The 288,358-nt window shown below is 41.8% G+C and overlaps 1 protein-coding gene across 3 annotated transcripts; it reads left to right on the top strand.

Annotated features, from left to right (window-relative positions):
• The first annotated feature begins 106,069 nt into the window (after nucleotides 1-106,069).
• TECRL (trans-2,3-enoyl-CoA reductase like) lies at nucleotides 106,070-214,378 on the top strand. Of its 3 annotated transcripts, XM_001510987.3 has the most exons (12): nucleotides 106,072-106,352; nucleotides 128,407-128,458; nucleotides 161,382-161,426; nucleotides 164,710-164,813; nucleotides 187,372-187,487; nucleotides 196,227-196,332; nucleotides 199,157-199,229; nucleotides 201,852-201,895; nucleotides 207,856-207,913; nucleotides 210,726-210,811; nucleotides 211,743-211,788; nucleotides 214,080-214,378. In XM_001510987.3, the coding sequence occupies exons 1-12, from the start codon at nucleotides 106,119-106,121 to the stop codon at nucleotides 214,205-214,207; spliced, it is 1,092 nt and encodes a 363-aa protein (XP_001511037.1). In that variant the 5' UTR covers nucleotides 106,072-106,118; the 3' UTR covers nucleotides 214,208-214,378. The 3 variants fall into 3 exon arrangements, with proteins under 3 accessions (XP_028930101.1, XP_028930100.1, XP_001511037.1); XM_029074267.1 differs by lacking the exons at nucleotides 210,726-210,811; nucleotides 211,743-211,788 and having other exon boundaries at nucleotides 106,071-106,352; XM_029074268.1 differs by lacking the exons at nucleotides 207,856-207,913; nucleotides 210,726-210,811; nucleotides 211,743-211,788; nucleotides 214,080-214,378 and adding an exon at nucleotides 204,477-205,186 and having other exon boundaries at nucleotides 106,070-106,352.
• Nucleotides 214,379-288,358: the final 73,980 nt, after the last annotated feature.

Below are 288,358 nucleotides of genomic sequence, written 5' to 3'. Positions count from 1 at the left end.
ACCCAAACCGTTTGCTAGTCTTCCATTTTCCTGTCCCGCCATGTAAAATGTCGTCGATATTCCAATCCACTTCTCTCCCTGCCATTAAAGGAAGATGTCTAAATAGACGGGAGACACACAGAAATAATGCTATTTTAATGTTGGTATTTGTTAAGCGCTTACTATGTGCAGAGCACTGTTCTAAGCACTGGGGTAGATACAGGGTAATCAGGTTGTCCCATGTGAGGCTCGTAGTTGATCCCCATTTTACAGATGAGGGAACTGAGGCCCAGAGAAGTGAAATGACTTGCCCAGAGTCACACAGCTGACAAGTGGCAGATCAGGATTCGAACCCATGATCTCAGATTCCCAGGCCCGGCTCTTTCCACTTAGCCACGCTGCTTCGATAAGTGGATTGAGCTCTAAGAAACAAAGATTTTATTAATTGATTATATTTATTGAGCATTTGCTATGTGCAGAGCACTGTAGTAAGCACTGGGGAAAATCAGTAGAACAGAGTTGGTGGACATCTTCCCTACTCACAAGAAATGTATCTGTTTATTGTTACAGTGTACTCTTCCAAGTGTTTGGTACAGTGTAAACAGTTGGGGCTCAATAAATAAGATTAAATGAATAAATGAACGAGCTTATAGTTTGGGGGTGTACAGACACTAATATAAAGAAATAAAATATGGACACGTACATAAGATCTGTGTCATTGAGGAAGGGGTGAATAAAGGATGCAAATTCAAGGGCAAGGGTGATGCAGAAGGGAGTGGGTGAAGAGGAAACAAGGACTTAGGTTGGGAAGGCCTTGGAGGGAATGCACTTTTAATAAGACATTTCAGGAAAAACAGAGGCTTGAACAAAATGGTATTTCATAATTATGACATTTATTAAGTGCACAGAGGAAACTGGAGCACAGAGAGGTTAAGGGACTTGCATAAGGTCACCAGTAGGCCAGTGAGCTTGCAGTGGCCAGGAAATGTGTCTGCTTTAGTGTTATATTGTATTCTCCCAAGCGCTTAGAACAGTGCTCTGCACAGAGTAAACTCTCGATAAATACAATTGACTGACTGAGTTAGGACTTGAATTTGGATCTGATGACTCCGGTGCTCTATTTGATGACTAGGATACTCTACCTTCCCTTTGTAACATCAGTCAGCTGGGACCCGAGATAATTGGGTAGAGTCGGGGCCCTCGGTTTCCAAGGAAGAGAGGTTATTTTCTGCAATAACCCATGGCTATGCTTGCATCCGTGTGACTCTGACTCCGTCTGGTTCTTGCTTTGATCTCAGTGTTTGCCAAATCAGATTGCATACGTGAGAGGCATCTAGAGTTTTGTGTGAAGCTCAAGGAGAATACTTATTTTATAACACATTATCATTTCAAAAAGTCTCAATGAGTAAGAAATTTCAGGTGTATTTCTAGGGTCAGTGCGTTCTTTCTTTGGTGAATGAGGGACCGATTTAGTTAGTAAGTAAATCTTCGACTCTTGACATGTAACACAGATCAGTTGATCATAGTATTTATTGAGTATCTATGTTTACAGAGCACTATAATAAGTGTTTGATATTAATAATGATAATAATAATGATGACATTTGTTAAGCCCTTACTATGTGCCCAACACAGTTCTAAGCGCTGGGGAAGATTCAAGGTGACCAGGTTGTCCCATGTGAGGCTCACAGTTTTAATCCTCATTTTACAGATGGGGCAACTGAGGCCCAGAGAAATGAAGTGACTTGCCCCAAATCACCCAGCTGACAGGTGACTGAGCTGGGATTTGAACCCATGACCTCTGACTCCCAAGTCCAGGCTCTTTCCACTGAGCCAATGATATGAAGCAATAGAGGTTGAAAGACTTTCCCTATCACACAGGGGTGCTTTGAAGATAAATTGAGGTAATAGATTTGCAAGAGATTTGGAAAGTGTAACTATTGAAGACATATCTCCTCCACAATCTTACCCTCTTCTCCCACTCCCTTCTGTGTCATCCTGAATTAGTCCCTTTATTTATCCCCCTTCCAAGCCCCACAACGCGGTCCTGGGAGTTAGAGGACATGGGATCTAATTCCCATTTAATATTGTTAGTAATTATTGCTTGTTTTGGACTTCCCAGATACTGAGAATAGCCCCGTTCTTTTTATTTTTATGGTATTTGTTAAGCACTCACTATGTGCCTGGCACTGTTCTAAGCACTAGCTTAGATAAAAGGTCATCAGGTTGAACACAGTCCATTTTCCACATGGGGCTCACGGTCTTAATCCCCATTTAACAGATGAGGTAACTGAGTCACAGAGAAATAACATGACTTGCCCAAGGATCTATAGCGGACAGACGGCAGAGGCACGATTAGAACCCAGGCCCTTCTGACTTCCAGGCTCGTGTTCTATGAACTAGGCCGTGTCACACCCAAAGGATGCACAGTGAATGTTATAAATAGTATCACCACTATTATATTGCTCTACAGGGGAAAAGACACTGTGAATTTATATTTAGTTTCTTTTCCCAAGTAGCTAAGCTCACACTGCCATTGGTCCATCCTACTTATTCAAATCTAAACTGTGATATGAATGTCATTAAACCAAACGACTTGACTCTTAATGCTTCCTAGTAAAATAATTTCCCTTTGTTTTAAATACCCTCAGAAGACTTAGATTTCCCCGCTTAATCTGCTTAATGCGTTTCACTGAAGCTGGTTTATCTTAGTTTAGACCACACACGTACACTTCTCAAAAGTTAATTTTTGTTTAAAAGAGAGTTCATCATATCTGCATAATTTCTGGCTTCCCAAAGCTAGTTAATGAGGCATATTTTATAGAATGTACTAAACGAAACTTCAGCTAGAATGCAATTAGCTAAAGTGTCAGAGAAAATGCTTTTTTCCCCTTTTGGATGTTGGTACATGTTGATAGCACTAATAGATTAGTTGAAATGATGATTAGAACAACCGTACTGTGAACTCCCTTTTTCCTGAATGACAATCGCTGGCCATAAACCAGTCAGCTAGGTCCGGGATTTGAATGAAACACAATTAGAGTTCTGTGCTCATGAAATGTTGAATCTGGTGACCTGAGCTCTGTTGGAAACGTTGGCAGTGAAGGCCCTCTTGGAAAAAAAACAACTCTGCTTTGGACTGCTCTAAAACTCTGGGTGACAACCTTTCTGGGTCTCAGTTTTCTCAGCTGTAGGAGGGTAATTTCCCCTTTCCCTACTCTTTGGGCTGCAGGTCCCATGTCATAGACCAGGGATTAGGTTCTATAAGATCGTTTTGTACTTATCCCAGTGCTTAGCATCTCATCAACATTTAATAAATACTATTATAATAAAGATATGTAGTGATTAATCTTTCCTTGTTTGCCTACGGATGATCTTTGAGAGGTTTTTAATATGGAAAAGATCAGAAGCTGTAAGGGAGATCTGGTGTTTCAGGGGGCCGATAGCCCCAGAGCGGTAATTATTATGGAGGAAGATTTTCTGGTGGGTGAATAATAATATTTTGGAAGTACACCTTTGATAAAAATAGGTCAGAAATGAAAAGTGAGTGGAAACATGTGAAATGGTGGTGGCTTTTAGAGAAACCATCTTCTGTTAGCCTTGGTATCCTCCAGTCTCAGTCTCTGTCATTTTCAGATTGCCCTGTTTGTCTCTGTTTTCTCTGTTTCTGTTACTCTGTATCTGCCTGTCAGGGGCAGTGTCTCTGGAATGTCGACTTTATCCATGTGTGTCTATATATTCACTCTTTGTTTTTCCGTCTCGTTCCCTTTGTTTGACTCCTCCAGGTAGTGATGACAGTTATTGAGAAACCTCGGCCTCTAAAGAAATTATCTTTAAAATTGAAATAAAGTCCCACTCCCTCCTACTATGACTGTAAATTCCATGTGGTTTAGGAACTGTATCCAACCTGGTTGTCTTATGTCCCCCATATCACCTAGAAAGGTGTTTGACACCTACTAAGTGCTTAACAAGTACCATAATTATTATTGTTTGCTTGTTGGTCAAAGTTATAAGAAAACATTCTCCTTATCTATACGTTCCCCCACCTATGCATTGTAAATTCCTCTGGAAGCCACTGACTACCTTCTCAGTCCCCATATGAAAAGTTGAAGATGTAATGTCTACGAGAGAGCCGAAGAAAATCACTATTCATTCGTTAAACCAAAGGATCTTAAAGATAATGATAATAGTAATAATGATGTTGGTATTTGTTCAGCGCTTACTATGTGCCAAGCACTGTTCTAAGCGCTGGAGTAGATACAAGATAATCAAGTTGTACCATGTGGGGCTCACAGTCTTCATCCCCATTTTACAGATCGGATAACTGAGGCACAGAGAAGTTAAGTGACTTGCCCAAGATCACACAGCTGACAAGCGCCAGAGCCGGGATTAGAATCCATGACCTCTGACTCTCAAGCCCGGGCTCTTTCCACTGAGCCACGATCTTAAAATGCCCCAAGTAAACAGTGAAACTGCGATGCTAAGCGTGGCTCAGTGGAAAGAGCACGGGCTTACGAATCAGAGGTCATGGGTTCTAATTCCGGCTTCACCACCTGTCACTGTGTGACTTTGGGCAAGTCACTTGACTTTTTGGTGCCTCAGTTCCCTCATCTGTAAAATGGGGATTAAGACTGTGAGCCCCACGTGGGACAACCTGATTACCCTGTATCTACCCAGCGCTTAGAACAGTGCTCTGCACATAGTAAGCGCTGAACAAATACTAACATTATTATTATTAGTTGTTCATTCATTCATTCAATAGTATTTATTGAGCGCTTTCTATGTGCAGAGCACTGTACTAAGCGCTTGGGATGAACAAGTCGGCAACAGATAGAGACAGTCCCTGCCGTTTGACGGGCTTACAGTCTAATCGGGGGAAAATGCTCACTGTATGTTAAACCCTATGCAAAGCACTGCTGAAGGTCCAATCACATTGGATCAGACCCTGAACCAAATAAGGGTCACAATCTAAGTGGGAAAGGAGAACAGGTATTGATTTTCCATTTTTCTGAAGAGGAAACTGATGCACAGAGAGGTTAAGTAACTTGCCCAAGTCCATACAGTAGACAAGTGGTGCAACCGGGAGGATAATTCAGGTCTCCTGACACCCAGTTCTATTTTTCTTTCCACTAGGCTATGTTGTTCTCACATATGTTTTTAATCAATAATTTAGTGATTCTAATATCATTACAAAATTCTTTCCAGGTGACCAAGGTTATTTTTCTACCAAACGTAGTATGGACTGGACAACTTTTAGTTAAATAAGCATTAGTTTTATTGTTTGACGAATGAAGTCTTAGGAATTATTGTCATTTTTTTCCCTTTATGTAAAACATAAAATTCCTAGAATGAAAAGGGAAATTTCAGCAGCAGGCCCAAGGCTGAAGGTTGCATCCGGCAATTGTAGGTGGCTATGGGGAGGGAAGCAAGCAGGATAGGCTTGAGATTTCAGTGGAAATTGTTCATTCCCTGACAGTATTAATCAGTCAGAGTATGAGTTCAATTCGGTAAATAGTCAAATGGGCTACTTAATATATGGTGATGGCCATAGTAACTGGCTCCAGTTGGCTATTTAAAGAATTGTTCCTTCACCGTCCAAATAGCCTAACCCTCTGAACACTATACTATAATTATAGTAATAGCAATAATTTTAATGATCATGTGATTAATTTATTAGAGAACCAGCGTGGCTTAGCGGAAAGAACCCGGGCTTGGGAGTCAGAGGTTGTGGGTTCTAATTCCAGCTCCGCCATTTGTCAGCTGTGTGACTTTGGGGAAATCACTTAACTTGCTAATTTTCAAGCATCATGAAGGCTGCTTTTTTTCTTCAAACCTCTATTGCCGTTTCCTTCCATGAAGGACAAAAGGAAAGGCTGCCAAATTATTTCACCATTTCATCAACCATCTCCCCTCGTCTGTGTCCTGAAAGCTGGTTGCCGTTTGGGGGACTGTCCAAGCTGCGGGGTTTAGATCTATGCCTAGATGATTCATACTCCTTAAAAAGAGCTCAGACATTTTCAATTAAAAAAGAAAATGTCCATTAAGGTGGAAATAAGGAGAGAGCCATGGAAGCAGGAAGGAATGGCTTAAAGCAATTTCAAAACTCTGTTTCCCATTGGCTCCTAATGGGAATCGGATTATCTGGGACTGACCAGATAGTGAACTGTTTGATTGTAAATTGTACTTTATGGCGTTTCAACCCCATTTGCCATCAAAAAAGTTAAATCTTCTTTTAAAGTGTTTCCAATTACCCAATAAAAATCAAGGTGAGGGTCATTTCATGGTATGAATGACTCTAGCAGAGATATTAATGACCTAAGGTATCGGCTTTTACACTCAAGAACGTGTCCTCCGGTGAAGCACTTATCGCTCCTCTCACTGAATCATGGAAACAGAGAGCTGGAAGCCACTTCAAGAGGTCACCTGCCCTCTTCCCACTTCCCTGCCTCCAGGTAGATGAAAAACTAAATCAACCAGGACTGATGATTGTCTGTTTTTTAACCACCTCTTAAAGCACTACACCTCCTTTGGGAGTCCGTTTCTGAGTTTTATCACTCCATCATCAAAAACTTATTCCGTGCAAAATTCTCCCCGCCTTTAAATTCATGTCCGTTACTTCTTCTTTGTCTCGAGTGAATGAAAAGGCAGGAACAACTGCATCATTCCGATCACTTCAGTGTCCCTATTTGAGGAACTTACATCTCCTCACGTCCGTGATGTGCATAGACACAAAATGGTTGCCATCTCTTTGAGGGGTCAATTTCAGTAAAATTAAAGGGAGGAAAAAGGACCGTTCCTGTCCGCTACCAACCTGACATGGAAAAGGCTTCACGGACTGCAGCCTCACGTGGGACAACCCGATTACTTTGTATCGACCCCCCCTCCCCTCCCCAGCGCTTGGAACAGTGCTTTCCAATAATAAGCACTTTACAAACACCAACATTTTTATTATTATTATTGTAGTGGATTCTCTCAAGTGCTAAGTACAGGGTTCTGCACGCAGTAAGCTGTCAACAAATACCATTGATAGATTGATTGACATTGACATTCTAGGCATCCTCCTCTTCTAGTGAGACTAAATATCACCCACAGCAGTCCATCCAGCAATGGTATTTATTGAGTTCATACTGGGTACAGAGCACTGTACTAACTGTTTGGGAAAGTTCAATCCAATAGAGCCGGTAGACATGATCCCTGCTCATAAAAAGCTAAAAGTCTATATATACACCTCCATCCTCTATTAGAGCAGCTTAAAAATAACTTGCCTAATGTCACCCTCCATCCCGGTGGCAGATCTGTCTGGTGTCTCCATCCCCCAGATCTTTGCTCTCCCCTCAAATCCACACTGCACCTCGAGGTGGAGGAGTAATAAGGAAAACTAATTTTAAGCTGAAAAGTTGAAGCTATTCAACTATAACTGCAGACATCTCCCTTGCACACTTTTTGTTTCTTTTAGAAAATTGGGTAAATACATTTCTGTTGAGTGTTAGTATTCAGCCTTCATATGGCTTTTTTTCTAAAATATTCCAGGAGTATAAACATGCAGTACAAAAACACAAGAACCCCTCACATTCCCACCCGAACCCTGTCCTCCCTGTGACTTTCCTATCACTGTAGACAGCACCATGATCCTCCTCTTCACACAAGCCCAAACATTATCCCTGACTCATCTCTCTCATTCAACCCACATATTCAATCTGTCACCAAGTCTTGTCGGTTCAACCTTCACAACTTGGCTAAAGTACACCCTTGTCTCTCCATCGAAATTGCTACCACGTAAATCCAAGCACTTAACTCATCCTGCCTTGATTATTTCATCAACCCCCTCTCTGCCTTCCCTGCCTCTCCCCACTCTAATCCATACTTCACTCTGCTGCCTGGATCATTTTTCTACTAAAACATTCAGTCAATGTTGTCACTCCTCAAGAAACTCCAGTGGTTGCCATTCCACCCCAGCATTAATCAGAAAATCCTTATCACTGGCTTTAAATCGGTCAATCACCTCGCCCCTTCCGACCTTACCTCACTGATTTCCTACTCCAATTTAGCCTGCACACTTTTCTCCTCAAATGCCAATCTACTCACTGTACCTCCATATGGTCTATCTCACCACCTACCCTTTTCCCACATCCTGCTACTGGCCTGAATCCCCCTCCCTCTTCGTAGCTCCATTTTCGAAACCTTATTAAAAGCACAACTCCTCCACAAGGCCTTCCCTGACTATGCTCTCATTTCCTCCTCTCCCAACCCCCTGCACTTGTATTTGTACCCTTTACTCACCTCACCCTCAGCCCCACAGCACTTACGTACCTATCTGCAAGTTTTATTTTATTCACATCAATGTCTATCTTCCCCTCCAGATGGTAAATCTGTTGTGGCAGGAGAACGTGTCTACTAACGCTGCCCTACTGTATTCTCCCAAGTGCTTAGTACAGTGCTCTGCACACAGTAAGTGCTCAATAAATACAATTGATTGGTTGATTGAGTGAATGATTATCCTGGCTGAACTACAGTGTAGTGAGACTCTTCACACTTAACAGAGTGTCTTTCAGAAAGTGTAGCTGTTAAGACAGTTAAAAATCCCACCAAATCTGGATAAGACATTTAACCAGTGAACCCAGTGGGAACAGAAGTAGAGTAGCAGTCAAAGAGAAGTTGAGGAAGAAGGGATAAAATTGTTCTGCAGGGATCTGTGACTCTGACTCTGCAGATCTTCCCCACACCTGCCGATTACTTATCTTTAAAATTTCTCAGGGTGGAAAGCAGCTTGGCTTAGTGGATAGAGCATGGGCCTGGGAGTCAGGAGGTCATGAGTTCTAATCCCCACTCCTACACATGTCCGCTGTGTGCCATGGGCAAATCATTTTACTTCTCGGAGCTAACACATCTGTAAAATGGGGATTGAGACCGTGAGCCCCACATGGGCCAGGAATTGTATTCAACACGATTGGCTTGTATTTAGTCCAATGCTCAGGATGGTGTTCTTAACAAATGTCATAATTATTATTATTAGCAGTAGTAGTATTAATCCTTGGCTAATGTGCTTTTCCTCTGTGGGGAACAGGTGGATCAGTGTGGATTGGGCAGAAGGTCCTGACGCGTGAGTCAGAATTTCTAACAAATAACCCACACTTAGCTACTCAACAGAATGGGTCTCAAATGGAGGCCTTGGGTATTCAATTATTTATTTAGGTGACCTATTTATAACATATTTGTTCATGCTTTTCTCCCCCCATTAGAAAGTAAGTTCCTTATCAGCCGATAATGTGTTCCTCATTTATTCTGTGCTTCCCAGCCATATTAGTACGATGCACCCCACCAAATGGATGCTCAATAAATACTACTACTATTATGTTTTTGCTGGCTGGAGCTGGGCAAGAACAATCAGAAGACTGTGACTGTTGGAAACCGAAATCCACTCCTTAGCCAAAATAGTTTTTTGGGTTTTTTTTTTAATTATTATTATTCTTGTTTTCTTCTGTTGTTTTGTTGCTTTTATCACATCAGTATTCCCATGTGGGTCCATTGCCAAGTCATTTTTCCCCTCCATCCCCCTCATTCTTATACTGGGAGCCCCCTGTATCTGAATGATCATCCAGGGAAAGGGATTATATCTGAATGATCATCCTCATACTTTCTCTCACAGTTTAGTGCGGGGTTCTAAACGCTGAACACTGCATAAAAAAAATATGCAGGAATGAATGGATGGATGGATGAATGAATTGATGGATGGCTGAATGAATGAATGTACAATTGCCATCCTCTTTATATCCTATGAGACTGGCAGTGGTTTTAATTCTTCATTCAGCTTATGTAGCTTGAGGACATCTGATCTAGAAAAGTCCCAATCATTCAGCTGATTGCATTCCTGGCTTTAATCAGTATCCTCCCTAACTGCTCATCAAGTGTTCCCCCACTAATTAATCAGTGGTCTCTATTAGGTACTTACTATGTGAGGAGCATTGCAATAAGCACTTGGAAGAATACAATAAAGTAAACATGATGCATGCCCTCAAGAATCAGACAATTTTGCTTTGGGATTTTCAATCTAGCATTTACAAATTTGCTTATCCACTCGGGCCTTTACCGAAACCAGACCAGCCCTGCGTATTAACAAGAAGGAACTCGCCCCGGAATACTAATACACCTCACCCATCTTCCATCTATCCCTCCCTCCCTTTCTCCATCCATCTAGAGATACTTTCTGTGTACCTATTGTGAATTTAGTAGTTTACTCTTTGGTAATATTTAATACTAGGGAAAATATATGAAAATGTAAAATGGCCCCTGGCTCTCCAAGAGCTTGTGATAAAAACAATAAGCTGGGGAGAATTGGTTACGGTTGCATAAAGAAAGATAACAAGATAAACAAGATCAACTCCAAGGACAAAAATGAACACGGTACAAGCTGCAGATCAATGAGGTTAAAAGATCAGTTTCTTGCATATGTATCTGTAGTTTTCAGCAAATCCCATGTAAATGATGAACATACTGGGAGAATTTAAATCCTGGCTAGGAAGCAGAAAGAATTCAAGCTCAGTAGGTTGCAAATAAATCCTCATGAAGCTTACAGCAGCAGGTTTTTTGGAAAGCATTATTGAATTGGAGAGAGCTGGTCAGGAATGTGAAACTTCAGAATAATTTCTATGGACATAAGGGGTCAGTATAATACCGCCAGAAAAACTTCCATCATGATCTCAGTAGAATAAAAATAAAATTTGAATAAATGAGAAATACTAAATGCTACCCAAAACTACTCACAACAACAAAGGATTACAAATCCATGAAAATATTTTTTCTCTTCCGTATTCATTGAAACAGTAACAGGAATCCTCCCCCATGTATTATCACGGAGCACAAGTACTTGAGTTCAATTAGAATTCAAGACCAAATAAACCTGGGATCCTAGGGCCACTGAAACAGAGGGATGAATATATTTGTTACTCATTCCCCTTCTCCCACTTCCCTGATTTAGGTCTCTGTAGAGAAGAAGTGTGGCTAGAGAAGCAGCGTGGCTTAGTGGAAAGAGCAGGGACTTGGGAGTCAGCGGTCATGGGTTTGAATCTCGGCTCCGCCACTTGTCTGCTGTGTGACCTTGGGCAAGTCACTTAACTTCTCTGGGCCTCAGTTACCTCATCTGTAAAAATGGGGATTAAGAGGGGTGAGCCCCACATGGGACAATCTGACTACCCTCTATCTACCCCAGCGCTTAGAACAGTGCTCTGCACATAGCGCTTAACAAATACCATAATTATTATTATTATTATTATGACAAGTCTTCCCCAGTTAATCTTTATAATTCCATCAACCAACTCTGGTACTTATGAACTTATGCATTCTCATTCACAACGGGGTGTGTGTGTGTGTGAGAGAGAGAGTGTGTGTGAGAGAACTAAATAATTCATTTTGACCACTTAATTTGTAATAGTTTTATTTTTCTCTCCTCATTTAGAGTGGAAGTTCCTAATCGGAAGGGAAGCTGCTGCTCTTTTATTCTGTACTTTCCAATGGTCTAGTACAGCACACTATGCAAAGTGGTTGTTCAGTAATTACTGTTGCATCTACTATTCCTAAGGCTGGGAGAAGCACCACCACTATTCCTGTCATCAAAGCCCTACAGTTTCCACCTTCACATCTCCTCCAGATGGGCTCACAGTCTAAGTGGAAGGGAGGCCGGGCATTAAGTCTCTATTTTACAGATAAGGAAACTGAGGCCAAGAGAAGTTAAGGGACTTGCCCAAAGTCATAGAGTAGGCATCTGACAGAGCCCAGTATGTGACCCAAGGCCTTTGACTCCCTTGTACTAGGCTATACTGTTGATTAGACTATAAGCCCATCAATGGGTAAGGATTGTCTCCATCTGTTGCCGAATTGTACATTCCAAGTGCTTAGTACAGTGCTCTGCACATAGTAAGCGCTCAATAAATAATGACTGGCCTTCCCAGATTAAAACCTCGTTTCCCCTGGTCACTCTCCCTTCTGGATCACCTATAAACCTGATCCTGTACCTTTTAAGCACTTGGTAATCATTTGAACTTCAGCCCTGTGATATTTATGTACATATCCAGATTTATTTTAAAGCTAATCTTTGTTTCCTTCCACTCTAGACTGTAAGGTCTTGTGGGGAGGGAAAATAAATACCAACTCTATGGTATTGTACTCTACCAAACTGTGTACGGTTCTCACTCTCGGTAAGCACTCAGTAGATCAGATTGATCAGTTGAAGTCTCTGGGAGGGCTAGAAGCTGGCTAGGTCATATCGGGATGGAGGTTATGCTGCTGTCGGCTTAGAGGTCAGGTGTATCATGTGTCCTGGAGCTGAGGAAGGTAATAACAAAGCCAGAAGTTGGGTCAGAAGCTACCATCCATGAGTGTCTAAACACACTTGCGTCTCACAATTGTGAAAATATGTCCTCAGTCAGAAACAAATAGGATCAAAGAGAAACCAAGTAGAAGTTAATTAGACAAGGCCCTTGGAAGGTTAATAATAATAATAATAATGATTATGATGTTTCTTGAGAGCTTACTCTGTGCCAGGCATTGTTCTAAACTCTGGGGTAGATACAAGCTAATTAGGTTGGACACAGTCCCTGTCCCACATGGGGCTCACACTCTTAATCTCATTTTACAGATGAGGTAACTGAAGTTTAGAGAAGTTAAGTGTCTTGCCCAGGGTCAAACAGCCGACACGGGGCAGAGCCTGGATTAGAACTCAGGTCCTTCTGACTCCCAGGCCCAGACTCTATCCACTAAGCCATGCTGCTTCTCAGAAACATATTGAATCTTCCCCCTCCATGGGTGGGAGGAGGGAGTGGATTATGGATGGTCCCATATAACTACAGAGATATTCCAAGACTGTGACCTGAACAGATGTGAGTCCGTTGTTGGTCAGGGATGGTCTCTATCTGTTGCTGAATTGTACTTTCTAAGTGCTTAGTACAGTGCTGTGCACAAAGTAAGCGCTCTATAAATACGATTGAATGAATTAGTGAATAAATGACCTTGTATCTACCCATATGCTAAGCATAGTGGTTAGCAGATAGTAAGGACTTTAAAAAAGACCGTTATTATTATCACATGGGTTTGGGAACTTTGCTATAAAACCATGGCAGTGGATGCATCCCAAGACGGGACCTGGCTAGAGTCAAGTGGGAGAGGAGGCAGAGACATTCCAGCATGGAATTCCCTGGACAATGCTGTCAATTCCCTGGTCCCCTATGAAGGCATTTTCCCATGTAGGTGTTTGAGGCATTTATGCACTTAGAACTCTATCAAGTGCCCTGGACTATCAGGAGGAGGGTGGATGAAAGCGGAGGATAAATCCATTAAAGAAAGAGAAACGTTAGTCGACTGTTGCCTGTGATTCCCCTTGCATTCGCTTGACAAGGAACTTAAAACTCAACAGAGAAAAGGAAAATGCAACAGAACTTCTAAGTGTCATTGGAGGTGTTTTGGTTCTCTGCAGTAAACATTGATGCATTATGGTTCAGTGGGTCGTAAGACAATCAAAAAGGCATTGCGGCATGATCAAAGAACCAAGGATGTGGAATGGTGAGCATTAAGCACGTGGAATGATCACCAGGTGACCCACACCAAATTAATATAAAAAAGTCAACAAAAACCTTTTCTTCCCCTGTACTCGCTCTTTCGGTACATTAGCCACTGCTCTTAATATAATCCATCAAAGTCAGGCATTCCCACACATCATCAGAGGAGCAAATCTAATCAGCGAGTAACGTCGCAGAAGCACACAAAAGCCACCGTTCAGGACTTGTGACCGACCATGTCAGAAAAAAATGCAAGTCAGGAGAAATCAGGGGAGAAAAAAAGATGATGGACTGGAAACAAGAGTGTGTAATGAAAGCGGAGGAAAGGAGGAGAGAAAATTGGGAAAGTATGAGGAAACTGGGGGTTATGGAGGCGACTGCTCTGAAGAAAGAGATTTCAGGTTGGAGTGGATTTGGGATCTGACAGTCCCGTTTTCTAATGGTGGGTGAATGCCCCCTTGGCAATTTTCAAAGTCAGGCAATGAATCACATGAATCAAAGATTTCTGGTCTGTGGACTGCAGGGACTGTAGAGACATTACGGAATCCTCGTTCTCAGCCCAGTGACTCGGGAGACACTAGTCTCTCATACCCCCTATAGCAATACTAGTAATGGTACTTACTGAGCAACCCCTGAGTAAATGCACTGGACTAAGCAGGTGGGAAAATTCAACAGAAGCATGATCGATCCAACAGTTGAATTTATTGACGCTTACCAAGTGCCGAGTGTTTTGCATAGTACAGTGCTCTGCACATAGTAAGAGCTCAGTAAATACTATCGAATGAATCTGAACGCTTGGGAAAATACAACAGAGTTGGCAGATGCTAGCCCGGAGTTTACAGCCCCCGACCCGAGGAGCTTACCTGCATAAAGATGCCCACGACTTACACGCTACCCTAGTAAAAGATTGAACGTATAAGGATTTAAACATCTATGCATCAGTCTTGAGGACCTCAGTAGTTTCTTTGGCTCCTGACAAACACACAGCCAAAGCCGAACGAGGATGTCAAAGACGTTTCAAACTTAATTAGCAGGGATACCAGGGGAAAACCACTGGTGTGTGGAAACTGGGTTGAGAGAAGCAAGATCAACACCTGTTCTCTGTCCCTGAAACAAAAACTCAATACAGTGTCCCCAGACTAATCACCCTGGATAAAATAATGAAAGTTAAATAACATTCCAATGTTAAATTATATCCTTCCCAAATTCTTTTGAGATGGAAGGAAGAAAAAGTTAAAAATCAATTTAATTTGTCTTTGGTGCTGGGAATAGAAATGGTGCTAAGAAATTTTAAACCTGGAGCTGCAAATATTTTATTTGATTTGATTTTTGTCGAACAAATATGCAGGGCTGTGAATTCGTGGGGTAAAAGGAATGTTAATTAAATAGGGTAGCATCAGTCTGCTTTTTTACTTTAACTGTAGATCTATAACTGTTCTCCATTGTCAAAGATGATGTTACTCAACTGAAATGCCAGGCCTCCGTGCTTTTGTGGTGGAAAAGACTGATGAATTACTGGCCTCCCTTTCCAATGTAAGTGCCCACAAAGAGAGTTTACTCCATGGCAAAGCCTGTCTGTGTTTTGAGCCTCCCTCGTGGAATCATTAGAAATTATACTCCTGAAGGACAACTCCTTGCGCAGGTACTTTCCCCAGGCTGGTGTGTGGCACACAGTGGTTTCCCATCAGGTGGCTGCTCTGTTGTAATGTTTGAGGCTATGCTTCACCATGTCTTTAAATCATTTATTCTATCCTCCCAGCCTGAATGTGTCCAGTTCTGGTTCACCGTGCAGTGGCCTCTTATATATTCCGCTATCTTCTATTTTTCTCATGTAACCGGGTTCCTACGAGTTATTCTTTGATTCTCGTGAGCTGAATGGTGAAGGCATCAATAGTATGTCCTGAGTGTCAACTAATAATAATAATAAGGTTGGTATTTGTTAAGCACTTACTATGTGCAGAGCACTGTTCTAAGCACAGCGGGTACAGGGTAATCAAGTTGTCCCACATGAGGCTCACAGTCGTCATCCCCATTTTACAGATGAGGGAACTGAGGCCCAGAGAAGTTAAGTAACTTGCCCCCAGTCACACAGCTGACAAGTGGCAGAGTCAGGATTCGAACCCATGACCTCTGACTCCCAAGCCCAGACTCTTTCCACTGAGCCACGCTGCTTCTCTAGTAGGTGCTTGGAACGGTTCAATAGAAGTAGTAGAAATTGTCTCTGCTTTCCAGGACATTAATGTCCAGCGGTAGATGGTCATTAAACATAAATTACAGGCAGGATCTTGTTTTGTTAATCTTGCATTATCATTTGACTGAGTTCAGTTTGGAAGTGATATTGGTGATGCCTCTCAAGAAACTGATAATAATAATCATAATATTTGTTAGGTGCGATGTGCCAAGCTCTGTACTAAGCAATGGGGCAGATACGATGTCGCACATGGGGCTCGCCATCTAAGTAGGAGGGGAATTTCCAGTTTGCAGATGAGGGAACTGATGAACAGAGAATTTAAGTGACGTACCCAAGGTCACACAGCAGACAAGTGGCAGAGCCAAGATTAGAACCCAGATCCTCTGACTCCCCAGCCTGTATTCTCTCCACTAGGCCACTCTGCTTCTATGCCTTCTGTGGTTGGTCCAGACTTTACAAGACTATAGAACGTCAATCATTACTATAACCAAATTCTGCCTGTTGATCTCCCGAAAGTGGTAATGTCTATTTTATTTAATTTTCTACTCCTTTATCTATCCATGTATCGTTGGATAATATATTGGTTTACGCAGTAGAATTGAGGTCAATAGTGAGTGATGTATTGTCAATGAAGACCTTTAGTTACATCTAAGCTTTCTCACATTTAAAGTGGAACTTAATCTCAATTTTGCTCGGTTTTACTGCCAGTCTATAGTTTGTCTCCAAATATGCAAATGGTTTCGAGTCATTTGCCGATCTTCTTGGGCAACTGCTTCAAGTGCTGATTCATCAGCAAACAGCAGTCCTGGATGGGTGCTTCCAATTATTTTGATTACTGCTTGCAGTTAATTCAACTGGGAGACTTCTCTGGTGTCTGACTCCAACTCCCCTGTTGAATCCTCAAACATGACCGCACAGATCGTTCGAACGGGACTGAACCGACTGCACGTCCCCCACTTTCTCCAAAAACAATACTAATAATGATGATATTTGTTAAGGGCTTACTAGGTCCCAGGCACTGTGCCAAACACTGGGGTAGATATGAGGTCATCAGATTGGACACAGTCCCTGTCCCAAATGGGACTCACAGTCTCAATCCCCATTTTACAGATGAGGTCACTGAAGCAAAGAGAAATGAAGTGACTTGCCCAACATTGCTCAACAGACAAGTGGTGGAGCTGAGATTAGAACCCATGACCTTCTCTTTCCACAAGGCCACACTTCTTGAAGGATGATTTCCAGGTAAAAGGGTCTCCCCACCTACAAGGTAGATACAGGGTAAGATAAACCCTGGGAATGGCATTTGTTGAGCACCCAGTTAGTATAATGCATTATATTAAGGAGTGGGCTTTAGTAAAAGGAGAGAAAGAAAGAAAAAAAAGAAACACTTTTCTATGACTCCAATCTTCTCTTGTGGATACTACGCTCGTACCTATATGTTTATTGTTTTGGATTGATTTTGTTTTATAGCTATTCTCTCATTTTTTTAAACATTGTAAATCATTTCATGTGTACTGTCACTCCTCTATTACAATAATATATTTATTATTATATTAATTATAATCATTATATTAACTATAATTATTGTATTAATAATAGTATTAAGTGCTTATTATGTGTCAAACACTGTACTAAGAGCAGTAATAAAATAAAAATAAAAATAAAATAATCAGATTGGACACAATCCCAGCCACACATGGGGGTTCACAGTTTAAAGAGGGAGAACAGGCTTGGTAAGAAATGTCTCTGTTAACTCTGGTATACTGCACTCTCCCAAGCGTTTAGTACAGACAGTGCTCTGTACGCAGGAAGCACTCAATAAATATGATTGATTGGTTGAATTCCCATTTTACAGTTAAGAAAACAGAGAGAGAGAGGAAAGTTCAGTGTTTTTTGATGGTATTTGTTAAGTGTTTACTAGGTGCAGGCACTGTTGTCAGTGCTGGGCTAGATTTAAGCTGATCAGGTTGGACACAGGCCCTGTCCCCTACGGGCCTCAGGATCTTAATCCCCATTTTACAGAAGAGGCATCAGAGGCAAAAAGAGGGTAAGTGACTTGCTCAAGGTCACCCAGCAGACAAGAGCCAGCATTAGAACCCAGGTCCTTCTGACTCCCAGACCTGTGCTCTCTCGACTAGACCACACTGCTTCTCCCTTACTTACCTCTCTTAGTCCTCTTCCCACTAGCCTGCTTTCCCTAAGAAGGGGGATTGCATCCTGAATTTCTTTAAAACATTTCCCAAATACCTGATACATTCCTCTAACCTCAGGTGATAGTGAATGAACACTGCCATTCTGCTCCTGATTTTCTGCTCCTGGCTTTGGCTGGTAAAATAAATAGCGTAATAATAATAATAATAATAATGTTGGTATTTGTTAAGCGCTTACTATGTGCAGAGCACTGATCTTAAGTGCTGGGGTAGATACAGCGTCATCAGGTTGTCCCACATGAGGCTCACAGTCTTAATCCCCATTTTACAGATGAGGTAACTGAGGCACAGAGAAGTTATGTAACTTGCCCAAAGTCACACTGCTGACAAGTAAAAGAAGTCAACCCTGAATAAATTTAGCAGAGCAGTATTTTGTCTTCCACCACACTTTGTATAGTTTAACAACCATTGCCATCGGCCAGACTCTGCTTACACTTTTGACTTCATTTCCATCTTTCTGGGTACTTTCTGTTGCAATTAATCTGCGGTATTGATTGTGTGCTTACTGTGTGCAGAGCACTCTGTTTTTGATCGTTAAATAGAGTCACAGTCCCTATGTCAATGAGTTTACTATAAGCTCACTGTGGGACTGGACCACATCTCTCCCAACTGCTTAGTATGAGGGCTCTGCCCTGAAATAATCTCTCTTACAATACTGCAGAGAGTTCAACCTTTTTTTGGTGATCTCTTCTTTCCTCTAATCAACTTATTCCCCTTCAGAGTCCTTCAGCTGGAACCGACCGTAAGACATTTGCCAGACGTTTTATGGTGTAGTGTCCGATTCATCACATTTTCAAGCTAAACTACAAATCAATGATTTTATGTAGTGGTGTCTGAAATAAAGTTCTTCTCCCCACCTCTTTTCAGTATGAAGCCTCCTTCAAATGTTATTGTGGGTCCTCCCTTGCCCTTTTTCGAATCACTATCTCGGTAGGGAAAAAAATCTCATTTTATATTCCTAGTGCATGTCTGCCAAGGACCTAGTACAGTCTACTTCACTGTAGATAATAATGGTCATGGGTTCTAATCCTGGCTCTGCTTCTTTTCTGCTGCGTGACCGCGGGCAAATCACTTCACTTCTCTGAGCCTCAGTTACCTCGTCTGTAAGATTCATTCAATCATTCATTTGTATTTATTGAGCGCTTACTGTGTACAGAGTACTGTACTAAGCACTTGGAAAGTACGATTCAGCAATAAAACACCGATCCAACTGTACGTGACAGATCCCAAATCCACTGAAGCAGCATGGCTCAGTGGAAAGTGTCAGAGGTCATGGGTTCTAATCCCCGCTCTGCCGCTTGTCAGCTGTTTGACTTTAAGCAAGTTACTTAACTTCTCTGGGCCTCAGTGACCTCATCTGTAAAATGGGAATGAAGACTGTGAGCCCCATGTGGGACAACCTGATTACCTTGTATCCCCCTCAGTGCTTAGAACAGTGCTTGACACATAGTAAGTGCCTAAGAAATACCATCATTATGATCATTATTATTATTATTATTATTATTGAATCAATTCCCTATCCAAAGGACCCTAAACTGGCACCTTCACAGACCCTAATGATTTTGCAGTTATGTTCCAATGATTTTCCCTCAGACACCATCCCTGAAGCCCCCTTGATTGGCCGGCTGCATCTAAGTCTCTTCCATCTGCTTCTGCCTCCCTCCTAGTCTGCTAAATCCACACTCCTCCAGAGAAACTATTAAACAGAAGGACGGCATCAAATTGATGTTGGTTAGAGACAGGTGAACGGCAGTGTTGTGAAGTCCGCTTTATTAAAAAGAGTGACTGTCTTTTCTTAATAGTGGTGGGGCAGAGAAACTTTTATCGGGAAAAAAAAATCTCACTTTAAAACAAACAAAAAAGATTGGTTCCCAGGGTTTTAGCGGCTTGATTGCACCCTGAATGAACTCCATAGCTGAAAAGAAAAGAGCAAATAAGAATCAATAAGTTGTTATAGCACATTAGCAGGTAAGAGCAGATAAAGTGAAGTTAGCATCCACAGAGAGCATTATCTGTCAAGTCCATCAGGACTCAGGCCAAAAGGAGGTAATTTCTCAAAGAAAAAACAAAACCATGAACATCTTTCACCTTATTTGCATCAGTTAAGACAGAAAATAAAATTAGTTGCAAATCATCCTTTCCTCTGATTGAAAAGCACACTAATTTCCTTTACTACATTAAGAACTATTTAGGTTTGGTTTGATTTTTTTTTAAACAAGCTCTGGTTTGGTCCTGGGCACTAAGCCATGTAAATTACCCAGCTCTTCCTCTTACATTAGCTTTTTTTGAGTATCAGCACCGGCAGCTTCTTCAAAAGCCTCAAAGAAGGAAGCCGGGAACGGAGATTGTTCTTGCATTTAAAGGAGGTGAAGAAAATTCAACGACTATGAATTTCACAATTAGGGAAAATGACTTTCATAGCATCTGCTCCCATGTAGCTGGTTTATTGAAACGCTAATGAGGAGGGCCAGCAACAGACATTTTCAGACAGTAAGGACTAGTAGTTTTAGCAGCATTTATTGAGCACTGAGGAGACTGCGCTTGCAATCTTATCAAATGGCATTTATTGAGTGCTGTGGGCAAACACTCTCCTCAGCACTTGGGAGGTACTAAATAAGCAAAGGATGCATTCCCTACCCCAAGAGAATCTGGAGTGTAACTGGAAAGGCTAGGAAGAAGTGGCTGAAATGGCAATATTTACAGAGTAACCCAAATAAATAATCTAATGTACCACTGAATAAACAAATTCACCTGTGCTGATGACCAATGTTTCAGATCTGTGTATCTAACCTCCTTCTGGGTGTTGGCGATTAGCAAAAGTAATCAATCACCTGTGAGGTAATTTGAAGTGCAACTTTTCTGTTGCCCTATCCCCTTTCTTTCATCACAGTCCTCTCTTGTACTCTCCCAACCACTTAGTACAGAGCTCTGCACATAGGGAGCTCTCTGTAAATACCACTGATTCACTGACAGTCATGAAATGTGATTTATTTTTGCTTATTCTGTCATTTAGTGATCATCATATTCTTGTGGATATGATGTAAGACCAGAAGAGTAGATTCAGTTCGCTAAATACCTGGAATGATATCCCAGATGACAGAAGATATACATAAAGTTTTCTCTTTTGTACAGATTTTGTCATTAATTAACCAAGTTACAAACAGCTGTATGAACTTCATGTGTTTCTTCCACACACTCAGGTGCTTTTGTCCTTTTGGTGTTTTAAATGATGAATCGAGCATTCCTTCAGGAAAACGTAATATGAAAGAACTAGGGTCTTTTGTTTTTTTTTTTCCTGGAAAGCTTCCCTGAATAAAAGTTTCTCCTTTAAAAACATTCTTGCCAAAGTTTTTTCCCCCCTCTCACCTCTCTTCATTTTCTTTCTGAACTCCAGATGTAAGATGAACATTTCCTTTTTTTAAGAGGAGAGGAGGAAATTTAGAAATCGTAGTAAACCTCTCATCTCTGCAGATGTGTTTTGTTACAGGACCAATTGCTGATGTATATTATGGATGACAATATTGATTTGAAATTCTGAAACACAATAAGGGGCTCTTGGACAAAATCAAAATTGCAACTTATCACAGGTCTTTTCAATGAGCTTTGAAAAGCAATTACGATCAGTGATAGAAGAATGTAACGATTATTGTAAAATGTCATTTGGAAAGTAGTACTCGAGGGCAGGGAATGTATCCACTTTCTCTACTGTAGCTTCCCCAGGGCATAATACAGTGCTCTGCAAACATTTCGGGCTCAATAAAGACCATAGCTGGATTGATTAATATAGTATGTCTTTCTCAATTATTTATGAGTTTATCTGAGGTAGTCTGATGCTCAGGACCTTCTTTAGGAACTGCTGTGGAGACTAAAGGTCAAACAATATAATAACCAAACCAAAGCTTCTTGGGGAAAGAGAGACAAGGAAGCAAAGGAGAAAGCAGAGCCAATCACTACAAACATCAATTACGACAACACAAGGGGAAATGCAGTATGGCTCAGTGCAAAGAGGACGGGCTTGCGAGTCAGAGGTCGTGGGTTCTAATCCCGACTCTGCCACTTGTCAGCTGTGTGACTTTGGGCTAGTCACTGAACTTCTCCGTGCCTCAGTGACCTCATATGTAAAATGAGGATTAAGACTGTGAGCCCCACGAGGGACAGCCTAATGACCTTGTATCTACCCCAGCTTTTAGAACAGTGCTTGGCACATAGTAAGCACTTAACAAATACCATTATTATCAATTATTACTATTTGTGTGTGTGCAGTATGCCTGATGCTGTGGATCCTGGGTATTTCACCGTCAGAGGTGTCTTCTTCTAACTAGAAGGATAACTATAAAACTGATTCAGCCCTCAAGTCAACCACAGTAAATGGGCCTTAATGATACATTACCCAACAGCAGTGTTAGATGCAACTTTCCACTCTTCCACTCATTTATTGAAGTTACCAAATGTTGTTTACTTTGCCTGAATGACCCTCGACTCTGCTCCTTCATTTTTACTCCGTGAGAGTGTAACTGGTTAGAGATCAATCAATCAATCGGTTACATTTAATGACCTCATTCTGCGTGAGGAGTACAGTAATAAGCACTTGGGAGAGTACAGTGGATTTGGTAGGCATGATCTCTGCCCATAAGGAGCTTACAGTCTAGAGGAAGAGACAAACATTCAAATAAATTCCAGGTGGGGAAATGGGAGAGTATAAAGATATGCCCAGAAGTGCTGTGAACTAGGGGTTGGGTGATTATCAAGTCCTTAAGGGGTTGGGTGACTATCAAGTCCTTAAGTGTCAAGTTGACGGGTGACACTTAAAAGAGAGGCCACCTAGGGAACATAAGGGCTTAGAGAAGGCTACGTGAAGGTGATGTGATTTTAGGAGAGCTTTTAAAATGGAGTTAATTATGTGGTCTGTCCCATATTCCACAGGCCAGAGAGGGGAGGTGGGAAAAGGTATGGTGGCAAGAACGATGAGCTCAAGATAAAGGGAATAAGTTGGTTTTCATGGAGTGTTGTGTGTGGATTGGGTTGTAGTGGAAGAGCAACGAGATAAGGTAGGAGAGGGAAGAGAGCTGATGACTACCTTAAAGCTGATGCTAAGGACTTTCTGTCTGATGCAGAAATGGATGGGCTGAAGGTTTTGGAGGAGGGGGGAGATGGGGACAGCATGATCTTTTAAAAAAATGATCCGGAAAACAGAGTGAAACGTTGGACTGGAATGGTTAAAGATAGGAACCAGGGAGGTCACTGAAGAGGCTGTTACAACAAAGTAGGATATAATCAGCCATTCAGTGATTTAGAGATTCAGATTTTGAGATTTCTAAAAGTGCACCTATCAAGACCAATGGAAAAATTAAGGAGAGCACAGGTACCATTAGTTGGAAACATATATGAATGCATTTTAATCATACATTCTAATTGTACAGTTAAAATTGAATGTATACACCTAAGGAACCTCAGAAATAACAATGCCTAGCAGAGGATATATTGTGTTTCATTGGTCCTCTCAGAGTGTGGTTAATTATTTGCAAAGACAGAAGTGTAGCATAATCTAATCTGATAGATTATAGAAGGTTTAGGATCTCTTGGTCAATGATTCAGGCAAATATTGGAATATATCATGGTAAAGCAAAGGTTTGATCTTACCTTCTCCTATCTGGAATGTATTCTAGTGTCTGCCCTGAGGTAAATACATTCTCTAGTCTAGTAGAGACGAGACTAGTAATTCTGTAATAGGCTAGTAATTCTGTAGTAGTCTCCCAAGTGCTCAGTATACTGCTCTACTCAGTGTAGGCACAGTAGATTAATTGACACACACATGTATGCAATGCTGACCTGCATTTAATGGGGTTTAAGAGACATTATTTTGATTAATAGTGACATTCAGTCATTGGAATCCTTCAATTTTCATTTGTTGCCACTATTCTGGGAGCTAGTGGATCCTGGCCCTTTGAGCTAGAATGATTTGGTCATCCAAATTCCCTTGTCAGTGACCCTGCAAGTGATATGAATTCCACTGATATGAATTCAACATGAGAATGTTGTTTGATTCAGAATCTATTGGGGTTAAAAGTATACTGCATCAGGACAATACCTGAAGGACTTCTGGGTAAGTAGCTTTGGTGAATACTAGAAATTGAACTGAAAAAATCTTGTCCTGTTGATATATGGAGAAGTATATTATTTTAAGATTAGGAAAAAAGATATTGAAATAGTCAAAGATTCTGTGTAGTTTGCCACCTTTTCCTTTCCTAATACAGGAAGTTGTATTCAAATCTTTAAGTATTTCCTTTTCACATCTGCCATGTGTTTTGATAAATTTGACCCTAACAGAAATATTCTCAGTTGTGAACCTTATATTTTCCATTTCACATTTGTTTGAAGATATTTCACCATTTGTGCTTATAACTTTAACTCTAGACTGTCAGCTCCCTGTAGGCAGAGAATGTATTTACTAACTCTGTTATATTATATTCTCCCAAGCTCTTAGTACGGTGCCCTGCATATGGAAAGAAGTCGGTAAATATGACCGACTGATTCACTGATCCTCTCTCTCTCTCCCCCCGACCCTCTCCCTCTCTCTCCCTCTCTCTCCACCCTCTATCCCTCTCTCCATCCCTTTCCTCCTTTCTCTCTTTTGGCCTCTTTTAATCTCTTTTCTCTTCCACTGTGGAATTACAACTTTAAAATTTAAAGGTAGAAAAAAGAAAACAAACACCTTACCAGATCAAGTTCTTCCTCCATAAATAGGTCTTTCTCTTCAAAAGTCATTCTAATGTTCCTGCCTTGTACGCAAATGATTCCAAACATCAGGCGTAACAAAATCAAAGATCTGTGCTTTGCTCCATAGTGTATTAAATAGCTGGGTTTTTTATGACCATTATCAATTTTTTAGCATTTATCAAGGTTCCAGTTTCTTTTTTCCAGGTCAGTTATCATCCCACCTACCCCTTACTGGTTAGGTTTAATGCTGGATACTATTATTTTCAGTTTTATATTATGTTCATTATGAAATTTTCTGTGGCTCTCCTCTCATTTCTTCCAGACACCTGCCTGTGCAGTGTTAAAAGAAATCAGTCCGGTTAGTCTTGGTCCCAAAGTTGTTTGTTTTTGCCTCCGATGACCCTCAAATAATTGGTGCCAATCTCCTGTTGCAGTTCCTTCAGTTTTTATCCAGTGCCTTGATTAACATTTTTGTTACTTACATTTCTGCAGTAGTTAACAACCCATTTGCCAATGTGTAATTTATTTTATTATTCATTTTATGATCCACATAATGAAAGCCTTCTTGCTTGTCTTTCCAATTTTCCTAAGCCACAAATTATTTGCACATCATAGATGTCGCCTCATAAACTTAGAAAATCATATTTAAAATAAAAATAATTGCCTGATTCTCAGAAGGAGTTTTCACTTTTGTTCAGTTAGTGCCCATCGCCTGAAATCCCTCCCCCAGACATAACCTCCCGCCCTTCAAAGTGATGATTTTATTTTTGGCCCTTTTAAGTGCCTGTCGAAAATGTTTTTCAAGTTGTTTGCCCATTAGTCATCCTGCTGCTTCTCTGCTCTGTGGAATTTGAGTTTTTCTTTGCAGGGGTTCATGCTTAGAAAGGGCAATCCTACCTGGAAAGTGTGGAATCACAGCGGTCAGGGTCTCGCTTTCACCCCTTTCTTTTCAGACTGTCTGAACGAGAGTAACTCCAGTGACTAGAGCCCTTAGGAGTGGTAGAATACCAAGTTGGGGGGAATACGGTGGGCCTTTAGGTCTGGACTCCATTTTGTATGTCCAAGCCGCCATTTACCCAAGATGGGCACATCGCATATCCTCCCCAACTTTGTTTACCCTGTCCAGGTGCCTGTTTGATCAGGGAACTGGCATATCCAGATCTCAAGGCAGGATGGAGCTTTTCCTACCTTAGCAGGGTCAGGACCCCGATCTGCCTTTTCAGTGGTATTTGCCCACCCGGCCTCTAAAATGAGGCGAAGAGGCAGAGTTAAGCAATTAGCCCAAGTATGAATTTAATGTTGCCTGTTGCCTTAGAGTATAGCTCTTGTATCGCACTCTTTGATCATGCGCGAAGCTCGGATGCTGTATTCAATCGATCGTATTCATTCAGCTCTTACTGTGTGCGGAACACTGTACTGAGCACTTGGAAAGTAAAATTCTGCAAGAAAGAGAGACGATCCCGGCCCACAACGGGCTCACCATCTAGAAGCGGGGAGTCGGACATCAAAACAATTAAACAGACATCAAGAGCGTAGATAGAAATAAATGGAATTATAGATATATTTACACATCAAAACAAGTAAACAGGCATTAATACAAGTAAATAGAATTATAGATATGTACATATATACACAAGTGCTGTGGGGTGGGGAGGGGGTGGAGCAGAGAGAGTGAGGCAGGGTGAAGGGGGAGCTGAGGAAAATGGGGGCTTAGTCTGCGAAGGCTGTACTAGTGTATGAAAAGAATCTCTGTATTGGATGGGGTTGAGTTGGTCTTAGCTATCAGGGGAAACTCCATCTGCCACCCACCTCTCCCTAGCACTAAAGACCATTGTTTGATTGATTAGTATGACTTTCTTTGTTATTTATGAGTTTATCTGAGGAAATCTGATGCTTAGGAGCTTATTTAGGTACTGCTTGGGAGGCTAAATGAAAAATAATACAAGAACTAAAACAAAGCTCCATATGGAAAGAGAGACAAGGAAGGAAAAGAGAAAGCAGAGTCAGGCACTACAATGATCACGTATTATAAAACAAAAAAGGGAAGTCTTTTTGAATTTCTAGTAATAATAATAATGTTGGTATTTGTTAAGTGCTTACTATGTGCAGAGCACTGTTCTAAGCGCTGGGGTAGACACAGAGGAATCAGGTTGTCCCACGTAGGGCTCACAGTTTTCATCCCCATTTTACAGATGAGGTAACTGAGGCACAGAGAAGTGAAGTGACTTGCCCAAGGTCACACAGCAGACAAGTGGCAGAGCTGGGATTCGAACTCATGACCTCTGACTCCAAAGCCCGTGGTCTTTCCACTGAGCCACGCTGCTTCTTCTAGTGTACTAGGTGCTGTGGAATCTAGGCACTTCACTGTCACTGTCAGTGGTGTCTTCCAATTTGAAGGATAACTATAAAACCAAATCAAGCCTCAAGTGAATCACTATAAATTGACCATAATGGTATATTATATTAGAGACGCAGCATGGCTCAATGGAAAGGCCCTGGCTTGGGAGTCAGAGGTCATGGGTCGAATCCCAGCTCCGCCGCTTGTCAGCTGTGTGACTCTGGGCAAGTCACTTAACTTCTCTGTGCCTCAGTTACCTCATCTGTAAAAAAATGGGGATTAAGACTGTGAGCCTCACATGGGACAACCTGATTGCCCTGTATCTGCCCCAGCGCTTAGAATAGTGCTCTGCACATAGTAAGTGCTTAACAAATACCAACATTATCATTATTATTATATTTCCCAATAACATTGTTAGTTTTAACTAACCACTCTTCCACTCATTGATTGAAGACCTCAAGCATTGTTTACCCTGTTTGATTGAACCTCCACTCTTCTTCACTTGTGCTATCTGAGAGTGTAACTGGTTGGAGATCAGTTAATTAGTCAGTGATATTTATTGGGCTGTTACCGTGTGCTGAGCACTGTATTTGGCACTTGGGAGAGTACAGTGGAATTGATAGGCATGATCTCTGCCCATAATGAGCTTACAGTTTAGAAGAGGAGAACGACATTCAAATAAATTAAAGGTGGGGAAATGGGAAAGTATAAGGATATGTTGTACAGAAGTGCTGGGGGGCTGGGGGTGGGTGAATATCAAGTCCTTAAGAGGTACAGAACCTCCTGAAAGCTCACCTCCTCCCGGAGCCTTCCTGGACTAAGCCCCCCTTTTCACTTGCTCCCCATCCCCATTGCCCCCGTTTGCTCCCTCTGCTCTACCCCCCTCCCCTCCCCACAGCACTTATGTTTATACATATGTACATATTTATAATTCTATTTATTTTATTAATGATGTATATATATATATATATAATTCTATTTATATTGATGCTGTGGATGCCTGTTTACTTATTTTGATGTCTGCCTCCCCCCTTCTAGACTGTGAGCCCGTTGTAAGCAGGGATTGTCTCTACGTGTTGCTGAATTGTACTTTCCAAGCGCTTAGTACAGTACTCTGCACAAAGTAAGCGCTCAATAGATAAGATTGAATGAACGAATGAAAGTAAAGAGCTAACAAAAAAGGAAAAATGAGGGCTTAGAGAAGGCCGCTTGAAGGTGATGTGAACATAGGAGGGTTTTGAAGATGGAAATAATGATGGTTTACCTGATACGAAGTGGAAGAGTATTCCAGGCCACAGGGAAATGAAATGTGTCAAAGGGGACGGTGCTACTTCCCTAAATTCCTGCACTGTTTTATTTCACAGTAAAAGTAGAGAACTTAAGAAAAGGCTCATCTCTAGCATATGTCTGTGAGGAATTATTGGGCAGCATTTGTTCAGGATGCAGAGGGAAAAATGAGGAATGTTATCTAGCACCCCTTAACCATAAGTATGGATGGAAATCACACTCTTTTTTTCCAGGTAACTCTTTGCCACTATCAGACAGACAACCCTGGTGTGACCGACCAGTGGTTTGACCCAACGCTAACGTTTCTTTACCTTTTGGACCTCCAACCCCAAGGGGTAAGATATACTTTTTAATGTTAATAATCCCCTTAATTACCAATCAGGGGCCTTTCATGTATGAATTTATTCAACCTCTTCTTGAACCTCCTGATATTTTCTGCCTGCATAATTTCCTGTAGCAATGAATTCCATATGTTCCCCACCTGCTGAGTGAAAATTAGGTATTCATTTTGTTTGTTTTGAATTTCCCATGTGGGAAAAGGGCCCATGGTATCTCGGAGAAACAAATGGGGAGCTCGGTGAAAGGTCATGGATATCAGAGCCAGGCAGATAGCCCCAAAGGATTGAGCCTGTGACTACTAATTCTTTCACTGTATGTACTTTTTGAAAAATGAACAATTGCACTCTCAAGACATTTATGGATAAGAGGGCTTGGAAGAAAAAAAAAGAATCAGCAAAGACATTACACTGTTAGAAAGGATAGATCCAGGTCATGCCATCAATTAAATCTATGTAATGTGAAGTGGTGTTCTGGATTTCTGAATAGGCATGAAGTCCTGAATATACCCATTCGAGAAACAGGCTGAAGAGGAGAAATATTACACTCTTTTATAAGATTTCCTTCTGCTATAAGAACCCCTGCTAAAGTGGAGGTCCCCAATAAGTGTTAGTAGTAGTAAAATTAGAATTTATTAACCTCCCCCTGGGTAGAATGCACTATACAAGTGTTTGAGAAGTACATGACACATTCTCTAACTATAAAGAGGCTGTACTCCCAATCTTCCGTCAATCAGGGGAATTATTAAGTACTTAGAGAACTGTACTAGTTCTTGGGAGGGTACCATATAAGAGATTTGTACATTACAACAGACACTGTGTACAGAACACAATACTAAGTGCTTGAGAGAGTGCAATGCTGTGTGTGACCTTAGGCAAGTCACTTCCCTTCTCTGTGTCTCCGTTACCTTATCTGTAAAATAGGGATTGATGCTGTGAGCCCATCTTGGGACAAACAACCTGATTTGCTTGTATCCACCCCAGAACTCGGTAAAGTTCTTGGCACATAGTAAGCACTTAGCAAATACTATAATTGAAATAATAACACTAAGAATAGTAATGTTGGTAGAAGCCATCCCTGCCAAAAGAATCTTCCATCTTTACTTTGGGGTTGTTTTGTGTCTGAAAAGCATCTTATTGAGATGTTATCTCTGCTGAGTGATGAAAAAACATATTGTGCTTTTCAAAGTACCTGTTTCAAAATGAAAAAAAAAATAATTAATGCAGCTTTCTGGGAGATGAAAGCTATGGATCAGCTGACTGTAAAGTTTCACAACACTCTACTTGTAGAGCAGTCTCTCTCAAAATCCAACCAAGTTTTATGACTTGGCATTGTAGCGTGAGTTTCCAGGTAATTCACTTAAAAGAATCGAAAGAAGTACATCAAAACATTTCCTCTATTTTTTCTTCTTACCTTTCCATCCCATAATTTGGGACTGAATTGGAGAGCCAAACTTTTGAGTGGCCTGTGGATGATGACTTGCTAAAGGTAATGGGGAGAATCCTCCCTGTGACTTGGAAGTAGAAATCTGAGAGACCTGGGTTCTAAGCCTAACTCCTCCATTACTCTGTGACCTTGGTCAAGTCATTTATCTTCTCCATGCTTCCATTTCCTCATCTAAAAAGGGAATACCTGTTCTTTTTCCCTCCTAGACTTTGAATCCCATATGGGACAGGGACTCTGGCCATCTGACTATCTCATATCTATCCCAGCTTTTAGTACAGTTCTGGGCACATACTGTGCATTGAACATACATCATTACTATTATTATAATTATTATCCACCTCATAGAGGTATCTGGTACTGGCCTTATTCTTCCTGGAGTCAATCAATTCTATTTGTTGAGCACTCCCACTGAGCAATCACTGTACTAAGTATTTCAATTGCAGCCCTGACTTCAGAATATGTACATTGTCCTGAGCACTGGCTTCTAAAAGAAGCACTGGGGTTGGGAAGGGAAGTGACTCCTGGGGAGTGAAGAATTGGGGAAGACATCGCCATGGGAACATCTCACCCTGACTCCTCTTTCCACAGGGGCTCAGAAAGAAAGAAGACGTCAGTATAGAATGGGAGTGACAATGGGCTCTCAGTTAACAAAAGATGAAGAAGACTCCTGGCTTTTAGCATGTCCCTTACATGTTGCATATGTGAATGAGTGTGAGCGTGTGTCTTTATTATATCGGCCGGTGGAGTGGCTCTCTTTCATGGGTAAGGACCAGCGGTTTATGGATACCTGTGACACTGGCAGAAGTCACACAGTTGGAAGGGGAATTTTCCTCCCCTGAAAATTGTTACTTTTCTCTGATAGAGGAGATAGTTTGGGGAGGAAACTGACATTTAAGAGGGAGATGGCTGCAGATATTTGTTTTCTCCAGGAACTAAGCAACCACCCATTAGAGACCAAAGGTTGAGAACTTTAAGTGCAAGATTTCTATTCATTTTTCCATAACTTCCCGGCTCACAGCAAGGAAGCAGCTCTGCACACGGACCGTCAGGGAAGTTTAAAAACTAGCAGCACCTGTATCTAGAGGAGAGCAGCTGTGGCTAATTTTAAGCTAATCTCCCTCAACTGTATCCCTTTAAATATAAGAATCAGGATTCTTTGATCTTTTAGAACCCATTAATTTCTTAGATGCTATGCCTGTAAAGAACAACTAATTAAAACTAGAGCACTAAGAAGCAGCGTGGTATAGTGAAAAGAGCACAGTCTTAGGAGTCAGAGGTCGTGGGTTCTAATCCCAGCTCTGCCACTTGTCAGCTGTGTAACTTTGGGCAAGTCACTTCACTTCTCATTGCTTCAGTTACCTCATCAATAAAATGGGGATTAAGACTGTGAGCCCCACGTGGGACAACCTAATTAAGCTGTATCTCCCCCAGCATTTTGAACAGTGCTTGGCACATAGTAAGCACTTAAATAGCAAAATTATTATTATTACTATTATTATGAACTCAGAAAGACTGGAAAGGAGAAGAACAAATATGCTCTTAGCTGTTGGTTCAGTGTTATCACATGGAGGTCCAACTTTTTTTCTAATTTGTGGAGTTAATGATTAATGCAGGATGTATTTCCAATTAATTATTTCACAGATTGTTTCAATGATTTGTATGACAGCAACATGGAAAACAAGCTGAATCAGGAGAAAATAGTAAAGGAGAAAGGAGGGCAAACATTAAGGAAGAAAGACAAAGGGATGAAAGACTAACAAGAAAAAGAGAAGATTAACTGAGCCAAAGAAAAAACATATGAGGAAAATGACTCCGGTAAGACATTTTCCATTTTCCCACTCCACTTGTGTGACATGAATCCTGATTTCTTCTTCCTTAAAATCCTCTGAACTAACATTCTTCCAACTCCCTGTATCTCTTTAAAGACAATTCATTGCTCCATGATGATACAGATCTTAATTTCCTTGTGATTGTTTCTTTTTATTATGAGTTGTAAAAGATAGGAATAAAGATAATTGGATTTAGGATTTTTGCCACTGGATTCAGTCTGTTTCAGAGAGATCAAAGGGACAAACTTCTTCACCCCCTTGAACTTTTGATATGAAAACTGAAGATGGATAACTATGAAATATAACAATTAGTATTCACCATTGACTTTTCCAAAGTATTTCCATCAATATTCATTCAATAGTATTTATTGAGCGCTTACTATGTGCAGAGCACTGTACTAAGCACTTGGAATGAACAAGTTGGCAACAGATAGAGACAGTCCCTGCCATTTGACGGGCTTACAGTCTAATCGACGGGCTTACAGTCTAATTGATAGGAAATGTGGGGAGAAATATACTACGCTAATGTCCTTGTGTTATTTACAAACCCAAAAATATATATATATATATGACCCTTCTTTGTATTTATTCTACATTCACTTATTCATAGCTAAATTCAGAATTTATGTTTATGTGTTCATTTGAACAGACAGTTATTTATTTTGATTATTGTATAGAATAGAGAGGCAGTGTGACCTAATGGATAGAGGACGGGCCTAAGAATAAGTAGCATCTGGATTCTAATTTCGGTTCCCCCACTTGTCTGCGATGTGACCTTGAGCATGTCGCTTACCTTCCCTATGTCTCAGTTACCTCATCTGTAAAATGGGGATAAAGGCTGTGAGCCCCATGTGGGACATGGACTGTGTCAAATCTGATTAGCTTCTATCTACCCCGGCTGTTAGAACAGTGTCTGGCACATAATAAGCCCTTAACAAATACCATTAAATATATATATATATATATATATATATCTACCCCGATACATTTCATATATATATATACATATATATATATAGTGTACCCCCATAAATACATATATGTATATATATGTATGTCTACCCCTATGCATTATTTAGATAGATGGATATGTATGTCTACTCCACAAGCTCTTTGTGGCCAGAGAATATGTCAATTCTCAAGTATTCAGTACAGTACGGTGTTTGAATCGGTGCTCAAAAGAATACCATTACCATTACTTCCATTCCCAGTATCTTAAAAGCAGTGTTTAATTAGCCATGTAATAAATGCCAGCTTTGCTCCCATTTCTGCATCCTGGATGCTGAAGATGAGATCTGGGTAGGATTTGATGTGAAAACTCTCTAGCGAAATGATGCCTACAGAAGTGGTGCTTGGCTCCGGAAAATAGGGTTGTTTGCAACTTCTTTGCTGGGGAATATTCCTCTCAGGGAGCATAGTTGCCTGACATTAATAATAATAGTAATAGTACTGTAGTATTTGCTACTATGTACCAGAGACTGTACTAAGTGATGGGGTGAATTCAAGCAAATTGGATTGGACACAGTTCCTGTCCCTTGTCGGGCTCACGGTTTCAATCCCCATTTTACAGAAGAAGTAACTGAGGCACACAGCAGTCAATTGGCAGAGCTGGGATTAGAACCCACGACCTCCTGACTCCCAGTCCCGGGCTCTAGCAACTAGGTCATGTTTTGACCACTCACATTAATGTTGGGACCAATTAGAGGAGCTGGGATGTTGAACAAGTCCCAGGGTTCTGCCTACCGGCATAGACTGAAGCCCCGTCATACCCCAGCATAAACAAAGCCCTAATATCATTAATTAGTAAGGACCAGATTGATATTAGTAGATTCACGTCTCAATCAGACAGGGTTAATATTGATCTTAATGGCACAGATGAAGGTTCAGGACATTTCTTAGTGGTCTGAAGTCATGCTGGAATGAATTTTAATTCGGGGAAAAATAAATGAATACGTAGCTTCTCTCTTTCTACCACCCACCCCGCACGCTCCGCTCCTCTGCCGCCCACCTCCTCACCGTCCCTTGGTATCGCCTATCCCGCCGTCGACCCCTGGGTCACGTCCTCCCGCGGTCCTGGAACGCCCTCCCTCCTCACCTCCGCCAAACTGATTCTCTTTCCCTCTTCAAAACCCTACTTAAAACTCACCTCCTCCAAGAGCCCTTCCCAGACTGAGCTCCTCTTCTCCCTCTACTCCCTCTGCCACCCCCCCCTTTACCTCTCCGCAGCTTAACCCTCTTTTTCCCCTTGTCCCTCTGCTCCTCCACCTCTCCCTTCCCATCCCCACAGCACTGTACTCGTCCGCTCAACTGTATATATTTTCGTTACCCTATTTATTTTGTTAATGAATTGTACAACGCCTCGATTCTATTTAGTTGCCATTGTTTTTACGAGATGTTCTTCCCCTTGACTCTATTTATTGCCATTGTTCTCGTCTGTCCGTCTCCCCCGATTAGACTGTAAGCCCGTCAAACGGCAGGGACTGTCTCTATCTGTTGCCGACTTGTTCATCCCAAGCTCTTAGTACAGTGCTCTGCACATAGTAAGCGCTCAATAAATACTATTGAATGAATTGAATGAATGAATGAATGAATGAGTAGCTTGCTTTGCAGAGCTGAGGTTTAGGGAGATATGAGAAACAGCATGGCTCAGTGGAAAGAGCCCGGGCTTGGGAATCAGGGGTCGTGGGTTCTAACCCCGGCTCGCCACTTGTCAGCTGTGTGACTTTGGGCAAGTCACTTAACTTCTCTGGGCTTCAGTTCCCTCATCTGTAAAATGGGGACTAAGACTGTGAGCCCCACGAGGGACAACCTGATTACCTTGTATTCCCCCTAGCACTTAGAACAGTGCTTGTCACATAGTAAGCGCTTAACAAATGCCATCACTAAACAAAATGCCATCACTACATTGCAAAGAAATTTGGCAAAATGGGGTTAAGCTCCATACTACTGGGGGCACTGAGTATAAAGGTATCAAATCCTGCAATAGATTGTCCAGAATAATGACTTCTGATTTTATGTTTCTCCCTTTCTCCACTACAAATTACATATGATCACTTTCTTTGCCTATTTAGAATAAAGCTAAAAGGTCAGAGCCCTCAAATATTATTGTGTTTTGGAATTTCTCCTCCTAATCCAAAATTAAGACTACAGTGAGGATCAAAATGGGGTGAGAGTACATTTCTATTACTGGAAGGACACTGAAATTTTCCTTCTTAAACTTACAGCTCAACATCATTTGCTAGTCTCCTCAAAGAATCTGTGAATATGTGAATCTTTTATTCCAATCTTTTCTATCTCTGTTTCTATAACACCTAGAACGTGGTGAAGGGTGGGGGAGGGAGAAGCTGACAGATAAAAGAAACTTAAACCCAGGACAAATGGCGTTCCAAAAATATCATTGTCATAGAAGAAAAGCAGAGGGAGATTAGAGGTCTGGGGAGAGATTTCTCTTAAACACTGGCTGTTTCTCCATTTACCAGTGGCTCAGTGGAAAGAGCCCGGGCTTGGGAATCAGAGGTCTTGGGTTCGAATCCCAGCTCTGCTACCTGTCAGCTCTGTGACTGTGGGCAAGTCACTTTACTTCTCTGTGCCTCAGTTCCCTCATCTGTAAAATGGGGATGAAGACTGTGAGCCCCACGTGAGACAACCTGATTTGCCCTGTACCTACCCCAGCTCTTAGAACAGTGCTCTGCACATAGTAAGTGCTTAAATACCAACATTATTATTACCCATGGAGTGGCCACTGTTAGATTCCTGTCTTCTGTCGTTACCTTTGGCCGCATGTAAAATTAGAGGGCAACTTTCTCTGAGCTTCACTTATTAAACTCTTGGGTTTCTAATCATTTTACTAAGATAATTGGCTCCTCTGTACCAAATGTCCAGTTGTATTTCTGTAGCCATCATTCTGTTCTTCTGATGAAATGAAGTGTCTTCCCTTTAGGGAGAAAGTTATTGGAAATGCCAAATCTGGGCTGCCCTAAGACGATCTTTTATGGCAGTGAGTGAGCCACTCATGCCTACTTAGTCTCCCTCCCCATCATCTACCCCATCACCCTCTAGATTGTGAACTCGTGGGCCAGGAATCTGTCTACAATTCTGTCACATTATACTCTCCCAAGTCCTAAAGTGCTCTGCACATGGTAAGTGCTCAGTAACTTCCATCGATTGGTTGATCCTTTGGAAGGTGATAAGGGTTTACAATAGATATCGTGGCAGAATGAACTTTCCCAACTTTTGATTTCCCATAACGCTTGCTTTAAGATGATTTTGTCCTTTTAGATTTACAAACGTGGTTCTTTGTTCCATTTGTGTTCAATTTAGGAAGAGAGTTTCCATGAAGCGAGAGAACACAATTTTACTTCTGGGTTGTCTTTTCTTGGATAAATATAGTATACTTGTCAAAACACTCCACATTATAAAAATAAGAAAACTAAAGGATGATGACAGAAACAAACAAACAAAAAATCCAGAAGCTTCTCAAAATTTTTGGAAAGTTCCTCTAACAGGATTAACTGGGAAGAAATCGAAGGTCTGAAAAACACATGGTCTAAAAATCGAAATTCCAGGAAGCTGGAGAAACTGGACTCAGCCTGACTAAATACTCTGTCCTTTTGGAAGCACTCTGGAGGACGTGGTTTAAAGTTTGACATGACTGTTTTTTTTTTTCCAATAATCCAGTAAGCAGGGAGAAATTGTGAATCTGAAAATCACATAACCTAAAAATTGAAATCCCTGGAAGCTTGAGAAACTGGAATCTGCCTGACTCAGTCCTTCTGGAAGAGCTTTGGGGAACACAGTATAAAATTTGACATAACTGATTTTACCAGTAATTTTAGCCAGTGAGCTTACCCTTGATTTCTAGTGAATGCCTGCAGCACACACACAGATCTGCTCTAAGGCATGTTTTTAATATCCCATGGGATTTCACATGATGGAAGAAGTAGGGAATGTTCTTCCCACAGCACAAGTTCGCTCTGGTATGATATTCTCCACAAGTTGGGTGTAGGAAGAAGCGGTTGGTCGGCGATTGTGTGGGGCATCGATCCAAGCTTGATCATAATATGCTCTTTAGGCTCAACCACGGCCTCACGGTACCAGAGAATTTAGTGCAATAGTTTGTGTTTTTGCAACTTTACAGTTCATTCATTCAATAGTATTGAGCGCTTACTATGTGCAGAGCACTGTACTAAGCGCTTGGGATGAACAAGTCGGCAACAGATTGAGACAGTCCCTGCCGTTTGACGGGCTTACAGTCTAATCGGGGGAGACGGACAGACAAGAACAATGACAATAGAGTCGAGGGGAAGAACATCTCGTAAAAACAATGGCAACTAAATAGAATCAAGGCGATGTACAATTCATTAACAAAACAAATAGGGTAACGAAAATATATACAGTTGAGCGGACGAGTACGGTGCTGTGGGGATGGGAAGGGAGAGGTGGAGGAGCAGAGGGAAAAGGGGAAAATGAGGGTTTAGCTGCGGAGAGGTAAAGGGGGGATGGCAGAGGGAGTAGAGGGAGAAGAGGAGCTCAGTCTGGGAACGCCTCTTGGAGGAGGTGAGTTTTAAGTAGGGTTTTGAAGAGGGGAAGATAATCAGTTTGGTGGAGGTGAGGAGGGAGGGCGTTCCAGGACCGTGGAAGGACGTGACCCAGGGGTCGACGGTGGGATAGGCGAGACCGAGGGACGGTGAGGAGGTGGGCGGCAGAGGAGCGGAGCGTGCGGGGTGGGCGGTAGAAGGAGAGAAGGGAGGAGAGGTATGAAGGGGAAAGGTGATGTAGAGCCTCGAAGCCTAGAGTGAGGAGTTTTTGTTTGGAGCGGAGGTTGAAAGGCAACCACTGGAGTTGTTTAAGAAGGGGAGTGACATGCCCAGATCGTTTCTGCGGGAAGATGAGCCGGGCAGCGGAGTGAAGAATAGACCGGAGCGGGGCGAGAGAGGAGGAAGGGAGGTCAGAGAGAAGGCTGACACAGTAGTCTAGCCGGGATATAACGAGAGCCCGTAATAGTAAGGTAGCCGTTTGGGTGGAGAGGAAAGGGCGGATCTTGGCGATATTGTAGAGGTGAAACCGGCAGGTCTTGGTAACGGATTGGATGTGTGGGGTGAACGAGAGAGACGAGTCAAGGATGACACCGAGATTGCGGGCCTGAGAGACAGAAAGGATGGTCGTGCCATCAGCGGTGATAGAGAAGTCTGGGAGAGGACCGGGTTTGGGAGGGAAGATGAGGAGCTCAGTCTCGCTCATGTTGAGTTTTAGGTGGCGGGCCGACATCCAGGTGGAGACGTCCCGGAGGCGGGAGGAGATGCGAGCCTGAAGGGAGGGGGAGACGACAGGGGCGGAGATGTAGATCTGCGTGTCATCTGCGTAGAGATGGTAGTCAAAGCCGTGAGAGCGAATGAGTTCACCGAGGGAGTGAGTGTAAATGGAGAACAGAAGAGGGCCAAGAACTGACCCTTGAGGAACTCCAACAGTTAAAGGATGAGAGGGGGAGGAGGCTCCAGCGAAGGAGACCGAGAATGACCGGCCAGAGAGGTAAGAGGAGAACCAGGAGAGGACAGAGTCCGTGAAGCCAAGGTGAGATAAGGTATGGAGGAGAAGGGTATGGTCGACAGTGTCAAAGGCAGCAGAGAGGTCAAGGAGGATTAGAATGGAGTAGGAGCCATTGGATTTGGCAAGAAGGAGGTCATGGGTGACCTTAGAGAGAGCAGTCTCGGTAGAGCGGAGGGGACGGAAGCCAGATCGGAGGGGGTCTAGGAGAGAATGGGAGTTAAGGAATTCTAAGCATCGATTGTAGACGACTCGTTCTAGGATTTTGGAAAGGAAGGGTAGTAGGGAGATAGGGCGATAACTGGAGGGGGAAGTGGGGTCAAGAGCGGGTTTTTTTAGGATGGGGGAGACGTGGGCATGTTTTAAGGCAGAGGGGAAGGAGCCCTTGGAGATTGAGTGGTTAAAAATAGAAGTTAAGGAAGGTAGGAGGGCAGGGCCGATGGTTTTAAGAAGGTGAGAGGGAATGGGGTCCGAGGCGCAGGTGGAGGGGGTGGCACTTGCGAGGAGGGAGGAGATCTCCTCTGAGGATACTGCAGGGAAGGATGGGAAAGTAGGGGAGGGGGTTGGTGGGGGGGAGGGGAGAGGCGGAGGGGTGACTTTGGGGAGCTCAGACCTGATCGTGTTGATTTTCGTGAGGAAATAGGTGGCCAGATCATTGGGGGTGAGAGATGGGGGAGGGGGAGGAACAGGGGGCCTAAGGAGAGAGTTAAAGGTCCGGAACAATCGGCGGGGGTGACGGGCATGGGTGTCGATGAGGGAGGAGAAGAAGCTTTGCCTGGCGGAGGAGAGGGCAGAGTTAAGGCAGGAAAGGATAAATTTGAAGTGTGTGAGGTCGGCTCGGTGCTTGGACTTTCGCCAGCGGCGCTCGGCGGCTCTAGCATAGGAGCGTAGGAGGCGGACGGAGGAGGTGATCCGGGGCTGTGGGTTAGTGGAGCGAGAGCGGCGGAGGGAAAGGGGGGCGAGAGAGTCGAGATGAGTAGAGAGGGTGGAGTCGAGAGCGGAGACCCGATCGTCGAGAGTGGGAAGAGAGGACAGGGCGGCAAGGTGAGGAGAGATGCTATTGGAAAGACGGATGGGATCGAGAGAGCGGAGGTCTCTGTGGGGCAGTAGCGAAGATTTGCAGGGGGAGGGAGTGTGAGAGATGAGGCAGGTGAGAAGGTTATGGTCAGAGAGAGGGATTTCAGAGTCGGTGAGGGAGGAGATAGTGCAGCGGTAGGAGATGACGAGATCGAGGGTGTGACCGAGTCGGTGAGTGGGCGCGGTATGGTGGAGGAGGAGGTCGGCAGAGTCGAGGAGTGATAGCAGGCGGGTGGCAGAGGAGTCGTCGGGTACATCCGTATGGATGTTGAAGTCTCCGAGGATCAGAGTGGGCAGAGAGGAGAGAAGGAAGGTGAGAAAGGGGTCAAAGTGGTTGAAGAAGTCGGAGGTGGGACCGGGAGGGCGGTAGATGACGGCGACAAGTAACCGGAGTGGGTGGTAGAGGCGAATGATATGGGCTTCGAAGGAGGGGAAGGAGAGGGAGGGGGGAGGAGGGATAGTGCGGAAGCGGCAACGGGGCGAGAGGAGGAAGCCGACGCCTCCTCCCTTACCGGTGAGTCTGGGGGAGTGGGAGAAGGAGAGGCCTCCGCTGGAGAGAGCGGCGGCGGAGACCGTGTCTTCGGGAGAGAGCCACGTTTCCGAAAGGGCGAGGAGGAGGAGAGAGCGAGAGAGGAAAAGGTCATGGATGAAAGGTAGCTTACCTGTAATAGAGCGGGGGTTCCAGAGGCCACACTTGAAAGTAGCTGTGGGTGCAAGGGGGGGAGGGGGGGAAGGGCGGGGGGAGGGGAGGATTTGGTTGGGAAGGAGGTGGCGGGGCCCTGGACGGGGAGAGGGAGATGAGGGGTGGCGGTGGGACAAGAGGACTGGGATGGGGCATGGGAGGGGAAGAGAGAAGGGGGGAGGGGGTGAAGAGGGGGTTTGGTTGGGGGAAGAGTAGGGAAAGGGGGAAGAGGGCAAGCGCTGGTAAAGTGGGGTTCTAGGGCGGGGGGGGGGAGGAGACAGAGGAGAGAGCGGGAAAGAGCTGAGCGAGAGAGGGGAAGGGGAAGGGGAGGATAGGAAGGGGCGGGAGGGGGGAGGGGGGAGGAGGGACATGGCGAGGCCAGAGAGGTGGATGGCAGCACTGACAACAATAAACAGTAATAAACGAAATCGGTAATATAGCAACATGATACAATATGATTCAATACGGTAGTGCTAATATAGCAACATGATACAGTATGATACAATATAGTCGTGTTAATAAAAGGGTCGATGATCAGGGTCGGGGGTAGACTCGATTAAGGGGCGACCTGATCAAAATTCAAAGTCTGACGACAATAAACAATAACGAGCGAGATCGCTAATATAGCAACATGCTACAGTAAGGCACACTACAATAGTGTTAATAAGCAGGAGATGACCAGGGTCGGGGGATGAGCCAACCCTACCCGATCAGACTCAAATTCAAATAGCAACGGGTGGCCAGGATTTAAAGCATGCTTTTAGTTGCGAAAGTGACAATAATAGAAGAATGGGTATAGAAAATTGTTAGTTGGGATGTGATGGTCAAAGCTTATATCCTTAGAGCGCACGCCCTTTGTGGGTAGAAAAATGATACTTCTCTATTGTACTTTCCAAGCACTGGGTACGATGCGTGCCACCCACTGGGCGCTGAATTGGAAAGCATGACCAGCGTGGCTCAGTGGAAGAGCATGGGCTTGGGAGTCAGAGGTCATGGTTTCGAATCGCTGCTCTGCCACTTGTCAGCTGTGTGACTGTGGGCAAGTCACTTCACTTCTCTGGGCCTCAGTTACCTCATCTTAAAAATGGGGATGAAGACTGTGAGCCTCACGAGGGACAACTTGATTACCCTGTATCTACCCCAGTGCTTAGAACAGTGCTCTGCACATAGTAAGTACTTAAAAAATACCAACATTATTAGTGTGACCTACTGGAAAGAAAATGGGTCTGGGAATGAGAGGACCTGGGTTCTAATTCCGGCTCTGCCATTTGTCTGCTGTGGGACCTCGGATGAGTCACTTGACTTCTCTGTGCCTCAGTTTCCTCATCTGCAAAATGGAGATTAAATCCTCCTCCCTCCTACTTAGAATGTGACCCCATGTGGACGGGGTCTATGTCAAGCCTGATTATCTTGTATCTACCCCAGTGCTTAGTCCAGCTCTTGATGCACAGTAGGCATTTAACAAGTATCACCAGTATCATTATGACATTGTGCATTTTGCTAAGAAGCAGTTGGAAGGATCTGGGAGTGGCAGAGCAGAGGCAAGACCCGTGACTCAGTGGAAAGAGCAGGGGCTTTGGAGTCAGAGATTATGAGTTCGAATCCCGCCTCTGCCACTTGTCAGCTGTGTGACTGTGGGCAAGTCACTTAACTTCTCGGTGCCTCAGTTCCCTCATCTGTAAAATGGGGATGAAGACTGTGAGCCCCACGTGGGACAACCTGATTCCCCTGTGTCTACCCCAGCGCTTAGAACAGTGCTCTGCACATAGTAAGCGCTTAATAAATACCAACATTAGGTTGGTATTAGGTATTAGGTTGGTTGGCAACATTAGGTTGCCTCTAATCACCTGTCCTTCAAACAGGATATTTGCCATCTTGAAAAATCCCTCCTCCCTCTACTGTGGTGAAACCGTAATATGTGGTGAAACCATAATACCTCGGAAAAGAGGCACCCATGCCATCGATCCAGATGATATGAGCCAGACACTTTGTCGGTCTTTCCCATTATGCTGTCATCTCCATGAGGGCAGGCAATCTGTTTCTTGCTAGTAATGGACTCTCACTTAACACTATAACAAGCACTTAGTAATAATAATGTTGCTATTTGTTAAGCGCTTACTAAGTGCAGAGCACTGTTCTAAGCCCTGGGGTAGATAAAGGATCATCAGGTTGTCCCGCGTGAGTCTCAGAGTCTTCATCCCCATTTTCCGGATGACGTAACTGAGACCCAGAGAAGTGAAGTGACTTGCCCTCAGTCACACAGCTGACAAGTGGTAGAGCCGGGAGTCGAATCCATGACCTCTGCCTCCCAAGCCCGGGGTTCTTTCCACTGAGTCACGCTGCTTCTCTAGTAGTGTTGAATATAGTAGTAGTTAGTAGGTGTTGAATGAATGCTTTGTTACTTAAATGATTCATTCTTTCGTATTTCATTCAATCATAACTGAGTGTTGTGTGCAGAACACCGCACCAAGAGCTTGGGAGAGTACAATGTAGCAAGGAACAGACACCATCCCTGTCCGCAGCGAGATTACAGTCTATCCTAGAACTGAAAGACCTGTATCCTGACTCCCTTGGCATCACCTCCTAAATATCAGTACATAGAGGTTTCCCATTTCCCCTATAGTTTTTACTAAAAATCCTCTGACCACTTTGAACACCTCATCAATAGTGGATTTGCTTCAGAATGGCACTGACCATAGAATCCTGGCCCCCTTGACAAAAGTGCAGGTAGAAGGCCAACGCTGAATAGTATGAAATACACTTTGGAATCACATCGAGCGGCCTTGTTAACTAAGATTAAGAGAGATAATGCAATTATAGCATGGATCAATTCCGATTTTCACTGGACAGTACTTTTATAGCAACCGAGATGGCCGAGCTCTACTCCAAGATGCAGGGGATTCCAGACTTTAAGGAGCTTGAATATTTTTCAGGTTAAAGGCAGTGTGCTAATTTTAGCTATCAGTAATAAGGAGGATGATCGTAACAACTATTAGTTCAATCAATGATAATTGTGTAGCTGGTGTTATTGTTTTTATTAGCTGTGTGTCTTTGGCTATATGAACAAACAGGGGGTACTGTAAGGATTACGGAAGCCCATGCTCCTTCCACTGAGCCACACTGCTTCTCTACTATTCCTACCGATCCTATTAATAATAATAATAATAATAATGTTGGAATTTGTTAAGCGCTTACTATGTACAGAGCACTGTTCTAAGTGCTGGGGTAGACACAGGGGAATTAGGTTGTCCCACGTGGGCCTCACAGTCTTAATCCCCATTTTACAGATGAGGTAACTGAGGCACAGAGAAGTTAAGTGACTTGCCCACAGTCACACAGCTGACAAGTGGCCGAGCCGGGATTCGAACCCATGACCTCTGACTCCAAAGCCCGTGCTCTTTCCACTGAGCCACGCTGCTTCTCCTATTATTACGACTACTATGGCAACTCCAAATTTAGAGGTTTCTGGGGAGTTTCTATAGCACTGTGTTCCTCCTCTCTTCCTCTGACAATTTTTCCTCCTCCCTATACAACCCCTTCCTCACTTCTTCTGGCCCTGAATAAAGGGAATTGAAGAGACAAAATTGGAGGGCAAAGATAGAATGCAGATAATAGCAAGGTTAGGAAAGAGGTCAAAAATACCAGCAGAAATAAAAGAATAATCAATTTCTTGTGCTATTTAGGTTTATAAATGACTTTATGTGCCCCTCCCATGAGGTTTAAGGATTTGCCGACATCCCAGGATTCTCTAAAATTCCCCTTTTACTCAGTTTGAGGCATATTAGTGTGTGGGGATGAAAAAAGACTGTGTTTCCATTATAACAGCAGAATAGATTCAACCGGCCCAACCTGGTTATATTATTCATGGCCTGTGGGCTGCTGGAGTTTTGCTATCACTATGCTAAAAAGGAACTCTTGAAAGAATCAGAGGAAAGAAGATGGAGCTCTTCTCTCCATTGTTCATATTGTTCTCCTCTAAAGCCAAACTCATCTAAATGCTCAATATAAAAACCATGAAAGCACCTACTGACTGTCAAATCTCTACCTCCTTCCCTTTCTCCTGTAAAGATAAACCTGAGCAAATAACCAGCTAAATAGTAGATGAAGATTGCAATTTTGGAAACAGGCACTTACACAGGATGAGTGCAATCCAAACTCAATTTGATTGGTTCAATTATATTTTAATCAAGAGAATTTAATGAAAAGAAAAAAAAATGAATTTCCTAATAAAACCACTACCTAGGCTAATGAATCCTCAAAAATGTTTTCTTTTAAATGGTTCGCTTACTCTCCATGCTGAATAAAATATTACCCTTCACCTACTCTAGTAATGCATCACAATCTCTGCCCTACTTGCATTTGTTTTTTTGTTTTTTTCTGATCACTCAATTGACGGGAACCAATGCTGAAAACTTATATTCGATTCATTGGTAGATATCACAGTGTGCTACACTGAAGGGAGAATTAAAAGATGGAATCTAATTTAGGATGCATTTCCTATAATGTGATAGGGCAAAAATATTAATATCAATGTTGTTTAGGAGTTTTTTTGAATACCCAAAGGGTGTAATGTGAAATTGGAAGAGTACAACAGATACATAAGACTAAAATCTATGGCTTAGTGGAAATAATAATAATGAAATGATGGCATTTGTTAAGCACTTAATATGTGCAAATCACTGTTCAAGTGCTGGGGAGGATACAAGGTGATCAGGTTGTCCCACGTGGGGCTCACGGTCTTAATGCCCATTTTACAGATGAGGTAACTGAGGCACAGAGAAGTAAAGTGACTTGCCCAAAGTCACACAAATGACAAGCGCTGGAGCTAGACTTTGAACCCATGATCTCTGATTCCCCAGTTAGTGCTCTTTCTACTGAGCCACGCTACTGAAAGAGCACGGGCCTGGGAGTAAGAGGATCTGGGTTCCGGTCCCACCTCTGCCACTCGCCTGCTGGGTGCCCTTGGGTAAGTCACTTAACTTCGCTGTGCCTCAGATTTCTCATTTGTAAAATGAGGATTGCATATCTCTTCTCCCTCTTGCTTAGACTGTGAATCCCATGTCAGATAGGGACTATGTCTGATCTGATTATTTTGTTGGCATATAGTAAACCCTGAACAGATATCTCTAGTGTTATTGTTATTATTATCATTATTAATCTAAGTAAAACTTTTACTCGATTGGGTGAAACAGATGTAGATAGATTTCAAAACGGAAAAATTGAAATAGCTGGTTATACAATTGAGATAGTCATTCATTCATTCAATAGTATTTATTGAGTGCTTACAATGTGCCAAGTACTGTACTAAGCTCTTGGAATGTACAATTTGGCAACAGATATGTATATATATGCTAAGAATAAATATACAAGTGGTAGAAGGGGCTTTGAGATTATATGACAAAGTGTGGGAAGCTAATTAGGGAAGGTTTGTTAGAAAAGGTGAAATTTTATGAAGGCTTTGAACTAGTTGGATTTGGACTTCCAGAACAGGAAGCAAGTGAGTGGCTAGAGGTGGGAGGCTGAAGAGCAAGGTACAATAAGATTTCTTTATTTTATTTTTTTATGTTACCAGGCACTGTACTGAACACCGGGATAGCTAGAAGATAATCGGTTATGACATAGTCCATGTCTCACGTGGGGGTCACAATCTTAAACCCTGGTGATTGTGATTTTGTGCGTGGGAAGGGATTTTAACGTTGCAGACATAGGAAAGCCTTGATCTTCTATCGATTAAATTAGCCGATAAGTTTGAAGGTTTATGAAAAACATATCTAGATCACTTTACGATTGAGGGTGTCGGGGTGATATTACTATAGTCATTACATAGAAGGGAATGCTATTTCCAGTGGATTCAGAAATCAAAGATAATTGTCTCTACATTCTAACCTCACTGTGGGCAGGGAACAAGCCTACCAACTCGGTTGTGTTGTATTTTCCCAGGGTCTTAGTACAGTGATTTGTACTCAGTAAGCCCTCAATAAATCCCATTGGATGATAAATGTCTTTTTCAGTGATTGCTCCAATTCTTGAATCTGTGTGCTTCCTGTTCCATCTCCTGTCCTTCCTTCTTTGCCCTGGTTCCTTCGTCCTTGTACAAGAACAATTCAAGCACTTGTTTATCGACATATGATTAGACTGTAAGCCCGCCAATGGGCAGGGACTGTCTCTATCTGTTGCTGATTTGTACATTCCAAGTGCTTTGCACATAGTAAGCGCTCAATAAATACTATTGAATGACATATGATGATGATGATGATGGTGGTATTTGTTAAGCACTTACTAGGTGCCAAGCACTGTTCTAAGCACTGGGGTAGATACAAGGTAATCAGGTTGTCCCCTGTGGGGCTCACAGTCTTAATCCCCATTTTACAGATGAGGGAACTGAGGCACAGAGAAGTGAAGTGACTTGGCCAAGGTCACACATATCTATATTTCTTTACTTTTTTGAGGGGAAATTATTTAAATTAGTTTTCCCCCACTAGAGTGTAATCTCTTTTAGGGTAGGGATCTTGTCTACTAAACATGAGCACTGTACTAAACCTTTGGGAGAGTAAAATACAACATTAAGCAGACACATTCCCCGCCCACAGTGAGCTGTCGATCTAGAGGATGAGTGAGTGTGACCCAAGAAAGTGAAGGATCACAAGTTGATACGTCACGGGCTGTGGGGGCCGTGCCCCAAAGACTGCCCCTTTGTGTAATAATAATCATAATTAGAATACTTGTTAAGTGCTCACTATGTGCCAAGGTCTAAGCACTGGGGTAGATACGAGCTAATAATAATAATGTTGGTATTTGTTAAGCGCTTACTATGTGCAGAGCACTGTTCTAAGTGCTGGGGTAGATACAGGGTCATCATGTTGTCCCGCGTGAGGTTCACAGTTAATCCCCATTTTACAGATGAGGGAACTGAGGCCCAGAAAAGTGAAGTGACTTGCCCACAGTCACACAACTGACAAGTGGCAGAGCTGGAATTAGAACCCATGACCTCTGACTCACAAGCCCGGGCTCTTTCTACTGCGCCACGCTGCAGCTAATCAGGTTGGTCACAGTCCCTGTCCCACATGAGGTTCACTGTCTCAATCCCCATTTTACAGATGAGGGAACTCAGGCCCAGAGAAGTGAAGTCACTTTGGCCTAGTCACTTAGAGGACATGTGGCAGAGCTAGCATTAGAACCCAGGTCCTTCTGAGTCCCAGGCCCGTGCTCTATCCACTAACCTACTCTGCTGCTACTTGAAGGGACAAGGTTATTTGTACTGAGACTTCCGGCCCTAAAACGTCAGTTGTCATGAAAACAAACAAGTGATTCCACAAACACTTCTCTCTCTGAACAGTTCCATGAAGGATTATCATCATTTTGAAGTATCAAGTCAAGCCCTTCAACGGGGAGAGGGCAATCAAGTCGGAGCACCCAGGTCCACCTACAATCCAATCAGATACACAGTTTGCGCCGATATCAAATTTATCCTCAGAAGCTATTTTCATCAGGAGTGAAGAAAACACCCAGAGACTTGAGATTGAAGAATGACGGAAATTTAGGGATATTTATTTCTGCGCTTATTTATTTCTTTTAACCAAAGTGATAAAAAAAGCTGTGCAGATAACTGTTTATTCCTATCCGTGCCATAACCACCCTGTAGGCCATCATAGCTCACTTGCAGTACAACAATGTATGACAAGAAAGGAAGAAAAATGACCAAATCTCCTGAAACTGCAGAAGACTCGCGGATTTATAGGATGCGGTTCTTTGAGTTGGTCTTTAGGACTGGGAGATTGTTATCATGAGAATTCACACTTCCTCACAGCCATATTTGTTGGCTGTCTTGTCTCCTATCCTCTGGGCTTTGGATCCAGGCCATTTACCGATGGCTCCAGTCACTTTACCTGTTTAATGAGACTCATTGACACCGGCCAGTAAATCGGATGTTGCTTAAAAATTCAGGTGAGTGAATTTCAATCATTCTGTCAATCCATCCAAAGTTTTTTATTGAGTTTGTACTGGGTGCAGAGCATGGGCCTGGGCTCTTGGGAAAGGGCGATTGAATTGGAAGACACGGCCTCTATTAGCTTATAGTCTAGTGGAGCCGATGGGTAATCAGTTTCAATCCAGCTAGCGCTTCTCTCCGGGCTGGTGTTATAACTCACGGATCACACCCCTTTTCCCCCTCTTTGTCATCAGACGTGTCTGAAGTCAATAACAGGACCGTCTTTCTTTCCATTCCCTCAAATAGTCAGTTCTGGGGATCTCTAATGTGTCCTGAACTTTGGTCACACTTCCTTTTCCCCTGAAACTATCACTGCATCTCTCTTCTTCTCTCTGAGGAAAGAGGTGTCTGAGTGGTTCCATCATGCTTGGAGAGGGAATTTAGGAACCGCCGATTCTGTTTCCTTGGCCAACGACTAGCCAGTCTCAGGGTTCAACTTGTTCCGGCCTTCCACTCTCTGAGGACCCAAGCAATCCTAGCACTGTTGTACTATAGCCATCTTCATCTCATATACAAATATGAGATATACATACGCATTTAAATGCATGTGGGTCAGAGAACCTGGGTTCTAATCCCAGCCCTGCCACTTGTCAGCTGTGTGATCTTGGACAAGTTACTTGACTCTCTGTGCCTGTTACCACATCTGTAAAAAGGGGATTAAGACTGTGAGCTCCTTGTGGGACATGGGCTGTGTCCAACCTGATTGGCTTGTAACTATCCCAGTGCCTGGTACATAATAGATGCTTTACAAATACCATTAAATATTAGGAAAAAGAAGAAAAAAGAAAAATGGATATATAGATGAGTAAGTGGTTGAAGGGTGAAGTTCTCCCTTCAAGAAGAGAGCCAATTTTCTCTTGAAGAAAATCTCCAACTGTTAGCTTTTTGGGAGGCTTCCATTCAATTTAAGTTGCTGTTTTATTCACCTTTCAAAAAAAAGAAAAATGCTATCCATCTCCACTCCTTTACCTTGATGAACCCATCTTTAAACCCCATCCTAATTAATCCCTTTCTGAAACATATTTTGTGTTGAGAACACTAAGCGCAATCCACTACATACACACCCAACCCCCGACACTCATACACACTCACATGCACACACACGAACCAGAAAGTTTTATTTTCAGCAGCCTAAATCTAAACAGATTTATCTTCTTTGCTAAGCTTTCTTGTGGTAATAGTAGTCCTCTTTGTCACTAACTAAATGTCATAATGCACACTTCCTGGATACCCTTGGCTACATTTGGATACTTATAGATTCCATTTGTTTTCTCCCAACACAAAGAATCCATAAGATCATAACTATGCTGCTTTAGAATTCCCCACACTTAATTAGGGCAGAATGATTCTTAAAATGGAGGTCAATAGGTCAACCAGACATCTTTCAGTCAATGTCATTTACTGAGCATTCACCGTGTGTAGAACACTGTAGTAAGTCCTTGAGAGAGTACTGTACATCGAGTAGGAAAACATGATTCCTGCCCACAAGGAGGATTCCGAATAGAAGGAGAGATGCACATTAAAATGAATTGCAGATGGACACGTACTTCAGTGTGGTGGGGCCGGAGGTGGGCTGAATCATCATGATCATCAGTCTTCAGTGTTATCTATTGAGCGCTTATTGTATATAGAGCACTGGATTCTAATCCTGGCTCTGCCACCTGTCTGCTCTGTGACCTTGGGCAAGGCACAGAAAAGTTATGTGCTTCTGTTACCTCATCTGTAAAATGGGGATTAAGACTTTGATCCCTATATGGGACATGGACCGTGATCCAACTTGATTATCTTGTATCTATCCCAGAGCTCACTTCAGTGACTAGCACATAATAAACATTTAACAAATAGCATATAAAACAAATAAAGAAACAAAAATGGAAGCTGCTTCAGGGAAGGAGATGGAACAATCAAGGCTCAAGATACCTTGTTTTCTGATTTTTTTATTCCTTTTATTCGGTCAATATTCCCATTCTCCCTCTTCTTTCAAACTAGTGTCAGTAGCACTTTCAACAATAGCCATAAATTGTTTTGTTTTTACCTCTGTCAGGGATTCAATTAAGTAGCCTGAAGGATCAGAGTTGGGTAACCTGTCTAAGATTCACCAAGCATCCTTCAACCAGAAGCCTTGGATGAACACACACCCATAGGTACATATATCATTATATGGACCGAATGGTCCACTGATGTAAGTCTTCACCTCGTAAACGTGAAACTGGGTGACAATTATTCATTCTTTAATCATAAATAATCGAAACCTGAAAGCGCTCATCTTAGCTCCTTCTCAGTTGTTTAACCACGTGATGGCGCCCTTGTTCTGTGCCTGCTTCGTTACCACCAGAAGCAAAATGCCAACCCAAGTTGTTCCACATAATGCACTTTCCAGGAGCAATGTACCTGTTTAATTGATAAAAAAAGAAATATGATCTACTAATAAAGGCACAGTGGAAACCTGAAGGAAGCAGGGAATGCTAAATAGCAACATTTTCAAGTTGCTTTACAAGTGCGACAGAAAAAGCAAACTTTTGCTAACTCCTCTCCATTTTTACTTCATGCGCTCTGGCTCTGTTCTGGGTTTTGCAAACATTTCCACAGTTCCAGTGGCCTTTTTATAAGCGATTTAGAGATTAAAAACAGATAATGATGTTCCCCTCTCCCCGAGTGAAGAGTACATTACTTTCATTTTCTCCCCATCTGGAAAAATGGTCTCAGTTCTAAAAGAGAGGATGGGAGCTAATATGCTCTGAGATTTCCCTCCCCCAACAGAGAGCCCCTGCCACCAGATACCTAAGCCCCGCCTCTCTGCAGTGGCAGAGAACTAACGAAGAAGAAGCCCAAGGCCTCAGTCACTGGAGTCGGTTTACGCCGTTGTGTCCTGGTTTCATCCCAGGGCAATTTTCTGTTTGATGGAGGCTCACTATAATACTTTTCCATGGTCAGATGATACCCTCTCACACGGCGAGCTATGCCAGATGGTAGTTGGAGTATTCAGAATACCCGGTAGCTTCTCTCCAAGCTCAGGGAGCAGACGAATGGGGTGCCCGATGAGGGCATTTTGGTCTTTGTTCCTTGCGTTTTGGTTGTGGCCCAGGAAGCGTGCCCCAGGGGGCAGTTCAGGGTCTGAAATCATTCTCTGTTTCCCTGATGACAGGTGATAAAGTAGAGTGATAGGCACCCAAAATAAAGCCAGGAGATTTCCAGGAACAGTCATATAATCTGAAAGTTTGCTTGCAGGAGGAAAATGCTCTTAAGGCAGTCACAGGGTTGAAGGAGAATTAAGAAGAGACAGGGCTAGTGATAGTGCAAATAAAGATTAAAGGGTGGACCACGCTGGAAAGCAAAGTTTCTTCATCCTCTGACATCTCTCTTCCTAATCTCACCACCCAGTCAATCGATCGATGAAGAATATTTATTGAGCATCTTCCTGTGCTGAGCACCGTAATAAGTGCTTGGGAGAGTGCAATACAGTTAGAAGGCCCTGCCCATGTCCGCAATGATCACCCGTTAGGCTGCACGACACCCCTCACTCTAAGGCAGCCTGGACCAGCTCATTGGACTAGACTCCATTTCCCATATCCCTTTTGGATGACAGCCTATTTAATGAATCTTCCACTGAAACTGGCTTCTGGAAGTGGGTGAAGTGTTGAGTGAAGTGAGTCCACCCTTCCCTAAGGAGTCTCTCTGTCAAACTGGCAACAAGACCACCAACTCCCTAGAACTCAAACGTAAATCCTTGAACCAGGACTCGCCGCTGAATTATTGACAGATCTACTGTTCAAGGCTCAGTAGATTTAAGAGCTGGTTAAGTGTATTCGTACAGTTATCGTTTCACAAGGATGTCACTTAAAGGTTTCTTTGGTATTAGAACTATTAATGCCCTTTTCACATTCTTGCCGGTGCATTTTTTTCCAGAGCACATTTGGTCTCAGAAGCAGGTTTGACCTTGGTGTGAGAATGCGGGGTTAGCACTGACAGGAGATTTTTTTTCTAAGTCCAAGTTGTCTTTCACCTATCACCTACATTTTACTTCTTGTAATGATACAGATCTGGTGGTGATGAAGGGTAATGATTTTGCTCCATGACAGGGAACAGAAGGAATTCATATTTGACATCAAATTTTGTGAAGCATCTCAAACATGGGCATCTTCCTTGAATCCTGAAAGTAATTGGTCCCACAGCCCTGTGTGATTCCAGGTAATTACCCTGCAAGAAACAGAAGACACGGCTCACTGGTTTCTCTACTTAAGTGGTGGGAGTTAAGCTCGATGGTTAGAGCTGAAGCAGTTCCATCCTTCTGGTTCTGTCGCTGCCTATTCGCCTGGAAGCGTGCACGATCCCAATCAGGGTTAAAATCCCTTGGTAGAAAAGAGGAATACGATGATCTACTCTACTTTCCCACACCGTGCTAATGTGAGGCGTTTGATGAATATTTGGATGCTGTTTGAGAATCTCAATATATGCCAGAGGTCTGTCATGTATCCTAGCTACTGCATGATTTCATTAGCGATCAAAGAAAAACAATGAAAGTGGGAAATCAGAATTATTTGGTTCATAGAAAATGTGACTCTGACTAAAAATATGCCCCAAGTGTCAGATTTCTGCATCACTCAGTGCTTGTTTTTCAGATTTAGGACTCGCGTGCCCATGCTGTATCAATAATCAGTCTATGCCAATTATATTTATTGAATACTTATTGCAAGAGGAGCAGTATAATCAGCACTTGGGAGAGTACAACAGTTATTCGACGCTATCTCCGCCTTCAGTTTGCGGTTTACCAGCTTCCACACGATTAAGGGTGAGAGTCTTGAACTCCCTTCTGCTTCCTATCCAACATTCTGCCACTCTCACCACCTTTACAGTCCCCCTGAAAATTGCATCTCCAAGCGGTCTTTCCTAAGCCCTCATTTCCCTACCAGTCTTCCCCTCTGTGTCAACTACATACTTATCTGTGTACCCCTAAAGCACTCTGATACTCACCTTAACCTCACAGCACTTACATGAGTATCCTTATACTCTATTTCCCCTATGTGTAATTTATTTTAATGTCCATCTCCCCCATAGACTGTCAGCTCCTTTGGGCAGAGATCACAACTCCCAACCTTTTTATATTTTACTTTCCCTAGCATCTGATACAGTGCTCTGCACGAAGAACGCACTCAATATATACCAGTGATTGATTGATATTGCTGGAGAGATTATTCTTTCGTTCATTCAATAGTATTTATTGAGCGCTTACTATGTGCAGAGCACTGCACTAAGTGCTTGGGGTGTACAGTTTAGCAACAGATAGAGACAATCCCTGCCCAGTAACGGTCTCACAGTATAAATGGGGGAAACAGACAGCAAAGCAAACAGAACAAAACAAAACATCATCAAGATAAATAGAATCATGGAGATATATACCTCATTAACAAAATAAATAGAGTAATAAATAATATATACAAATATGCACAGTGCTGAGAGAGGGGAAGGGGGATGGGGGAAGAGCAGAGGGTGGGAGGGGGGGAGGGGAGGGGAGGGGAGGAAGAGATTCATTAGAAAGATCAACTGTGAGGTAATCTTTAATAATTAACTGGTCCTTTCCTCCTATCCTAATAATCAGATATTTGTCCAAAATTCAATCCATCAGAAGTATCTACCGTGTGACTATTGTGTTCAAAGATCCATCAGAAGTATCTACCATCTGACTATTGTGTTCAAAGAACTGTATTAAACACTTGGGAGACTACAGCCAAATAACAGACATGGTCCTTGTGATCGCAAGCTCTATAGTCTAAGGGGAAAATGACAGAAGCTAATTTGAAAGAGATGGAGCAAGAGAATAAAATAATGCTTCAAGTACTGATATCAGGACTACAGCAAGTTAACAATATCAGCAGTAGAAATAGTATTTGTTAAGCTCTTCTGTGTTGCAAGCATTGTACGAAGCAATGGAAAAGAATGCACGGGTGAGAATTAGACATGGCCTAATAGAAATACTAATGTGTTGAGGATATGCACCGGTGTTAAGGAAAGGTGGGTAACCCTATCAGTTGAGAGATATGAGGGTCTGAATTGTGAAATTTGCCTGAAATTTAAAAAACAAATGAGAATAATCTTATCTCCACCCTCTCTTCCATTCTGACATGATAAGGTCATGTGGCTTTATACTTGGAGGGAGAATTGTCTCCATTCCCTTTAGACACTTAGAGGAGTTTGCCAAAGTGGGTGGTCTAACAAGGCAATTAGTGAAGACTGCCAATAGAAGAGCCCTGGGAAGATGAGAGGATCAGTGGAGAAGCTGCTAGAAAGTAGGTATTGGCCACTAACACCTTAATCCCCTGCACTAAATTTAATTTTCAATAAATCATCTCCATGACAAGCAGTGTTTATTCCCATAATTATCTATCTTATTAAACCTAGCAAGGGGTTGTGATAATTATTGTATGTCATTTAAATGGCAATTAATTATTTAGAATATAATTAAAGTTGGCTCATTCCCTATAAGAAGATAAGACATTATGGAAGTGTGTGAAAAAATTAGAAACAAGAATCTCCTCAGTGGTTTATATAAATGAGGCAGAACTTCTAGGTTTACTATAATTGCAAAGGATTTCCTCATGATAGTCCCACTTCCATGATTTCATGTCATGGATTACTTCTCTATTGAAGTTTCCTTGGTCAATCTTAAATTTAAAACATATTTAGGGAGAAACAATAAAGTAGTCTTAAAAACAACAGATGTCCTAATGCCCAGGCCCTTCTCAAGTAATAGTTAAGGATTTCCAATCAATCCGTGAGTTATTTACTAAGATCTTACTGTGCGCAGAGTACTATAATAAGCATTTGGGATAGTACAATAGAGTAAGTAGGAACATTCCCTGCTCCAAAGGAGCTTACAGTCTAGTGGGTCCATTCTGAACATACCCGTTGTAGTAACAGTGATTTTTAAAATGTTTTTTTTTGTTGTTCACTTTTGGAGGAATTTTTCTCTTCCTACCCAATCTACAGTGAAGCAATTCTAAATTCAGGCAAAACGAGACCACAAGATGAGAGTAACTTTGTGTTCCTACCAGACCCGCCTCAAAGCCTACCCCCAAAATCTGGGTATTATCATGACTGCCTGAGGGAGAGGTGCCATTTTGGATTTCATGCCATTTTGAATTTCTCCCATTCATAAACTTTTCCCACCACTCTGTTATTAAGGGAGCCAGCATTCAGGCAGGGCAAAAAAAAGCTGTGGGGACAGAACCCCCAGTCCACCCAGGTAAAGCTATCACTCACACTGATTCCTGGTCCAGTCAGGAGAGAAGCATAAAAATAGATTCATTTATTCATTCAGTCGTATTTATTGAGCACCTACTGTGTGCAGAGCCCTGTAGTAAGCACTTGGGAGAGTACAGTGCACCAATAAATAGACATGTTCCCCATCCATCACAAGCTTACAGTCTAGAGGATGCTGGAAATAGATACCTAACAGAAGCACCATGGCCTAGTGGATAGAGCATGGGCCTGGGGGGTCAGAAGGACCTGGGTTCTAATCCTGCCTCCATAACCTATCTGTTGCTTGGCCTGGGGCAAGTCACTTCACTTTTCTATGCCTCAGCTACCTCAACTGTAAAATGGAGAATAAGTCTGTAAGTACCATGTGAGACACGGACTGTTTCCAACCTGATTAGCCTATATCTACCCCAGCGCTCGGCACAGTTTCTGACGCATAATAAGCACTTAACAGATACCATTTAAAAAAAGACATTATCAATGCTCCAAATCCATGTTTCCATAGACTCAAATTAGCAACCTTGAGTGGATTCCAAAATATAATTACAACATTGCTTGCCTCTTCTTTCTTCTCTCCCTGACGGCCACCTCCAGATGCTTCTAACCTTCTACGAGGGAGGAGCTGGACACTGGATAGAATCTGGCCCCATTTGCTTCATACATCAAAGGAAGGTCAGATTTTTGCATTTTCCTCCGTCTTGCACTTTTTCTGTGTGACGGTGTTTTACACCCATGAATCGTAAATCTGAGAACCAGCTACTAAGAATTCCATCCCGGAAACGGAAGCACGCCATCTGGGGAGGTCAGTTGTGGGGACCAAAATATAATAATTATGGTATTTGTTAAGCTCTTACTATGTGCAAAGGACTGTTCTAAGCACTGGGGTTGATGAAAGGTAATCAGGTTGTCCCACGTGAGGCTGACAGTCCTAATCCCCATTTTACAGATGAGGTAACTGAGGCCCAGTGAAGTGACTTGACCAAGGTCACACAGCTGATAAGTGGATGAAAGTGCACTTCTCCCAGTCCATCAATCTAAAGATTTTATTGAATGTGTAAAGAGTGCAGAACACTCTACTAAGTCCTCGGGAGGGTACAATAGGATTAGTGGTCAAAATCCCTGCCTTCGGAGTTTAAAGTTTAGCTGACAACTAGTAGCTCTCGATAATATCATTGTGATTTCTAGGACTCCCACTGTATTGACTGTTCCTCTTGCTGCTTCTTCCAGAAGAGCAAATCGGAGCCCATCGTGGCTAAATCTCTCACCAGCCCTTTGCCTCTCTTCTGCTTTGCCCCCATCCCAAGCTCACTTTCTCCAGCCCGGCAGCAGCAGCCTAAACGCCCCACCCCTGGAACACCTCAGTTATTTCTTCCATCCCCAACACCCTGTGACAAGCCCTTATCTGTCATACGGCAGAGGATTCCAGTCCCAGATCAGCAGAGGACGCGTACAGAATTTATTAACCAACACCCCGCGGCTCAGCCTGTCAGGCCGAGGGGAGCGGGCCTGGGGGAGAAGAGCGTTCCGTCCTTTAGATCCCAGTGAGCTCTGGAGTGACAATGAGAAGAACCATACGCTCCTCATTAATGAATCTGGGAGGAAACGAGGTGTACAGATTAGCAAAGATCGTGGACGGCTAAATTTAGATTGCAGTTCGTGGTATGTTGCGATGACATTTAGAGTTGAACAAATATAGGGGAGGTGAAAGTGTGGCTTTCCGGCTTCCAGCGCAGATGCCCCTCCCTTCTCCTATAAAATTCCACCCTTGACCTATGCATTGGAATCTGCCGGGAAAACCAGCAAGTGTTCACTAGCAGGAAAATGGCTGTTCTTTTGTGGCAGAAATCCCAGTCCGGCACAGGGAAGAACTCTTTGCAAAGTCCCCTTACACAACAACTCTAATTTAACCAGATTACTCAGTGTCCATATCTAAGAGGAAATCCAAAAAATGGATCGATCAATCAATGCTATTTACTGAGCGCATACTCTGTGTTCTCATGGGTTTAAGCATTTGGGAGCATTTAATGCAATACTCTTTTTATGGTATTTGTTCATTGCTTGCTATGTGCCAGTCACTACTCTGAACAGTGGGATAAATATGAGTTTATCTGTTTGGACACAGTTCACGTCCCACATAGGGCTCAGAGTCTTAATCCTCATTTTACAGATTAGGCCACTGAAGAACAGAGAAGTGAAGTGACTTGTCCACGGTCACACAGCAGACAAGTGGCAGAGTTAGGATTGAAATTGGGTCCTTCTGACTCCCAAGCTCATGGTCTAACCATTAGGCGACACTGCTTCTCATCAGCGTGATAGGCCTGTTGGTAAACTCGGTCCCTGCCCACAAGAAGCTCACAGACTAGAGAAGACAAATGTTAAAATAAATTACAGATGGATATGTATATATGTGGGGGTGGGGTAAAAAGCAAAGTACTTAAGGAGGACAGACCCAAGAGTATAGATGATGAGGAAGGGATGATAGTAACAATAATAATAATGATAATAATTATGGTATGTGCCCAAAACTGTTCTAGGCGCTGGGGAAGATGCAAGGTAATCAGGTTGTCCCATGTGGGGCTCACAGTCTTAATCCTCATTTTCCAGATGAGGTAACTGAGGCCGGGATTAGAACCGACGTCCTCCGACTCCCAATCCAGGCTCGTTCCGCTAAGCCACGCTGCTTCTCACGATGGATAGGGAAAGAAAGGCTGGGTCAGGAAAGAGCTCTTGGAGGGAATATAATTTTAGTAGAGTTGTGATTGGGCAGAGTGGTGTCTAATAATAATGATGGTATTTGTTAAGCACTTACTATGTGCAAAGCACTGATCTAAGCGCTGGGGAGGATACAAAGTAATCAGGTTGTCCCAAACAGGACTCTCAGTCTTAATGACCATTTTACAGATGAGGTAACTGAGGCACAGAGAAGGGAAGTGACTTGCCCAAAGTCACACAGCCGACAAATGGAGGGGCCGGGATTTGAACCCATGATCTCTGACTCCCCAGCCCGGGCTCTTTCCACTGAGCCACGTTGTCTAAAGCAATATTAAAGAGCCCAACACTGTTCACTGCTATGATAGCCAGTCCCATTATGTATTGCCAGATAGCTAGATGGGGCAAGCGCTTAATACAGTGCTCTGCACACAGTAAGCGCTCAATAAATACGATTGAATGAAGGTGGCACCGATTTCCCTTTCACTTCCTCAGCTTGGATACAAGAGGAGTCGTTCATTTCTTACATATCGTAGACTTGAATTGGTTAGAACAGTCAAGCCCCGAACTAAGAATCATTTCCACCTGGGGCTTCGGGTTTAAATATTAAGGTTTGTGGCCTAAATCTCTCTTTGAATTTCCCTTTTGCATTCCGTTCCGTTGCATCTTGGCGTAAAACACCAAAAGTTAGCAAACCCCGAGTAATCTAAGATTTACAATTCTCCAGAGGATTAGGCAGTTGCCTTTTGGACTCTGACTATATTTCACAACTCCCTCATTCCTACCGAATGCCAGGATGTTTGAAAGGCTCCTCTGGCTTCTCAGTCTAGATCATTTGCCAAGAGAGTTCCGGTCTCACAAAATGTGAGTCGAGAATTTCCCGATGATAGTGCAGTGCTCTGCACACAGTAAGTGCTCAGTAAATGAGAAGCAGCGTGGTTCAGTGGAAAGAGCCCGGGCTTGGGAGTCAGAGGTCATGGGTTCGAATGCCGACTCTGCCACTTAGCTGTGGGACTGTGGGCAAGTCACTTCACTTCTCTATGCCCCAGTTTCCTCATCTGGAAAATGGGGAATAAGACTGTGAGCCTCACGTGGGACAACCTGATTACCTTGTATCTCCCCCAGCGCTTAGAACAGTGCTCTGCACATAGTAAGCACTGAACAAATACCAACATTGTTATTATTATTGTTAAATATCATTAGTTGATTGATCTTCAGACTTTTATTTGTGAATACTGGAAATCTTCCCCACCAAAGTGTTGGAGGTGAGGATGGCTTTCTAAAAGAAGGAGGGTATTTTCTCTTGGAAGAGGGGGCAAACGACGCATTGGACTTCAGGAGACACTCCAACAGTTCTATTCCCAACATTCGTTACAGCCCAGACAGACTCTTCAGAGAGATACTCTTTTTCCATCACTCTATCTATTGATTTTTATTTTATTAAATAAAAATTGATGAACACCTTTAATTTTTATTAAACACCTACTAGTTTTTTATTTTTATTTTATTAAATACCTACTAGTCAGTCTAGTTATTCATATTTGTTGAGCGCTTACTGTGAACAGAGCACTGTGCTAAGCAGTTGGAAGAGTACAATAGAACAGTAAACAGACAATTCCCTGCCCAAGACGAGCTTTCTATTAATAAATGATATTTATTGAGCAGGTTCTGTGTTCAGAACACCGTCCTCTAGACTGTAAGTTGGTTGCGGTCAGGAAATGTGTCTGTTTACTGTTATATTTTACTCTCCCAAGTGCTTAGTACAGTGGTCTGAACATAGTTTGTATATATTTTTATTACCATTTGTATATATTTTTATTACATTTGTATATATTTTTATTACCCTATTTATTTTGTTAATGAAGTGTCCATGCCCTGATTTTGTTTATCGTGATTATGTTGTCTTGTTTTTGTCCATCTGTCTCCCCCAATTAGACTGTGAGCCCATCAATGGGCAGGGATTGTCCCTATCTGTTGCCGAATTGTATATTCCAAGTGCTTAGTACAGTGCTCTGCCCATAGTAAGCGCTCAATAAATGCTATTGAATGAATGAATGAATAGTGCTCAATAAATGTGGATGAATGAACGAAAAAATGCTCAGCACCTGGGCAAGTACAATACAAGAGAGTTGGTAGCCATGTTCCCTCCCTAAAATGAATTTACAGTACAGAGGGAGAGATAATCATTAAAATGAATTACAAATAGGGGAAAAAAGATCTGTTCTGTTCCAGGAATTTAAAAGAAAACAGCAACAAAAACAACTCACAAATCTGTCTGGAATGGTATTTAATAAGAGTTTCAAATCCAGGTGGTTGAGATGTATCATGTGTTTATGAGACAGAGTATGTCTTCTGCTTTTTCATCTAGAAGTATTGATGCCTTTTTCTAATGTGCTAATGATATAGTTTAGCCTTGTATTTTCCTATCGCATTTCTAATGGATACAAGTAATTAGTTCAATATTAAGCTAATGTTACCAGTGGAATGTTTGGATCACATTAACTCACTTCACCCCATCTGCCCACAGTCTCCTTCCAATTTCTCTGTACTCATCTTTTTCCTAGAACCCAAAAGCTTGTGTTCCTCAGATGTATAAGACGTAAGGATTCAGCAGGGACATTAAATCTTACCTCTCTTTCTAGCAGTATTTCCCGAAATTCTGAGAGTAGAATTATATGGACAAAAAAAAGGGACTATAGACCAATCCAATCCCTGGCTTGTTACATACTGCTTGATTACTTTTCAGGTAAAAATTTTACTTATGCAAGGCCTCTCATAAATAGTTGTCATTCAGTCTGCTTTATTAATTCCCCGTCTTAGAAGTCAGGGCCTATAAATGGCCCTGTTCCCTGTTTTCTAATAGTAGTGATAATATTTTTTAAGCACTTATGAGCAAAGCCCAGTGTGATCTAATAAAGAAAGAACAGGATTGGGAGTCAGAAGACGAGAGTTCTAATACCAGCTTCACCACTTGGCTGCTTTATGACCTTGGGTAAGCCACTTACTGTGACTCAGTATGCCCATCTGTAAATGGGGATTAAACATCTGTGAGGGACTGTGAGCCCCTCTAGGATAGGGACTGAGTCTAATGCTATTGTACTATCAACCTCAGTGAAGCGTTTAACAAATAAAAAAAAGAATAAGCATTTGTTAAGCGCTTACTATGTGGCAAGCACTATTTTAAGCACTGAGGTAGGTTCAAGGTGATCGGGTTGTCCCACGTGGGGCTCATAGTCTTCATCCCCATTTTACAGATGAGGTAACTGAGGCACGGAGAAGTAAAGTGACTTCCTGAAAGTCACCCCAGCTGACAAGCGGCAGAGCAGAGATTAGAACCCATGACCTCGGACTCCCAAGCCCGGGCTCTTTCCACTGAGCCACTCTGCTTCTCTGAGCTATGATTATTATCATTACTAAAGAGCTGGGAAAAAGTACAAAGGTGAGAGAATTCTACATGGTCCCTGGGTCCCTTTCAGACCAAGGTGGGAGATTGGGTTGGCAGCAGACATGAGGAGAGATGAAATGAGAATAGAGAGAATGGAAATACTCGATTGTAAGGTTAGTCTTTAGGAACAAAGCTTTTAGACACAAAGCCTTTAGAAATAAATAAATCCTCAGTGCATTTATTTTTCCCTCAGAGATTCATATCAGTTCTGTTCCCCGTCCCCTCTGGTTTATGCCCGACTTCCAAACTGTAACAATCAGAGGCTTCAGTGATCCAGACAACTGAGTAAGGAGGCATTCTCTCCTCATTCGCCATTGTCCGTATGATTAATAATAACGTTGCTATTTGTTAAGCGCTTCCTACGTGCAGAGCACTGTTCTAAGTGCTGGGGTAGATACAGGGTCATCAGGTTGTCCCACGTGAGGCTCACAGTCTTCATCCCCATCAGAGAAGTTAAGTATTGAGTCCTAAAGTCATTATGTCCGCAAAAAGCTTCACTGGGGAAGAAGGGTGGCCTAGTGAAAAGAGCACGACCCTGAGAGAGCCCTGGGTTCTAATCCCAGCTCTGCTACTTGCCTGCTGTGTGACCCTGGGCCAGTTATTTAACTTCTCTGGGCCTCAGTTTCCTCATCTGTAAATAGGGATTCAGTTATCTGTCCCCCTTCTTATATACATTATATACATCATTAGCCTCATCTGCAACAGGGACTGTGTCCGACCTGATAAAGGTCTGCCTTTCCTTACCTAGAGAGCAGTGCTTGTAAGTGCTTAACAGTTACAATAAAAATAGCAATAGCAATAAGCGCTGAGGATGGGAATAACGTTATACTTACACTAGAAGAATAGTCACGCACTCCCTTCCTCCGATACACATTTCAGTTTCTCGTCCAAAATAGTATTGCCAGGGAAAACATAATAAAATGTTCAAATGGCATTCCGAGAAAAGTTGTGGCAAGAATTCATGAATATATAGCCGCCGATGGGCTTACCCAGATTAGATGAAAAGTTTCAAGTGCTCTTTCTGCCACTCAGTATGAAAATGTAATTTAATTCACTGTGACAAAAATCAATTTTTCATGTTCTAAATTCTCAGCTAGAAAAATAGCTCCTGTTCTGCTTAATTAGCTTTTGATATTTGTACAAGTTTATCTTTCAACTTCATAACAATACAGCTCTTTGTGCGCTTTCCCAAATTCCCAGCCGCACTTCTAATTGTGTTTAGTTTGTAGCTGGCTGGAGGGTAGAATGCGAAGATGTAACAGTGGAATGTCTCCATGCCATTCGACAGTGGCCTTCGAGATTGCAAGAAGAGATCAATCTTCCAATCAGTCTATCCTCAGCCAAGGATGGAGCTTTATAGGAAAACCATGAAACCACCAGGCTGCCGGCCAGGAAGAGGGAAAGTCTTTTGAAAGCTTCTCATTTGGTGCCATTATATGTTTCAGCTGCTGCTCTGGTTCTCTTGCAGTTTTATATTGGAAGGCAGGGATTAGTGACACCTAAAAGCTGCCCAAGGCAATAAAAGGAGAGTATTTTCGGGATGATAAAATGATGGTTGCTCTTTGGGATTTGGAGACGATGGTGCTGAAGGCCATTTTACGTTGTGGGCAGGGGGATCTCTCTCTATTGCTGCTTTGAACATTCCCAAGCGCTTAGGACAATGCTCAGCGCACAGTAAGCGCTCAATAAATACGATCGAAGGAATGAATTTACTTTCTTTCTGTGTGGGCAAATGGGTTGATAGACCGCATGCGTAGACAACCTCCCCTTCCGTATCCAGAACGCCACAGCCAGTTCACATTTGAGAGGGGAGTGATATTGGGCTCTGGGCCGAGTCCCACCCTTAGTGCAGTCAGTCGAGCGATCGCAAATCCTTCTTGTGTGCATAACGCATGAGCACTAGGCGTCTGGGAGTCTCCAAGACAAGTCGTAGGCACCGTCTTTGCCTTGAAGGATCTATTGGGGAAGACCGATGCTAAAGTATGTAACAGATAGGAGGAAATAGGGGAATATAAAGATATATACGTGTGGGTTGTCATGTGGGTTGTGAGTGATTAAGTTCTTAGTTGGAGCCAGAGCAGCAGCAGTAGGGAGTTATAAATTGGAGAAATGAGGTATTTGGAAGGGAAGGCTGCCTGGAAATAGTAGGGTTTCAGAAGGGCTTGGAAGTAGGGGACAGTAGGTCTGATGGATGTAAAGAGGGAGGGAGTTTCAGGCAGGAAGAAGGAGTGAGCAAGAGCGTGGCCATGGGAGAGCAGGAGCTGGCACTGTGAGCAGGTTGGCTTCAGAAAACAGCAAGCTCGGAAAGAGTGGGAGAATAATAATAGTAATAATAATTATGGTATTTGTTAAGCACTTACTATGTGCAGAGCACTGTTCTAAGTGCTGGGATAGATACAGGGTCTTGAGATTGTCCCATGTGGGGCTCACTTTTTTTTAGAGAAGCAGCGTGGCTCAGTGGAAAGAGCCCGGGCTTTGGAGTCAGAGGTCATGAGTTCAAATCCCGGCTCTGCCACTTGCCAGCTGTGTGACTGTGGGCAAGTCGCTTCACTTCTCTGTGCCTCAGTTACCTCATCTGTAAAATGGGGATGAAGTCTGTGAGCCCTGTGTCTACCCCAGCGCTTAGAACAGTGCTCTGCACATAGTAAGCGCTTAACAAATACCATCATCATCATTATTATTATTATTATTATTATTTTAATCCCCATTTTTACAGATGAGGTAACTGAGGCACAGAGAAGTTAAGTGACTTACCCAAGGTCACACAGTAGACAAGTGGCAGAGCTGAGATTAGAACCCATGACCTCTGACTCCCAAGCCTGGGCTCTTTCCACTGAGCCCAGCAGGAAGGAGAGAGTGAGTGGTATAAAGCTGATCATCAGGAGTTTCTGCTTGTGGTGAAGAGGAATGGGTGACCTGGAAGAGTCTCCGTTCTCCTTTGTCAACTAAGCTTTGGATAGCCCTCTCTAATAATAATAATAATAATAATAATAATATAATAAATGTTGGTATTTGTTAAGCACTTACTATGTGCAGAGCACTGTTCTAAGCACTGGGGTAGATACAGGGTCATCAGGTTGTCCCACGTGAGGTTCACGGTCTTCATCCCCATTTTCCAAATGAGCTAGCTGAGGCACAGAGAAGTTAAGTGACTTGCCCATGGTCACACAGCTGACAGGTGGCAGAGTGGGGATTCAACCCCATGACTTCTGACTCCCAAGCCCAGGCTCTTTCCACTGAGCCATGCTACTTCTCTCTAACAACAGCTTGCTGTGAGCAGAGAATGTATTTACCAACTCCATTGTTCTGTATTCTCCCAAGTGCTTAGTACAGTGCTCTGCGCCCAATAAGTTCTCTTTAAATACCATTGATCATGATGCATCGTAACTAGCAGAGGGGTACCCCTGTATTACCTGAGGTGGGAGTTGAGGATGAATGCAACAGATCCTGAGCCTTTTGTATGTCTCTAACTCCCCGGCACCCCGGATATGACTCTGAGAGAGAATGGTATTTGTTCCGCGCTTACTTGAACTGTGGATTTGATCTACCCGGTCCCCTTATCGATCAGTTGATTGATGGTACTTATTGAGCACTCACTGTGTGCAGAGCACTGGACTTAAAAGCTTGGAAGAGTAGAACAGAATTAGCGGACGCATTGCCTGCCCGTAACGAGCTCACCACCTAATATCAATCAGTTGATCAATGGCACTTATTGAACACTCTCTGTGTGCAGAGCACTGTAAGAATAATAATAATCATGGCATTTATTAGATATTTACTATGTTTCTGGCACTGTACTAAGCACTGGGGTGTATACAAGATATAAGAAGCAGCGTGGATTCGCGGAAAGAGCCCGGGCTTGGGAGTCAGAGGTCTTGGGTTCTAATCCTGGATTCGCCACTTAGCTGTGTGACTTTAGGCAAGTCGCTTAACTTCTCTGTGCCTCAGTTTCCTCATATGTGAAAGGGGGATTAAAACTGTGAGCCCCATGTGGGATAACCTGATTACCTTGTATCTACCCCAGTGCTCTGAACAGTGCTTGGCACAAATTAAGCAATTAACAAATACCAGCATCATTAGATTATTGCAAGCAAAGTGGATTGGATGCAGTCCTTGTCCCATGTGGGGCTTAGAGTCTCAATCCCCATTTTACAGATGAGATTCCTGAGCCACAGAGAGTTGAAATGACTTGTCCAAGGCCTCACAGCAGAAAAGTGGCACAACGGGGATTAGAACCCATGACCTTCTCATTCCTAGGCCCGTGTTCTATCCATTACGCCGCTTTGTTTCCCTTGCTGTAATAAGCACCTGGCAGAGTACAGTATGACAGAAATGGTAGACATGTACCCTGCTCACGAGGAGCTTTCAGCCTAAAGGGGAAAACAGACATTGATATAAAGAAATAAATGAGGATAAGTACATAGGTGCTGTGGAACAGAGAGTACAGTGTACATCAAGTGCTCAAAGGGTACGGATTTATGTGCAAAGGTGATGCAGAAGGGAGAGGGAGTTGGGGGTAAGGGGACTCAAAGGACCTCTTGGAGATGTGACCTTAATTAGATTTTGAAGGTAGAAGGGCATTTATAATTTAGCGTGCCTTTTCTCTCAACTGGGCAAGCCTCTTGTCTCTAGCCCGTCACTGGGCGGGGATTGTCTCTATCTGTTGCCGAATTGTATATTCCAAGCACTTAGTAGAGTGCTCTGCACATAGTAAAGGCTCAATATATACTATTGAATGAATGAATGAGAAATAACACACAAGGCAGGTACACAAAACAAGATTAGGTATTAAAAATGGAGTTCTGCTTGGCTTACTTTTTAACGACTGAGTCACGCATTAAGGACCTCCCTGTCTCCTAGCATCGGAGGGAGCTGGTAGAGTGCAATTTTCAAGGAAACTGACCTGTATTCCACTGTTAATCCCGAGAGAAATAAAATTTTAAAAATGAAAATCTATAGAGCTGAACAATGGGCGGCAATAAAGATGCTTTTCCACTAAAATGTAACAGTAGTAATGGGGTGACCATTGGTTAGTTTATCAGGCTTGCAGATTTCAATTTGTTAAACAACTTTTCTCCCTGCTAAAACCTAGGAGAAAAATAATGAAGGTGGACAAAGATACGAGAAGGTAAAGCTGTAGTTTCCCAGACTTCTTAATTAAAACGGAACCGAATGATTGTCTGGCATCGAAGTTCCTTCCTTACCTCATTGTTCATAGCTGGATCAATCTCAAGGGTTCATTCGGGGAAAAAAGAAAGAATTTCCCAAAGGGCTAGACAAAACTTATAATCTCTTTGTCCCCTTCAATCCGTGTTACCCATAAGGTAGGCTGGCGGGGGTGGAGGGCTGGAACGTTTCTATTTTAAAATCTCTTTGGAGATAGAAAGTGGAGCAAAAAAAAAAGAAGTCAGTGAAGATTAGGAGGTTATTTGACAAACTATTTAAATAGGAGTTTACTTTTTAATGAAATAAGTGTGTCCCCAGATCGTTTTAGGAAACAGTTTCATTTATTGTGATTTCATGGATCTGCTTTCCAGATCAATCTTCTAAATAAAAGATCAGTCCCTAACACCCCAATTCTCAAAAATCTCCTATGATTTCCTATACACTGCCACATCAAACAGAAACTATTCACTGTCTGCTTTAGGTCAGCTCTCTCCCTCCTACCTGACCTTGCTGATCTCCTGTTAAAACCCAACCCACTCACTCTCTGGGCAACAACCCACTCACTCTCTGTACCTCAATCTCGACCATCCCTCCGCCAACGCCTTCCTAGCACTTCCTTCGGTCCGGGAACACCTTCCCCCTTTATATCTGCCAGTCCACCACTCTCCTCCCCACCAAAATCTGACTGAAATCACATCTCCCGGAGGCCTTCCCTGATCAGTCCTCATTTCCCCCATCTGCCATCCCCTCTGCGTCGACTCTACACTTGTCTGTGAACCCCTTAAACACTTCTATCCTAACTCCAGCCCACTGTACTTGTTTAAGTATGTTTACATTCTACTATTTCCCCTACCTTATTTTAAATGTTCGTCTCCCCTTCTAGACAAAAAGCTCCTTTAGGGCTGAGATTGTATTTCTCAAATCTGTGGTATTTCATTCATTCAATAGTATTTATTGAGCATTTACTATGTGCAGAGCACTGTACTACGTATTTGGAATTTAAAATTTGACAACAGATAGAGACAATCCCTGCCCAATGATGGGCTTACAGTCTAATCAGGGGAGACAGACAAAAATAAGACAACATTATCACGATAAATAGAATCAAGGGGATGGACACCTCATTAACAAAATAAATAGGGGAATAAAAATCTGTCCAAATGAGCACAGTGCTGAGGGGAGGGCAAGGGAGAAGGGGAGGAGAAGAGGGAAAGGGGATTTAGCTGAGGGGAGGTGAAGAGGGGGCAGAGAGGCAGCAGAGGGAAAAGGGGAAGTTCAGTGTGGGAAGGCCTCTTGGAGGAGGTGAGCTCTCAATAGGGCCTTGAAGAGGGGAAGAGAGTTAGTTTGGTGGAGGTGATATTTTCCCAAGTGCTTAGTACAGTGCTCTTCACAAGCACTCGGTAATAATAATAATGGTATATGTTAAGCACTTACTAGGTGTCGAGCACTGTTCTAAGCGCTGAGGTACATACAAGGCAATCCGGTTGTCCCACGTGGGCTCACAGTCCTAGTCCCCATTTTACAGAAGAGCTCACTGAGGCACAGAGAAGTTAAGTGACTTGCCCAAAGTCACACAGCTGTCAACTGGCAGAGCCGGGATTAGAAACCACAATCTATGACACCCAAGCTCAAAAAATACCACTGATTAATTACTTGAATCATAACGTTTTCTGAGGCTTTATTTTACCACATCTTAAAAACATTTCCCTTGACCTCCTTGCTTTCATTTCCTCGGTTTCAGCTGTCCACACCCAAGCTGTTTGCTTATGCCGCTGTCAGTTGTTCTCCTCACTTGTCCCGGCCCTTGAGGCCATGTTCAGGTGAGCAGACCTTCCATGGGAGGAAATTGGCTATGTTCTAGGGTTCTGTTGCTCACAAGCCATATCAGAGAGCCTTAATTTTCATCTGTGTTCACCTCAAAGTGGTCTGGTTTGGATCCATCACTGAGACCCACCATCCGCTAATCCTCCCAGAGGAGAAGGTGAAAGGAAACTAATTTTCTTGGGCACCAGTTGCACATTATGGATCCTAAAGAGTTTTCCACGGCCTTTAAGGCCAATAAAAAATTTCAATTTGACTTTCACATTCCACTTGAGTTCTCCCATTTTCTAACACCACCCACCACATTAAGCCTGTGTATATTTACAAATGCTTAAGGCAAGGCAAAGGAGGGGTTATGGGGAGAACTCTACTACTTCCAGTATCCAGAGAACATACTTTCCCTGGTGGCCTAGAGGATAATTGAACCAAATGCCTATTTTAAAAGGCAAATTAGCAAATTGATTAGAAATGTCATTAACTTAGGACCAGTAATTTACTCATTCAAATGAGTTATTTTATTAAGGTCTTTATTCAGGTCACGGGGAAAAAAATAGGTTCGTTCCTCTCCACACAACCAGACCCTGAACTACTTTGTGGAGGAATTCTCAAAGGATTAGGGAGCAGAATGAGGGTGAGTTCCATGTTTTTAATGATTATTTCCTTGGGATGAAGCTGAAACTACAAACCTGTAGCTTCCTTTCTTCGGCCCATCTGCGGAACATAAGCATGCATCGTAAGAGCATTTAATTATTTCTTGTAGAATTAAATTGAGTACATTCATTCATTTGCTTGTATTTATTAAGCACCTCTTGTGAAAAAAACACTACACTAGGCAATGGGGGAACAAAATAAATGGAGGAGAATTAGGTGCAGCCCTTAGATATCAAGCAACTCACAATCAAAGAATAATATGAGTGGGTCATGGGGTGAGGACTTTTTAACAAAGGTATCCACTCCCATTAGCCTTTATAACTTAATTAAATCATTAGGGATTTTTATTTAAATTGTTTTCTACTATACCTTTATCCTGCAGTTTAAATACATTATCAAAGGATCTGTTGTCAACTGACGGAAAAATCTGAACATACTCAACTCCAAAATGACAGAAGTACATAATCCATCATGGCAGTGCATGCTGCATTCACAGATTACAACATGACATTTTCAAAAGCATCACAACAAAGGGAACTTGGAATTTGAGCGGCTACTGATGCTTTTTTGCAAGCTAGTTCCCTAATTCTCCCCCTAGCCCATACGCATGACTCTTTACTTCTCTAACCCCTTATCTTTGTCACCCCCTGAATCTCAATGATTCAGATCATCAATCAAGTGGATTGGATCACATGGTCTGCAATCAATGGCCATTAACAATTCTAGTACAAGGAGGTCCCCTTGGCATTAGAGGCCCCCCAAAATAAAAATGTGGGAGAGGTGTTTGAGCTCTCTTCCTCTTCTAATTCCAGCGTCCAAGAATTGGTCTTGAATTTGAGTCACATCACACGGTCATACTCCCTACTTTGATGTCATACTCCTGCACATTGTGGCAAGCCCACAACGAGCTGCCTTTCTAGTGACTGCTTAATAATGTTGGTATTTGTTAAACACTTACTAAGTGCCAAGCACTGTTCTAAGCACTGGGGTAGCTACAGGCTAATCAGGTTGTCCCACTTGAGGCTCACAGTTAATCCCCATTTTACAGATGAGGTAACTGAGGCACAGAGAAGTTAAGTGACTTGCCCACAGTCACATAGCTGACAAATGACAGAGCCGGGATTCAAACCCATGACCTCTAACACCCAAGTTCTTTCCACTGAGCCAGGATGCTGTGAATGACACTGAGGGAGAGGTTTTATGAAGGCACGGATGGGCTCCACCTGAGACAGGTGATTGCTGGCCTGTGGGGGTGGAACATGGAGGGAGGTGGGACTTTCTCTCCCTGTTCTGCCCGGTGACGGGCCTGGACCAATCAATAACTGCCACCTTGAACCACAACTGCCATGCCTAAGGTAGACAAAATGGTGCTTTGAATGGTGAAGGGGTACCTGGAGGCAGTTAGAGGGCATGCAGACAGAAGCAGCACAGAGAAAAGCAAGCATTGGAGCACCTTGGAAAGCAGCAGAAGGCAGCAGTACTTGGAAGCAGAACCAAGAAGCATCGGCAGAATGGGCTCCCTTGCATGTTGGTAAAACTAAGTAAAAAACTTTTCACATTAACCTGGGTGATCAGAGGTGTGGTTTGACTTATACTATGTCTCACTGAGGCTTCCCTGGTCCTGGAAGGTCCTGGTTGGTATGAACTGGGGGCTCCTGACACAGATGAATTAGTTTTACTAAAACTAACTAAAGTGCCAAAAAAGGTTCCCTAAATCCCTCATTGGATTCTGCCCACAGTGGAAGCACAGTGACCTTGTGGAGAGAATGCAAAACTGGGAGTCAAAAGACCCCCGTTTTAATCCCCGCACTACTGCTTCCCTGCTGGGTGACCTTGAGCAAGTCACCTCACTTGTCTTTGCCTCAGTTGCCATATCTGTAAAATTGGAATTAAATGTCTGTCGTCCCCTTCCTTTATGAGTTCTGTGGGCCAATCTGATTATCCTATACCTATCCTACTGGTTGTTCGGAGGTTGGCCTTTAACCGTGCCAAAGATGATGGTGAAGATGAGGTGATGATGATGATATTTGTTAGGCATTAACCGTGTGTCAAGCACTGTTCTAAGCTCTGGGGTACATACAACTAATCAGGTAGGATACAATCCCTGTCCTCCACGGACCTCACAGCCAAATGAGGAGGGAGAAGAGATACTGATTCTTCATATTATAGATAAGGAAACTGAGTCACAGATGAATTAAGTGACTTGCCCAGGGTCTCCCATCGGGCATTTGGCAGAGACAGGATTAGAACCCAGGTCCTCTGATTCCCAGGGCTGGATTTTTGGCGACAGACCACCTTGTTTCTCACTGTATCTAATGCTATCTAATTTCACGTTACAAACGTATCTCTTCACGTTACGAACTTGTCATTCCCACCTCAAATTGGAAAACTAAGAGGAAGGAGTATTGCAGCCTGTTTGTGAACAAATGGCAGATCATTAACCATGACATTTGAAAAATGGAGATTATTATGAATTTACAAAAAATATCAATTCTGAATTAATTTTACAGCTCATTTAATATCTGTGCAATAAATTTTCCAGTACATTATGATCAGGTAGGCAGAAGTTTTTGTTCTGTGTGTTTTTCTGATTTCTTTTTGGATATGAACAGTACTTTACCATGCAGTACTACAGTGTACTGTGTAGGACTTTTAAACACTCAATCACTTTTGTCCCTCCTACCTCGCCTTGCTCCTACTACAGCGCAGCCCACATTCTCTACTGCTCTAAAGTCAATTTACTCACTACCTCGATCTCGTGTATCTTGACCCCGACTTCTCATTCACATCCAGCTTCTGGCCTGGAACACCCTCCCTTCTCATATCCGACAAACTCTCCCCACCTTCAAAGCCTTACTGAAAGCACATCTCCTCCAAGAGGTCTTTCCCCATTAAGCCCTCATTCTTCCACTCCCTTCTGCATCACCCTGACCTGCTGTCTTCATTCATCTCTCCCCGCCAGCCCCAATATAAGAATAATTATTGTGGCATTTATGTGCTTACTATGTACCCTGAGCTGTACTAAATGCTGGGGTAGCTATAAGGTAATAGGTTTGGACAAAGTCTCTGACCCTCCCCACCATCCCCTCACATGGGACCCACAGTCTAAGAATTCAGATGGAGAATAGATAGAGCGCTTGACCGTCAACTTTTCACGACAAAGTGCTTGCTCAGTTTAAAATCTCTGCATTTCACTGTGATAGTTGAATGCATTGCATTCTAAAGCAAAATGGCCTCTTAACTTTCCCTCATGTCAATACAACATGCCAGGCTAATCCATTGCTATGTATAAAATGTCTTGGTTCTGAGCTAATGGAGATCTCTTAGCCCTGATTTACATGGCGACAGAAGGGGAATTTATCACAGCATAATTGGTAGTTGTTGGATGCCCAGATAAAAAGCCCCAAGTATAGAACTGAAGTCCTAATGAAATTGAATTGCACACACACACACACACACACACACACAAAACATTAGGCAGGAAAGAGTGTTATTTATTTTCACCTGCGAACGACGTGTTTTTCTTTGTGTTTCCATTAAATTGTGAGGTTCATTTTCAAGCAATTATCCTCTTCTTGCAATTAAGGTGAATTGCAGCCTTAATTATATGGCCTTCTTTCTGAAGCATAAATACCTAATGTTATTAAAATCATCTCTGAATTTTACCATGAAAAATTGGGACTACTCCAGTTCTGTCGGCTGAATTAATTTAGTGGTTATTTAAACAGGAGAGACCGTGCCCCCAGTGGTGTCCCACATTAATTTCATACACTCTTCTCGCAATGAGCCACATTTGCAGAATAAATTGTTTCTGTTTGGAATCCTGGCTGGGGACGTATGGAATTTATGGGAGGTGAAACCAACCCACTCACTCTACCTCATTATCATCTCTCTGACCACTGACCACCTTTCTTCCTGGAACTCCTAATCCCTTCACATTTGACAGACCACCGTTCTCCCCATCTTCAAAGTCCTCCTAAAATCACATCTCTTACCAATAATAATAATGAAAATTGTGGTATTTAAGTGCTTACTATGTACTAGGCACTGTCTTATTGTTTCATCATTCCCGAAGTGTCTGTTGCCAGTCTTTTCTCCCCACTTGTATTCTTAGGCTGTGTCTAATTCCCACTTGAGTACAGGAGTGATAATGATCATCATCATCATAATAACAGTAATAGCAACAACAGTAATATTTGTTAAGTAGTTATTATGTGCCTAGTACCGTTCTGAGTGGTAGGGTAAATAGAGAAAATCAAGTCACACAGAGTTCCTGTCTTTCCTGGGGCTCACAATCTAAGTAGGAGAAAGAACAGGACCTTAATCCCCATTTTACAACTGAGGAAACTGAGACACAGAAAAGTTAAGTGACTTGCCCAAGGTCACACTGCAAGCAATTGACAGAGCTGGTGGTAGAACTCACGTCCTCTGTCTTTCATGCCCATGTTTCTTCCACTTGGCAATGCTATTTGATTTATTCTTTAACACATTGACTCTTGTATGAGAAAAACATTTTCCAGTTTGGGGCTTTTGTTTTCTGTTTAACTCCCATTCAGACTCAGTGAGGCATACACCTTTTGTGAAGTAAATAATTATCTTGAAATCAGGTTCATCCTGTTTGGTTTGCTGTGCTTACATGCAGAGGTGCATTTAAAGAAAAGAATGGAGATAAATTTGGGAAACACATTATGTCCACAACTGGAAGTGAAATGGGGGACTAGGAGGAACTGTATCACACGATATCTGGATCTTTGCTTCAACGGAAAGCAAAAGGGAGCATTTTCCTGATGAGTTATTCAGTGTAATTGATCTAATAGCACTCGATGTCATTTGGATGGTTATTTTAAGATGAATTTTAAAGGCACATGTTTATGCCTTCCAGGTGTGACGGTATTTATTTAAATGAGCTCTGGTAAAACACTGCAAAACAAGAGACTGGTAAGCGCCCATCAATAAAATGTAATCTGCAAAAAAAGAAAAAAAAACACTCTTTTAACCCCTCTGAGATATTTTCAACACACCAGTCTGGGAGGAACTGCAGAGTTAACTAATTATCACACCAAGACACAACTGTATTTCTAAACACTTTACAGGAGTGCTCAAAATGCACACTCCATTAGCTCAAATTGCCATAACCCTCAGTGAAAAATCACAACCAGGCAGTGAGAAACTGGTGGAGTGTAAAAATACTCTACGCAGGCATTCACTAGCCTGCTCTCAGATTTGGCCTTAAGGAACGTGGATTGCCTTGTGGTTTCTAAATTTCCTTTAATCATTTTCTCCTCATGAAACTAGGTAACCTTAATGATCTTTTCCATTTAAATTGTTCACACTTTTCAAGACTGGAAAATCAACATACAAAAAACAAGACAAACAAACCTTTGAAAACAGTATTGGAAAAGGAGTAGGGAATCTATTATTTTTTCAATCGATAATATTGATTGATTGCTCCTACTAGTATAATATTAATCTATCAGAATCATCATATAGGACATGTTCCTCTCAACCTTTCTTAGGAAATTTTGCATTAGTCTCTGATTTGTACCTCACCAGGGGAATCAGCTTTGCAAAGTCATAAATGGCACAAATTGTAGTCAGTAATCATAGTTATGTTTTACTCTGGGTCAAGTACTCTTCTAAGTGTTGGGAGTAGATGTGAGAAAATTTGTTTTACGATTCCAGTCCCATATGGTGCTCACAGTCTATAGAGGAGGACGAGGGAAGAATGAATCCCCATTTTACAAATGAGGAAACCAATGCACGGAGAAGTGAAGTGACTTGCCCAAGGTCACGCAACAAGCAGTTGGGAAATCCAGGATTATAGTCCCGGCTACTGCTTGACACAAAGTAAGTGCTTAACAAATGCCATTATGATTGTACGGCACTTGCGCCAAGAAATGAGTCTTGTTTCCATCTAGATCATCCCAAATTTTCCTTAACTTTTTCAACCACTATCTCTGTCGTTGAACGGAAGCAGGGTATTTCTTTGAACTGTTTTTTTCCCCTTTCTGTTGGGACTGTAAATTCATTACTTGTAAGTGAGAGCACAGAGGGACAGAGGCAAACTTCATTCATCCCAGCGAGGTACATTAATGGGCTTATCGCCCAGCCAGATGGTGTATTTATAACATGCATGTGGAAGGCAATTTTTCATATTACATTCTGAGAGTTCTTCCTCTCTGAAGCTGGCATATTGGGGGCAGAGTTGGGAAGCCCCAGCGATTCTGTTCCCTTTCTCTTTCTTGAGCTGGGTTTTTGAAAATGTACCAGCATGAATAAATAAATGGATTGATTTTGTCACCTAGACAGAATATCACTGAGAGGGGACTGCTGTTTAGGGAGTATGCTTCTCCTAGGTTTTGGATCTTACGGTTTCATTTAAATATACGTAAGCTACAGAGAACGTATACAAACTCAGAACAATGTTCGGCTGTGGTAAATATCCCTCCAAAAGACACGAGCATTTGACTATTTTATTTTTTTTATGCCGGGGCTGCCATGGGGAGACCTAGAAACCGATGCTCCTTGTTTAAGTTTAGATTCTTGTAAATGTGATAGTACATATTATGTTCATGAATCCAGTTCCCCCGCAAGAATCGGAGAAAAATCAGATCTTACGCAGTGTTGGGCCTGAATGAAAAGGCTGTTTACAGAAGAATTCCGGACTATAAGCTCCCTGTGGGCGGGGGACATGTCTACCAACTCTGTTGTAATTTCCTCAACACCTCATACAGTGCTGTGCACAGAGTTAAGTGCTCAATAAATCCATGGCATTTGAGTGCCGAGCCCTGTAACCAATCAATTGCATTTGCTTAGCACTTACCACGTGCAGGGTATTATACTTGGGGCTTGAGATCACTGCCCTTGATGAGCTTACAGGTTAGAGGGAGAGATGGACGTGACCATAAATAAATAATTCATAATATAGAATTTATGTAAAATGTATAGATATGTCCATAGGTGTTGTGGGGTGAGGGTGGGCAAATATCAAGTACCCCCAAAGTGCACAGAGGGGATTGAATGGCACTGAGGAAAGGGGAAGAGCCAATTGTTAAACTAAAATAATAATAATAGACAGGGATACTGAGAGAGGACCTTGCCTACCCACACAGTCTCTTTGTCTTGTTGACTCCAGGAAGGTCTGGTTACCCTTCAGAGGAATGTTGATTGATGAATTCGGTCAGTCAGTTGTATTTATTGAGTGCTTACTGTGTGCAGAGCCCTGTACTAAGTGCTTGGGAGAGTATATATCTATGATTCTATTTATCTTGATGGAATTGATGCCTGACTAATTGTTTTGTTTTGCTGTCTGCCTCCCCTTTTGAGACTATGAGCCCGTTGTTGGGCAGGGATTGTCTCTGTCTGTTGCCGGATTCCAAGTGCTTAGTAGAGTGCTCTGCACACAGTAAGTGCTCAATAAATACGTTTGAACGAATGAATGAATGAGAGTATAATACAACAATTAACAGACACATTCCCTGCTCAAAACAAGCTCGCAGTCTACAGGGGTAGACAGTCATTAATATGAATATGTCATTACATTACCAGAAGTTCATGCTGTAGGGAAAAGACTTCTTTGCTAAGCACTGCCAATGAGCCTTTCTCGTGAACTCCCCAAATCCCAAATTGTATCAACACAACAATCAATTAGTGGTAACTATTGAGCATTTACAGTGAGATCAGGGTATTAAGAGCTTCGAGAGAGTACAATACCGGTTGACACAACCATCTCTCACCTTGAAATAATAATAATAATGATAATGTTGGTATTTGTTAAGTGCTTACTATGTGCCAAGCACTGTTCTAAGCGCTGGGGTAGATAAAGGGTCATCAGGTTGTCCCACGTGAGGCTCACAGTCTTCATCCCCATTTTACGGATAAGGGAACTGAGGCCCAGAGAAGTGAAGTGACTTGCCCACAGTCACACAGTTGACAAGTGACAGAGTACACACCCACCTCCAACCCCTACCGATGTGTTGATCTATAAACTTCCCAAGTCCTTTTGGATATAACTATGATCTTTTACATAATTATTTTTCTGGTTACTCTATTGGTAAATATTCCCAACTCTGCCTCCAGTGTGTGTCTTGTGCTCCTAGTGTATATCCCAAGTGCTTAGTAGAGTATATTGCACCTACTGTGTGTTAAATAAATAGGATTATTACAGATACTATAACAGATAGCATTGTGGGCAGAAATTGAAGACCTCTTTTCCCCTCAGTACCAATAATATGATTTGGGGAGGAATTTGGGAGCCACTAAATTACCGGAACAAGGCTTGTAATGGGAACTCCAGATAACTGTTTGCTTTTTTCCCTTCTTGTCGAGAAGCACTGTAGCTTGGAAAGAGCACGGACCTGGGAGCCAAAGCAGCGTGGCTCAGTGGAAAGAGCCCGGGCTGGGGGGTCAGAGGTCATGGGTTCGAATCCCGGCTCTGCCACTTGTCAACTGGGTGACTGTGGGCGAGTCGCTTCACTCCTCTGGACCTCAGTTACCTCATCTGTAAAATGGGGATAAAGACTGTGAGCCTCACGTGGGACAACCTGATGACCCTGTATCTCCCCCAGTGCTTAGAACAGTGTTCTGCACATAGTAAGCTCTTAACAAATGCCAACATTATTACTATTATTATCCCAGCTCGGCCAGTGGCCTGCTGTGTGACCTTGGACAAGTCACTTAACTTCTCTATATTTTCCTTTCTAATTGGAACATGAGTTCCAAGAGGGACAGGGACAGTGTATAACTTGATTTTCTTATATTTACTAGTGGGTTTAGTTCATACTAAGAGCTCAACAAATATCATAATTGTCATTACTTTTGACTCTTCCTTCTGTTGCTTTTCTTTCTTAGCTTGAAGGTTGGGGGATGGGGAAAGAGGGAAGTGTGTGTGTGTGTCTGTGTGTGAATGAGAGACTCTAGTGATATTTAAGTGCTTACTATGTGCTAAGCACTGAACTAAACCCTGAGATAGACATAGGATTAGTCAACCAATGATATTTATTGAGGACTTACTGTGTGCGGAGCACTGTAATAAGAATAATAATGATAATAGTACTATTTGATAATAATTGATAATTTCATAATAATATTCTCAATATTATCATTATTGATAATAATGATAATGATTATGGTACTTATTAAGCATGCACTTACTCTATGCCCAGCACTGTTCTAAGCATTGGGGTAGATACAAGTTAATCAGGTTAGACACAGTCCCTTTCCCACAAGGGGCTAATACTGTTAATCCCCATTTAACAGGCAAGGTAACAGAGGCCCAGAGAAGTTAAGAGACTTACCCTTGATGACACAGCAGAGATGCGGTGGAGACATGATTAGAACCCAGGCCCGTACTCTTTTGACTAGGGCACACCAATTCTCTGGTACAGAAGCAGGCTAGTAAGAATGTAGAAGGGGGCAGTTGGGGAAAATTATCTGGTAGAGGGACAGTTGATGTGGGGCTGCACAAACCACTAGCAGTGGAATCAATTATTTTGGTCCTGACATCTTGACTGGAATGAGGCAGATTTGTACCTTTTGATGGGTGACTCCAATTATCTGTCCATATCGACATCTACCCATCCATCCATCTATTCGTCCATCTATCCATCTAGTTTAATGATCTGAAAATAAAATAGGATAACGCAAGTACTGAGCTCTAAATGCTGCCTGGAAACACAACTGTTTTAGAGTGTGATTTTGGGCCAGGAACGTACTTAAAAGCTGTTGAAGTGCTCATGATGATGGTATTTGTTAAGTGCTTACTATGTGTCAGACTCTGTACCTTCCTCAAGGGAAGCAGCATGGCTCAGTAAAAAGAGCACAGGCTTGGGAGTCAGAGGTCATGCGTTCGAATCCTGGCTCTAACACTTGTCAACTGTGTGACTGTGGGCAAGTCACTTCACTTCTCTGTGCCTCAGTTACCTCATCTGTAAAATGGGGATTAAGACTGTGAGCCTCGTGTGGGGTCATCTGATTACCCTGTGTCTACCCCGGCGCTTGGAACAGTGCTCGGCACATACTAAGTGCTTAACAAATACCAACATTATTATTATTATTATTATTATTACCGAGAGCTGGGGTGGATACAAGCAAATTGGGTTGGACGCAGCCCCTTTTCCGCATGGGGCTCACAGTCTTAATCCCCATTTCACAGATGAGGTAACTGAGTCACGTAGAAGTTAAGTGACTTGTCTAAGGCCACACAGCAGACAAGTGGTAGAGCCGGGATTAGAAACCGTAAACACTGTATGAGTTCTTCCCATCACCAAATGATGTAATAAGGAGGGAGAAAACAATCTGTAGGCCTGTAATGATTTGTACTTTCCAATTACTTAGTACAGTACTCTGCACATGGGAAACGCTCAGTGATTGAATGAATAATGGGGCAAATAGAATGATGATATTTCCTCACCCGTCTGTCCAAGCTGAAGTGCGTTTTGTTCTTTATTTTCGGGTTGTTAGCTCGCTTTCACCGAAGGGATAGGGAAGCTTGCTTTGGTTGCTCCTCTTATTTTGGTTTGTGGCAAAAGTCCAGTTTTGATCACTTTGAAATTCACTGCAATGTGACTGACGAGAAACTCTTAGGTTTAAAACATCAGCAAGGGGGCGGTGATTGATGTGGTGCTGCGTAAATATTGCAAGTGACAATAACTACCTCCTGGCAGCCGAAACTTACATATCAGGGCTGTCAAGGTCTCCCAGGCTGCTGCGGCAATTGTCTGGTTTTACTTTGTGTGTCCAGAATGCTCAAACTCTTACTCCAGAAATGCTACCCAGTGGCTCATACTAAGATGGAATCTCTCACTTCCATTTGGCCAATAAGCAATGAAAGAAAAGGAGTGATGATTTTAAGTGGGGAAATTTATTGCTCCCTCCTGACTAAGTTACATAGGCAGTTCCCTTGAAACATTGACCTTTTGTGTTCTTATAAACTTTAAAAGCAAATGTGATAAAATAAAACCCCGAGCGAAGTGTAATTATCGAACAGAGAGCTACCCAAAGACAGGTTTCCTCATTTAACTGCAAGTTCCTCATTTAAAAAAAGGATTATCACGTTATGGTTTGGATGTTGTTATTCAGGTCCTGACAATGCTTTCTTCCTAAACCCCACGTTGAAAGGGTTTTTATAAACAGTCCCTGAGATAGTGTGTGTTCTGGAGGTCTATTTTAAGGAAAAAAGGAGCTTTTTTTTTTTTTAAATGAGCAAATGGATGAGCCACAGGTCATCAATCCTCAGGAATGTTTGCATATCTACACTAAATGAGGTTGTGTGTTGTGTTTCCGGTAGTTCTCCTTGATGAGTTTCTATTTCTCTTGTTCTCTGGTAATTCTATTGACTTTATCCAGGTCATTTCTTCCCTCTGATCTAAGGCTGTTTCTGCATCCAGCCAACATTTTCCTACTGTCCTGGGTGTGTTGATTCCTACTGATAGTTTTCTTCTCTCTGTGGTTTGCCTCTCTGACAAAACTGGGAAGGAGAGTGCGGATTAATAACTTCTAATAAAAATAGCAGTTTGCGTTCATATAGCACATTTCTTTTCTAAAGCACATTCCCATCAGTTTTTTTTTTTTTTATTTTATCCTCATAATTAGTATGCCATGGGGAGAGACAGGTACTAACATCTCCACTCTGCAGACGATGAAATTCAGATCGGTTAAGGGACTTGTCCAAGGTCACCCAGCAGGACAATGGAAGAGCTGAAAAAAAAACAGACAAAACAGGTCTCCTGGCCTTCAGGCCTGTGCTCTTTCCACAATACCAAGCGACAGTGTGAGGATGAGTTCTAAAAACTATTCCAGTGTGCAAACCACTGGATCACTGGAGGGATATCTGCAGGGGCCATCTTGGTTGGCTAAACCCCATTGCTGAGGCATGTCAGAATAGAACAGAGAAACAGTGTGGCCTAGTGGAAAGGACCACAGGTCCAGGAGTTAGAGGATCTGTGTTATGATCCCAACTCATATGAACTTGAGCAAATCACTTATCTCTCTGTGCCTTAGTTATCTCATCTGTAAAACGGGGATTAAGATCAAGAACCCCATGTGGGACAACCTGATTAACTTGTACCTACCTCAGCACTTAACACAGTGGCTAGTCCACACTAAGAGCTTAATCAAAAAAAAATAAATGAAAAAATAACCTTCTTTTCCAATTGACAACTCCTACTCTGAATTCCACTGGAAACCATGTTCTACTTACTTCAGCTTTTCTCGATTGTATGTGAAAGCAGAGAGAACGAATTAACGCAAGATTGTCTGTGCTTGCAATATTTCCAGGCAAATGAAACCAGGAAGTGGAGGGAATCGCATGACATCAGGCCAATTTTCCATATTAGGTAGGCTCTGATAAGATTTGGATTCGTTATCTGGCCTTTTTCACGTTTAAATGAATAGATGAGAATCTCCCAAATTCCTCAGCTTTTCTCAGAACCTACCTAAGGCTTCTTCTGAAATAGGTTAATGTCTCTATCACTGGAGCAGTAAAGCCTGCATAAGCCAATTCTCCTTGCTGTGGAAAGAGCTTAATTTAATTTTCAACTGCTGAGTGTATTTAGTGGCGCTCTAGGGCCTGTCCATTGCTTTTGAAGTGGAGGTGATGGAATGGGATTTGGGCAGGAGGGTGTGGCTGGAATGATCTTTGGTGATTGGAAAACCATTCCCTGCTTCAGGTACCTAAAGACCTTCCGAAGACGCAACTGTAATAGCTACTCTTCTCATTGTTTTGTTCCTAGCTCTTGGTCTCCAAATTAGCCCCAGATCTTCCGAAGATCAGCCTCTCCCCTGATTGTGGTTGATTCCCAACAGATCTCAGTATTCTAACAGATTCAAAAGCCAACTCAATAAATGGAACCCGGCACACTCGTTTGAACTGAACAGGTTCCGGTAGAAATACCAAAAGATTCCAAACTGTGACTTACTTTTTATTAATTGAAAATGTTCCAAAAATATCTTTTGAATCTTCGCCTGATTCTTCTCATCCTAATTAGACTATGAATTTTTGCATTACATCAAGAAAACATTTTCTAGGTAATTGAAGCCAAATTCAATGTAGTGCATTCCATTTTTCTGACTGGTCATAGTGCAACTCTAGAGAAGAAATGTCCTTCTACAAATCCCTTTTCATTCACTATTCTCTGATGGAAAAAGATAGAATGATTTAGAAGTTTGGTTCAGACTTGGATTCTAGCATTCCTGTGAAGGTGAAATTGTATTTCTTAGTCTCAGTGCAGCATTTGTCATCTTTACTGAGAGGATGATATCGACATCATTAGAATCCTCCTCATTACGATCATCATTAGTATTATTATTACTAATCATATATAAACAGCATGGTGTAGTGGATAGAGCCCGGGCCTGGGAGTCAGAAGGTCATGGGTTCTGATCCTGGCTCTGTCACTTGTCCACTGTGTGACTTTAGGCAAATAACTTAACTTCTCTGAACCTCAGTTACCTCATCTCTAAAATGGGGAATAAGACTGTGAGCCCCATGCAGGACAGGGACTGTGTCCAACTTGATAAGCTTGTATCCACCCCAGGGCTTAATACAGTGCCTGGCACCCAGGAGACACTTAACAAATCCCATAATAATAATAATTTATTGAGCACTTACTGTGTGCAAAGCACTGTACCAAGCACTTAACTACTATTACTAATGATAACAATATTAATGATAATAGTACCATTTCCTTAAGCACTGCAGTGTGGGAAGTCCCGCACTAGCCTCTGGGGTGATTGCTATGATCATTTCGGACCAGAAGCTTCACAATCTGAAGGAGGAAGGAAGGATAGACACAAACAGGAAGAAGATAGAACTATCAAGAAGATAGAACGGCTCAAATTCAAGAAATAAAATACATCAACAACTTTATCAAGAATAAAACAAGTCAGATGGTCACTCCTAGGAGGTAACAATCTTTAGGCTCAGAGAAGTCACGTGTCCAGGTGAAAGGAAGAACTAAAAAGATCTGAGTTCTATTCCAGCTCTGTTGTGTGACCTTGAGCAAGTAACTTCTCTATGCCTCAGCTCATCTGCAAAATGTTCTCTGAGAAGAAAGGCTCAGGGGTGGATGATCCTCTTGAATCGGTCTGACTGGAGGTTTGGCAGCACTTATACTGCTGATCCTGTCCCGTTTGAAAACCAAGGACATCTGTACATAGTCCAGATGAAATATTTTGAAGAGAAATTGTTATTTATTTCCGGGACAGCTAATTGCATTTGGATGCTAATTGAACCAAGTCAAAGAACAGTGTCCATAAGAAGATAAGGGAAAGCTTGTCCTACGGCCTCACTTGTCTGTTCCTGTTAGAGATAAATAGAATGTGATTACTGGCTAAGGAGACTGTAATTTCCAGACTATTTACTGCCCAAATGAGAAACCCACCGATCAATGAAAATGGGATAAATTCAAAGCCCATTTTGATATGGGCCTGCCATCGAAATTTTTAGCTTGAGGTGTATTTTTAGAATTGATGATGATTAATTTGAAAATGCTTCCAATCCCTCCTTATATGATTAAAGTAAACTTTGTTGTAGAAAATTAAATTGTGAAAATAAGCTTGACCTGTCTTTAACTGACCAGTCAATGATATATCATTGTTATTATTAGCAGTACTATTAGCATTAGCATTATTATAAAGCAGGTCTTTTTAATCAGCAGGATCATTCCTACTAGTGGTAGCTTTGAGCTGAAATTTCAAAGAAAAAAGATTGTAAAAAAGCTCATTTCTTCATTAAGGAAAGGCTACTAAAGGGAAGACAGCATCAACCAGAATTTTGTTTTATTAGGAAAAAATGATATAACTTTCTGCATCCCTACAAAAGAAGAAACCTGATTTGGGTCAACTGATTGATCACAACCTGGAAAGTCAATTGATCAATCTTATTTAGTGAGCACTTAGTATGTGCAGAGCACTGTATTAACCGGTTGGGAGAGTATAATATAATAGGCACATTTCTTGCCCACGATGAGCTGTTTGGTTTCTAAAACTCCCTCCGATAGTAGAAAATAGAAAGCAAAATGGAATCTTTGGGGTTATACCTTATGTAGCATAGGACCCATCCCTAGACTATGAACTCAATGTGGGCAGAGACTGTTATTCTGTATTGTGGTATTGTGCTTTCCTAAGTGCTAAATACAGTGCTCTGCACACACTAAGTGCTTAATAAGCGTAGTGAGCACTTAAGCATGGTTGAATTCATTCATGCAATCATATTTATTGAGCGCCTACTGTGTGCAGAGATTGAATCCTCCCTTTTAAAGCTATTACTACCTTAAGAGTAAACATCAGGAGCCACCCGTGTTAAAGTGATTTGGGCTTGTTAACTCCCGTGATGCTCCTCTTTCTACTCTTAAATCTCTGGAACTCTGCCAAAAGAGCTTCCACGTAACCTAAGTACCTGGGGGCAAGATGTTGAGAAAATTAGGGCCAAGCTGACATATGACAAAGAGGAAAAAACATACACTCCATTCATTTATTCAATAGTATTTATTGAGCGCTTACTATGTGCAGAGCACTGTACTAAGCGCTTGGAATGTACAAATCGGCAACAGAGTCCCTGCCCTTTGACGGACTTACAGTCTAATCACTCTAATACACTCTAATACACTCTAAGTCTTAGCACCCTATAATAGCAAGACTCTTCCTTCTGGTCTTGACCCGAATCCAGTTGCCAGCAGAGTGGGATCAAAGCAATCGTGAAGAACAGTTGCTAGGGAAAAGTAAAGCTTGAGTAGAACAATTTCCTCACAACTTTCATAAAAGCATCAAGTGCTCAAACTAGGAGCCCATCTCAAGTAGGTTAACCTAACTTTGGTCAATCTAATCTGCTAATGTGCTCTGATTTTCCTACTCTCTCTCAACTTAACAAGCTTCCTCGACTAAGACTTTTTTATAAGAAAATTTGCACAGTAGTTCCTTCAACCTGGAGGGCTGGCAAGAATGTGATGCTTTGCGGGAAGGGAAAATATTAAGACTGTGACTGATTTTTCCCCTAGGATGAGATCAGAAGCAGCGTGGCTCAGTAGAAAGAGCACGGGCTTGGGAGTCAGAGGTCATGGGTTCAGATCCTGGCTCCGCCGCTTGTCAGCTGACTGTGGGCAAGTCACTTCACTACTCTGTGCCTCAGTTCCCTCATCTGTAAAATGGGGATGAAGACTGTGAACCTCACGTGGGGCAACCTGATGAGCCTGTATCTACCCCCAGCACTTAGAACAGTGCTCTGCACATAGTAAGCGCTTAACAAATACCAAAATTATTATTATCATCAGAACGCCTTCTGACCCTCGGGGACTCTGTAGAAGAATCCACAGTCCTTAAAAAATCAGGATTTGTTTCAGACAGGAAGCAAAACTGAAATATGGTTAGGGATATACTCTAGTGAAATCAGTAAGAACATGAGGAAAGGTTGTGGTGACACAAAGTCCTGGGTATTAACATCAGTGGCTCATTAATCCTTTCAGTCCTCCCTCTCTCATCGGTGTGAAGTGGTGTGATAGCATCCTGACAGAGTTAAAATCCGCATTAAATGGCTGATCATTTAACTAGTTATTTTCTAGCTCATCCGAAGGAACTTCAAGCACCATTATATCGCTAACTTCAGTTGCTTCTGGGGTTGACATCTAAAATTCAAATTTCATATTGCACAGTGATCATACCTGGGTTTGGGTTAGAATCAGTTTGATGAGAAAGGAAGACATTGTCCCCTATCTTTGAATTTGGGGCTTGACCTGCAAATAGGCAGAGTTCCTATATTAAAGACGACAAAAAAAGACGTGCGATAAGGTGAAAAAGAACACAGAACTGGAATGAATCAATCAATGACAGCTATTGAGTGTCTATTCTGTCCAGGGCACTCTACTAAATGCTTGGGGATGTGAAATAGAGAAAGAAAACATGATCCCTGCTCTCAAGGAGTTTTCAGTCCAGAAAGGGAGGTGGACATGAAAATAAATTGTAGTGAGGGGAAGCAGTGGAGCAAAAATATATGTACATAAGTGTTCTGTCGGGAAGGGGTCGGGGTAAATAACAGTGCTTATGGGTTAAGGACTCAAGTGCAGAGATGACGCAGTGGGGAGGAAAATAATAATGATAATGGCATTCATTAAGCACTTACTCTGTGCCAGGCACTGTACTAAGCACTGGGGTGGCTACAAGATAATCGGGTTGGGCACAGTGCCCGTCCCACATAGGACTCTCAGTCTTAATCCCCATTTTACAGATGAAGTAATTGGGCACAGAGCAATGAGGTGACTTGCCCAAGGTCACACAGCACACAAATGGCAGGGCTGAGAGTCAGACGCATGCTCTGCCGCTAGACCATGCTGCTTCAGAGCGAGGAGATAAGAAATCAATCAGGGAAGGTTTCTGGGAGGAGATGAGATTTCAGCAGGGGTCTGAAAATGGAGAAAGCAGTGGTCTGCTAGATGTGAAGGGGGAGGGATGATGTGAGCAAGCGGTTGGTGACACAGTGCATTTGTCCACAGGACGCTTGAAGAGATACGGTCTGAACGAGGCAGGTCTCCTAGCTCCAGCTGTAGTTAGAAGTCCTGTAGAGTAGGATTTCCAGTCAATGACTGGTTCATTGCGCATTTGCTATGTGTAGAACACTGTGCCAAGCAGGTGGGGAAGAACGATGCAGTGGGTTGGTGGACATGATCCCTGCCCCAAATGAACTTCCGATCTTATGTCCGACTGCGTGGCATCTGGGGAGTGCACAATAAATGTTATCTCCACTACCAAAGAGCAGATGTGCAGATTCACAGGTAGGTGGCAAAATCCCTTTTAATAATAATAATAATAATGGCATTTGTTAAGCACTTACTATGAACAAAGCACTGTTCTAAGCACTGGGGTAGATACCAGGTAATCAGGTGTCCTAAGAAGTGCTCACAGGCTTCATTCCCATTTTCCAGATGAGGGAACTGAGGCCCAGAGAAGTGAAGTGAGCTGCCCAAAGTCACACAGCTGACAAGTGGTGGAACCGGAATTAGTATGCACGACCTCCTACTCCCAATCCCAGGCTCTTTCCACTAAACCACACTGCTTCTCCAATCATTCATCTATCATAATAACGATTATGATAATTGTTATAATATCAATGTCATAATAATAATAGGAGCAATTGTGATTTTTGCTACACACTTTTTATGTGCCAAGCATTTTGCTAAGAGCTGGGATAGATACGAGCTGATCAGACATGATATAATTCAGGCTTTCTATGCACGCTGATTCTTCCTTCTGTGAACTCTCTTTTGGGAGTATTTTTGATGCACCAGACGCAGCCAGGCAGGAACCTGTGGATGACTGATGAGACTGGCTAAAATTCAACCTTCCGGTCAAGTCGTAGCCCTGTCCCAGCTTCGTCAGACACAGCTCTTGCCCGGAGCAAGCAAAAATAACCCAGATGAGACAGAGCTGAACAGACGCGACAGTTTTGAATCACCTCAGAAAGACTTTCCTCCACAGTCTTGTGTCTACCAGGGGCTCCACCGTGGCTATCAGTTCAATGACCTCTTTGCTGTGCTCTTTACAAAGCGCCCGCAACTCCCACACTGCTAGACCCAAATCCTGAACCACCTAGAATTCAAATTCCTCAACATCATGGCACCTTCTCAGAGAGCATGGCGGCTTGGTTTCCTTCAGGCAGAGCAACCTCAAAGAGCAGATCTCCAATCCCGGACAAACGTTTCCCTTGTCAATCACTGTTATCTGAATCCTCATTCTAATTCTGAGGAACCCAATGTTGATTCAGAGAGCAATTAGCCCTCAGGAGTTTAGAACAGTGCTTGACACACAGTGAGCACTTAATACCATAGTCATTATTATTAATTTGCAATCTGGCCGGAGAGACGGAGAAGGTAACTTGGGCCATTTGGGTCATCCTTAAGAATAAAATCGATACCTTCTTCATCGCCCCAAACTGGTCTTAAGTTCTGTCTTGCAGTGGCAGTCTCGTTAACCTTCATCACTCCGGTTTGATTTCTCTAAAGCTATTCGCCCCTGATGTATCATCTTATCGGATTTAACTGAGGATAGAATGTGTGGCTGGAGAAGGAAAGATGATGTCCTGATTCCTTGTGCGCTTTTCTCCATTCACCAACAGATGGTGGTTGCACATTCAAGACTGTCCAATTCTCTGTCTCCCCCTGATTTAACTCTGCCTTCTCCTCTGTCTGGCAATGTTATTTCACCATCCTTATTGCTGCCCATGCCCGTTGCCCTGGCCAGTATTTTTACGCATAATTCTCTCCTCAAAACCCCTGTCCTTCCATCTCTCCCATCTCTTGTACCTAATGACCTGGTCACGTACATTAACTGAGAAAACTGAAAGCATCCGGTATGATCTCCCTAAAATCTTCCCCGCTCCTCTTCTTTCCCTCCATTCTCCTGCTCCTCCTTCAACTCTACCATTTTTTTCCTAATGGTATCGCAAAAGTCTAGCTCCTGCCTTCTCTCCAAATTCAACCACTTCTCCTACCCTTCTGACCCATTCCCATGGCAAGTTAGAGAAGCAGTGTGGTTCAATAGAAAGAGCCGGGGCTTGGGAGTCAGAGGTCATAGATTTGAATCCGGCCTCTGCCACTTGTCGACTGTGTGACTGTGGGCAAGTCACTTCACTTCTCTGGGCCTCAGTTACCTCATCTGTAAAATGGTGATGAAGACTGGGAGCCTCACGTGGGACAACCTGATTACCCTGTATCTCCCCCAGCGCTTAGAACAGTGCTCTGCACATAGTAAGTGCTTAACAAATACCAACATTATTATTATTATAAAGGAGCTTCGCCCCCATCCTCTAGGAGATAGGTTATAGTGCAGTGACTCTGCTTTAGTCCCAGTGCTTCCTGGCTGCATGGTTTTGTGCTCTTTATAAAAGCCATGTGCTTCAGTGGCTTCATCTGAAAAATTATGAGAACGATACCTTTACTTATCTTGAGAAACATTTATTCAAGCCCTTAGATGTATTACTATCCAAGACCTCATATGTGGTGTGTGGCTCGTACAGTTTCTGAAGGTACAAAAGGGATTTGTTCCATATAGGTGGCAGTATTATCTAATGAGTAGAGCACGGGTCTGGAAGTTAAGAAACTCAAGTTTTAATCTTAGATCTGCAGCCAGCCTGAGGTGTGATTCTGAAGGGGTTTTACCACCTCCCTGTGCTTCAGTTTATCTATTTGGAGAAGCAGCGTGGCTCAGTGGAAAGAGCACGGGCTTTGGAGTCAGGGCTCATGAGTTCGAATCCCAGCTCTGCCACTTGTCGGCTGTGTGACTGTGGGCAAGTCACTTAACTTCTCTGGGCCTCAGTTCCCTCATCTGTAAAATGGGGATTACGACTGTGAGCCCCACGTGGGACAACCTGATTCCCCTATGTCTACCCCAGCGCTTAGAACAGTGCTCGGCACATAGTAAGCGCTTAACAAATACCAACATTATTATTATTATTTGTAACAGGGGGATAAACTATCAGCTCTCCCTCCCTCTTAGACTGTGAGGACCCCTTTGAAGGATAAGGACTGTGTTTAATCTCCTGGTTTTAAACTTACTTCATTGTTCAGCACAGTGGTTTGCCGAAAGTAAATCAATCATGTTTATTGAGTGCTTAATAATAGTAATAATGTTGGTATTTGTTAAGTGCTTACTATGTGCAGAGCACTGTTCTAAGCACTGGGGGAGATACAGGGAAATCAGGTTGCTCCACATGAGGCTCACAGTTTTAATCCCCATTTTACAGATGAGGGAACTGAGGCCCAGAGAAGTGAAGTGACTTTCCCACAGTCACACAGCTGCCAAATGGCAGACCCGGGATTCGAACCCATGACTCTGACTCCCACGCCAGGGCTCTTTCCACTGAGCCATGCTGCTTAATGATGCTACGCTGCATAAATAGCACAGGGGGTTAGAGTTCTCTATTAAGAGAAACTGTCAAATGCAACGTGACCCATTGCAAATAGATTTGGCCTGACTGGTTGCAGCTTAATTTAAAGAAAAAAAAAAGGGTAGACTCATTTTCTGTCGTCATTTGCTTTACAAGTGAAGCTGAATTTGTGTTAAGTATTGTGCAAATGTTAATTTCTATTTAGTTTTGGGAGCTGTGAAAATAGTCCATTGTGTGCAGGGACTGTGTCTGTTTATTGTTGCATTGTACTCTCCCAAGCGCTTAGTACAGTGCTCTGCACACAGTAAGCACTCACGAAATACATTTAAATGAATGAATGAATCCACGCTGAAAAATGCCTTTGCAGATGTTGGTCAGGGAAAAATTCATCCCTAAAAAAATGCTCCAAATGGTGAAAACGAATTGATGTTGGGAAAGCTGTAAAAACGTTCCCAGGTCGGAAACCATCCATGGGAAAAATCTTCAGCCGAAAACCGTTTTAGTGGGAGACAGCAGTACTGCCTGGACCCTTTGGGAGAGAGGTTGCTTTGGTCAATATTTTGAAATAATTCTGAATATCTCTAGATAGACAGGAGTGTGGGTGCTCTCTCACACACACAGAAGCCCATGCTCTCTCTCCCACATTTTCTCTGGCATCCCTTCCAGCAAATTTCCTGAATTAGGGGGTTGGGAGCTGAAGCAGTTAGGGGGGTGGGGGGATAGAATCTGAATCCCAGAATAGAAAGAAAGAACCACGGCTCCAGAAATCAGGAGTTAATAATGAGTTAGTAGTGAAGAGTGAGTTAGAAATAGAAGTGGTTTTTATTGAATGCCTACTGGGTGAAATATACTGTAATAAACATTTGAGAAGTGTAATATGGAAGAAGCAGATGCATCCCCTTCCCACAAAGACCCTACGTTCTAATGGACGGCCTTGGAGTTGGATCAATCGATCAATTGACGGTGTGTTTATTGGTCCCTTACTCTGGGCAGAACGTTGTACTCAGTGCTTGGGAGAGAGTATAGTGCAACAGAGTTGGTAGACACATTCTCTGCCCCCCGTGAACTTGAGGTCAAGAGGGACATTACAGTCTTGGTGCCTCAGTTTCCTCACCTGTACAATAAGGATCAAATCCTACTCTTTTCTACTTAGACTGTGTGCCTCATATGGAATAGAACCTGCCTGAAACTTGATTTTCTCGTATCAACCCCAGCGATGAATGCAGCGCTTGACACACAGAAGCACTTGATAAAGACCAGTAGTGATTATTATTATTGTTCTCATTAATGTAATAATCCCATTATCACTTCAAATTCCCACAAGTCTCAACCGTCTATCCCCTGTCCCTCTGGGCATATTGAGAAAACTCTGTGGGCCAGGGAACGATAGCCTCTCCAACTCAGACAGCTGCTTCTCAGCTGTGGTAATGACTCATCGTTCTAACTTCCTCGGGGTCAGGTTTGCATTGAGAACAACGTAAGAAATGCCATCTGGGGATTGCCAAATGGGGGTGTGCGAGGAGGGTGTTCTCAGTCCCCAGAATGGGGAAGACAGATTTAGCCCCCCGGAGGGTCTTCCCTCCAACTGTTCTCAGAGTTGCACTGGCATGAGTCTCACAGAACCTCTACTCTCACGGCCTGCCTCTTTTTCTCTCCCCATTCTGCTGGTGGAAAGCGATTTCATCCACTCTTTTCCTTTGCCCTTTATTACCTAAATAAAGCGGGGCAGCATATCAAAAATCGGAAGTTCAGCTCGGCCAGCGTGATTGATGGGTGACCTTGGGAAAATCGCTTAATTTCTTTGGGCCTCATTTTCCTCGTTTCTATAATCTGTTTTCTATTCTTCCTAGACTGGTAGCTCCATGTGGAACAGTATCTATGTACAGTGTGTTTACACTGGATTTACCCTAGTGCTTAATACATAGAAAAAACCATAAATATCATTATTACTAAACATGTTTGTAAGCAGAAACACCTAATTTAAAGGGCTGTTTACAGTGCCTTTATGGAAGTCTTTTTTTTTTAATGAAGTCTAGAACATATCTTTTAGATAAACTTGTTGCAAGTTCAAAAACAAATTTAAAGGTACATTATAATGTCAATCTCTTAGGTTTTTTACCAGAAGATTTTACCACTTTTATAATTGGGATTCTGATTCTAGGAGTCTTTTGAAAAAGTTAAAGGGCTGGGTTTTGCCTTAGAGCTATTCAAAAAGTGAATCCGTCCTTATAGTGCTGTCAAATCTGAGTATTCTACACCAGAAAAAGAGGATGTTTCTCGCATCTTTCTCCTCTGAGCCCTGCCTGGCAGGAAGTGATGTTTTCTCGTTCATTCTCCGCCCTTTAGATCTACTGCTGTCTTATCTTCCTCTGTTGAGTGGGGCTGACAGATCACTTGGTGATGGTTACCACCCTGCAAGCTTAAGTCCAAAGAGCAAGGTCATTAACTAATGCTCTCTATATCATTAGTAATAGTCATTTTTTGAGCACCTACTGAATGCAAGACCCTGTACTAAACGCTTGAGAAAATACATCAGTATGCCTGTAATAGAAATCATGTTTCCTAACCACAAATAATATTTTACTGTTGAATCTATTAGCAGTATCTATTGAATTCCGACTCCGAACAGAGCACTGTACTGAGACGGTGGAAGAATTCAGTAGAATTAGTAGCCATAATCTCTACTTTCGAAGACCTGGCCATCTAGAGCATGGCATCCTGACTGGTCACGAATCCTTTCTCTTTCATATGGAAAGGTGGACTTCCACCTCCTGCAGATTTTTATTTTCCTTTGTAATCACTTGTTCTGCACTGTAAAAGGCAAAGTTTATTGGAAATTGCTGTCACCCATGGGCAAGGAATCTGTACAAATCTGTTACATTATACTCTGCCAGGCACTTAGTACAGTCCTTTGAGTAAGTGAGCAGTGAGAAGTAGTGGAGCCTCATGGAAAGTCCACAGGCCTGAACCAGGGCACCTCTCTGCTGTGTGACCCTGGGCAAGTCATTTAACTTCCCTGGGCCTCAGCTCCATCCAGTATAAAATGGGAATTAAGGCTGTGAAATCCATGTGGGACGGGGACTGTGTAAATCTTGATTAGTATGAATCTACCCCAGCACTCGAAAGAGTGCTTGGCTTATAGTAAGAACTTAAATACCGTGAAAAAGTCAACGTTCAATAAATGGCAGTGATGATTAATGATTATGATGGTGAGATTATCCACAGCATTGATTGAGCACTGACTGAGAGCAGAGCGTAGTACTGGGCCTTTGAGGAATATGCACTAGAAGTAAAAGATGCAGGTTTGTTATTTTTCAGAGCCGGCAATCTAATTGAGGAGATGAGTGGATACAGATTGTAAAGTATATAATGGTTAATGGTTAGGTTAGAAAGGATACAGAAACCTCAACATTCATGCTGACAACATAAAGCAACGACGTATTTCATTCAGGGCCCACCTGTGGCAGGAACCCCGCACGAATCCATCATTTACTTGGTTCACAAACCATAGCGCTGTTGAAATATTACTATTAAAAACAGCTTCAGCCATTCAAAGAGGAATAAATTCTAGTCGGTACTGTATATCCATCAGTCTGATCATAAACACAATGCAATTTGTCATTAAATAAGCAAAATAAGGAACAGAGATGGGATTTTTTTTTTAAAAAAGTCATACTCAAGTGCAGTAGAGTTCAGATTTTGAAACTGACCTCAACTGGTTGGAAATTTCTGATGATTTCCTTCTTGATTCCTTCATGAACTGATTGGAAGAGGTGCATTTTCATTGTTTTCTATTTCTTGTTTCCCGTTTGAGTACTTTGGTGTGCACCATGGACTAAATGTACATTACGGGATGTCAAAACAGTAAATCCTAGCGCTTGGCCGGGCAGCATAGTTATGGAAATATAGATTGGCATCGCAAAGTTGCCTGATGTCCCTGATTTTGGACCGAGTCATAAACATCAGTTAGTGGTATTTATCGAAGTGCTGTACTAAGCACCTGGGTGAGTCCAAGGGAAGCAAGACACATTTCCTGCCTTCCAGGATCTCACCATCCTGGAATAAGCAATGACTTATCAGAAACGGCAAGTCTGATCAGGCCAAAGGCTCATCCAAACCAGCAGTGCAGACGACTGACTGTATTAGGTGATGCTTGGTTTGGCAGTGTGATGACTGCTTCCCTTGAGATCCACTAGTGTGGCCTGGAGCCCGTCAAACGGCAGGGACTGTCTCTATCTGTTGCCGACTTGTTCATCCCAAGCGCTTAGTACAGTGCTCTGCACATAGTAAGCGCTCAATAAATACTATTGAATGAATGAATGAATGAATGAGGTCCCCGAGAGTCAGGAGGATTTGGGTTCTTATCCTGGCTCTGCCCCTTGTCTACAAGTGACCTTGGGCAAGTCACTTAACTTCTCTGTGCCTCAATTACCTCATCTGTAAAATAGGAATTTCCCCTCTCAGGGTCACACCCGGAGAGTCTCCAGTACTCTACCAGTCTCGGCTATAATAATGATAATGTTGGTATTTGTTAAGCGCTTACTATGTGCAGAGCACTGTTCTAAGAGCTGGGGTAGATACAGGGTCATCAGTTTGTCCCACATGAGGCTCAGTCTTCATTCCCATTTTACAGATGAGGTCACTGAGGCCCAGAGAAGTGAAGTGACATGCCCACAGTCACACAGCTGACAAGAGGCCGAGCTAAGATTCGAACCCTTCGCCTCTGACTCCCAAGCCTGGGCTCTTTCCACTGAGCCACGCTGCCTCTCTGTGGGAGGAAGAGTCTAGCAGAGGCCTACCCATTTCATTCCTAGCTTGGCCAGTGGCTAGCGAGTGGAAGACAATCAGCTACAAGTCAAAACTCCCCCATGCCAGGCAGCAGTGGCACGGAAGAGAATCCAGGGTGGAGACTCGAGTGTAGTGCGTGGAAGGCGGCGATGGTAACCCACTTCTGGATTTTTACCAAGAAAACTCTATGGATCCACTACCGGAACGATTGCAGTGGGACGTTGTGGGAGAGCTGTGCCCGTGATGTTGCTATGGGTCGGAAACGACTCGACGGAATGAGACAAGAAAAGAAAGTAGGAGTTTAGACTGTGAGCCCCATGTGGGATAGGGACTACCTATAACTTGATTAGCTTGTATCTTGTCCAGAGTTTAGAACATAGTAAGCACTTAACAAATATCATTATTACTATTAGGTAAGCCATCAGGGGTAGAATATATTTTCACTTTAAAAAGTGGAGCTTATAAGCATGTATGATTTAAAGCATCACCAAATTGCCAGAAACTCTCTGGAAGACTAAATTTATTGTTAATCTTCTAATCAAATGCTAATCGTAAAGACAAAAAGATGATTTGAAAATGGACTTATTGGGGACATCATCATTAGTATAAGAGCCCCTAAATCAATTTTGCTGTACCTTAGTTTATTTTTCAAAAAAAAAATCAAAGTTCTTCCGTTATATTTCTCAGCTCTTCACAGAATATCCTAAGGCCACATGTTATTACACTTTTGAAATGGGTGGGGAAATAGAGGCACCTATTTCTTAAATCAACAGTGGGATTCACTGATCTCTTACTGTGTGCAGATCACTGTACTAAACATTTGGGAAAATACAACGGAGTTGGTGGACACCTTTCTGGCCCATAACCAGTTTAAAGATAGAGAAATGTGTATTTTAGATTACACTACTCAGCAGAGAGTCTAAATGAGATCTTTCTCTTCAACAGGGCCAGTTCCCAAAACAGGGCTGCCCTAAGCTGCAGAAAAACATGCTGTCCCTCCCCAGTCTGTAATATTTTATCTATTTTTCATCGCATGAGAATATAGCACATTATGGAATAATATCACATGGAAGATAATCTGAACCCCCAAACGTAGCGCAATTATTAGAGAGGCTACCATAAACTTCCACCTTCCCAAATGGGCCAGAGTCTGCACTTGGCTCCCTGGATACCATAGGCAGGCTGGCGGTGGTGACTTTTTAATAATAATGATGTTATTTGTTCTAAATGCTGGGGTAAATAAAGGATAAACTTAATGGATACACTGCCTGGCCCACGTGGGGCTCACCGTTCAAGCGGGAGGGAGACGGGGGCTGAATCTTCATTTTACAGATGTGGACACTGAGGCCCAGAGAAGTTGTCATGCTATGGGCACAGTGGTAGAGCCAGGATTAAAACCCAGGTCCTCGAATCCCCAGACCTGCGCTCTTTCCGCTAGGCGACACTGCTTCTCTAACCATCATTTCGCTTCTGGGGCCATTCCTGCACCAAAAGCTGCCGTTGACTATAGAGAGACCATTGCGGTGAGGGAATGTGTCTGTTGTTTGTTGTATTGGACTCTCCCAAGGGCGTAAAACAGTGTTCAGCACACAGTAAGCGCTCACTAGATACAATTGAATGAATGAACCTCCTTTCTTCCCGGTAATTCTCCTGGAGGTAGTTGCCTGACTTGCTAACTGCCTGAAGCCAATCCTAATCTGCAGATTTACGCACCATTACGTGAAACCATCTTCCAATTTCTTAAAAAAGATGCACGCACATAAATTTTTGATTAAATGTCCATTTAATTTACCCAGTCCCAGACTCCTTAAAAACAACCTCACTAAATGTCTTGTTCTCATTAAATAGATTTATTCAGTTGGGGTAAGACTCACGTTTGACGCAACTCAAGCCAAGGACTGTGAAATTATGTTTTCTGTTCCAATTTTGTTTATGTTTTCGGTGAGCAGCCATTATATGCCAGGTTCCTTGTAAAACATTTAATGTTTTCCTTCATATAATGGGCAATTTGAAGCCCTAATTGAACATTCTGGAGCTGATACATTGATTTCCACATTTCAGTTTTGTTTCGTTCCTCCTGGGGAATGGCAGGTTTGAAATCCCACAGCGTTTGCACAAGTTGGTGAAGAATTCGATTTTTCTGGGTGGGTATGGTGTTTGTTAGGTGCTGACTATGTGCGAATGCTGTATTCATTCATTCATTCATTCAATAGTATTTACTGAGCGCTTACTATGTGCAGAGCACTGTACTAAGCGCTTGGAATGTACAATTCGGCAATGGATAGAGACAATCCCTGCCCGTTGACAGGCTCACAGTCTAATCAGGGGAACGAGGATAGAAAGAAAATGGTCATGCTACACACAACCCCTATCTCATACACTCGTACAGTATCATTTATTGAGCGTTCACTATGTGCAGAGCAGTGGTACTAAGCGCTTGGGAGAGTTTGATACACCAATGAAGAGACACCGTCCCTGCCCACAATGAGCTTACCGTCTAGAGTCTATTTCCTAGAGAAGCAGCGTGACTCAGTGGCAAGATCATGGGCTTGGGAGTCAGAGGTCATGGGTTCGAATCCCAACTCTGCCACTTGTCAGCTGTGTGACTGTGGGCAAGTCACTTCACTTCTCTGTGCCGCGGTTCCCTCATCTGTAAAATGGGGAAGAAGACTATGAGCCTCACGTGGGACAACTGTAAGCCCGTCAAACGGCAGGGACTGTCTCTATCTGTTGCCGACCTGTTCATCCCAAGCGCTTAGTACAGTGCTCTGCACATAGTAAGCGCTCAATAAATACTATTGAATGAATGAATGACAACCTGATTACCCTGTATCTACCCCAGCGCTTAGAACAGTGCTTCACACATGGTAAGCGCTTAACAAATACCAACGTTATTATTATTATTATTATTATTAAATGACTTATCCAAGGTCACACAGTAGACAATGGAAGAGCAGGGATTAGAACCCAGGTCCTACGACTCCCAGGCCCCTGCTCTTTCCATTAAGCCACACTGCTTCTTGAGTAGTCTAATCTTCTATAGACTTGTATAATCTTGGATTTCCACTGCATAAATTGGACCCTTTCTCATGAAAAATGACACCCTAATTATTTAAGAGTTCTGAGTCCATGCCTGGAAGTGAGACCAGAGCAACAGGTTAAAGATCCTCCGATAACGTTGGTTCCGGAAGAACTCCGCAAAGCGTCCTGAAAGAAGTGAAAAGGTTCAGCAGAAAACCTCCTTCATCTGCATTAACTTCTCCTAATAGCAGTAATAATAATAATTATTATTATAATTAGGATATTTGTTAAGTGTTTACTATGTGCCAGGTTTCTGGGGTAGATACAAGCAAATTCAGTCAGTGGTATCCGCTGAGTCCTTAGTGCGTCCTCTGGACTGTAAGCTCATTTGTGGGCATGGAACATGTCAACTCCGGTATGTCGTACTCTCCCAAGTGCTTAGTACAGAGCTCTGCCCACAGTAAGTCCCCAAAAAATATGTTTGAAGCAGCGTGGCCTAGTGGCAAGAGTGCGGGCTTGGGAGCCAGAGGATGTGGGTTCTAATGACGCTCCACCACTTGTCTGCTGTGTGACCTTGGGGAAATCTGCTGTGTGATCTTAAGCAAGTCACTTAATCTCTCTGAGCCTGTTTCCTCAACCGCAAAATGGGGATTCAGTACCTGTTCTTCCAATTTACAATAAGAGCTTCCCGCTGCACAAGGATTGTATCTGGTCTGATTAACTTCTATCTACCCCAGCACTTTGAAAAAACTTGGACCGATAGTAAGTGTTGAGAAATATCATAAAAAAAATCATGTTGGACAACATCTCACATCTGTGAACCCTCTCAGTTGTGTCCTCTTTCCCAAGAGGAAAACTCTAAGCTCACTGTGGGCAGAGAATGTCTGTTTTTTGTTATATTGTACCCTCGGTGCTCTGCACACAGTAAGCGTTCAATAGATAGAATTGACTGCCTGACTTACTAAATGCTCATCTTCGGAATCGGTCTTCCTGCTGAACTTGTTCCATTCACCTGATGGTTTCAGATGCCCGGCAGTTTCTCTTCCTCTGTCATATCCTTCTTAAAACGAGTTGCCCGTAACGACGAGAAACATTCCGGTGCATCTCACATGTTGTTCTTTTGAGCCCTAATACATCTCAGACTTGTTCTAAATTGAGCAGACAATCCCCCCCCCGCCATCTTCTCAGATGTCACCAACGCAGCTATGTGTGTGTTGTGCGGGAGTGAGTCTGTGCGTGTGTGTCTGTGATCACCTCTCCTACTGTTGCCAGCTGCTTCTGCCCATCCTGAGGGAGGAGGAGGAGGAGGAGGAGGAGGAGGAGGAGAAGGAGGAGGAGGAGGAAATAATGTTTAGGAGGATCCATTCACTCTGCTGCTTGGACCAGTTTTCTAAACAAAGAAAAAAATTCCGTCCACATTTCCTTCCTCCTTGGGATCGTCCGGTAGTTGCCGATCCACCTTCACAAGAAGCAGTAACTTCTGAGTGCTGGCTTTAAAGGACTCCCTGTCACCTTGTCTTTTTCTATCTTACTTCTCAGATTTCTTAATATGAGCCACTTCGCTCCTCTAATTCCAATCTACTCATTGTACCTTGATCTAGTCTATCTCACTGTCAACCCCTTCCCACATCCTGCCTCCGGCCTGTCTGTTGATTGTTATATTGTATGCTCTTAAGCATTTTGCAAGTATTCTGCCCATAGTAAGTAGCGTGAAGCAGCATTGAAGCAGCGTGGTTCAGTGGAAAGAGCCTGGGCTTGGGAGTCAGGGGTCAAGGGTTCGAAACCCGGGTCTGCCACTTGTCAGATGGGTGACTGTGGGCTAGTCACTAAAACCTCTTTGGGCCTCAGTGACCTCATCTGCAAAATGGAGATCAACTGTGAGCCTCACGTGGGACAACCTAATGACCCTGGAACTCCCCCAGTGCTTAGAACGGTGAGCTGCACATAGTAAGCGCTTAACAAATACCAACATTATCATTATTATTACTCAGTAAACACAACTGACTGACTAGAATTCCCTCCCACTCAAATCCGGCAGACCACCTCTCTTCACACTTTAAAAGTCTTATTAAAATCACATCCCCTCCAAGAGATCTTTTATTATTATCATCATTATTATTATGGTTTTTGTTCAGCACTTAATATGTGCCAGGCACTGTGGGTAGATACACCCAACTGGGGTTGGACACAGTCCATGTCCCATGTGGGGGTCACGGTCTCGATCCCCATTTTACAGATGAGGTGACTGAGGCCTAGAGAAGTGAAGTGACTGGCCCAAGGTCACACAGCAGACAAGTGGCAGAGCCAGGATTAGAATTCATAATAATAATGTTGGTATTTGTTAAGCACTTACTATGTGCAGAGCACCGTTCTAAGCGCTGGGGGAGACACAGGGGAATCAGGTTGTCCCACGTGGGGCTCACAGTCTTAATCCCCATTTTACAGATGAGGGAACTGAGGCCCAGAGAAGTGAAGTGACTTGCCCACAGTCACCCAGCTGACAAGTGGCAGAGCCAGGATTTGAACCCATGACCTCTGACTCCAAAGCCCATGCTCTTTCCATTGAGCCACGCTGCATTCATGAGTGCCAGGCCCGGGGTCTATCCGCTACACCGACTTTCCCTGACTAAACCACCATTTCCTCCACTCCCTCTCCCACCTACGCCACGTTTGCTCTGGGATTTGCACCCTTTCTCTCTCCCACCCTCAGTCCTACAAATCTTATCCGTAATTGATTTTAATGTCCGTCTTCCCCTCTAGACTGTAAACTCCTTGTGGGCCGGGAACCATTTCACCACCCAAGTGCTTAGAACAGTGCTCTGCACACGATAAGCACTCCATAAATACCATTCACCGACTGACTGCCTGGAGAGAAGAGGAGAGAATGGTTCCGTCTGAGGACTCTCTCCCACCTGACCACACAGATGTTCTGACTCAGGGAAAGATCACGGGCAAGAGATTCAGGAGAGCAGACGGGGATTAGAACCCAGTACAGCAGTGGCTTGCTGAGTGACTGGGTAAGACACTTTACCCTCTCTAGGCCTCTGCAAAATGACGATAAATATTCCCGACTGAATGGTGAGCCCTGTGTCAGCAGGTACTGACCCGGTGCTGACCTTCTCACCCTGCCGAGTTCTCGCCTGTCCTGCAGTCGATCCCGGCGCACGGTATTAATTCATTCATTGAATCATAATTATTGAGCGCTTACTATGTGCAGAGCACTGTACTGAGCGCTGGGAATATACAATTCGGCAACAGATCCCTGCCGAGTGACGGGCTCACAGTCTAATTGGGGGAGTCAGACAGACAAAAACAAGACAACATAATCACGATAAATGGAATCGAGGGATGTACACCTCATTAACAAAATAAATAGGGGAATACAAATCTATCCAAATGAGCACAGTGCTGAGGGGAGGGGAAGGGAAGGGGGAGGAGCAGAGGGAAAGGGGGGAAAGGGGGCTTAGCTGAGGGAAGGTGAAGGGGGGGGGGGGCAGAGAGGGAGCAGAGGGAGCAGAGGGGAAAGGGGAAGCCCAGTCTGGGAAGAAAAATATGGAATGCGTCACAGATTTGCGTGTCATCCTCCTACCTCTGGCCTGGAATGCCCTCCCTCCTCGCATCCACCAAATTAACTCTCTTCTTCCCTTCAAAGCCCTACTGAGAGCTCACCGCCTCCGAGAGGCCTTCCCAGACTGAGCTTCCCCTTTTCTTTATCTCCCCCCTCATCTCCCCGACTCACGTCCTTTGCTCTCTACCCCCTCCCTGCCTCACAGCACTTGTGTATATATGTACATATGTATAATTCCATTTATTTATAATAGTGCCTGTTTACTTGTTTAGATGTGTATGTTTACTTCTTCTGGTGTCTGCCTCCCCCTTCTAGACTGTGAGCCTGTTGCGGGCAGGGATTTTTCTAAGTATTGTAATAATAATGTTGGTAGTTGTTAAGCGCTTACTACATGCAGAGCACCGTTCTAAGCACTGGGGGAGATACAGGGTCATCAAGTTGTCCCACATGAGGCTTACAGTCTTCATCCCCATTTGACAGATGAGGGAACTGAGGCCCAGAGAAGTGAAGTGATTTGCCCACAGTCACCCAGCTGACAAGTGGTAGAGCCGGGATTCGACCCATGACCTCTGACTTCCAAGCCCGGCTCTTTCCACTGAGCCACGCTCCTTCTATTGTACTTTCCAAGTGCTTAGTACAGTGCTCTGCACATAGTGAGCACTCAATAAATACGATTGAATGAATGAATGACAGGTAGCAAATGGGTCGGGTCAGATTCATTCATTCAGTTGTATTTACTGAGCACTAACAGTGTACAGAACACTGTAGTAAGCGCTTGGGAGAGTACCCTATAACAGCAAGCAGATATTCCCTGCCTATAGAAAGCCTACAGTCTAGAGGGGGAGACAGAATTAATAGAAATAAATAAATTACAGAAATGTGCATAAGCGGTGTTGGGCTGGGAGGGGCGCTGAATAAAGAGAGCAAGTCAAGGTGATGCAGAAGGAAAAAAATACAAATACAACGTTGTTATTATTATTATACAAGGTGATCAGGTTGTCCCACGTGGGGCTCACCGTCTTCATCCCCATTTTACAGATGAGGGAACTGAGGAACGGAGAAGAGAAGTGCAGCATGGCTCAGTGGAAAGAGCCTGGGCTTTGGAGTCAGAGGTCATGAGTTCGAATCCCAGCTCTGCCATTTGTCAGCTGTGTGACTGTGGGCAAGTCACTTCACTTCTCTGTGCCTCAGTTACCTTATCTGTAAAATGGGGATTAAGACTGTGAGCCCCACGTGGGACCACCTGATTCCCCTGTGTCTACCCCAGCGCTTACAACAGTGCTCTGCACATAGTAAGTGCTTAACAAATACCAACATTATTATTATTAGGTCACACAGCTGACAAGTGGTGGTTGTTAGTTAGAGCCCCCAGCTTTTCTTATCCAGTTTAGTCCGGAGGGCTATTCGGAGTCACCGGTTTTAAAGAAAAGGGCGAAAGAAGGCGTTCTGCAAGCTCTCCTTTCCCACTCCTCCCCCTCAAGCTTTGCCTGAATGGTTCCGCTTCCAAACTACTCTGAACTGGGAATGCAGATGCCTAGTTGAGCTGGGATCTTTACAAGGCTTTAAACCTTGCCCACAAAGAGATGAGAATTGTAGCAGTAATCGCCGGGAACCGAAAGGATCAAATTACCTCAAGAGAGATTAGGAACAAAAACAAACCCGTTATTAGAAAAAAAAAATTCCTGTCCTTTGGAACACTCAGACAAGTCACCTCCATCACCCCACTGCTCCACCCCATCTATCTCCCAGCCTTTGGTGTTTTAATAGCTCAATATTCTAGGTAGAAGCAGCGTGGCTCAGTGGAAAGAGCCCGGGCTTGGGAGTCTGAGATCATGGGTTCGAATCCCAACTCTGCCACTTAGCTGTGTGACTGTGGGTAAGTCACTTCACTTCTTTGGGCCTCAGTTACCCCATCTGGAAAATGGGGATGAAGACTGTGAGCCTCACGTGGGACAGCCTGATGACCCTGTATCTCCCCCAGCGCTTAGAGCAATGCTCTGCACGTAGTAAGCGCTTAACAACTACCAACATTATTATTATTATTATTCTTTCAAAAAAGGTCAGTAAGAATTTAGGGAATGTAGATGAGAAGATGACTGCATTCCAACCCTCCTCAGTTGTACCTAGAAGTTTAAAACGCTTAGACAGACGAAGGTAGTTCAAACAATCAGCGGTATTTATTGAGCACTTACTATGTGCGGAGACCTGGACTAAAGCTTGGGAGAGTGCAGTAAAACACGGAATGGGTCTATCAACTCTGTTTATACTGAACTCAACCAAGCTATAATCCAATGTTCAGCACATAGTAAATGCTCACTAATTAAAGCTCTGAAAACTCACCTCCTCCAAGAGGTCTTCGCAGACTGAGCTCCCCTTTTCCCTCTGCTCCCTCCACCCCCCCTTCACCTCTCCTCAGCTAAGCCCTCTTTTCCCCCCTTTCCCTCTGCTCCTCCCCCTCTCCCGTCCCATCCCCTCAGCCCTGTACTCGTCCGCTCAACTGTATATATTTTCATTACCCTATTTATTTTGTTGATGAGATGTACATCACTTTGATTCTATTTATTTGCTTTTGTTTTAATGAGATGTTCATCCCCTTGATTGCCATTGTTCTTGTCTGTCCATCTCCCCCGATTAGACCGTAAGCCCGTCAAAGGGCAGGGACTGTCTCAATCTGTTACCGATTTGTACATTCCAAGCGCTTAGTACAGTGCTCTGCATATAGTAAGCGCTCAATAAATACTACTGAATGAATGAATGAATAATTACCACTGATTGCTCGATTGGGTTCAGTGATTCTCATCCACCACTTTCTTCCCAACTCTCCCTTTCCTCCTTCCACTTCCCCTTTCAATCAATCTGTCATTAGTGTTAATTGAGCACCTATTGTGTGTTGCGTCAAGGGGTCCTAAAGAGCTCTGGGATTAATAATGATAATTGTCTTGTATGTTAAGGGTTTGCTCTGTGCCAAATTGTGTAAGTGCTGGATTAGCTATAAATTAATCGGGTCAGACAGTTCCTAGCTCTCAAGGGGATGAATCACTGCTATTCTAAGAAAGAGATCTCTGGAAAGACTGCTAGATAAACAGCTTTCATTCATTCAATAGTATTTATTGAGCGCTTACTATGTGCAGAGCACTGTACTAAGCACTTGGAATATACCATTGGATGTCCCAGTGGATAGAGCAGGGGCCTGCGGGCGAGAAGGACCTGGGTTCTAATTCCGGCTCTGCCACTCGTCTGCTGCGTGACCTTAGGCCAGTCACTTCACTTCTCTGTGCCTCAGTTCCAGCATCTCTAAAATGGGGATGAAGACTGTGCGCTCCATGTGGGAGAAGGACTGTGTCCCGACCCAATACTCTTGTATTCACCTCAGCGCTTAGTATAGTTCCTTATATATAGCAAGCACTTGGAAGCCACTGCTATTAGGAACTGGGTTCTAATTCTGCTCAGCCACTCGTCTGTTTTGTGACTTTGTTCGGTCACTTAACTTTTTTGTGCCTCAGGTACCTTGTCTGTAAAATGGGGATGGAGCCTGGGACAGAGACTGCATCTATCCCAGCGCTTAGTACAGCGTGTGGACTACAAAAAGTTTTTAAGAAATATCACAAATAAAAGATTGGGCAATATGGAAGAGATGCTTACTATCAAAAAGAAATATATATATTTCCTTTTACTTGATTATAATAATGTTGGTATTTGTTAAGCACTTACTATGTGCAGAGCACTTTTCTAAGCGCTGGGGTAGATACAGGGTAATCAGGTTGTTCCACGTGAGGCTCACAGCTAATCCCCATTTTACAGATAAGGTAACTGAAGCACAGAGAAGTGAAGTGATTTGCCCACAGTCACACAGCTGACAAGTGGCAGAGCTGGGATTCGAACCCATGATCTCTGACTCCCAAGCCCGTGCTCTTTCCACGGAGCCACGCTGCACCTCAGAAGTTTAGAAAGCCCCAATCCACGCATCGGACCTAACCCTCCATTCACTTTGAACTGTATAGAGAGAACAAATCTAACAGATTTCTACATTTCATGCCTTACCTAAGTGTCATTCCTACCTAAACATTTGTACCTAGGCATGTTCTGAACTTTATTCTCCAAACAAAATTCCCTGGGCTCCTGAGCTCCTGGCATTTGGTTATTTAAAAATCTCTGATGCCGTACTTCCTTCTATAACAGTGCCTTGCACGAAGTAAGCGCCTAACAGATGCCCTCGTTATTTATTTAGTTTAGAATCATCAGGCGAGAGGAGACATAGAATTCACGTGTGGAAATGCTGATTTACCTATCATGCAGAGATACCAAAGGAATTTCCAGGCTTTTACTCTTGAATCTTGACTTGCCCTGGAATTCCAGTGATCCCTTGTCTTATTAAGACATCCAGATAAAGAGGAAAAGCGGCAAGTGCTGTTCAATGTTGCTGAAGAATAAAGAATTCCCCCCCTCCACCCCGTCCCCTCTATTCAGAGTGATATGTTATTTATAGAAGTGGATTATCGCCATTGTTTTCAGGTCTGCTAAATAAAACTGGCTCTTGACGAGGCATGTCACCTGACCTTCATGGGGTTTCATCAGTTGTATTTAACTGGTGTGAGAGGAGTCCTTTGGGAAATGGCCTGGGTTAATATGACAAATTCTACGGGTTAAGTGGCACGATGTTCCAAAGGCACAAGCCCCTCGCTTCCAAATACAAGAGGGAATTATCCCTTCAGAGAGGCTCACAGCCCCCACTGCAGAATGACATGAAGAATTTTCACTCTTTGTCGCAACTCGTCCTCTTTGCCGGTCCACTGAAACCTTCTCCGGCGGCCAAGCGTTCGAAGACCGTTCACTTTGAGGTAGAGATCCTGGATGCCCAGACTCGAAAGCAGATATGTATCGTGGACAAGGTGAGTGCGGGCTTTCTTAGCTCCTGTTCTCCTCCCTCAGACTTAAAGGCTTTCTTGGACCAAACACCTGCCGCCATGTGCCGTAGCCTGTTGGGTATCCGCTACCTGGGTTTTGCTTTAGAATCGTCGTGGCTGATGTTCATCCATCTACTCATTACAGATGATGGTCAAAGTATTTTCTTTTCTAACATTTTTGAGCTGGTGGCATAGCAAGTAGAAGCTTGCTGGAAACTAATTCCCCCTAATTAGTGCCTCACTCAATCAGCTCTTTTCCTCCCATCTCACCTCACTGATCTCCTGTTACCACACAACCCGCTCACTCCATTTCTCTAATGTCAACCTACTCACCGTACCTCAGTTTCATCTGTCTCGTCATTGATCCCTTGACCATCCGCTGCCCTAAATCTCCCTCCCCTTTCATATCCACTGTCCTCACCACTGTCCTCAACTTCAAAGCCCTCCTGAAATCACATCTCCGGCAAGAGGCCTTCCCTCATTTTCCTCATTTGCCCTTTCTTCTGTGTCACCTATAGACTCGGATCTACGCCCCTCAAGCGCTCGATTTTCACTTTTCATTCATTCAATAGTATTTATTGAGCGCTTACTATGTGTAGAGGAGAAGCGGCGTGATTCAGTGGAAAGAGCCCGGGCTTGGGAGTCAGAGGTCATGGGTTCGAATTCCAGCTCTGCCACTTGTCAGCTGGATGACTGTGGGCAAGTCACTTCACTTCTCTGGGCCTCAGTTCCCTCATCTGTCAAATGGGGATGAAGATTGTGAGCCTCATGTGGGAGAACCTGATGACCCTGTATCTGGCCCAGTGCTTAGAACAGTGCTCTGCACATAGTAAGGGCTTAATAAATACCAACATCATTATTATTGTTATTACTAAGCGCTTGGAATGTACAATTCGGCAACAGAGACAATCCCTGCCCAATGACGAGCTCATAGTCTAATCGGTGGAGACAGCAGAAAAAAATAAGACAACACAATCATGATAAATAAAATCGAGGGGATGGACACCTCATTAACAAAATAAATTGCGGAATAAAAAATATATAAATGAGCACAGTGCTGAGGGGAAGGGAAGGGAGACCAAGTTTTTTATCCCTATACTCTCCCCATTTTCCACTCTCTGATTCATTATAACACCTGTCTTTCCCACATCTAGACTCCTTGTAGGCAGGTAGTAGCATGGCTTAGTGGAAGGAACCCAGACTTGAAAGCCATAGGTCATGGGTTCTAATCCCACTTCTGCCACTTGTCAGCTGTGTGACTTTGAGCAAGTCAGTTCACTTCTCTGATCCTCCGTTCCCTTGTCCATAAAATGGGGTTGAAGCCTGTGAGCCCTACGTTGGACACCCTGATTACCTTGTATCTACCCCAGTGCTTAGAATAGTGCTTTGCACATAGTAAGCGCTTAACAAATGCCGTCATCATTATTATTATTATCATTGTTTCTACCAACATTATTGGATTGTACTCTCTGGTGCTTAGTTCTCAGTCTGTATAACGGTAGGTTTCAATTCATACCACTGATTGATTAACTGACTCTCAGTGCTGTATAGAGTACGATGAATCATTTACTCAGATTCCATTTTCTGGAATTATAAATCAGTCACTTCAGGGTTCGGTTTCTCAGAAGAGCCAGTTGTTTTTTGAAAGCTGTAAGTGTTCCTGTTTTATTTCTCCAAAATTTTATAACTTTTTTCTGTGGTTCAAAACTGAATAGCACCCCACAAGACATTACGCTACACCTAGACTTCTGAGATTTGTCTGTGAAATTTGCCTCACACCACTAAATTTAGACATCTGGGGGAAGGGATCAGGGAATTGAATATAGCTCTAAAGGAGCAGATAGTCTCATCACTTTTTGTACAGAAAAAGTGACCTCTTTGGTGTCCTGGGCCTAAAATAAATGCCAAAGTTTGTTTCATTTAACATTATAAAGAACTATTTGCATGCAATATATCTGCTTTTCAGATGTTCAAGCAATATGAATGTATGCTTTTAGTCTGTAAAGTGTCAGGAACCTAGAAATGGACCTGAATTAGCAGACTTCCTTTTAAGAGACAGACAGTTGATAGATTAGCATAACACATACAGGTGACCATTTCAATGACCTTGCGGATCCAACCAGGCACACAAAAATGGCTGGAATTCCTTTGGTATTGAGAGAGGGGAAAAAAAAAAAAAGGCAAAAATGTTGTTAGGTGAGGTTGAAAACAAGCTGTCATTATCAACCACAGAGTTGATAAAGAGTTTTGCTATGCTTATTTGCTTACAAAGTAATTATAATTGCAGTCTTGTACCAGTGAACAAAATAATGAAGCAATGTACTTCAGGGATTCATTCAATATAATCTTGAGTTCTTGTATATTTAAAAAAAATCATCGACTGCTGACAATTCAAAAAATGAGATAATTTCTAAGAGGATCCAGACCTGGAGTCTCCAACAGAGGCCATAGTATTAGAGAGTCAGTACTAAAAATTGAGAGTATTTCATAAGAGGTTCTTTTTAATTTCTCAAATATTGAAGTTATTTTTCTTAAATTTTCACTTCCCCAGGCTCATTGCATGCATTCCGTGTTGAGGAAAATTAAGGATAATTCTTTAATTATAGCAGAGAATTACACAGGTGTAATTCAACTGCATAGGAATTGGTCAACTTCCAAAAGTAGACTGAGGTACCTCCCCGATGTTTCCCACTTGAAGTTGCAGTTACAGATCATCCAGTTTCCCTAAGAATCCCCCAAGACACCCAATTAATTAATACCTGATTAATTAATTATATATTAATTAATACCTGATTGACAAGGTGTATTTGAAGATTTTTCCACCAAACCCCGTTTTCTATCCTTTCCCATGGCTTCTCTGCTGTCTGACTCTGTTTTTTTCTAAATTTCAAATCTCCAGCCAATAAGCATTCAGAGAGACACTAGTTCTCTGGTTTAATTCAAGGGAGCCCCATTTATGTTGAAATCTAGCACTTGAGCTTTAAACAGTTTTTGCTGATAATCTTTGGGTCACAATAGCCCTCTCTTGAAGGAACTATCTTTTAAGCCGCCCCCTGGACCAATCAGGAACCTTGTTCCACAGTGCAAATCTGTAGAAAGAGGCTAGAGATAGAGAATCCAACAGATCTCTCACGCTACCCCCCCAAAATGCCATTTCGAATCTCTCATTCCTTAATTTGAAATGAGTCTGCAAATGTTTGTGTCTTTAAGGAGCTTGTGGATTTTGATTATTTCCCTTGGGGAACATCAGTCACTCATGGTCACGTGCACAGTTTGCCAAATTTCTAAACAGGATTCTAGTGGAATGTGTGACAGAGGAGAGCCATCACTCCCGGGGATATTAAGGGTCGTCTGCCTCTTCCTTTAGAGTGTTGCTTTTAGATCTCCTTTTGAATGGACTTTGAAGCCTATCTGATCCCGGAAACTAGCTAGGGACTCTTTCCCAGGATTCTTATGATGGTATTTGTTCAGCACACATTATGCATCAAGCATTGCGGTAGAAACAAGCTAATCAGGATAGACCCAGTCCCTATCCCTCTTGGGGCTCACAGTTTTCATCCCCATTTTCCAGATGAGGTAACTGAGGCACAGAGAAGTTAAGTGACTTACTTAGGATCACGCAGCAGGTCAGTGGCAGAGCCACTAGGTCATGGTGCAGAGAGGCATCAGGGAGCAAGCAAGATGGTTCATTCATTCATTCAGTAGTATTTATTGAGCGCTTACTGTGTGCAGAGCTCTGTACTAAGCACTTGCAATGTACTATGTGGCAACAGATAGAGACAAACCCTGCCCACTGATGGCTTGCAGTCTAATTGAGGGAGACATACAAAAACAAGATAACTTAATCACAATAAATAGAATCGAGATGATGTACACCTCATTAACAAAATAAATAAGGAAATAAAAATATGTACAAATGAGCACAGTGCTGAGGAGAGGAGGAGGGGGGAGGAGCAGAGGGAAAGGGGGGAAAGGGGGCTTAGCTGAGGGGAGCTCCACTTGTCTGCTGCATATCCTTGGGCAAGTCATTTAACTTCTCTGTGCCTCAGTGACCTCATCTGTAAAGTGGGGATTAAGACCATGAGGCCCCATATGGGACAAGGATTGTGTCCAACCTGATTAGCTTGTATCTGTCCTAGTCCTTAGGACAGTGCTTGAAGCATAGTGTGCGGTCAACAAATACCACAATTATTAATGCCGTTTCTACCGAACCAAGGGCAGAGCTGGTGAAGTTGATGCAATTGGAGAAAAGAGTTAGCTCACCTTCCTAGAATTTCAGACCAACCAGGAAGTCAGAGACTTGACTCAGCACGACTCTACTGCACCTCTGATCCAGCAGCGTCCGAACCGATCACAGCAGTACACCATCACCGGCAAAAAAAAAATCCCAAAGAGAATGTCTCTCAAATATAATTGCTTGTCTGGTGAATAGAGAAACCTACCTGCCAGTTCTCTTAATAGGTACATTTTCGGTGGCACATGGTTTGAAGAAGTCACTTTTTCAAAATGTTAGAAGGGGGAAAGAAAAGAAAGGGAAAGAAAAATGGCTGGAACTAGTTCATAGGAGGGATAATGAGGTAAAGCTGAATGATGGAAGAGTTTTTCTGAAAAATAAGTATAAAACCAACCCTATAGACTGTGATTTAATCTGTTTCCATACAAGTGGTGGAGGAGTCATTGTTTGAGGCATTAAGTACAGACAGACTGGACACATATGGAGTAATATTCTCTAGGAAGCAGTCTTTCAGGGATTTATAAGACTGATTTCTCCCTCAATTTTAGTGGCCCTGCGTTATCTTCTTTCTCTAGTCTTTCACTAAAAAAGCAAGACTAAATATCAGAAAGATACAAGGTTAAAGTTAATCCAGGTCAGTTATTTTTGAAATTTCATCGATCACAACATCATCAGTGGTATTTCCTGAATGTCTAGTATATGCAGAGCCTTCAGCTAGAAATTTGGGCAACTTACATTGCCCCTGAGGAACTTGCGATTGAATGGACAGAGTAAGCTGACAAAAATGAATGGTTATTTGTAAAGTTGTTTTTATGGTATTGGTTAAAGGTTTACTATGTGTCAAGCACCGTTCTAAATTCTGGGGTAGAAACAGGTTCACCAGATTGGACACCGTCCCTGTCCCCCATGGTGTTCGCAGTCTAAATAGGAAGGAGACAAGTATTGACTCCTCATTTTACAGTTGAGGAAACTGAGGCACAAAGAAGTTAGGTGAATTGCCCAAGGACACCCAGCAAGCAAGGGGCTGAGCTGGAATTAGAACCCAGGCCCTTTGGCTCCAGGCCCATGCATTATCCACTAGGTCACACTGAATGGAAAGGAGTGATACTGGGGAGTTGATAAATCACACTTGATACTCACACTCTGTCTTATCTTCATTTACAGATGAGGAAACAGGCACAGAGAGGTTTCATGACTCTACCAAGTTCACATAGTAATCGAAGAGCTGGAACTAGACAGTTGGGACTCTTGATTCCCAGTTCCGCATTCTTTCTACTGGGCCATGCTAACTCTCTAAATAGCCAAATGTCTTTCCTGTTCAATTAACAGCAGAAGCTATGGCCCAGATACTCACTTCCTTGAGAGCTCACTTCCTCCAAGAGGCCTTCCCAGACTGAGCTTCCCCTTTTCCCTCTGCTCCCTCTCTGCTCCCCCTCCGCCCTCTGCTCCCTTCCCCCCTTCACCTGTTCTCAGCTAAGCCCCCTTTCCCTCTGCTCTTCCCCCCTCCCTTCCCAGCACTGTGTTCATTTGGATAGATTTTTATTACGTTATTTATTTTTTTAATGAGGTGTCCATCCCCTTCATTTTATCGTTTTCTTGTTTTTGTCCGTCTGTCTCCCCCCATTAGACTGTGAGCCCGTCATTGGTCAGGATTTGTCTCTATCTGTTGCTGAATTTTACATTCCAAGGGCTTAGTATAGTGCTCTGTACAGAGTAAGCGCTCAATAAATACTATGGAATGAATGAATGGCATATAGATATTTTTCTGACACTTGGGAAACTCAGTCAATCCAACTGAAAGCTAGTTAATCATATCTCCTGCTCCAGTGGCATCAGGGAAACTCATTTAAATCAAATGACTCTTCTATAAATACTAGAGTAGCTTGCTGACCGCTTATAAGTAAAAAGGTTGGGAAAAGGATATTTCAGAAAACATAAGCACACAGGCATATAGTAATTTTGGCATTTCTTAAGCAACTAATATATGCTGAGATTGATTGCAAGGGGAGGCTAGGAGCTGCATTGGTGGTTCAGTGACAGGACTCTGGCCTGCCATGCAGAAGGCCCGATTCGCGGCCAATGCAGGGCCTCGCATTTTTAGAGAAGCAGTGTGGTTTAGTGGGTAGAGCACAAGCCTGGGAGTCAGAAGGATCTGAGTTAATAATAATAATAATAATTTTGGTATTTGTTAAGCGCTTACTATGTGCAGAGCACTGTTCTAAGCACTGGGGTAGACACAGGGAAATCGGGTTGTCCCACGTGGGGCTCACAGTCTTCATCCCCATTTTACAGATGAGGGAACTGAGGCACAGAGAAGTGAAGTGACTTGCCCACAGTCACACAGCTGACAGGTGGCAGAGCTGGGATTCGAACTCATGACCTCTGACTCCAAAGCCCAGGCTCTTTCCACTGAGCCCTGCTGCTTCTCAATCCCAGCTCCTTCACTTGTCTGCTGCGTGATCAGATCTGGTGGGAGCCGGTCCTGTGATGACGATCTGTAATGAGCTATGCCTGTTTTGAGAAAATATTTTTCTCCAGTCGTTAATGAGAAGCGACTTTGTGATCAAGTCTCAAGAATGTTGGGAATTCAGGAAGGGCCCCACTCTTGTTTCTCTCTGCTGAACCCAGATCTTATTATACTACTTATAAAAAGGAAGCTAGACTGAATTAAAGTGGCTTTTCCATAACCATAATCATTATGACATTATTCAGCACTGACTATGTGCTAAGGACTGAGATTCAAAGATTACCATAGCAGACACAGTCCCTGCCCTGCACATGGCTCTCATTATAACTTATCTCCCTCTTTGCTAATGAAATTGCCATCCAGAGAGGTTGACTCCACTTTCTCAAGGTCATCCAGCCAGCCAGTGGCAGAACAACGACTCAAACCCAGCTCTCGTGACCCTCCAGCCCCACGCTCTTTCCGCTAGACCACGCTGAGCACAGTTTGTATTAGCCTTCAATCCCGAAATTCCAAATTTAGTTCATTAAGTCACGGTGCCATCTCAGTTATTCCCCACACACCCATTTGAATTCACAGTGTAAATGATCCCAGGCTGTGTGAAAGGTGACTGGTGTCTCCTCTCCCTATACTATGAAAGGCCAGAAGTAATGACAGGACATATGTCCTCTCAGTTTCTTTCTCACATTACATCCAGACCTGAAGTCTGGGAGTCAGAGGACCTGGGTTCTAATCCTAGCCCTGCCACTTGTCTGCTGTATGATATTGGGCAAGTCACTTAACTTTTCTGCTCCTCACTTTCCTCATCTGTAAAATGGGGATGAAGACTGTGAACCCTTTGTAGGACGGGGATTGTGTCCAACCCAATTATCTTGTATCTACCCCAACACTTGATGCAGTGCCCGGCACATGGTAAGTGCTTAACAAATACCAAAATCATTATTATCATTGTCTCCTAGATAGCTGGTTACTTGTCTGGCCAGGGTAAAATATTAATCTGGTGTAAGCTTGCAATCTCTGACCCACCAAAAGAATATCAGGAGCCGCTTTTGTCTGTGTGATTTCAAAATAACTGGACAAGATAAGACCAAATCCTGATATCTGGTTTAGCTCTTTCATCCTGTTCACTAAACGAGTTGGAAAGGATGAAGAAGAATTACTTCAAAGTTATCTTAGGCTATCTAGTCTCTGGAATATCTCTGGTCTCCAGGTAGTCTTTAAATATGTGGCCCATTCAAAATAGGAGCAACCTTTCTTTATTACTTTGAGAAGCAGCGTGGCTCCATGGAAAGAGCACAGGGTGGGGAGTCAGAGGTCATGGATTTGAATCCCTGCTCTGCCACTTGTGTGACTGTGGGCAAGTCCCTTCACTTCTCTGTGCCTCAGTTACCTCATCTGTAAAATGGGGATGAAGACTGTGAGCCCCATGCAGAGCAACCTGATAACCTTGTATCCTCCCCAGTGCTTAGAACAGTGCTTTGCACATTCTAAGTGCTTAACAAATGCCATAATTATTATTAATTATTATTCAGGACTATAGTTCCCAGAAATATTTGCTTTCTGGTGAAATCCAGAAAAGCAGTGTGGCATAGTGGAAAGAGCATAGCACTGGGAGTTGGAGGATCTGGATTCTAATCCCAACTCTGCCAACTGTCTACTGTGTGATGTTGGACAAGTCACTCTACTCCTCTATGCCTCGGTTACCTCATCTATAAAATGTGGGTTAAGACTGTGAGCCTCATGTGTGTCATGGGCCTCATCCAAGCAGATTAGCTCTCATCTACCCCAATGCTGAGTACAGTGCCTGGCACACAGGTGCTTACCATATGCCATTAAAAAAAAATCAAATAAAATAAATCCATGATTTTTGACTGTACTCAAGACAGGGGGGCAAGAAAATGTGAATTCCCAGAATTACGCTGGCCAATTTATGGCATAAGTCCACTCTAACCCCCGCTGACTCATCCAGGGTGAATGTAATAACTATGTCAAATTGGATCATGGAAGATCAGACAGGGTTCTCAAAATAACATTCTACAAATTGGAAATGGCTTTGCTTCTCAAGTGAGACCAAACCATCATGCATAAGTCCAACATTTTGTCTTGGAAGAGACAAGGATTGAAACTTGGTGATGAAGTATTGAAATGTGTTGATTTTTTTTTTCTGTTCTGCTGCATGAACATAAGTGGTCACCAGGTCTCCAGAACAAGACTTCAGGGATGTTTAACTTTCCAACAGAATTTTTATGACTCTCCTATCCAGGTTTTGGATGGACTTAGCCAAGTGAAATCCTGGAGGATATATTATTCTGTGACATAAACTAGAATTTGACCAAGTCTTTTTTGAAATGGAAGACTAGTCACTTGTAAGTCAGATATGTCTTTGTTCGAATTTTCAATGACATTGAGGAAAAATGTTCGAATGATTTTACGATGCCCCAGTCCTGTCTTGGTGGAATCATGCTCTTTGGAGCCGAGCGGATTTGATGGGTTAAGGATATATGAAGAGTCAGAATCACCGTGTTAAAGGTCCTTTCTTTTTTTTTTTTTTTTGAGAAAGCACACTCTGCCTGCAAGAGAAAGACGGCAGTATCTACTGCTCAAGAAGGATATTTTAAGTCACAAAAACACACTTGACATCTGCTTCACTTTTCATCATCTTTATGAGGGGCTGAAATGTAATCAGCGCTACAGGCTGCCAACATCAGAAGGAAGCACAGATTTCAAGAAATAGATGCTTGCTTCCAGAAGCAAACAGCCTTACAGAGACGTGTTTGTAAACTGCAGTCAGGGATGAGTGGAAACAAGACCTCAGAAAAGAAGTGGCAATTTATCACCACGTTTGAATTAGAGGCATCCACTGGGGATGCATCACTCTCATGCATATGACCCTTGAATTCTGTTTTTTGCAGGGAGAAGGTAAACTATCGTAATTCTCATTCTCTATCTGTTTCCCCTGGATACTCTCTTTTACTCATTTTATCAAATCGTAGAATTTATTGAGAGCTTGTTTAGTGCAGAATAATGTGCAAAGAGTAAGTAGTATATGGAGTTAATAGACAGTGTCCATGTCCTCAGTGCATTTGCAATATAGTTGAGGAGACAGTCTAAAATAAAATGGCTAGTAGGGAGAATTCTGAAAGTGGTTCCTGGCAGGGGTAGAAGTAAGAAAAATGTGTTTGTCTTGTGGGAGGGATTTCCTGTCTTGATCCAGAGCAGGCTTCAGATGATAATAATAATAATTGTGGTGTTTAAGCACTAACTATGTGCCAGGCATTGTACTAAGCATTGGGGTGGACCCAAGCAAATCGGGCTGGACACAGCCCATACCCTACGTGACGCTCACAGTCTCAATCCCCCTTTTCCAGAGGAGGTAACAGGCACAGAGAAGTGGAATCAGTATGTCACACAAATTTAGGGATGGAGAGAGGAGATAGAGAAGGACTTTTTTTTTCCTATCATGGAGCAGCCACATGTCTGAAGTTGGCCCTGACAAGACAACCCTGGGCTGTTAGAATCTTTCTGAAAGTATTTATCCCTTTCAGTGTTGGCAGTCATGCCTATGTGAATTCCTCTGCCACAAGATGTGAGAAGCAGTGTGGATGGAGCTACCCATTCCATTCCTAGCTTGGCTTGGATAGGGTCTGGGTTCTAATCCCACCTCCACCACTTGTCTGCTTTGTGATCTTAGTCAAGTGACTTCATTTATCTGGGCCTCAGTTACCTCATCTGTAAAATGGGGATTAAGACTGTAAGTCCCATATGGGATGTGGACTGTGTCCAACCTGATTATCCTGTATCTAACTCAGTGCTCAGTACAGTTTCTGGCACATAGAAATTGCTGAACAAATATCACTGGGAAAAAAAATCAAAAGAAAATGGGGACCTGACTCAGAGTACCCGTTTGAGAGGGTGACAGTTCCAAGTAGAAATACATTTTCAAAGAACTTAGTTTCTCTTTTTTAATTTGGAACCTACGGAGGAAAATCCAACTACAGACGTGGAAGATGTAGGATGTATAAAAGTGATGGGGAAAAAGGTCGTGAAAATCATTAGCAGAAAGAGCTGTGTTCTCGATGAGCCCTGTGTTATCACAATGTAAATTTTAATTGAATTATTGTAAACATTGTAATCAATGGGAATGAATGGTTTGGGGGATTTTAGTGGCTTGAAAATGCTCACTGACATTTTTCAACACAAATTGCCTATTTCTTCCATTAAAGTAATGTTTTAGATCCTGACCTTTCAATACTTTGCTTTAAGGAACATGTCTACAAATTCTGTTGACCTTTGGATATTTTGATATTTGCCCCACCCCCAACCCTGCAGCATTTATGTATACATCTTTGGTTTACATATTAGAAATTATTCATTCAATAAATCATATTTATTAAGGGCTTACTGTGTGCAGAGCACTGTACCAAGCAGTTGGGAAAGTACAGCACTAAACAGTGACAGTCCTTGTCCACAAGCTATTGAAGTCTGTCTCTCCCTCTAGACTGTAAGCTCATTATGGTCAGGGAACGTGTCTAATAATTCTGTTGTATTGTGTTCTCCCAAGTGCTTAGTACAGTGCTCTGCATATAGCAAGCACTTGATAAATACCACTGATTGATTAAATTTTATACAGTTGCAAAATCACAGAGAAACACAAAGGATAGTATGTTGCAATAGACATTGGGATAAGAATGTGAAATCTGTTAAAGCACTTACTATGTGCCCAGCGTCGTAATAAACCAATAACCCAATTTCATTACTATTATAATTTTAAAAGCTGAATGTTCTAAAATGCAGTATTATAGGCTAAAACATTTACCTAGAAATAGATATGCTCTCTAAGGTCTTTATGTTGTATGCGTAAAAAGTTTCTCCTGCACTCGCTAGGACACTGAAAGAAGAAAGATCCGAAGGAGAAAAAAATCCAACATGCACCATGTGATGAAATTTGGAAAAATTGGGGCAGCTGGGTTCTTTGGGTGAAGAATTATTTTCAGAGCCAGTACAGGGAAGAGTTAAATTTGACCAATAGCTCAGTCATTTGAAAGAGCTGTCAGAATGTGGAAATCTTGACAAAAGCAATGAGAGTTAATGGTGCAAAAATATATCTAGCCACCATGGCTGACATTTGATGTCCAAACTGTTCATAAACAGCAGTTTTCCAGTGGTATCTTATTTCAGTTGCTACTTTTTCAACATGCCTCTTTTTGTAAGTTTCTTTCTTGTAAGTTTCCCACAAGAAAGAGGAGGGAGCATGCTGTAATGGATAGAACATGGGCTTGGGAGTCAGAAGGTCATGGGTTCTATTCCCAGCTCGGTCACTTGTCTGCTGTGTGACCTTAAGCAAGTCACTTCACTTCTCTATGCCTCAGTTATTTAATCTGCAAAATGGGGATTGAGACTGTGAGCACCGAGTGGAACAGGGACTCTATCCAACCCGATCTGCTTGTATCCATCCCAATGCTTAGCTCAGTGCCCGGCACATAGTAAGCACTTGTTTATTATTATTTTTGTCTTCTTCTAGTGTATTCTCCCGAGTACAGTGCTCAAAAAGTACTCAGTAAATTGGTTGATTGTTATACCACCCAAGATTTATTTTCTTCCTCTATTCAACAGCGTAATGCCTCTGTTGTTTGATGCTATCTAGCAAGGGGAGCAGAATACCCAAGATGTTGTATTTGAGGGGCACAACGTTGTAATTTTTTTTAATAGATGCACGTTTAAGTCGTCATCTGATACTTTGCATTAGATGGGATACATTCTGAATCCTTTTTCCAAAGCCACCTACAAAAGGAAGATCCATTTGCAATTTTTTAATAACGTCTGCAAGTGACATATCCCATTGTTAACATGGTGTGAAGATGCACATAAATAATTTAGATAGATTTGTAACCAGCCAAGTATTTTGTTATATGCAAACTGGGTGTTTATTTTAGTGGAAGCAGGACAATGTCTACTGGGATTGAAACTCCTCTTAATAATGTATTTAATGTCTATGATAATATGACTACTTATTTCACAGAGGAGTTGTGCAAATTAGAAAATAAATTGGACACATAATTTAGACCAATGGGACAGTTCTGTTACACAGTGTACATGAGTCATTGATGAAACAAAAAAAAGGAAAAATCGAGCTTGCATAATAATAGATCTTATTCATTTAAAATGGCAATGTATCCCAATCAACTGAGTCTTTTTCTCCACATCTCCTCATCCCTCTCTTGTTCACCAAACATACCCACTCCCACTCCCTCCAGGCAGAAGAATGTCATGTCTCCTGGTCTGTCTTTGATCAGTTAGTTCAGTCTGGAAAAAGAATGCTAACTGTGGTTCCCTAGTTCCCTAGTACCTGAGTGCTTCTGTGCCATAGTAACCATCTTCCTTGACAAACTCCGTCCCCATTTCAAACTCAACTCCAGGAGGGCTATCTCCATTCATTTTTCTTCTCTTCTTCAGGTTGTATCATCTCAATTAGCACCTGCATGCACACACACAAATCCGTACATCTCCAGTAAATCATTCCTAATGATCATCATTCATTGGCATTTCGGTTCAGAAGCAGAAATTTTATTTTCAGTGAAGGAGGTTGATAAAATGCTGAATCTGTTTTACATCATATCATTTAGATAGTTTTCCCTTTATCTGCATTTAGGTTTTAATGAATTCCTACTAGATGAACAAGATTAGGTCTTTATAAAAATAAACTCTTCAAGAACAAATTACAATAACACCTGACATATTCCTTAACCATCCATATAGCAATTCTCCTCTTCATGAAAAGAACCAATAGAGGAATAATTAATGAAAGAAATGCACCCGTTAAACCTCGATCAAAAAACTCACCTCATTCATGTTGTACGCTCTATACTTTCACATGATAATTTACCCAATACTTATCAGCCAGACCACATGGAGGAAGAGTATAATGGATTAAAATTAAATCCAATTCACCATCTTTTAATTGATCACATTTCAACCATTGTTTTAGATTTTGTAGATTTCTAAGAATTAAAAGCATGACATGCTTATCTCATATTATTGTATTCACCTTGAAAATAGAAGTATAATATCGTAGCTCAAAGGCCGGTGATCAGAAGTCACATTTCAATCTCCTTTGTCACAGCTGGATGGTTTTGGAGATTAAGGACCTTCCTTTAGGAAAGTAAGCACTTCATAAATGGCATTATCATCATCCCTTTGTCTTTGCATACCCAGTTTAGGCCAACTCTCTTTTCTAATCCTAATAAAGCTATCTTTACTTATTGACTGTTGCAATTAGAGCTGAATAGAATGAGGGAAAGTGTGAGGAAGAGAGAATACTCATAGTAATAGTAAAGGTATTTGTTAAGTGCTTAATGTGTGTAAAGCACTGAATTAATCACCGGGATACACAGGTGGAAATCAGACATCGTCCCTAGTCATTGAGGAAATTTTTTATCTTTATCTTTTCTTCTTTTTTTGTTTAACTCTTTTCTCTTGATGTCTCTGCGGATTGGTGGTAAAAGGATTTCTGAATTGCTTCCACGTGTTTCCCAGTGGATTTTTTTTAATGGATCTTCTATTAAAATATGTTAGCCCTTATAGACTGTAAGCTCCTTGCATTTGTAAGATAAGAGGAATACCTGACTTTTATTCATTTTCAGGGCTGATATATGAAAACTTTGTTATTCTCATCTTGGGAGCCTTAAAATCAATCATAGTACTGCTTGAAATAATAACTCAAATCACTTACTTAGCCATTAATGACACTCAAAAGGCCCTGGTTGCTGAAAGAAACTTCACTTTCATTAAGAGTTGGAAAAATCAATGGCAACTAGAAATGAGGCATTCTTGACTACATGGAGATGAAAAAATGTCACTTGCACAGTTCCATCCTTAAGACATGCAATTGCAAACTGAGTTTCACCAAGAGGGAGATCGTTATTCATTCATTCAATAGTATTTATTGAGCGCTTACTATGTGCAGAGCACTGTACTAATAGCTTGGAATGTACAAGTCGGCAACAGATAGAGACAGTCCCTGCCCTTTGACCGAGAGCCATGGAAATAAGAGGGAGTGAAGAAAGGTTGCTAATTAGAAGACCCACAAGCTTTTCTGATCCTTTGCCACCATTTTAAAATAGGCAATATTCCCCATTGCAGACATTCGGGGAAATGAACTTCCACTAGTATTTCTGGCATTGAAAATTAACATAGAAGCAAATAAGCTGTCTTTGCCTACATAGCTGAAGCACTGCTAATGTTTGAACGAAACGGCATCAGTCTGGTTCCATGTAAAATTGTGGCTAAAATAACCACTGAAAATGAAAATTTACTTCTTCCAAAATAACACTCATTTCCCAGAGATGCAGCCTTAAATTCCTAAGTGGGATTTAACGCAAAGCCCTGCTTACCACTTGCACTTGGAAAGAGAGATGCATTCTTTTCCTTCCTCTTCAGTTTTTGCTATGATATCTATGGGAATGATGCTAAAGTCTCTTGAGCTTTAAAAATCAGCACTAATTATGTGGGAGATAAGAATCAAGCAAGCAATGTTATTAATTGAACACCGACCGTGTCCAATCATTTAATCCATCTAATGTAAATACCTTCAAGTGCTTACAGTGTGCAGAACATTGAACTAAGTTCTTGGGAAAGTACAAGTCCTCTAGAATGTAAGATTGTTGTGGGCAGGGAATGTGTCTACCAATTCTGTTGTGTTGTATTCTCCTAAGCACTTAGTAAGAATAATAATGGTTAAGCACTTACTATGTGCCAAGCACTTTTCTAAGCTCTAGGGAAGGTACAAGGAGATCAGGTTGTCCCCATTTTACAGATGAGGTCTCTGAGGCACAGAGAAGTGACTTGCTCTGTTCTGTTCAGAGTAAGAGTTCAGTAAATATCACCGACTGATAGAACACATCAGAGCTGGTAAACCCAATCCCTGCCCAAACCACTTACAGTGGAACAATGGCTTTACATTCAGTAGCAAAGTATCTGAGTTAGCTTTCATCTCACTGCAGTGTTTTTCACAAAGTTTAGCTACCACATGCATTTTCCTATTTCCTTATCTAATCAAGTGCTCCTGATAGCCTGGCCAGAAAAGGAAAAATAAAATTAAAAAATCCATTGCTGTTCAGAAAAATAAGCAAAGCCCAATCCCAAAATATGGCTTTTGAATTCTACTAGTTCACATCCTCCATACATGGAATAACAACCAGTGGTAATTTGTTCAATACTAGCGGGAAAGGGCCCTCAAGGGAATCAAGGATCTCTAGATTTTAAGCTTGTTGTGGGGGGAACATGTCTGTTAATTTTGTTGTATTATACTCCCCAAGTGCTTAGTAGAGTGGAATGCACCTAGAGGGTACTCAATAAATACCATTGATCCATACCACTGATTTGACAGAATCTGCTATAACTCTGAAGCTTGAGTAACCTGAATTCTGTTCCTCTAGTGACGAGCTCCTGCTGATATTTAATTTTTTTTTTTGTATGTCCTTGTCTTTAACCTTGTTTACGTGTGTAATCGTCATCTCGGCACTCTTTATGTGTCATTCATTTGATAATATTTATTGAGCACTTCCTGGGTGCAAAGCACTTTACTAAGTGCTGTGTCAGTCCACAGTCCCCTCTCCCTGCTTTAAAGTCTTAGATCCTTGAAAGCCAGGGATCATGTCTAATTCCAATCTCTCTATTCTTTCCCAGCTCTTCGTTCAGTGTTCCACACATAATGGATACATAAATGTTATCATTACCACTATGATTACCTCACCTCCTCCTCCTCCTCCTAGGTTTCTCGCTAAAGAAAGTATAAAGGACGAAATTGTCATGTGTGATCAGAAACCCTTGGCCTTGTAGTGTTATCCCACTGGTAACACGCTGTTTTCCAGAGCCTGGTAGTTTGCAGAAGGATGACACCAGAGTGAGGGAAGCCAGGGTGGGTGGAGTTAAGGATTTAATTATGGTTTAATTCAGTGAATTATGATATTTGTTAAACACTAACTCTGCGCCAAACACTTTTCTAAGCGCTGGTGTAGGTAAGGGGTTAATGGGGTCAGGCTCAGTCTCTGTCCCACATAGGTGTCTCAGCCTAAGGAGCAGGGAGAACGTGTATCAAATCCCCATTTCCTAGAATAAAGAAGACCGTAAGCTCATTGTGGGCAGGGAATGTGCCTGCTTCCTGTTGTGTCGTACTCCCCCAAGCAGTGCTCTGCCCAAAGTAAACTCTCAATAAATATGATCAAATGAATGAATGATATTGATTCTTTAGGGAATTTGCATTTAAGCCCACTTGGAAGTGAGAAGCATTTCGTTTCTAATAATAATAATAATGTTGGTATTTGTTAAGCGCTTACTATGTGCCAAGCACTGTTCTAAGCGCTGGGGTAGACACAAGGCAATCAGGTTGTCCCACGTGGGGCTCACAGTCTTAATCCCCATTTTACAGATGAGGTAACTGAGGCACCGAGAAGTTAAATGACTTGCCCAAAGTCACACAGCTGACAAATGGCCAAGCGGGGATTTGAACCCATGACCTCTGACTCCAAAGCCCATTCTCTTTCCACTGAGCCACGCTGCTTCTATAGAGCTCCATCCTAGATATCGACATGAAAGTTGAGCTAATACTAGTAAATGAATCAATCGACTGTTTATTGAGCACTAACTGTGTAGAGTATTGCATTGAGGTTTTGGGAGAGAACAATTTAGCAGATTGGTAGACACATCCATTGCCCACAAGGAGCTTGAAGTCTAGAGGGAGGCAATTAGATTCTAATGCAAATAGAAGAAAAAAATGACCCTAATCGTAGTCATCTGAAGCCTGAAAATCACGCTGACATTACCAGTTACTTGCCCAAATCCATTTTTTAAAAAAAACATTTCTCATCAGTTTATGCTATTTGAGCTTATTATGTACCAAGTAAATTTTCTAACATGGGGTTCGATAAACATAATCAGAAAAAACATAATCCTTGACCCACGTGGGCTTCACAGTTCAAAAGGAAAAGACAACAAGTATCTCATCCCCGTTTCACAGATGGGAAAACTGAGCCACAGAGGAGTTAAGTGACAGCAGCCAAGGGCAGAGTTGGGGTTAGGACCCAGGTATCCTGATTCCTCATCTAAGCTCTTTCCCGTAGATCATGCTGTCTCTATAATGAATGTCTAAGAAATGAAGTTTTTCCATGGAAGAGGATTTGGAAGTTAAAAGGGCATACATGTCTTTTCCTTCCCCTACAAAGTTAAAGGTGATATTGGAAAGATTAGTTTATGGTGATTAGAATGCGTCCCTTTTAAGAGCCCATAAAGAAAATGGTGAAGTATGGAGTTTGATATTGATCAGCTTGATGATGGTGCTGCTGAGACATCAATGTGCTAACCAGAATACCCTCTATATTTTGCTAATTATCCTTCCTTCCTCTCTTGGTGCTATGGAAACAACTAAGGAATTGTAAAAGTGAAAAAGAGCACAGGTTTGGGGATGATTGAATAATATTCTCTCAAACATTTAGTGGCTAATTATTATTCTTTTCCCCCTTTTATTTCTGTTAAATTATTCCTGCAAGGGTATTTCAAATGTATTTATTCAAAATCAGCACTTTTCAAATATTTGAAGGTCAGGCAGAGTTTAAAAAAAATCTTTAGTCAAAAAGCTCACAAAATAACCCTTTTAGGGCTAGAATCACCAGATGATGGCTACTCTTCGGGGAAAGAATAATGGACCCAGTTCATTCATCAGGTCGGGAAGACCAGTGGGGAGAACTTGTCACCATTAGAAGCAGCGTAGCGGAGTGGATAGCGCATCGATCTGGAAGTCAGAAGGTCATGGGTTCTAATCTCTGCTCCTCCAGTTGTCTGCTCTGTGGCCTCGGGCAAGTCACTTAATATCCCTGTGCCTCAGTTACCTTATCCTTAAAGTGGAGACTAAGACTGAGCCCCATGTGGGACATGGACTGTGTCCAACCTGATTTGCTTGTATCAGCCCCAGTGTTTAGTATGATTCCTGGCATATAGTGAACACTTAACAAATACCATAATTATTATTACTATTATTAAGATGTCCATTGCTATCTAAGTCTCAGGAGGGCCAGCTCACCAGGGGAGGCAAAGTCCAGCTAAGGCTGGCTTCCTATGGATAGAGAAGCAGCGTGGCCTAGTGGATAGAGTATGGGTCTGGGAGTCAGAAGGACCTGGGTTCTAATCCTGGCTCCACCACTTGTTTGCCGTGGAACCCTGGGCAAGTTACTTATCTTTTCTGTGACTCAATTCCCTCATCTGTAAAATGGGGACTAAGACTGTGATTAGAATAATGCCTGGCACATAGCAATTAACAAATACCATAAAAACCCAATGCCATAGGTTAAGCATGGGAAGCAATTATCCCAGGGCATATAATAAAGGGTACAGGGGTTTTGGGGGCGGGGACGGGGTAGAGGTCCGCCTTTCAGAAATATTCTGCAAATAGCTTATCTATAATAATTTTTGCACTTGGTAAGTGTCTTGGCTAAATACCATCAGATCAGCTAGAGTCCCTGCCTCATGTGAAGCCCACAGTCTAAGGAGGAGGGTTAAGAAATATCGAATCCCCATTTTACAGATGAGGAAACTGAGGCACAGAGAAGTTGAGCTTTTTGCCCAAGTCCAAAGAGCAGACAAGTGGCAGAGCTGGGACTAGAAGCTAGGACTCCCGACTGCCTGGCCCGAGCTCTTTCCACTAGGTAGGAACACCGTTGCAGACAGGGATCTATCTGCGAGGGAGCCACAAGGGCTCGGTAGCAAGGTAGGTGGATTGGAATGCTCAGGATTCTGGGGTTTCAGTGGACTTCCTAACGATATCTTACGGAATGCCCAGGGAATCTACTGGAATGTCTTCATGCCAAAGTTTCCAGCCGAACGTTGTGATGTCATAAGGAATGGGAAAAGTAAAGGCAGTTTCCCTGCCTCAGAGCAGAGAAATATCTGGAAGCAGTCCCGGGTTCAGCTGCGTTCTGACCAGAGCCGATCTGTGCCTTCCTTCTTGTGTGAAAGATGTGGTCATTGGGTTGGCAATGTTCCTTGCCGAGTAGATACTTTGGCTGTCAGCATCGTAACGTTCCTGGCTACTGTGCATCATAAAGCACCTATAAAAGGAATCATAGGTGTGTGGAGGAAAGGAGTGGTGGAGCAGAGAGAAGGGAAAGCGAGTTGACAGACGGCATGCCGAGGATTCAAAGCCTTAATCGGGCAGCTGATCCCCAGAAGCCACCCTAAATGTGAAGGGATATAATTGGGAAGCTTAGACTCTCCATTTTGATTTCCACGGCAGATGACGGTGCTGAGTAAATCACAGTGATAATTTGAGGGATTTAGCTACCTGTCGACTGGCACTTGATCTGAGGTGACTAAGTCTTTAAATATGTGTTAACGAAGAGTTATTAAACTGAGCCCCAGGCAGGGATGAGTTCCCACACGATCGGTAATCAACTCCTCTTTTCTGCTAATTTTAAAACTGCCCTAATTCCAATATGGGGAGACAAACTTCACATTTCCATCCCCGGTGATCTTGACCTTGGAGATGTGATCTTGATCTCTGGGCAGCTAAATTTGCTTTATCACTTCATTTCCTATGCCCATACTGTGATCTCTTGCTACCCACTGACAAACCAGATCCCACCAACTCCAGAGTATGCCTACTGTGAAAATAAATATGCCTAGTAGAAGCGATGCCCCGCCCCCTCAAAGTGTAATTCAGAGATAAAATGCAATGATTTGGTCTATGCACATATGCTACGGCAGATTAAAATAAGTAGATTTATTAGGAGAAGTTGCAATTAGACCAGACTGCTTCTTGGGCCCACTGCGCTTCATTTTTCATGGAAAAAAACAATTACAATTCAGTCATAGAATACTTCGTACTTGCAAAGTGTTTTACAGTCATTTTTATTAGTTATTGATCCAATAACTCCTTTCAGTAAAATAGTCTCCGATGGGGGATTAATGTCACATTCTTCAGATTTTTCACCTTGGGCTCTTATCATGGATGTTCAATTTGTGATTTATATGCACTTGGGAAGCGAGGGAAATTTTACGGAGGAAAAGTTTTCTCCCTTGACATAATTCTTCAGTGGTTCCCCACGAGATGCAAAGTACGGCATTTAGCGTTCTTCGTGTTTTGGGGTTGTGTATTAATAACTACTTAGAGTGCAGCCCTCTCCCTCTGTAAGGGGAAGAACGGAGGCTATCTGATGCTTGTAGCCTGTGTTGGTCATGTTGGCTTAAAGCCCTGTGGAAGCTCCAGGGCTTTAAGCCAGCTTAACAGGGAGGCAGAAAGCGGTGGTAATGACTGGTGGGGATGGGAATAGAGCGAAGCAACGATGGAATGGTTGATGAGGTCTGGGTGGTCATATTCCAAATGAGCTTGGTACATTTCATCTATGTGCCCTTTTGGAGCCAGGCTGTGTAGGACTCAGACTCCCTCACCCCCGATGAACCCAGATTAATCCTAAACTAGGTCTTCTAACTGGGACTGGACTATGTCTTTTGTGGCTGGGCCACCAGTGGCCACCCTGACCCTATCCGGCCGCTGCTCAGACTCCGGCCTCCTCAGCTGCACTGAGAAGTGAACGCTGCCATAGGTCTTCTTCTTGAAAAGCGGCTGTGGAAGTGAATGTGAAGGCAGTTTTAGCCTCTGCTTTGTCCCCCATTTAACTCAAAACTGGAGGTGGGGGTGGAAAGTTGCACCAAAATGGTTGGTATGTAGCCTTCCTTCTAAATTCTGCTGGATGCTCCCTGTTGCTCTATACAAACTATGTCTTCAGGGGATGTCTTTCTATTGCATTTTATTTCTTTATTTAACCCAGCTGAGTCAGAGTTGAGAGGTAGGAGGGTTTCATCTTATGTGCATCACTGTAGGAGCCACCATCCATCCCTCCGTCCTTCTATCGACCCAACCAACCATCCATCTTTCTAACTCTCCCCATCCAATCACTCTTCCAATCATAATAATGTTGGTATTTGTTAAGCGCTTACTGTGTGCAGAGCACTTTCTAAGCGCTGGGGTAGATACAAGGTAATCAGGTTGTCCTCCGTGAGGCTCACAGTCTTCATCCGCATTTTACAGATGATGACACTGAGGCACAGAGAAGTGAAGTGACTTGCCCACAGTCACACAGCTGACAAGTGGCGGAGCCGGGATTAGAACCCATGACCTCTGACTCCCAAGCCCAGGCTCTTTCCACTGAGCCACGCTGCTTCTCTATTAATAATAATGTTATTTGTTAAGCGCTTACCATGTGCATCTTACAGATGTTAAGATGGCTCTTCGTTCAAATGGAGAAAATTGAAAGAAATCACTTAGTGTGTGTTTTTTTTTTCTTTTCTTCCAGATATCTCCGACATCTACTCTACTTGACGTGAAGCACAAATTCCACAAAACTTGTAAGTCCTCTGCTTAGTCACTTGGGATCCCAATTATAGGCTTTTTAATTTTTGAATTAAAACTGAATTTGTTAAAATGGAAAATTAGAAGATGGAAAGGGTTCATTTAAAATATTTTGTTGATAATGTACTCATTAGGCAGATGATTTGGCGTATGCTAATCAATCAATTGTTGGTATTTATCAAATGCTTACTGTTTGCAAAGCACTGTATTCAACACGGGAGAATACAATACGGTGGGGCTGGTAAACATGATCCCACCCCCCAAAGAGCTCATAGCAAAGTGAGGGAAGAGAGACATTAAAACAAATTACACACAGGGGAAATGGCAGAGTGTAAGAGTATGGACATTAAAAATAATGGTACTTGCTAAGCCTTTACTATGTGCCAAGCACTGTTCTAAGCACTTGAGTAGATACAAGTTGCTCAGGTTGGACACAGTCCCTGGCCCACATGGGACTCACACTCTTAATCCCCATTTTGCAGATGAGGTAACCTAGGCCCAGGGTAGTTAATTGAGTTGCCCAAAGTAACTTAACAGACTTACTGATGCCTGTAAACTTGTTTTGATGTCTGTCTGCCCCCCTTGTAGACTGTAAGTCCATCGTGGGCAGGGATTGTTTCTATTGCTGAACTGTACTTTCCAAGTGCTTAGAATAGTGCTCTGCACACAGTAAGTGCTCAATAAATAAGAATGAATGAATTAATTAATTAATTAATGAAATGGGAGGATCCGGGATTAGTATCCGGGACCTTATGACTCCCGGGCCAATGTTCTATCCACTAAGCAACGCTGCTTTGAGATAGAGAAAATGTCAGAGAATAGGGATATGGACAGAAGTGCTGTGGGGCTGAGGGCAGGGTGAATACCAAGTGCTTGGATCCCCATGTGTAGGCGTTGCAGAAGGGAATATAAGTAAAAGCTTCACAAACAACATGGTTTTTGTTATTATGCAAATTGCAAGGAAGATCACCAGGAAAATAAAATGCACCCCCAAACATACATGAGCCAGAACCTGAGATTTTATTTAATCTTTTAAATGTTTTTGCTCTCCATTCCTGACACTACTGTCATTCGTATATAGCGGTTAAATAGAGAAATCTCTTAAAGTCTTAACTGACTAGTGAATTTACACGGGAGGAAAAAACATGAAAGTCTTTCTGATTTTCTACTGGAGAGGCCACATATGAAACAATGGCATTTATTGGGTGCTTACTATGTGCAGAGCACAGTGCTTAGTAGAACACTCTGCACACAGTAAGTGCTCAATAAATACGATAGAATGAATGCAGAGCACACTAATGAACACTTTTTTTAATTAAAAAAAAAATTAATGGTAATGGTTAAAAAGCTTAGTATGAGCCAGTCACTGTAATAAGCTCTGTGTCGTCTACTAGATAATCACACTGGACACAGTCCCTGTCCCAAATAAGGTTCATAGTCTTAATTCCCATCTGACAGATGAGTTAACTGAAGCGCAGAGATGTGAGGTGACTTGCCCAAAGTCACCCAGAAAACAAGTGGCAGAGCTGGGATTAGAACCCAGGACCTTCTGACTCCCAGGTCCGTGATCTACCCATTTGATCATGCTGCTTCTCTGGGAAGCTTCACTTGGCAAAGTACGAACAACAGAGTTGCTGGACACATTCTCTGTGTTCAGAAGGTGCTTAAAGTCTATGTATTTCATCATACCCATAGCAGGAAAAGAAGTTGTAAGAGTTCTTACTCATGGGAGTAGTAGTAATTAGTAGCGGGGCAGGTAGTAATAAGAAATAACATTTATTGATATCCCATTGGATGTAACACCTTGAACTACACAATTAAGAAAGTACAGAACAAGCAAGTGACATGTTTTGTGCCCACAGTGAGATGTGCAGGATTTAGCTCTGCACCCAGTAAGCACTCAATAAATACGATTAAATGAAAGAATGAATGACATTCTAATGGGGAAGGCGGATACAATATCATTTAGCTTATTAATTAATCAATCAGTGGTACTTATTGAACACTTTTTGTGTACAGAGCTATACTACACCAATATGACAGAGTTGTTAGACACGTTCTCTGTCCATTATGGGCAAAACAGCTAAAATTAAGAAATGGCTATATGTTGTTGTTGTTTTTTTGGTTGTTTTCTGTTCCAACAATACAGCTTCAGCAACTGGCAATGCAATTCTTTAAAAGGTGCCATTGAGTAAAGTTTGTGTTTCTAATATTGGCCCTTTTAAATGGGTCTTTTTAGAGTTCACCATGTTAAAGTCCAAGTTGTCTATTTCCACGTGAGGGAGTCAGGCAAAGAAAAAAACCACCACACACACAACACCTCATTTGAACAGTATGGAAGGAACGAGTTCCATCTAAGGGTGCTTTTCAGTCTTTGAACACCATAGAAAGGAGGAACTGATCCAGCCCGTAAGTGAGAAGGTTGAAATACGAGAGGCAGGACTTGTGATAATTGGTCTAGGAGCTCTGGTGGGGAATCATAGCTGTGTTTGTTTTGATTTATACTGGTAACATACAGGGGTTTTAGATTTCTAGACTGTGGCGAAACGTTCTGTGAAACCTACACACATTTTATTCCTTATGGGGAAACGGAGGGTAGGGCATCTTTTTTTTTTCCCCTCTGTGTTATATGAGCTCATCCTGACTTCTAGCAACTATGTTAATGGGATTATAGTAGTATAGGATTACTGATTTTAGAAGTGTGTTGTGTCTCAAATACTACAGGCCATGTGAAGTAACGAATCAAAGCTGTTAACTCGGACATAAGGTTGGTTGCTTAGTAGAAATTCCTAGACATGAATGAAGCATTTGTAGATGCTTTTCCAAGGCCAGTGGCTGACCGTGGTGACTTGTTCATTTGCTAATCAGAATAAAAGGATGAAATATGGTCAGTTCAGTTATAATACATGGGTTGTGTTCTTGGAAAATCTGGCAATAGGGAAAGCCCAAACTGTAATGCTCACTATGCTAAACACTATGAGCATGCTCACAACTGTTCTCCTGTCCAAACTATTTGACTGTATCCATCCAAGTGCTTAGAGCAGAGCCTGGCACGTAATAGCTAAACAAATGTCATTTTTATTATTAACTATTATTATTCTCCTTGTCCTCTGTTGCCTAGTTTCCAAACACATTTGCACTGTTGGATTAAACATTCCCTAAATCCAAGAACAGCATTCTAGACACAATGCAAGTGAAAGCGTTCATTGTGGAAGAACTGAATGTACTTCCATTAAGGAGCTAGACTGTGAGCTCGCTGTGGGCAGGGAACATGTCAACCAACTCTATCATATTGTACTCTCCCAAACACGTTGTACAGCGTGCAGCACCCAGTAAGCACCTTATTGCTTCCTCTCTTTTATCTTGAGACAATATTGGTTCGGGCTTGAAAACTCTCAACCTAATCTCTCCAGACATGGAACAGAAAAGGGAAAACTGAGTTTGAATTTATTCATAGTATGTAATGATAATGAAAATGTATCATTAATGAAAATAATCATAAGAATTCAATTTTGGCATTTCCTAAGTGCTTGTATGCCAAGCACTATACTAGTCAGTCATATTTTATTGAATACTCACTGTGTGCAGAGCACTGTACAAAACAATTGGGAGAATACAATGCAACAATAAACAGACATGTTCCCCGCCCACGATATAAGTAGATATAAGATATATCATTGATAATTTTGACATTTGTTAAGTGCTCACTACATGCCTGGCACTGTACTAAGCACTCGGAGGATACAAGAAAATCAGATTGGACATAGTCCCTATTCCACACAGGGCTGACAGTCAAAATGGAAAAGAGAATAGGTATTCAATCCCCATTTTAAGATGAGAAAACTGGGATCCAGAGAAATTAAGTGACTTGCTCAAGGTCACCCAGCCAATAAGTGATGGAGCCGGGATTAGAACCTGGGTCTTCTGACTGCCATGCCTGTGCTCTTTCCCCTAGGTCACACTGCATGTCCTCTCTATTTCTTCTTCACCTCCATTTTGTTCTTACTGCTCTTGACTTCTTATTTCACTCTCCCTGTAGAAGCTCTCTAAATTTTACATATTGCTCGCTTCCATTCTTTCGGGGTTTGTTCTTTCGTGTTCCTAAAACTCTATCTCCCCTTATGCCTTTTTCCTCTTTGTCTATTGTAAGCTTTCTTTGATATCCTCATCGTAAGCCAGTTCTTTGGTGGGAACAACTGAGAGGGAAAACAACCCCAAATACAATTAAGGCAGCAGCTGGGGGAAAATGCAGTGGTTTTCATTAAAGTGAGATTCCCTTTCAGGATCCTCTGGTGTACGTTTTGTATAGATTTTTGTGAGGGTTTTTTGGTTTGTTTGTTTCTTTTGCCTTTGGGTAGCTTGAAATTTCATACCTGTCTATTCTTTTTCTCTTCCACATTTAAAGCCTGCAAAAGACAACTTTCACAATTGTTCTTTTTCACTGTGGATGCGAGCAGGTGCACACCGATGCTTTGTTTCAAGGTGTCTTTGCCTAATCCAGAAAGAACCGAGAGGTATTTCAAGGGATTAATTTGATCAGGGAGGATGACCAATCCAAACCTCAGATAATTCAGGTCTCCCTCAGAATGGCCTGTCAGGTGTGAACCATTGAGTCTCACCAATCATTTGAGCCACGGGCCAATCTCCACTTAGCTGGATGACACAGGTCATCTATCTGTCCCCACTGGTTTTCATTTTATATTATTAATCTCTATTCTTTGCTTGATTTCTGTCAGTCTGTAGGCTGGTGGTGAGTGATCCTTCTACTCTTCTCTAACAAACCCAACTTTACCAAGTTTTTCAGCTCATTTAAAACTGCCATGCCAAAGACTTCCCAATACACACCCATTAAAAAAAAGGCAGTTGTGTCTGTGTTGGGTGAAGCAAAGTGTCTCTTCAGTGAACAAGTAGGATATTTACAATGAACCCTAGAAAGATCCCTGGAGAAGACTGGAGAAACAGCCATAGACTTAGAAGACCAACAGCAGTGTGACTGAATGAGCAACAGCTAATTTATTAGAGCAGGTGTAATTCATTCATTCATTCATTCAATAGTATTTATTGAGCGCTTACTATGTGCAGAGCACTATACTAAGCGCTTGGAATGTACAAATCGGTAACAGATAGAGACAATCCCCGCCCAGTGACGGGCTCACAGTCTAATCGACACATCTAAATCCCTGCCATAAGTCTTGCCGGGCTGAGCCAACTAGGGGCTTTCACGTCTAAAGAAAGTGATTGAAGGATGTATGACCAGAGGGACAGAATTTGCAACGTACTGCCCGATATATCCAATCTCTAAGGGCAGTAGCAGAGCTCCAGGATTGATAACAGATGGCAATAATGATTGTGACATTTGTGAAGTGCTTAATGTTTGCCAAATGCTGTGGTAAACATGGAATGGATACATTTTAACCAACCCTAGCAGTCCCTTTCTCACTGTCTAAGAGGGAGGGAGAAGAGGTATTGCACCTCCATTTTATAGAATAGGAAAATGAAATACAGAGAGTGAAAATGACTTACCTATGGTAATAATAATAATAATAGTAATGGCATGTATAATCACTTACTATGTGGCAAGCATTGTTCTAAGTGCTGGGTTAGATATGAATTAATCAGTTTGGACAAAGTACCTGTCCCATATGGGGCTCACAGTTTAGGTCATAGAGTTGGCAGGTGGCAGAGAAGGGGTTTGGACAGAGTCCATTAAGCAACATCACTTCTCAAAGTGAGACCCAAGAAGGAAACGGAAATAATATCACTTGGAAGGGTTTCAGTTTCAAGGGGTCAAGGGAACCCTTGATTTTTAGAAGGGATCTGTCACTGAACCTGTTTTCTCCTCTCATATGATTTAGCACATCCCCTTCTCCTATCCCTCCCCTTGTTTCTCCTTTTCTTTGATTTCTCTCCCATCTCTATTCTCCTTTCTTTGCGTTCAATCATATAAGCAATGTCATTTATTTAGGGCTAAGTGAATGCAGAGCCTTCTATTGAGTGTTTGAGAAAGTACAACTACCACAAAGTTAATAGATACAACCCCTACCCACAAGGAGCTTATAATGTAGAGGGGCAGATGGACATTAAAATCAATTACAGACAGGGGAAATGGCAAAATGGAGGAATGAATACATAGGTGTGATGGGCATGAGGAAGTGGTGAATATCAAGGGGTACGAAACCACGTGCTTAAGGAATACCACTATTAAGCTCCACAGGGAAGTTCTCTTGGAAAAATGTGGCTTTAGAAGGGTTTTGGAGGTGGGAATATCATGGTCTGCATGACGTGAAGAGGCAGGGAGTTCCAGGCCAGAGGGAAAACATGGTCTAGGTGTCAGCGACAAGGTAGATGAGCTCCTCTATCTCCTACTCTCTTCTCCTTCCATTTTTTCTTCTTCCTTTTCTCTTGACTTTGCTTTACCCTTTATCCCAGCTTAATCTTGGTTCCCAGCAGATACCCACTAAGACAGTATATGGGCGAGGGCACACACACACACACACACACGCACACTTCTGTCTTCAGAATGACCCATCTCACACAAATAAGCCCTCCCCAAAACTCCATACTCACACACTGCTCCATCAGACATGCATCAAGCGCAAAGATTGAGCTACGATAATGATGACGTGTTAAGTGCTTCCTCTTTGTCAAGCACTGTTCTGAGCACTGGGATAGATGCAGAGTAATCACGTTGATCATAGTCCCTATCCCACATGGGGCTCATGGTCTAAGTAGGAGGAGGACAGGTATTGAATCCTAATTTTACAGATGAGGAAATTGAGGCACAGAGAAGTTAAATGACTTCCCAAGGTCACAGAGCAGGCAAGTGGAGGAAGTGGGATTAGAATCTAGATCCTCTGATTCATAGACCCTTGATCTTCCCACTGGGCCACACTGCTCCTCTAGACAGAGGGCTGTCCATTCTATCACACTCTCCCAAGGGCTTAATGTGGTGTTCTGCATGTGAGAAGCTCTCCGTAAATAGTACTGATTGATTGAGACTGAGCTTCCTGAGAGTTTCTTTCCCTCTCTAATTTATTTTTGAGACGAAAAGGAACACAGCTTGGCTTAGCAAATAGAGCCCTGGCCTGGGAACCAGAAGGACCTGAGTTCGAATCGAATCTGTCACTCGTCTGCTGGGTGATCTTGGGCAAGTCACTTAATTTATCTGTGTGTCAGTGACCTCCTCTTAAAATGAAGATTAAAACTGTGAGCCCCCTGTGAGACAAGGACTGTGTCCAACCTGATTATCTTGTATTTCTGTAAATGTTTAGTACAATGCCTGGCATATAGTAAGTGCTTAACAAATACCATAAAAAAGCATCATGGGAAACTGGAGTTTAAGACCAATACTTGGGAGTGCCCAGGTTTCTTCTTGTTTTGGAAGGTTTTGGCTTCTAAACATTCTTTTTTTGTGATTTATTGGGCAGTTGGGAGCATGTGGAAAGAAGAAGAGACATAAGTTGCTCTATTTGAGAAAATTATATATTCTTTTCAATATTGAACCAATCATCAATACTATTTATTGAGCATCTACTCTGTGCAGAGCACTCTTCTAAGCTCTTAGAAGAGAGCAATAGAAGTAAAAATCACAATCCCTGCCCCCCAAGAAATATATTATCTCCTGGGTGGGGGGGTTAAAATCAATACCAGTTCTCAAGGTATTCCCCACCAGTGATTCTAGTACTGTTCGCAAAACAAACTCAAATGTCGTGCTTAACCATTCATCGTACCTGATAAGGAGCCCATTGTTGGGTAGGGATTGTCTCTATCTGTTGCTGAATTGTACTTTCCAGGTGTACAGCGTGCTGCGCACAGGGAGCACTCAATAAATATGCTTGAATGAATGAATAAGGAGCTCGGGGATTCTTCCTCTGAGTTGTGAGGGTGATTGATGATGGATTTGGAGCTGAAGGGTTAAAAATGAGATAGACAAATCTGTAGAGAAGCTCTAAGTATCTTGCCTGCCAGCATAGCCCCAGGCCCTGAACACATACTGAGTTGGTAATGCAGTTCTTACAGAGAGAACTATATTTCAAAGCTATCCTATTATGCTATTCAATATGTACTATTAATCACAAAAGGTTAGGATTAAAGCCTACAGACCCATTCTTTGCATTAATCCTCTTCAGATTTCCTATTGTGAATTTAGGTGATAAAATAGGGAAGAATTCCATTTTGTTGTCTCCAAGTCTTTTGGGGTGCATTTAAAAGGGGCAGCCTCTAAACCATAGATGAGAACTTTCAATGAGGATAAATGAGGAGTAGCCTGGTTTAGCGGAAAGAGCCCGGGGATGGGAGTCAGAGGTCGGGGTTCTAATCCTGGCTCCGCCATTTATCAGCTGTGTGGGCAAGCCGCTTTGTTTCTCTGTGCCTCAGTTACCTCATCTGTAAAATGGGGGATTAAGACTGTGCACCCCACGTGGGACAATCTGATTATCTTGTATCTACCCCAGGGCTTAGAACAGTGCTTGGCACATAGTAAGCGCTTAACAAATTCCAACATTATTAGGAGGGACAAGGATTTAAGGAAAGCGTTAGCCTGCAAGGGGACAGGTTTTCATAAATCAATCATTGTCGCATCTATTGAGCCCTTACTGTGTACAGAGCATTATACCAGGGAGAGTCCAAGTCAACAGAATTAGCAGACACTTTCCCTGTTCATAATGGATTTACAGTCTAGATGGACATTAATATGAACAAATAAGGAATTTATAATGTATAAAGATATGTACATAAGTGCTGGGGAAGCTAGGTAATGTGTCTGCTCTCTCGAGCGTTCAGTACAGCATCTGCACATAGTAAGCACTCAATGAATAACAACAATGGATTATTGAAGCTAATCTTACCGTGTGTGTTCGGTGACGTCCCCCAGATTGATTATTTTAAAATTGGCTTTACATTTACATTTCCGAGGAGGCTTTCTCAGGACCACTGAGGCCGAGTTTCTTGTGATTTGGGTTTTTAATCCTGAAAACCTCAAGGTGAAGTACACCTGCAATTGATTTGCATTCAGCCAGGCACCTCCATTACTGATGCATTGAATGTTAGGGGAGAAAAAACTATTTATAGCACCCGGCTCTACGTCCCGTTTGGATTTGAATGTGTGACGGCGCACTGACATTTTCAACCTTGACAGGAGAAAGATTTCTGAACGCCGAGAAAGATGGGTCATTTTGCTATAATAAAAAGAACTGGGGAGAAAGAAAACCCGGGGACATTTAGAACATGGAGAAAAAAGAAAATCAAGGTTGTCTCTGGAACTTGAATGAAAATGTAATTTTTTTTTCCTCTTTGGCAGCTGCTGCATCTGATTTAATTGCATTTCATTAGCAAGATTCCAGATATCATTTATGATGAGTAATGTAATGTAAGAAACCAGTGAACCTATGGAGACATAGCTTGCAGCAGAATTGTTCTTCTCCGTTTTCTGGGATTTAGCAAGAAACTAAGCTCCCCAGTCATGCATCACAAAGACACCCGATGTAAACAATCTAAAAAAAAAAAAAAAAAAGCCCACGCTGTCCTTGAGCTGCTTCATTAGGAAGAGGAGATTTCATATCCTGAATTGTTTGTTCTTTTGCGCTTTCTTGTCTTCGCAGTGGCTTAAAATAACCGATTGGCTAGAGAGAATCCATCCTTCATTTTTCAGAATAGCTAAGTCCGTTTCGGCTCAACTGACTCCCCTTAAATGCACACCGGATCCAAGTGTATTGCTTCATCTTAAAAGACAAAATGGATTTGTATTAAGCCCCATGTTCTTTAATGGGGTTTGGGCTAAAAAAACAGGCTAAAAACTAGGAAAAGTTGCGTGAATAATGATCACATCTTTCTTTCTAGAAATGAAACAAAGAAGTGTCTCTTTCTGGCTTTTCAACGGCATTCTGTAGCATCACTCGGGCCTTGCCTCAATCTGCCCGCTATCAATTGCAGCCCAATTTCTTCTCCACCTATGCAGACTCAACATCTAAGTCACCTCACTTCTCAGATTTTCCATCTTAAAAGTAGGGAGGTGGTACCTCAGCCTAGTGGAAGAGGAGCAGACTTGTAAATCAGGAGACCTAGGTTCTAATCCCGGAACGGCCATTCTCCAGCTGCGTGAACTTGGGTAAGGCATTTAACGTCTCGGGGCCTCAGTTATCTGTAAAATGGGGATTCAGTAACTGTTGGCTTTCTCCATCTGTGAGGGACCCATTGGGCCAGTCGGACGGGCTTCACCTTTGCCTTCTGCTACATGGGTCATCCTACTTATCTCTCTCGCACCCTCTGCTCTCTCCTCTCTCCTCTCAAACTTTCCTTCCACCCCCGGGAACCACCCCAAGCACAGTGCTGGACTGTTGTCCGGGTTCACCACACCTCTGAAATCCCCTCGCTGGTCTGCACCTCGATATAGAGACACAGCTCCGGCTCCCGGCCCTAGTGTCGGTAACCCGGTTGAATGAAGGTGGGACCTTCAACCTTCAGAGAAAGTCTCCTCCAAGAAGCCTTCCCTGACTGTGCTCTCCTTTCCTCTTCTCCCACTCCCTTCTGCATCGTCCTGGCTTGCTCCCAGCCCCACACCACTTATGTACATAGCTGTCACATATTTATTCATATTCTTGTCCATCTCCCCCTCTAGACTGAATTTGTTTGGGGCAGGGAACGTCTTCACTGATTCTCTTATATTGGATTCTCCCAAGTGTTGAATACAGTGCTCTGCCTACAGGAAGTGCTTAGTAAATGTCACTGATCGACTGATTTGTTAAATTGTAAACCTGATGAGGGATTCGAGTTAGGTCTGATCTGATTACATGGTAGCTACCCCAGGTATTAGCACATAATAATAATGATGGCATTTGTTAAGCGCTTACTATGTGCCAAGCACTGTTCTAAGCACTGGGGTGGGGGATACAAGGTAATCAGGCTGCCCCACGTGGGGCTCACAGTCTTCATCCCCATTTTACAAATGAGGTAACTGAGGCCCAGAGAAGTTAAGCGACTTGCCCAAAGTCACACAGTTGTCCAGTGGCAGGGTGGGGATTCGAACCCATGACCTCTGATTCCCCAGCCCGGGATCTTTCCACTGAGCCACGCTGCTTCACATCCTAAGCACTTAACACATACCACTATTATTATTAATAGAAAGTACTACTTGCCATCTACTTTTATCCATATCAAAATAAGAACGAATATATAATAATAATTATAATGATGGTATTTGTTAAGCGCTTACTATGTGCTTAACACTGTTCTAAGCACTGGGTAAATACAAGGTAAACAGGTTGTCTTACAGCGGGACTCACAGCTTTAATCCCCATTTTACAGATGAGGTAACTGAGGCACCGAGAAGTTAAGCTGCTTGCTCGAGGTCACACAGACGAGATGTGGCGAAGTCAGGATTAGAACTCATGTCCTCTGACTCCAAAGCCCGGGCTCTTTCTCGTAAGCCACGCTGCTTCGCCTCTATCCATAGGCGTGATGCTCTCTTGGCGATCTTCAAGTATTAAAGTGCTTAAGGGGTGCAGACCCAAGTGGATGGGTGACACAAATGAGATTGAATAGTTTCTTTCAGTGAAAGAAAGGCTTGTTGGTGGAGATACGGTCTTCGAATAGGGAAAGCGGTGGTCATTCGGAAATGAAGCGGGAGAGAGTTCCTGGCCGGGAGAGGAACGTGAGCGAAGAGTCGGTAGAAGGAGGGATGAGAATGAGGAAGAGGTTGGCATCACTGCGTGGGTCGGGTCGCAGAAGGAGATGCGCAAGGTTAACGCTGAGTTCAATGTGAAGCAGGGGTAGTTGAATAAAAGGCAAATTCATCACTGTGGGCAGGAAACATGGCTACCAACTCTGTTACGGTGTACTCTCCCAAACACTTCGTACGGTGCTCTCCACATGGTAAGTAAATACCATTGATTAATCCATTCATTTTGGCCCACTTCCTATTTCTGTCAATGACTTTCCCTATGGTTTTATGTAAACCTTTATAGCCCTCCCCTTGCTCCCTTTTCCCCAGTCGCTAAAAGTGTCAAAGCACCTTGAGGAGAAGCAGCGTGGCTCAGTGGAAAAGAGCATGGGCTTTGGAGTCAGGGCTCATGAGTTCGAATCCCAGCTCTGCCACTTGTCAGCTGTGTGACTGTGGGCAAGTCACTTAACTTCTCTGTGCCTCAGTTCCCTCATCTGTAAAATGGGGATGAAGACTGTGAGCCCCACGTGGGACAACCTGATTCCCCTATGTCTACCCCTGCGCTTAGAACAGTGCTCGGCACATAGTAAGCGCTTAACAAATACCAACATTATTATTATTATTATTACTAGGATGCACTTTTAGGGGTGCAGGGCTCACTGCTGCTCAGCTGTGTCTGCGTTTTGCATGGGTTTTTTTTCATAGAAGGTGCTGGTTAAACACAGAGCAGGGTCATTGTTCCAGAAGGCATCTTCCCATCCATAAGTCATTAGAGCTTTACCGTAGCCTCATTTTGAGATGCGGAAAAAGTGCTTTCGGTGTACCCTGAGGATACTCGACATACTTGATGATGATGACAATCAGTTTAGTTCTCTTTCTATGCCTCTGCTTTTTTTGTTCTGCCTCTATTATCAGAGTCTTTAATGCAACATCTCCCTCGTATTTAAGCATGCAGAGGGAGCAAGATGCCACAAAATTGCCACCAGGGACGAAAACCCCCAGCAGTCTTCGGAGGAAAGGAGAGGATCCAGCTTTAGTCAAAACCACAAAAAGGCAAGCGTTCAGGGAACATTTACATTTGATAGTCCATTGGTCTTCAGAGAAGCAGTGTGGCTCAGTGGAAAGAGCCCGGGCTTGGGAGTCAGAGGTCATGGGTTCCAATCCCGCCTCTGCCACTTGTCAGCTGGGTGACTGTGGGCAAGTCACTTCACTTCTCTGTGCCTCAGTGACCTCATCTGTAAAATGGGGATTAAGACTGTGAGCCCCACGTGGGACAACCTGATGACCCTGTATCTACCCCAGCTCTTAGAACAGTGGTCTGTACATAGGAAGCACTTAACAAATACCAACATTATTATTTTCCCAGAATGCCCCAGGGGATGTTATTTTCTCCCTTTCTAACTGTATTTTTTTTTTTGGAAATAGCCCATATACCATCATGTCATGCCAGCCACTTCGTTTGGAAAGGTCAAGGATGTTGGGATTCCAACACATATTTACGCAACATAACCCATTTCTAGTATTCCTGTTCTCTTGGAACAACTTCCAGCTGGAACGGCTGGGTCTCCCAAAATTAAGACATGTTTTCTAGTTGCTAGATTAAGCTCCTTGAGGTCAGAAATCATGTCTACCAATACTATTACTATCCCTCAAGCACTCAGTGGGCAAGTCCCTTAACTCCTCCCTCCTCAGATCTGCCAAATTAGCACTGCCCCCTTAGAAAAACCCTACTGAAAGGTCACCTCCTCTAGGAGGCCTTCCCAGATTAAGCCCCCCTTTTCCTCTACTCCCCCTCCCCTCCCCATCACCCCCACTTCCTCCCTCTTCTCTACCCCCGTCCCTGCCGCACAGCACTTGCGTGTGTATATATGTACACAATTATAATTCCATTCATTTTATTAATGATGTGTATATATCTATAATTCTATTTATATCTATTGATGCTACTGATGCCTGTTCACTTGTTTAGATGTCTGCCTCCCCCTCCGCCTTCTAGACTATGAGCCCGCTTTGAGCAGGGATTGTCTCTATTTGTTGCTGAATTGTACTCTCCAAGTGCTTAGTACCATGCTCTGCACACGGTACGCACTCGATAAATACAATTGAACGAATGAATAAACTTCTCCGTGCCTCAACTGTCATATGGGGATAAAAATACCTGCTCTACTCCCACTTAGACTGAGAACTCCTTGTGGGACAGTTCCTGTGTCCATTATAAAATATACTGCATCTAACCCTATATTTAGTTCGGTGCTTGGCACATAGTAAGCACTTAACAAATACCACAATCGTTATCAGTAGTAGGGTCATTAAATCGATTCTTTCCAAAGTGAGTAATAAATAGGTGCTTTCTAATGGATTATACCTTTCAGCCTCCTTCAGGGTGTTGCAAATTTTTCACAGAATTTCATGAAGTGAAAATTGGTAAATTCACACAGCTGCTTTGCAGGGCAGAGAAGGGAGACATGGGGGCAGGGGTTGCGGGGAGGTGAGAGAAGAGGGCTAAGGAGGGAGAAGAGGGAAGAGGTTTGGAAGTGTTACTGATAGAAAATGCTCTGTTTAATATATTATCACCTCCAGTATAGGAGTTCCACACCTTAAGAACAGCACTTCTCAGCTTCAATGAATATAAAAGCCTGGGACTGTTTGTAAAGCAAGTGTCCTCACATACTCAGAATCTATTAGGGAACACTTGTCTCCATTCAAATCTGAAGACAGACATATTTCCTCTAAAGTTTATTGAGATGGATTCCCCATCCTAGTGTGCTTAAGGAAAGCTTTCCATAGCCTATTGTGCTTAAAGAAGAGATTTACATGTTTAATTTTCCATTTATGTGAACCAATCACTGAAATACCAGATTATGCACATAGTTTATCATTTCCACCCATTCTGCTAATATAGTGATTATTATGGTATTTAAGTGCTTACTATGTGCCAAGCCCTGTTCTAAGTGCTAGGGTAGATACAAGTTAATCAGGTTGTGCCACGTGAGGCTCACAGTCTTAACTTCTCTGGGCCTCAGTTACCTCATCTGTAAAATGGGGTTAAGTGGCTTGCCCAGAGTCACAGAGCAGCCAGTAAAGAATAAGAATTTATTTCAAACTTCTGTAAAAGCTGCTAGTAAGCAATTATTTTTTGTGCCTTTTCCAATTTCTTCAAATCAGCCAATCCTAAAATTGAAAGTCAGGTGACAGATTCCAGGTCCAGCTCTGCCTCTGGACTGTTGTGTGCTCTTGCAGTCTCTCTGGGCCTCAGTTTCCTCATTGCAGCATCTCGTTCCTGTCAGTCAGGTTTCCCGCTGGGACAGTCAGTGGTGTCACAAATAGTGATGCATCTGGGTGGTCTTGCCCCACATTAGCCAGCTACGGGCAGAGTTAATCAACCAATCAATCAATCGTACTTATTGAGTGTTTACTGTGTGCAGAACTCTGTACTAAATGCTTGGGAGAGTACGATGTAACAGAGTTGGCAGACGTGCTCCCTGCCCACAGTGAGCTTAAAGCCTAGAGGGGGAGACAGGCATTAATGTAAATCAATAAATTATGGAGTTGTACATAAATGCTGCAGGTCTGAGGGAGAGATGAATAAAGGGAGCTAATCCAAGTTCAAGGGTGATGCAGAAGAGAGACAGGAGAAGAGGAAATTAGAGTTTAGTTGGGGAAGGCCCCTTGGAGGAGATGTGTCTTCCATAAAGGCTTTGAAGGTGGGGAGAGCGATCATCTGTCATTCCCAGTCCTCCCCTGATTCTTGGAGTTGTATTCTTGCCAAATTGATCACTCATTCGATCATATTTGTTGAGGGCTGATTGGGTGCCTCTCAAGCAGTCAATTGATGGTGTTTATTGAGTGCTTATTATACACAGACTACTGTAGTAAGGTATTTGGGAGAGACAAAGTAGGTAGATATATTCCACATACACAACGATATTACAATCTAGAGACAAATTTACAGCCTGAAGAGGAGCTGGAGGCAAGCTTACAATGTAGAGAGGAACTAGAAAGCTACTGGGGAAATGGTGTTAGGGCTAGCGATAGTTAAGGTAAGGAAGTTTTTCCACCAATGTGAGCCAGTTTGACTTTGGTGTGGTGTATTTTTAGAAATAAGCTGCATTGGAGCTCCATGCAGGTGTGCATGTGTGGACGGTTTTCAGAGTGGACGAGTGCTACAGCGAGATAGTTCATTAGCGCAAACGTGTTTCTGTTTTTTTTGCAAGGACACACCCCTCACTTCTCCTAAATGGTGGGACCTGAAAATGTTTCTTTTAGGTTTTTAATGTAGATCACTGCAGGAGCATATACTGGGAGTTGCAAACAAATTCTGTATTCAAACATGAGTTGTGTTCTCCCCCGCTCCCCCGCCCCAGTGAGCTGTGTAGGTAGAAGGAGCCACACAAATCAACAAGAGAAGTTTAGCTCAACTCAGTTTTGAAAAGTCAGGATATTGGTTCTATCTAGCTAGACTTGATTTGATGCATGTTCACTGAGAAAGGCGAGCAAATCTAGAAAAATTATGCATCCATCCCTACGTAATTATCCGGAAAAATGGAACGAAGCAATCGATCGATGAAATCTACCACGTACCTACTCTGTGCAGAACTGGACTGAGCACTTGGAAGAGAGGAGTTGAATCTGTAGAAACAATCCCAGCCCATAAAGAGTTGACAATCTAGCATGGCAGACAGATATTAGGGACAGGAGAACAGCAGTAAACATTCAGTAAATTCCTCTGTTGATGATGATGATGAAGGTGATGATGACTGAATGTATGGGGACCTGTATGGACTTCAGATACGCACCTTTTTTATTAAATTGCCAAATAGAATCAGAACTAACGCTTAAGACAACTCACCCAATAAGGGATTGTGAGTTCAGTTCTTCAAGAGACGTTCTGCTTCTGTCTTCTAGCTGCACTGTGGATCCCATCCTTCCTTGTGGCTGGGACTTCAGCTGTGTGGGATAGAAAGGGCAGAAGGGTGGTTGATTGGGAGGGTGAGGGGGTGGGATGGTACTAGTGATTCCAGGGACACCCTGAGCCCCCCGGTCTCTCTTCCATGAATTCAGAAGGAAGACAGGCAATAAAAATAATAATAATGATGGTTTTATGCTCTTACTATGTGTCAGGCACTGTTCTAAGTCCTGGGGTAGAAACAAGCTAATCAGGTGGGACACAGTCCCTGTCTCACATGGGGCTCACCGTCTTAATCCCCATTTTAAAGATGAGGTAACCGAGACCCAGAGAAGTGACGTGACTGACCCGAGGTCACACAGCAGACGAGTGGCAGAGCCGGGATTGGAACCCAGATTTCCGCCCCTTCCCAGGAGTGGGGACTTCTGGAGTCTGGAACCAGGGCTGCCCATCTAGACTGTAAGCTCTTTGTGGGCAGGGAATGTGTCTACCAAGTCTGACGTACTGTACTTCCCCAAGTGTTAAGTACGGTGTTCCGCACCCGGTAAGCACATAATAATTATGAGAAGTAGCGTGGTTCAGTGGAAAGCGCCCGGACTTGGGAGTCAGATGTCATGGGTTCTAATCCCAACTCCACCACTTCTTAGCTGTGTGCCTTTGGGCAAGTCGTTTAACTTCTCTGGGCCTCAGTTACCTCCTCTGTAAAATGGGGATGAAGACTGTGAGCCCCTCGTGGGACAACCTGATTACCTTGTATCCCACCCAGTGCTTAGAACAGTGCTTTGCACATAGTAAGCACTTAACAAATGCCATTAAAAAAATGATGATTGATCGATTAGAAATGGCCCCAGTTCTCTGATTCTCTGCTTCCTTCCTCACTGAACCATGGGAATAGCTTAGCTATAAAGATAACCCCGATTTTTAATTTTTAAATTTTAGCTTTGGGAAACGGGGCTTACAATCTGGTCTGTAGCTAGACGGTAGAGCTTCTTGGAGGCAAAGAACATGTCTAACGACTCTGTTGTCTTGTAATCTCCCAAGTGTTTAGTACAGTGCTCTGCACACACTAAGCAGTCGATAAATACGGTTAATTGATTGACTGATTGATCGGCTTCAGGCGGCCATATATGTAAATGGGTCTGAGCAGGTTATTAACTTCTAATCGGAGTCACTTGCTGGATGCCAGAGTAATCGTATAGGAGCTGCATGGCTTAGTAGAAAGGCCACAAACCTGGGAGTCAGAGGAACTGGGTTCTAATCCTGTGTCTGCCACTTGTCTGCTGTGTGACCTTGGGCAAGTCACCTCAGCGTGGCTCAGTGGAAAGAGCGTGGGCTTGGGAGTCTGAGGTCATGGGTTCGAATCCCTGCTCTGCCACTTGTCAGCTGTGTGACTGTGGGCAAGTCACTTCACTTCTCTGTGCCTCAGTTCCCTCATCTGTAAAATGGGAATTAACTGTTAGCCTCAAGTAGAGCAACCCGATTATCCTGCATCTACCCCAGCGTTTAGAACAGTGCTCGGCACATAGTAAGCGCTTAACAAATACCAACATTATAACTTCTCTGGGCCTCCATTCTCTGAAAGATGAGGGATTCAATATCTGCTCTCCCTCCTTCTTAGATTGTGAGCCCCAAATGGGACCTGACTGTCTTGTAACTGCCTCAGTGCTTAGTACTGTGCTTGGGACATAGTAAGCATTTAACGAGCACTGCAGTTATCATTATTATTACATCTTCTTGTACCTAATCCCTCCTTCTGCTCTCATTGAAAGGATAAGAGTACCCACCACCTACAGGCTCTCTCTTGCAATGATGCATCCCCATACTGTGTATTTGATCCAAATACCAGGATTATCATTGTCATTATTACCTAAAGTCGGTTTCCCTCCCGCAACAACAGTCCGCCAGGTTGCCGAGGAAAATAGTTTTGCAGACAGCCAAGCTAAGATCCTTGAAGTGCCTAGGATTCCCTTGCCTTGAGCCAGGACCCTAGACAGAGAGAAAGGCAGCAGGAAATGAGTTGATTTATATCAAAATGCATCCTGAGCAACCTCAAATTCTATTCTTGTCAAAAGAGGATTTTCCCTGTTGTTTCCGTATCTCCTCTTCCAATGATATGAATGCGACATGAAATAAAAGCCTCCAAAAATATTCATTTAAATGCAAATACATGCATGAGAAGTCCAAATTAATTATATCTCCTGCAGAAAGCAGCGTGGAAAATTAAAATGCATGAAATTTTTTCACACCTAAGAAGCTGAGAAAAAAAAATTCAGCAAAAACAACAAGGCACATATCTAAATGTTGTTTACATTTTGCAGCTTGGCCTCTTTAGGCTGCTGGTTTCCAAAATTGTTTTTAAGGTCCAGTTGCTGAAGGTAGGAAAAGGAATTCCAAACCTGCAGGAAAAATGTACCGTAGGAATTTCTAAATGTAAAAAAAAAAAAATGTTAGTTCCTGCTACTAATAAGATTGACCCACATTAGCAATGATGTTAACAATCAGAAATGGGTTGATGGCTGTCTAAGCATGATCAGACACCTTTAGATTGAAGGTTAAACTTCTTCGACTTGTTGGCTAAGCATTTTCATAGCCTTCAAAATCAATCTGTAGACTCTTCAGTTAAATGGCTACCAGGTTGTCTGAATTTGACTGGTCCAATTTTGTTTCGGCCAGAAGCAAACGGTAAAGTGATGACTCACCTTTCATCCTGAGGAACGGTTAGAATTAACCTCATGCAATTCATTTTCCAATGCAAATTGAAAAGCAATTAATACAGCAGCTGTCCTTGCCAGCCCCACTAAGAGAGAACTAAAGCTCAACTCTGCATGCAAAGGCACACGGAGGCAGGCGTGACATTGAAGACGCTCAGCTCTGATGTAAGATGGAAAACTTCAAGGCAAACACAGGTGTTTGCTGACTGATAAGTCAATAGTCGGGGAAACGGATTGTGTTTTGGTCAAATGTCCCCAGCTTGGAAAGTGAAAAATTAATTTTACAAGAGACATATTTGTAGGCTCTACACTTATGGAGAGGAATCTCTGAGAGAATGAAGGCAGAACAGTTGGGAGAGGGGAATTCTGTGGACTTTCTGTTCAGCAATAGAGACTACAATCAATCAGTTGATAAACAGTTGTTGAGTTCTGATCTTCTTCTTGACGAATGCTTTGAAAACCTTGCATTTGTTCCAAGATGAGTCTGAACCTGTGATTAAAACAAGGCAAGGGGAAGGGAGATATTGGCTTGGAGCCCACTTTATGCTGCTGGGATATAAAAATTGGGTATTCATGTGAGATGTTGGGGTTGGGAGCCAATGCACTAGTTGAATTAAAATCCATGCAATGATCTATAAGGGAGGCTGAAAGGACACTAAAGTATCTCAGGGATAATAGAGCGTCAAGTGAAATAACTATGGTATTTATTAAGCACTCACTCGGACTCAAGCATGATGCTACACACTGGCATCGATGCAAGATAATACGATCAAGCTGGGAAGACAGCATGGCTTAGCGGGTAAACCACAGAACTGGGAAGCAAAGGACCTGGGTTCTAGGCCCAGCTCCACAACCTGCCTGCTGTGTAACCTGGGGCAAGTCACTTTACTTCTCCATGTCTCAGTTTCCTCAGATGCAAAATAGGGATCCGGTATCTTTTTCCCTTCTATTTAGACTGTGTGTGAGACCCACGTGGGACAGGGACAGTATTCTGGCTGATTACTTTGAATCTACCTCAGTGCTTAGAACAGGACTTGACGCACAGTAAGCACTTCACAAATACCATAAAAAAAAGAAGACAGGCCATTTGGTGTTCACAATGTAAGAGGTAAGGAGAAGCCGTATATATCCCCATTTTATGAATGTGGAATGAAAGCACTTGGTTCCCTTGATTTCTCTCCCCATCCTCTTTCCACTGCCTCTCTGTAAACAAAAAATCCAGATACTACTCAGTTGAGATCATCCCAGATTAGACTGTTCTGTTATTGCTGATCTATCAGGATTGATTGCTTGATACCACGGTTTTGGTATTGCCGATCTATTAGGACACATACTCAGTTGTCCCTGCACCCCAATTCACCCAACTCACCAGCTCGGCCACAGGCTCCTCATCTCATCCTCTCATCTACTCACATCTCATCCTCTCTACTTGCTGTACAACAGCTAACCTCGCCTACTCGGAAATCCTACCTTCCGACCACAACCTCCCACAAGGAGTTTACTGTCACTGCTGCCTGTAACCCCACTGGACAGGGGACTGAAACCGTTTGGAGATCTTGTTTCTCTCTTCTGACCCTGGAGAACTCTAACTGCCCTGAGCAGATATCAAAAAAGCCTTCTTCAACTGCCTGAGGTTCAGTGATTGGCTCAACCTGTACATGACTAGGGATATGTAAATAAGTGTGGAAAATAAGGGAGGAAGGGGAAAAGGAACCTAAACTAGGAAAAACAACACAATAAAAATGACAGATAATTTTCCACCAAATTTAAAGGCAATTCAATGAACTTAAATTGTGCCTGTCAGAGCCGCACCCCGGGAAACCTAATTTGTATTTTCAAGTCTTGGGGAAAGTGTTTTCTTTTTCCCTTTCCTTGGACAATAGTGGATAAAATGGCAGAACTGGGGCTGAAAGTGTATTACTTAATGCACAATGAGGCTGAGTTCTCATGTATCCAGCTCTCTGCCCGAAGCAATTACAGACGAACACCACAGCTTAATAGAGTTCCCCGGTTGGGGCTCTTGTTGTAACTCAGAAGATAGCATGCATAACAGAAGGAATCAGCTAAAAATATAGTTATTTAGCCTCCACATTTAAACATAGAGAGTGGGCTCCTTCAGTACCTTTTTATGACCAAAATTGGCCCTTAGCTAGTTACACACAGTGTCCATAGGAAAAATAGTCCAATGGTCTAAATCACAAGCAGTGATATTTCAAAATCAGTGAGACAGAAGAGGTAAGCAGATAGGATGGTGTGTGCATGTGTGTGTGATAGAGAGCGAGAAAGAAATAAAATATGAGAATGAGGGAATATCGAGAAGTTAATAATAATAATGTTGGTATTTGTTAAGCGCTTACTATGTGCCGAGCACTGTTCTAAGCGCTGGGGTAGACATAGGGGAATCAGGTTGTCCCACGTGAGGCTCACAGTCTTAATCCCCATTTTACAGATGAGGTAACTGAGGCCCAGAGAAGTGAAGTGACTTGCCCACAGTCACACAGCTGACAAGCAGCAGAGCTGGGATTCGAACTCATGACCTCTGACTCCAAAGCCCGTGCTCTTTCCACTGAGCCACGCTACTTCTCTAACAGAGTTCCCCAATTTCCTCTGTTGGAATTTAGCAGAGTTGGCAGACATATTTCCCCACCCACAATGTCCACTTGTTTAAGGAATCTGTTTTTACAATATTTGCAGGGGGAAGCAGCATGGCCAAGCTGAAAAAGCAAAGCCTGGGAGTCAGAGGACCTGCGTTCTAGTCCTAGGTCTGCCATTTGCCTGCTGGGTGACCTTGGGAAAGTCAATTCTCTCTGCCTAAGTTTCCTCATCAATAAAATAGGAATTAAATACCCCTTCTCCCTTCCACTTAGACTGGAAGCCCCATGTGGGATAGGAACTGTATCCAAACTGATTATCTTACGCCTACCCCAATGCTTGGCAGATAGTGAGCACGTAACAAATACCATCGTTATTATTATGACAACCCTTTCTCTCCTCGATGCTTAAATGATTTGTCACAACTCCTCAGTGACCCAAGGATTAAATACCTCCAGATTTTAGCTCAATGGTGAACCGGGCTGGTGCGGTGACAAGTGATTTTATCTGTGCTGACTTTTCAGTGTCCTTGAGATTTTTCTAATGTGCATTTCCAACCGAGAGACATGACATTCCCCATCTCTGCTGTTAAAGGGTCACCAGACCAAATGCCTAATTGTGTTCAGCGTTCAGCTTTGATGAAAGAAACTGACATGTTTTATCTGAGAAAATCTGAGAGGCTCTTAGAAAATATATAGACTTGATACCTAGTAGAATCCTCTGTATAATCAAGGATTGCTTAGCAACCAGTGATTTTTTTTTTCCAGGCATTAGAAAAAAAAATCTCAGTTAAACCAATGTATTATTATTTTCCTCAAGGAAGATGTGCAGGGGGTGAGTGACTAAGGCTTGCACATGCTAGATGTGGGAGAATTTTCCTGCCCCTAAAAACTTACCCCAGAATAGGTTACCTTTTAGAATCTTCTAAAAGACCAGCATGTAAGTGATTGATTATAGTAATTTTGCTTTTCGTATCATTCTATTCATATCACAGCAGGAACTGCTTATAATTATTAGCCTATTTGTTATTAGCGATGCATGGGTAGTAAAATACAATCAGAAGCAAACACTGTCCCTGATAACAAAATTAGTTGTTCATGGAAAGTCAGTCTACTAATTATTCCCAGGCATCATCTATCAGATGTGTTTTATGCTTTTCATATTGTTCACTGCTTGGAAAAAAACACGTTTCCAGTTTTATAGTAAAAAAAAAAAAAAAAAAAAAAGTAATTCCCTGACTGAAGGGACACAGAGACAAGGGAATTCTCAGAAATGTGCCATTATTCAAAACTCTTGGATATGGTACAATGAGGAACGTCCACAGCTCTACAAATGTTCACCTGTGACATCCCTCAAAAACATCTTGTAGTGGTTGGGAGTACCGAGGCCGTGTTTTCAAAAGTGGGGGCTCCAGGTTGAAATGTCCAACTTCCTTGGAAATCAACAGCGGAGGCAATATGGGGGAAAGATCATGTCTGTTTAAAACAAAAGCAGAATCTCTACTTATCCAACGATCCTAGTGAAATCCGCATCATTGGTCACATAAAGGGATTTGTTACGGCAATTTTCATTCCAATTCAGGCCAGTGAGATTGAAGCCATTTAGTTGAAAGGGTGAAAACAGAGCTACTGATTTCCTAGTAAGATTAAATACTCATCCCCGATACGAGAATAGTCCACCAATGTGGTCGATGGAAGAACTGAGTCGTGACGTATCCAGCCTGCTCTCCTTCACCTCACTGTCAAGCTGCCTAGGCGCTAGGGTAGGTATTTAATTATTTAATTATAGTATTTGTTAAGCACTCACTACGTGCAAGAGACAACCTCCCGTACCATCTCTCAATCGGGTAGACTTCCTAAAGTGGTTCTTCTGGTAGTTTCTGTAGGTCATTGTTTGAAGGCAGACTCATCGATCTTCTCAGGGCTGTTCAATCCCTACAGGTTTGAAATCTATGTTTGGGCGACAGTTGTCTGGTTTTATACTGTAGAGTCCACTCTGTTGTCGTTTTCGTGGTATCCGTGAAGGGCTTACTAGGCGTCAGACACCGCTCTAAGCGACGGGATAGAAGCAAATAAATCAGATCGGACACAATCCCTGTCCCACTTGGGGCTCTCTGTCTAAACAGGAGGGAGAACAGGTATAGACTGAGTCTCCCTTATACAGTGAAGGCTAGAATAGGTCCAGTCCGTCAAACAGGCAATGCCGTATATTGAATACTTACTGCATTCAAAGCACCGTACTGAGTACTTAGGAGAATACAAAACAGTAAGGTCGGTAAATTCATTCATTCATTCAATCGTACTTATTGAGCACCAACATCTGATCCCTATCCTCATATAGGATACAGTCTAGTGAAGGAGATAGACATTAACATAAGTAAGGGGTAGGGGAAATGGCAGAGTATCAGGATATGTACGTAAAGGGTGAGTATCACAGTGCTTAAGGAGTAATGATAATAATAATAACCGTATTTGTTAAGCGCTGACCACATGCCAAGCACTGTTCTTGAGTACAGATCCAAGTGCCTAGGGGAGTCAGGATAGGATGGAAAATGGGAGCAGCATGGTGTGGTGGTCAGAAGGTCATGGGTTAGAAGCAGCATGGCTCAGTGGAAAGAGCATGGGCTTTGGAGTCAGAGGTCATTCATTCAATTCATTCAATAGTATTTATTGAGCGCTTACTATGTGCAGAGCACTGTACTAAGCGCTTGGGATGAACAAGTCGGCAACAGATAGAGAGAGTCCCTGCCATTTGACGGGCTTACGGTCTAATCGGGGGAGATGGACAGACGAGAACAATGGCAATAAATAGAGTCAAGGGGAATAACATCTCGTAAAAACAATGGCAACTAAATAGAATCGAGGCGATGTACAATTCATTAACAAAATAAATAGGGCAATGGAAATATATACAGTTGAGCGGATGAGTACAGTGCTGTGGGGATGGGAAGGGAGAGGTGGAGGAGCAGAGGGAAAAGGGGAAAAAGGGGGTTTAGCTGCAGAGGGAGTAGAGGGAGAAGAGGAGCTCAGTCTGGGAAGGCCTCTCGGAGGAGGTGAGTTTTAAGTAGGGTTTTGAAGAGGGGAAGATAATCAGTTTGGCGGAGGTGAGGAGGGAGGGCGTTCCGGGACCGCGGGAGAACGCGGCCCGGGGGTCGACGGCGGGACGGGCGAGACCGAGGGACGGTGAGGAGGTGGGCGGCGGAGGAGCGGAGCGTGTGGGGTGGGCGGTAGAGAGAGAGAAGGGAGGAGAGGTAGGAAGGGGCAAGGTGATGGAGAGCCTCGAAGCCTAGAGTGAGGAGTTTTTGTTTGGAGCGGAGGTCGATAGGCAACCACTGGAGTTGTTTAAGAAGGGGAGTGACATGCCCAGATCGTTTCTGCAGGAAGATGAGCCGGGCAGCGGAGTGAAGAATAGACCGGAGCGGGGCGAGAGAGGAGGAAGGGAGGTCAGAGAGAAGGCTGACACAGTAGTCTAGCCGGGATATAATGAGAGCCCGTAATAGTAAGGTAGCCGTTTGGGTGGAGAGGAAAGGGCGGATCTTGGCGATATCGTAGAGGTGAAACCGGCAGGTCTTGGTAACGGATAGGATGTGTGGGGTGAACGAGAGAGACGAGTCAAGGATGACACCGAGATTGCGGGCCCGAGAGACGGGAAGGATGGTCGTGCCATCCACGGTGATAGAGAAGTCTGGGAGAGGACCGGGCTTGGGAGGGAAGATGAGGAGCTCAGTCTCGCTCATGTTGAGTTTTAGGTGGCGGGCCGACATCCAGGTGGAGACGTCCCGGAGGCAGGAGGAGATGCGAGCCTGAAGGGAGGGGGAGAGGACAGGGGCGGAGATGTAGATCTGCGTGTCATCTGCGTAGAGATGGTAGTCAAAGCCGTGAGAGCGGATGAGTTCACCGAGGGAGTGAGTGTAAATGGAGAACAGAAGAGGGCCAAGAACTGACCCTTGAGGAACTCCAACAGTTAAAGGATGGGAGGGGGAGGAGGCTCCAGCGAAGGAGACCGAGAATGACCGGCCAGAGAGGTAAGAGGAGAACCGGGAGAGGACGGAGTCCATGAAGCCAAGGTGAGATAAGGTATGGAGGAGGAGGGGATGGTCGACAGTGTCAAAGGCAGCAGAGAGGTCAAGGAGGATCAGAATGGAGTAGGAGCCATTGGATTTGGCAAGAAGGAGGTCATGGGTGACCTTAGAGAGAGCAGTCTCGGTAGAGTGGAGGGGACGGAAGCCAGATCGGAGGGGGTCTAGGAGAGAATGAGAGTTAAGGAATTCTAAGCATCGATTGTAGATGACCCGTTCTAGGATTTTGGAAAGGAAGGGTAATAGGGAGATAGGACGATAACTGGAGGGGGAAGTGGGGTCGAGAGCGGGTTTTTTTAGGATGGGGGAGACGTGGGCATGTTTGAAGGCAGAGGGGAAGGAGCCCTTGGAGATTGGTTAAAAATAGAAGCTAAGGAAGGTAGGAGGGCAGGGGCGCTGGTCATGGGTTCGAATCCCAGCTCTGCCACTTGTCAGCTGTGTGACTGTGGGGAAGTCACTTCACTTCTCTGTGCCTCAGTTACCTCATCTGTAAAATGGGGATTAAGACTGTGAGCCTCACATGGGACAACCTGATTCCCCTGTGTCTACCCCAGCGCTTAGAACAGTGCTCTGCACATAGTAGGCACTTAACAAATACCAACATTATTATTATTATTACTTCGCTTCTCTGTGCCTGTTAGCTCATCTGTAAAACAGGATCATGGCCCTTAGTGAGACAGGGACTATTTCCAACCTGATTTGCTTGTATCCACTTAAGACAGTCCCTGGCACAGACTAAGCATTTAACAAATAGCATAATTATTATTGAAAGGGATGTTAGTCAAGGAAGGCTTCTTGGAGGAGGTATCACTTTAGTAGAGCTTTGAAAATGGGGAGAGTGGTGGTCTGTTGGATGTGAGAAGCAGCGTGGTCTAGTGGATAGAGCGCGGGCCTGGGTGTAAGGAGGACCTGGGTTCTAATTCTGTCTCCTCCACGTGTCTGCTGGGTGACCTTGGGCAGGTCGCTTCACCTCTCTGTGCCTCAGTTACCTCATCTGTAAAATGGAGATTTAGACTGGGAGCTTTATGTGGGACAGGGACGGTGTCCAACCCGATAGTTTTGTATCTACCCCGGCGCTTAGTACAAATCCTGGCACATGGTAAGCGCTTAACAAATACCATTAAAATATATTGTGAAAAAGAAGGAAGTTTCAGGCCAGAAGAGGAAACAAGTAGGAATTTTCCACCAAAAAGTTCTCTTGGAATACCTTGTCTGTTCTCATAAAGCCTCTACCAGTGAGTAGTCAGTTGAGAGCTCTGTGGAGAGAAAAACCTCCCAAAATCTTCCTTGAGCATGTGCACTTAGAAAGGTTCATTATTCCAAAATTCTAAAATTAAAACTCTGAGGGCACTGCATTCCCCGCGGATGTAATTTTTTCATTTAACTAAAATGTTCCGGTCGCATCTTCCATGGAACGATTTAATTTTTTCCCTTTTTGGAGCTGAGAACCATGGGTAATAGGATAAACAGCTTGAAGAGCTGTCTCCTTTCATGTGACTTCCTTAAATATCCCTCCTCAAATGCAAATGGAGAGACTGGAACTTTATTGGAGAGAAAATGAAATGAATGAAGCTGGCAAGGTAGACTGAGGAAGAAGTTACATAGTAGCGACTAGGGATGGGGTGAGAAGCCTGTGGTCTTTGGAACGGTCAGTTCTTAGTCCCCTCTCCCCGTCTTGGTCAGGCTCCCCAAATCAGGCAGAGATCGGCCCAAAGTCCTCCCAAATCCACCTCCTCCAACAATATTTCCCTGATGAATTTGCAGCATCATGGACTGATGGAAAGTGCCCAGGCCTGGGAGTCAGAGGACTTGCCCCACCTTTTGCCATCTGTGTGACCTTGGACGAGTCACTTCACTTCCCCGTGCCTCAATTCCCTCCTTGGCAGAATGAGAATTCAGTACCAGTTTTCCCTCCTACTTAGATCCCTATGTGAGACCTGATTAACTTGTGACTATCTCAGTTCTCAGTACAGAGTAATGGCTTAAAAAATACCCCAATGACTCTAATTAGCTGTTCTGAATAATTTATTCTGATGATTTTATTTTTAAATACGCATCTGTCTTCCGTTAGAATGTAAGCTCCTTCTGGAGGGATCATGTCACTCATTTCTGGGGTTAGCATGGCCTATTGGAAAGAGCACCTGCCTGGGAATCAGTGGATTCTAATCCCGGCTCTGCCTCGGGTCTGCTTTGTGACCTTGGGTAAATCACTTAATTAATCTTTGCTTCCATTACTTCAGCTGTAAAATGGGGATTTAATAGTGGATCTCATCTTTTCATAATGATTGAGAATCAGTTATTATGTTGGTATTTGTTAAGCGCTTAATATGTGCAGAGCACTGTTCTAAGCGCTGAGGAAGATACAGGGTCATCAGGTTGTCCCACGTGGGGCTCACAGTGAATCCCCATTTTACAGATGAGGTAACTGAGGCACAGAGAAGTGAAGTGACTTGCCCACAGTCACACAGCTGACAAGTGGCAGAGCCGGGATTCGAACCCCTGAGCCCTGGCTCCCAAGCCCGGTCTCTTTCCACTCAGCCACTTGTGGCTCAGTGGAAAGTAGTTTGGGAGTCAGAGGTTGAGGGTTCTAATCCTGCTGCCTCCACTTGTTAATACCCTCATTACTCTTAACTCCTCTCACACACTCACAAACACAAATCCAGATTTGAGGTCACTCTCAGTTAAATAATAATTATGGTATTTGTTAAGCACTTACTATGTGTGGAGCACTGTTCTAAGCGCTGGGGGAGAAACAAGGTAATCAGGTTGTCCCACGTGAGGCTCACAGTCTTCATCCCCATTTTCCAGATGAGGGAACGGAGGCCCAGAGAAGTGAAGTGACTTGCCCACAGTCACAGAGATGACGAGTGGCAGAGCCGGGATTCAAACCCATGACCTCTGACTCCCAAGCCCGGGCTCGTTCCACTGAGCCACGCTGCTTCTCTTTGCCTCTTTGGATTTCTCCTTTTCAGAAGTCATCCTCATTGAAGGGAAATTCTAATCTTCCCTTCTTGGGGACCGAAAGCTCTCTTCCCCATGGGCTTCAGAAGTCAAACATGGCTGTGGCATTATTAATATTCATGGCTGACACTTGGATCGCAGGATTAGAACACATGACCTTCTGACTCCCAGGCCGATGCTCTATCGATTTTACCATGAACCCTGCCAGGTGTATCACTTTGAGAACCTAAGACCACCTCTTTTCCACCTATGTGGGGTGGGGGGAGAATCAGTTCATTAATATTACCTTTTTTAACATTATTGTAGAGATATTATTTCTAATAGAACATTTCTTCGGGTTCATTTCATGTTCTGTTTCGGTTCTTTCAATTCTAAAAAACAAGCCAAACAACCTTAAAACGACAACACTCATTTTCCCTGACATTTGGAAGTTTATTTCCTTCCCAGTTTCATTATCCTTCCAAGGAGATTGTTTTGTGGCTTGCAGGAAAACGTAGTATTTAAATCTACCCTGAAAATTAAGTAGAGAATTGCTCTTAAAGAGTGGTGAATAAAAGAGGCATTGGTCTTGAAAAATTCTAGGCTACCGATTCTAATTCTATTATATTTCAGCTTTCTCTGGATCAAGTCAGTGAGGGAATTGGTTATTTTGAGCCTAAGATAAGGTATTGTTTAATCCCATGTAAATAACTCAGGATGGAAGTTTGAGTTCAGGTTATTTTTTTGTATGAGCGAGTTATGAAAGCAAGTGAAGGAAGTTTACTGTCATCGGGGGTAAAACAGATCTCAGCGTGTACGTGGACAGTGCAAAAGAGGGTATGAGATAGAGAGAAGCAATTCTGCTCAGTGGACAGAGCAGGGGTCTGGGAGTCAGAAGAGTTCTAAGCCCGGTTTTGCACTTGTCTGCAGAGTGGCCACGGGCAAGTCCCTCAGCTTCTCTGTGCCTCAGTTAGCTCATTCGTAAAATGGGGATTAATAATAGTAATAATAATGTTGGTATTGTTAAGCGCTTACTATGTGCAGAGCATTCTTCTAAACTCTGGAAGTAGATACAAGGGGATACAGTAAATATAGGGGAAGCAGCGTGGCTCAGTGGAAAGAGCCTGGGCTTGGGAGTCAGAGATCATGGGTTCGAATCCCAGCTCTGCCACTCAGAGATCATGGGTTCGAATCCCAGCTCTGCCACTTGTCAGCTATGTGACCGTGGGCAAGTCACTTCATTGGGCCTCAGTTATTTCATCTTTAAAATGGGGATTAACTGTGAACCTCACATGGGACAACCTGATTACCCTGTATCTACCCCAGCGCTTAGAACAGTGCTCTGTACATAGTAAGCGCTTAACAAATACCAACATCATTATTATACAGGGTCATCAGGTGGTCCCACGTGAGGCTCACAGTCTTAATCCCCATTTTACAGATGAGGGAACTGAGACCAAGAGAAGTAAAGTGACTTGCCCACAGTCACCCAGATGACAAGTGACAGAGATGGAATTTGAACCCATGACTTCTGACTCCCCAAGCCCGGGCTCTTTCCACTGATCCTCGCTGCTTCTCAAATTAAGACCGTCAGCCCCATATAGGAAAGGGACTCTATCCAACCTGATGAACAGTGCCTGGCACACAGTAAGAAATTAACAGGTACTAATAAAAAAAAATGTAAAGGCAAGGGGTCTCCTGGCTGTGGGTTCAACCCCAAGTATAATCTTTTGACCTTTCCCGAAGAGTTTTCCAAGAATCCCAATGGGTTGGGCCTGTTTTCTCCTTTAAGCAAATTAGTTGTCTTCCGTTCAATTGTAATTTAATTCTATTGTTATTTCCCAAGGCTTCAGTGGAGTGCTCTGCGCACATGAGGTGCTCAGTAAATATCACTACTTGATGGATCTGGCGATCACCCTCCTGTTGCTCCATACTAGCCGCTGGTACGATCCTTCAACGACAAAGACTTTTCGAGAGGCCAAGTGCCGAGTCCCAGTAACACCCGATTGCTATAAACCTGCATCATCCCAGTCTTACGAGCTGTCAGTGCCAATTTTATTCCCTAAGCACATTTACGGCTGAAAAATCCCATCGAGTGACGAGGCAGACAATGAGGTGTCCTGGAGGGAGTTTTACCACTAACTTTTCTTATATATCATAGTCAGACAAGGACGCGCAGCTAGTGCTGATTCATCTCCTCTACAGTCGGTTCTATTTGCTTCGGATCAATCTTTGTTCCTTCCCCATTCCTAGATGGAGGTTTTTGCCTTTCTGCCTGCAAGGCCGTAAATCGTACACAAAGACACGGGGATGCTGATTCTCTCATTTCTACGGTTAACCTGGGGATCTGTTGAAAGCAAAACTTCTGTGAGTGGTCAAGATGTGTTTCTTCTTTCATCTTAGGTTAGTGTTTTCATATTTTCAGTGCCCAGGTTTGTAAAGGACTCTAGTGGAGTCAGAGGACCAGGGTTATAGGGAACGCTCTTTCATTCAGTTCGTTCATTCATTCGTTCCATCATATTTATTAGGCAGAGAAGCGGCGGGACTTGCCCGAGATCTCGCGGAAGACAAAAAGCGGAGCTGGGATCAGTCGGTCAGTCAATGGTATTTATTGAGCGCTCACTGTGTGCAGAGAACTGTATTAAGTGCTTGGAAAGTACAATTCAGCAATAAGGAGAGACAATTCCTGCCCAAAATGGGCTTATATTCTAGAGGAGGGGGAGACAGACATCAAAACAAAGAGTGTTATATCGTACTCTCCCAAATGTTTAGTACGGTGCTCTGCACACTATAAGCACTCAGTAGATACCATTGACTGACTAATCCCTGCTCTGCCTTTTGTCTTTTGCGGGATCTCGGGAAAGTCACACAACTTCTCTTTTCCTTGTTATCGCTTCTGTAAAATGGGGATTAAGACTTTTGAGCCCTATGTAGGACAGGGACTTTGTCCAACCTTATTAACCTGTTTCTACCCCAGTGCTTAGAACAGTGCTTGACACATAACAACTGCTTGACAAATACCATTATAAAAAATAATTCAAGGAATGCACCGTAATCAAGCTTTTCCATATTCGTTTTTCATTCCTCCATCAACTTAGGGATAAGCAGGCAGACAACATTAAAAGGATGGTTTACAGCGAATCGGAAGACTTATTTTCCTGGTGACAGCTGAAGGGAAATTGCCTTTTCCCTCCAGAAAATTTGGGGAAACTCTTCTCTTCACTTGATTTTGTTTGATCTAAAGACACCACGCTTCTTAAAGGCAGCATAATTATATGGGGAAAGTAAAGGAAAGAAAATGATCCTCTCGGATCTGTTACATACCATGTGACTGGGTTACAAACATAAATGTGTTATAACAGTGATGACGTTGTTATAATAGGACGATACAGGATTCGTGATGCCAAGTGTGAGGAGTTAACAGATGATATAAACTTAGAAGATTAGGAGAATTCCAAGGGATTGGTTTTAATGAGAAAATGTGGCCGGCGATATTTTCAGTAAGATTCTCTTTACTTATCAGAACAAACTTACATTTTCAGTAAGATTATGTTTACTTGTCAGAACAAACTTTAGGTGAGCCATTGATTCATGAAGATATCAGAACAGTATGTGGCCACATAGTAAGTACTCAACAACACCATAATTATTAGTTCGAGTTCTACGCAGCGCACTTGTCATTTTAAACACACAAACACCCATCGCATTCAACCATCTACACTTCCAGGTCTTCAGACTACCAACTGATACACAGGAGAGATTTGGGTTTTTTTGGAAATTGGCATGGAAGAAAGAGTGCTGTAAGAATAGACACAGTGATATCCCAAGAGTTTCAGAATTCCAGTGTGTGTATAACCCTAAAAATGCATATCTTGGAATAGTCAAAAAATCCATCTGAATCGGGCAAAGTCTGCCCAGGTTTCAAGTTCATGATCATTTCCTAGGACAGGATATCCAAGAATATTACAAGCATGTGTAATGAAGTTTTACAATCTCTGACTCCCAATAATTGAAATGTGCTTTGTTTTTTTAACAGGCCCTCAGTGGTATCCTTCACGTGTGGGCCTCCAGCTAGAACGTGGTAAGTGTTGAATCAACCTATCTGTGATGATCCCGGGTGTGCCCTGCTCACGTAAATTCCCCATGCCGGTCTGATGGATGGTAATTGAACTTTACGTCCTGCCCAAGTTAGCAAATGGTTCTCTACGATTCACCAAATAAGTTGGCAGTATCACCAGAGATGTTTTCGAGTCAAACCTAACAAAAATAGATTCACATTTCTGGAGGAAAGTGTCTCATCCTTCGATGTAGATGAGTAACGGATGCGCCCCGATACACACAAACACACATATTCTCAGTAAAGGGTATTTGGTTCCGATTCAAGTTGACACAGATCCATGCTAAGGTGAAGTAGTAACAGATAGGGATGGGATGTGGAGTGCAGAACTCCCAGCAAGAGGTGACAATCAGCCCAACTAGTGAGGAAATTGCCATGGCAATCAAAGGATCTGTGTTCCATTCCCGGCTTTGCCACTTGCCTGCTCTGGGACCTGGGGCAACTCACTTCACCTCTCTGGGCCTCAGTTTCCTCATCTGTAAAATACCTGTTCTCCTTCCTTTTTATGCTCTGAGCCCCATGTGTACCATGGTCTAACCTGATTATTTTATATTTGTCCCACACTTACTACAGTGCTTAATACTTAGTAAATGCCACAATAATAATGTTCATTATTATCATTATTTGCATTGAAGCTACTCTTCCATAATTCAGCCCCAAAGGGTGAAACATAATCAATCGTATTTATCAAAAGCTTACAGTGTGCAGAGCACTGTACTAAGCACTTGGGAGAGCACAGTATAACAACAGACACATTCCCTGCCCAGGTAAAATGGAGATGAGTAAGCTATCCAACCAACGGTGTCTGTGTGGGCTCCTCAATGGGACAACTGAAATAATAATAATGATAAAAATAATAATAATAATAATGTTGGTATTTGTTAAGCTCTTACTTTGTGCAGAGCACTGTTCTAAGCGCGGGGGTAGATACAGGGTAATTAGGTTGTCCCACGTGAGGCTCACAGTCTTAATCCCCATTTTACAGATCAGGGAACTGAGGCACCGAGAAGTTAAGTGACTTATCCACAGTCACCCAGCTGACAAGTGGCAGAGCTGGGATTCAAACCCACAACCTCTGACTCCCAAGCCCGGGCTCTTTCCACTGAGCCATGCTGCTTCTGAAAGCAACTGAACAATCACTGATGCTGTGCAATAGAGTAGGAGATCAAGGAGCATAATAAGGATGAATAATTATGGTATTCGTTAATCACTTACTACGTGCCAAGCGCTGTTCTAAGCTCCAGGGTAGACACAGGTTAATCAGATCCCTGTCCCACAGTGGGCTCATACTCATTTTTTTACAGATGAGGTGAATGGGGCACAGAGCAGTTAAGTGATTTGCCCAAGGTGACATAGCAGACATGCACTGGGATCGGGATTAGAAACCAGGTCCTTCGGACTCGCAGGCCCGGGGTCTATCCTCTAAGCCAAACTGCTTCTCTCCCAGCTTTCATCCCTCCTGAAAGCTGGGATGAAAGATAGACATATTAAGAGAGTGTGTCTGTGTCATTGTGTGTGTGTATATATGTTCGCGTGTGCATGTGTGTATATGTGTATGATGTCCATCTCCGTCTCGATTTGCCACGCAGTCCTCAGGTCAGTTGTGAATTTTCCATGTGTCCACTAATATTCCCTCTTTGGTTTCCTCATGACCTCATCACTTTCATTCATGAAAGCTCAACACTGATTTTTTTGTGTGTGAAAATAGCATCCCCGCGCGTATCAGATTCACTTTGCCTTCTTGATAAAATGATGAGCGATCTTCTTAAAGGGCGGTCATCGTCCGAGCCTGACCTAAGCTTACTGATGTCAGCAAATGAGAAAGCCCTTACACGGTCGGCGAGATACACGTCGGCTTCTGGTTAAACCGACGGTTGCGAAACTCACGCCCAAGAATATCAAGGCTTATTCAGAACTTCTCAGCCACGATAGAATAGGGAGTGTCTATGGTCAAATGAAAAACTCTAAACTCAAATGAGAACTCGTCAACTTCACTGATTATAAACTGCTGGCATTTTCTATCAGCTCAAATTAAATGGGATTCCTAATGGCTAATCCTGATGAGACAGGCAGAGAGCAGCTTTTATTCCTCCATGGGAGGAATTTAACTCTAGTTTATTCCTTCCATGGATCTTTGTCGATTGAAAAATCCAAGGGTGCTTTAAATACTAGGTCCAGATAATTGGAAACGGCGGTATTTATTAAGTGCTTCCTATGTGCCAAACACCACACTGAGCACTGGGGTAGACACCAGGTAACCAGCTCAGACACAGTCTCTGTTCCAGTCGGAGCCACAGCCTAAACAGGAGGGAGAAGAGGCATTGAATCCTTATTGTAGTAATAATAATAATGTAGGTATTTGTTAAGCGCTTACTACGTGCAGAGCACTGTTCTAAGCGCTGGGGTAGATACAGGGTAAACAGGTTGTCCCACGTGAGGCTCACAGTCTTAATCTGCATTTTACAGATGAGGTAACTGAGGCCCAGAGAGGTTTGGTGACTTGCCCACAGTCACACAGCTGACAGTGGCAGAGTGGGAATTCGAACCCATGGTCTCTCTCCAAAGCCCGGGCTCTTTCCACTGAGCCACGCTGCTGCTTGTATAGATGAAGAGACTGAGGCAGGAATAAGGACCCAGCTCCTCTGACTCCCTGACTCTTTCCACCGGGACATACTGCGTCCCCCTCTAGACTAATATTCTTGTGGACAGAAGCAGCGTGGCTCAGTGGAAAGAGCCCGGGCTTGGGAGTCAGAGGTCATGGGTTCGAATTCCGGTTCTGCCACTTGGCAGCTGTGTGACTGTGGGCAAGTCACTTCACTTCTCTGGGCCTCAGTGACCTCATCTGCAAAATGGGGATTAACTGTGACCCTCACGTAGAACAACCTGCTGACCCTGCATCTCCCCCAGCACTTAGAACAGTACTCTGCACATAGTAAGCGCTTAACAAATACCAACATTATTACTATTAAGTCTACTAATTCTGCTGTTTCGTACTTTCCCAAGCTTTTAGTAGCATGCTCCACACACAATAAGCGATCAATAAATACTACTGATTGCTCCTCAGTGGTCTAATAGGAATGGCTGACAGCTACTGTCGTCTACATCCTTTCTTCTTACCCTTTCCTTTATCTTCTAGGAGAAACTGGCCTTAATCTTCACCCGATGCCCAAAATCGCACTATCGACAGCCCGATTGTTATTTATGTAAAATATTCAAACTGTGGCCTTGTTGATTTTTGCCCTTTTAGGTGGTCTCTTCCTGAAGGACTCTGTTAGCATTCAAAGTCTTGCAGCCTCTTCCATCGTTACCCTCTACTTTACCGACCTGGGTCAGCAGGTTGGTTGGACCACGGTAAGTAATGGGATTTATGATGTCTCTTACAGTGGGCACGTGTAAACTTTGATCCTGCATGTTGTAATATTCCACTTCAGTCTTGAAAGTCAAACTAAATTGGCGTTTCTTTAGGCTTAAGAAGGATAGATATCTTCTCTCTCCGTTCTATTTCCTCTATTGTCTCTCCTGCCTATGTAATAATAATAATAATAATAATGTTGGTATTTGTTAAGCGCTTACTAGGTGCTGAGCACTGTTCTAAGCGCTGGGGGAGATACAGGGTAATCAGGTTGTCCCACGTGGGGCTCACCACTTTTAATCCCCATTTTACAGATGAGGGAACTGAGGCACCGAGAAGTTAAGTGACTTGCCCACAGTCACACAGTTGACAAGTGGCAGAACTGGGAGTCGAACTCATGACCTCTGAATCCGAAGCCCAGGCTCTTTCCACTGAGCCACGCTGCTTCTCATACTGAGCCATGCTGCTTCTCATAATAATAATACTGCTGGTATGTGTTCAGTGCTTACTATGGGCAGAGCACTGTGCTAAGGGCTGGGGGAGATACAGGGTAATCAGGTTGTCCCACATGGGGCTCACCCACTTTTAATCCCCATTTTACAGATGAGGGAACTGAGGCACAGAGAAGTTAAGTGACTTGCCCACAGTCACACAGCTGACAAGTGGCAGAACTGGGAGTCGAACTCATGACCTCTGACTCTGAAGCCCAGGCTCTTTCCACTGAGCCACGCTGCTTCTCATAATAATAATACTGTTGGTATGTGTTAAGTGCTTACTATGGGCAGAGCACTGTTCTAAGGGCTGGGGGAGATACAGGGTCAACAGGTTGTCCCATGTGAGGCTCACAGTTTATCCTCATTTTGCAGATGAGGTCACTGAGGCACAGAGAGGTGAAGTGACTTGCCCACAGTCACACAGCTGACAAGCGGCAGAGTTGGGATTCGAACCCATGACCTCTGATTCCCAAGCCCAAGCTCTTTCCACTGAGACAAGCCAGTCTGGACCACCACAGGCACCCTGAAAAGAGAGGAGGTGGAGGCTCCTCCATTCTCCTGCTGTGTGACCTTAGGCAAATGACTTAGCTTTTCTGGGCCTCAATTTCCTCATCTGTAAAATGGAGATTCCATCTTTATTTTCCCTCCTCTTTAGACTCGGAGCCCCCAATGACCGACACTGTGATGGTGATTACCTTGTGTCGACCCCAAAGCTTAGAATAGTACTTGGCACAAAGTCAGTTCTTAATAAATATCACAATCACTATCATTATTATTAATGTTGGTATTTGTTAAGCCCTTACTATGTACAGAGCACTGTTCTAAACGCTGGGGGAGATACAGGGGAATCAAGTTGTCCCACGTCAGGCTCCCAGTCTTCATCCCCATTTTCCAGATGAGGTCACTGAGGCCCAGAGAAGTTAACTGACTTGCCCACCGTCACACAATGACAAAGGACAGAGCTGGGATCTACCACTCCTATTGATTATTTCTGCATCAGATGGCTGAATGACCTCTTTATCTTTTCTAATGAATATTATTTAGTTTATGGGAATTATATGCTAAATGTTCATACATATTTTCAATTTCTGACTTTGAGGGGAAAAAATCAATGCTTTAATATGATCAAAAGCAGCAATCATTAAGACTACCAAAACAAGTTACTTGGATTGTCATTATTCAGGAAACATGTTCTGTTGTATTATACTCTCTCAAATGCTTAGTTCAGTGCTCTGCACATAGTAAGCACTCAGAAAAAGCCACTGATTGATTGATTGATGGCTACTAACTCCATTTGACTGCTGCGTGGCCTTGGGCAAGTCATTTAACTTCCCTGTGCCTATTACCGCATCTGTAAAATGGGGATGAAGACTGTGACTCCCATGTGGCACATGGTCTGTGTCCTACCTGATTTGCTTGTATCCACCCCAGAGCTTAGTATAGCGCCTGGCACATAGTAAGCGCTTAACAAATACCATAATCATTATTATTTCTCTCCCAAGTGCTCAATAAATAGCCTTGATTGTGAACTCGTTATTTATTCTGTTTACACATATAACATTCTAAAGCAGCAGTAGTAAGAGAAGCAATGTGGCTCAGTGAAAAGAGCCCGGGCTTGGGTGTCAGAGGTTATGAGTTCGAATCCCTGCTCTGCCACTCGTCAGCTGTGTGACTGTGGGCAAGTCACTTCACTTCTCTGTGCCTCAGTTCCCTCATCTGCAAAATGGGGATTATGTCCCACTGTGAGCCTCACGTGGGACAACCTGATGACCCTGTCTCTACCCCAGCGCTTAGAACAGTGCTCTGCACATAGAAAGCACTTAACAAATACCAACATTATTATTGTAGTATGGATGTTTACTGAGTGTATCCTGGGTGGAATGCAGTATATTATGTTCTATGAGAAGTACAAGACAGAGAAGTGATATTTTCCCTGCCCACAAGAAGCCTGCATTCTAATAGGAGAGGCCCAACTGGGGAGGTAGGTTAGAGGATGCACTGAGAGGCTTGAAAATAGAATCTGAAATGCTTCTCAGTCCCTCGGAAATTATTCCAATTCAGAAGATTACAAGCATCATCAAGAGTCTTTGAGACTGACTCAGGACCTGCTCTCTGCAGATGTCTTTCCTCTAAAAGCACTTACACAAGAAGGAACACAAGAACATGAAAAATCACTTTACAGATTCAGCACAGCAGAATAAACCTGAAGAAAACTGATGTGTGGTACCTCTTTACAGCTGGTACAGTTTACAGCACCTAACTAGGATTTTCATCAAGAAGGCAGAACATAGAGAGGGAACGAGGCTTAGTGGAAAGAGGCCAGGCTCGGGAGTTAGAGGACGTGGGTTCTAATCCCAGCTCTGCCACTTGTCTGCTGTGTGACCTTGGGCAGGCCACTTAACTTCTCTGTGCCTCAGTTACCTCATCTGTAAAATGGGGATTGAAACTGTGAGCCCTATGTGGGACAACCTGATTACCTTGTATCTACCCGAGCACTTAGAACAGTGGTTGGCACATAGTAAGGGCTTAACAAATGTCATCATTATTATTATTATTACTATTATTATTACTACCAAATTCTGCTACTTAGGCTGCTTACTATCTAAAAAGGCACAGAAAGACAAAGAGGAATAATTACAGTGAACGATTTTGTGATTCGTTACGCACTTACTATGTGTCAAGCAGTTTACTAAGTGCAGGGGAAGATGTAAGATCTTCCCACACAGAGCTCATAGTTCAAGTAGAAAGTAGCGGTTGAAATCTGCATTTTACAGAGGAGGAAACTGAGGCACAGAGAAGTCAAGTGAGCTGCTCAAGGTCACCCAACAGATAAGTGGTAGACTCAGGATTAGAATCCAGGTCCTCTGTCCAGGCTTGTGCTCTTCCCACTGGGCCTCGCTGCTTCCGAAGAAGAAAGCAAAATTTAGAAGCCCAGCATGGTTCAGGCAGACTGCGTAGCAGTGGATGATGACGGTGAGAAATTACGCTCTGAACCAAGTCGAAGATTTACAAGGCAGCTTGTGTTCAATCTGCTATATGATTGTTCGACCTTTATATATCGCGGAGACCCATCCGGCTCCCTGACCAGTTTCCTCCTGTATTCATCTGTTTATTAGTTCATTCATTCAGTCAGTGGGATGTACTAAGGGACTCCTGTGTGTTCAATGGTGTGTCGGATCCTGTGTAATTACAGTAATAATAATAATGATGATCATAACAATACTATGTATTAATCGCTTACTATGTGCCAAGCACTATACTAAGCACTGGAGTAAATACAAGACAATCAGAACTGATACAGTTCAGGCCCCATGTGGGCTTACTGTCTAAGGGGGTGGGAGCAACCAGTATTCTCATTAATTTAATCCCAGCTCTGCCATTTGTCAGCTCTGTGATTTTGGGCAAGTCACTTCGCTAGGCCTCAGTTACCTCATCTGTAAAATGGGGATTAAGACTGTGAGCCCCACGTGAAACAACCTGATTACCTTTTATCCCTCCATTGCTTAGAACAGAGCTTGGCACATAGTAAGCACTTAACAAATGCCATTATTATTATTATTTTACTTATGAGGGAACTAATTAAGGCACAGAGAAGTTAAGTGACTTGTACAATGTCATCCAATGGACAAGAGGCAGAGTTGGGGTTAGAAGCCAAATCTCCTTCTGATTTTCATTCCTATGATTTCTCTGCTAGACCCAATAAGACATGGTCCCTGGTACCAAGAAATCTCCCAATCTAGTAGGTACGGTGGGGAGATTATTATTATGATGACATTTGTTAAACACTTACTATGTGCCAAGCACTGTTCTAAGCACTGGGGGAGTACAAGGTGATCAGGTTGCCCCACGTGGGGCTCGCAGTCTTCACCCCCATTTTACAGATGAGCGAACTGAGGCCCAGAGAAGTGAAGTGACTTGCCCAAAGTCACACAGCTGACAAGCGGCAGAGCTGGGATTTGAACCCATAACCTCTGACTTCCCAGCCCGTGCTCTTTCCACTGAGCCACACTGCTTAGAAGGAACCTCACACCAAAGAACAGGATAAGATTACTAAACCCGGTGTGGGCAGGGATTGTCTCCCTTTATGGCTGAATTGTACTTTCCAAGTGGTTAGTACAGTGCTCTGCACAGAGTAAGTGCTCAATCAATACGATTAAATGAATGAATTCCTGACAGTGACAGGCTGGAACAATCTCAGAGGATTAGCAACACAGCTTTAAAGGATAAGATATGTGAAAACAGAATACACAAGCTGCTGCTCTTACAGGAACTGAAAGAGAAAGATACAGTAAACAATTTGAAGGCCTAGTGATGCCATCTCTAACACGGAGATGTTAGAGTGGGGGGGCAGGCGTACCTGCTGGCAAGCAGCCATCTCGACTGATTAAAAAAAGGATTAAAAACAGAATCTGATGATGGAATTTGAGCAGTCGTAATATAGCTTCCACTGAAAATCACTGAGGTGACCCAATCAATTTTGAGTGTAGAATGAGCACTTTCAAGCAAATCCCAATGATCGCTACATACCCATCATCTACCCTACAAAGCCCCTTTACTTTATTGCTATTTAGTGTAAATGTTAACCAAAGTAGACAGTCTTACTCCTTGAGAGATCCCTGAGGTGGTTCTGTTTTCCATATTGTCTCCATAGTTCCTGTGGAATGGGGATCTAGGCTGGGAACTGAGTGTTTATTGTGATTCTATGATAATATAATAATGGCATTTGTTAAGCACTTACTATGTGTGAAGTAAGTATGAACTGTGAAGATCCGGATGCCAAGAGGCGCACTCAAAAACCGACACATCGTATGTGAGACGGACCCTTCAGCGCAGCCTAGATCAGTCGGTTCATCAGTCAGTTGGTTGAAGGTATTTACTGAGGCTATGGCATGATCCCTCAAGGAGTGTGAAATCAAGGGACGATCTATCTTTATGCACAAAGAACCAGTGTTAGTCACGAAGTCTTTTCAGCCATTCCAACTCATCTAGTTAGGATCTCCCCTTCCCTGTCACCATCTGTGAAAACGAAGGGCAGTTCTCTATGTGCCAAATGACTCTTTTTTTGCTTTTACTTTTATAGGAAAGATCATTGTTAAACATTACCTACTTCTAATCTCTTTTAATAGCTTTCAATTTTCCTGAAAAAGGCTATCTAGAGGCTTATTAAAAAGCCCTCTATAAAGTATCGCGTAAAATGATAGTCTTCAATGACCAGAGCATTCAGTGATCTTTTATTCCGATTCAGAGCTCAAAAAGGCTTTGGCTGATGCAAATGCTATTGAGGAGAAAAACTACAGTCCCAGGGAGTTCATTAAAATTACTGGTTTATCACCTGCAGGAGGAAAAGTGCTGGAACAGGATTCTCAAACAGAATCTGATGATGGAATTCGAGCAGTCGTAATATAGCTTCCACTGAAAATCACTGAGGTGACCCAATCAATTTTGAGTGTAGAATGAGCACTTTCAAGCAAATCCCAATGATCGCTACATACCCATCACCTACCCTACAAAGCTCCTTTACTATATTGCTATTTAGTGTAAATGTTAACCAAAGTAGACTATCTTACTCCTTGAGAGATCCCTGAGGTGGTTCTGTTTTCCATAAAAGACGTTAATTATATTTCAGGAGAAAAAAAATGGACAAAAGACAGTTAAATGAAAATGTTTATCATATCTAATTTCTTTAGATTTTCCAAAGTAGAGAAACCGAAATGTAGTTTTCATTTTTCTCAAATACTTCTTGGAACCAAACCAAAAGCAAATATACTTTACACTACCCAAATATTAGCGATATTTTCTAACTAGTTCAATAGACCCAATGAACCCATTTAAGAAGGAGAACCAGTATATTATCCCTATTTTAGAGCTGAGGAAACTGAAGAATGGGGAAGTGAAGTGACGTGCCTAGGATCACACAGCAGGCTGGGGGAGAACTGGAACAACCTGGGCTCTTCCCACTAGACCATCCTATTTCCATGGCTATTTCCTATCCATATAGGGCAGGTGTGAAGGAGCATGGGCTTGAGAGTCAGAGGTTGTGGGTTCTAATCTGGACTCTGTCACCTCAGCTGTGAGACTTTGGGCAAATCACTTAACTTCTCTGTGCCTCAGCTACCTCATCTGTAAAATGGGGATTAAGGCTGTGAGCCCCACGTGGGACAACCTGATTACCGTATATCTATCCCGGTGCTTAGAACAGTGCTTGGCACATAGTAAGCACTTATCTAATAATAATAATGTTGGTATTTGTTAAGCACTTACTATGTGTGAAGCACTGTTCTAAGCACTGGGGTAGATACAGGGTAACAGGTTGTCCCCGTGAGGCTCACAGTTAATCCCCATTTTACAGATGAGGTAACAGGTACAGAGAAGTGAAGTGACTTGCCCGCAGTCCCACAGCTGAGAAGTGGCAGAGCCAGGATTCAGAACCCATTTATTGCCATTGTTCTTCTCTGTCTGTCTCCCCCGATTAGACTGTAAGCCCGTCAAAGGGCAGGGACTGTATCAGTTACCGATTTGTACATTCCAAGCTCTTAGTACAGTGCTCTGCACATAGTAAGCGCTCAATAAATACTATTGAATGAATGAATCCATGACCTCTGACTTCCAGGCCCGGGCTCTTTCCACTGAGCGACGCTGCTTCTCTATACTATTATGTTATCATAGAATCACATTTAACACTCAGTTCCCAACCATAGATCCCCATTCCACCAGAGCTATGGAGACATTGTAGACCCCTATCCTTTTTTAAGCTAAACTTCCAGACCCTTTGATGAATTAATCAATTATGATACTCAATTAGCCTATGTGTCAAGCACTGTTCTAGAGGTGGAGTAGCTTCAAATTAATCAGAAAGTACTGTGAAAAATTCACCGGCCCCCTTAGCACCTTTGAATGTTTACTCAAATGTGCATTCAATTAATTGCTTTAATTTCTCTAGTAGTAAATATGTTTGTACTTTTCTCCCATGTTAGCGTTTCTTGTTGGTAGCCAACAGCTCATATTTCTATTTTGTCCTTCTCAAGGGCTTAATTTAATGCATGGTACCCAATTACTACTACTGGTCTAATACCAATCAATCAAATAATTGTATTGATTGAGTGCTTAGGGTGTACTGAGAACTGTACTGTTTGGGAGAATACAAAATAGCAAAGCTGGTGGACACTTTCGCTCCCCATGCTCTTACTTAGGATTTTAGTAGGTTGGCAGGATGTGGATTTGCAAACCCACAGTGACTTGCCTGCAGTCCCACAGCTGAGAAGTGGCAGAGCCAGGATTCAGAACCCATTTATTGCCATTGTTCTTCTCTGTCTGTCTCCCCCGATTAGACTGTAAGCCCGTCAAAGGGCAGGGACTGTATCAGTTACCGATTTGTACATTCCAAGCTCTTAGTACAGTGCTCTGCACATAGTAAGCGCTCAATAAATACTATTGAATGAATGAATCCATGACCTCTGACTTCCAGGCCCGGGCTCTTTCCACTGAGCGACGCTGCTTCTCTATACTATTATGTTATCATAGAATCACATTTAACACTCAGTTCCCAACCATAGATCCCCATTCCACCAGAGCTATGGAGACATTGTAGACCCCTATCCTTTTTTAAGCTAAACTTCCAGATTTTTCAGAGATCTCTATATGGAGGCAAAAATCGGCAAAAGGCAGGGAAACATGAAGCAGAGAGAATGGAAGATTTGATGAATTCAGGGCCATGTGTAGAGGGAGGAAGCTTAGGCAAGGTTTTCCCTTGAATTTTTATCTTCCTATCTCTCTCCTGGATGCCATTTGATTGAATGAATAGAGAAATTGGGCTGTTGCAAGAACAAATTAGTTTCCTGAATCCATTAGGGTTCATACACCTAAGAGAGCTGAGGTTCAAGGTTGAAAACATTTGATTCCTACACGACAGATTTACTACCTCCCCATTCCCTGCTTTTCTACTCACGATTTCTGCAGACCTCCTAAAACCCACCTCCTTCAGAAAGTCTTCCGCGATTAGTTTGCAGTGCCTTTTTCATGTCTGCTCAGCAGCCATCTTTGACAATTTGCTATTTTAGTTGTATTCTCATCACATAGGTACATTTTTTTTCTATACTATAATCCTTTGGCAATCACTGGGCTTTAGAGAAACCCCTATGTTAGAGGTGAAATCGGGTACTGTTTGTAGCTAATGGTGAAAAGTTAAAAATTCATGGCACATCAGACTGTCCAAGGAAGAGGAGGGGAGCTGGCTGGAAGACAACAGGATGAAACTGTAGGTGATGAAAAAGACAGCAAACAGCAGGTGATGCAGTAGGGTCGGGCTTCACCCTTTGCCATGACTATTGGTTTAACTAACTGTGGATGGGTACAGTTGCAAACAAAACAAAACAAAATGTCTACATGGGGATGTCAAGGAAATGCAAAGGCATTCATTTACTTACTTTTACTTTATCCTGATTTATTTGCAGTTCCATCACTTCTTTCCTAATCTTGGTCCTGCTCCTGCTCTCTGAAAATAATTTTGCTCCTTTTCACACTTTTTATTGTAAGCTTTTGAGAGCAGGGAATGTGTCTCATTTCTGTTGTTCTTCCCCAAGCCTATAATGCAGTGTTTTATACGTCCTGAGTGCTCAAAAATACCATTGATTGATTGGAATGAGTGGCTTGCTGCTGGTGAACTCTCCAAAGTGCTTTGTACAGTGCTTCGCACTCATTAGAGGTCCTCAAACTTCAAAAATATTGATTGGGGTCCCCTTACCCCTGGTCTGAGGCCCAATATGACAGCCCAAACTGGAGAAAGCCTGGTTGTGCTTAGAGTCAGCCTTGAGGGGGCAGAAGATGTAGGAGATATAATCAATCATATTTCTTGAGTGCTAACTGTGGGCAGAGCACTCTGTAATAATAAGCATTAACAATTAATTACTATTAATACAATTAATTATAACTTTTTAAGTGATTACTACATGCTAAGCACTGTTCTAAGTGAAGGGATAGATTCAACTTAATCAGGTTAGACAGAGTCTCTGTCCCACATGGAGCTCACACTCATATCCCAATTTCACAGATGAGGTAACAGAGGCCCAGAGTAGTTAAGTGACTTGGCCAAGGTCACACCACAGACATGGGGCAGAGCTGGGATTAGAACCCCTGATCTTCTGACTTTTAGGCCCAGGCTTTATCCATGAAGCCACACTGCTTCTTAGCGCTTGGGACAATACAACAAAAAGCAATCAAACAGGCACATTCCCTTCCCATAAACTGACTGACTGACTAGTAATAGCGAAGAAAAACATCAGTTCCCTCCCTGAAAGCATTTTAGGGACAAGGAAGCTAAAATGAAGAACGCTGTAAAAACAAAGAAAAACAACTCCGAAATTTGCAAAAATTTGCTTGTCATTTTGCATACCTCTGATTAGAACCCGAGAACATCAGCCTTTGTTCAAATAGAACAATCAACATATCTAAGGAAGATCTATCAAATGCTGACCCCAACTGTCAACAATATCAGTTGACAAGCCGAAGGGAGTCTGAATAAGGAGCTTGCACACCTGTCCGTGAATGGTATTATCAGCTAAAGAGAATTATGCCAACGAAACTCTTACTTTCTTCAATGCACAGTACTTTCTCCTGTCTAACAAAGGAAAATAACTAAAGCGTAATTTACCATAATTAATAGAGGCCGAACAAATGTGTTCCTGCTTCAGGGGGAAAAATATTCATTTAAATGGTATTTGCAAAATTGTTCCTTTATCACTGTTCTGAACATATGAAAAAGTTCCTGAATGGAAAGTTACAGATAGATCTGCTGATCTGAATTCTTGAAAAGGTCATTTCTCCTGGAAGAAGTGAAAGAAAAGAGGAGGGTAAAAGAAGTAGCGGATACTTTGTTGGGCCTTTTTGTTTGTTTTTTTCGTTTTGGTTTTTCTCTGATCTTCAGCTTCTGAACTGAGGACAATCTCATTTGGGTGGATTTGTCGATATTTAATGGTCACTTCCTGTCCCACTCAGAGTAGAACATCAACAAATTCTAATTAATGATGATGGAAATAATGTTAGGTTCCCACCTCTCACTCCTTACAGTGCTTCAGTTTATAATGACTGTGTTATTTGTTAAGCACTTGTTTTGTACCAGGCACTGTACTGAGCACTGGGGAAGACACGAGCTAATCAGGTTGGACATCGTAAGCATTTAATAACTACGAGCGCTTGATTCCAATTTCTTTAATGAGTCAGCCCCTTTGAGAGCTTACTCTTCTCAGAGCACTATTCTAAGGGCTTAGAAGAGTAACGGTGTAACAGACGTGTCCTCTGCCCACAAGGAGCTGCCAGTCTAGAGAAGAGTTTACGGTCTGTACGTATCAGATGGTGAATCCAAACCACAGGAGCACAATCAATAACCATGTGGCATTCACAGAAATAATGATAATTATGCTGGTATTTTTTAAACACTTGCTGTGCGCCAGGCCCCGTATTAAGCACTGGGGTGGATACGAGCAAATCGAGTTGGACACAGTCCCCGTTCCATGCGGGGCTCACAGTCTCAATCCCCATTTTCCAGATGAGGGAACTGAAGCCCAGAAAAATGAAGTGACTTGGCCAAGATGACACAGCAGAAGAGTGTCGGGGCTGGGATTAGAACCCAGGTCCATCTGACACCCAGGCCCAGGCTCTAGCCACCACAACATGCTGCTTCTCTAAAAGCTGGTCTTCCAGAGTTGGTAGTGGAAGAAAAATTCATAATGCCTTAAGAACGATCACTCGCAGATCAGACACTGAAACACAATTGAATATTCACTGAGAGCGAAGAAAAGGGAAAAGGGAAATCAGACCAAAACCTACAGACTCCAGTGCCCACACACGGTCTATTCATAGAAGTGTTTTAAATGCATAGGAAGAGAGAGCAATATAATTCTTTGCGCCCTGTAGGTATTCAGTTGATTGGCTGGCTCAGGACAAGTCTGTCTGGGATTTTGCCAGGAATGGAAAGCAATACACATGATCTCTGCCACATAAGTGTGTGTATTCAAGGCCGCCCACAATAAGACCTTTTCGAAGGCTTCATTCCCAGACATTTCTAAGGAATGGAAGCTTCTGATCTCTAAAACCTGTAGTTCCCAGGTAGCACACACTATGAGAATACATTTTCTCCATCCCCTTCAGTTATGGTGACCGTGATTCTGATTTTACTCCAGACGGCCTTGTTTTCAGTGGATCTGTCATCTGCCCAGCAATAATTTGGCTGTTGGCTCTGTGTTTGATATTTTTTGAACTTCAGCATCACTCTGGCTTAGCTCCTGCTTCTGAGTTCCCAATCTGGATGAACTACCCCACTTACAAGGATCTAAGGAAATTAGTATTTTCTAGTGGTTAGAGCGTGATCCTGCGACAGAGCAGATCTGGATTCTAATCCTGGCTCTGCCACTCGTCTGCTGTGTGACATTGGGCAGGCCACTCACCTTCTTGGTATCCCACTTTCCTGTCTGTAAAATGGGGATTCGATGCCTGGGGAACAGAGACTTTGACTTCCCTGATGGAGTCCATGTAGGGGAGTGCGATTTACCCAAGAGAGTGGAGGGCTTACAAACTTGTCTGGGCATCCTATTAATTTTACCGATCCTGAGGTGAAGGAATTAAAAAATATGGCGCCACTTCTCCCTGCAAGTCACGTGACAAAACCTGGTGCCAGACTGGTGCCTACCCCACATGCCTCCCCAGCAAACATGGGGATGGTTGGTGAGTTGCGGGCCACCCCACAGCGGGATCAGTTCGGCTAGTATTCATTTTTTATTTGTTTTCATTTTTCATTGTTTTAAATAAAAAAACTAAACAAACATGAGGGGTGGGGAAACCAGGTTTTCCTGTTTCCCCCGCTCTGGACGCCACTCCAGAGCCCAGGAAAATGAGCCAAAACAGTAAAGGAAAACATGCCTTCCTCTTCGGCTGCTCCAGTTGTTGCTCTGGAGCCTGGGAAAATGAGCCAGGACAGCAGAGGAAAAAACACTTTCCTACTTTCCCAGTCTGGCAGCCACTCTAGGACCCAGAAAAATGATGCAGGATGGTGAAGGAAAATGCACTTTCCTACACTTTGGCCATTTCTTGGGAGACCGAGGAAATGAGCTGCGGCAGCGGATGAAAATGCGTGTGCAGTTGGCCCGTGTTCATTTCTTTCAAGCTTCACGGAAAGTCTCGTCTCCCCCTTCTCCACTCCTCACCCTGATCAGAAGATGAGGTAACCTAGTAATTCAGACTATGAAACCAATCTAGTACCCATGAAAAAACACTTGCCTATCACAGTGCCTTGAAGGATTTCACCTGATTAACATTTCGAAAATCAAAATGTGCCAACCCGACACGGTAGCCAGAAGGAACGCAACAACTTTGGGAAGAGATCTGGGAATCACACAGCTAGGGAGTACCGATTGAGAACCCAAATTAGGATATTCAGTGAGAGATGGATTACCCAATTTGCATGTCAGTAACTGAATTCTACTAGGACTATCATCTGGGCCTTGGAGTAGAAATAAATGAAGGTTTTTTTTCATGCCTCTGAACAGCCCTCCTTTTGAAAAATGCCTAGGGATTATGGTTTTAGATATTATGAAAGAAAGAGGGATGGAAGAGGAGAAAGAAACTGAAAAGGAATTACTTGCAAATCACAATCATGGACAATTTGGATTATGATAAAAATCAATCTGTCTACAAACTCCTTTGTTGCGTATTCTAGGTTAAACAGAATGAGCAATACCAAGATGGGAGGCCCAGGATCCACAATCTCTATCTAGATGGGGTTTTTTTTATGATATTTGTTAAACTCTTAGTTTGTGTCCAGCACTTAAGCCCTTAGTACCTACCAGGAAGCAGCATGGCCTAGTTCATAGAGAATAAGGACTAGATAGAGAATTGACAGGGAATCAGAAGGAGCTGGGTTGTAATTCCCACTCCGCTAATTTTCTGTTGTGTGACTTTGGGCAAGTCACTCACTCCTCTGTGCCACAGTTACCTCATCTGTAAAATAATAATAATAATAATAATAATAATGTTGGTATTTGTTAAGCGCTTACTATGTGCAGAGCACTGTTCTAAGCACTGGGGTAGACACAGGGGAATCAGGTTGTCCCACGTGGGGCTCACAGTCTTAATCCCCATTTTACAGATGAGGTAACTGAGGCACAGAGAAGTTAAGTGACTTGCCCACAGTCACACAGCTGACAAGTGGCAGAGCCGGGATTCGAACCCATGACCTCTGACTCCAAAGCCTGTGCTCTTTCCACTGAGCCACGCTGCTTCTCCAATGAGGATGAAGCCCGCGAGCTCCATGTGGGACAGGGACTGTGTCCAATCCGATTAACCTGTATCAACCCCAGTGCTTGACACAGGGTAAATGTATAACAAATACCTTCATCATCATCATCATTGCTGTTCAAGATAATCAGGTCAGACAAGGTCCCTTCTCCCTCTCTCAGAATCTAAAATGTTTTATCCAACCCCACCTTCTGCCTCATTTCCGGGTTACTGAATAGTGTTCTCTTTGTAATGCTATATTATTCCTGTTTCTAGGTCCCAAATATTTCCTCCCCATCCCAGTAAGGATTCTTAGTGTTCAATGGGAGTTGTTCAATTTATCTGGTCAGTGATTTATGAGCAGAGCAGAAGTGAACTGGGCTCTGATTCATTAGAAAGCAAGAACTTCAAAGAACGGTCAGTCAACAAGTAGTCCCAAGGTCTAAAATTTCAGGCCCAGGACCATTTTAATGGATTTATGGAGAAATCCATTTTTCACTCAGAGAAAAATTTCCAAAGATTACAACTTTTCTTCTCAATACTGCCTCAGTAGCTTGCTTCTCCTCGAGCATTTCAAGACTAAACCATTACACATCTCAGCAGGTCTATGGATTGGTCTCTGGATTACACCTTTCACCTAACTAAACTATCATCTCAGCAAATTTACAGAGTCCAAGATAATGCTCTTAAGTCAAAATCAAAAATCAAAATCCAGTCGATGAAAAACCGTCAAATGCCTTTGGGTCGTTTCCGATTCATAGTCAGTTTATGAACTTTATCCATAGAGTTTTCTTGGTGAAAAATACACGAGTGATTCACCATTGCCTTCCTCCACACAATTAAAACTTAAGTCTCTGTCCTTGTTTTTAATCAACATTTCGATCAGTTCATCCTCTGACTTTGATTTTTTTCCCATGCCCCTGCTGCCCAGCACAGGTAAATCCACTTTGACATTTCAGCTTAGACCTTTCCATTATGGGTAACCCTGGTGAGAGAATCTCTGTCAGTGGCTTAGCTCTAAGTTTCATAGCAGTCACAGACGCTCCTGCCATGATCAGGCACTGATCCATAGGAGAGAACTAAATGCTACCAACAACTATAAGCACTTTCATATCTCAATAGAGATGTCCCAAGGTTTGTATTTAGTTTCTCTTCCTTCCTTCATTCAATCATTCTTTGGTATTCAGTGAGTACCTACTGTGTGCAAAGCATTAGGAAAGAGTACAGTGAGAATAAGTAAGATTCTGGCCCTAACTATCACAATCGAAAAGCAATCAGATGGACCAGGGAGGTTCTAATATTCTATGAAGCAGAGCAGAAACTCAAAAATTAGCAAAAAACATTCTAGATTTCAAGCTTGCACTTAGTTCCTGGGCACATACCTAGAAAGAACAAGACACATTTTCAGATTTTCTCAGTTGGGTCTCCTCCACTGTAAATTGGGCAAGTATAACAATTTCAGTCTTCTATCAGCATGACCTACTGAGAAGAACCTGGGCCTGAGAGGCAGAGAACCTGGTTTCTCATCCCAGCTAAATGAATTGCCTATTGTGAGACCTTTGCCAGATAACTTCTCCGAACCTCCATTTCCTCATCTGTCAAATGGGTATTCACTATTTGTACTCCCTCCTATTTAGTCTGTGAGTCCCATTTTGCAGATGAGGTAACCGTGGCACAGAGAAGTTAAGTGACTTGCTCAAAGTCACACAGCAGACTAGTAGCAGACTGGACTACTCAGGACTACTGGACTGGATCTAACCTGATTTACTTCTATTTACCTCAGCACTTAGAACAGTGCTAGACACAGAGTAAGCACTAAACACAAATACCACCATATCAGAGTATCAGCAAGAAACAGACTAAATTTCTCTAACACTGGGCCATGGCATGAGATTGGTTGAGTCTTTTTCATTGGAGCCCATTTCCTCTTGGCCCTTCTTGTGCCCCTCTGGCAGCAATGTGACTGAAAAAGGAAGAGGGACTATTCAGCTCAATACTCTGAAAATCAAAATGCAACCAAAACCTTCGCTAATAAGGCCAACTAGGAGTCTGTTGACTATTTTCTCCCATACGATCAGAAATGAAAACTATGGCAGGCTCTGTCAAAGTGGGAAATATTGCAGAGTGATTCCCTTAAGCTGCATTTGCCCTAGGAAAAGTTCAGTAGTCAACAAACTTTAGTCATCTTTTTTCTTTTAATGGGTTAAGATCAAGTGGTGTGCATTTGTGGTTTGCTCAGCATTTCAGAAATGAGACAATATCCATCAATCCGCCCCTAAGCCATTTCATTGCTGAAGCTCTTAGACTCACGCTGACAGATCAATCGATCTGTTAATTATATTTGCTCACTGTGAGCACTGTACTGAGCACTTTAAAAGGTACAGTGCAATAGATTTGGTAGATTCATTCATTCAGTCCTATTTATTGAGTGCTTATTGTGTGCTGAGCCCTGTACTAAATGTTTGGAAAGTACAATTCAGCAATAAAGAGAGACCATTCAGGCTTACAGTCTAGAAGGGGGAGACAGACATCAAAACAAGTAAACAGGCAACAGTAGCATCAATACAAATAGAATTATAGATCTATACACATCAAAACAACAGGCACTAAGATAAATAGAATTATAGATATGTACATACATACACAAGTGTTGCGGGGTGGGGGTAGAGCAAAGGGAGTGAGTCGGGGTGATGGGGAAGGAAGAAGGAGCTGAGGAAAAGGGGGGCTTACTCTGGGAAGGCCTCTTGGAGAAGGTGAACCTTCAGTAGGCCTTTGAAGGGGGGGAAGTGTGATTGTTTGGCTGATTTGAGGAGGGAGGGCATTCCAGGCCAGAGGTAGGACTTGGGCCGGGGCTCAATGTCGGAACAAGTGAGAGCGAGGCCTGATGAGAAGGTTAGTGGTACCAGAGGAGCGGAGTGTGCGGGTTGGGCTGTAGAAGGAGGGAAGGGAGGTGAGGTAGGAGAGGGCAAGGTGATGGACAGCTTCTAAGTCAATAGTGAGGAGTTTATGCTTGATACAGAGGAGATTTAGTAGATATGATCTCCATCCACAAGGAGCTTGTAGTCTAGAAGGCATTTAGGATACTGTGCATAAAAATGAAAGGAAGGTGGGAAGTGAGGAGAGAAGACACGCTCCAACCAGGGCAGGGTTATATGGTGACTACTAGTCTCACAATCACTGTGCCCAGGAATGTCATGCACCCCTTCCATCCTCTAGAACTTGAGCTTATTGCAGACAGGGAATGCATCTGTTATATTTACTCTCCCAAGCACTCAGTACAGTGCTCTGCACACGGTAAGAGCTCAATAAACACAACTGAATGAAGTCCTCCATCCCCCAAAACTAATGGAGACTTTCATCATAGAAAGACCAGGTCGAGTCTAGAAGACTTTGGGACCAAAAACCTGTATGAAGGAATTGATTCTAGGGCTAGTTGTTTGCACAGTGCCACTCGCCCTCTTTTGTTCCTGTCTGTCGTGTTTCTGCTGGGGCACAGAGGGTCTCAAGTGAGTAGGTGGGCCAAGGTGTATCTCAGCGTAAAGTGCATGCAATCATTTTATGTACAAACCTATTTAGAGTCAAAACGGCTGCAGTAAAGAGCCAGTGATGTAACCCAGCGCCAAAGAGAGAAGAAATCAGGTAAAGAGGAAGGGAAACTTCCACTATCTGCATAGGTGCAACAGCCACTTGTCAGCTGTGTGACTTTGGACAAGTCACTTAACTTCTCTGGGCCTCAGTTACCTCATCTGTAAAATGGGGATTAAGACCGTCAGCCCCACGTGGGCCAACCTGATCACCTTGTATCCTCCCAGCGCTTAGAACAGTGCTTTGCACATAGTAAGTGCTTAAAAAGTGCCATTATTATTAATTTATTTATTCATGGGGAAGGAGGTGAAGTGGAGGATGTGGTTGTATTGCCTTGACAATAGGACGTGTTTCCTGAGGACTTGTTAAATGTTATATCTCCATGAGTTGTAAGATGGGAGCTGTTTTCAAATCCATTTTTCACTGGTGGTGATGATAATAATAATAATGATTGCGTTTACTGAGTACCAAGCACCAGAGTTGGTGTGCTATAAAGGGATTGAACACAATCCCTCTCTCACAGAGTTCACAGTCTAAGAAGGAGGGGCAACAGATATTTTAATCCCATTTTTCAGAAGAGAAAACTGAGGCACAGAGAAGTTAAATGACTTGCCCAAATTTGCACAGCAGGCAAGGGACAGCTGGAAGAAAAAGTCAAGTCCTCTGACTACCAGACCTTTCTATTAGGCCATGTTGCTTCTCTGTGTGTGTCCCCAAGTGTTTAGTAGTAAATAATAATAATGTTGGTATTTGTTAAGCCCTTACTATGTGCAGAGAACTGTTCTAAGTGCTGGGGTAGATAGAGGGTCGACAGGTTGTCCCTCGTGAGGCTCACAGTCTTAATCCCCATTTTACAGATGAGGGAACTGAGGCACAGAGAAGTTGTGATTTGCCCACAGTCACACAGCTGACAAGTGGCAGAACAGGGATTTGAACCCATGACCTCTGACTCCCAAGCCCGGGCTCTTTCCACTGGGCCACGCCGCTTCTCTAGCACAATATTGTATATGTTGTAAATGCTCAAGAAATATGTATGACAATGATGAAAATAACAGTGATAAGGATGATGATTCATTTCCTTATACTGACTCCCCCGGTACTCTTGCTTGCTTTGTGTTTGAATTTGCAAGTCTGCAGAGGTACATGCTCAGAATATATTCAACTTCAATTCCACACTACTCTAGATCTAACTCCGCCTTTTTTTGCATCCATTCTCTTTCTTCCTTCACTCATTTCCCCTGATCTTCTCCCTATTCTTGTCACTGGTAACTTGTAATCTAAAGGTAATATCCCCCAAATCTGGTTTCCAACTAAAATGATATGGGCACTCCAGATAAAGAGAGTATTTTTGATAAATTCAGCACATCTTAAAAGATGCTTATTTCAGTGCCGGAATCTGACCAAAAACAAAACAAAAATGATAGTTTGATGTGCAGATGCTGGATCCGTACTCACTGGCAGTAAATGTCTCTAAGACCTTCTGAGCCATAAAGGCCACCCCTATTATTGAGGAAAGTCTGACAGAAGAAAAATTAGTGAAATCAGGCATATCAAATTCTATCATCTTTGCCCCTGGAATAACTCAGTTCTGGGGCAGTTGCAAGAATTTGGAATGAAGATAATTGCCACTGATATAGTCCATCCCAAATTATCCACAATCTGAGGATGTCAGTGACATCTGGTAATAATGTTAATAATGTTGGTATTTGTTAAGTGCTTACTATGTGCCGAGCACTGTTCTAAGCGCTGGGGTAGACATAGGGGAATCAGGTTGTCCCACGTGGGGCTCACAGTCTTAATCCCATTTTACAGATGAGGGAACTGAGGCACAGAGAAGTTAAGTGACTTGCCCACAGTCACACAGCCGACAAGTGGCAGAGCTGGGATTCGAACTCATGAGCCCTGACTCCAAAGCCCATGCTCTTTCCACTGAGCCACGCTGCTTCTGGTACCGTCCTAAACCCTCAGATCAGCTTTGGTCCAAGAGTGGAAATGACCTTAGGCTAGGAATAGATTTCCTAGGACCCCATCAAACAGCACCCTGGTCCTGTCTCCATTTAAAATATACTGTAGTGGGGAATACCTGTTCTGATAATAACAGTGATGATGATTCATAATAATAATCATGGTAATAGTGATTATGATGATAATATTATTTGTTAAGCACAGAGTAAAGGGAACACACAATAGGAATTGAATCCTCATTTTGAGGATGAGGGAACTGAGGCACAGAGAAGTTCACTAACTTGTCCCAATGCTCTGCAAACAGTACGTGCTCAATAAATCTGATTGATTGATCCTGATCTGTCACTGGTCACCCACCATAGGTGACACAGGTGAAAATGCCCCAGAAGCTGGAGGTGTCTTCTGCAGAAGGTCCAGATCTCATTGTCTCAGAGAAAGTTAAACATAATTTATTTATTTGTATTGCTTTCTGCTTTCTATCTCACCCCCTAGGCTGTGAGCTCATTATGTGCAGGGATTGTCACTGTTTATTTTTGTATTGTACTTTCCCAAACACTTAGTAGAGTGCTCTGCACACAGTAAGTGCTTAATAAGTTTGAATGAATGAATGAATGAATGAATGAATAACAAACCTTGGAAACCGTCAGTTTAGTATGAAGCTTCATAGACTACTGACAATCTGCTAAAAAGTTTTGAATCTCCAATTCCATAGATGCCTGGGCATTGAAATTCTGGTCTTTCTTCTCATATTCAGAGTCCTGCAAGTTTTGGGAGTTTTTTTAGTAATGGTATTTGATAAGTGCTTGCTATGTGTCAAGCACTGTACTAAGCACTGTGGTAGATACAAGCCCCTGTCGCACATGGGGCTCACAGCCCGAGTAGGAGGAAATGGGATTGAATTCCCATTTTACAGCTGAGGGAACTGAGGTGCAGATAATTTAAGTGACTTACCCAAGGTCACACAGCAGAGCTGGTATTAGAACCCAGGTCCTCTCACTCCTGGGCTCTGTCCACTAGGCCACCCTGCTTTCTTCCATCTGTGTCTGGATTGATTTGGCCCAAATCAACCTCTAAGATAGAACGTAGGCAGCTGCTGGAATGAAGCTGTTCTATAACCAATAATCGGTGCTAAATAGACTCCTCCGTGTAGGAGAGTTACAGAATTTGCATTATAAGAACAGGTCATATGAATCCACTAAATAAATACTCATCCAAAATGCTGATATCACGAATTGTGGCGAAGTCATTCTAAATTAAATACTACTTATTCACACCCTAAACTACAGATGTCAGTCGCTTTTCAAACTAGAGCAGTCTCATAAAGGAATGACTAATTTTGTTTATGGAGCTCTACCCCTTAAGTACCTTTTCAGTATTGTTATTTAGTGGAGTTCTCATTTGTTTGTTATTGTCTCTTGCAAATATGGTAAGGTTTCACAGTTTTAATGTTGGATGTCTTTCCCTAGAAGATATTAAAACAAACAAAAGAAAATGCTTTACACAATCCCTCCATTTGCCTGGCTGTTACTTCTCAAGCAGTATGTTGGTAAAGGAGCAATACTAACTTGTTTTTGGTGAAGGTTCATAGTTTAGATCGGAGACACGTATATGTGTATATAGAATCATTAGATGATAAACTTCCTAAGGACAAGATGTGTTCTAATTCCGACACTCTCCAAAAGGCTTAGATCATAGATCTGTACTCAATGAATTTTCACTGCATGCCACTGATTGACTCATCTATGTCTTCTTCATTTCTTTTCTCCCCTTTTTCTTCAACTTTCAAAGGATGTCTAATTTTCTATTTTTTTTTTCTCTCATAGCATTAATGCTTCCTGTTAGAGAAGGTCTCTTGGGCTTATTGGTAACAGCTGTTAGTCTCACTTTCATCAGTGCCTTGAAACCATTATTTACTGTCCTTAGACCCTGTTTAAGGACCTAAATACAGTAGTCTGAAGGATGCTGTAGTGTATGAGATTTCCGGATGTATGAGGACTCATTTTCAAATATTAGATGGCTGGGATAGAAAAGAGTTCTTATTTTAATGCCTTTTACAGATGCGCTATTTCAGGAACTTGCAAACCGTTCACAGAAATTTCTTTTTTAAGCTGGCTTATTTACTGCGGTCATAGAAATTGATAACAGATGAGAGATACGGGTCAAACAGCCCTTGAAACTATAATTTTCTCTTTTTTCCATTGAGCTGCACAAGGGATAGGCCAGGGAAAACAGCCAGATGGCTTCAAAGAACAGTAAGGCCTGTCAAACCTTAATGGTTTTGATATCCTTAATTAACAGCAGGCAGGAAAACAGAATTTTTACCTTTCCTTTCTTCACACAAATGCCATTTCTCTGTCACTGTTGAATAACTCCTAAAGGTGTTGAAATCAGAGTGAATCATTTCTACAGTATATGTTGAATCCTTTTCGCTACTGATCTTTCACCTCCCATCCACAGTTCACTTGCTGTTAAGCTTCATGTGGATAGCGAATGTGTCTACCAACCCCGTTGTATTGACTCTCCCAAGTGCTTAGTGCAGTGTTCTGCACACAGTAAGCGCTCAATCAATACCACTGATTGACTCATTCTATTTCTAGCCTACAATCATTCCTTTCTGAGCCGATATTTACCTCATCTCAATGTTGGGTAAATTATGATACCGTGACTCACACTCTAGATATTTGAGAAATATCACTGATTTATTAGTTGACATAAACCTTACTCGCAGTATATTACTCATAAAACAGAAGCCACTAAGGAAGTTATATTTTAATACACCCATTTTTGTCCTAAATGTTGGGCTTGACCGATTTTGCATATCAATCAATGGTATTTATTGAGTGTTCCTTGTGTGCAGAGATCTGCTCTAAGCACTTGGGAGAGTTCAGTAATAGCAGAGCTGATAGAAACCTTCCTCTCCCACAACAGGTTTACAGTGTAGAAGGGAAGACACACAATATAGTTTGTCATATGTACATAAAAGCTGTGGGGCTGAGATTGGGGCGAATATCAAGTGACCAGAGGTCACAGATTCAAGTGCAAATAAAGATGAGATCTAGAAATCTGAGAGTAGGACGAGGAGAAAGATATAGTTTAGTATTTCACACTTCTGTCTTTGATTATCCAGCCATCCATTCTCCATTAATGTGGACTGAACCACTTGGAATTAAAGAAGATAGACACTTTTAACTTGACGTTCCTATTAATACACTATCCCAAATGAAGCTATTTTTTTCCTTTCCAATTCCAGGTTTTCCTGGCAGAATACACTGGCCCATTGCTCATCTACCTCCTCTTTTACATGCGACTGACGGGCATTTATGATGAAAAGGAGAGTTTTAAAAAGTTCCGTCATCCAGTGGTACAGTAAGTGACCTACCCACAGAGAGGAGAGCCATAGTGGTTGAATAGCACCTCATTGCGACGAGGCGGCGGGTGAAGCAGCAATGTCCCCCAGGGCAACTAACATCAGCACTTAGTACAGTGTGTGGCACATAGGATTAAATACCATAATTATTATTCATTATTCAAGGATGATGGGTGTTATGTACCCCCAAACTTTCTCCACAACCCCATCAAACCCACAAGCAACTTCACGGCAAATTCCTGCCTTACCATCATCAGGTATTAAGCAGTGTGGCCTAGGGGAAAGAACATGGAACCGGGAATCAGGACACCTGGATTCTTATCCCAGCTCTGTCATTGGCCTGTTGGGTGATCTTGGGCAAGTTACTTGATGATGATGGCATTTGTTAAGCTCTTACTATGTGCCGAGCACTCTTCTAAGCGCTGGGGTAGTTACAAGGTAATGAGACTGTCCCACGTGGGGCTCACAGTCTTAATCCCCATTTTACAGATGAGATAACTGAGGCAAAGAGAAGTAAAGTGACTTGCCCAAAGTCGCAGAGCTGATTGGTGGCAGATCTGGGATTTGAACCGTCTGACTCCCAAGCCCGAGCTCTTTCCATTATGCCACGCTGTTTCTCAACTTGACTTCTAAGCATCACAGTTTTTTCATCTGTAAAAACCACAATTAAAATCAAGACCCTAAAGTTTTAACTGATATATGTTATTGGCATATCTGCCTTAAATTACAAGGTAATCATTATTGATTCTTATTTATAGAATGCCAGAGGTTTCCATAAAGTGATAGTTGCAAATTTCTTCTCCCTTAATAACGCTTCCAGGTGCCTCTTTGTTTTTCCAAGCTGATTGTTCTACAGTCAACCTTGGAGTAGGATTCGAGTACAAAGATTTCAGGGTTGGAGAGTCAATCGACCAATCAATCATTCATTAGCCATCAAATATCTGTTCCCCCTCCCCCTTAGAGTGTGAGCTTCAATCTGCTTGTACTGTATCTACTCCAGAATTTAGTGCAGTGCTTAACCCAGAGAGAAAGCCCTTCGGAAATCTTACTGTTATATAATTATTATTAGGTTTGGGGAAGACCACACAGACTCGGTTGCCTGGGTAGATAACTGAAAATACAAATGTTTTAAAAGACAGTATGTCGAGTTTTGTATAAGTCTGCAGGCTCTGCCGCTCTAGCTCCCTCTCGATCTTCACACACTTTTTCATTTCCCTAGACTTTCTTATCTCCTGAGAGTCATTTTAAAGCCTACTGGGAACTTTTTAAATTATGATGAGTTTTCTAAACCCAGACAGCCTTCACAGGTAAAGTTCATTTTTGAGGACACTGAAAATACTTTCTTCCTTTTCAGAACTCAAAACCTCTTCCTTCAAAATGAGGGGAGAAGCTCAAGGATCGTGGCCATTCGGCTAGTTACAGTAGATATTTTGGGCGAGAACATCCATTTTGCATTAGGCTGCTCTAGAAACTACTATTCAAGTCAGCTACACCAAACTATACATTCTCAAGAGACCTTGAGAATCAAAACCAGATACTTAAGTGATTCTACGATTTCAGGAGCCGAAGAGTTTGAGCACAAAAGCTGAATTTTACTGAAGTGACAAGTAGGAACCTTGTGTAGAAAACATAAAAGTCCCAAACTGTAAGCTTTCAGAAAACTCTGGGGACATGCTATTTACTGAAGCCAAGACATGTAACTAAAAGTCCACCAGAGGGGCTAGGAGATGACAACGGTTCGATAATTTGAAAGCACACAATGAACATTCAGTAAATTCCACTGACGGACTGCTTAGTGAGTGGACTGGTGGGATGGTTTATCAGAGACTTGAAGAATTAATGAATTTTTCAAACTGAACCAGGCCTTAAACATAACCACGAGATGGGGAGTATCATAGAAAGAGAAATAACACTATGGCATTGCTATTCTCGAGTAAAGTCACTGTTTTGCATCACTCTTATTGTCTAATCACAGCAAACACAACAGCATGTGTACAACAACTGCCCTAAAATAGCAAGCGTGTTAAGTTTTATGAGCCCACAGCAGATGTATAGAAGCTGCTTCTGAAACTTTGGTGTCTAGCAGGGGAAGATAAAACAAATAGAGAATGGTTTAAAAAACCCAACATAGCCCTTCAGTGCATTTGGATGGCATCACAGTTTCAAATACAAAATTTAGAATACCACTTTCTATTGCCAAAAAAAAGTGCTTTCACTTGCATATGGCTGATATGATTCAGTCACTTTAATTTTTTGTTTCTCAGAAATTCTGGGGGTTTTCAAATGTCATCCCTGCTTTCAGACTTTCAAAACAGATGAGTCTTTTTAAAAGTTCTAAAATTCTTGAGCTGTTTCTGACTAAAAATAATGTGTTTTAGTTGGGAACTGAAAAGGGAAAAGTGTGAATTAATAGTGCTGGAATATTTCTTTGAGGGCTTGGATGGAAGTAGTAGAGATGTAATTTCCGGGAACAGAAATGGCGGGGGGGTATGAAGACCACTCAGTAACCAATCCACTTGAGATCAATTTGTTCCGAATGGTTGGAACCACTATAATTCATATTTATGCCTGTCTCCTCATCTAGACTGTAAGCTTGTCGTGGGCAGGGAATGTGTCCGTAATATTGTTGCATTGTACTCTCCCAAGTGCTTAGTACAGTGCTCTGCACACGGTAAGCACTCGATAAATATGATGAATCAATTGATTAATGGGAGGTCACTATGTTTTAGAAAGGAAAATGAGATACAGGAAGTCTAGAAGTTTACAATCAATCATATTTATGGAGCGCTGCTCTAAGACCTTGGGAGAGTCCAATACAGTAGAGTTTTTAGAGATGATCCCTGACTTCAACAAGCTTACAGTCTAGTGGGATAATGATTACTGAAGTCACTTAAGTTTGTAAGAGCCTTTAGAATAAAAAAAGGTTGCTGATACATTGGTGTCAACAGGGTCTTCTATTCAGTCCTGTGAGGTAAATTGCTAAAAATAACCCCTCCGACACTTATTGTGGAATTACTTTTCTATGGGGAAAAACAATCCATTCTTACTTTGATGTATTGATCATTTGGTTAGAATGATAACTAAATGAAAATAAGAGACTAGGAGAGATAAATTTGTCCACAGCCACATTCGGGTATTCCCTCAATGCCCCATTAAACATGGATATTCTGACTTGACTTAGACCGCTGTGACATTTTCAAAATGCATTTGATGGATCTCCTCTAGAAAGCAATTTTATTGGCCATGAAATCTGTCTCTTTCCCTCTCCCCTAAGCCCCTCAGGAGAATTCTCCACTGGACTGCTTTTCCTAGAAATGCAATTTCTGCCTCTTCGAGGAAAATATTAAGGAAAGCTGTGCTCTCCTACCACTAGCAGGAATATCACAGGAGTTGAATTAAACTCAAATCACCTTCTTTGAAGCAGCATGGCCTAGCGAATAGAGCACAGGCCTGATCCTAATCCCAGCTTTGCCACTTGTCTGCTATGTGACCTTGAGCAAGTCATTTCACCTCTCTGTGCCTCAGTTACCTCATCTGTAAAATGATGATTAAGACTGTGAGCCCCATGTGGGACAGGGACTGTGTCCAACCCGATTTGCTTGTATCCACCCTAGTGTTGAGTACAGTACCTGGAATGTAGTAAGTGCTTAACAAATGCCTTTATTATTAATATTATCATTATTATTAGAGGAAAAGATGATAAGGGAGGAAAGGTAAATTATTGGGTTTCTTAGACTCATGGATCTTTCCACAGTGTATATTCTGGTGGAGTTTTTTGAGTCTCACAACTTTTAATTTAAACAAACTTTTAATTTAAACAAAGCTAACCTGTAATTTAATGTGCTTGGCACATATTAAGTGCTTAATAAGTACCGTTATTATTATTATCACCTCACTGGAAGAGGTGCAAGAAGCACCATGGCTTAATGGAAAAAGCACAGGCCTGGGAGCCAGAGCATCTGGATTCTAATTTCAGTTCTACCACTTACCTGCTCTATCACCTTGGCCAATTCACTTAACCTCTCTGTGGCTCAATTTCCTCAACCGAAAATGGGGATTAAATTCCTGTTCTCCCTCCCAGAGTGAATGCCATGTGGGACACGGGCTACTGATTATTTTGCATCTACCTCAATTCTTGACCCAGAGTAAGTGCTTAATAAATATCAAAATTAATCAGTCAATAATTTGTATTTATTAAGCATTTACTGTGTGCAAAACACTGTCCTAAGTGACTGGGAGAGTATGAGTCGGTAGATATATGCCCTGCCCATAATGAGCTTGCAGTTTACTAAGGGAGATGGAAATTAATATAAATAGAATATGGGTATGTACATAAGGGCTGTGGGGCTGAGGGAGGGGTGAGGAAAGGGTGCAAATAATAATAATAATGATGGCATTTGTTAAGCCCTTACTATGTGCAAAGCACTGTTCTAAGTGCTGGGGAGGATACAAGGTGATCAGGTTGTCCCAGGTGGGGCTCAGCTCACAGTCTCAATCCCCATTTTACAGATGAGGTAACTGAGGCACAGAGAAGTTAAGTCACTAGCCCACAGTCACACAGCTGACAAGCAGCAGAGCCAGGATTTGAACCCATGACCTCTGACTCCCAAGTCAGGGCTCTTTGCACTGAGCCACGCTGCTCCACCATCTAAATGCAACATTGAAGGAGAGTCGAAGAGGAAATGAGGGCTAAATTGGGGAAGTCCTCTTGGATATTGCTTTCACCTGACCTCTGGGAATCAGGACAGTAGGAATGAAGCACCAGAGTCAGGGCTGGAATCAGGAACATTTCACCATGAGGATATGGATCAGTGAATCATTATTTCAGGAACTCTGACCAACTAACCAGGCTAAGAGCATCATCAAAACTCCTTGAATCACAAGTGTCTCTCTGACAAATATATTCTAGATACACACTTTCAAAATGACATTGATTAATTTGTTATGGCCCTTCATTATAATATTTATGAAGTGCTTATGATGTGCTAGAGATAGGTACAAGTTAATGAAATGGACACCTCCCCGTCCCATCTGGGACTGACAATATAAGATGAAAGGGAGGATAGTTTACTCATCCCCATTTAATATACGAGGAAACTGACGCTCAGACGGTCAAGTTACTTGCCCCCAATCACATAGCAGGTCAGAGGCAGAATATGGGTCTCAACTCTCATATGTATATATTTCCATTACCCTATTTATTTTGTTAATGTATTGTACATCGCCTTGATTCTATTTAGTTGCCATTGTTTTTACGAGATGTTCTTCCCCTTGACTCTATTTATTGCCATTGTTCTTGTCTGTCCGTCTCCCCCGATTAGACTGTAAGCCCGTCAAACGGCAGGGACTGTCTCTATATGTTGCCGACTTGTTCATCCCAAGCGCTTAGTACAGTGCTCTGCATATAGTAAGCGCTCAATAAATACTATTGAATGAATGAACTCCCAGACAATGGGCAAAGAAAAGATAATTCAACAGCTGAAAGATGACTAAGAGCGGGAACAGATATTGAATTCCTATTTTGTAGATGAAGGAACTGAGGCACAGAGAAGGTAAGTGCCTTGCCAAGGTCACACAGCGGGTAAGTGGTGGATCTGGGATTAGAACCCATGTCCCCTGACTCCAAGGTCCATGCTCTTTACACTAGGTCACGCTGCTCCTCTGCGTGGCTAACACACTGTCTCCCATAAAACAACAACGAATGAGCTTTGATCCAGTCACAGAGATGTTGAGACGAATTACAGGGCTATTGATTTATTCAGGGCCACTTGTATTCTCGTCCTGGCTAGTTGTGGTCTCACGGGACAGTGGGTGTAACAGGTGAATAGGCGGGCAGTGAGATAGTCTACTGATAGCCAGATTGCTGGAATGAAAAGCCATTAGACCAGCAAGTCAGGCAGTCAATTATATAGAGAGAAGCAGCGTGGCTTAGTGGAAAGAGCACCGGCTTGGGAGTCAGAAGTCGTGGGTTCTAATCCCGGCTCTGCCACTTGTCTGCTGTGTGACCTTGGGCAAGTCACTTAACTTCTCTGGGCCTCAGTTACCTCATCTGTAAAAATGGGGATTAAGAAATGTGAGCCCCGCGTGAGACAATCTGACTATCCTGTATCTACCCCAGCACTTAGAACAGTGAGCTGCATATAATAAGCGCTTAACACATACCAAAAGTATTATTATTATAATATTTATAAAGCCCTTCCTGGGTGCAGAACACTGTACTAAGCACTTGGGAGAGTACACTGCATCAATAAACAGACACATTCCCTGCTCACGCTGAGCTCACAGTCCAGAAGGGAAGACAGTCATTGACGCAAACACATCAATTACAGATACTTAAATAAGTGCTGTGGGGTTGGGAGAAGGGATGGAGAAAGAGAACAAGTCAGGATAAGGTAGAAGGGAGTGGGAGAAGAGGAAAGGAGGGTTTAATCAGGGAAGGCCTCTTGGAGGAGATGGGCCTTCAAAGGTTTTGGAAGGGAGAGTCATCGTCTGTCGGATGTGAGGAGGCAGGGCGTCCTAGGCCAGAGGCAGGATGTGAGCAAGGGGCCGGTGGTGGGATAGACGAGATGGAGATACGGTGAGAAAGTTGGCATTCGATAACTGAAGTGTGCTGGCTGGGATGTAGTAGGAGAGTAGCGAGGTGAGGTGAGAGGGTGATTTGAAGTCAATAGTAGGTGGTTGCCAGAGGAGCAGTCTTAGTAGCCACTACCGTCTTCGCTATCCACGGTTACCTGCTCTTTTCGGGATTCCTGCTCAACCCATCTACTACATCTTTAGTCAGAAACCTTCATCGCCGATCACGTTACCCAAGAAGGCATTCCCTCCCCGTTGGCTTTTTCACTTCCCCAGCACCATGAGATGCGGGTGAGAATGAGAGCTGGTCACTTAAGGAAGAGCAAAAGAGAATAGCAAAGGATCTGTGGAATCAAACCAAGCAAACATCGAAAGCCCAAATTGCTTCCAAGGCTCCAGCGACGCCTGCTTCTATTTGCATAAATCAGCAGCTATTGTTCTTTGTCCCACAAGGAACCAATAACCTCTTAAATTCCCCAGATAGTACAAACCTGATCCTACAGTCAATAAAATGACTTGTTGATTTTCTAAGCTCAGGTCTCATTGACTTAAGGACTTAATCATTGACTTTTATTGAGTCTCCTGAATGGAAGCAAAGTATGTGAAACTTCACGCCCTGGGTATCACTTTTCATTTAGACCCCCTCATTGGCTTCCCATAGGAAAGGCACTGCTAGTAAATATAACCGAGATAAAATGCCACCATGAATCACTCTTGACATTTGTTTTTTAAACCGCGTCTTTACGATCTGCACTTCATTCTTTGAAACCAATCAGACGTGCTGGATATGGTTTCATAATCCGCAAGAAAATCAGTATAATAAATTCTGAAACAATCACCACATCCTGCTGTACCTTGAAAGAGAAAAGCCATCACGATGAATTAACAAGGCAAAAGCATACTCATTTTAACTTCAAAGAAAATGATATACAAACTTTCCCCATCTAACTTCCATACTTAGTAAAGGACAACCCCACCATTCAAAAGCTATTCTGAATGCTTGAAAATGTCAAATGCACCTAAAGTGAGCTTTTAATATTTTTACAGATCCGAACCGCCAGTTACCAACTCAGTGCATTTTGATGAATTTATGTTTGCAGTTCTTAAATACGTCTCCTAAATACGGATGCCACTGAGCCAGCTGTACCATAAGAGTTTTAAACACGATCGCATACAAAGTGCTTTGACATAAATGGAGGCACCTTCATTCTGTGCCGGGGAAGTTACTTTCTTTAACTTTGCATTCCAGTTGTTTTCCATGGTCTTGCTAAGGTAAAATGGTCTCAAGATTCTAGGTTTGGTACTGAGACTGTGAGCCCCACATGGAACAAAGACTAGGTCCAAACATATTTGCTTCTATCCATCCCAGAGCTTAGTACAGTATCTGGCCCATAGTAAGTGCTTAACAAATACCATAATTTATTATTATCATTATCCTATATAATACTGCTTATTACCAAATGATAGAACAGAGCCAGAAGAGCTGGACTATGGAGTCTTATGGAATTGCCTGTCAGACATATTTATTGAACATTTACGGTGTGCAGAACATATTAAGCAACTGGGAGAATACTGTATATTCATTTTGTTAATGAGGTGTACATCCCCTTGAGTCTATTTATTGTGATTAAGTTGACTTGTTTTTTGTCCGTCTGTCCCCCCCCAGTTAGACTGTAAGCACATCAATGGGCAGGGATTGTCTCTATCTGTTGCTGAATTGTACATTCCAAGTGCTTAGTACAGTGCTCTGCACATAGTAAGCATTCAATACTATTGAATAAACTATAATAGACATTTCCTGCCCACAATGAGCTTACGATCTAGAGGATTGAGCAGGAATGTCGGGAATGAACCTCAGTCCTGTGGTTTCAGAACTAAGACTTAGTGCGGACAATTTGATTTTCCTGCTAATGGTGGGCTGAGCACCTTTTATGCTCTCTGTTTTGTAGGTGGCCAGAGATACAGCAAGTACACTGTGCAGGACATGTGTGATTTTTGCCCCTGTTAGTCAGCTACAGGTAGAACTCAGAACTACGAGAACTCAGGTCATTGGATTTCCAGAACTGTATTCCACTGGAACGGTAGTAAGGCGAGAACTGGAATTTAAAAAATGGGGAAGGGTCAGCTTTTCATACAATCTCCATTTCTTTCTATTTTCTTCACAGCTTGGCCTGCTTTTGCCATTGTTTACATTACATCCGGTGTCTTTTGGAGACGTTGTTTGTCCACAAGCTGTCTGGAGGGCACACGCCTTTGAAAAATTTAATTCAGGTGGGAATCGTCTTTGCATTCTTGCAATTCAGGGAAACCACAATTAACAGTGTCTATGTAGAAATGGATGGAAATAAAATTTTCTCCCCTCTGGCTAGTCAGCATAAGGTATCTGCATGCCGCTGAAGCTTTGTTATGACATGACTACCCCTAAGAAGTACAAATCATCAGTTCCATTTATCATTTTGTATCCATGCTTTATAAGCAGCATATAGACAACCTATGATACATCTATGTGCTTCCGGTTAGATATCTTTGTGGATTTGGATTTACTGGGGAAAACCTGAACAAAGCGTAGTATATGGTAATTTTACCTCCTATTTTGGATAAAGCAACCCATCATGCTAGGTTGCTAGTGAAAATTCCATTCTTCATTTGTTGGCCTGTAGCTTGACACTGGCCTAATTCTAAAATTACACACTTACACATTATATGTGTGTGTAATATATATATACACACACACACACACACTTTTTTGTAATTATTTTTATATTCTATAAATAGAAAATTATGTTTTTATTCCGATTAGTGTATATTTCCCTGCAGGTAGTGGGATGGAGAAAGAAAAGAGAAATCTGTTCTCTTGCTACCACATCTGCATTTCTCAATTCCAAGGATGCCTCCAACCTTACCACCTAAATTCCATCAAAATTCCAGGCCATTTGCATACAAATCTGCACCTGGAAACAAATAAGAAGCAACATGGCCTGGCGGAAAGAACACTGGTTTGGGAGTCGGGGGCCCTGGGGTCTATTCCAGGCTCCACTATCTTTCTGTGGTGTGACTTCAAGTAAGTCACTTAACTTTTCTGTGCCTCAGTTACCTACCTGACGAATGGGGATTAAGATTGTGAGTCCTTTGTGGGACAGAGACGGAGTCCAACCCAGAATTCAATACGGTGCCTGGAACATCATAGGTGCTTAACAAATGCCACAAATAAAAAACAAGGGGATAGATAACCTCTAAAATGTGAAGGGGGTGGTGTGCAGTCTGTTTTGGAATATTTTTTCTTGGAGCTTTTTAAAACGTCAGATTGTGTGCTTCAAAACAATTCTGATATCTGACCTGTCCTATTTTCTTTGATGTTTTTGAATTTTCGGAGCCCAGATAGAGTTTGGGACGTTTGAAATGTCATTTTCACATGATGGGATCTATCACCTTTATCACCAAAATACCACTTCCCATCACAGACTTCTTATATTGTCCCCACCACAAAATCATCGAATTGCCAAGTAGGAGCATATCTGGCAGTTCTCTTGAAACTTAACTTTCCTGTGGAAGAAACAAACCTATCCGTTCTGCTTCGTCGGAAGGATTGAATAGAGGAGCAATGCCTGCTGAGCTCATTCGATGACACATTCTTTTTGAAAACTGCCTTCTAATTTGTGAATTTGAGGTCAAGAGATTGTTCTAGTGTTTAACTAAAAAAACATTTCCAAAGGAAATGAATTTGGATTGAATGATTGGACCTGCCCATTGCGGTATGAATAATGGCATTTATTCATTTCCCAATGGGTACAGTGATAATGATGATTATGGTATTGTTAAGTGCTTACTAATGTCAAGCACTGTTCTTAGATAGAGTAGTTCAAGTTAATCAGGTTGGACAGTCTCTGAGGCTCACAATCTAAGTAGGAGAGAGACTAATATTGAATCCCCATTTTACAGTTGAGGAAACCGAAGCATGGAGAAATTAAGAGACTTGCCCAAGGTCAAAAGGCAGGCAGGTGGCAGAGACTAAATTAGAACCCAGGTTCCCAGGCCCGTTTTCTTTCCATTAGGCCATTCTGCTTTCTAATCCACCAGTGTAATAGAAACGTGAGACACGATCCCTTCCAATAAGAATAATAATTACGGTACTTGTTAAGGCTTTACTCTGTGCCAAACACTGTTCTAAGTGCTGGGGCAGATACAGGTTAATCAGGTTGGACACAGTCCCTGTTCCTCTTGGGGCTCACACTCTTAATCCTCATTTTTTGTAGAGAAGCAAATGACTTACACAAGTTCACACAGCGGGCATGCGGAAGAGCAGGGATTAGAACTCAGGTCCTTCTGACTCCCAAGCCCGTGCTCTATCCACTAAGCCATGCTGCTTCTCACTCTAGGAACTCACAAAGATGTCACACTGTAGAGAGAATGACGTACCTAGTCTGAATTTGCCTACCCGAAGAGATCAGCCTGTGTTCTATCCACTAATTCAGGCTCTCAGCAAGGTGTTCATTGCCTGAGCAGACCAAGGGCCCGTAGACATTCTTCCTAGTCCTCTGTCACTGCAGTTATGAAGTCCTCCACACTGAATGAACTTAAAAGCACTTAAAATTGACTAAATAAGGAAGAGGTCGTTCATTAGAGAACAGATACTACCTCAGTGTAGTCTTCTCCTGGTACCTGCTGGTGAGCGGATTATAATGATAGGAGGAGGTTGGGGGAAGAGTTTAACTAAATTCTAACTCAGATGTTTCTATTGTATTATCCTAAAGTTGGTTTTGGTACTCAATGTATCCTAATTCTTTACAAAAACAATATTTCCAAGCGATCAATAAGATCATAATTTTATCACTATCCCTCAAGGGTCAAAATCATTTTCATTGTTTTATAGCCCCTTGGGATTTAAAAAATAAATATGAAAAACCAGATTTAAAAACAAATAAATATGAAAAACCACAAGCACACACAACTACCTAATGTGGACAGATCTTGAAAGGGTACTAGAAAAGAGATGGATAATTGCATTACAATTTGCCCAAGTGTGTGAGAAAAAGGTGGAAGAGCTTTAATAATGCTTCATTTACTCATGGAAAATGCATTTCTGTTCTCATTTCAGGGATGTGCCTTTTACTGGGGATTCACATCCTGGATCGCCTACTACATTAATCATCCACGATACACACCACCATGTAAGTCTCACCGAAACCTCACTTTTAGGTCAAAACTCCCGATTAGAGTGAGAGCCCATAACCATGGACCAGTAGAATGAAATCCACCCCATATCCAAAAATATGGTTTTCATCAACAGGTTTGACAAACTCTCTCCTCAAACCTGTTCCCAGAGCTATTTACAAATAGCGGAATTGATACGTCTGTGTTTCATTTCACTTTCATTTCCCTGTCAAAGCAGTGGGTGTCAGGAATGGGGATGGAGATGCTAATTACCAGTGAAAACAGCCTAAAATCAGGCAGTTGTAAAGGGATCAGTAGTCCAAACCATATAATCATCCCACGAGTAATTAAGAGAAGAGTGCATACGATATTCTACTTTGGTCAGGAGGCCTGCTCATTATCCAGAAAGAAGAAAAAAGATTTCAGTCATGCTGAGAATTCAGGTATCCCATTGAAAAGTAATTCTCCCCTAATATAATATTGAAAATGGGATTTTTCACTTCTCTCAGAACTGTCAGGTGCTGGCTTATGCCACCGGCCTTTGCCACACCTGAACGGTAATTTTTGAAGTTGTGTAACTGTTGCAGATTGCAAACAGTATGTGTTTGCCTTAACATATCGATTATGCGTGGTCTGCAAAACACCAAATTGAAATTGATCCTAGAAGGTCACGGAAGATGTGAATAATTGGGTTGCTGAGCTTAGAGATTAAGCCCAAAGAGACATTTTCCAGTTCTAACCTGGCATCTAAAAAATCCTTTCAAATATATTTTCTAAATGTTCTGTGTTCCACCAGTATTCTGGTGTGTTCCTTCCACTCCTGCTTCTCATCTGTACTGCATTTTAGTGTCAACAGAAAAACAAAGGTCTTATTTATGAAAGATATTGAACATATCAATTTATGCTTAAAAACCAAGAGGAATCTATTCTAATTTGGATGCTTCATCGTATGATCCTGAGTTGATGTTGGCTGCTCAATTAAACTACTTTGGAATTTTTCCCTGTGGAAATTTCCTGGAAGTGTCTACAAGCTTCTGACCTGATGGTCAAAAATGTTCCTTTTGTTTTTTCCCCACACCTTTTCTCTTCCTTGTGTTCTTAAATCGAGTGCTAATGTGGATGTTGACCTTAACTCTTCTTCTCCCTCCTTTACATTTCATTGACTCACATTTCTTTGCTTTGGGGAAGAAAGTGGTCCACACCTTTTCAACAATAAATATTATTGACCAAGCCCTTTACTCTTTGCAGAACACTGTACTAAATGCATTCTATTTATTCCTGATTGTATTTATTTGCTATTGCTTTAATGAGATGTTCTTCCCCTTGATTCTATTTATTGCCATTGTTCTCGTCTGTCTCCCCCGATTAGACTGTGATCCCGTCAAAGGGCAGGGACTGTCTCTATCTGTTACCGATTTGTACATTCCAAGCACTTAGTACAGTGCTCTGCACATAGTAAGTGCTCAATAAATACTATTGAATGAATGAATGCATAGGAGAATACAGTTTTTCCCTGCCTACCACCTTATTCAGGCACTTAGTCCCACCTTTCACAAAGCACTGAGGCACTCACCCCAGTCCCACCCTGCCCAGCATCCTGTACATATCCTTATAGGTGGTTGCTTCCTCTACCTGGAATTTATTTTATTGCCTCTCTCCCCCATTAGACTGTAAACTCCTTAAAAGCAACTATTATATCTACCAACTTCCCTGTATTGTTCTTTCCCAAGCACTTAGTAGACTGATCTGCACAAAGTAAATGCTCAACAGTTACCACTGATTGAGCCATCCATCTATTGATGACTACTGCTCTTGACAACGTTGCTCTTTCACATGGCTTTTCAAGGGCTAGTCTCAAAACAAGGGCTAGTCTCCCCCCTTTACCTCTCCGCAGCTAAACCCTCATTTTCCCCTTTTCCCTCTGCTCCTCCACCTCTCCCTTCCCATCCCCACAGCACTGTACCCGTCCGCTCAACTGTATATATTTTCGTTACCCTATTTATTTTGTTAATGAATTGTACATCACCTTGATTCTATTTAGTTGCCATTGTTTTTACGAGATGTTCTTCCCCTTGACTCTGTTTATTGCCATTGTTCTCGTCTGTCCGTCTCCCCCGATTAGACTGTAAGCCCGTCAAACGGCAGGGACTGTCTATCTGTTGCCGACTTGTTCATCCCAAGCGCTTAGTACAGTGCTCTGCACATAGTAAGCGCTCAATAAATACTATTGAATGAATGAATGAATGAAAACAAGGACATATTTTAAATTTATTTGGCAAAGCTTCCTCTAGGGAATTACTTGTAAAGGGAATGGACAATCAATCCCTCCATTATATTGATTGAAGCTTACTATGGGCAGAACACTGTGCTAAACGTGGACATGCCAAGTTTCTTTCATTAAAATGATTGTCATCTGCAGAAAGAAGAGTTTAAGCAGAGGAGGTCTACATTTTGTACTGGTCCTTTGCAGATTCACAGAAAAATGGGCATCATTAATCTTGAGACCCCATTTCCCTATCTTGTGACCCAGTGATGGGCTTACAACTTCAAGATGCAGGAAGGAACATGGGCTCAAGCTGCAAAATACTAGTTATAGAAAAATCGGTCCTGAACTCACTTTTCCTTCTTTGATTTTCTAGCATTTGGAAACAGGCAAGTTACATTCTCTGCCCTCAGTTTTCTGGTACGTATCAAATGAACTATTCATTAAATATTTTAGTGTATTTTTATACAATGGAATTAACAATACTCTGATTAGTGCAAACAAATACTATGGGCATTGGACTACCCAAGTTATTTGATAGGGGAGAGACGCTGTAGAAGTAGAGGAAATCAGAACTTCACTTTGAGCCATTCTACATCTGCCCAAGTTACTGATCTGAGGGACCACGAATGTACCCACTGAACAGTCTGTGATGTCACTGACTGAACAAAACTCAGCTCTTCCTATTTAAATCTTATTATAATTCCTCATATACAATATCATAATTTTACTCCGGTTTAGAGACAGTTATAAACAAAACTACACATAGCCTATAGTTCAATAAGACAACATCCCATTTCCTGTCAGATTTGAGTCTATCATTGGTGATCTATACCTAAGAGAAGCAGCATGGCCTAGTGGATAGAGCATAGGCCGGGGAGTCAGAAGGTGATGTGTTCTAATCCTGCTCTGCCACTTGTCTGCTGTGTGACTTTGGCAAGTCACTTCACTTCTCTGACCTCAGTTCCCTCATCTGTATAAATGGGGATGAAGACCGGGAGCCCCATGTGGATCAGAGACTGTGCTGATCCAATTATCTGGTACCTACCCCAGTGCTTAGAACAGTACTTGGCACATAGTAAGTGCTTAACAAATACCATAATCATCATCATCGTCAGGATTTGGCCGCATATTCTAGGTGAAGAAAATCCACCCAAATCAATGAAAATGTATCAGGTGTTGATTTTTCTTCACCTTTCTTAAGCCATCACCACCTCCTTTCCTAACTCCTCAGCAGTATTCTCCTAATGAACTAGGGCAACAAAGGAATGTTTCTAGGACAGGAAATTCATTTTTCTAGACCAGTCTTCTCCCAACTATCTTTGAGGTGGGATTACAGATATTCCCGGTGAATGAAGGCTGGCTAATTCACCCTTGATCAAAGAGCAGCACCCACTTCCAAAAAGTGCAAAATTTTAATGAGCATTATAGTGAATTTACCCTTCAGAAGCAAGTAATGTTAGCTCTTCATCCTGTCAGAGGCCGGTGCTGCTCTTCAAACCATCACGCATTGATCAATGGTTTTCTCACACAGTTCTTCAGGCACAGATTAAACGGTATTAAGGGGTGGAATTGGCTGAAATAGCAGGAGCCTGGCCCAGGGAGTGACTTTTCCATGGACTAAGACCAAAAGCTAATTGAACAGTTGCACATTAGTGAGTGATAATGGAGATAGAAGGCTTGTTTTAAAAGCTGCAGGCAACATGGGTGGGCAAAGTTGCCTCTACTGAGTAATGGACTGTCTCTTGAGTAGGTTTGAAAGATGAATCAAAAGTCATGTGCTTTTAATTATCAAGGTAGGAGGTTTGAATACCCAGGAGAATGACGTATGGGTTACAGAGTCAAAGTCACACTCCTGAATGGGTTCCTGCATTCACTACAGCATTTTAAAGCCCGAGCCCTGATTTGGAAATTGGACAGAAAGAGTTTGCAGTGACTGATTTAACGTTCAAAATTTATAAGGGACACATTGTTGCACGGTCTGACCAGCCCTCGATTTTCTTAATACTGCATTGGGTCGGGAAAAGACATTTGTCTTTCATGAAGAATGGATGTTGGGCAGAAGTAACTTCACGGACTCTGAGATTCTGATGCAGAGAGAAATGAATGATGAACTGAGTTTATGCTCATGTTGCATGCAAGTCCGATGAAGCGTACCACGCTCTCATTTTGTCTATAACATTCTGGAGCTCAAGGTTAATGGCTGCAGCCATAGAAACTGAACATATATGTCTTTAATGCTTATCAGATGTGCATCTAGGAAATAGATTGCAACCCCTTTCAAATTAAAGGCCTTTTGAATCATTTTCAAGTCATTGAGTGAATAAATGGGTTACGTTTTTCATGCATAATGCAATGAAATATAAAAAAAGAATGATTGTGCTTGCTCTATTAAAACTTAAATGCCCTGCTCTGTTGATCCTTAACCTAACGAAAGTATTTCTTCAGCAAAAGATTCAGATTATTCTTCACACCATCCATATATTAATATATTACACTGACATGAAAGGATTTGCTACTTCAGATTGTATTCTTTTTGCTGGCATCACTGGAAAAGATTTGTCCAGAGTGGTTCACTCATGCGCTGATCCCGATTCGATATTCAGTAGAGATTTCTGGTGCAAACGATTGGCAGTGTTGGGAGAGAAGGCATGAAAACTATTAGGTAAGATGAGGATTGGCTCCCTTCGTGGGCTCCCCTACCCTAAATCACAGGCAGAGCCTAATCTACTGCACTAAGAGTTTAGCAAGTACAATAGACTCCCAAGACAAGTCCTCTGATCCCAAGGACTCTTAAACACTGGAATAGATATAAGGTTATGATATCAGACAGAGTCCCCATCTCAGATGGGACTCATAACTTACCTTGTCCCATTTTTTAGATGAGGAAATTGAGGGTCAGAGAGGGTGTGATTTGGCCAAAGTCACACAGTACTCCAGTGTCAGAGCTGGTATTTTGATCTCAGTCTCTTGTCCGCCTCTCCCATGTTCTTTCTCGTAGGACATGCTGCCGCTAAGATTCTTGAGTGGATTTCGCCTGCAGGTGGCTTGGTGTGCTCAATTTTCAGAGAAGCCTGAGTTTATATCTTCTGACCTTTTCCCTGGTACTTCCAACCCAAATTAGAACTGCCCTGGTCAACTCTGGAATGAAAACTCCTCCAAATCAGAAGAAATTTCACATAACTCTAGCCCTTGCTGAATTATTCTTCCTCAGTCCAGTGAAAGGCTTCCTCATGATTTATATCCATGGGTCTGACCTTAAGCCCAGTGTTCAGCCCAGGTTGTCACCTCATGGGTGCAGAGAATGGTAACACCCCCCCATTGCTCATAGTTCTCTTTGTCCTAGATGGGTCTATCTCACCATCCAAAACACATTGTTAATGTTCCCCAAACATCCTGCCTGTTCCTTTAGCCCTCCTCTCTTACATTTTCTCCCTCTGAGGTTTCAGGGAACCTTTACACTAGTCTAATCTCTCCCACCTGCTTTGGCATTATATTGGAACTTCTTTGTTAACATCTCCCACTTGCTGTTCTCTCCAAGTGGCTCTGAATAGATCCACTAATCATTGGAAACAACTGCACAGGGAAAGCAGATAAACTCATAGGGTTTTCGGTAGGTTAAGATCTTTCTCTGAGAAATACTTATTTCTTCAGCTGTACAAAGCTGACTTTGGGGTTTCTTTTGTTGGGATAAGGGAGAGGAGCAGCTTATATTTATATTTATATTTATAGGAAAGCTAAAAGCATCCCTGTGAAATTCAGGAATCAGTCAGTAGGGAAAAAAAGGCAATCAATTCAAAGCCACACAATGTTTCTGCATTTTTTTTAAACTGTCTTGCATATCCATCTGTGTATATCTATTTGGGTGATTACCAGCAAAAAATCCAAAGAGGGAGATAAGAGCTAATTACAGTTGAATGCAGCTGCAGTATCAAAGTAAACTAATAAGAATCCCTGTAAAGTTGCCCCTACCTTACTCTTAAGCATAATTGATTATAGAATTAGTAGGTAGTAAGTATAATTTATGAAGCTGTGGCTCTGTGTAGTGGTATATTCTAAGGATACTTGCATAGCCTTTTGGGCAAGTCTTGTCAGTTTAGAAGGTAGCTACTTTTGGCAAGTTCTGTTTCTCTGAAATTGTAAAAACCTCACTGAGGGAAAAATATTGAAAATAAAAGCATTATGAAATTGGTCGCTGGTTTCTGAAACGATTTTTATGTCCTGCATTTTTGAATGTCAGTACTTTTTTTTTTCCATTGTGGAAAACTTTTTTCTTCTTTAAGGCCTCTCATATTTTCAACAGAAGAGGAATTGGTATAAACTGGTTATCCGCCAAGGTGAAAGCCAGAGAGAGAAGGCGAATAAATGTTATGAATCATAAGGCAGCTCATATTCACCCACACCATGTAAATGGAAGTCTCATTTTGCTTCTTAATACTGTGATAGTTGAGCCCTAGGAACCAAGAAAAAACATTTTCTCATTACTAAGGAAACCCAAGAAGACCATTTACTATATAGTCACAGTGGTTGAACTTAGTAAAATTGTTGATACAAAAGGGGCTCTGTTATACCTTGTGACTTTTTTCCAAATACAAATGACTTACTTATTAAGTGCCAGTTTGTTAGAAGCAGAAAATGTATTTCCTGTGTCTGTTAAATTCACAGCTTTTATCAGAGGGTTTTACTGATCCTGAAAGAATAGTACCATCCCATAATTAAGGAGATGCCACCACTTTTCTACTGTGTGACCTTGGGCAAGTTACTTGATATCTCTGTGCTTCAGGTACTTCATCTGCAAAATGAGGATTAAAATTGTGAGCCCTAGGTGGTACATGGACTGCGTCCAAGATGATTATCTTATATCTACCTCAGTGCTTGTCACATACTAGGCAATTAACAAATATCTAATATTAATTAACTAATATTAATATTAATTAACAAATATCTATCTAAAAAAATTTTAAAAAAAGAAAAGGCAACATGAACTAAACTCGTGCAGTTGCTTGGGTCTGGATGGTTTGTGTAAACCTGAAATTAATCCCACAGAAAGAACCCAGCTCCAGGAATCAGGAAACCAAAATTCTAATCCTTGTTTCTGCCTGTTTGAGCTACTATACTAGTGGGAAAGGTTTTTCATTAAAGGTTGCCTAGAGATTTCTGTGAGATGGATAGACCCAACAGGAAACCTGAAAGAATAGTAGGCCTTACTGCTTCCCTGTCTTCAATCCATGAAGCTCAAGAGGACTCAACTAAGCTCTCTTTAAAGCTTCAGAGTTCAGAACAGTTGTCCACTACCATACCCACGTACATGGATGTCAGCTGTGACACAAGGGACCTCCGCACTCTTCACATCCTGGCTTCCTTATGGGTCTCAAGAACTATTTTGGGGTCAGTCCATTGACCTGTGTTTGGTATATTCTTCCTTCCTGTCCCCCATTGACCTTAGAGGGTTCCCCATATAATGATACCCACAATCTGAACTGTCAAATGTAGGAATTCCAAGTTCAACCCTTTAGCACAGGTGTTGTAACCATAGACCAAGTCCACCAAGCCCTCTCCTGATGATTTTTGGGGTCCCCCTGTTAGCTCTCAGTTGACCACCTGGCCAGAATTTAATTCCTGACCCAATTTCACCTATTAGAGACTTCCCACCAGAAGTAGTTGGAGTTCTCTTGATGGTGATCAATGATCAGTGGAGCACAATGGAGCACACATGATCAGTGGAGCATAAAATTGCTACCAGCTTGCAAGGCATTATGGGATATGGAATAGGATTATGCCTCGTGAAGTTGTAGGAAAGGGGGAGTTGACAGTTTCATTGTGCAAGTTAACTTTACCTCAGAGATAGGACTGATGCTTCCATGAGGGTTTTTTCAGGCAAGAAAGGAAAAACAAATTTCCTTTTGGTGGAACTCGTGTGATGGAGCACCACCGCAAACTAAGAAGACAGCTGCACCTTCTGTTACTGCTGCAACACATTAGTTTTGCCGTGAGAAACAGTGGGATTCTCGTTCGTAGTGTTCCATAACAAAGACTAGATAATTAAAGTTCCTTATCAATTATAGAAGGGATCAATTGTAAATCAGAAATCTAAAAGAGAAAATAAATTGAGGAAGCATGAAAAAATCTTCCTATAGAAAACTCAGATACCCCATGAACTGCCAAGATTCCTGGCTGGAAAATCAAGTGTTTGATCAGCATTCAAATCTGAGGGAATTCTGTTATGCTATTTCACTGTTACATCTTAACATTCATCCTACACTTGTGGTAGAAATATAAATTTTCTGGTCCATAGTTTCCAAGGTATAATAGTTTTGGATAATTGTTGGAAAATCATCATGTTATAACAGCTCTGAGCTTGCTTTCAAACTATATTTCAGATTTGTGAAGCTGGGAATCATTTTATCAACGTGGCATTAGCCCACTCCAATTATACAGGTATGTCTTTCTTTTTTCTCCTTTACTGTCTCTCAGTGAGATGTGTTGAATGTTGTCTTAATATGTCTCCCCTTCCATAAACACAATCAATGATATTTATTGAACATTTATTACATGCAGAACACTGTACCGCATGTACCTGAGAAAGTACCCACAATGAGCTTTCAGTTTGGTAAATATCCAGGTTTTAGATGGATGTCTAACAGACTGTAATCTCTTTGTGGCCAGGAAATGTGTCTGTTTATTGTTGTATTATACTCTCCCAAACACTTAGTACAGTGCTCTATGCACAGTAAGTGCTCAGTAAATGTGATTGAATGAATAAATTGGTTAAAAAACCCACAGTTGTAGTTTAAGAGCAATGATGTGCTCAGCTAATAATAATAGTAATAATAATGCTGGTATTTGTTAAGCGCTTATTATGTGCTGAGCACTGTTCTAAGAGCTGGGGTAGCTAAGGGTGATCAGATTGTCCCACGTGAGGCTCACAGTCTTCAACACCATTTTATAATAATAATAATGTTGGTATTTGTTAAGTGCTTACTATGTGCAGAACACTGTTCTAAGTGCTGGGGTAGATACAGGGCAATCAGGTTGTCCCACGTGAGGCTCACAGTTAATCCCCATTTTACAGATGAGGTAACTGAAGCACAGAGAAGTGAAGTGACTTGCCCACAGTCACACAGCTGACAAGTGGCAGAGCCGGGAGTCGAACTCATGACCTCTGACTCCAAAGCCCAGGCTCTTTTCCACTGAGCCACGCTGCTTCCCTAGATAATTAAAGTTCCTTATCAATTATAGAAGGGATCAATTGTAAATCAGAAATCTAAAAGAGAAAATAAATTGAGGAAGCATGAAAAAGTCTTCCTATAGAAAACTCAGATACCCCATGAACTTTTACAGATGAGGGAACTGAGGCACAGAGAAGTTAAGTGAGTTGCCCCAAGTCACACAGCTGATAAGTGGCGGAGCTGGGATTAGAACCCATGACCTCTGACTCCTAAGCCTGTGCTCTTTCCACTGAGCGCACTGCTTCAGTTCTGCCATAAGGCCACTACTCGTTTGACTAGAATGTGATTTGGAAATTAGGAAGTGTCCATTAGGTAACAGAAGCCTGTTTGGATACTCTATAATGGAATGTCACCAGAAACACTCTCTGTCCTGGTGGATGAGGTCACAACAGGTGATTTTCCTTAGTTTCCAAGAATGCAATCCCGGGATTCTAGAAGAAGAGTGGGGTGTGCCGGAAAGCAGAGCGGCAAATGCAAAATCAGGAAAGATTTCATTTTTAGAAGACTTTGGAATTGAGTGCCCCGGTAGGACCCAGACCTCCCAATGAGAGATTTAGTAGCTCCAAACTGCAATTCCAATGCATCCGACAATTTTATTCTCTGCAACCCTTCAGGGCTATTGATTGTTCCAACTGATAAGAAGTGGGCTTCACTTATGTAATTGAGTCACTAGCTGGTAATACAAAGATTTAAATTAGGCAACAGCTCTATCCATAGTTGAAATAAATGAGAGAGCAAAACAATTCTTCCCTATAAAGTTTCTTCACAGAGAGATACCACAATTTCAGTTATTTTGCTAGAAAATTGTGTGGTCATTAAAACACAAGCAGTTGAAATAGTGTGAGTATGACATTTGGGTTCATATATTCGTCACCTCTAGAAATCAGTGGTACTTGTTTGCCTCAAGAGCTGATAATTCTTTTTTTTTTCCCACTTTGATGTTGGCAACCATGTGCTGACATTTTCCAATGACCTTAGAGGTATAACTAAAATAGATTTTTGATTGTTTGTTCAATTGGAACTTCCAGCAGAGAATCAAATGGTAATTGTGTACTTTATAGTTCCCTCTGCAAATGCTGTAATTCAGTAGTTCAACTCAAAATTATTATGCTGTTAATGTTTCTGAAGAAAAGTTATTCGGGGGGAAAAAGACTTGGGGAAGCGTTGAGATCCAGCAAATTAAGGTTTATGCAGAATTAGACAGGGTGGACTCCTGCTACTGAATCGAGTATGCTTTAAAAAGTCCGGAAAGGGTAAAGAGATGTGCTGTCTCCTGAAGTCTTTTAACTTATCACAGTTGTTCATGATGTCTAGTCTTGTACTGACATATACATCTCTGACATTTTTTAAATGGTACAACGATGTCTTGCAACTCAATCAAATGCTCCATTTTTGCATAGAGTTCAAAATTTGAACTATTTAAAGATATATTTTAAATCAACCAATCAGTGGCATTTATTGAGTGCCCTGGTGAGTAGAGTATTGTAAAAAAAAAAAAAAAAAAGCTAGGGAAAGTGCAATAAAGCAGAACTGGTAGACACATCCCTGCCCACAAGGAGCTTACCCTCTATGTTTCTCCACAATTTAGAGGATACATGGACCACTTTGAAAAGTCTGAAAGTAAATGAATAAAATAATCATGTATTTGGGGAAGAGTTCATAGAGCAGAAAGTTGAGAAACCTTTGAATCATTTATTTGGGAGAAGGAAAAATTTAAGAGGTGACTAGGAAATATCTTCCCTTTTGAAAAAGATGGAGAACAACTACTCTCTCCTTTGAGGGGGGACTGAGGAGAAGATTAAAAAAGTTAGGTTAATGATTGAAGAACTCCTAGCCAGTCCAAGGTTATTAGTATATGTTAGTTATTGTAGGTTGTTAAAAATATAAACTTGCAAAAAGGTTTGTTCAGTTGTATATATTGAGCGCTTACTTTGTGCAAAGCACTTTACTAAGCATTTAAAAATGACTAGTCATTTTCATTCCTAGTAATCACATTAACCTGTTTTCTTTTTCTGTCCAAGGAAATAAATCCTGTTTCCCAGGGCCAACTTATAACCCTTTCACATGGTTGTATACACTGGTTTCATGCCCAAACTATACCTATGAGGTAGGTTAAGGAACTGATTTCTCTGCCTTTTCATACATAACTTTATATAGCACTTTTTACTGACCAGTTGGATCTGGTGATTTAAACAGAAATTATATTTTATCTGGACTAAACATACCTGGATTAATTTCTCCATTCCACTGATAGCTCTCAAAAATAATAATAATAATAATTGTTACTCATCTGTTGCCAAGTATTATGTACCAAGTACTATTCCAAGCATTGAAGTAGACACAAGATAATTGCCAGAGTCCCTGTTTCATATAATAATAAAATAATGTTGATATTTGTTAAGCATTTACTATGTGCCAAGCACTGTTCTAAGCGCTGGGGTAGATACAAGGTAATCAGGTTGTCTCATGTGGGGCTCACAGCCTTCATCCCCATTTTACAGATGAGGTAAGTGAGGCATGCCCAAGGTCACACAGCTGACAAGCGGCGGATTTGGGATTAGAACCCATGAATTCCGACTCCCAAGCCCAGGGTCGTTCCACTAAGCCACGCTTTTTCACTGTGCAGGACGCGCAGTCTAAGTATGATGGAAAACAGCACTGAATCCTTATTTTTCAGATGAAGAGAGTGAAGCACAGATAAGCTATGACTTGCCAAAGGTCACACAACAAGCAAGTGGTGGAGCCTGAATTAGAAACCAGGTCCTCTGGCTTCCAGATACATAGTCTTTCTACTAGCCATATTACTCCAACAATATCCGTTCAATTTTTCAGTTTTAAAATTTTGTGATGTTTCCCTTTGCCTCGGCCCCTGCCCCAAAATAACCATATCCCCAGTACCTTTAGACTCTCTGAACCCCAGGCTGCAAGCTACCTCCCTGTTTTCTAAATCCGCCCCTACTAGGCAGATGACAATTTTATAAGAATTATTCCCAATTGCAGTGCCATTACTAATTTTGTGTATTGTTTTCCTATAACAGATTGGGTCATGGATCAGTTTTACAATTATGACACAAACACTGCCAGGTGAGAGACGATTATCAATAGGTGTTATTTATTGATCAATCAGTGTTTTATTATAAACATTGCATAGGGTACTAAACATTGGGAGGGCACAGTATAATATATAGCTGGTCTATTGTGAAATTTCAGAGAATTGTCTTTTGTGGGAAAATGAATGACAGCTTAAATGGCAACAAACTATTCTTTGGTTTGACTGGCAGGCAACGTGGCAAAATGATTTGAGTTTTTTTCCACCCTAGTTCTGATGGAAGCCTTCTTCCAAAGCCTTGCCAAGTAGTTAAATCCTGTACCTCTTGTTAAATGAGATCAAAGTCCAAAAAGATGTACTTAACTACCATCCTTCAGAGGGGCTACAAGACTTTTATTGTGCAATTGGGAGCAAGTAAGTCACTGTATAGTAAGAAAGAAATTACAATTTGATATTTTAAAGCTATTAATAGCTTTATACAATTCACAAAGTTTTCCAGGCTGAGAAAAGATAATGAGGTGTCTTTTAAAGTGGCCGAGCTGAGGTTAAAAGGAATTTTGTTAGAACTCTACAGTATATATGGAAAATGAGCACCCATTGATGAACTTATTGTAGCTTTTGTAGTGTAAGGGAGCTTTAGAGTTTCATCCTTCAGTGAAGTTAAGTCATCTGTATTACTGTCTCCCAAGTACATCCCATGTTTCAAGGCTGGAGAACTGGTGTATCTCTTAAAACATTCTCCATAGTCTATTATTTGTGATTCAAACACATATTTAATGGTGTGACAAAAATAATGGAATAGCCAAAAATTCACTTCTAGCAGAATGCACAGTTCTATTGCTGGGTCCAGCTTTAGAAATTGTGTGTACTGTATTTGTAATACAATATTTGTGAGAACCTTTGAGTTCTTTGCGATAAAAGCCCTATATGAATCCCCCAAGCATTGTATAAAACTGTGCAGAATCAAGGTATTAAGATCACAGATGGGGGACCAACACTGTTTAAAAAAGACATCAATTTAGAACTTGGCAGGATAAAAAGGCGGCAACATTCCCAAATGGATGTTTTACTTCCACTTACAAAAATGAACACCTCGCAGAAAGCATAATCTCTCAAGAGAGAGATTTTCACTGTGCTGTAGAGCAAAAAGGTTAGCCGCTAATTAGGAAACCTCAAACCAGTATTATCCTCAAATGTTTTGGAAAGGCCTAATTGAAAGAGCAGAGAAAGAGAAATCAATGTCTCTGGGAAGGATGCTATGGAGGGTGCTGAAATAAATTCCATTTCCAGCCTGACAATACGCTCCTAAAACATGTCTACACTAAGTGATTTTTTGGTTTTGTTTGGTTTTTTTTTGATATATAGATTTCTCTTCCTAAATTCCTTTTGGGCCAGTGTTTCATACTGAAATCCTAACATTTAGAACAAGCTCCAAAAGTGTGAAGACAAAGCAAACATTAAGGAGGCTTACCTTGTGTGTTTAACAGCTGGGTGATTTTGGGCAAGACACTTAATTTCTCTGTGCCTCAGTTCCCTTATCTGGAAAATGGGGATTAAGACTGGTAGCCCCAGGTGGGACAACCTGATTACCTTGTAATTTTTGAGAAGCAGCATGGCCTAGTGGCAAAAGCACAGGCTTGGGAGTCAGAGGTGGTGGGTTCCAATCCCGGCCCCGCCACTTGTCAGTTGGGTGACTTTGGGCAAGTCACTTAACTTCTCTGTGCCTCAGTTCTCTCATCCGGAAAATGGGGATAAAGACTGTGAGCCCCACATGGAACAACCTGATTACTTCATATCAACCCCAGCACTTAGAACAGGGTTTAATAAATACCATAATTATCATTATTTATAAACTCATTCATTCAATCATATTTATTGAGTGCTTACCGTGTGCAGAGCACTGCAGTAAGAATTGGGGAGAGTATAACAGTGGACAAGCACATTCCCTGCCATCACGAGCTGACACTCCAGAAGGGGAAGTTCTATATAGTGTGACACTTGTGCCCAATAAAGATAGAGTCCATGAGTGTGTGCTTCTTGTCTTTCCTTCAAGCTCTCCCCAGGGTCATGGGGCTATCTCATTCACCCAATAGACGGAGAATGATTTCAGTGTGGGCCCACTTAAATTCCTGAAATGACCTAGGAATAATAGGCCACGTCACTACCTAATTCTCACCGCTTGGAAAAAGACAAAAACAACCCAGTTTGAATCGTACTTTAAAATACGGGGCTGAAGAAATGAAATGTGTTCATATATTCTGATTTATAAAAGAGACCACCGAGAAAGGTGAGGGAAAGTGAACATTTCTTTTTCCTTATCTTTCAGTTGGCGTCTTTGCCCTCCTGATGACTCTACAGATGTCTTTATGGGCCCAAAAGAAGCATAAAGTTTACTTAAAGAAATTTGATTCTTATGTGCATAGAAAATCGGCAATGATACCACTCATATTATAAAGATAAGCCCACAAATATGGTTCACTACTACTCTTCACACAAAGCTAGGCTGTTATTTTGTTTATCAGTAATGTCATTTAAGCAAAGGTGGCCAGCCATATTACAATAATACTCATGTAAATCTTCAAATCTAGGGGAGTAAGTTGACACATAAAGAGAAACTCAATTTTTGCGGGCTTTTTTTTTTCTTCCCTCCTCCAAGAGCCACCCTAACACCGTCTCAGTGGGTAACATTTTGAGGCAAGATATTTTAAACGCCAACCTTTGGGTGCAGAGAAAGCAAATATGTGGAACAATCTGTTTCAAAATCATGGAAATCTTGTAAAGCACATTCACCTAATGAGCATTCAAGATGGTATAATTTTATTCAAATTTATATCAGTGTTTCCTTTTGGATTCAAAACCATGAGTGCTGGTTTTGAGGCAGTGATGCCTTTTATCCTTTACCAAATGCCCAGTTAGAGAGGTATGATAGGAGCCTTTTAAACTCTTAATTAAACTATGATTTTAAACAAGAGTACTGATCATAAGTAAAAATATGATATTCATTAAGTGCTTACTAATGGACAAGCATGGTCCTGAACACTGGGTTAAGATAATCAGGTTGGACACAGACTATAGATGGGGAAATTAAAGCACAGAAAAGTGAAGTGACTTGACCAAGGACACACAGAAGGCAAACAGCAGAACTGGGGTTATAACCCAGGACCCCAATTCCCAGTGCACTTTCCCTTAGGCCACTTTCATTCTTAAAAGGCCACACAGTCATTAAACCCAATATATATGGTTTGTCCTGCAATGGACACTGGAAGTCCAGCTCAGACAACTATACATCTGATCACCCTGTTGGAATGGCCACCTCTGAACGGTGGGAGAAATGGTATTTGTTGAGTGTCTTCTGTCTGCACTGTGCCATATTGAATGCTTGGAAAGCACCGCAAAAGCACAGGACTCATTTCCTGCCCACAGAGACCTGATGCTCTGGGGACACAGGCATACAAAATAAACTATGTGTGTAGAGAGAATAGACTAGTACTAGTACTGTACTAAACTAGTACAGAGAATAGACATAAATAAAGGTATTCATACGTTCATTCATTCAATAGTATTTATTGAGCACTTACTATGTGCAGAGCACTGTAGTAGGCACTTGGAATGTACAGTTTGGCAACAGATAGAGACAATTCCTGCCCAATGACAGGCTCACAGTCTGAACAGGGGAGACAGATGGCAAAGCAAAACAGAACAAAGCAAAACAAGACAACATCATCAAGATAGATAGAATCAAGGAGATATACACCTCATTCACAAAATTGATAGAGTAATAAATATTACAAATGAGCACAGTGCTGAGGGGAAGGGGAAAGAGCAGAAGGCTGGGGGGGAGAGGACGGGAGGAGCAGAGGAGGTATATGAAGGATTGATATGAATCAAGTGTCTGATAATTAGGGGAGGTGGAAATTTTACATCTACTCCAGTGGTTAGTATGGTGCTTGGCACTTAATAAGTGCTTACTGAATACCACCGGTAGAGTAATAGTAAAAGTAGAGTCTGGGAATCAAGGCAGAAGCTATAGAGGAGCCTCAATATTACAGTGCTGACCCATGGGTTATGCAATAGCAGTAATGCGGATGAGGTGATGTCCTATAAAAGAGGATGGTGTTGGTTGTCTGCATATTTCATTAGGACTTTCTTTAGATTAACTAAGCGGTTCGTCCTCGGAAACTTGTTATATTGATCTCTCCTCAGCACTTGGTAAGAATGGTGCTCTGCAAAGTGGAAGTGCTTAGTAAATACCTTTCATTAATCTTCTGCTCAGTGAGTAGGTTTGCTGTTTCCATGTAGGTGGAGTTTGTAATCTGAGCCAGAAATGAGAAATGGGGGAACTCGAGGTTTAAAGCCCTGGATACGGAGCCAAATGCCTTTCAACCTGTTCTATTCTAGATTATGCTCTCTCCCAACTAGATTGTAAGAAGCAGTGTGGCTTAGTGGAAAGAGCACACGCTTGGGAGACAGAGGGTGTGGGTTCAAATCCAGCCTCTACTACTTGTCTGCTGGGTGACCTGGGCAAGTCATTCAACTTCTCTGGGCCTCGGTTACTTCATCTGTAAAATGGGAATTAAAAGCGTGAGCTCCACATGGGGCTGTGGAGTGTAAGCCCGTCAATGGGCAGGGATTTTCTCTGTTGCTGATTTGTACATTCCAAGTGCTTAGTACAGTGCTCTGCACATAGTAAGCGCTCAGTAAATACTATTGAATGAACAGTGCTTAGCACACAGTAACCACTTAACAAATACCATTATTATTATTACTCTCTTAAGTGCTTAGTACAATGGTCTGCATACAGTAAGTGCTTAACAAATACCAAAATCATTATTAATTATTATTGTCAGGTCCTGGAGGACAAGGATTGTCTCTCCTCAAATTATTGGAGTCTCCTCATATTGAGTTCTGGACACCGCAAAGACTAAGCTCTCCTCAACTGCATTGATTGACTTTTTTGCTCTCCAGATAAGCCGTGTCATTCCCACAATCAGTCAACAATAGGTTTTGACCTCCCACTGTTTGCAGAGTCCAATAGGAGAAGAAAACCTCATCCCTGCCCACAAGGCATTTTCACTACAACGAGGGAAGACGGACCTAAAATAATTTACAAAAAGGAGCAAGATGTACTCAAGTAGGCTATTGGTTGGAATTAAATTAAGGATGTTGTGTTGATGGTACCTTGAAGAACACCAGCTCTTTTCTGAGAAAACAGCAAAACCTCAAAATCTTCTCAATGCTTTCCTCCTCTCCTTTTCTGCCAAAGGAGCGTATGATCCCCATCATGTTTATGATGGTATTCAGCAATGTCTTTGTGCTGGCAGATCACAGAAAAGAAACATCCTCAAAATTGGTTTCACCCTCAATTCTAGGATGGTACCTCCTCTCTAGCCCTACTTGAACTCAATAGGAGCCCCAACCCAGAAAGCACAAAGAGAAAACTGACAATAATTTCACTAAATCAAAGGAGAATCATTTTCTCTCTTTTCAAAGCTGCTCCTGGGATCAAAGAGTTTGATATTTTACACCGTTGTAGATGTTAAAAGAGAGGTGACTTTCAAAAGACTTTCATCACATTGAGAGTCAAGGAGAAAGAAAGCTTATATCAAAAACAGCTTTGGGGCAGAGAGCGTACAGTAAAGGCAGAGTGTAATGCAATTAAATGTCCTGCATGTTAATACTTTTAGAACAAAACAAAAGATAAAAGTTTGAAGGTGACATGGTCAATCTTACAAACATAAGCTAGAATCAGTGCTAAGGATGACCGATTTCCAGATCAGGTGATTTTTCAACTTTTTTTTTTATCACTAGGCATATTGATCTTTTCCAATAGCTAGTGATTTTGCTCCTGATTTTTTAAAGCATATTTCAATCAGCTAGCTGAAAATTTCAGTAGAACTGCTAATGCTATTCTTTTTTCTGTTTAAGGCTGAAATAAAATGTGCCATGACTGTATCCAGGAAAGATACCCTCAATTTGTTTTTAATAGGAAAAGAATCCTTGCAGTTGCACCTACATAGAGATGGTCTGAAATGTTGCCGTAAAAGGACAATTAAAGGCATTTGTGCAGCTTTAGCATAATAATAATTTAAAAGGTTTATTTTAAAGGATGCCTAAAAGTTAATTTTTTCATCTAGGTGCCAACTGAAGCCTATAATTAGTCTTCCTTCAGATGCTGACACATTTTTGTACAATTATTTATGAGGCATAACATCTACACTCCAATCAATCAAACAATTTATTGAGCACTTACTACATGTGGAGAACTGTTCTAAGCACATAGGAAATCAGAGTTTTCACCTTTTTTATTCCTGGGATGTTGGAAACATCTGAAAATTAATAGCTATTTTCTTTAAACGTGCTCCTGAGCCTCCAATAGCCTGATATCAATCTCCTTAGAAAACAGGGCTTTCTGTTAACAGTACTCACTTCCTTTGGAAAAAAACAAAATCTCATAGGTTGGATGCCAGAACAGACTGAGGATTCTCAGAAAATGAGGTGTTTTCCTTACAAGTTATAGTATTTTATGCTATAAAGAGGACATTTGTCACATGTTTAAATTCTGTAGTACCAGGCACAATAAAACTACAGAGAGTCAGTCAATTGCATTAACTGAGCACATACTGTGTGCAGAGCACTGTACTAAGCACTTGGGAGAGTACACTATAAGAATAAACAGACACATCTCCTACCCACAACCAGCTTACAGTCTACGGACATGAACTAATCAAAATATGTCCATTGCCAGCAAATTTGATCCTAGCTAATTGAGAAGGCCTTTATTTGTGCAGAATTAACTTCCACATAGCATGGGGCAAGTTGAAAGGTCAGTGGGATTTAATCAGTCAGTCATTCGATGGTATTTATTGAGTGCTTACTGTGTGCAGAGCCTGGTTCTAAGTGCTTGGATAGTACAATGAAACAGAGTTGGTAGAAGACGTGATCCCTGCCAATAAGTTGCTTACAGTCTAGAGGTTTTCGTCCTGGACTAGAAACTGTTTGATCAGAAAGCTAAAATTTCACACCCTATCCGTTGCTCCTTCTATAAAATTAAAACGACCATTAAACCGTTACCACACATCAAAGAAGTTTTAAATCACTGTTGTGTGTGCCATTATTAAGCCTGATCTGGCGGGAGAACATAGAGTTGGTCTTCTTTTCCAAGTTGATGCTGCCAACCATGAGATTAGATCTTCGACTGCATACTACATCAAACATCCCTTGCACGCTTACTTGTACGCTTTACTCGTGACAATTACGTAGTGCCCTCCTGGCCGTATGAGGTTCTAATTGTTAAGAAGGCAAGAGGCAAAGATGGAGAGATAACCACCCTGAAGGAGTAGTTGTCCAATCTACAGCATGGCTCAGTGGCAAGAGCCCGAACTAGGGAGTCAGAGGTCATGGATTCGAATGCCGCCCCTGCCACTTGTCAGCTGTTGGCAAGTCACTTCACCTCTCTGTGCCTCAGTTACCTCATCTGTAAAATGGGTATTAAAACTGTGAGCCCCACGTGGGACAACCTGATCACCTTGAATCCCCCGTTGCTTAGAACAGTGCTTTGCACATAGTAAGCGCTTAACAAATACCACCATTTATTTATTTATTTATTTATTTATTTATTTATTTATTTATTTATTTATTTATCTGTGAATACCCTAGCAGGCCTAGAGCGATGGGAATAAATTCCTATCATACCTTTCCGGAAAAACAACTCATAAGTCCTCCTGCTCTGAACTGCGTTTCCAGTGGAACTTGTTGGGCTCGGTGTTTAATCTGCAATTAAATGCCGACCCCTCACCCATTAATCGTCTAGTGGGGAGGTACATGCTGAGTGTTGTTTGAAGAGCAGTGATTTCTCTATTTTGGGAATTGAGTCCTGTAGCCAGCGATGGGAGATGCTATTCACAGTAGTTTGGCAGAGTAGTTTAGCCTGGGTGCAGGGCTAAAGTGGACGTCTGCATGATAGATGATAGAACTGAACCAAAACTTTCTTGGTATCCCTCACGAGCTCTGTGAGTCCCAGGCATAAATTAAGCCTTGAGTGACTTCAGTTTCCCTTTTCTAAGTGAAGTAAATCAAGTAATCTGTGACATTTATTGAGCGTCTATTTAGTGAGATGCATTATATCTTACGAGGACTGGGGAGAATACAACAATATAGCAACATACCCGTTCCCTGCCCAAAAGGAATTTACAATCTGATGGATGTCGGCAGGATAACCAAGTAACTGCCATATCGTGCACTGAGCAGGAAAGTATGGCAGCCGAGGTAATTGATTGATTTAAAGGCACAACCTCAAACAATGCATCAAAGCTGTGACCTATGTTTTTCGCTCCTTACCTTAATTTGCTAATCTATTAAAAACCAGCGTGGAGATGTTACTCCTGTATCACCAAACTACTCTCCATGACTCAATCTCGTCTCTCACCACCAATCTTCTCACCACCAATCTCTTGCTCACATCCTTCTTCCGGCCTGAAATTCCCTCCCACTTCAGATCAGACAGACCGCCACTTTTCCTTCTTCAAAGTCCTACTAAAATCACAGTAGAATCACATCTCTTCCCTGACTGAATCTTCATTTCACCTATTTGCCGTCCCTTCTGTAATGGACGTGCATAGAGATCCATACTCCTTAAGCATTTATCATTCATCCCATCCCACCCCCAACAGCACCTGCATACAGAGCCTGATTGTCTACCATATTCCCCATCTGTAATTTATGTTATTGTCTATCTTCAGATCGTAAAGTCTTTCTGAGCACGGATCCTGTCTATCAACTCTGTTGTACTATACTCTCCCCAAGCACTCAGCACAGTGAGATGCACACAATAAGCACTCAATAAATACCATTGATTGAGTACTTCTTGGGAGGTCATTGAATTAGACAAACGACCTTGGGTAGTGGAGGTAGAGTCAGGAGAGGGGCAGCTCTCCAAGAATCTGAAAATGACAAAAGAATCTGAAAATGACAAAAGAAACAATTTCAAAGGAAATGTTAAAGTCAGAGGTCTCCGTAAGCTCTCATTTCTCTAAAAGCATTAATTGTTGTTTTCCCTCTCCTAAACCAATTAGATGCACTTATTTGCACAGGAGATTCCATTAATCAACATTGTGCTTGACCTGAGGAGGCTAAAAGAGAAATGGAAAACATCTTAGTGATCCTTTAATCGGCGTATATTATTTCTTTACCAGTAAACAGGAAAATCCTGTCAATGTTAAGCACTCTTAAATTAAAAATTAGTTGGCAGTCATTAAATAACCCTCACTAAACTGCTAATAGCATATTTAAGAGAACAGCCTAATTATTCACTGGATGAAATTGATCTAATTGGCCATGTTATGCATGACATTTGAATACTTCTTACAGTTTATATAAATATAGCCATCTTTCATTTAGAAGTAGTCGTTATTAATAGTTTCTGCTGGGTGCAGTGTAATTCCCCAAGCATTTGAGACACGTAAAATAAAGAAATAGCACGTTCACTACCCCAAAATAGTTTACACCCTAACAAGAGAGAGACATATAAATATTTACAGAGTATACAAAATGAATAACTGAACATACAACTGAATACATCAATTGATCACTCAATGTAGGGATGTCATTTTAACAAGCTTTATTATATCTTTAGTAGTAATAATCAGTAATGGTATTTGTTAAGTGCTTACTATGTGTCAATCACTTTTCTAAGCACTGGGGTAAACACAAGCTATCCAGGTTGGACACCGTCTACCAGTGGTCTTTATTGCATTTTTGCACTGTGCAGAGCACTGTTCTAAGTGAGAATACAAATATAACAGAATTGGGAGAACGCTCCAGCCCTAAAGGAGTTCCTGGACTAGAGGGAGATACAAACATTCATCTAGATTGCACACATGTGCAATCCATAGCAGCGTGGCTCAATGGAAAGAGCCCGGGCTTGGGAGTCAGAGGTCATGGGTTCAAATCCCAGCTCTGCCACTTGTCGGCTGTGTGACTGTGGGCAAGTCACTTAACTTCTCTGTGCCTCAGTTCTCTCATCTGTAAAATGGGGATTAAGACTGGGAGCCCCACATGGGACAACCCGATTCCCTTGCGTCTACCCCGGCGCTTAGAACAGTGCTCGGCACATAGTAAGCGCTTATTGTTCTTGTCTGTCCGTCTCCCCCGATTAGACTGTAAGCCCGTCAAACGGCAGGGACTGTCTCTATCTGTTGCCGACTTGTTCATCCCAAGCGCTTAGTACAGTGCTCTGCACATAGTAAGCACTCAATAAATACTATTGAATGAATGAATGAATGAACAAATACCAACATTATTATTATTATCATTATTAATCCTGGCTCCGCTGCTTGTCAGCCATGTGACTTTGGGCAAGTCACTTCACTTCTCTGTGCCTCAGTTACCTCATCTGTAAAATGGTGATGAAGACTGTGACCCCCAAGGGGGACAACCTTATCACCCTGTATACCCCCCAGCTTCTAGAACAGTGCTTTGCACAAAGTAAGCGCTTAATAAATGCCATTATTATTAATATTATTATGTGTGCTGCTGGTGAGAGTGGGGTTTATAAAAGATGTGTTTTTCTGTTAATGAAAGTATTCTTTTGGGGGTTTTCTCTGCTATTTGTAGAAGCCAGAGTTGGTTTAGATACAAATCAAGGTCAGGTACGAGAGTGGACTGTCAGGATAATGAAGAGATCCAAAAAAAAAAATAGGCTACTTTAATTCATAATGATTAAGTGGGATGTTACAGTTTGCAGCCATCCTCTTCACCAACTGATGATTGACTGACTCATGCTTCAGAGAGCATGATTGGAGCATGAGCTCTAGGAAATTAATTATGGTGTATCCATTCGTTAGGGTGATTAAGCGACATGGGCTCCTGACACGTCCACTGTGTATATCCTATCTACTCCAAGAGACCTTCCCTGACTAACACGAGAAGCAGCATAGCTTAGTGAAAAGAGCACGGGCTTGAGAGTCAGAGGTCATGGGTTCTAATTTCGGCTCTGACACTTGTCTGCTGTTTGACTGTGGGCAAGTCGCTTCACTTCTCTGTGTCTCACTCATCTGTAAAATGGGGATTAAGACTGTGAGTCCCACATGGGACCACCTGATTACCCTGTATCTACCCCAGTGCTTAGAACGGTGCTTGCCACATAACAAGTGCTTAAAAAATACTATTATTATTATTTTTAAGATTTTTTTCCTCCTTGTTGCCTTCTCCTGGGTGTTGCCTATGTGCTTGGATCTGTATCCCTAAGCACTTTGATACCTACCCCACCCCCAATTCCCCAGCACTTATGTATAAATCCTTATACTCTGCTCCTTTAATCTTTAATATATAATAATAATAATGTTGGTATTTGTTAAGCACTTACTATGTGCAGAGCACTTTTCTAAGTGATGGAGTAGATACAAGGTCATCAGTTTGTACCATGTGGGGCTCACAGTTTTAACCTCCATTTTAGAGATGAGGTAACTGAGGCCCAGAGAAGTTAAGTGACTTGCCGACAGTCACACAGCTGACAAGTGGCAGAGCTGGGATTCAAACCCGTGACCCCTGACTCCCAACCCCGGGCTCTTTCCACTCAGCCACGCTACTTCTGAGCTTAAGTATGAGTAAGTATACAAATGCTAGAGATGCAAGTGAGAGTATGAGAGCTAGAGATTGTTGATGGGTGTATCCAATTTTAGAATGATTGGAATTACTCTGAGGAGCCTTGCTGGATGAGCTGGGATTTGAAATTCGATGCCATTGATGGTAATATTCAATGCACACATGAAAAGACTAACATGGAACTGACTACCTCTTTTGTATTGTGTCCGCATAAATCAATCGGTGGTATTTACTGAGTGCTCAGTGAGGGCAAAGCACTGTATTAACCACTTGGGAGGGTACGATACAATAGGGTCGGTGAGCATGATCCCCGCTCTCCAAAGAGCCAATCATTTGGCCCTCTCAGTTTGCCAAAGCCACATTTAGGTGACATTTGGCAGTTGCTTGAGTCTCCTACTAACATTGAGCAAAAGAAAGCAGTGAGGTGCTTCCCATAGGGGGCCATTGGCAGAACTGGGGGTCTTCCCTCCCAGACCTATGCTCTTTCCACTAGGCCAATTTACCTTTGCTGTTTGTGAAGAACAAATTTCAATAAATGCTTTAGACCGGTGTCATGGTTTTATGTAGGGGGTTCTGAACAGTCTTTATTGTCATGAGGACATCTACTAGGTGTTGGATTGTTTCAACTTTACAGACTTCCCTTCAATTTCCTACCAAAACCTTCCACGGTCTTTATATGCTACACCTACCAAATATCATTGCAGAAAAGAGAACATTCTTCCTATTTTATTCTTGGAGAGAGGCAGGAGTCAGGGAGGTTGAAGCAGTAGTCCCTTCCCGAATCCAATTCAGTCTATATCTCCCGACTCCTTAGAAAACCCCCAATGACTGCCCATCCATCTCCTTATCAGATGAAAAATCCTTATAATCAGTTTTAAGGCACTCTAACAGCTCTTCCCTGATCTCCTTCCAAAATCCCACCTACACCTTTTGCTCCTTTAACATGAACCTACTCATTGGACCTCAATCTCATCTTTCTTGCTGCTGACCTCTTGCCCAAGTCTCCCCTCTGTCCTGCAACTAACTTCCCCTGTACAACAGACCACCACCGTCTCCACCTTCAAAACCTTGTTAAAATCAGTTCCTCCAAGAGAAACTTCCCCAAATAAACCTTCATTCCCCTACTCGCTTTCCCATATCTATCACCTATGCAATAGATTCGTGTCCCTTAAGCACTCCAATCCCACCATATATGTTCCTATCCTTGTAGCCTGCCATTTCTATTAGTTGTATTTTTATTGAATTCCTGTCTTCTCCTCTAGACTATAAACCCTCTGTGTACCAGGATTGTGTCTACCAATGGTGCTGTTTCGTAATCTTCCAAACATTTAGTCCAGTAGTTGACACACAGTTAGCACTCAGTAAATACCAAGGATTGATCGATTCATAGCATTTTAAACAACGTAGAGGCCCCTTCCAAATGATTTCTTTACCAAAATGGATGGAAGAAGACAAAGGACCATTAGCCAGCCCGGAAACATCAGAAGATAAATGAAGAAAGGGAACCGATGAGTTACCAAGGTGTGGTAGGACTTTTGAGACTGTGAGTTAATGGAAAAACACGTTCAACCCTCTACATTAGGAGAGAAAAAAAGCAATGTAAAATAAAGCAGAATTCCAGAGTCTGTGAAAAGCTATATTTGGAACTATAATGTGCCCATTTAAAAGCAAACATTATATATACATATATAATATATATATATATATGTATATATAATGTTTGCTTTTATATTTTAGTTATATAACATTATATACATTTATAAATTCATTTTAGTTATTTCATTTAGTTTATAAATAAATTAATAAATTTATTTTAGTTATGTAACATTATATAAATACACTAGGTGTGAGTGTGATCCAGAAGATCAATGCATGGCAAATGGAAGTATTCTCATTTGATTTGTTGCTACAGATGCATTTTGTGGGAGATTGACAATGTTTGTGATTTTGGCTCAGGCACCCAAGAGCAAAATTATAAGCTTTCCGAGAATGTTTTTCTTCAATTTTGGATAAATGCTGTCTTAGTAGTAACTCATATTCAAATAGGTCCCTGCTCTTTCACAGTTCCACACTAACAATTATTTTCATAACCTCAGGATAGGATTAAAGACATTAACATCCACCTCAAAGAACGGCAGATTCATCAGTTCTCGTGTTCCATATTTAAAATTAAATTCAAGATCAAGCATTTAACACCCCCTAATAATAGGGTCATGTGTCACATACCAGATTGAGATAAGGGATAACAATTCCTAATAAATCACTCTCGGGAACCTTTTTCTCTGGAGTCCTTATTTGTACAGGGGAAATGGCCAAACTCACATATTCATTCAAAGAAAGAAGTGAAGTCCCTTTTGAATCTTAGTGGTTTGATTATGGGATAGGGACAGACAGGGACTGCATCCAACTTGATTAACTTGTATCTACCCCAGTGCTTAGAAGAGTGTTTGGCACACAGTAAGTGCTTAACAAATACCAGGATGATAATAATAATGATGATGATGATGATTACTGTGATCAGGAAGGGAGTGAATCATTTAAAGCAAAAGCTTTGTAAGGAATGAAAGACAAGGAGCCGGAAGAGAAACCAGGATTAGTAAGTGCTACAAACATTAAGCAAGAAAATACCAAAAGGGCAGCAAACACACATCTTTTAGAATTCTCACTCTTTCACATACTCTTTCCAGGAGATTCCTGAAAACCCCATTCCAAATCAATGATCCAAAATGACAATTCCCCTCACCCCATGCCACACACCAACTGGGTAATCCCGTGTACTCACCAGATATGGGAGGGAGAAGGTGTGGGGGAATGGAACACTTCAATAGTTGAGGAGGTGATAAAGGAGGAAGAGACAATGGGATTCTGAAATAGAGGTCCATTCCATAAAAGTCAAATACTCGGTAGCTCTGAGTCAACTCCGCAGCATTGAGAGATGTCTGTTCACCCACAAGAAATGAGGAGACATTTTTTGAATAACATTTTTAATAATAATGTTGGTATTTGTTAAGCGCTTACTATGTGCCGAGCACTGTTCTAAGCGCTGGGGTAGACATAGGGGAATCAGGTTGTCCCACGTGGGGCTCACAGTCTTCATCCCCATTTTACAGATGAGAGAACTGAGGCACAGAGAAGTTAAGTGACTTGCCCACAGTCACACAGCCGACAAGTGGCAGAGCTGGGATTCGAACTCATGAGCCCTGACTCCAAAGCCACGCTGCTTCTCTAATTTTCCTGCCTCCTTCTGCCTACCAACTCCGTGGTACTGTACTCTCCCAAGTGCTTAGTACAGTGCTTTACACACAGTAAGTGCCTGACAAATACCACTGATTGATTGATTTTGAGGGTAGGGGTTGTGTCTTGCTGTTTTTGATTTTCTTTTCCCCAGGCATTGAATACACAAAATAGGTTAATACCAAATATTCTTGATCTAGCTACTCCATAGATAACTGATATATGCCTGGCACCCACCATACCTATTTATTCAAGGATCTTCACCGTTCTGCATGGGAACTATTTTCTGTCACCAGAAACATGGTTGAGATAACTCTTCTCTTCTGGCTAAAATTTAGAAGGTGAATTCTGGAAATAGCCCTCTACTGAAGCTGTGTATCACAGAATAACACTTCTCTCTGGCAGGGGCGAGGTGGGGATTTGTCCAATTTGAAGCGATGGAGAGAAACTTGACAGTTAGTAGCCATTTGGAAAAATGACCACTTCCATCTACTTGAAAACAGTTTATATAGGAACATTAAATCTGGACAAGTGCAAAAGGCAAGAGAAAAATGCTGAGTAAAGCGAGCAGCTTTATAGGCTCAGGACTTGGGAGAGAATGCATCATATGAGAAAATATCTGAGGATGTAAAGACTATCAGCAGAAATATCAGATGTGATAACATCGCTTCATCGCTATTATCTGTGAATAATGCATTACAAACATGAGGACAAGAAGTCTACTGCTGAGTAGCACTGAATATGGTCATTTTTCAGATATACCAGAGCAAATGAAAATAAAATTCAATCCTTGAGAGACTACAAATACTAGCTGACAAATGCAATCAATAGGCTGCTTGCAAACAGAAAATGTACAGAACAGGAAATAAAGGAAATATAAAAGAGATTAAAAGTGTGTATTTGTTTGTGTAGTGAAATCAACAGATGGATTGGGATTAAAATCCAGGTCAGAAGATTTGTTTGACATTGTTTATAAATGTAGAAGGACATATTAAAATTTTCTGAAAGGTTAGCTATTCATTTTAATGATGCTGTCTGAGTGCTTAATGGGTGTGGAGCACTATGCTAAATGTTAGGGAAAGTACAACAGAAATAAAATATGGATGTCCTTTACAATCCAGTGGAGAGACACGCAGTAAAATATGATTTGCCTATAATGAGGGCAAGAGGAAAATTAAGGATGTAACAAATTGTGTTACGTATCTGTTAGGATGAAGCAGTTGAATATATAATTAAAAATAAAAACAAATACATAAATTTAAATATGCATAGGTACTTAAATGCAGAGATTGGGATTACAATACATAAATTCTTAAGGTGGAGTCGGGTCACGTTGATGTGGTTGGAGTATTGGGAATTAATCAGGGAAGGAAGATTGTAGGAGGGATTTGAAGATGGAGAGATCTTTGGACTGGTGAATTTTGGTAGGGAATAACGTCTGGGCTGAGGAGGAAGGATCAGCAAAAATTTGGAGGTGGGAGGAGGGAGTTGAAAACAAGATAGAGTTTGGAGGGTAAAGTGTGTGCTGGGAAGTAGAAAGGATAACTACTCTATATTAAAGATGGAGAAAGTTAAAGGAAAGCCTGCAAGGAGTTTCTAATTTGCATGGAAGATGGGGAAAATGGCTGGGGTAAGGAAGAATGAGATGGAGTGGAGGGAGGGGGAGAGAATGAGAGAATGAGGTAAAAGAAGGAGAACAGAGGAGAAAATTGACTTATTTGCTCCTATTAGTGTAAGGGGATGACAAAAAATAATGGAGAACATAACACCTTATGTTATGTATCAACCTGGGACTCTCCTCTATCATTTACTCAATCTATTACAGATTATTAATACAGCTACATTAATGTTTGTATGTTGAGTCAGAAGGTTCCTGATAGGTAACTGATTTTTGACTTCACTGGAGTCTCCTGATACCCAGGAAACATAGTCACCTGGGTACATGGGTAAAATCTCAGCTTCAGTCACACAAAATAGCAGCGTGGCAGAAGCAACGTGACTCAGTGGAAAGAGCCTGGGTTTGGGAGTCAGAGGTCATGGGTTCGAATCCCAGATCTGCAACTTGTCAGCTGTATAACTGTGGACAAGTCACTTCACTTCTCTGGGCCTCAGTTCCCTCATCTGTAAAATGGGGATGAAGACTGTGAGCCTCACGTGGGACAACCTGATTACCCTGTATCTCCCCCAGTGCTTAGAACAGTGCTCTGCACATAGTAAGCGCTTAACAAATACCAACATTATTAAAATAGATAGTTTGAATATTTTAATGGTCGAAAATCAATAGTCAGGCCAGAGTGATCAGCATGGTATCCTGCCAAATAGTTTTGATGGTGAGGGTTTCTAGGGAACTAACCTGAGAATATTGTCTTGGTAGCCTTTTCTCTTGATATTTGTAATACCCAAGGTCTCAGTATTTGTGCCCAGGGAGGCAGTTCTAATTCACCAAATTAAAATAGTATAACTGGTGCAGCCCCATCAGTCTCCTAAGTAGAAAACTCCAGAAGGAAAGAACAAACCTGTTAAATCCATAAATTCATAAGAAACCATGAGGCCTGTTTTGTTTCATAAATCTCTACTAGCATATATCCATATCCGTGCTGAGCACCATGAAGTTCCTTTTAAATTAAACCCTGTCAAAGGAATAAACCTGTCAAAAAAGGAGATTATATATGCTCAAAGCTTGCATGTTTGAGAGGTTTCTAATACCATTTCTTTCTAAGCTGATTTTACTATAGGCCCTTCTCCTGGAAAACACACACACACACACACACACACACACACACACACACACACACACACAATATCTATACAAAACACTTGTTGGAAAACTCTAAGCCATGCAGGTAAATTCAAAACATAAAACAGGTTTAAGAAGTCTTAGAACCTTTCTTGCAAATCTGAATTGTATTTTGCTTTGCCCTTCTGGAATATGTGGGAAAGAGGGAAGGATCTTTATTGGGCCCAATCAAGCTCTAATCTAATGTTTGTTTAAAATGCAGGTTTCAAATGGGTTCAGTGGGGCTTTGGGGGAAGAATGTTATTTTAGGGGCTTTGAAGCTGAAGAAAGACTAAGTTTTCTTCCCATTTATACCTATCTTTAGCACTTAGGCAAACCAATTGATAAACAAAAGAACATTTCATCATTCTTTTTTATGACTTTCTTTGAAAGCATTTGTTTGTGTGTCTCTCCCATTGTAGTGTCAACTCCTTGTGGGCAGGGAACATATCATGATTCTGCTGATCTTTGCACCTACTTTGTTCAGTACTTTAGACCCACTGGGCCCTCGGGAAATACCATTACTATGTCTTGTTTTGGCAGATTTTAGGGGAGAGGGAATTTCATGCAAAGAGTTGTTAGGATGTATCCCAAGGCATGAGAGTTGGTGGCTCTGAAGTTAACGTGGGGGAAGTGAAGAGGAAATGCTAGAGGGTAGTGAGAGAAGACTGTAAACTTGTTGTGGGCAAGGAATGTGTCTGTTTTATTACTATATTGTACTATCTTAAATGCTTAATACGGTGCTCTGCACGCAGTAACTACTCAATTGATAACACTGATTGATTGACTCGTTGAGCAGATAATAACAGTAATAATAGTGGTGATTTGTTAAACACTTCCTGTGTGCCAAGTACTGTACTAAGCCTTCTCCTGAGTAGGAAGTAGAATATGTATGGAACTCCCATTTTGTAGATGAGGGAACTGAACCACAGATAAGAACTGAACCACAGATAAGTTAAGTGACTTGCTCAAGGTCACACAGCAAGTATATGGTGAAGAGGGGAAGAGAACCCAGGAAGTCTGACTTCCACTAAGTCACACTGGTTCTTACCATGTGTACAGCACTGAACTAGGAGAGTACAATATAACTGAGTCGGTAGACATGTTGCCTGCCCACAAGGTGCTCCTGCTCTAGAAGAATATAGAGATATAAAGGAAACAGATCATGGAGAGCCTAGAACCAAAGGTCAAGATTTTTGTTTGCAGTGGAGAGGCACATGTGTCACTTCCAGGTTTTTAGTAATTCTGGGTGATGTGCTCTGAACAGTACTGCTGTTGTCTTATGCTGTCGAGTCGTGTCCGACCTGTAGCATCGTTATGGATACATCTCTCCCAGAACACCCGAACTCCATCTGCAATTATTCTGGTAGTGGATCCAGAGAGTTTTCTTGGTAAAAATACGGAAGTGGTTTACCATCGCCTCCTTCCGTGCAGTAAACCTGACTCTCCACCCTCGACTCTCTCTCATGACGCTGCTGCCCAGCACAGGTGAGTTTTGACTTGTAGCAGATTGCCTTCCGCTTGCTAGCCACTGCCCAAGCTGCGAATGGAATTGATATTCCTCTGCTTAACTCTCCCTCCCATAGTCGAGACTGATAGAGTACTGGAAACTCTCCAGGTGTGGCCCTGAGAGGTGCAAAGGACTGTAATTATCTGGGCAATGGAAAATTGAATGAACTGTGAGAGGAGAGCCTGGAGTCAGAGAGATTTAGTATGGAGGCTGCTGAAGTAGTCTGTCTGGGATGTGAAGAAAGCTTGGGCATTGGTGGGGAGAAAGACTGTGAGCCCATTACTGGGCAGGGATTGTCTCTATCTGTTGCCGAATTGTACACTCCAAGCGCTTAGTACAGTGCTCTGCACATAGTAAGCACTCAATAAATACTACTGAATGAATGAATGAAAGAGGAAATAATGTGTAGGAAAAGTAGGCGGGAAATTGAGGCAAAGAATCAGGCAGTTGCTTACCTCAACAAGAAGCATGTTCCCAGCCTTGCTCAAGAGTGCAGTGAAAGATGAACGTGTCCTGGAGGGAAGAGGAATTTTAAGGTTTTAAGGCTAGTGATTTAGATTTGGGAGTCCTCTATATAGCGACAAAAGTGAATCTAAGAATGTGATGTTCCTATATTCTTAGGATGCTCTCAACAGTTCAGTTCTATGTCAAATTATTTGAAATTGTCCTTCACCTATATGAAATACACAGGCATGAAATACCAAATCTATTAAGATAAATAAGAGGCCTATTCTCAATTTGAGTGGAAAATAACTAAGAGAGTTGACAATGCTATAATTTCATTATATGGAATGGCATGATACCTGAAGGTTAAAAGAATCATCTTGGCTGGTTACAAATCAAGATTTAAACACTTGTAGTGCCTGAATTTTAACTTGAATTGTTAAGAATGAGTTAATGCCTCTGCAGGGTTTAAATCAGTCTGTGAACTGAAACAGCATTTTCCTAGACACTGTTGCAGATGGCTATTGTAGTTCTACCGAGGGACATAAATAAAGTAGAAGGAGTCCAGAAATTCCAAACTCTAGTTTAGGAATTGTAGCTACGTTACAAAGACAGGAACAGCTGGCTGTCAGCAGCACATTTACCAGAACTTTAAAACACAAACAACCACAGAATCCTGAGAACTAATGCCAGGAAGTGATGAAAGCTGTCTTGTTTGTATAAGATCGCATGTGTTAGGGAAAAGCACAGTCATTTGCTTTTTCCTGAAAGAAATTATAAGGTACCATGAAGCTGCTCTGACTGTATGGCCAGAGATCCTCGTTTGATGAATTTCCCAAGACTGGTTGTTTTAGAGGTGACTTTGCAAAGTGACTCTTCTCTTTCTCAAGGCTTTAAGGCCCAATTTTGGCACTGCCACTGAAGAAGAGGCAGGTGGGAATGGCATAAGAGGCAAAATGAGACTTTCTTGGCCACAGGGCTGTCTGTTCACCACCCATTTTACCCCCAGGTCTTGTAGGAACAGAGACCTTCCTCTGACACCCAATTTTTCTGGTGCTGGAAAACTGAGTCCTGACTTATCCACCAATCCTGGCCTGGGAAGCAAGGAAGAAACCTGTGTTTTTTTATGTTCTGTTTGGCTTTTTTTTTTCCTGTGGGGATTAATGAGAAAGTAGAAGTAAAGCTGCCCACAACAAGCATGAAAGGTAAAGCATAGGAAATATGTTTCCCCTGAGAGAGACACACCCCTGCTTCCCCAGAAGCCATCCGTATACCCCAGCTTTTCCAGGAGCTAGAAGACTGGGTCCTGAGAGGGGGTGATTCAGCCCCCACACCAGCGACCATGTTCAAACTGCTTCCTGGGTCCCCCACCCTTTTCATCACTTTCAGATACCCTTTTCCCATAGTTCTGCTTTGGCTATGGAAAGAACACAGGGCTTGTCAGGAGACTTGGAAAGAGAAAATCTGCTGCCTTGAGAAGCCAGAAAGAGTGGGCATTGACTACCAACTACACTAAACCGGATTAAAACCAGAAAGGATTGCATCCTCGGCGCTACTAACGGGCAGATTTTCCCTACAATCAAATCCTACTTGGAGGAAACAAGCGGGAAAATGGGGCAGATGGGAGAAGTGATTTGTCGGGAGATCAGTACATTAGCAAACATCAAATCTATCATGTACCTAATTAAGATTAATCTGAGATTACATAATGCTCATAATGTCCAAACGATATGGACAGATAATTCTATTTTATAATTTAGATTATTTGGGACCCATAAGAGCTTTATTCTCAATTCTTATTATTTCCCCCAAGTGCTGCACTGTTACCATGAGGTAGAAGCAGCTTGGCTTAGGGGAAAGAGCCCGGGCTTGGGAGTTAGAGGTCGTGGGTTCTAATCCTGGCTCTGCCACTCGTCCGCTGTGTGACTTGGGGCAAGTCACTTCACTTCTCTGTGCCTCAGTAACCTCATCTGTAAAATGGGGATTAAGACTGTGAGCCCCACGAGGGACAACCTGATTACCCTGTATCTACCCCAGCGCTTAAAACAGTGCTTGGCACATAGTAAGCGTTTAACAAATACCATCGTTATTATTAGAGGGAATCGAATCCTAGAATTTGTCTGAGTGTCAAATTCATCCACTATGCCTCTCACATTACAGGATACTTTATCACAAGGGACACTTTTGTTGCTACTGTTATAAAATGTAGCACGTTTCCACACAGCCAGATTCTGTAGATACTTGTTAGCTTGTAACCCAGCAATGCCCACTGGCATTTAGTGACTCCTTGGAATAAGTTGTCTCCAAACCCGTGGAAAAAGGAAGGCACCATGACCTAATGAAAAGAACATGAGATTGGAAATTAAGAATCCTAGGTCCTACTCTCAGCACTTCCACCGATCTGCTGTGTGACTTTGGGCATCTCACTTTATCTCCCTGAGCCTTATTTTTCCCTTCTGTAAAATGGAGAAAAAATCCACTGTGGATTTTTGAGTACTCTGTGGGACAAGGACTGTGTCCATAGAAATAATCATCTATCTATCTATCTATCTATCTATCTATCTATCTATATCTATCTATCTATCATCTATCTATCTATCTATATCTATCCATCCATCCATCCATCCATCCATCCATCCATCCATCCATCCATCCATCCATCCATCCATCCACCCATCCATCCATATCTATCATCTATCTATCCATCTATCTATCTATCTATCTATCTATCTATCTATCTATCTATCTATCTATCTATCTATCTATCTATCTCAGGGCTTAACATATAATATAAAATAAACACTGTTCACCGTTAAAGAAACCTCAATAAGCCAGTGGACAGAAAGGTCATAAGCACGAGGGTAAACAAACATTATTTCAATCAATCAATGGTATTTATTGAGCACTTACTGTGTTTGGAGCTCTGTACTAAGATCTTTGGAGAGTACAATATTACAAAATCGTTAAACATGTTCCCTTCCCATAATGAGCTACTTATTTCACCTAGTTTGCCCCACTTTTTAAGGACATATCTAATTAGGTGGTGGGGTCATTTTATAAATTAAAAGATTTACTACACTTCCAACTTTTTAAAGTGATGAAGAGGAAAAGTTGGTTCATACTTTAGGAGTCAAAAACAATCATGTCCTTTATTTAGTACTTACTATGTTACCAGTAGTGTGATCAGACCGGGGATAGATTAATTATAGCATTTATTAAGCTCTTAATATGTGCCTAAGTACTGTAGATCCTACATAAAGAGTTTGAGGTCACTAAGAGAGAGCTGATGATGATGATGATGGTGGTATTTGTTAGGTGCTTACTAGGTGCCAAGCACTTTTCTAAGGTCTGGGGTAGGTACAAGGTCATCAGATTGTCCCACGTGGGGCTCACAGTCTTAATTCCCAATTTACAGGTGAGTAAACTGAAGCACAGAGAAGTTAAGTTACTTGCCCAAAGTCACACAGCTGACAAGTGGCTGAGCGGCAGATATTGGATCCCTACTTTATGGGTGATAAAAATGAGTCCTATAGAGATGTAGCAATTTTGACAATAGTCACAAAGCATCTATCAGAACAATAGACCTGGTATTAGATTCAAGTCTCCTGACTTCCAGTCCTTTATGCCTTCTAGAGAAGCAGCGTGGCTCAGTGGAAAGAGCCCGGGCTTGGGAGTCAGAGATCATGGGTTCGAATTCCGGCTCCACCACTTGTCAGCTGTGTGACTTGGGCAAGTCACTTCTCTGGCCCTCAGTTCCCTCATCTGTAAAATGGAGATGAAGTCTGTGAGCCCTACGTGGGACACTCTGATGACCTTGTTCTACCCCAGCACTTAGAACAGTGCTTTGCACATAGTAAGTGCTTAACAATGCCAACATTATTATTATTATTCTAGGTCACACTCCCAAGCAAATCATTTGAATAAGCTGTATTTCATAATTAAAAATACCAAAAGTTGCAAAGGATTAAATTTTCTAGAGGTGAATTGGGGTAACTTGTCGTTTACATCGTGAAGGAATAATATGCTTTTTCGAGTTACTTCTTCCCGACAGTAACCTCTCTTCTCGATGTTCCCAAACTTGCCCATAATCAGTGAGAAAAGTTCCTCTGACAGCTACCCAGAGGTCCCATTGACTTGAGTAAGTATCTGGGATAAAAAATGACTCCCTGCTCTCTCTGTTCTCAGGTCAAATAAAGACTGAGTTTAGCAGGGAGAGGAGGCATTTAGAAAAGAGACATCTCCTCCATATTTCAGAAGCCATGCCAGTTGGACGTCTCATCTCCTCTGATAAATAAAGAGGATACTTGGAATTTCTAATTATCTGCTGCAGGGCACTACAGGTATCTCAGAAAGTGATGTAGTTGTTTGGGTTTGTACCTGCATGCACAAAACAGAAGAAGAAAGAATGGAGAATTAGCAAGAGACGTTACTCGGATCACAGTCAGAGACACCAAACTGGCGACAGCTGTTAATTGGGCGATATTGAGAAGTTTATATTCTGATATTTAGCCCAGATTTAGAAAGCATACAAGTACAACTTATCTTGTTCCTGTGATTCTGTTTTAACCAAAACACATAAAACAAACTTTCAATCAAATAATCAGTCGACCAGTGCTATTTATTGAGTGCTTACTGTGACAGAGAACTGAACCGAGCTCTTGGGAGAGTACAACAGGGTCTGTAGACACGTTCCCTGCCCACAAAGAGCTGACAGTCTAAAGAGGGAGAGAGACATAGAAGCAAATGAATAATTTACAGATGTGTATGTAAATGCTGTAGGCTGAGGTGGGATAAATAGCAAATGCGTGAAATGTATAGTCACATTTTCTGTCTCAAAGAAATTTACACTCTAGAGATAAATCATCTATTTGTCTGATTTGTGGATTCTTTGTCTTAAGATATAATCCTCTTTTTATTCCTAATTATATTTTTTAAGACTTGGTTACAACATCCCTTGATTCAGGAGTCAATGTAAGGATATGCCATTTGGAACGTATTCCAAGCAGTTGAGTTGGGATTTCTGGCCAGTGTAATGCAGAACCCACTAGCCATTTCCATCCAATGTAGATCTCCTTTTATAGTTGGGCAGAATACTGTATCCAACCTTATTAATCTATACTCTATTTATGAGAGGCAACGTGGCTTAGTGGAAAGAGCCTGGGTTTGAAAGTCAGAGATTGTGGGTTCTAATCCCGGGTCTGCCACTAGTCAGCTGTGTGACTTTGGGCAAATCACTTAACTTCTCTGGGCCTCAGTTCCCTCATCTGTAAAATGGGGATTAAGATTGTGAGCACATGGGACAACCTGATTACCTTGTATCTATCCCAGTGCTTAGAACAGTGCTTGGCACATAGTAAGAACTTAACAAATGCCATCATTATTATTATTACCCCAGTGCTTACCCCGGGGCCTGGCATATAGTAAACACTTAATAAACACCATAAAAAAAAAATTAAAAAGTACCATTGTTTCACTAACACTGTCTCATTCACTCAGGTTGCCTGATTTCCCCTCTCCCATTTATTTTCTCAATATTCAGTTCTTTCACACTGTATCAGACGTGTTGCAATGCTTTTTATAAGAAGCTTAGCGGAGATAAATAATTAAAATACGGACCCCAAACAACTCAATTTTCCTTTGTTTAAAAAAGTACCATGACCTATAAACTGGGACACTTGAAGCTCAGTGAGTCACATTTCAGTGTTTCAGGTTCAAGTCCCTCATCTTTGGCAGGGATTTTGATTTAGAAAGCTTAATCCAGCAAACATGACTCAGAAATGTCCAGGAACCATGATACTTAAGCAAGCCAGAAGCAATGTGATGACAATGATGGCATTTGTTAAGCGCTTACTATGTGCAGAGCATTGTTTTTAGGGCTAGGGTAGATACAGGGTAATCATGTTGTCCCACGTGGGGCTCACACTCTTAATTCTCAATTTGCAGATGAGGAAACAGAGGCACAGAGAAGTTAAGTGACTTGCCCAAGGTCACACAGCAGACAAGTGGCAGAGCCAGGATTAGAACCAGGATTAGAATCTGTAAAATGGGGATTAAGACTGTGAGCCCCACGTGGGACATCCTGATTCCCCTGTGTTTACCCCAGCGCTTAGAACAGTGCTCGGCACATAGTAAGCGCTTAACAAATACCAACTTTATTATTATTATTATTAACCTATGTCTGACTCCCAAGGCTGGGCTCTTTCCACTAACCTATGCTGCTTCTCAGCATGCTTAATGTGCTCAACTAGTGCTCAGAAAAGTCTTAACAGTGAATTAGTGCATCAATACTGCCACAAAAGCTATCTTGGGGAATAAATATTACCCACACATGGATTTTAAATAATTCAATGTATTGTTTCTTAATTGGTACTGCTAACATTATTCACATTGAAGAGAATTTTTTTCATGTCATCACACGGTAATCCACAATTTTTTCTCCAAGGTAGCATGGAAGCGGGATTCAGTTGGGAAATGAAAATCTAGGAGTTTCCCACCAGAGACTGTTGGTGAGGTCAGGAGCAATCCCTACAAGCCAGTTGGAGATTGGGAAATTGGGAAACAGAGATCCAGGATGAAAAGCATTTTCATTTCTGTGTGCCTTCTCCACCAAATTATAAACTCCCTGTGCATGGGGAGCTATAACATAATGCATTTCCCCAAGTGTTTACTAGGGAGCTATGTACACAGTGAGCCCTCAACAAATATCACTGATTGATTGATTTAGTGATGGAAACTCTATTGCTCTCTCCAAAGTGTTTAACACAGAGAACAGAATACAGTAGACATACAATGAACACTCTTGATTATATAAATGATTGAAAGAAATGTCACTGTTGGATGCAAGTAAAAATGATTGGGAGCATTAAGTAGGAAACTAAAATTCAAAAGATAATAGGCAATGCAACAGCCCATTTTATTTTCTCAAATTCTTAAAGAAAACAGATAGTTGATTGGCCAGTGTGTTTGAAGACTCTCCCAATGTTTCATAATATTTAGATTTTTTTTTCCTGAAATGAGACCCATAGCCCATTTATATTCAAATGATCTTTATGCATGCTAAGATTCTTCACCAGAATGTTAGAGAGAGGATTACATTTTATAAAAAAAGAGAGGCTGTGAATTACTTGAAAATCAACAATCTGCTCAACACAGAAAGTACCGCTGACATTTTACAGTGATGCTAGAAAAGATAAAGATCATGCTCCAGGTCATAAGAAATTCCAGTAGTAAAGGGGCACATGTAAAGATATCCATTTCATTCATAGGATAGTAGGATAAGACTTTCTTCTTTCTTTCAAAGAAATGAACATTTGATTATTTATGGTCTGGTGATAGTGATAATGATAGGCATTAGCATCCAAAATGCTGGGAAGCCATTTACTGTGAAGCTTGCCACACTGCCTGTTAAACAAATTCTCATAATAATGCAAGGGAACACACACACTCTTACTGTACATTGACATTCATGTCACATTCACTCCTGCCAGCCAAGTTTTAAAAGGCACAATAACGTTGAACCTACATTTGTGCTCCATTGGCAGTGACACATAAGAGCAACATTACCCTTGAGAAATCGTTAACTTCATGCTTAAGTAGCTGATCTGAATCTCCACTTTTAGGAGCACAGTACTGGGCGCTCACCGAAATAATTATCAGATCGCGTACGACACGCAAACCCGGTGGGCAGAAATGTGTGAGATGCTGTTTAGCCTCACAACAGCAAATGGGTTTAAATTTTGACTTCAGACTTAGAAATCCTTCAGGTGATGGAGACACATTATGGATTGGTGGGATGCGCACAGCCCTGGGAGACAAGAGACCTGGGTTCCAATTCCATTTCTGCCACTGGCCTGCTGGAGAACCTGGGACACGTCATTTGATAATTGTGGTGGTTTTCATTAAGTGCATACTATGCACCAAGGAATGTACTAAGCACCGAAGCACATACGAGATCAACAGGTCCCCCATGGAGCTCAGGGAGATTGGGTATCTAGTCTCCCTTTAGCAGATGAGGAAAGTGAGGCATAGAGAAGTTAAGTGGCTTGCCCAAGGTAATACAGCAGGCCAGTGGCAGAGTCAGTATTAGAACTCAGATCTTCGGTCTCACAGACCCGTGCTCTTTTTATTAGGTCACTTCTTTGTGCCATTTCTTTACCTGTAAAATAGGGAATCACATATATGTTCTCCCTTTTAGACTGTAAGCCCTAAATGGAACAAGGATTGATTTCTTGGATAATCCGTGTGTCTATCCCAAAACATTGCACATGAGGAATTCATTGCGTATCAATATTATTATATAAAAATAACTGTAATGAAAACACTACAGCTGTTTAAAATGTTGCCAGTATCACAGTGGCCTTGTTACTCTGCATTTTTAAGCCCGTGTTTTGTGATGGAGTTAATTTTAGTGATGAACGGGATTTAGATTATTACAACTCTATTCTAATTTCAGTGTCGCACATGGAACGTATAAGGATGGTCAGAGCTGACGAGATCATGAACCTTCCAGCAATATCCACGCTTCTCCACACTGTGACTTTTATTTAAACTTCAGGCTCATAGTTTGTAATAGGCACCCAGTTTTAACGATGCTCAGATGAGATGTACATAAATAACCAACTGCCATATCAAGATTTCTCTCTGGTTTAGATGAAGCCTTATTAATTCACTTCAAATTATGTTTCACTTGCCAGAAAATCCCGGTGAATGAAAAGGGCAACAGACAAGAGAGCAGAGCATCGTTGTTTAATTAATTGCTTTTTATACCTTAAAGTATGTTATATTTTGTCATAAAAGCAGCGATTTAAGGAAACACTGAACGAACTGAGAAATTTAAAGATGGAAAAGAATCTTTCAGTGCAGATGCATATGCTCTTTGCAGTATAATGTACTTGAAACTGATAGTTTGCGTTCCAACCATGAAAATACTTAAATAGCTCATTTTCTGTAAATTTGGTTGGCACAGTCACAGTTGAACAGTTGTACATTGTGCACATATTACTCGGATCATCTCTTTTTGTTTAAGGGGATTTTTTCTCTGTTATGAACTCTCATTCTACCCTCTTCCCGGCATTCAAAAAAAGAAAAGAAAAAAAGGTGCTGTATAGCCAGCTCGCTATTATTTCTGCTGCATTCCATTAGGTTGTAAAATGGGTGGATGAGTGCAAGAGTAATCTGGGCAATTTGAAGGAAACCTAATTAGAATATCTAATTTCTCAACCCAACTCTCTACCCAGAAACTTTGAAAGGCAAGATTTAAGCACAATTTAAATGTAACTAGTTTCAGAAAAATAAAATCAGAAATGAAGATAGGGATAAGATTTTAAATGATGTAATCTCCAAAGAGAACCGGCAATCAAAGTCTAATATCCTTGTATTGCTCTAGATAATGAAACATTAAGCCGAAGATAATAAGATTTCTTTCTACAGAATAGTCTGCAGGATAGCTATACCCATGAAGGAACAGATGAAAATGCTTTATATGGACCAGGGTTAATGTGTCAAGGATTTTAAGATGAGAAAAGCCTCCTTTATTGGAGTTCAGAAGACTCAAAGAGAGTGTATATGTAAACATGGCGTGACATTTTTCATTTTGCAGTTGTGAGTTTGAGCAAATGACATTCCAGTCATAGTCTTCCTTCAATCCACTATATACTCGACATCATCTGGCTCATCATATCCTCAAAGAGCTCCTCAGTGTTTTTCTTTTTTCATCAACATCCTCTAGACTGCATACTTTCTGTGGGCAGGGGACTTGCCTGCTAATTCCATTGTACTGTACTCTCCCTAGCGCTTAGTACAGTCTTTTGCACATAGGAGAAGCAGTGTGGTCTAGTGGATAGAGCACGGGCCTGGGAGTCAGAAGGATCTGGGTTCTAAGCCCGGTACTGCCTTCTGTCTTCTGTGTGACTGTGGGCAAATCACTTCACTTCTCTGGGCCTCAGTTCCCTCATCTGGAAAATGGAGAAAAAGACTGTGAGCCTCATGTGGGACAACCTGATTACCCTGTATCTCCCCCAGTGCTTAGAACAGTGCTCTGCACATAGTAAGCGCTTAACAAATACCAACATTATTATTATCATTATTATTATTACTGTTATACTCTCTCCAGTGCTTAGGTGAGTTCTCTGCATACAGTAAGCACACCATTGATGGATTAATTGATTGACCACCCAGCTCTCTCTTTTCCCTTTACTTTGTCTTCTGTCCTGTAGTTTGCCTCACTCACATGCACTGGTCCATTCTTCAGTAAAAATAAAATTTAAAAAAATACATAACACAGACATATCCACAAAGTTGAAAGGGTCATCCAGAAATTACTAGAAAATTCCTAACCTATTTACAATTGGTTGTTGTCTGCTTGAGTGTAAACTCTCTGCAGACAGGGACAGTGACTCTATTCTTTACCATTCCATTCCAAGTTTTTAGCTTGAGGGCCCTGGGCAATTCTACTGATTGATGATCCATCCTTAGGCTGACCTATCATTTTGTTTAGAAAATCAGGGCACGGGGACAGTATCAGGAAAGCTATTCCAAATGGATGTGTGAATGCTATTTCATGCCGAATTTCTTTTTCTCCTCTACAGAGAGACACACATCTTTTTCCATTAAAAAGAAAGAACAACTTCGTACGATAAATTGAGAACCTGACTATAAACTTTTAGGTCTTTCTTCTGTAGTTCACCAGGGAACAGGAGCCACACTGAATAGGATTCTTCAATGATCTCAACTATCGGTTCCCTGTGGGAGAGAATGGGAGGATCAGGAGGGCAGGAGTCACTGGAATTTTGCCTTTTATGGTTCCTGGATAGGTCAGAGCCTCCTGGGAATACACACTCTGATAGTATCCTACCAATCAATCCATCGATCAATCCACCAGTGCAATTTATTGAGCACTTACTGAGTGGTTATTTGATGTTTACCCTGTCCCCATCCCCACAGCACTTATGTTCATGTCTTTTAATATTATAAATTACTTATGATTAATCATAAATTACTTATTCATTCATATTAACGTCGTCTCCCCCCTTAGACCATAAGCTCATTATGATGGGGGAACATGCCTGCTAATTCTGTTTCACTATATTCTTCCAATCGTAGAGTGTGGTGTTCAACAAATGGTAAGCGCTCTATAAATACTTACTGATTGATTTACTGAGTGAAAACAAAGCACTAGATTAAGTTATTGAGAGAGTACAACTGAAATACTACTACTACTAATAATAATAATAACTGTGGGAGTTAAGTGCTGATTGTGTGCTAGACACTTCAATGAGGGCTGGGGTGTATGCAAGCAAATTGGGTTAACACAGTCCCTGTTCCATGTGGGGCTCACAATCTCAATCCTTATTTTACAAATGAGGTAACTGAGGCCCAGAAAAGTGAAGTGACTTGCCCAAGGTCGCACAGCAAACGAGTGGAAAGAGTGTCTATGTCCCATGCCTTTAAAGAGCTCATGGTCTAATGTCAACTAATCAATCTGTGGATCAAATCTGGCCTGAGGGGTTTGTGGGGAAATCACTCTGGAACAAATTTGGTGACTCTTGCAACCATGGTATACTCTCAAATGCCCTAAAAGTACAGCTACCCTCATGCAGAGAACAATATCTAAAATACCACAGGTGATACGTGGGCGTGAAACTGGGTATTTTTTTAATTTTCTGAGAATAAAACGCTACTGAAGCCTTTTCTGTTCTAGGTGAATTTCTTAAAATTTTATTAGACAGTCTGAAATTAAATGACATCCCACCAACCTATAAAAGAGAATGTGCTTTTAAATATAAGTGCCTTCTATTTGAGGGCAGAAAGGAGTCTGCCGCTCTAATTTAGTGGAACCAGCATGATTCAAAATAATTACATTTGTAAAGAGAACATTGGGGGGAAAATGATTAATGCACTTAGTTTTATCATCAATCTAATTTGTATAATGAGCATTTTCATTTAAAACTATGTTTCCATTCAAAATACAAGGAGATTAAAAAGAAATAATTCACAGTGATTAAAACCATCTACTCATATTTAAATCTACATTTGGTTTCCTTGTATGACATGGCTTTATGACTCTGTTTCTCATTCAGTTTTCTTGAAAAACAAAAATGACAACTTTTAATTAAATTTTTAGAATTTATTAGAACCACCCATACACTCTACAAAACATTAATTGTGTCAGGCCAAAAGAAATACTGCAATTTTAATTACTGATTTCTAACTCTGTCAGCAAAAACATAGAACTTAGTAGTTTATCTGGGAACTAAATTAATATTCATTAGTGGTCTATTAACTTTCACTGGTAACAACCTTGAAATATTGTATTTCCCTTCTCTTCTGGTGCTTATAACTTTAGATTGTCAGATTCTCTGCCCTCAGCACTATTGTTCTTGTGAACACAACTCAACGAAGTTTATGTGGCTATTTCTGATGAAGAGGGAAAAAAAAATCAGTTAAATATGGCCACGACACTTTTTTCCAACATAAAATAGGGTGGAATATCTGTACAATCAGTCAACCCAATAGACTTTAGTTTCAGCTCACTAAAACGAGATTCAAGATAGTTGGTTTCTATTCCCACTTCTATGACTGACTTGTTACTTGGTCTAATGGTTTCTCCCTATCTCATGCCATGCTATCAGAAGAAATTATTAGCAAAAGTAGAACAGTTTTCAGAGTTCAAGATTTTTGGATCTTATTTGCCTCCTCCTGATAACATCGATGGAGAAATCTGATGTCGCAGATGACAAAAGGGCTTTGACCAGTAGGAATGGAAAACCACTGCTTATTTTCTTAAAGTGTTTAAAAAACACCATAAAAAAAGACTGTCAATCAGAAAATAATCTTTATAATAATAAATATCTGGAGGCGAATGAATCAATCCATTACCGTATGCAGAGCACTGTTCTGTGCGCTTTGGGAGAGTATGCTATAACAGAGTTGGTAGACATATAGTCAATCTCTGCGCAGTAAAGTAGTATTGCCCCTTCTCCCTCACTGAAAATTGGGAAAACACTTTCCTGAAACCCATGTTAAAATGTCTGAAAATAATTACATACATGGTCCAATGTTTGGAGCCTCTGGGAACAAAGGTTGTGGCTGGGAAATATTTTTACTACTATTTTCCTGTTGAAGTTCTGTAGGAATGTTTAAGTTGAAGTTTCCAAGTTGGCTTTGGAAGATACCCAAATGACGGAAGAGAAGGACACTATGATATTTTTTATTCATTGTTTTTCTGAGATTCATTTAGCTCCAAATGGGGCAGAGTTTCATTTGCTGGCCACACCGCACTGTAGCAGCTTCATTACACACAAGCTTTTAGGTACGCGTTGCCCACCCTGACATTTTCAAAACCTTTAAAAACACATTCCCTGAATCCAACGGGATGCACGAGCAGTAGATGATTGGAGAGTGTGAGGAAATAAAAAGAGGAAGTTAAAGAGAACCACGGTAATGGAGCAAATACTGTGAATGCTGAGAGAATGCAATGGCAGGAAATTGGGAGAAAGGACAAGATAGATAGAAGAAGAAGTTAAAGGTTGAGTGTAGCCAGGCACCTTGCTATAAGATGCTCCTTTATCAATAACTGAAAATTTGCTAATTACAATCAGAATATAAACCCATTTCTCCCTAGAGGCCTCTCCCTATTAATCTTCTGGTACCCTGAGCCATATTAATTATTCAGCCAATTCTAGCACTTATAAAATTATTTATAACCTCCTCTGCTCTCACAAATATAGGTACTCAATTACTTTAATCGCTTCAAATGTAAATCAATCAATCAGTGGTATATTTCGAGCATTTCCTGTGTGCATAGAACTGTATTCAGCACGTGAGAGAGTAATATAACAGAGATGGTAGAACCTGTTCCCTGTCCACAAGGATTCTAGAGGGGGGAGAAAGACATTGAAATTAATTACTTAGATGTGCATAAGTGCTCTTTGGCTAAGGATGTGGCGAATGGCAAGTGGTTAAAGGGTACAAATACGAGTAAGTGCATAGGCAACAAAGAAGGGAAAGAGGGATCGACTATTTAGTCACAGAAGACCTTTTGGAGAAAATGCGATTTTCATAAGGGTTTGAAGGTGGGGAAAGTGGTGGTGTGTCAGATATGAAGGAGAAGGGAAGACGTGGCAGGACGTGGGCAAGGAGTCAGTCATAAGAGAATCCAAATGGAGGTACAGTGTGCAGGTTGGTGTTAGAGGAGCGAAGTCGATGTGCTGGGGTGTTGTAGGAAATAAGTGAAGTAAGATAGGAGGGGGCATGGTGGTTGAATCCTTCTTCAGTGGTAAGGAGTTTTTGTTTGACGTGGAGGTGAATAGGTTCGTTAACAGAAATATAGAAGTAAACATTTTTACTTTTGTCTCCTTTGTTAATGTTAGGCCCCTGGGGGAAGAAAACATGCCACTTCTTTATTCTGTACTTCCCAAGCACCTAATACGGTACACAAAACCCAAATATGCTACTGTTATTGTTTCTACTAGTACTTCTCATTTTACCTTTAGTTATTCTCTGAAGGTTTATAAAATGAACATAAATTGTTTTAGGCAGAAAAAAATCTGACTGTACATGGTGTCCTACCTATAGGTCTCCCATTATTATTATTGTAATTAATCAAATGTATTGAGTGCTTACTGTATGCAAAGGACTGCACTAAGCGCTTGGAGAGTACAATATAACATCAAAAACATTGCTGCCCACCATGAGCTCACAGCCTAGAATCTAGAATGTAGAATAATAACTCAGTTATTATTATGAGAATTATGAAAAGTTATTTTCACTGGAAGCAGAATGAAAAATTGAAAGTAGAACGCTCTATGTAATACACAATCAAGCCAAAATGTTTCCTGGTTGTGTTACAGGGTTTTTTTTTCCTTAGCGTTATAAAGTATGATATCATTTTTTAAACTTAAAATAGATTTTAAAATCTAGAGACAAGTAAAGTTTTATTTTTGACTCTTGGCCAGATTAAAAACAGTAAAGTTTTTTTGCTTCTGGATCATGGTGAGTTTTGTTCCTTTTAAAGGATATTAGAAGGTGCAGGTTGGGAGCGAAGGGAAGGGGAGAGGGAGAGGAGAAGGGAAAATAAGACTATCATTTCTAAGGTGCGGCAAAGGAAGAGACTGCCATGGGCCATTATTCAACTAATCACGGATAAAGCCAACGACCTCATTCTGTCAGAAAATATGTACAACAATGACCTCTTGTTTTATCAGTAACAATAGGAGAGAACAGCTTGGCTATTATTTCTGTGTAGATAAGAAGACGTTTTATCCCTCTGCAAGGTAATGCAGACTTGCAGCTTTTCCTTATCGCCTCACATTGCTCATGTCTGACACATTTAGAATTCAGCGTTAATAATAAAATATTTAAAATCGATTGTAATTTTTATGGTTTTGTTTCACTAGAGGGAAATAATTAATGGCCTGACAATGACAGAGTTCTATCACCTTCTGAAGTGGCAGACAACTATCCCTGGTATTTCAAATAGGCATCACCGGTGACTATGTACCTCATGTACCTCTCCACTGAACTCATCTCCTTTTCTTCCCTGCCCCTGCAGGGGCAGAGATTTTGTATCACTAACCCCAACCCTGGATCACCTCCACAGTCAAGTTCTTCTAGAGGAAATCCAGACAACTTTATGGACTTGTGCACCTTAACTTCATTCTTACCTACTTGGATTTACCCCTTCCCGCTGCCTGACAACAATATCTCTCCTTCCTAATTCACTCCCTTACCTATTACCCCTGTCAGCTCTTCCAGACATTTAACTGTCTCCTCAATCCATCAATTAGTCATATTTATTGAGTACTTACTGTACTGAGCAATTAGAAGAGTATAATAGAGTTGGTAGACATGTTCCTCAAACCTCCCATTCCCCCTGCCCACACCATTTTTTCCTCAATACCCTGGTCACATACCTTATTAACAAAATGGAAACCATAAATCAATCAACTGTGTTTACTTAGCGCTTACCATATGCAGAGCACCATACTAAGCACTAGAGAGAGAACATGCTAACAATGTAAGAGAGTTGGAAGGACCATTCCCTAACCATGACAAATATCAGGCATGATCTCCCTAAAATCTTCGCTGCTCCACTACAATCTCCCCTCTGACTCTCCTCATATTCCCTGCAGTGTCTTAAAAAGAGATCTCCCACATGCTCCTGCAACCTTTCTCTTAGAATTTTTATCCAACCTCGGTTCACTGATATTGTTCTTTGTTGGTTCTCCTCCTATCTCACTGGCTGCTCCTTCTGAGTCTCTTCTGTACACTTCTCCACTGTCTCGGACTCTCTGCAGCACGGATTAGTGGGTAAAGCACGAGCCTAGGAGTCAGAAGGACCTGGGTTTAATCCTAGCTTGGTGGAGAACAAAAGAGGAAAAAAAAATTACTAGAAGTATTTTGTTTCCTAGGTTCTAAGAAATTAGAAATCATTTCCTCAATAATTTCCCAACTGAACTGAACCTTAGATAAACTTCTGTGATATAAACCCCAGTCTCTGTTCTGTAAGATCACCTTCTGAGCCTAACCTTGAATATCACTACTCTGTCTTTCCTTAGTAGATCCTACAAGTAAGAGAAATATGAGCTTCCCTTGTTGCCAATGGGAGGTCATTTTATCATTTACCTGACCTATTCCCAGAAATGCATGTTGATATTTTGAGCCTAGGCTATTTACCGTAATTCAATTTCAAAGTTTCACAGTATGATCCAAATGTAAGTAATTGATCTCCTCAATCCTTGATTAATTTCAAAATGCATTCAAGTTCCTTTCCTTAAATTAATTAGCAGATCCTTTAATGGCAGGTACATTTAAAAAACCTCTACTGTTATATATTTGCTTGGATCGTCCTCCTTGTTCCTCCCCATTTTCCTTTGTTGGGTTAATTTTCCAAAGAAAAAGAGCAAACGTAGACCTATTTCTAAGAATGAAGAAGTATCTACATATGGATTTCTCAGAATGCTAGCTTTTGCCTCTTCTCTTTCCACAGAGAAATCATAAATCTTAATTTGCAGAATTAACATTGTGTATGAATAGATATTCAACAAAAAATATCTTGGCTAGTACAGTAGAATCACTGGATACAAGCCCTGCATGCAAGAGCTAGCAGTCAGTGCAGGATAGGCACTCTAAAATAATTTAGAGATAGAAAAGGTGAGTGCTTAGCTAGCAAAGTATAAACATAGTAACAAATAGAGGTTCAAGAATGATTAGCCAGTGTAACAATTTTAATTAGAAAAAAATTAATCCTGAAGGGGCTGGGATTCAAGAAAAGTTTTGAAGAAGGGAAAAATATTTTTTTGGCAAAGCAGAGGAGTTCCTTGAAGGGATGGGGAAATGGTGAAGCATGATTTCGAGTTGAGAGGGAGATGTGTAGGTCCTGAGTAGGGAATTATCTTGGCCATTTTAGGGGAGGTTACCTGGGTTGAAAGAAAAGGAGAAATAATAATGTGTGGTATTTGTTAAGTGCTTAGTGATTGGCAATACTGTACTAAATGCTGGGAAAATTCAAGATAATGGGTTGGACACAGTACCTGTCACATATGGGATCCAAGTTTAAATGTGTGTGGGGAAGAACTGGTATTTGAACCCCATTTTATATATGAGGTAACTGAGACACCGAGAGGTTCAAGTGATTGCCTAAAGTCACACAGCAGGCAAGTGGCAGAACAAGGATTAGAAGCCGGGTCCTCTGATTCCCAGGTCCATGTTCTAGGCCTTTCACTAGACCTTTCTGCTTGCCTGGACATAACGTAGCTTGGGTGACCAGCCCGTGAAGGGTCTTGAACCTGTATGATCAAGAGTATAATTTGGATTTGGGCAGCAACAGAGTGGCAGTGAGCATTTTGAGGAGAGGAATGAGGTGATCCACAATTCAGAATATTTCACAAGTATGTTCAAGAGGGTTTTTATAAGCGTACAGGAGCCCTATATGATTGTACTTAGAATCCACTGAGTTAAAAGAGAGTACTTCACTTAATGGACAGAGAGAATTGATATCTTCTTCTAAATCACTTGTAATTTCAGGAAGGGATGAGACCTGGGAAAATTCAAGTTGAGACCTATTACACACATCAGGATTTACAGTGCACTTCCCAAATACCATCTTTCTAAATATTTGATGTGTTTTTCATGCATTTAGTTCTTTTTGGTTTATTAATGTTTGAATGGCCTTATTCACTCTCAAAAACTCACAGATTTAATAGCTATCAGGTGTTTCTTCAAAAAAAAACCCTACAAGATTATTTCTTCAAAGCTTTTTACAGTCACATAAATCTTAACTGCTTTTTCAATTCATGTACCGCATTATTTCAAACATGCCCCCTGCCGAAATCAGCGTGAGAACTACACATTTAAAATTGCTCCTTAATTTGAAGACCTCTGAGTTCTGAGGCAGTAAAAAGGCATTTTCAAATTTCATGACATTTCTGTTGAAGCACTAAGGTCATTTGAACTTCTTTTTCATTACAAATGAAAATGCCTTCAATGTATTATATCATTATTAATTTGGACACTGGTTCCTGAAGCTAAAGAAATTGTGAGACCAAAGCAGACTCTATGGAGTTTGTTCATTCAGAGTGATTTTGACCAGGTATCTGACTCTGACCCCAGTTCCTTTATAGGAATTCTGCAAAGAAAATGATCAAACCCCACAGTGATTAAACTCCCAAATTATCAAGCGTTTCATAAAAGAGAGGAAATAAAGGGCATGCTATTGAACTTATGTTGTCAAAATGCTGTTAAACAAAGATCTGATTCTTTTGTGTCCATTTTCCTTTTAGTAGTGGATGTATCATTTCTATAAGGCACAGGTTTGGGCAAGTGATTTTTTTTTTCTTCTCTTGCTAGACTTTAAACTCATGGAGGGTAGAAACCACGTCTACTTCTTTATGTTCCAGTTTTGCTCTCTTTGACCAATGTGCCCAAGTACTACAGTGGTGGGGAATGAGGAAGAGGAATGTATTTCACTTCTGCCACTCAAACATGGCTGCATATGCATTAACATAGTTCTTTTTCCTCCTCTCTGTCAGGTCTGGAAAATCGGGTGTGCTGTCCTTTTCTCACATAGTTGTGTCAGAAGGCTAAATGAATTATTTATTGTATTGCCTAAGCAAATATGTAAAATTACATAAAAACGTAGAGTGAAAATCATGTTGACAACCAAGTTGCCAGGAGAAAACCCACGCTATTTAGAACCTTAGCCAGAAGATATTCTCTTGAGGGAATGCCTGTCGACTTATCTCACTCATTCCTTATGAAAGAATTCTACTGGGATATGGTCTCTTTGGAACCAGGAAGGATTTAAACAGATGGGAAAGCAGATGGTAGTTCACAATGCATTTTTTGATGACTGATTAATGCTTTTTGCCAAGTGCCATTGGCAATCACAATATCTACTCTGTCTTAGATCAGACCACAAAGAATTGAAAATTCAGTGAGTTCAGAGGAAAATATTTTAGTTTTCCCTTTGGTTTGTTCATGTCTCTGGCTGTCATTAAATAACTACAGTTTCTACTTTAAGATTAGTTTGACTTTTACTTTGCCATAGTCTCCGGGAGCAATTTCTTCTTTTTTTTTTTTTTTTGTATTTGGAAAAGGAAACATAAATCTTTAATCAATTTTGTCATGTCTTAACTCTGCGCATAACAGGATGACAGATATACAGAATAGGAGAAGTGAAATCTGTCTAGCATAAGTCCAAATTTATGGGTGTAATTTAACAGAAGAGTCCCCATGATGCTGTAAACTGCAAGAACGAAGCATGAAGAGTTTATTAAAGCCATAAGAATACTGAGATGAGATTACAGCCTTTATACAGCTCTACACTTTATATTTGATCATTCATGCTTTCCCCAGTGAAAAATGCAGTAGATTGATTTTGATTTCACATGTAGCTCTCCCATTAATTTTCCAAGTATCACCTCATGAAGATCAAAACAGCAGAAGCTGCTGACATCAGCTTCACAACTGAGAGTTTATCACTGCCTAATGGCAAAATTGTAAGATGATCAAGGAACACAACTACACTTCTACCAATTGTCAAAGGATGGTGATAGATTAATGAACACTGTGACACATTTTATATAACCATTTTATAAAAACTGGTAACAAAATATTTAAAGTTCAGAAAATCACATTGATGCTTATGAGGGTGGTGCCCATTTTGTAGTTATTTAAATTGTTGAGAGTGCATCCCTCCCTAACTTTTTGTCAAAATAATAATAATAAGCCCAGTATCAAAGAATGATAGCTTCCTTAAGCATTTGTTGAAGCACCAATGCCATTCTGGAGTGATTTATCATAAAGAAGAGTTCCTCTTTTAAAGGCAAATTGCTTATGATCAGTGAGAAAATCAAAGTGAATTTTAAATCAATTTATTAGAAATTACTGTGTGATAGCAGTACTTGTAATTACATTAATTTACTTACACCAATGCTTAAAACAATGCTTTATAAAAATACCATAAACATTATTATTTCCTTGAGAACCTGAATCCTATGCATTTTACTGAGCAGTTGGGAAAGTAAGAGAGGCCATAAAATTCTACTTTTCTTTCCCAAGGGAAATTTATCATCCAACGGGAGTGATGGATATAAAAATGTTGAATCAAATAAGTAGATGTTCAGTCGAATACACCACTCATTTGGGCTGTTTCTGTTCTTTAATAATAATAATATTAATAATTGTGATATTTGTTAAGTGTTTGCTATGTGCCAGGCACTGTACTAAACAGTGGGGTGGATTCAAGCTAATCATGTAGGACCCAATCCATGTCCATGTAAGACTCCCAGTCTTCGTCCCCATTTTACAGGTGAGGTAACTGAGGCCCAGAGAAGTGGAGTGACTTGCCCAAGATCACACATCAGACAAGTGGTGGAGCTGGTAGGATTAAAACCAATGACCTCCCCACTCCCAGGCCCATGCTCTATCCATAATGCCGTACTGCTTCTTGAATTATTCTATCTCGCTGTCGACCCCTCACTCACACACTGACTTTGGCCTGGAACTTCCTCTCCTTTCATATTTCTAGAGTGTGAGCCTGTCGTTGGCTAGGGATCGTTTCCATCCGTTGCCCGATTATACTTTCCAAGCATTTAGTACAGTCCTCTCCACACAGTCAGTGTTCAATAAATGTGATTGAATGAAAGAATGAGTGAATTTGACAGATCATCACTTGCCTCACCTTCAAGGCTCTCACTTCTCCTCCAATCACTTAAAATCACTTCTCCTCCAATCCCTCATTTCCTCTACCCCCCTCCCTTTTGTGTTGCCCCTGAATTTGGAAGTATACCTGTTATTCACCACAACCTCAGCCCCATAGGACTTATGTACATATCTACAAATTATTTTACTGTCTCCTCCTCTAGACTGTAAACTTCTTGTGGGCAGGGAGCATGACTACCTATTCTGTTATATTATAGTCTCCCACGTGCATAACTTGTACACAGTAAGTTCTAAATAAATACAACTGATTGATCAATAATTGAGTATATTTCAAAATTGAGTAGTGAACAAGAGTTTCAAGGGGGTGGGCCATCATTTGAATTTATAGATATCCCATTGCAGTCCACATTTCTCAAAATGATGATAATCCTGAACTCGTTAAGCCTTGCACATATAAGAATATACAGAGGAGATATGATAAATGACTAAATGTAGGTAATTCATATAGTTCTCAGCTAGAAAGTACCAGTCTTATGTTGAATGGATTGGGAAGTAAATCACCAGGATCTGATGATATTCCTCCAGAAGTATTCGAGTAGTTTGGGAGAATAATGCAAAGTCAGTACAACCTTGTGCTTGGATAGAAAACTGAAGGAATGCTACCAAGCTCAAAGATACCACCAGAAGTTCAAAGATGCCACCAAGCTCAAGGATCCATCTCCATCCCCAAGAAGAAAGGCAAGAGAATTGACTACGAAAACGACATAGGAAACTCATTACATTCCACTGACTAGAAGAATTCTACCCAGACTCCAATGGGGAAGGCTATGAACACAGTAAAATATGCAGTACCAGTATCATAATGGGCCTTCGGAGCAGCAGGCAACACAGCAGATAAGATCAATGCAGCAAGAGAGATACCGGCCAAATGCTAGAAACAGGCACTAAGAACCTCTCTACACTATGATCATAGATCTTAAACATATTAGACGCCAACAGCGGGTTTCAGCTCAGGACAACCATTCAGGATATTACATTTCTCGAGGTTGGTATTGGGACTTCCTTGTGTCCTTGTGTCCATCTCCCTTGTGTCCTCCCAAGGATTTAGTGCAATGCTCTGCCCAGAGTAAGGATTCAGTAAATATTATAGACTGACCAAATGCCCTGTGAAGTTCACTAACAACTCCGTGCGACTATACTAAGACGCAGTTGGTTGTTTCTGACGTGTGCAACTTCCTCCACATCATCATTGTGAGAAGTAGCGTGGCTTAGTGGAAAGATCCTGGGCTTGGGAGTCAGAGTTCATGGGTTCTAATCCCAGCTCTGCCTCTTGTCAGCTGTGTGACTTTAGACAAGTCATTTAACTTCTCTGTGCCTCAGTTACATCACCTGTAAAATGGAGCTGAAGACTGTGAGCCCCACTTAGGACAACCTGATTACCTTGTATCTATTTCAGCACTCAGAAAAGTGTTTGGCTCATAATATGCACTTAACAAATACCATCATTATGATTATTATTATTATAATTGGAAAACTAGGTATTAGGTCCAGTTCATAAAGATGTCACCATCCCTTCCCAACTTTCATGTAATCTTCTTAAAAGGCAGAGACTGAATCTACTAGTGAAGCAACTAAGCAGAGTGGATAGAGCCCACGCCTGGGAGTCAGAAGGTTGTGGGTTCTAATTGCAGCTCCACCACTTGTCTGCTGTATGACCTTGGGCTAATAACTTCACTTCTCCGGGCCTCAGTTTGCTCATCTGTAAAATGCGGATTGAGACTGGGAACCCCATGTGGGACGAGGACTCTGTCCAACCCAATTTGCTCGTGTCTACCACAGCGCATAATACACTGTCTGCTACATACCAAATTACACAGTTACTGTTGATATTATCATCATTGTTGTTATTATTATTAATAACTTGATTGTACTCTTCCAAGTGCTTACTTCAGTGTTTTGCACACAGTAGGTGCTCAGTGAATACTGATTGACTGAATGACTGATTGACTGGGGCCCTGGAAGCTAGAGGCAGAATATGCTTCTGTTGGACTGAAAACATTTTCTAAAGCACAGGGCCCCAACGTGATAGGAAGCAGGGAGACAGTAATCTCCGAACTGCTAATTATGGAGATTGAGGGGTGGCTGTGATGAATAGTCAAGAAGAGTTGTGTACACCCAGAAATGTCTACATCATCCATGATATTTATCAAGCGTTTATTGTGTGCAGAACACTCTACTAAACACTCGCGAAAGTCCAATACAACAGAGATGGTAGCCACGTTCCCTGCCCGGAACAAGCTTCCAGACTACAAACATATAAATCAAAGATTTTTTTTTTTCGGCAATTTACAACTTAATCCCATCTTGACCAGGAGAAGACGTTTACCCTAGAGGTTCCTCAGTAAACTGGCTGTTGGAATTGACCAGTCCTGTTAAATGGAATATCATTCTCACTGACCACTTCGATGGTCTAAAACATTTTACTATTTGCTCCTACCAATCCCTCTGATAGGGAAGTTGCCCGAATGTATGAACCTTGCATATTTATTTTTTTGAAATTCTACATCATCATGCTCATGTTAAGTTTATAATTAGATTAGAAGCTAAATGGCATGAAATTAAGAGGCAGAATATTCAAGCCCAATAAAAAAAAATGCTTCTTTATTCAAAATGCAGAATTCACTGGTGCGGGAAGGCATTATCTAAATCCTCGCTTCTGGTTTAAAGACAAGCTGCATAAATTTAAGAGGACAAGCAAAAACTGCCCAGAAGAGCATAGTGAAACAATGATAAAGACAATCAAAATCTCCTCTCAAAACCAAGGCCAATGACTTGGAGAATAGTTAGTGATAGAGGATAATAAGCGTCAAAAAATAAGAAGAGATTGTTATTTACCAGCAAATATAATTTGTACATAATCCCTTCTGCATCACCCTGATTTGCTCCTTTATTCACCCCTCCCCCAGCCCTGCAGCCCTTAAGTACATTTCCATAATGTATTTATTTATATTAATATCTGTCACCTCTCCTAGACTGTAAACTCGTTGTGGGCAGGGAATGTGCCTACCGACTCTATTATTTTGTACTCTCCCTAGCACTTAGTAGAGTATATTGATTGATCATCTGAATCCAGGAGAGATTTCTCCAGAAATTTCAAGAATGTTTAGCCCTCACAAACTGAAATAATTTTACAGTCCTCTAGGATTTGAAGCAGCAAGGAGGCAATTTTAATCAATCAGTAAATCCAGCAGAAGAATTTATGGAGCAACTACTCAGTGCAGAACCCTAGAGTAGGTTTTTGGGAGAGTAGATGAAGGTAGAAGATAAGAATCTTAACACACTCTAATTCTATTTATTTTGATGTTACTGATGCCTACTTGTTTTGTTTTGTTGTCTGTCTCCCCCTTCTAGCCTGTGAGCCCGTTGTTGGGTAGGAATTGTTTTTATCTGTTGCCGAAATGTACTTTCCAAGCACTGAGTACAGTGCTCTGCACACAGTAAGTGTTCAGTAAATATGATTGAATGAATTGAATGAATGAGTGAATGAACAATTTGGAAGAGATTGGCATGTTTTAGTCATCAGACACAACTCTACACACTGATCCGAATCTTATTGCTAATGCTATCCTCTTGAAAATTGAAGGTCAGCTGCTTACCTAGAGGTTTGGACAGATAATGTTTCTGCAAGTAAGCTGAAGGGATGACCTGTCCAGGTTACTATTTTATTCCCTCTATGGATGACTTTGACAACTCACTAGCAAGGTGAAAGTCCCAAACAAAGCTGGTTTTCCCTTATTTTTTCCATTAGTAGTTTCCTTACTTCCCCCAACCCGCTCCTTCTTAATAAACAGCCTGGTCTCTGTCCATGAGACTTTAACTTCCTTGAGGGTGGGATTGTGGCTGTGAATTCTGTTGTCCTCTGGCAAGTGCTCAGTACAGTGTTCTGCCCACAGTAAGTCTTCACTGAATAACAGGGATTGATTGCATAGTGAGCCTATTTGCTGGGCAGGATGTAGAAATTCAGAGAATGCACAGATTTGGTCATAGGAAAGGTGATGCACAGATATCTCTAGGTAACTGCTCTATGCTTTGGAAAGTGTCTCCCCCCCGCCCCCCACTCCCAATCAATCACTGTTTTTTACTGACTACTTCCTGTTTGCAGAGCATTGTACTCAGTGCTTGGGAGAGTATAATAGAGTTGAGCCACACTGTTTCTCTTATGATATGATAGTTTGGGATATGTTACATCATGTTGTGGGGCTGAGGGTGGGGGTGAATATCAATATCAGGGAAGCAGGATAGACTAGTGGAAAGAGCTCAGGGATGGGAGTCAGAGGACCTTGGTTCTGTACAATGTTTCCACTCTACTCAATTACTCTCTTCCTATACCCCAACAGCATATGTGCTTTATTTGTGTATTTATAAATGACACATGTATATACATCATATATATTAGAATAGATGCATATGTATAACATGGTATATATCATATCTGTGCAAAGTATAATAATTATATATGGGGGATATTGAACAGTTTTACTAACCTCTTCAGTCGGATATTATGCTGGAGAAAAATAATTCAATGTGATTGAGATATTAGAGTCATTTTAGATTTTATTCATTTTTTTGTATGTCAAAGATTTTTTAAATGATCTTCTAGTCATATTTACAGAAGAGGAACGATTCTATCCTTGTAAAGAATCTAAAATTCCAAATTCTTGTTCTCTTCTTCCATTACTAACACTGACCAACAGATATACCAAATAGAGTAGAAGTTAAGCTGTGGATTCAGGAGTTCCCCTCCTCATGAGTGCTAGGCTGCAGAGAAATCCGAAATGATCTTAACATTTTAAATGCCATCTACTTATGGGTTCAAATCCTGACTCTGCCACTTATCAGCTGTGTGACTGTGGGCAAGTCACTTAACTTCTCTGAGCCTCAGTTACCTCATCTGGAAAATGGGGATTAACTGTGAGCTTCATGTGGGACAACCTGAGTACCCTGTATCTATCCAGCACTTAGAGCAGTGCTCTGCACATAGCGCTTAACAAATACCAACATCATTACTATTATTATTATTAAATCTGCAGTTTCCTCTGAGGCCTTGTAACTTGCAAACCAACAAAAGCTCACAAAAACCCAGGTAGCTACAAGCCACATTTCAGCAATCATGGTAGTAATAATAATAATTGGCATTTATTAATTGCTTACTGTGTGCAAGTGCTAAGTGGTGAGAAAGAATGTACAGGAGGAGATTAGACAAAGTCCCTGGCTTTCAGGGGGCTCACACTAAGACTAAGACAGCATAAATTCATGGAGAAATACACAAAATGAAAAAAAAAATCAGTATGATACCTGGGTTAGAGGAGCTGAAGTTCAGAACCCATTCAGCTCAGTGTCCAACAGTGTGCAACAATCATTACCAGGGCAGCTTCATACCTGACCAAAGGTCATGGACCAAATGCCCACAGGCAAGGATACAATAGCCTCCTGGTTACTGGGGCTTAGTTAGAGGATTTTAAAACTGCTCTTCCTTTGGATAGGCAACAGGAAGCAAATAAAATATTGATTAACTGCCCTCGGGCGAATTGGAAACCCAGTGAAAAACAGTACACTCGGGCAAATAATGCTGATTCCACTGGATCAAAATAAATGTGGCTTTCAGACAACTGGTGATAAATACATTAATATCTATTGCAATGTAATTTTATGACAAATTACTTTTACCTTCTTCAAACAGAAAATCATTCCTCTTTCACACTGATTCTAAATAGCATATGTTTATACATAGTCGATATAGGAATGGCTTCATTCAGTCATTCAATCATATTTATTGAACGCTTAATGTGTGCAGAGCACTGTACTAAGCTCTTGGAAAGTACGATTCAGCAATAAAGAGAGACCATCCCTGCCCACACCAGGCTTACAATCTAGAAGCCTTCTTTATCAGGTTTTAATGGACAGGAATGCAAGCAGAAAGGTCAGTTATCCATAGGTTTCTGTGCTGCAAAATCATCTAACTAGATAATTAGGCAATAGCTACTAATACGTCATGTTTGTTAAGTGCTGTATGACTAGGATGCTACTAAGGACTTGGGTAGATACAAGACTAGATTGAATAAGATCCCTGTTCCCTGCAAGGTTCAAAATATAAGTCGGGAGGAGTTGAGACTGACCGGGATTGAAAAATATTTATTTTTTCTTATTAGTTTACTTCTTCCCCTCTAGACTGTAAGCGCGTTGTGGGCAGGGAATGTATCCACAAACTTTGTTGCATTGTATTCTCCCAAGTGCTTAGGACAGTGCTGTGCACATAGGAAGTGCTTAATAAAAACCATTGATAGAATGAATGCTAGAAAGGGGCTCTCTACCCTAACATCCAAAGGGTTTCTCTTGCTCATCTTAGACAACCTGCACATCCCTTAGGGAAAGAGGAGAAGTCACAATTCCATGTTGTCTTCTGTGCATTTCTGCCCAGTCGGCAGGCAGGGGAGGACTTGTAATGGGATAATGAGAGAGAAAAAAAGAGATGACCAAATGCAAGAGAGAGGCAGAGGCACAGATAGACAAGGGCATAGCTCATCTATCACACCAGCGACCTCTCCTCTGCATCCTGCCTCTGACCTGGAACTTCGTCCCTCTTCATATCTGACAGACGATCACTCTCCCTGCCTGCAAAGACGAACTGAAGTCACCACTCCTTCAAGAGGCTTTCCCTGTCTAAACCCTTACTTCTTCATCTCCCACTCCCTTCAGGATTTCCCTTGAAATTGAATTTGCTCCCTCATTCCTCTCCCTCAGCCCCACAACACTTATAACCGAAGCCATAATTCATTCATTTAAATTAATGTTGGCCTTTCCCTCTAGAATGTTACCTCATAGTGGTCAGGGAGTGTTTCTATCTCTGTTACATTGTACTCTCCAAAGCACTTAATTCAGTGTTCTGCACAGAGTAAGCACTCATTAAATAGAATTAATAGATTGATTGACTGATAGAACAAGAGATGAGGTGTAACCTCACAATTAAAGCCACTGATTGATCGATCAATTGATTATTAACCTTTTCTTCTGGCATCCCTACTCAACTAATGCAAGACCTGAGCCCTCGGGAGGATCAGAACAATGGAAATCAGAGACAGCCTCACCAGCTTGGAAGTGGTCAGCTAAAAGGTATCTTCTCCACACCTTCTGCTCCCCATCTCCTTCTCTATTTAAATCAGGAGAAAAAGTAGATTCAGGGTAGAATTGTTTGAGACTCTGCCTAGATCAATTAAAAAAAACGCATTGTTTTTTATCAGGCAATCCCGTCCCTTGGTTGCTAATGTTTCTAAATAAATCACGTTTATTGTGTCATTAGCATTTGCTCTCCATGCATCTTTTTTTCTAAACAAAGATAAAATGCCATGCACACTGAACTAATGACGTAGAAATAGTACAGACATTAATCAAGTGACAAAACAGAGCCAAACCATTTATCTTTCCTAGTGATGGTTACCAAAAAGAGAGAGACGAATAAACAACCAGGAGATATGGAGGTGCTTAGTTACAGTGGGATAATTTCCAGTGCTGGTGAAAAGGGAAATATGACAGAGCTCATTAAACACATGCTCAGGCTAATTTATGAAACTCATTTCATGTAACTAAATGCACAATAATCAACACCAATAAGGACCAATTAGAATATACATCACAATGCTCAATGCCAAGAAGCAAGGCCATCCCTACATGTCACATGAACAATCACATATGGAGGTCATTCAGTCAGTCAGTGGAACTTACTGAGTGCTTATTCTGCATAGAACACTACGGTAAGTAATTGGGAGAGTACTATAGAGGATCCATACCCAGTTCCTAACTCAAGAACATTACAATTTTAAACTAAAGGGGTATCATCTTATCCCTTAAAGGACATACCATGGAAATTATTCCAAATATGAGGTGATTTTTGCATGAAAGACCAAAGTGTTGTCCAATTCCATTCCCTGACCCCTCCCTCGTCAAGAGAACTGCACTCATTAAAATGGGAATTTGTTTTGAACTAAATGATAATGGCTAAGCCCCAATTAACATTCCTGAAAACAAATGAAAAACAGTGCCTCATTTTCTTAGGTGAAAATGTTTCCGCTAAGCTAAAGATTGCATTTTTCAAGAAAAATCACACTGCCGCACATCCGTTTCTTTCATGAGGGTGTAGGCAGGTGGAGATAGTGCCGCAGTGTGTCTACCCAGCTATCTCTCTCTCTATATATGCATCCTTTCATCCATCCATCCTAACCAATCAATAAATTAAATGACATTTATTGAGTATTTGCTCTGTGCAGAGTGCTTGAAAGAGTACAGTACAGGAGACAGACACAGTCTCTGCTCATCAGGAGGTTGAAGACCATCAGGGGAGACTGACATTAAAATAATCAATCCATCAGTAGTGTTGATTGAGTGCTTACTGTGTGCCAAGCACTGTACTAAACGCTTGGGAAAGTACAATACAATGGTGTTGGTAGATAAAGGAGTTTACAGTCTAGAGGAGAGAGAGACATTAAAATAATGACAGATATGTACATAAATGCTGTGGGGCTGAGGGTGGGGTAAATAGCAAATGCTTAAATAAGTTACAAGTGCTTAAATGAATGAAAGCAACTGAGTATAAGGGTGTGTATTAGATGTGCTGTAGAGGTGGCGATGAGGTGAGTACTTATATGCTTAGGGTTTGGGACTAAGAATGGGGTGTAAGGTAGGGAAACTAGGGTGAAGGGAATGAGACCTGAGTCAGAGAAGACTTCCTGAAGGAGATAGGATTTGATAGGGCTCTGAAAATGGGGAGAGTGGTGTTCTGTCGGATACGTAGAGGGGGGCAGTTCCAGGCAATTGGAAGGAGGATTCGAGCTTACTAAATGCTTGGGAAAGTACAATACAATGGTGTAGGTAGGTAAAGGAGTTTACAGTCTAGAGGAGAGACAGACATGAAAATAAATGAATAAAATAAAATTTTATTCAGTTGAGGCAAAAGTAAGGGACATTGAATAGGTTGGTAATCGAAAAGTGAAATATTCAGGTTGAAGTGCTTTGCGGAGTGATGACAGAATGAATAAGGAAGAGAGAGATGATATCACGCCTTTAATCCGGTGTAGGGTTTCTGCTTGGTTCGTAGATGAACGGTTCACAGAGGAAGGTGCTTGAGATGTATTCCAAGCAGCAGAGTGAAGCATGGACTAGAGAAAGGAGAGGCTGGAGGTGGGGAGGTCAGTGAGAAGTTCGGCAGAGTCGAGGCCCAGTATGACAAGTGGTTGAATCCAAACTACTATCACAACATTAGATGTAGAGGGAGGAGAAAAATAATGGTATTTGTTAAGCGCTTACTATGTGGCAATCACTATTCTAAGTGATGAGGTAAATACAAAGTCATCAGGTTGTCCTACTTGGGGCTCACAGTCTCAATCCCCATTTTACAGATGAGGGAACTGAGGCCTAGAGTAGTGAAGTGACTTGCCCAAGGTGACACAGCAGACAAGTGGCAGAACCGGGATTAGAACCCACAACGTCTGACTCCCAAGCCCAGGCTCTTTCCACTAAGCCACGCTGCTCTGGAGAATCCATACATCCACCCTTCTTTTCACCCACCCATCAATCCATCCATCCATCTACCTTCCATCCTGCCTACCCATCTACTCTTTAAAGGAGAAATGTCAACTCAAAAGGACTCTGGATATGTTGGAAGTTGCTTAGAAAACATTAACTGATTAAAAAGGGAGAAGGCAGAAACGTTTGGAAAAACTTAAACATCTGTGAGAAAAAACAAAAACCAGTTCCGGTACTAAATTTGCAATTTTAGAGTGTATATCAGTGGCAATCAAACCCCCTAAACATGTGGTTCTTTCTGTAAAAAAAATAACATTACCAAAGGGAATAATGATTTCCTGCTGATACCATCCGTGAACAGTGAGATATGATTCTTTTTATTTTGGAGCGTTCAAAAGAAAGAATGATTTTTAATTGAATTCGAATAAGTAGGCCGATCAACTCTAGGCAAACACAACTCCCGGCAAGTGAATTCAAATACTCAAATGGTACATTGTGTCTGAGAGACAACAGGATGGCAAAAAGAAAGATGTGCGACGTGAAGAAAATTAGCCAAGAAAATAACAATGAAAACAGTGTAACTGATCTCACAACTTATTGCACAACACAACCAACTCAATTACCCATGCCAATACATGGCACAAATAAATCATTTCAACTCTCTCTCTCTCCCTCCCCCGCCCCCCCCAGGGCCCCTCAATCACTCTACTCAGACTCACTGCTGAGGATGCAGGGAAATAATTTTATTTGCAATTTTTCTTTTGTCCTTCAGCGTCACCCTCCTTCCGAGGCAAAATAACTCCAAAGCCAACAACAAACAGAAGGAGAATCCGTTATTGTAGTTAGAGCATTTATTGAGTGTCCACTGGGTACAGTGCGCTGTAGTAAGACAGAATAATTTACCTTTTCAGGCATTCCTAAATTCCCTGGGTAATGACAGCTCAAACCACAAAATATACAAATAGCCCCCTTTGTCTAAAATCTAGACATTCTTCCAGGTGGGGTGTTAAGTTAGCTGCTTTATGGCTATGCCAATCTGTATGGAAAATAGGCTTTTGCTCCCATGCGGAGTTCCCAATTGTACTAAAATGCATCATCGTTATTACGTCCCATCCCTTATTCTCCTTTCGAGGCAGAGGATCAATCTGCCAAAGAAAGCGGCTTCTATCATCGTTAGTGGCCAACGTCCCCTTTCCAGCTGGTTACTGATAATCGGGAAAAGGAGTGCTGCCCGTCTCTCCATCTCCCGCAGCACGGCGTAGTGGAGAGAGCACGGTCCTGGGAGTCAGAAGGTCAGAGGTTCTAATCCCGACTCCATCGTTCGTCTGCCCTGTGACCTTGGGCAAGTCACTTCACTTCTCTGGGCCTCAGTTTCCTCATCTGTAAAATGGGGATGGAGAATCTGAGCCCCACCAGGGACAGGGACTGTGTCCAACCCGATTTATTTTGAGAAGTGGTGTGGCTTAGGGGAAAGAGCCCAGGCATGGGAGTCAGAGGTCATGGGTTCTAATCCCACCTGCACCACTTGTCTGCTGTGTGACTTTGAGCAAGTCACTGAACTTCTCTGTACCACAGTTACCTCATCGGTCAAATGGGGATTAAGGATGGGAGCCCCACGTGGGACAACCTGCTTACCTTGTATCTACCCCAGGGCGTAGAACAGTGTTTGGCACATAGTAAGAGCTTAACAAATTCCATCATTATGAATTATTATTATTTAATCAGAACCAGTGTTGTTGACCTGCCCTAGAAGATCTACTGTAGGTCTGGTGGACAGAGTAGTACTTGGAGAGTCAAGACCCCCAAGTCTAGTACCGGTTCTTCAAGTAGCTGGCTACTGTCAATCAGCATTATGTATTAGGCACTGTTCTGTATCCTCATTGCGTTTTTTTTCTATTAATACCTGCCCGCAAATCTAGACTGTAAACTCACTGTGGGCCGGGAACGTATCCACCAACCCTACTGTATTGTACTTGCCCGAGTGCTTAATACAGTGATTGATTGATGTGCTTAGAGAAGCAACGTGGCCCAGTGGAAAGAGCCCGGGCTTGGTAGTGAGAGGTCATGAATTCGAATCCTGCCTCTGCCACTTGTTAGGTGTGTGACTGTGGGCAAGTCACTTCACTTCTCTGTGCTTCAGTTCCCTCATCTCTAAAATGGAGAATAAGACTGTGAGCCTCACAAGGGACAACTTAATTACCCTGTATCTCCCCCAGTGCTTAGAACAGTGCTCTGCACATAGTAAGTGCTTAACAAATACCAACATTATTATTAGTAGTAGTACAGTACATTGAAATCGATAGATATATTTCCTGATCTCAAGAAGCTTCACGATCCAGTGGGGTAGATAGACATTAAAGCGAAACATAAACTGTGGATGTAGCCAAGTAAAATGTTGTGTACCTAACTGTTTGGGGGCTGTGGATGTGGAGAGTTTGAAAGTGCTTCAAGCACACAGATCCAAGCACATAATGCAGATGGAAAGGCACAGAGAGTAGGGAAATAAGGGATCAGTCAGGGAGGTTTTCCTGGAGGAGATACGCTTCTAGTACGAGTTTGAAGATGGGGAGAACGGTAGTCCGTTGGCTATGAAGGGGGACAGAGGGAGGGTGTGGCATTAGAGAAGTGAAGTTAGAGAGCTGGGGTTGTAGCGGGAGATGAGTGAGATTAAGTAAGAGGGGGAATTGGCTGCACTGGACTCTCCCAAGTGTTTAAAAGAGCATGCTGTGCACACAGAAGCACTAAATAAATAGCACTGATGGATTGATTGATTGATTGATTGATGTAGAGATGGACAAACAGCCATTGGAGATTTAGGAGGAGTTAGGAGATGTTCGCCTTTTTAGAAAAGCAATCCGGGCAGCAGAGTGAAGACTGGCCTGGAGTGGGAAGAGATTGGAGACAAGGAGGTCAGCAAGGAGGTTGATGCGGTAGTCAAGGCGGGATAAGATGAGTGCTTGGAGCGGCATGGGTAAAAACTGCACACATGCTTTACATTGTACTGCACTCTGGTCCACCTACTCACTTGCAACTGGCATCCACCCTTGGGAGAGGGTGGAGGAAATCAGGAGGATCAGTTCATTGTGCTTCTCTCTGAGGGAAGTATAAATGCTTTGCCAAGCCCATCAGAGAGAAGAATTGAGAAAGAAAAAGAGTAGTTGGAGGAAGAAGGCACTGAGAGCCTGGTGAAAAGAAGACTAAAGGCATTATTAGATCATGCCATCTATTGAGCATAGATGATGGTAGATCTCTAGTGGGTACGTCACAGAGACCTTTGGCTGAATGGGATGTGAAAGATGGCATGCTGAAAATGAAGTATTCTATTTACATTTGCACATTATAAAAAATCAAATCAACTGCTGAGTCTAGTAGCCGTTTCTGCTTGTAGCTGGCTAATGCCGACCAACGGTGTTTATTGAGCACTTACTTCGTGCAGAGCCGTGTATTAAGTGATTGGAAGAGTACGGTATATTAAAAATCTAATCCAAAACTTCCCATAATGGATTTATATTTGCTCTATTTGCTCATACACTATATTATGCTTTCCTCTACTGTTATTTATATTCAGATTGTTTCAGTCAGCTTTTTTGGGTCTTGGGAACCCACTGATTACACTTTAACATTATTTCCTGCTGGAAACTCGACTTCATTTAACACTCTTTCTCTTAGACCTATTTTTGTGGAACCAATTAAGATTGTTAACAGGGGTATAGCAGTCATGGAAAATTTACTTTGATACGAGTTCAAGGCAAATGAAAATCATCATATGGCAGGTATTTTCTGTAGTCACTTCAGTCAGGTTTTCCTAACCAGTTGCTACAGCCCACCTTTGAGCCGGGGAGGGTGTCACCTAGAGATTGAGTCATTACTCTATTGATCATCCTAATAGGGCCCGACTATCTGCTTTGCCATTCAGAACCACGAAAATCTATCTTTTCCTCCCCACCTCCCAGGCAGAGATGGAGGTTGAAGCTGGAGGGAGGAGATCATTAAGTTGAATATTGTAATTGAGCATGAAAGCCATGTACAAATCTCTGGAGGAAAACTGCTTTTAGGAGGAAAAAAAAAGAGTGTAGAGTCTCAATTTATCCTGTATTTTAATCTAGTTTAAAGTAGCAAATGTTTGTAAAAGGAAAAAAAAAAAGAGACAGGGTTTTCAAGCGCTGCTTCTGAAATGTAAATAGGCATTTATCAAAGCATTTGTTTCCACTTTTAAAAGTATGTAGAAAAGCGGGCATTTTACCCAAAAGGTTTAGGAGACATAATTAGGATAAGAAAGTTTTCAAGATACACAAAATACTTTTTCACGGGGCACAAAGAGAGAGAAACTACAATGAGGCATGGCCTATTATAACCGCAGAGCCAAAGAACAAAATAATGGAATCGTGTTCTAATGGTTAAAAAAAATGCATAGAGAGCTTAGCTAATGAGTCATTAAAAATTTACTCTTTGAATAGGCTCCATGGAGGAAGAATATGATCTTTCATTAAATGGTTGTTTTCAAGGCTTTTGCTGCTGATTCCCTGCTCCACAACATTAAGCTACTTGAGCAATTCAATAAATCCAATTGCAGAGAAAATCTTTTAATAAGGCAAATGTAAATGCTGTTAGCCAATTAAAGGTATTCCTTCATTTTAAAATTCCAATTCCTTTGCACAATAAAGGAAATAAATTCATGGAAACCTACAGAATGCTCAACTGAACAGAAAATTAAGGAATAATGCAGTTATTAGTTTTTAAACCATGAGCCAGATGGATATTAAGTGAATGTACAATAAAACAGAACTAAATGTTCACCTGTAAAAGATGATGGCATTGTAGAAAGATTTTGTCTTTGTTCATAGAGGAAAACACTATTTAAAATCATTTTGATAAGATAATAATAATGTTGGTATTTGTTAAGCATTTACTATGTGCAGAGCACTGTTTTAAGCGCTGGGGGACGTACAGGGTAATCAGGTTGTCCCACATGGGGCTCACAGTCTTAATTCCCATTTTAAAGATGAGGTAACTGAGGCACAGAGAAGTGAAGTGACTTTCCCACAGTCACACAGCTGGCAAGTGGCAGATCTGGGATTCGAACCCATGGCCTCTGACTCCCAAGCCCGGGCTCTTTCCACTGAGCCACGCAGCTTATCTACTATTTCTCTGTTCTTATTTTGTTTTCCAGAAAGTATACCAGTTCGTGCACATAGTAAGCACTTAACAAATACCCACATCATTATTATCATTATTACTATTCTAACTCAGGTCACATCTTCTCCAAGAGACCCTTGCTAATTAAGCCCTCTTTTCTCCTTTCTCCCTCTCCCTTACGTGCCACTTATTTCTTATAGTATTTGTTAAGTGCTTACTGTGTGCCCAGTACTCTAATAAGCACTGAGATAAATACAAGATAATTGAGTGGGATGCAGTTCCTGTCTGACATAAGGCTCACGGTCTTAATCCCCAATTTACAGGTGAGGTAACTGAGGCACAGAGAAGTTACTTGACCTGAAAAAGGTCACACGGCAGGCAAGTGGTGAAGCCCAGATTAGAATCTAGGTCCTCTGAGTCCTAGGCCCAAGCTTTTTCCAGTAAGCCATGCCTCTTGCTTCCCAATATGCTTGGCTCAGTACCCTCATTCTCATGCTCTTTCGGGGTCGTGATCTATGTTCACATTCACTACGATTCACTTTTTGATAAAGGCCGACATCCCTCCATACTTCAGCAGCGTGTCCAAGGGATAAAGCGCAGGCTTGGGAGTTAGAGGACCTGGGTTCAAATCACAGCTCCACTGCTGGGGGGGACCATGGGAAACTCATTTAACTACTCCGTTCCTCAGTTTTCTTATCTGCAAAATGCGGGGGGGAGGCACAGTCACTTCCCCTCCACTTAGATTGTGAGCCCCATGTAGGACTGGATTCGCTCTGATTAACTTGTATCTACCCCAGCAATCAGAACAGTGTTTGATGAATGAGGTAAGCACTTAGCAAATACCACCAAAAATTTAAAAAATCACATTAAGAAGTTTGTTATCCATAAAATATGTGTGGATAGGTTAGAGTAACTGATCACAGGTGTCAAAATAGATGTTTCCATACCATCTGTAATTGGAGTGAAAGATTGGAAATAAGAAATATAAAAACCTATTTTATTTTCCAACTATTTTGATTGGTCAAATTGAAGTATCCTCCTCATGTGCATTAATAATGAAAAATGATAGTGAGTGTAAACATTCTTTCAAAAGTAGTAGCCTGCTGTTAATTTTGACAAGTTTATCACTACATTATTTATTTTTGACTACTACTAATAATGATAATGTTGGTATTTGCTTAGTACTTACTATGTGCAGAGCACTGTTCTAAACATTGGGGTAGATACAGAGTAATCAGGTTGTCCCACGAGAGGCTCACAGTTAATCCACATTTTACAGATGAGGGAACTGAGGCACAGAGAAGTGAAGTGACTTGCCCACAGTCACATAGCTGACAAGTGGCAGATCTGGGATTCGAACCCATGGCCTCTGACTCCCAAGCCCAGGATCTTTCCACTGAGCCACGCAGCTTCTCTACTATCTCTCTGTTCTTATTTTGTTTTCCAGAAAGTATACCAGTTCATGCTAGTCATTGTTTGTCTTTGAATAAGGTAATTAAATTATTTCCATTTCAAACTAGCTTTGTTCTTCTTTTGGATGCTTATTGTTGGGGTTCAGTGGTTGTAATCAACAAAAGCAGCAAATTTTCTTTTAACATTTTCCTAGGATAAACCGGTCCATTAATATGTTACATCTTGCCAGCTCTAACACATTTTCACCGACTCAAAAAGTTAATTAAAATGGCAAGTTTGAGACATATTTTAACACTCTCTTTTCATCGGTCCAAACTATTTTCCATCAACCTACCTGATGGACGATATTAGACCCATCTTGCATGTGTTTGAGGGTTATGGGTTAAGAGCAGAATTAAAAGCCAAATAGCTCAAGCAATCATGAAAAATTATAAAGAAATGAAAGTTGGATTTTTTTATAAATTATCCCTGGAGAAATTAAAAACACAACACAGTTTATAGCCAATTATAGACCCCAAGGGAGCTCACTGAGTGCTTAGTCTGCAACGTTTCTAAGGTGAATGAACTTCCCTATGCAGGTGTTGTGATTGGACTATGGATCACGGTGCTATGTCCGTGCTTTCTGTTTCTTCTCTGATCCCTCATATTCCGCTACTTTCCTGAATGCTCTTCGCACCCGCACTGGGACCTCCATGGGAAATACAGTCTGAAATATTGTATGTCAATAAGCACCTATTGATGGGGAAGGGAATTCCTGGTGGATATTGTCATCTATGTGATCAACCGATCAATTTATTGTTTAGGGAGCTCTGTATTAAATGTTGACCAAACCATAGTAGCATGATTTTGACTTTGGGCAACTAGTTTTCTCTAGATGGGACTATGGCTAAAATTTTCTCCTGAAAAATTTAGTTGGGATAAAATTATTGGAATAGACACTACAGGAGTAAATGAAAAGGAAGAGTGCAATAGAGGCATGAAACTCAAAAGGAGTTCCTTAGACGGTAAGCTCCTTTTGGTGTGTTTACAAACTTTCTTACATTGTACTCTCCCAAATAGAGCATAGCAATAGTAATGATAATAATAATGATGGCATTTGTTAAGCACTTACTATGTGCCAAGCACTGTTCTAAATGTTGGGGTAGATCTAAGCTACTCAGGTTGTCCCACATGGGGCTCACAGGCTTAATCCCCATTTTACAGACGAGGTAACTGAGGCACAGAGAAGTTGAAGGGCTTGCCCAAGGTCACACAGCTGATAAGTGACTGAGCCAGGATTAGAACCCACAACCTCTGAGACTCTGATGGACAAAACCATGGCTCCCAGTGGGCTCACAATCTAAAAGGTGTTTCATTCCCTTTCTACAGATGAGGAAACTGATTTCCTGGAACTGTCTCGGCACTTAGCACTTGTGGACAGGGAACGTGTCTACCAACTCCGATATATCGTACTTTCCCAAGTGGTTAGTGTGGTACATTGCACAAAGTGCTCAAGAAATACGAGTCTTTGATAGATTGATTGTTGTCTCTACATTCTTAATTTTACCTTGAGGAGTATTGTATTGTCATTCCTCAGATGGCTCCTCTATGACCGTGATGATGGCCAGTCATCAAGGAGGCATTTAATTGACACTGCTGAATGGAATACCTGACCAGATGCACTACTGGCCAGTCTCATTAATGACACATTTTATATTATCACAGCTCGAATGCAGTCTTAAAAGACCTTGTTTATTTTCCCTCTTTAAAAAAGGACGGTGCAGCAGAGTCTTTCATGCTTCTCATTTTCAAGATTTTGATTTGAGAAAAGCACCCACATTTATGCAGGCTAATAAAAAATGATTTATGCGGGATGGATATAAAGCAAATTGACATAATCACATAAATGCTTAAATCCATTATAAGCATTAAGTTAGAAATGGTTGATTTAGAGGACTAATCCATTTATCACATCTGGAAACCTTGACATAATTATGACTTTATATCATTGGAAGAGAATCCTAGTTCAATTCTGATAAACAATTCTCCAATAAATTATAGCAAACAAAATAAGTGAGATCTTTCTGTATAGAATACATTATTTACTTTGAGGTCTCACATTGCCTCAGATAAGCACTTACCTACAGTGTTACTTAAATTAGTTAGTGTGGAAAAATATAGATACTATTATGTGGTTAACTCTCAGTGAATCAATCCACGGCATTTTTGAGCATTTTCAGTGTGCAGAACACTGTGCTTGGGAAATTATAATACAATAGGCGATAGAGTAAGGGCCTGAGAGGCAGAAGGACTTGGCTTCTAATTCAGGTTCCTCCACTGCCTGCTGTGTGACCTCAGGGAAGTTACTTAACTTTTCTGTGCCTCAGTTACCTCACCTGCAAAATACAAATTAAGACTGTGAGCTCCATGTGGTTCAGGGACTGTGTTCAACCTGATTAGCTTGTGTCTACCCTAGTGCTTAGTACAGTGCCTGGTACAAAATAATCAATCAGTGGTACTTATTAAGCACTTACTGAGTGCAGAGCACTGTACTAAATGCTCGGGAGACTACAATATAACAGTATAACAGAAGAGTTAGACACAATCCCTGCCCACAATGAGCTAACATTCTACCGCTTAACAAATTCCTTTGAAAAAAAGTGATATAATAGAGTTTATAGACATGATCCAAATTCACAAAGAGGTTATATTTTACAGGAATGTAAATGTAGAATTTAGCTACAATGAAGCTATTGGAAATGGGTTTGCTACTGAAAAGTCTCTCTCAAAGGCCATCTCTACGGGCTATATTATACTCACAATCTCCTCACCCCTTATCCTTTATCCTTATGCACCCCTTAATTAGTGTGAAAAAAATCCAGTTTTTGAAAATAAAAATGGCTGGTCAAAAAAATTAGCTTTAATTAATTAAGGGCTAAAAAACCCAATCAATTCTATGTATTGAGTGCCTACTGATCGTTAAGTGCTTAATAAACACTACTGCTACTCAACAAATGGGATTGCAATGGCAGTCTGGTGGAAACAACACTTGCAATCCTTATCTACAAGGAGTTTACAGACCACTGGGAAGTTAGAGACAGAAATGATTAATAAAAACTTTGCTTAATCATTATGTTATCACTGTTGAGAGAGAGAGAAAGGAGGAGAGAGAAGAGAGGAAAGGAGAGAGAAAGAGAAAGAAGACAGATAAAGGGGAGAGAGAGAAAGGGGAGAGATAAAGGAGAGAGAGAGAGAAAGAAAGGGGAGAGAGAGAAAGGAAGTAACCTGTGGAATGGCAAAGAACTACCTGTCTCACCAAGATCACCCTCCTCAAAACGAAAGGTGAAAGAATCCACTCAGGCCTTACCGTGTCATCTCATGGTTTTCCATGACACAAAATCTTAACACGTTAGACCCTCCAATGGGAAGCCGAAATAGAATTCAGCTCTTAGGTAACAGCAGTAACTAGAGGAGGTCGTACGATCCTATGTGCAATTCTCTTTACTGCACATCAGTTACAAGAGAAAGACACTGAAGATCATCAAGATCTTATAAAAGCATTTCCCATCACTGGAAGGCACGGACCCTAGAAAATATAAAACAGGTTTTCTTGATGTTATGTCAAGATTGTGAAGATGTTACAGATGTCGTGGCTCGCCACGTCAGAATTAAAGGGAACTTCTGAGAGTCTTTTCCTATGGGAGACTGAAAAAAGCACTGAAACTATCTATCCTGGGTTAGATTCAGCAAAACCTGTTTGGACAAAGTCCCTTTCCTACACAGTGTTCATAATCTAATGGGGACAGAGAGGAGGTATCATCTTCATTTGACAGATGAGGATAGAAGCAGCATTACCTAGTGGTAAGAGCACAGGACCTGGGAATCAGAGGATCTGGGTTCTAATCCTGACTTCACCATTTACCTGCCGTTTGACTGACCCTGGACAAGTTAAGCTCTCTGTTCCTCAGTACCTTCATCTGCAAAACAGGGACTGAATGCCTGTTCTTCCTCTTACTTACACTGTGAGCCCCAGGTGGCATCCAGTTACTCCAGCACTTAATACACCGCTTAGCACAGAGTAAGCCCTAAACAAATGCTACAGTGATGAAGCAGCACGGCGTAGTGAATAGAGCATGGGCCTGGGAGTCAGAAGGCCATGGGTTCTAATCACGACTCCACCTCTTGCCCGCTGTGTGACCTAGGACAACTTCTCTGGACCTGTAAACTCATCTGTAAAATGGGGATTAAGACTGTGAGCCTCATGTTGGACAGGGACTGTTTCCAGACTGATTAGCTTGTATCTATCTCAGCACTTAGAATGGTGCCTGGAACATAGTAAGCGCTTAACCAAAAGCATGAAAAAAATGGAAATCTCAATGTCTTCTTGCCACTGTCAGAGCCTGGATGAAAGACTGGATTGACCTTGGGTATCATCTTCTAATGACAATTTTAAAGCTTTCTACCCACCCAGCGTATGGACCTAACTTAAAGGAACATAACTACCCCGATAACTCAGGCTAAACTCAAATGCTAAATTAAGGAAAAGGCAGGTTGAGGTTAAGCCTCTTGGAACTCTACATTCATTCAATCCTCAGTATTGAGCGCTTACTACTTGCAGGGCACTGTTCTAAGCGCTAGGGAGAGTTCAGTATAACAACGAAAATACACATTCCCTGCCCACAACAAATTTACAGCCTAGAGGGGCCTAAGCCCCTTCTGTGGCCAGCATGGCTTCAGCAGCAGTGATACCTTCTAATCCGTGAGCCCATTGCTGGGTAGGAGTTGTCTCTTTCTGTTGCCAAACTGTACTTTCCAAGTGCTTACTACAGTGTTCTGCACACAGTAAGCGCTCAATAAATATGAATGAATGAACAAGTGCCACTCATGTTTAACAAGCTTGACTATTCCTTCAATCCATGATTGAAGGATGGGCTCCAGGGAACTCATTACAGTGGGTCCTTCAGTTAATCAGGTGAGCTGGCTCCCTAAAATGGCAGGTTTTTAGATCATAATCCTCCAAGACTCCTTCCCTGATTATACCCTCATTTCCCCTATTTGCCCCCCTGCCCCCCTTTTTCATACCCTACGCATTTGGATCTCTAAGCCTTAAGCACTTTGATACCCTCTCTACTCTAGCCCCGAAGGATTTAAGCACTTATCCTAATTCTCTGCTATTTCTGTTAGCTGTAATTTATTTAAATTCCTGTCACCCCCTCCAGAGTGTAACTTCGTTAATGGCAGGGATCATGCCTAGTTATACTATCTGTTCTCTCAGAAGTATATAATACACAATGCTCTGCACACAGTTATTTATATTTATTGGGCATTTGACATTAGGCTGCCCAAGAAGCCAAATTTATCAACAGCATTCAACACTGCAACAACAATGGCGTACTTTGACTTTGTGTAGGATTTCCTGATTTAGGTTATTAGTGAGTCCATACTCCTATGAGGATTTAGGAGTTTTAATCTGTTTTATATCCAATGATATAGAATCATCGTTATGTCAAGGTTTCCAGATGTGATATACCAAAAGAATTAAGATTCATATTGTCAAACAGCAATCAAATTAGATTTTGGGATAGTGTACTTACTCAGGAATAATTCAAATGATGAGAGCCAAGCAATTAATCCCTATCTATAGTGCATTTTTTCTTCAATATCACTGAATTTCTACATTTTTTGGGTTTGAGACATATATATATGGGAAGCCAAAATATTCTTTAAACTTCAATAAAGCAACTTGCTAAGAAACTAGTACTAGAATACCCTTTATTCTACTTTTAGAACAATGTTATAACTAAAGGCATCAGGAAGAGAGTAGTTTGAGTGACTCTGAATGCTTTAATTTGCTTCTTTTATTGGATTTAGAGTGGTCTTATTGAGTTTCCTTATAGATTTTTCAGTGAATGAAGCAGTGTTATTAGTTTGGCTCTTGACTGAGCTAATTGATAATTGCAAGTCATTGAGAATAAAGAATAAAAGCAGCAAAATGGGAAGAGAAACACAATCAATCCCAGTCAGATGGAAAAAAAAAACCATGCAAACTCTTTAATTTTGGTTCTTTTCCCTCACAAACTTGCAAAATTTAAACTTTACTGCCTAGAGCATAGCACTTGTATAGAAATGGTCCTGAGCCTAGTAGAGTAATGAGTTTTACTGGAAACTTAATGACTACACACTGCGTAATTAACATACTAAATGAATTACTAATACATTATGGACACATGTTTATTTTATCTTGCTGGGCCTCATCCAGTCAAATAAACTATTCTATAATTTACTCAGTGTGTTGTTCGTATTTCCTACTGCTTGGTTACAACTTAAATAGTAGGATCCAACATCAGTCCTTCCCTTTATATTTATGGTGGGAAAATTGGCATTCAATTTAATTAGTAGTCAGAAAATTGCATTATAACTTATTTTAGGTGTCTGGGCTTGAAAGCCATTTAAACATAGTCATGCATTCATCCATACAAATTTAAATAATTTTATAGTAATTTTAAAAGGCTTTAAAAAAAAGCTTTGCACAGCTTTGAACATCAACTTTGTGATGGTGAAACTGATATTTCAATCGATCTCAACTGAGTACTTACTCTCAGCAGAGCTGTGTATTAAATGCTTGTGGGGGAAAATGAAGTTAATAGTCATGATTCCTGGCCTCCAGAACCTTGCAATCTACTGGAACAGAAAAAAAGCTAAAATAAGTTGCTCATTCATTAATTCATTAATTAATATTTATGGAGCGGTTACTGTATGTAGAGCACTATACTAAATACAATATATGAGAGTACAATATAATACTTAGCAGACACATTCCCTGCCCACTACGTGCTTACAGTCTAAAAGGGGAGACATATAATAATGTAACACTGATGATGTTAATAATAACAATGGTGGCATTTGTGAAATGCTTACTATATGCCAAACACTGAATTAAGCACTGTAGCAAAAACAAGATAATCAGGTCAAATGGAGTCCTTGTCCCTCATTGGGCTCCCAGCCTACATAGGAAGGAGAACAGATGATTAATTCCTATTTTACCGTTAAGGAAACTGAGGCATTGAGGTGTTAAGCGACATACTCTTATTACTAACGGCTTTTTTTAAGTGCTTACCATGCGCCAAGCACTATACATACAAGCAAATTGGGATGGATATCATCCCTGTTGCACATGGGGCATGCTCTTTATCCCCAATTTACAGCTAAGTAACAGAGTCGCAGAGAAGTTAAGTGACTTGTCCAAGGTCACGGGGCATTCATTCATTCATTCATTCAATAGTATTTATTGAGTGCTTACAATGTGCAGAGCACTGTACTAAGCGCTTGAGTGTACAATTTGGAACACATAGAGACAATCCCTGCCCAATGATGAGCTCACACTCTAGACATGTGGCAGAGTCAGGATTAGAACCCAAGGCTTTCTGTCTCCCAGGACTGTGCTCTATCCACTAGGCCATTCTGCTTGCTGAAGTTCAAATGGCAGAACCAGAATTATTTCTGGTTTCCTCTGACTTCCAGGCTCACACTCTTTCCACTAGACTATGCTTCTGAGGAAATGTTACAATAAGAATTCCCAAACAGAGTTATGTGAAGCTTCAGTGATTGTTTTGTATTTTGAGAACTCCAGAACCAAAGTGCAGAAGGCAATTTCTGGATATTGAAATTTAAAATGCATAATAAGATTTTATGTCTTCTAAGATTTTCAAAATATGAAACAGTTAAAGTTACAGATAGGGCGGTTTTAGAGAACTCTAGGGCTGAGATAGAAACATCTACAATTTACTGATGAGGAAGCAGAGCTCCAGAAATGTTCTCCGAACCAGATCATCAATAGGAGAACTCAGACTGAGCCTTATATCAGGTTTACCGCTTCTGGTGATTTTATGATTTCTCTCATAACATCGTTAAGATGAAGACCCTGGGTCTAGATTGGGGATGGCTTGGGCACTTCAATTTGCAGATACTCTCTATTTCCACTTGTTGGCTAAAGCAACTCATTGCCTTGACTAATGTAATTTTGCATGCAAACAGAGTTAGGAATCTGATTTGGGTTCAATAAATGCATTACTTGAGTTTAATTACATAAAGCCTCAAATTCAAATATATGTATGTAAACGTCTGGTTTTGCCTGGAATATCAACTACATTTGTGTGATGCAGAAGGACATACTAATGAGTTCTCACCCAGAAGAAGTCTAAAGCCTTCTCAAATATGGCATTAGTAGATGTTTAGCTTAAGCAAAGAGTGAGATCTGGGCATAAATAAAATGGATGTTCTATTTGGATTCCTAAATAGTGGTTGTGAGAAGTTGTAGATTGCTGAAAAAATATAAACATCTCTATGGAATCTTTGTCAGTGTCTTCTCATGGAGCATAGCCTTATAAATCTATGCAAATATTTGGGTTTCCATTAAGATAAGCAAAATTGTACTCAATATTTGTTTTAGCTGAATTTTTTATTGCTCGAGTTAAATTCTTTAAGGAAAATATCATCTTTAATGACATCCAGAAGTCTCTTCCTTTTATTTTCTGTGATCGAAATATTCCAAGAATTTAAGCGATAGTACTAAATGTCCTTATGGCAAGTAAAGAATCATATAGAACGGTACTATCGCTTTAGCCCTATGAAAGAATCAGTGTTCTCACAGAAATACATATTGTTGCCCTCTGAATCGGAGAATTATACTAATAATATTTTTTTCCTCCACTAGAATTCCAACTTCCTGAGGGTTTATACCTTAGAACAGAGAAAAATGACGAAAGTCCCATGTGGGACAGGGACTACGTCCAACCTGTTTATTTGTATCTACTATAGTGCTTAGCACATTGTAAGTGCTTAAGAAATAATAATAATAAGAACCACAGCCTAGTGCTCCTAAAAAGATTCTGAAGGAATAAAGATTCAGTCTAGAATATCAATCAGTCTAACCATGGCGAACTCTCTACATACTCTCCATGGACTGAAAAAGCCATCCAAATGGTTTTGCAATAATGAGATACCTATAGGATTTGTCATATTGATTTTAGCCTGTTTCACTTCCATTTGGAACTTTAGGAAAGTATTGAGAAGGTAAAGAGAATAAAGGTTCAACCCATCAGAAGGATTCATCATTCAACAGGCTAAACATGGAGCAAAACAAATGTGGCGTGAGACGATTTGACCACATTTATTCCCCATCACCCCTGCAGACAGTAAGCTCTTTGTGGGCAGGGAATGTGACGGTCCACTCTGGGCGTTGATTGGTGAGTCCCTGACAGCATGAATGAATCCGCGGCTACATATTCCCTCATTTTCTCTAGACTTTAAGCTCAATGTAGGAAGGATATGTGTCTACCAATTCTGTTGTATTGTTCTTTCCCACTGGCTTAATACAGTGCTCTACAGACAGTAAGTTATAGCATTGGTCTAGGGGAAAAAAAGCAAGGGCCTGGGAGTCAGAGGACTTGGGTTCTATTCCCAGCTCTGCCACTTACCTCCTGTGTGACCTTGGGCAAGTCACTTCACTTCTCTATGCCTCAGTTCCCTGCTCTGCAAAATGGGGATCCCATATCTGTTCTTCCTCCTATTTAGACTGTGAGCACCATGTGAGACCTAATTATTTTGTATCTATCCTCCCCAGCACTTAGTACAGTGCTTGGCACATAGTAAACAACAAAAATCACTGCTCTGTTAAGTATTACTATCATTATCATTGTAGGTGCTTAATAAATACTACTGACAGAACTGTTATGCAGCGGATCACTCGTTCCAAGCCTTCATTACTAGGGTCTAGCCGACTAGCTCGCTGCTGTTTTTCTTCTCCTTTAGCGGTGTATTCAGAACAATTAGTATTCTGGCAAGAGAGGCTGCCAGGTGAAAATCTCCATGAAGTGTAAATGGCAGAGCCAACCTTCCAAAACAGCCAGCTAGCTAGCCAATGCTAACATAAAACAGCAGCTTTATCCTCATTTGGGTGAAACCAGTCTTAAGTGTAGACAATTTGAATTCAACACACTGTGATGTGAGTGTGGATATGCGTACATGGCCGTCATTAAGCTCGTGGGTAATTGAAATTAGTAGTAAATCATCATTCTGAGCTAAGTAGCTCTTTTCACAGTACAGCTCCAACAATAGGTTTATTCATTTATTACATTCAACTTTTTTTTTTAAATAGATTTCATGTGCCATATTCTCCTCCATTGAAACGTAAGCTCCTTGTAGGCCGGGAGCATTCCACTTCCTTATTCTCCATCTCCCAAGCTCAAAATCCTGTGCCTTGCCCCAAGGGGATATTCAGTAAATATAACAACCACTATGACTGCTTAATAAATCTGTTTACCTGTTCTTGGGTAATATTAGTGTTTCATCCATGTCATACAAGGCAAAAGTACAACATGTAAATTGTTTCATCCACATGGCAGAAAAATCACCAGTGTATTAAATCAACAAGAGTACTGCATGTGCAAAGCACTGTTCTAAGCATCTGGGGTAGAACAACAAAAGTAAATGATTATGACCCCTGGCTTCAAGCTGTTTGCAGTTGAACAAGAGAGACAGAGAGACAAGACTTTGGACAAGTTATTTAACTTTTGCACACCTCGGCTTCCTCAGCTGCAAAATGGAGATTCAATGCATGAGTTCCCTCCAACCTAGACTGTGAGCCCCATGTGGCACAGGGATTGTGCCCCATCCGATTAATATGCATCTACCCCAGCACTTAGAACATTGCTTGACATAAGGTAAGTACTTAATAAATTTTTAAAAAATTACAAAGATGATGTGAGTGGCTGTGGTAGTGTCCTGACACAGAGGTTTCAACTCTACCTGGTGTGAGTCTAAGTTAAAATTTTAAGCTAAGATAATGCCATTCCTATCAATGGTCCCTAGAATAGACAGTTAGAGGTAATACAAATAAAATCAGCAAATCTAGTTTGATGGCGGGTATAAAAATATTGTAGAGTTGAATATGTCTTTCCTGTTGTCTGGGTTTATGAATCCTCTAAACCAAAACCAGTATCCTAGAGGGTTATCTTTCTATGGTGTCAGCATTGTCAAATTCAATTTGGGATGGAGGTGGTTTTAGTGAAGAGATTATTCACACTCTTGTGCCCAACATCTTGTGGTTTTAGGAAGCCAGTCATTTAGACTTTTTAATGGACATTACATGATAAAAAAAAAAATCGGAGGTGCCAGTCGTTGTCTTGCCAAGTTGAACATCACTGGAATGGAAGGTAAAGTGCAGGCAGATGATGACTACCCAACTTCTAGGCAGTGACCCAGGTGTTAATTTTTATAGGTCAGACAATAACCAGCTAAAGAAGTTAAGAGCCACTAAGCGTTCTTAATGGTCGTTACCTGAATACAATATAGGAGTGAATGAGTAATTGGGCCACTAAAAATCTTACAAATGCATTTACAAATCTCCAATTCGGGCAAAATGCATTTGCTCTTCAGGGTAATTGAGTGAGCATTTTAACTTTGTATCCCAACCAGTCGTTTTATGTTAATGACATACCTTTGCTAAACATTAAATGTGGCCATTCAGGTACTTGTATGAATAACAATAATTGGATTAATGACAATATTTAAGGGTCAAATCTGAGGCTAGATAAAGGATTACACACTTCAGACACAGTCCCTGTTCCCCAGGAACCCAAGGTTTCGATGCTCCCCATTTTACGGATAATGGAACTGGGAAAAAGATAGTTAGAAACTGCTCTCCCTATCTCTTTGATTGTAAGCCCCCTGGGGGACGTGGCCTCTGTTTGATCTGATCGTCCTGTATCTAGCTCAGAACTTAGCAGAGGGTTTTGATAATTATTGGATTCTTAACAAATTGGCATGATTATTAATTCTCACACAACACTTGCTATCAGAAAATGAGAATGTATGGAATACCCACAGAATATGAGCCCTGTACTTGACACTTGCCTGATGTGTAACCTTAACTGTGTTTCAATTTCCTCTTCTGTTAAGTGGAGATTAAATCCTACTCTGGTCTACGGACACTCTGAGTTTAATGTGAGACAGGGACTGTGAATGTCCTGGTCCTCTTAGATCTACCCCAGTGTTTGTTGGTATTTGTTAAGCACTTACTATGTGCAGAGCACTGTTCTAAGCACTGGGGTAGATACAGGGTAATCAGGTTGTCCCACATGAGGCTCACAGTCTTCATCCCCATTTTACAGACGAGGGAACTGAGGCACAAAGAAGTAAAGTGACTTGTCCACAGTCACACAACTGACAGGTGGCAGATCTGGGATTCGAACCCATGACCTCTGACTCCCAAGCCCGGGCTCTTTCCACTGAGCCACGTTGCTTCTGTGTTTACTATGCTGTTTAGTATAGTACATGACAAAATGTGACCCCCTAAAGGGACAGGGGCTCTGTGTCTATTTTTTTATGATGTTTGTTAAGTACTTATTATGTGTCAAACACTGTTCTAAGCACTCGGCCAGGGTTTAAGGTAATTGAGTTGGACACAGTTTATCTTCCACATGTGCCTTACAGTCTCAATCCCCATTTTACACAGATGAGGTCACTGAGGCCCAGAGAAATAAAATGACTCGCCCTTGGTCACACAGCAGAGCCAGGATTAGAACTTTTGCCCATCTGACTCCCTGGCCCATGTGCTCTATCGACTAGGCAACACTGCTCCTCTAATTTCCACCTGTAACCTAGCTCTTGTCTATCTCACCAACTACCTCTCACCCACATCCTGCTCCTGGTCTGGAACACCCCCTTCATATCTGACAGATAGTTACTTCAAAGCCTTATTAAAAGTTCATCTCCTCCAAAAAGCCTTCCCTGCTAAGCCCTCATTCCTTCTTCTCCCACTCCTTTCTGCTTCACTTTTGCACGTGGATTTGGACTCTCATTCACCCCTTCCTCAGCCCCACGGTACTTATGTCCATATCTGTTATTCATTCATTTATATTATTGTCAGTATCCCTCTCTAAACTGTAAGTTTGTTATGGGTAGGAAATGTGTTTATCAACTTTGTCGTGTTGTGCTCGCTCAACACAAAGAGCTGTGCACACACTAAGCACTCATAGAAGAATGCTTTATTGACTGACTGATACTCTAACCTAATAATAATAATAATGTTGGTATTTGTTAAGTGCTTAATATGTGCAAAGCACCGTTCTAAGTACTGGAGAGGATACAAGGTGATCAGGTTGTCCCCCGTGGGGCTCACAGTCTTAATCCCCATTGTACAGATGAGGTAACTGAGGCCCAGAGAAGTCAAGTGACTTGCCCAAAGTCACACAGCTGACAAGCGACGGAGATGGGATTTGAACTCATGATCTCTGACTCCCAGGCCCGTGCTCTTTCTACTGAGCCACCCCAATGCTTAGTGGTCTACACAATAAGGGCTTAATAATTACTATTATTATTACCACCACCACCCAGAAGGCACTTAATGAAAAATACAATTATTATAATTAGTAGGAAGTAGACAATGTGGCCAGAATGATGTAGTGCATTTTGCTCAGTCAGTCAATCTTATTTATTGAGCTCTTACTATGATAATAATGATAATAATGTTGGTATTTGTTAAACGCTTACTATGTGCAGAGCACTGTTCTAAGCACTGGGGTATACACAGGGGAATCAGGTTGTCCCACGTGGGGATCACAGTCTTAATCCCCATTTTACAGATGAGGTAACTGAGGAGAAGAGAAGTTAAGTGACTTGCCCACAGTCAGACAACTGACAAGTGGCAGAGCTGGGATTTGAACCCATGACCTCTGACTCCAAAGCCCGTGCTCTTTCCACTGAGCCACGCTGCTCAGAGAACTGTACTAAACACTGGGGAGAGTACAATAAAACTGGCATGTTCCCTGCCCATAATAAGCTTACAGTCTAGAGGAATCATTGAGCTGTCTCATAGTTTAAAGACACTGCTGCTGATGGTCCATAGTCAGGGGCCTTTCAGGTCCTGGCCTTTTGAGATCACCATTGTCGAATGGCTTTCAAAGTTCAAAATGCTTCCTAATGGATATATGGATCCTGCAGCCAAAGGCAGATGGAGTTTGGACCCAGACCCGGCCCCCAGGGAATCTGGCAACCAAACAAATCGAGAGCCCGAGAGTCCACCGGCAGATAAAGATCGATTGATTTCAGTAGACAATCAATAACAGCTTGTTGATGATCATTTTCAAGGAAACATTTTGGGGGAGGGGGGGGTCTTTTGATGTCTATATCATAAAAAGCAGCTCTAGAGATGAGTATATAATTTTTTATCATCTCATAAAATGTTAATAGTCTCTCCTCCCCCTCTCCTACACAACACTATTAAAAAAATGAAATGGACATTCTTTATTACTATTCCATCATAAAGTGTTTATGGCCTTGGTGCATGACTATCTGCAAGGTCGTGTTATAGTGTAAGACCAACCACGAACTAGAGTAACAAATAAACAAGGATGTGCTACAAAACTAGCCTAGCTTAAAATGCGCCCACCCTACTGGGTTGTCACATATCATTTCCTGAAGTCATCTCTCCTCCCTCTGTCTCACATCAAAATTCCGAGAATATATTTGGGTGGCATTTACTGGCACAAGCTTTAGCATTTCCAAAAATTCACTGTTCTCATTGAAATTCATAAGAAAGTTTCTCAAAGTTCATTCCAATAAATTACATCTCCCGAATACCTGGCAATCTGGGTGAAAAGATTCAGAGCACCGGTTGTTACTGAGGTCTTAAAAAAAAATCATATAGGAAAAGACTTACAGCCTTTTTGTGAGAGAGGCTTCATGTGAGTCAGCATTTTTCATAAATAATCTTCTGATTTACAAGCACATACACTGCCTATAACATGCTCCATATCGAACTAGGCAAATTAAATTCTTCTAAATGATAATGAACACCATTTATCAACTGGAAGAGCAGGTTGGAAAGATGTAACTATAGCAATGTGATCATTATTGAAGTGGGAATCATTTCAACCCATTTACATTGGTAGATTTCATATCTGATGTATATATATATGTATATATATATATATATATATATATACATCCCCACACTCTCATCCACACACACACACATATATAATAATAATGTTGGTATTTGTTAAGCGCTTACTATGTGCAAAGCACTGTTCTAAGCACTGGGGTAGATACAGGGTGATCAGATTGTTCCACGTGAGGCTCACAGTTTTAATCCCCATTTGACAGATGAGGTAACTGAGGCACAGAGAAGTGAAGTGACTTGCCCACAGTCACACTGCTGACAAGTGGCAGAGCTGGTTTTCAAACCCATGACCTCTGACTCCCAAGCCCGGGCTCTTTCTACTGAACCATGATGCTTCTCTATATATACACATATATATATATAGGACAGATTAGTTGTGACATAATTCAGATGAATTCAGTGTCTAGCTCAGGAGTCCTGTGATTCAGGTTGAATTAAAACCATTAGATGTAACTATTAGCACACAACATTAAACTTATCTCTCATTTTCCTGTGCTCCATTGGCCTGTTACCATAAGAATATAATTTACAGGTATTATTTCAACCTCAATGTACATCATACATTAAGCACTGGGGCAGAAGTATTTTCTCTAGAGGTTAGTAAGGGGAAATAGGAATGAGACTTCCTTGATGTCACTTCTGATTTTACTGTCTCCCTGCTGTACACCATTAACTAGGTTACCTGACTTCTTTTGACTTCCATCTTCCTAAAAAGTAGTATATAGGTCTCTGTGGCATGAGCGTCATATTACTTCAAATACTACTACCGCTTGAGTCCCAAGTCTGTTCAAGTAGTAGCTTTTTTTTTTCTACATACTACATGTATTAAAACCTATCTATAAATTTACTCATGAAAATTAGTCTTTAAATACTAATGCTTATTGGGTCTGAAAGTCTATTTTTCAAGCAGTAGAATGATCACTTCATTTCCCAAATCTCACATAAATAACTGCAGCCATCCTTCTGTTCTGAAACAGTGCTCCATGTGAGTGGAAGTCATCTCAATTTTTTTTAAATATAGGCATAATTTTGGTGCAAATTTAATATCAATAGGAATGCCTCAATGCATGTCACTGGACACAATCCCGTTTGGAGAAGTCACATTTTAGTTTGGTGAATTTTAGGAAAAAATGTTTCCATCTGAGTAAATGAGTTGAATATTCTGAATCCTGTGTGCCCTTCTGTTCATTCAGAGACCAAAATAATGTTTAGGCTGTAACCATAGTTTGATAATTGGTGAAAAAATAACAATACTAATTCTTCTGAGATAAAAGTTATCAGTCAATTAGTGGTATGTACTGAATACCTCTTGAGTGCAAGGAACTTTACTAAACACTTGCAATGGTACAACATATTGCACATGTTTTCTGTATTCAAGGAGCTTAGAATCTAGTGGCCACATGGAGATCATGATATGAGAGTTAGTGCAGCATAACCTCTATGAAATGTACTAGACTAAAAACTTGGAGCAGATGCCTGAAATCATAGCTGATTTCACAGACTCTTTAATGATTGGCTGAAGTCATCATCAGCAACTGTGGGAACCTGAACCCTCTAAACCCATGATTAGAAGACTATCTTAGGGAACGGAAGGGCATGTTATTTAATTTTCTGTACTTTCTGTCTGTTGTCCCTACAGTGAACAAGCTCAAAGAATCAATCAATCAATCAATCAATGAGTGGTATTTATTAAACACTTAATGTGTGCCAAGCAGAGTACTAGGTGCTTGGGAGAGAACAGTGCGATAGTATCAATACATAACTCTAGATGGAAATATTTTCCCTGCTCTGCAATGAGCCCATAAACTATGGAAAGGTTGACTTTCTCCCATTCTTCCTTCCTTCCTGCATACACATGGAACTTTGAAAATATCCAGATCACTCTGCACAGCTCATCTAAAGGTGACCAAAAAAGGATCAGGGCAGAATCTGGGGGAAGAGACTGTGTTTTCCAATTCCATTTTGATGACTGTGTTTAGGATTTAATTGGGAGAATAGGTTCCAGGAGTGTGAACCCTGGCTGATTTACTTATTAGACAAAAGACACAGCTGTTTGGGGTCTACTGCTCTGATGGAGAACTAACTTGGTTGGTTTCTGGCTGGACTCAGTGAGTACTCACTCTTTATCCCTCCCATAGAAATCATTTGTCATCACCCAAGTCAAACTTTCAGAGTTTGAATTCTCCTTCCTACTGATTTACCAGCCTCTTAGAGAGAAAGGGAAAGGAAGGATTTTATAGTTCTTCCTGTTTGTGGAACTGTGTTACAGCTGTTCAGGATTATGGTGGTGAGGGAGAGCAGTGCATAACGGGACATTAAACCAGCCAGCCCTGTTGTGTCCTCAAGCCTGATAACCTAAGGAGTTGAGGCTGTAGGAGCTAAGTCCAGAAGAGCTTTTAAGAAGAATTGGTCAGCAGCTACCAGTTGGCATAGAGGTAAGAGAAAAGGAGACTTTACTTAAGTTTCAGCGGAGTGAAATATGGCCTGTTTTAACATAAGATTTACCAGAGACTTAACTCTTTTTCTCCTCTCTCTTTTCTTTTTTTTACTTCCACTTGTGTTCCTTCTAAGGGCAGGGTAGACTCTCTGCCCAGTTGATACCTCTTCTGACCCTGCCAAACTTATAATTTGGGTTAGAAGGGGAAGTGGTTCTGCATTGGATGCATAGTGTATTGTCTGATACTTGTAGTTATTCTCAGTGTTCTTGTTCCATTAATCCTGTTATTTTTTGTTGCATGGAGGCTTAATTCTTTTTCTTTGTTCTCTAACTGGTAGCTTGGTTTCCCACTGACTTATTCATCAGGCCAAAATATACAATAGATTTGGCAAATGGCTCCAGGTCTTTATCTGAGTTCCTACCACAGGCCATTTGATAGTGAAAATAAGAGACTTCTTTGTGTTTTGACAACCTGATTGTTGAATAGCTTTATGAGTAATTAACTGCTTCCTGGGAAAAAAAATCCTCAGAAAGTAATGTGGGAATGAATGACAGTGGTAGTCTTTTTTCCCCCCTCAAATAGCACTTGTCAGTTCTATCATTGAAATTAATATCTTGTAAAACTCAACTGAAACATTCTATGACTGAGTTGACAGTTTCCCCTCATCTTTACTTTACAAACTTTTGAACCCCATATTTTTCCCCCATCTCTAGCCCCATCCTGTGCTTGTGATCAAATTCCTCCCTATTCTAAAGAGGACCCTGGTGACTCTCTGGGTTATGTACTCTCTTCTTTTCTCAGCTTTTGGATTGCTTTGGCTTTTTGACCTGATTCTTTCCCTAATCCTTCATGTGTCCTGACATCTGCTCTGTTCTCCTATCTGTTTTCCCATGTCTCCTGCTCCCATGACCCTTATCCCCACTGCAGTGTCTACAAAACTCAGTGGCCTGGATGTAAATGTACTACATCTTCTCACCTCACCTTTTGCCCCTGGATAGATTATTTTTTTCCTGGCAGAATCAACTCAGTATTTTCAAAGATGATGGAACTGGGTGGCTAATAAGACAGGCTGTATATGAAGGCTGGTAATAAAGCTTGACTTCATTGTTTTAACTGGTAGAATCTGAACAGCAAAAGTTTCTAGGGAGGCTTTCATTTGTTGAGGGAGTGATAAATTAACAAGCCCCCATTATATTGACTACCTCTCTGAAGAGAAACCAAATCTCCATAGCTGGGAATACACTTTTATAAGAAAGCTCTGAATGTTTGTTTCTGGTTAAGGAAAAGCTAAAGCCACTTGTCTCAGCATGGAGTCACTGTTGCTACTGAAAGTGAAAGCCTATCCTTGAAGCTTGGAAAAAAATTGCAACTCGGGTGCATGCTTGCTGTGTTAATCAGTTTAGTCCATTCCAGTGCCTGTCTGCGTTTTCAACCCTGCTTCTTGGTATCTCTGTCATCAAAAACTGTGTTCAAGATAAACCAATCCTTTCCTTTTTTCCTGCTTGGTCTATCTGCTGCAGAGGTCTCACCAGTTCATTGCATTTTAGTGCTTACTGAGTGCAGAACCCTGTACTAAGTTCCTGGGACAGTACAAGATTTAGAGTTGGTAGATCATTTTCCTGCCTACAGTGAGCTTACAGACTAGAAGGGGAGACAACCATTAAAATTATGTGTACATGTGTTCTGTGGGGCTGAGAATCGGGTGGAAAAAAAGGATAAAAACACAACTGCAAAAATGACAAGAAATGGAGAAGAAATGGGGGAATTGAGAGTTAAGTCAGGAATTCGACGATGGGGAGAGCGATGGTCTGTCGGCTATGAATGGGGGGGAGTTCTAGGCTCAAGGTAGGATGTGTGTGAGGGATTGATGATGGGTAGCTGAGACTGGTGTTAGTGGAGCTAGGTGAAAAAGCTGAATTGTAGTAGGAAATCATGGACGTAAGAGAGGAGAAAGCAAGGTGATCGAGTGCTTAAATGCTAATGGTCAGAAACTAACATCTGATGCGGAGGTGGATGGGCAACAACTGGAGCTTCTTGACGAATGCGGAAACATGAACTGAACTTTTATTTCATATATATATATATATATATATATATATATGCACCCAGGTAGCAGAGTTAAGTAAGGACTGGTCTGGGGAGAAACAGAAGGCAAGGAGGTGAGCAAGGTGGCTGATGCAGAATAGGATACATGCTTGGGTCAACATAGAAGTAATTTGGATGGATAGGAAAGGGAGGATTTTAGTGAAGTTATGGAGATATAACCAGTAGGATTTGGCGACAGAATGAATCCGTGGATTAATTGAGAGGAGAAGGATAATTAATTTCCAAGGGTTATGAGCCTGGGAGACAGGAAGGATGGCGGGCATGTCCA

The sequence above is a fragment of the Ornithorhynchus anatinus genome, chromosome 10, assembly GCF_004115215.2.
Source record: "Ornithorhynchus anatinus isolate Pmale09 chromosome 10, mOrnAna1.pri.v4, whole genome shotgun sequence".
NCBI classification, from domain to species: Eukaryota; Metazoa; Chordata; class Mammalia; order Monotremata; family Ornithorhynchidae; genus Ornithorhynchus; species Ornithorhynchus anatinus.
Note: the sequence above shows the minus strand (reverse complement) of the source record. Positions and strands in the feature narration are given on the sequence as shown.

Bases quoted from the DNA above. Each gene is read 5' to 3' on its own strand.
- TECRL (XM_001510987.3), top strand. From the start codon at position 106,119: ATGTTCCAAAGGCACAAGCCCCTCGCTTCCAAATACAAGAGGGAATTA. The intron at 199,230-201,851 runs GTAAGTCTCACC...TTGATTTTCTAG, and splicing joins TCCACGATACACACCACCAT to CATTTGGAAACAGGCAAGTT. The intron at 201,896-207,855 runs GTACGTATCAAA...ACTATATTTCAG, and splicing joins TCTCTGCCCTCAGTTTTCTG to ATTTGTGAAGCTGGGAATCA.